The sequence below is a fragment of the Macaca nemestrina genome, chromosome 16, assembly GCF_043159975.1.
Source record: "Macaca nemestrina isolate mMacNem1 chromosome 16, mMacNem.hap1, whole genome shotgun sequence".
NCBI lineage: Eukaryota > Metazoa > Chordata > Mammalia > Primates > Cercopithecidae > Macaca > Macaca nemestrina.
The window spans coordinates 2,768,256-3,036,488 of record NC_092140.1 but is presented as its reverse complement, the minus strand read 5'-3'; the positions used below and the strand labels follow the sequence as shown (position 1 = coordinate 3,036,488).

At 44.8% G+C, this 268,233-nt stretch overlaps 1 protein-coding gene across 26 annotated transcripts; it reads left to right on the top strand.

Moving 5' to 3' along the window:
- Nucleotides 1-85,603: 85,603 nt before the first annotated feature.
- LOC105485288 (Rho guanine nucleotide exchange factor 7) lies at nt 85,604-267,211 on the top strand. Of its 26 annotated transcripts, XR_011614579.1 has the most exons (24): nt 86,478-86,697; nt 122,069-122,155; nt 127,175-127,237; nt 167,031-167,115; nt 171,215-171,345; nt 179,300-179,501; nt 194,661-194,749; nt 205,520-205,614; nt 205,846-205,941; nt 229,091-229,213; nt 235,153-235,291; nt 236,098-236,157; nt 237,210-237,356; nt 239,269-239,355; nt 241,949-242,117; nt 242,219-242,358; nt 244,778-245,002; nt 247,792-247,885; nt 249,967-250,056; nt 253,694-253,870; nt 261,963-262,062; nt 262,730-262,784; nt 264,452-265,286; nt 265,475-267,211. XR_011614579.1 is itself a non-coding variant. In XM_071081018.1 (23 exons), exons 1-23 carry the CDS (start codon nt 86,533-86,535, stop codon nt 264,572-264,574), a joined length of 2,742 nt encoding a protein of 913 aa, XP_070937119.1. In that variant the 5' UTR covers nt 86,478-86,532; the 3' UTR covers nt 264,575-267,211. The 26 variants fall into 26 exon arrangements, 25 of the variants coding, with proteins under 25 accessions (XP_011745867.1, XP_024649708.1, XP_011745862.1 ...); XM_071081018.1 differs by having other exon boundaries at nt 264,452-267,211; XM_071081019.1 differs by having other exon boundaries at nt 86,480-86,697; nt 241,949-242,027; nt 264,452-267,211.
- Nucleotides 267,212-268,233: the final 1,022 nt, after the last annotated feature.

The following is a 268,233-nucleotide window of genomic DNA, read 5'->3' as shown; positions in this document are numbered from 1 at the left end:
GGTACTGGAAGGCAGGCAGGGGAGTGGGAGGGATTTATGATGAAGACGGGGGAGGCTCCTGCAGGCATATGCCCTTAGTGTGGCTGCTGGTCTGAGGACGCCACAGGCTGTGGCTGAATGAGGCATGCCGTGTGATCGGCGAGGGAGTGTGTTTGGCTTTCTATTCTTGCTCCTGAGTTGGAAGTAGGGACACAAATTAGGGAAATTATTAATCACGTCTGGGCCATCAGGCCGATTGTTACAGAATTATTGTTTCCAATCTGATTTCCTGCAAGTTTGACCTGCATGAGTTGGCTGCTGGGGCTGGGCTTTGTGTCTCCACCCAGGGCTGGCTTCCGGGGCAGCAGCTGCAGGCTGTGTCCAAGCTCTGTTTTTATGTCTGCCCTCGCCACTGTCCATGTGTGCACTTAGTTTCTCCATATGTATTAAAGTAATAATAATAATTCCTAATATGTGACTAAACTGATTTATGGCATTACTGTTCAGTATTTCTAAAAATACAGCATTTTAAAACAAAATTCCAAAATATTACTTGAACTAAGGAGACACATTCCCAGAAACTGCCTTCAGAAAGCAACAGCTGCTCCTATTTAAAGATTTCCCTGAAATCAACTGCCCGGAAAGCTGAGCTGGTTTAACTATGAGGTCCTCCAGTCTCCGGCTCAGTGCAGCGGGTGGGAGCAGGAACAGGTGGCTGGACTCAGTGCCCAGGCCACTCTCTGCCCGGTGCCTGATTCTTCTGTCAGAAGTCACAGAATTGGGAAGGACCCCAAAAAGGGGCTTGTCCAGTCCTCTCCTTGGAAGAGTATGTCTACATTGTTCGTTAAGCAGTTCCGCTGAGACCACAATCATCTTACTTGGCAGCTGATCGAGGATTCTAACTTCCAGAAAAGTCAAGTGGGAGGAGAAATTATACGAGCGGCCAAAGGCAGCCATGGGAACAAGGCAAGGAGTCTGTCTGTGGGACTGACGGCTGCACACGAGGACCTTGCAGCTGTTCTGGAACCTTCACTGGCTGAGGCTGAGTCAGAGGTGACTGTACTGTCAGCGGGAGACTTCCCACCAGGCCTGGATTGGCCGACCTCGCAGTAACACACACTCAAAAGCCCTTGGCTACACACTCTCATTCCTGTCCTCTCTTTAAGACTTCCTTTTCTTAGCAGGAGGCGCTGCAAAGGGATTTTGTTATTTTTAGTAGGTTTATGGGATATGTATTAGTCTGTTCTCATACCGCTAAAAAGAGCTACATGAGACGGGGTAATATATGAAGAAAATGCGTTTAATCACCTCAAAGTGCCATAGGCAGTACAGGAAGCATGGCTGGGAGGCCTCAGGAAACTTACAATTGTGGTAGACTACACATGGGAAGGAAGCAGGTCTTTGCATGGTGGGGCAGGAGACAGAGAGAGAGAGAGAGCAAAAGGGGAAGCGCTACACACTTTCAAACCACCAGATCTCGTGAAAACTCACTATCCTGAGAGCAGCACGGGGAAAACCGCCTCCATGATCTAATCACCTCCCACCAGGTCCCTCCCCCAACACCGAGGATTACAATTCAGTGTGAGATTTGAGTGGGGACACAGAGCCAAACCATATCAGGGTGCAAGTGCATGCATCCTTGTATAGTGGTGAAGTCAGGGTATTTAGAGCATCCATTACTAGAATGACGTATGTTGTACCCATCCAAATATTATTTTTAATACACTTTAGGAAATCTCAAACATATAAAAAAATTGTCCCTTACACTACAATAAAATGCTTTCCCCCACCCCAATCATTTGAGAATAAGTTGAGGTCACGATGTTCCATCCCCCCCAAATGGCCTCAGTGTACACTTTTTATGCATTTTTTATGAGGGGTTTCTCCCACACAGTTACAAAATGCCTATCCAAGTCAGGAAAATAACATTGTTACATTATACATTATGTAATAATAAATTTCAGAACCATTACCACTATCTTATCCTTAGGCCCAGTTTGGCATTAATCCTTAGCCCCAAGTTTAGCATGATGATGTATATACTGATTAATAGAATCAAGTAAATAGCCTTTCCATATGTCTATGATAACTAAATGTAAGATGTAATTTAGAACATTTCTCACATATGAGAGGACTTTAAAAAGTTTATGAAAAAATGGATTTAAGAGATAAAAGTTTAAAATATGATTTTATCTCTCAACATGAGTTCCATCAAGTTCCAGACACTTCTGTAAGCAATGATACCATCATTTAGTCCATCCCTAAAGAACTAAGTGTCCTGGGAATTTAACCATGTCAGTGCAGTCTTTTTTACATTATTAACTGGAAAAAAAAAAGGGTGCCCTTTACAGATTTTTTAAATATTAGGAAGTAAAGAAGTCAGAATGAGCTTAATCAGGACTGTAAGGTGAATGGTTAAAGATTTACCATTAAAACTCTAGCAAAATCACCCTTACTTGATGAGAAGAATGAACAGGAGCATTGTTGTGGTGGAGTAGGACTGGTTGGTGAAGCTTTCTCAGGTGTCTCTCTGTTAAAGCTCTGGCTAACTCTTTAAAAGCACTCTCACAAGAAGCAGATGTCATCGTTCTCTGGCCCTTCAAGAAGTCAACAAACACTATGCCGTGAGCATCCCAAAACACTGTTGCCATGACCGTTGCTCTTGGCCGGTCTGCTTGTGCTCGGACGGGGCCACTTCTACCCTTGGTAGCCATTTATTTGATTGTGCTTTGTCTTCAGGATGGTATGGGGGAAAGCTGTGTTTCAGCTCCTGTGGCAATTCTTTGAAGAAATGCTTCTGGATGTTGATCCCATTTCTTTAAAATTCCCATGGAAAGCTCTGCTCTCGTCTGCAGCTAATCTGGGAACAATAGTTTCGGCACCTGTGGAGTGGAAAGTTTGCTCAACGTTATTTTTTCAGTCAGAATTGTGGAGCTGAACCCATTCAGATTTCTATAGTGTTGGCTGTTGTTTCTGCTGTTAATCATTGGTCCTGTTTAATTATTACATGAACAAAAACAATTTTTTTTCCTTAAAAATTGACTGCAGAGGGCTTCATCTTCAGAATTATCTCATTACTTCTTAAAACAAGTTATCCGTTCGTAAACTGCTGATTTCTTTGGGAATAGCATCTCCATAAATCTTTTCATAAAGCATCAATGATTTCACCATTCTTCCACCCAAATATTTGAGATTGGGTACAGTGGTTCACACCTGTAATCCCAACACTTTGGGAGGCCAAGGCAGGAGGATTACCTAAGACCATTTTGAGATCATCCTAGGCAACATAGCAAGACCTCACCTCTACAAAGAATAAAATTAAAAATAGCTGGGTGTGATGGGACACACCTGTTGTTCTAGCTACTGGGGAGGCTGAGGTGGGAGAATTACTTGAACCCAGTGGTTTGAGGTTACAGTGAGCTATGATCACGTTACTGCACTCCAGCCTGGGTAAAAGAGTAAGACCCTGTCTCTAAAAAAAACAAAAAATTTAAAAAGTTGTTTGTTCTTGTTTCTGTCTTAGCAGAATTCATGTTGCTCTGACGGGAGCTCTTTTAAAACTGATGTTTTGTCCTTCTTAGTGACTCAAACTATATCCTGTCCAGACATGTTATAACAAGTCAGTATGAGTTTATTTTAGTGCAAAAAATTGAATTCATGTATAGTTTTTTTTCACAATATGCATTTTTCATGAACTTTTTGAAGACCCCTCACAATGGCAAAACTATACTAGGGATATAACCCTAACACACTGAATGGAAAATAAATAAAAGATGTCCGGTTTTAAGAAAATGTAATAAAGTTGGATATTTCCTCTTAGCTATTCAGAAATGGCCCCAAAGCTGAAAGAATAAGAAACAGAAATGCTTACTGTATTACACAAAACACGAATACATTTGAAGCCCTAACGCTCTGAACAGGAGAAAGAGTTGCTGCAGGCAGTAAATTCCCCTTGTGATGGATGAAGTTGTGGAGGGAAGATACACTGTTTAGTTAAAAAAATAAAAATAGAAACGGACAGTGCAGAATGACTTCTATAAAATCGTTAAATTTATGTGTTAAAGAAACAACACACAATGTCATAAAATGACACTACATGATTTGACTACACCAGGTACAGTCATGTACTGCAGAGCAATGTTTTGGTCAATGGTGGACCACAAACATGGCAATGGTCCCATAAGTTTATAATGAAGCTGGAACATTCCCATTGCCTAGTATTTACCATACTGCACATTTTATTATTATCTTGGAGCATACTCCTTCTCCTTATGAAAAAAAAAGTTAACTGTCGAACTGCCTCATGTGGGCCCTTCAGGAGGTATCCAGAAGAAGGCATTGTTCTCAGAGGAGATGACAGCTCCATGCGTGTCACTGCCCCTGAAGACCTTGCAGTGGGACAGACCTGGAGATGGGAGACAGTGACAGTGATGATCCTGACCTGTGTAGGCCTGGGCTAATGTGTGTGTTTGTGCCAAATTTTTAGCAAAAAAAAAAAAAAAAAAAAAAAGAAAAATAGAAAAAAGCTTATGGAACAAGGATTTAGAGAAAGAATATTTTTGTACAGCTGCACAATGTGTTTGTGTTTGAAGCTAAGCATTCTCACAATAGTCAAGTTAAAACATTAAATTTTTAAAGTAAAAAAAGTTACAGTAAGCAAAGGTTAATCTACCATTGAAGAAAGAAAAGTATTTTAAATAATTTTAGTGTAGCCTAAGTGTACAGTGTTTATGAAGTCTACAGGAGTATACGGTATGTCTTAGAACTTCACATTCACTCACATGTCACCCGGAGCAACTTCTAGTTCTGCAAGCTCCATTCATGGTAAGTGCCTGATACAGGTGCGCCATTTTTAATCTTTTAGACTGTATTTTTACTGTACCTTCTCTATGCTTACATACACAAATACTTACTATTGTGTTACAATTGCCTACTATATTCAGTACAGTCACATGCTGTACAAGTTTGTAGTCTAGGCGGAATAGGCTGTAACATCTAGCCTAGGGGTGTGGTAGCCTGTACCATCTAGGTTTGTGTAGGCGTACTCTATGATGTACAAGACAAAATCGACTAACAATGCATTTCTCAGAATGTATTACCACATGACTGTGTTTTCTATGAGAATACAGCATATAACTGCATAAAAGATCTGAAAAGTCCACACCACTTGATAAGAGGGTACCTGTGGGAAGCAGAGGCAGGCACTGGGAAGACACACGTATTCAAGGAGAACTTTAGCTTTATCTAGTATGTTTTGTTTTTTTTTTAATTACCTTAAAATGCACTTGCAGTGCTTCTGTCACTGAAAGGCTAATTTAATAACAATCTCTCCTTTTGTCAAGCAGTAGAGATCAAAACAGGACAAATTCTTGTCCTTTCATATATCTCCAACTGACATCAACTTGTAGCAACAGCATTGAAGATGGTCTGAATGGGAACTATTACAACTCTGGGAGAAACAGAAGATAATCTTCTTATCACCAGGGAAATATTTCCTACAGCCACACCAGCGTACGATAAACTCAGGACTTCAATGAAGGTGAGATGCAGACTGGATCCAGAGGAACTTTGATAAAAATTTGAAACACGTGGTGTTCTGGGGACACCGGCACACACTTTCTCAAATGAGGACTTCCGTCATTAAAATGAAACTGGAACTACAATCTCTACTCATTCTCATCCTATCAGCTCTGTTTTTCTTTATTATTGCTATGTCATGTGTGTTTAAAATAGAGGTTTCCTTAGCCCTAGCTGCTAACCAACCTGCTGTGATCTGACTTCTGCCTTTGGAATTGCTCCTGCCACATCCATCAAAGGCATGGCAGTTGCCAAACTTCAGAGCCATTTTTCAGACCTTTTAAGTATTCTCTTAGACGCTGGTTCTGCTGAGAGTTCCTCCTTTGCTCTATGAGGCTAGCATCTCTGACTCTCCTCCCTTGCTCTATGAGGCTAGCATCTCTGGCTCTCTTCTTATTTCTCTATGAATTCCTTGGCCTCTTTTACCTGCTATTCTTTTCTTCTGCCTGTTTCTTAAGTATTGATGTCCATCGAGCTCAGTTCTGGGTCCCTGTGTGAGTTGCCAAAATGGCCCGAATTCTGCCTCAACCCACCCCACCCAAAGCCCTCACAGTGTGACTTTGTAGGGTGGAGTCTGTTTCCTCATTCCTAGAATCAGGGCTGGTGCAGAGGAACTGATGCTGTACTAGGTCTGCACCAAGGCCTTGCATGCATCATCTCTGTCTTAGAGTCTGCCTAGCAGCAATGGAGCAAGCCTGAGCTTATTGGCGAGCTGTGCAATTGCAGGGTCAGATGCTATTTGATCTTGCAATCCATGTCCCAACCAATTGCCAGCAGCCCTAGAAATACAGTTACCTAGTTGACCAGCAGCGGAACCTAGATCTTTGAGAGAGCCCAACCAGGACCCATAAAACCATCCAGCCGAGTCCAGCCCAAACAGCTGACCCACAGATTTATGTGCCAAATCAATGCTTGTTTATTATGTAGCAAAAAGCCAACTGTTACCTCCGCTTCTCAATTTTGGGGGACCTCCTTACTCACAGGCATGACTTCAGCTTCTATGACCTAATGATTCTAACACAGTGCCAACAAATGTTTTGATGGGGTGAAGACCCATGACAGGCTGTTTCCGAATCCTCCCGTGCTCTGCTGGAGGCTGCACACCTACATTCAGTCTTGTGTCTTTGTCCCACATCGCCACGATGGGCCTCGAGCAGTCCCTGCCGCCGGCTGCCCAGCTCTGTGGAACTCCCTGGGTGTGTGGGCACAGCATGGCTGCAGGGCTCACTGCCCTCAGCTGTTGGGACTGCCATCCTGGGTCGCCACTCTCTCCAGAGAGTGCCTGCCATCCCCACGCTCCAGCCATGGTTATAGGACAGAACTCCCTGTCTTCGTGGGCAAAGCCTCCGTGGACTTGCTGCTTTGTGCCATCGAATTGCAGCAGTGTGGCTGGAGCAGTTGGTGGCCCTGATGCCTGGTGCACAGAGAACACATCTGGGATGTGCTGAAGGATGCTGCCTACAGGGTTCTCAGCCTGCCCGTGGAGACTGTCTTCCTAGCCTGGCACCCATGCCATTGTTGGATCAAGAATGTCATTGGGCACCATCTCCTCTGGACAGATGCTCTCCAGCCCAGGCAGCCAGGAGGACACTGATAAGCTCGTGGCATTTGGGATGACACTGATAGACATGGCATAAAGGCTGACTTTAACCTCTTCTTCCTCTTTGTCATGGGGTAGAAAAATGAGCTGCTCCAACACCCAGCTGGACCAATTTTAGGTCTTAACCGTAGCCTCTAAAGGAGGCCTAAAGCCCTCCCAAATGTGGTGGTTGTAACAATTGAGACCGTTTTGTAGATGCTGCTCCTAAATCCTTTATCTCTTTCCTCCTTTTCTCTCCCCATTGGCAAATGACAACTATGGCCACAAGAGAAAGCCCAATTCATTTAAGTAAAGTAATTGATTTTGACATCTGAAAACTAACAGCTATTAGAAATTTTAGAATAAATTACTGAGTAGACCAAATGAATTTAAATCAACCATCTAAGGTTTAATGTTTAAAGGGGCTTTAATTTTATATATCCAGTTGCGCCTTGATTATTCAGTTTTGAAGTTCCATGCATCAAAGTTTTAATCTCAGAATGAACACTAGACTCTCTGGGCTTCCCCTGCAGACCGGCATGTGCTTAGGGAACGCAGGTGATCCAGGAGGCAGCCAGACTTAAGTCATCCAAGGCTCCCCAGCTGCCATGCCAGCCGCTGTCATAGTTCCCGTGCGGGGATCGCCCTCTGCGTCGTCACAGACAACTTTTGTGGAGAGCTCCTGTGTGCTGGCCAGTTCTCTGTGCCTCTGTGTCTTCCTCACAGTGGGCTACACTGGGTCTAAATCTCAACTTTCTTGCAAAGAAGTCACACTTCTCAAATACAGGCTATGTTAAGCAAATGATCATTTGGGCAGCCATGTTTACTGGAAATGCTCTTGCTATCGCAGGCTCATTCTTGTTGTCTTAAGATAGATTTATTCATCGTTAACAGCTGTTTCACCAATGAGTGTCTGTTTGCTGAATGACAAATCCTACAGTCACATGACTTCATGCTGGATAACGCCAGGCACTGGTGCGTTTGGAAGGTGAAGTGGCTCTTTCTGTAGGCCCAGCTCTGGCCTTTCCCTTGTAGCCAGTGAGCTATGGTGGTGGAGACACCTGTCCCCAGGAAGCAGCTCACTCCTGTCCTACAACCTTGAGGCGGGCGGGCAGGCACTACCGCCAGCTGTCCTAGTCCTGATGTGAGTCAGTGACTTAGAATCCAGAGTCTTCCCAACAGCCAGTGGAAACATCCTGTCACATGTGGTCTTTATTTCAGAACTCGGGCTTGCAGTGCCATCCTGCGCCCTGAGACACCTTTGCTGTGGTCGAATCCGTGGAAGCACACCAACTTACCCAAGTACCTCGGTCGATTGCTCAGCAACTCTTACTTGTGATCAGAGCTGATGGGGCGAGCGACTTATTCTCGGGGAGAATTAGCTCCTGGAAGGTCTGGCTTGGGGTTGGTGCCGCATCCCACGGCCTTAGCTCGAGGATGGAGGAAGGGGCTGGCTGGGGAGTGTGGAGGGATGGAGAGCTGTCCCCAAGCTTCACACCACTACTCACCACTGGGCAATCTAGTGAACTTCCATGGATCTATCCACAGTTACGGGGTCTCAGGGCACAGGACTCTGCACCAAAAGCCCAAGGTTTGAAATGAAAATAACATGTACCCTACTCCTCCAGGGGAATGTGTGTAGAACAACCTGGGACCAGCCAGAGAAACATGGTGGGTGGGTTCCTGGCTTGGTGCCCCTTCCCCACTCCTCTCCCAATAATCCAGTCCTGTGAGGACACCCCACGCTCCTGACCACCCCAGGCTTGCACCTTCGAAGACCTAGCCTGACCCTCGTCTGAGTCCTTGGGCCTTGCTGGAGAGATCGGGGCTGAGCAAGCACAGGCCTGCTGGGGCCTCTGGATCCTCTCACTGGGATGATGGCTAGGCTGCCTCCTACAGGAAATGCTGGTATCTCTTCCATGACCAGAGACCACTGCTGGGGATGCCCAAGCCTCCCCGTCACATCCCCCCAACTTCTGGTGCAAACTCTCTGAGAGATACATGCAGGACAGTGCTTGGACCCAGGCCCACACTAGCTTCCTACCAGTCGCTGCACCCCAGATCAGCTCATCCACTGAGCCACAGGTGGGGTAACTTTGCCCCAGCCCAGGGGGGTCCCTGACAGGGAGAGTGACTGCATGTGTGTGAAGAGTGGCAGGTCCCGCAGACCAAGGACATCCTCTTGCAGGAGGAATGGCCTAGAGTTGGGGGAGGTAACAGCATTCCCCCAGTACCTCCTCAAGCTGTCGTGTCTGCCTTACAAGCTCTGGGGGGGTTGAATACTCCTCGAGCCCCATGTGCATGATTACGCAGAAGCTCAGAATGTGCCCTTATTTGGAAATAGGGTCTTATACATGTGCTCAGCTAAGGATCTTGAGATTAAACCATCCTAGATGTAGGGTGGGCCCTAGTCTAATGACTGTTGTTCCCGTAAGAAGAGGGGACGACACCACAGGAGGAGGCCATGAAGGCAGAGGCTGAAATTGGAGGGAAACAGCCACGGACCAGGGAACTCCTGGGGACAGCAGACCCCGGCAGAGGCCAGGAAGGACCATCCCTGGAGCCCGTGGAGGGAGTGCGGCCATGCAATACCTTCACACAGACTCTGACCTTCAGAACCCTGAGAAAAAACTGCTTTGTTACAGCTGCTCTGGGACGGTAAAAGACAAGCCAAGGCAGAAACAAGGGGGAGAAGATAGAGAGAAATGAAAAGAGAGATAGAAACAGAGAGAGAAAGAGAGGAGAGAGAAACAAAGAGAGAAGAGAGAGAGAAAAACAGACAGAGAGAGAGAGGAGAGGAAGGAGAGAGGGTGGGAGAGGGAGAGAGAGAGATACAGAGACAGACACAGAGAGAGAGAGGAGAGAGAGAGACAGAGAGAGAGGTGAGGAAGGAGAGAATAACAGAGAAGAGAGACAGACAGAGAGAGAGAGAGAGAGGAAATAGGGAGAGAGAAGGAGAGAGAAGAAAGGGTGGGAGAGGAGAGAGAGAAGAGGAGGAGAGGGTCCTCTCTCCTGGCAGTGCGTGTACAGGGCAGCGGGCGGCTGGAATCGGGAGGTGCTCCTGCTCACAGTCACCTCCGTGTGCCAGGGTCCTCACTAAGGTATCTGCAAGGGGCACTGTGCTCCCTAATCACGTCCAACAATCTGTTCCATGAAACCGCTTTGCCTCTGAATAGTGAGTCACAATATGGAGTCACAATTTGTATTAAAGTTATGACATTTGATTTCACAGTATTTGGAAGTCAATAGACTCCTCCTTGGAGGTGATTGAGGATTTCCCCACCATAAGCCTCTAGCTCCAATACTATGCTCATCGCATCCTAGAGGTGACTTTATAGGTGGGAAAAGAGAAAAGAACAACGGGGAAGAACGGCTTTTTCTGGAAGCAGTCCCCGAGCCTGTGCAACCTCCTGTTGCCCTGAGCCAGGAGGAGGCGGGCCCCGCCACATGGGGCGGGCTGAACAAGGGCTCCTGCCACCGCCAGAGGAGCCCACGAGAGGGGGCAGCTCTCAGGGTCCATGGATGGATTTCAGGGCATTTAAAGTAATTTTTTTTTTTTTTTTTTTTTTTTTTTTTTGAGACGGAGTCTGGCTCTGTCGCCCAGGCTGGAGTGCAGTGGCGTGATCTCGGCTCACTGCAAGCTCCGCCTCCCGGGTTCACGCCATTCTCCTGCCTCAGCCTCCCGAGTAGCTGGGACTACAGGCGCCGCCACCACGCCCGGCTAGTTTTTTTTGTATTTTTAGTAGAGACGGGGTTTCACCATGTTAGCCAGGATAGTCTCGATCTCCTGACCTCGTGATCCACCCGCCTCGGCCTCCCAAAGTGCTGGGATTACAGGCTTGAGCCACCGTGCCCGGCCTAAAGTAATTTTTAAACTGTTGTTTTTATTAATATCAAGTGGCATTTTAATATGACTGAAACCATTAGTGAAAAGGTACCATGCTTATAATTGATCACAAAATCACTTGTGTGGGCTGTTTCATGTCTTAATTCTTCTCCCGGACAAGGTTGTCGTGGTCTGTTCCTCTTTGTCTCTCCCACTTAACTTCAACAAAGGAACCTGAGGTGGTCTTCTCCCCTGGAAGTCCTCTCTGTACCCCCAACTCCTGGCTAGACTCAGCCTTGGAGTGGAAAAAAATATCTGTTAAGTTGGACTGAATAAACATCAAAAATCAGACATAAGTCATAATTAAAAAAAAAAAATACCAGGTGTGGTAGCTCATGCCTATAATCCCAGCACTTTGGGAGGCTGAGGTGGGAGGATCACTAGAGCCCGGGAGTTGGAGGCTGTAGTGAGCTATGATCTGCACTCCAGCCTGGACAACAGAGTGAGATCTCACCTCAAAAAATTAATTAATCAATTAATTAAATTAAAAACAATCTAGTAAAACAGTGAAGAATCAGTTTCAGAATGTAAAAGGATTATGGTAAAAAGTATTAAGAGACTAAGTGGTTCTAAGCATACATGTAAAAGTAGACTCCATAAAGGACCAAAGAGACATTGAAGGAAAATTTTAATTGCCTAAATTACGTTTATAAACAAACACACACTGGAGGAGTAATGACAGATGACAGTATAACAACACAGGAAGAATGCTTACAGAGCAATAAAAGACAAATATATTAGTAGGAAAATGAGGAAAGGACAGGAACAGCTAATACACAAAAAGCATAGAAAATAAACATCCTATAAGCCTATGGAAAACATTATTTCTCACAAATAATCAAACAAATGAAATGAAAATAGTGTATCTTCCCCAATTGAGGTAGCAAATATCAGACAATGACTTGCATGTTGTTGACGAGAGGGCAATTCATGCCCAGGGAATGTGTACCTCACATGACCTTTCAGAGAACAGTTTGGCAGTATCTCCAAAGTCTGGCTCATGACATCCACTTCTAGGAACTTATCCTAAGGAGTTACAAAGATGTTTACTCAGATTTGTCTATTGTTATCTCATTAAGATTATTCAAGTCTGTGAGAAGTTGAAAACAACCTATATATTCATCCATAAAATATGTCAAACATAAACGATGGTACCTCCGTAAGACGAAGACTGTAACAATTTTAGAAAATCTATATTTTAATCCTTATAAACAGATACTTATTTGTATGGAAATATTAATCATATGAGTAATGAAAGGCAGATTACAAAACTGTGTACAGCATGATTCTATTTTTAGGTAGAAATTCTGTACACCTATGCAAAGTATTAACAATCGTCTTATCTGTGTAGGTAGGCTTATGAATGCTTTCATTTGCTACTTGGACTTTACTGTATTTTTCACTTTTTAACTTATAAATAGATAAACACTATTACTTACAAATAGTTCAGAACTATTATTAAAAATTAAGCTGTGATAGTGTAGTTGTAAATGAAATAGTAAAAAAAGTTACTATATTTTAATGAAATTTAAGGAGGTGACTGAACTAATATTGAAAATATCCAAAAACACTTTTGTTGACACACTAATGAGCACGTATGTTTTGCAAAGCAGCTTCGTAGGGTATGCAGTGGTCAGATTCGACTCCCACATTCTCCAGAATGAACAGTGCCCTGGCTTGAAAACTTCCCCTGCCATTCTTTCACCTCTCCACAGAAGACACGATTATCAGGTGATTTAGAGCTCTGCCAATTTGGGTAGTTTTGAATAAAGATTATTCTCTTTGCTTACATTATTCAGATGATTGATTAACTTCAAATTCTAACATAATTATCTCTCGACTACTTAATTTTCTAGAATGGGATCTCTCAACGGATGACCTTTCAGCTGGAGAATTCTGTCGTGGGGCCGTCCTGTGCCCTGGCGGGCGCTCAGCAGCCTCGCTGGCCTCTATTCGATGCCAGGAGTCCTTCTGCACTCATTGTGGCAACCAAAGATGCTTGCAGACATTGCCAAAGGTGTCTGGAGGGGCAAAATCCCCCCAGTTAAGAACCACTGCTCTAAAAGAAGCATTGTTTTTCACAATTAGGGAAGCAGACTTTTCCATTTCTTCACCTAATTTGTACTCCATTTTCAAAATCACTCCTAATTTTGTAATACTTTTATGTTTAGACATGTAATACATGAAATATTACATCAGTAGAATCAGATGGAGAGGTCCATGACCTCTTTGATAGAATATTATTAAGAAATAAGTTTCAGCCTGCAATTATAAAATGGGGTAAAATTATTCATTCATGGTATTCAAAATGAATTTTTTTTTCTTGGTAAAAAGTATTCCAACTAAATTTTAAAATGATGACCTGGGTTTTTTGTTTTTTGTTTGTTTGTTTGTTTTTGTTTCTGTTTTTTTGAGATGGAGTCTCGCTCTGTCACCCAGGCTGGAGTGTGGTGGCACAATCTTGGCTCACTGCAACCTCTGCCTCCCAGGTTCAAGGTATTCTCCTGCCTCAGCCTCCTGAGTAGCTGGGACTACAGGCGTATGCCACCATGCCAGGCTAATTTTTTTTGTATTTTTTTTTTTTTTTTTCAGTAGAGATGGGGTTTCACTCTGTTGGCCAGGCTGGTCTTGAACTCCTGACCTCAGGTGGACAACTTGGGTTTTTATACAGCCCAGAGGAACATCTCCTACTCTTGGTCTGAACATGAACTGCAGCTGAAACAGTGTTCCTTTTTTCCAGGTGAAAGAATGGTTGAAAGAAGAACCTGAGAGTTGAGTAATGAGGCTCTGACGGGCAGCTAAGGACATTTCTGGCGGTGAGCACAAAAATGCCCAAGGCAGGAGTCGGAGAAACATCCTTAAGAGATACCGGATTATTCTTTTCTGTCAAGGTAACCCCGCTGTGGTTTTATTCCTGTCCACCCAATAACTTCGCAGCAGTCAGTGCATGTGGAAAGGCCCTGCTGCACCCTTGGTTCCCGCCTGGCAACATGCTCCTTTGTGGTGTGATGGTTTACTCTGGGTTTTGTTTTAATCGTTATCTTACTCTATTTGTGTCTCTCTCTGACTTGTAGGTTTTCACATGTGCTGACTTAAAGGAAGACAACAGGCTGTAGACAAGGGGTTGCAGGCTCCAGTGCTCTAAGGCCCAGTGAGGTTGGGAAGTGAGGGGAGCAGCCGAGGCAGTTGGGAGGGCTTGTGGGGGCAGCTCTGGGGACTGTGGAATTCATGCACAAGTGTGCATCCCATATCGACAGATGGCCCTATTTTTAAAGACAAGTCAGAAATTCATATTTTATGTGAACTTTTCCTATTTTTAAATGTGGCTAACCAATTTAAAAGAGATTTAAAACATTCTGCAGCTCAAACACATTTCTGCAAGCCAGGCACAGCCCCCACACCGGGTCAGAGGACCATCTGTTCATTAGGAAGCCTGCGTGGAACCTGTTTCCACACCTGGTAATAACCCTTCAGATGGAAACACTTTGCATTTAGATGTGGTGAGCATCTTGCCAAACCCCACTTCTGAAAATTCTGTAAACTCTTCCCACCTCCCTAAAGATGCCTGGTGTGGAGCTCACCAGCCTGTCTGGTAGACGAGATAATTAACTCGAGGAAGGCTCTGCACGCAGGTCTCCTGGGCTGAAAGAGCACTGTGGATGGAAAGCCCAGGGGCTCTGGGACTGGAGGGATCAGGGCGGATTTTTTGCAGGTGCATGCTAGGGTGCTTTATCTTCGTGTGATAGGAAATGGAAGAAGAAACGAAGGGCAGCTCTAATAACAGGCAGGAAGCCAAGGAAATGCTGCAGCTCAGATGGGATTTTTGCAGGTCTCACTCCTCTCCTTACCTCTTTGCATTTGGAATTCCCAGAGACACTTTGCAAGGACTAGCATTGATATATCGGTTGGGTAATTATTGATATTCAAATGCAAACCTGGAGATCTTCAGAGAAGGAAACGAGTACATAAAATCATCCACAGCTTGGAGCTCGGACGCGGATCAGCGCCAGACCTTGGCTGAGATGCACAGAACTGCGTTTAGGCTGCGTTGGTGGTGAAGTGCCTCCATCTCCCGGCAAAACGCAGCTTCACTCTTTACGCTGAGGTAATTTTTGACTGAAATGTGTGGTCTTAACTAATTCTATTCGGTTTCATGTAACTTACCTTTGTCCATAAATGGTGGTAGCAAAGCTCCCCAAAGATGAATTTATAAAAGCTTCTGAATATCTGACCTATTACATTTAGAAACAGAGTCACATTCCAAGACACTGGGGACTAAGGACTTCAACATGTGAATTGGAGGGGATGCAATTCAACCCATAATGACGGTATAATTATTATTGGCATAGAAGAGAAACCTAATCCTTGCCCCATTGATCAGTTGCTCCAAAAAATTTTTGGAGCAGTGACAATTTGTAATTTTTTAAAACTTCCCTAGCAACGCATCACAAAACACTCCTGCAGGGCAGTTTGACCTATCAACAAAACTAATTAAAATGATCTGTGTTTTAGAAAATTAGCAGTGCTTATTTGAGATACCTTGGAGACAGGAATCGCTCCAGCTCACCATGGAAATCCCACTGGATATCACTGGCCTGGAAACAGCTTAATGTTTCTGAGCAAGAAAACAGACATGAACATTAGGTTTACACAGATTCCTTGAGGCTGCACCTTTGGAGAGACTTGTATCTATCTAGGTCTAGAGAGAGTTAACATAGAAATGAGCTGAGACAGCCACGGGGCCCCTGCGATCTGGACAGTGCTGTGACTCCCATCTAGACAGCCCTAGGCAATGGTGTCCATACAGAGGAGACACCCAAGGCTTGGGTCATCCATGAGTGACTGGCCTTTCTCGTTTGGATCAAAAGCTGTAAGCACTGCTGTATCTAGGAGATGTTCAGGCTGAGGCTGATCTCCTGGGCCTCTCCCTGCACCCACAGCTGTCTGGTTGCACACTCTACAGATTCAGGTATTTGACCTCCAGAAATGAAGGTGCAAGACAGTGGTGGAGAATGTGGGCTGACTCCTCACATCTGTTTACCCACATAGAGCCGCATAAGCCAGTGGTTTTGGGCCCTGTGTATGTGCGTGTGTGTGTGTTTGAGAACTTATGTATTCCTATGAACTTTTATTTCAAGATAACGAAAGAAAGATGATTCCTTACCTGTTTCTCATCACCAACCTGTTGACAATCCCTGACATTTTACCCTACGTAATTGCTTCTTTGCTAATTCTCCCTATCTTCCTAGAAAGGACAGTTCATTCACTCATTTGTCAAGTATTTATTGAGGTTTTCTGTATGCAAAGCATTATGACAGAAACCATGGATGCGAAAAGGGTGATTAAGTCATAGACTCTGCTTTTAATGAATTGATAATCTCCTAAAGCAAGTTACCCAAAAGACTATGAATACAAGCAAAAATATACACCTGCAGATAAAGGTGTGCTCTGCAGTTGTGTAAGATTCTATAAATATCAATTAGATTGAGGTAGCAGATAGCATTGTCCAGATCTCCCATGTCCTCACTGATTGTTCACCTAATTGATCAACCAATTACTGTGAAAGAGATGTGAAAATCTCCAACTATAAGTGCGAGTTCATCTATTTCTTCCTTTACTTTTTTTAATGTTTGCTTCATGTATTTGGAAAGTCTTAAGCATCTGCACATTTATGATGGTCATGTCTTCTTGATAAGTGACTTTCACTGCTACGAAACATCTCTATGTCTGACACTACTCATCGTCTTGTGGTCTATTACCTGAGCCACTGCAGATTTCTAACACCATCCGCAGAGTAGATCTTTTAATGTCTTGTCACTATCAACCTAGTCATGTTACTGTACGGGCAATGTATGTATTGCAGACAGTGTGGACTTAGATTGGGCGTTGGAAGCACCACTGTGGGAATTTGGAAAATTGAAATTAGAGACCCTTTGATGAAAAGGCAGCATTTCAAGTCACTGGGATAGATGGGCTTGTGGTGGGTTGGAGAGTGCAGGAAGAGAAGTATTATAGGAAGGGCCCTGGAGAGGTCCCAATATGTAAGAGACGGGCAAATGCAAGGAATGCCACTGAAATCAGGGAGGCAAGAACTTCAAGAAGAAAGAAGCGGCTGATGGTGTAAAATACACACAAGAGTTTTGGTAGAATGAGGACTGGGGAAAAGTCAGTTTTGACACAGCTCATTGTTCCTAGTCTATTATCTGAGCCACTCCAGATTTCTGACAGCATCCATATGGTCTATCTTTTAATATCTTTTAATTGTTCTGCTAAGCTCCTTCTGCATTTTTTCGTGATTGCTATAAAGTTAGCAATATCAGTTTGTAAATTCCTACTGTCTACTTAGTTATTATTGTGCCACTTTATGTAAAATATAAAACAACTTTGTCATCACGTATTTTTATTTATTTCTGGCAGTCATCCTCTGGCCATGAGATAAGTCAGCCTTGGATGACATTAACCTCACAAGCAGAGGGAGAAATAGGTCCATCAGGGTCTACAGTAACCTAATGGAACTGCTGAACCAACCTGAACTAAGTCTAGACATTTTTTTTTTTCTTAGACAGGGTCTCTCTCTGAGACTACAGGCACACGCCACCATACCCTGCTGAGTTTTGTATTTTTTGTAGAGATGGGCTTTCACCATGTTGCCCAGGCTGGTCTCAGACTCCTGGGCTCTAGCGATCTGCTCACCTTGGCCACCCAAAGTGCTGGGATTACAGGCGTGAGCTGCCCCATCCAGCCAGTTTAGACTTCTTGTTGGTAAGATAATAAATATCTTATTGCTTAAACCACTTATAGTCAGGGTTTTTCACGAATTGCAGCCAAAGCTGCTGTAACTGACAGTGCGGGGTCACTCAGTACTGAGAATACTACACGCGCTAACTCAGACACAGCAGAGTGACCGGAGGGGCACATCACAGGGAAAGGGTTGGGAAGGCAGGGCACGGAGGGGCAGGCCACCGTGCTCACAGCGACCCCCCTTCTACCTAGGACTCTTAGCACTTTGTTCATAACGTTTAAGCATAACAGTGTTTTTTTGGAGTATAAGATGCTCTTTTTCACCCTTTTAGCTCTAAGTAGTTCAAGAGAAAATAGGCATACTTTTGCCCTGTAACACTTCGCTTCACAAGATTTTGGAAGACAGCAGGGTATAAACAAGCCTTCTCCTATTTAGTCTTTGTCCTAAAAGTCACAGGTGGACCAGGCATGGTGGCTCATGCCTGTAACCCCAGCACTTTGGGAGGCCAAGGTGGGCAGATCACTTGAGTCCAGGAGTTTGAGACCAGCCTGGCCAACATGGTGAAACCCTGTCTCTACTAAAAAATACAAAAATTAGCTGGGCATGGTGGTGGGTGCCTGTAATCCCAGCTACTTGGGAGGCTGAGGCAGGAGAATTTCTTGAACCTGGGAGGCAGAGGTTGCAGTGAGCTGAGATCGTGCCACTGCACTCTAGCCTGGGCAACAAGGCAAGACTCCGTCTAAAAAAATAAAAGCCACAGGTGGATGATTTTGACTTATTTCTTCTGATGCTGAGCTCATCTGCTGTCTTGTCTGTGAGCATGTGGTCTGTAAGGTAAATAAAGACACCATCTTTTCTTATATCTCACCACCCTTCACCAGCCCATGTTAAAAGCAAGGCATACTCCCTCCTCTTCCTCACTTGTCAGTCATGCCTAAACTCCATGATGTGTGACTTCTAATGCATTATGGAATGGAAACCACACTCTTTAAGAGCACTAATCACTTCTCAATTTGCCAATCCAATTGGCTTCTCTTCCCAGTCCTCATTCTGCTTAAACCCTTCTCCATATTGTACACCATCAGCCTCTCCTTTCTTCTCAACATTCTCTCCTCCCTGATTTCCATGACATTCCCTGCAGTTGCCCATCTCTTAAATGTTGGGACCTCCCCTGGGTCCTTCTTGTAATAGTTTTCTTTCTGCACTCCCCACGTCCCATAAGCCCATCTATCCCAATGATTTGAAATATGAATACCACCTTTTCATCAAGGGGTCTCTCATTTCAATTTTCCAAATTCCCATCGTGGAGTTTTTCAACTCCCAATCAAACATCTTCATTTGTTTACCCTGAGAGACTTCAAGCATAATGTGTCCCAAGCTGAACGTATGTCTAGGAAAACATTATCTACTCCCTCTCTTGCTCTCCCTCCCACATCTGTTTTTCCTCCCCAATTCCCTCTCCTCTTACCTACTTGTCCAAACTCGAAATTCATAACTATAAATTTCTACTCTCTTTATTCCCCAAATCCACCTGCTCACTGAGGCCTTTTGATTGTGTTTATGATATTGTCCCACACTTTGCATCCTTGGTTGTGGGGCACACGGGGACCTGGGCTGGGCTCGGGGAGAGGAGAGTTAAGCCCCGGAGGTTGGGGCAGCGGCACAGCTGTCTCTCTCCACAGTGGCCAAGAGACTCAGTCCCTAGGATGAGAAGGAATCACATCTGTGCCCAATCCAGGTGGAATTTGTCATCTGAGGCTGCCTTTCCACCAAGAGGCTCAGAAGCGGCCTGGGTCTCTGTCACCTGAGGGTGTGGTTGAACACTGAACATCCTGGCAATCAGTCCCTGTTTGCCTGGACACCTAAATGGCTGAATCCATTCAGAGTCCAGGTTCACAGGGGAAGTGAGGCTGTGGCTGGGACCCATCCAGCCCAGTGTTAGGCACCCAGTAAGCAGGAGGAGGGGCTGGCACCAGCGGGGTTCATCAGGCTCTAGCATCAGTGCCCTTTCCTCTAAAGAAAGGTCACGTGGAACTCACCCTCAGCAGATAAGACAGGCCCTGAGGATGAAATGGGTGTGGAGCACGCGCCCCCTCAGGAATCTGACCTGCTCTGACACAGAACAGGTGGTCAGTGAATGCATGCTAAAGGCACGACTGAGGGCGGTGTCCTACCCTGCCAATGTGCCTGCAGCCAAACAGTCTCTCCTCTAGTTTCCAGAACTTTCCAGTAAAATATACATGAGCCTCCACGGATGCGCACAGTGGTGAAAATGTTCTGTTACATGACTGCACAGTCAGCAGTGTTCATGACTGTATACATCTGTTGAAACTCATCAATTTATGTTCTTAAAGTTGGTATGTGTATGTAAGTGATATATCAGTCAAATTGATCCCCCCCAGAATAAAAGAGCCTGGTGTTTATGACATTTGGAAGCTGAAAAGAAGTAAACATTATAATACTTTTAATTAGCAACAGTAAAAACAGGGAAAAAAAAGTCTTAGTGGCTATAAACAAATATGTCTGAGTTGTCATGAAGTGTGGGATTCACACCCTATCTCCCTTCCTTCCACTCCATGTTCAAATGACAGTATTGAATGTATTGAAAGTATTGTCACCTAAATCTTGAGCAAGTCCGCCCCCTTTGGCATCTCCACTGTGGCCTCCCTGTGGGAACACGACCCCCTGCATGGCCTCACTTGGTCCCTCTGTGTTGCGCTGCTCTCCAGTGCACCGTCCCATGCCATGAGTGTGCAGTGTCTGGAGGATGTGCGTGTCTCTGGAGCTTCTGTGCTCATGATGGATGACAGCACAGACTCCATGTCATGTGAAGACCCACGTTCAGCCTCTTTCTGCCCTCCAGGCCCATCCTCTGCACACGCCCTCCCCTGGGGAAAGCCCTGAGGCCCTGGGGCCAGATGGCCAGGCAGTGAACCACCTTGTGGGCTCTTTTCCTCATCTTCAAAACGGGTACCATGGTAACAAGTGACAGCAGCAACAACAACAAGAAGAAAAACACATCAGGGTTTCGAGAGGGCCACGTGAATTGATATGAGCATGTTCAATTTACAATAGTGTCAGTATCTTCTGTGAGTTCAATATTGTGGGCCAGTGTTGTTTCTTACGATTTCTTGCCTCACAGTTTAAACTTCAGGAATTATAGAAATACTTGTTTGCTCCAGCACACACATACATGCACACATACACACCATGCACATACACACCTCACACACACCACACACACATATACACATACGCCACATACACATGAACACACATACACCACATATACACACATACACAGCATGCACACACACACATCATGCACATACACACATATACACATCATGCACATAGACACACATGCACATATACCACATACGTGTGTACACATGCACCATATATACACATATATGCAGCATGCACATGCACATACACACATACACATCATGTGCATAGACACACACATGCACCACATACACGTGTACACATGCACTATGTATACACACATACGCAGCACACACATGAACACACACCATGAACATGCACACACATATACACATCATGTGCATAGACACACGCCCATACACCACATACACGTGTACACATGCACCTCATATACACACATATGCAGCATGCACACACACATACCCCCAGCCTCACCTCTGCTCCTCTGTCCCCTGGCCAGATACTGCCCCCTTGGCTGCCTGAGTCCTGGCCGCCCACAGCTCAGGACTCCTTCACCAGATGCTCCTCTGCCTCTCTCCGAGCTGAGTTAGGGACCCCTTTGCGCTCCGGGAATAACGTGAGTCTTCTCTGCACGGCCCCTGCACACTGGATAACATGATGCGTGTTGATGGAATCCTGGCACTTGGACAGGGGCGTGCATGCAGGTCCTGGAGAGGCAGGGGCACAGATTGGGTCCTCTGCAGGGAGCCCCCTCCATGAACAAACGTGGGCTCTGTTACACTCCCGAGGCCCCCCAGCACTCCCTGCATCTACATCTGCAGCCAGGCCAGCCCCAGTAGGGCCCACGAGGAGGGGCCATGCCAAAGGGACCACGTGACTCTTCCTATCTGCACAATGGGAGCGGGGAGCCCATGTGGGGGTGGACAGTGAGGGCGTGGGGTGATGGTGGGTGATGCTGGGCCAGGCTGAACCCATGGGTGTGTGCTCACTATGTGGCGATTGCAGACTCCGCATTCTAGTTTAAGCCAGAAAGGGCTAAGGGGCTTGCTTGGCTAAAACATGGGCCTAGGGGTGCCCCATCCTAAATGAAGTCAGCACGTGACCTGCCTTGGGATGCTCTGGAAGAAGCTGCAGCTCACAGCAGTGAGGAGAGAGGATGCTGTGAAAGAAGCTGCAGCTCACAGCAGCGAGGGGAGAGTGGACCAGCAGAGAGGATTGCCATGCAAGACCTGCTCATCCTAGGAGAGTCTGGAAACCCTACATGACTGTGAGAACAAACCTGGGAGGGGATCTGCACTGTTGAAGAACCCTTCTCTGCAGGCCAGGCCTCACAGTCAGAGCCACAGCCACCGTCGGAAAGCTAAAGGCAGCGAGCGTCATCAGAACCTGGTGTCAGGGTGAGGTGGTGCCCACAGGCACAGCAGAGGCCAAGCAGCAGCCAGAAGAGGGCGGCTCCCAGGGCCCCATGGCCTTGGCTGGTGATGGTGGTGTTCCTAGGAGGGAAATGGAGGGAAGCCTACTCAATTCCTTCTTGACCTGCATAAACACAGGAGTTCTAGGCCAAGTGAATGAAAGCGAATCTGAATCATAAAAACAGAGTGTTGCTGCCCCTAAATCCATTCCGACTTGAGCCAGCTGACAGACCCAGAGGCCTCGAAAGAAGAAGCCTGAGGAAGTACCCCGCTTTGCTGCCCAGAGTTTATACGGTTACTGTTTCTCCCAGACTCCCCCGAAGGGACAGCTTTCACCCACGTCGCTGTGCATGGGAAAGGAAATAATCAGAACTTTCCAGGACTATTGGACTCTGCTTCTGAACTGACTCTGATTCCAGAAGACTTGAAATGTCTGTGGCCCCCAATCAGAGTAGGGGCTTATGGAGGTCAGGAGGTCAGTGGAGTCTTAGCTCAAGTCTGTCTCCCAGTGGGCCCAGTAGGTCCCCATCTTGTGGCTCCTTCCCCAGGTCTGGGGAGCATCAGTGAAACAGACACACTCAGCAGCCGACAGAACCCCTTCTTACCCCTGGCTGTTCCCAGCATAACATAGTACACAAACTATGCCTCAAAAGCACTGGGGAATAGAAGAGGAATCTAAAGAGTAACGATACTATTGAACATGGTGTGAGCACCAGGGGTCTGCTCACTGGGTTTGTATTTGTAGCTGGTGGTGTCGTTCTGACCACTGGCCATGGCTCTGGCCTGTCCTGCTGTCCTGCTCTTGCTCAAAGGGACCACGTGCAACAGGGGCACCGCCTGGGCCTCTGCAGACTTGGTTCCGGTGGGACAGCTGTCCCGTCATAAGCTGCAGCTGTCGCAGCTGCTCTCACTCCCACATCCCTGGCACATGACCCTTCCATTCATGTTTTAGGATTCTTTGCTAAGACCCCGAATAGCCCCTGGTCAACTTAGGTCACCTTAGAACAGTTGATGCACTTTCTTCCTCAAGTATGTGTTGAGAGAAGATTCGGAGACATGACTTCATTGGTGCTTCTGTTTTCTCTATTTACTGGATCTTTTTGTTTTGATGTGGGGGTGTCACCCCATATTTTTAGAACAAAGTCCACATGACAATGACTCACCCCTTTTAAGCTCCCCTTGTGGCAGCACAGGGCTCAGCCATCTTTCACTTCATCTCACTGCCTTAAGAGTAAGCAGAAATTTGAAACTGAAAGATGGTGAGTATAACAGTTTATTTGCTATTTCCTTCTTGGTCCATAAAATGGAAACCAGTGCATTGAATCTCTTCACTTGTCCAATCACCTGTATTTATGCAACTTCATTTCATATTAAATATGAAATAAATGATCCAAGATGCCCCCAGATGATTCTATAGTCAAATACAGAAATTGTCTTGCTGACTCTTGCATTACAATAAACTGAAGACCAGGAAGTAGTGAATTGCCTCAGATTACATAAAATATGACATAATATTATTAAGGCACTTAGTTTAAACGAGAAATAAGAAAAGTGAGAACTGAAAAGGGAAGTGCAAGGCACAATGGGAGTAAAACATGGGCCAGTGAGGGCACAGCCAGGCCACCTTGCCCACCCTCTAGTCCACAGCCCCACAGGCTGGGCCACCTCACCCAGGGTCTTGTCCACAGCTCTGGCTCCACACCTGGCATGCAGTAGATCCTCAATCAGGACTCGTTAAATTATCACTTAGTAAACAGACAGCAGAGCACAAGCCCAGCCACCACTTTGGTTTCTTTTGTTCATGAATTGACTGTACATCAAATAGAAAATAAAATCTGTTATCTATCTACAAGAAAATACGAATTCATTGTCAAAAGCTGGTTGTAAACATAGAAATGAGGTGAGAAAATGCAAAGTATGGCATGATGAATATAAGCTCTGTGTCTGTATCTTCTCTACTTTGTTATTTAAAATATGAGTTTCACCATTTTGGGAGGCCAAGGTGGGTGGATCACCTGAGGTTGGGAGTTCAAGACCAGCCTGACCAACATTGAAAAACCCTATCTCTACTAAAAATACAAAAAACAATTAGCTGGGTGTGGTGGCAGGCACCTGTAATCCCAGCTCTTCAGGAGGCTTAGGCAGGAGAATCGCTTGAACCTGGGAAGCGGAGGTTGCAGTGAGCCAAGATTGCACCATTGCATTCCAGCCTGGGCAACAAGAGCAAAACTCTGTCCCAAAAGAAAAAAAGAGTTTCTGAAAAGTCTTCAGCTTTCTCTCTTTCTTAGGAATATGATTTGTGCTTCACAATATGTACAGTTAGGGAGATCCAGGTAAACATGCTGATGCTGGAATGAGAGTGAGACTCAGAAAAGTGGAGTCCTGTGGTTCTCACTCTTCATCAGAAAAAGAGGACAGTGTATTTATTTTTAAAATCATTAAGTTCCTAATAAAATGGAGAGGACTGAGGGTCTTTTTATTTCCCTTTAGATAAAATTAATTTTAAGGTTCTTTCTAGAGTGGCAAAGTGATTGTAGGGGAACAGACTGGCTCTCATGTGAGTCAGGGAGGACAGTAGACAAGTGACCAGGCAGTGCCCTGGGGGAAGTCAGGATGCAGAGAGTCACTCCCTGAAAACCTGGAAAGAGGATCTAGGGCAGATCTCCTGTGGGCTAGCTCTGCTACCGTGGGCTAGGCTCCGGCACTGTGACCTAGCTCTGGCATCTTGCCACGTCAGCTTGCTCCATGCACACTCTCAAACTGCAGAAGGCACGGCTAGCCTGGTGGGAGAGATGGCGTGTTAGTGGAAGGCGTCTACATAAAGACTAGTAGTGATAAGTCCACATGCAGCAATGTCCAGTCCATAAAAAGGATATACAAGTCCATCAGTGACCACATCCTTGTCAAAACATTTTCAGCAGAAGTAGAAATGATGTAGCTGTAGGGACATCCTTCACAATATCAGCTCCTAGAGGCATCATGGAGAAATGTCATTAAATGCCACCTACAGAAATATGATGGAAAACAGCTATGGGTCTGTAAGCAAATCAACCAGCCCCATGTAAACTTAAGCCTAAATATTCCAGGGAAAGCAACTGCAGAAAATCCTTTCGAAAGAAAGAAGGCTTCACCACACAGCCCTGGGGTTTGTCTACCCTCTTCGCCTCCCTCTTGGGGAACTCTCACCAGTGAGGGCCCTGCCGCATGTGGAGGACCTGGGACTTGAATGGCCTCATTCCTTAAGCTGTGTTCTCTTCTCAGGTTTCCCATTCCACGTGGTCTCTGTGAGTGTTTTTGTTTGTTTGTTTGTTTGTTTTGTCAGATGGAGTCTCGCTCTGTCGGCCAGGCTGGAGTGTAGTGGCATGATCTTGGCTCACTGCAACCACCACCTCCCAGGTTCAAGCAATTCTACCACTCAGCTTCCTGAGTAGCTAGGACTACAGGCGTGCACCACCACGTCTGGCTAATTTTTGTATTTTTAGTAGTAATGGGATTTCTCCATGTTGGCCAGGCTGGTCTTGAACTACTGACCTCAGGTGATCCGCCCACCTCAGCCTCCCAAAGTGCTGGGATTACAGGCATGAGCCACTGTGCCCGACCCTCTGTGAGTAGTTTCACCCATGCATGGCCTCAAGAGTCATCTCTCTGCAACTGACTCCCAGCCCCATGTGCCCTTGGGCACAACACTGCAGCATCCCGGTGTTTGCGAGTTTAATGACTGCAGGTGCATAATGTGAGTAGAATAATGCTGCCCAGTCTAGTCCACAGTCAAGTTCAGATGGCCTCGCTGCCATGACGTGGGCTTCCAGAGCAAAGGGGTCCATGTGGAATTACTGGGTGCCAGGCCAGCCATGGGCAAGGATGGCACGATGTTTGGAGCCAGCCACCATACCCATTTCTAAGGCAGGGCTGCATCAGAATTCTCACCAATTTTGATAAAGTTGGCAATTTTAAGTACAACTCTATGGAACAAGCAGAGTTGCAGTTTGTCTCGGTCTCTGCACCTGACTTCAGCTCGTGGGTTGCTGCATCTTGGTTGACACAGCTGCCCCTGACACTTCTGCAGAGGCTGTGAGGACCCGGAGCTTCTCCACATCTTCTTGTGACATCAAGCTGCCCAAGGGGACGAGGCTGGGCTGCCTGGTTCTTTGACCCAAAGAGCACTGGTGATGAAGGGACCATGAGAGAAACTGAACTCGCTTTGGTCCTGTCCCCGGGAGATAGAGGCGGAAGGGCGGGATTACAGGGGTGCGCATGCATGTGTGTGCGTGTGTGTGCAGATGTGTGCGTTTTGTGCGCACCTGTTCGTGTGTGTGGAGTAGGGGTGGCAGGGTGCAAAGAGGCTGAGGTTGTGGGAAAACCAAAGGACACTCAGGGGAGGGGTTTTGGAGCTGGGGCGGGGCCACACCAGCACTGACCTCTAACTGCACATTTGACCAGACCTGCCCTTGGTGGGCGGCCAGCCATCCAGTTCAGAATTGGGGTGCACAGTGGCGAAGGGGGGGGATTCCTGAGCAATTTAATTATGCCTGGGGTGCCCTCTGGTGGCTCACCTTTTATTCTGACTCCAAGTTCCCAGAACTTGGAAACTCACTTAGAAAACTGGGGCAATTTGGGGGGACTTGGACATTTGTTGTGGCTATGAATGAAGGAAGCCTCTAACAAGATCCTACTCACTGGAAACACAACCTACAGAGGAAGCAAACAGATTTCTGTTGGCAACGATGGGAACTGGGGAAGCAAAGTGTGTTCAGTTTGCTAAACATTCCTCAGCCAGCCTGGGTTATAAAACAAGGTCACAGTCCTTTTGTTATTAAAGTAAGGGTGACCCTGAGCCCTCATCTCTCGATTTTGGAAATGTCTGACTTTCGTCCTCAGGGTCTACCTTCTGCAATATGTCCAGACACCTCAGGCCAAAAAATCAGTCTCCTGGATAAAAACCAGGAAACGTCATCACCCATCAGAGGCCTCATTCTCACGGTCATCACTCTGTCAGGTCGTCTGTCCTGCTGTACAGGAGACCTTAAAGACCAGGCACCTCTCTGCCCACTCAGGCCATGAGCAAGGTCACCACAGAGCCCTCCGAGAGCAAGGGAGGCTGTCTCCTAACAGCTTCCATGATGCCAGGGCTCACAGTGGCCCAGCTCTTCTTCATGTATCTATGCAGTTCATGTGTGTGTGCACACATGCATGCATGTGCAGACACATGCACCCATTCACACACATGCATGTATGCACACACAGGCATATGCACTCACTCACACACATGCATGCATGCACACATAGACATATGCACCCACTCACATGCATGTATGCACACACAGGCATATGCACACATATTCACACACACCCCTACATCTCTCTTGCCCACAAGAAGAAATTAGGGGAAGAGCATAGAGAGAATTTTTGAGAATTTCTGACAGAGAGGGGTTGCATCTCTTCCCTGTCTACCCCTTTTGCCTTCAGGAGGTCTCTGCCTGGTGAGAAGCCAGGAGGGTGGGGACTGTAGCGCAGCTGGCAGACAGCTGGTCAGTGCTGCTGGAGCACTTGTTTTGAAAATGTAAGTTTTTCTCAGGACATTTGAAGAATTAGAAAACATTTTGAGCATAATACAAGATTTGCATTTGTCTCTGTGTGATTTCATCCACTAGAAGCACTAGGTGAAAGTGGGACTACAAAACACACACGTGCTTGGACCTCAAGCGTTCGCCAGCCCCCTCAGCCCGCTGCAGGTGTTATGAGCCACCCCACCCTGTCTGTGTTACAACTGACAGGGTCAGGACACACTACCCACACACTGGGGCGCCTTGCACACTGGACATTTCAAGTTGGATGTTTTCAGGTGGCAGATGCAGGAAGGATTTTCTGACCTTCCCTAGAAGCAGATCGTGAGACTCTCATGTAGAGGGGCCTCCCTATGTCTGGAGGGATACCAAGGGAAATCTGGAGGAACATGCTTTGCTTTCCACAGTTTGCTACACTCAGCACAGACTTTTTCAGTCCCATCACATTTTCCCATGACGTCCCACTCTTCACCAAAGCTAGGATCTTCAGTTACCTATGAAGGCTCATGAGTCATGTAAAACTTCCATGAAACCAGTGTTTCTGCTTTTCTCTTGGCGATCTGTCTTTTGTTACAGGGGCCCAGCTGGTGAACCTAAGGTGGTTAGAAGAAACAGGTATTTTTCTTCCCCTACACAGCTTTCCATGTGATAGCCGGTAACTGCCCCCATACTTCACAATGGTCACAGGCAGCCACTCCAACCGGCCACTTCCACAGGAAAACGTCAGGGCTTTTCATGGTAAAGTGGTATTTTTTCTCTAGTTCTTATGTATTTCTTAACCATTTAATGTGTTTAAAGCTGTTCATGGTTTTTATTGGGCTCATTTTATTCCATTTATTTATTTATTATATGAATAAGTGTTTTTTTTAGTGGTGATTTCTTAGATTTCGGTGCAGCCATCACCCGAGCAGTGTGCACTGTACCCAATGTGTAGTCTTTTATCCCTTACTCTCTTCCTACCTCTTCCCCTGAGCCCCCAAAGTCCATTGTATCATTCCTAGGCCTTTGCATCCTCAGAGCTTCGTTCTCACTTACGAGTGAGAACATACGATGTTTGGTTTTTTATTCCTGAGTTACTTCACTTAGAATAATGGTCCCCAATACCATCCAGGTTGCTGCAAATGCCATTATTTCGTTCCTTTCTATGGCTGAGGAGTATTCCATGTTATACATATACCATATTTTCTATATCCACTCGTTGATTGATGGGCATTTCGGCTGGTTCCATATTTTTGCAATTACGAATTGTGCTGCTATAAACATGCATGTGCAAGTATCTTTTTTGTATAATGACTTCTTTTCCTCTGGGTAGATACCCAGGAGTAGGATTGCTGGATCAAATGGTATATCTACTTTTAGTTCCTTAAGGAATCTCCACACTGTTTTCCATAGTGGTTTTGCTAGTTTACATTCCCACCAACGGTGTATAAGTGTTCCCTTTTACATCCACACCAGCATCTATTTAAAAAAATTTTTTTATTATATCAATTCTTGCAGGAGTAAGATAGTGTCACATTGTGGTTTTTATTTGCATTTCTCTGATAATTAGTGATGTTGAGCATTTTTTCACATATTTGCTGGTCATTTTTATATCTTCTTTTGAGAATTGTCTATTCACATCCTTAGCCCACTTTTTGATGGGGTTGTTTGTTTTTTCTTGCTAATTTGTTTGAGCTCCTTGTAGATTATGGATATTAGTCCCTGTCAGAAATATAGATTGTAAAGATATCTTTCCACTCTGGGGGTTGTTTGTTTAAATCTGCTGATTATTTCTTTTTATGTGCAGAAGCTTTTTAGTTTAATTAAGTCCCATCTATTTATCTTTGCTTTTGTTGCATTTGCTTTTTGGTACTTTAACATAAAGTCTTTGCCTAAGTCAATGTCTAGAAGAGTTTTTTCAATGTTATCTTCTAGAATTTTTATGGTTTCAGGTCTTAGATTTAAGTCTTTGATTTATCTTGAGTTGATTTTTTATAACATGGGAGATGAGGATCCAGTTTCATTCTCCTACATGTGGCATTATTTCAGCACCATTTGTTGAATAGGGTGTCCTTTCCCTACTTTATGTTTTTGTTTGTTTCGTTGAAGATCAGTTAGCTGTAAGTAGTTGGCTTTATTTCTGTGTTCTCTATTCTGTTCCTTCCATCTATATGCTTATTTTTACCCCAGTACCATGCTGTTTTGGTGACTACACCCTTATAGTATAATTTGAAGTCAGGTAATGTAATGCCTCCAGATTTGTTCTTTTTGCTTAGTCTTGCTTTGGCTGTGTAGGCTCTTTTTTTGGTTCTATATAAATTTTAGGATTGTTTTTTCTAGTTCTGTGAAGAATGGTGGTGGTATTTTGATGGAAATTGCATTGAGTTTGTAGATTGCTTTTGGTAGTATGGTCATTTTCACAACATTGATTCTACACATCCATGAGCATGGGATGTGTTTCCATTTGTTTGTGTCACCTATGATTGCTTTCAGCAGTGTTTTGTAGTTTTCTTTGTAGAAGTCTTTCAACTCCTTGATTAGGTATATTGCAAAGTATTTTGTTTGTAGCTATTGTAAAAGGGGTTGAGTTCTTGATTTAATTCTCAGCTTGGTTGCTGTTGGTGAATAGCAGAGCTACTGACCTAAAGCTTTACTGAATTCATTTACCAGTTCTAGGGCTTTTTGGATGAGTCTTTAGGGTTTTCTAGGTATATAATCATGTCATCAGCAAACAGTGAGAGTTTGACTTCCGCTTTACTGATTTGGATGCCCTTTATTTCTTTCTCTTGTCTGATTGCTCTGGCTAGGACTTCTAGTACTATGTTGAAGAGAAGTGGTGAAAGTGGGCACCCTAGTCTTGTTCCAATTCTCAGGGGGAATGCCTTCAACTTTTCCCCATTCAGTGTAATGCTGGTTGTGGGTTTGTCACAGATGGCTTTTATTACCTTAAGGTATTTCCCCTCTATGCTATTTTTTCTGAGGGTTTTAATCACAAAGGGATGCTGGATTTTGTCAAATGCTTTTCCTGCATCTATTGAGATGATCATGTGATTTTTGTTTTTAATTGAGTTTATGTGGTGATTGGCATTTGACTTGCATATGATAAACCATCCCTGCATCCCTGGTAGGAAACTCACTTGATCATGGTGGGTTATCTTTTTGATATGCTATTGGATTCAGTTAGCTAGTATTTTGTTAAGGGTTTTTGTATCTATGTTCATCAGGGATGTTGGTCTGTAGTTTTCTATTTTTGTTATGTCCTTTTCTGGCTTTGGTATTAGGGTGATACTGGCTTCATAGAATGACTTAGAGAGGATTCCCTCTTTCTTTTTCTTTTGGAATAGTGTCAATGGGATTGGTACTAATTCTTCTTTTAATGTCTGATAGAATTCAGCTGTGAATTTGTCTGGTTCTGGATTTTTTTTATTGGTAACTTTTTAATTACCATTTCAATCTCACTGCACATTACTGGGCTGTTCAGAGTTTCTATTTCTTCCTGGTTTAATCTGGGAGGGTTGTATATTTCCAGGAGTTTATCCATCTCCTCTAGGTTTTGTAGTTTATGTGCATAAAGGTGTTCATAGTAACCTTGAATGATCTTTTGTATTTCTGTGTTATCACTTGTAACATCTCCCATTTCACTTCTAACTGAGCTTATTTGGATCTTCTCTCTTCTTGATTAATCTCACTAATGGTCTATAAATTTCATTTATCATTTTAAAGAACTATCTTTTGTTTCATTTATCTTTTGTACTTTTTGGTTTCAATTTCATTTAGATCTGCTCCGATCTTCATTATTTATTTTCTTCTTCTGGGTTTGGGTTTGGTTTATTCTTGTTTCTCTAGTTCCTTGAGGTGTGACCTTTGATTGTATATTTGTGTTCTTTCAGATTTCTTCACATAGGCATTTAATGCTATGAACTTTCATCTTAGTGAAAGATAGGACTAGCTGGATTTCCTAGGCTGACTAAGAATCCCTAAGCCTAGCTGGGAAGGTGACCGCATCCACCTTTAAACATAGGGCTTGCAACTTAGTTCACACCCGACCAATCAGATAGTAAAGAGAGCTCACTAAAATGCTAATTAGGCAAAAACAGGAGGTAAAGAAATAGCCAATCATCTATTGCCTGAGAGCACAGTGGGAGGGACAATGATTGGGATATAAACCCAGGCATTCAAGCCGGCAATGGCTACCCTCTTTGGGTCCCTTTCCTTTGTATAGGAGCTCTGTTTTCACTCTATTAAATCTTGCAACTGCACACTCTTCTGGTCTGTGTTTGTTACGGCTCAAGCTGAGCTTTTGCTCACTGTCCATCACTGCTGTTTGCCGTCATCGCAGACCCACCGTTGACTTGCATCCCTCTAGATCTGGCAGGGTGTCTGCTGTGCTCCTGATCCAGCGAGGTGCCCATTGCCGCTCCTGATCGGGCTAAAGGCTTACCATTGTTCCTGCATGGCTAAGTGCCCGGGTTCATCCTAATCGAGCTGAACACCAGTCAGTGGGTTCCATGGTTCTCTTCCATGACCCACAGCTTCTAATAGAGCTATAACACTCACCGCATGGCCCAAGATTCCATTCCTTGGAATCTGTGAGGCCAAGAACCCCAGGTCAGAGAACAAGAGGCTTGCCACCATCTTGGAAGTGGCCCACACCATCTTGGAAGCTCTGGGAGCAAGGACCCCCTGGTAACATTAGCACTGCTTTGGTGTATCCCAGAGGTTTTGATAGGTTGTGTCACTGTTATCGTACAGTTCAAATAATTTTTAAATTTCCTTCTTGATTTCATTGCTGACCCAAAGATCATTCAGGAGATTATTTAATTTCCATGTATTTGCATGGTTTTGAGGGTTCCTTTTGGAGTTGATTTCCAATTTTATTTCACTGTGGTCTGAGAAAGTACTTGATATAATTTCAATTTTCTTAACTTTGCTGATACTTGTTTTGTGGCCTATCATACGGTCTATCTTGGAGAATGTTCTATGTGTGATGAACAGAAAGTATATCCTGCAGTTGTTGGGTAGAATGTTCTGTAAATATCTGTTAAGTTATTTGTTCTAGGCTATAGTTTAAGTCCATTGTTTCTTTGTTGACTTTCTGTCTTGATGATTTGTTTAGTGCTGGCATTGGAGTACTGAAGTCTCCCACTATTATTGCGTTGCTGTCTCATTTCTTAGGTTTAGTAGTAACTATTTAGGAACTCCAGTGTTAGGTGCATGTATTTTTAGGATTGTGATATTTTCCTGTTGGACTAATCCTTTTATCATTATATAATGTCCCTTTGTCTTTTTAATCTGCTGTTGCTTTAAAATTTTGTCTGATATAAGAATAGCTACTCTTGCTTGCTTTTGGTGTCCATTTGCATGGAATATCTTTTTCCACCCATTTACCTTACATTTATATGAATCCTGATGGGTTGGGTGAGTCTCTTGAAGACAGCAGACACTTGGTTGGTGACTTCTTATCCATTCTGCTATTCTGTATCTTTTAAGGGAGAATTTAGGCCATTTACATCCAATGTTAGTATTGAGATGCAAGGTACTATTCTATTCATTATGCTATTTGTTGCCTGAATATCTTATTTTTTTCTTTTTTGCATTGTGTTATTGTTTTATAGGTCCTGTGAGATTTATGCTTTAAGGAGATTCTATTTTGGTGTATTTCAAGGATTTGTTTTGAGATTTAGAGCTCCTTTTAGCAGTTCTTGTAGTGCTGATTTGGTAGTGGTGAATTCTCTCAGCATTTGTTTGTGTGAAAAAGACTGTGTTTTTCCTGAACCTATCAGATTAACAGCAGACTTCTCAGCAGAAATCCTACAAACTACAAGGAATTGGGATTCTATCTTTAGCCTCCTTAAAAAACAATTATCAGCCAAGAATTTTGTATCCAGTGAAACTAAGCTTCATGTGTTTTACTTTCCAGAGTTTTAAAAATATTTTATAATAATGAGTATTGAGAGGGAAAAAGACAAATGTGGTTGATCTAAGGGTCTGATGAGGCCCAGTGTCCGCGCTGTGTCTTAGTGGCCAAATCAGGGGGCAGCGTGCATGTCTACTGTGTGGTGTTTGTGGAGAAAGAGAGAGGGAATCCCTCCTTAGAGGAAGAATAACCGTTTAAACCTTTTCGTGTTTGGGGGATTTTTTTTGCATGTGAATGTACTAATATAAATTAAATGTGAAAAAGAATGACTAGGAATGTAGCACTTAATCTCCTCTTGGCCACACGTTATTTTCAGACTTGTCACACCATCTCTGGGCACTGGCCATCACCAGCCACAAGAACACCACGTGGCTGTGTCAGTCAGTCAGTTAACGGGCATTTGTCAAGTGTCTGCATATCCAGGCTTACATGCTACTGCACCCTTTATTTATGGAAAAATGCATCACAAATCTCATCTCAGAGAACACAGTCATGAAGCAAGAATGTGTCATGCAGACTTGGAAACCCTGTTCCCATTTGCTAGTAATGCCGAAGTTCTAATCCAAGTGAGGAAGTGTATATCCCAGCTTGTGTGTGGGTCCCTGGATTCTGTTGCTGGTCATGTGGGGCCTGACTCAGAGGGGAAGGCCATGGTGTGAGTGCCCTGGGAATACAGCTCACCTCTCAGAGAAGCCAGGTGGGCTCTTAAATTAGAAAGGCTGGCTGGGTTCATCCTTACCCTGGAACCAAATAAAAGTGGCAGCATTCACTCACTGTCCCCAGCCTGCAAGTGGCTGCCCTAGTCTTCTGGTCACTTTAGCATAGAGCTTGCCCCTATAAGGCACCTCCTTGAACTGCATTGACCCCACAGGCCTACCATACCTGCACTTGTGAGGCTGGGTCACAACTAGTCTGTACCCCACGGTTTAGAGCAGGTGGCGGTCACAGCTCCATCTCTCCCCAAGTTTTATAGCAGGTGGTGGTCACTACTCCTTCTCTCCCCGGGGTTTACAGTAGGCTGTGGTCACTGCTCCCTTTCTCCCAGGCTTTAGGGCAGGCGGTGGTCATGCTCCGTCTCTCCCAGGGGCTTAGAGCAGGCAGTGGTCACTGTTTCATCTCTCCCCAAGGTTTACAGCGGGCGGCAATCATGGCTTCATCTCTCCCCAGGCTTTAGAGCAGACGGTGGTCAGAGCTTCATCTCTCCCCGGGGTTTAGAGCAGGTGGTGGTCACTCTTCCATCTCTCCCCAGGGTTTACAGCGGGCGGCAATCATGGCTTCATCTCTCCCCAGGCTTTAGAGCAGGCAGTGGTCACGGCTTCATCTCTCCCCGGGGTTTAGAGTGGGCGGCAATCATAGCTTCATCTCTCCCTGGGGTTTAGAGCAGGCGGTAATCACGGCTTCATCTCTCCCCGGGGTTTAGAGCAGCTGGCGATCATGACTTCATCTCTCACCAGGATTTAGAGCAGGTGGTGGTCACTGTTCCATCTCTTCTGGGGCTTAGGGCAGGCAGTGGTTCACAGCTCCATCTCTCCCTGGGGTTTAGAGCAGACGGTGGTCACTGCTCCATTCCTCCCCACAGTTTAGAGCAGGCAGTGGTGGTCACTGCCTCGTGGTCCATCTCTCCTCATTGGTAGGGCTTTGCAGGCTGCAGGCTGCCTGTTGTCTGGTTCAGCAGAAGTGCACCAGGCTTGATGATGCCAAGCATCCCTGTTGAGGGTGAAGCTCTGCCCCATCTCTGCTCACTCTGTTTTCCTAAAGATCAAGTTGCCCTACTTTTATTTCTAATTGAGTCAATTAGAAAATCAACCTGTTTTTCTAGTTGTCTGGATGACCAAGTAGGGTACCTAAGAAGCAAATCTATAAGTAATAAGTATCTAAAGTTGTGCTTTATAGATGATCTTTTGAATGACCTGTTTATTACTCTAAATAATGAATCAGATACTGGTTTCCCCTGTAGAAACATCCATCCTATCCTAAACAAAATGGAACTCCTGACTATATTCCTGGTCTCCTACCCACTTGGGGATGTAACTCAAGTGTGCCAGGCCTCTGAGCCCAAGCTAAGCCATTATATCCCCTGTGACCTGCATATATACATTCACATGGCCTGAAGCAACTGAAGAACCACAAAAGAAGTGAAAATAGTCAGTTGCTACCTTAACTAATGATATCCCACCATTGTGATTTGTTCCTGCCCCACCCTAACCAATCAATTGACCGTGAGACATTCCTTCTCCTGGACAATGAGTCTCAGGAGCTCCCCACTGAGCACCTTGTGACCCTCGCCCCGCCTGCAAGAGAAAAACCTCTTTTAACTGTAATTTTCCACTACCTATCCAAATCCTATAAAACTGCCCTACTCCATCTCCCTTTACTGACTCCTTTCTCGGACTCAGTCTGCCTGTATCTAGGTGATTAAAAAGCTTTATTGCTCACACAGACCCTGTTTGGTGGTCTCTTCACATGGACGTGCATAACAAAGTGTGGGTCACTCTAACAATATTTATGTAATCAACTTTTGGTTAAATCCCTTCCTTAAAGATTTGAATCTTGGTCTAGAATATCACTCTGGAATGTCATATTTATTGTATCACGTAAATGTCCGATTTAACATCCTATAACCCCACAGCATGTTGGGTACACATGCGGCACAAGTTACCTCATACTCTGAACAAGAAATGGGTCAGGAAGAATGCTAGCTTTGTCCTTGCAGATTTTTGCAATTATTCCTCGTCCATAATGCGTATGTGTAGGGAAACTGGCAGGATGTAGAAATGAATAAAAAGAGAAAACATCTTTTTTCCTTGCTTTATATGACCAGCAATCAGTGCCACTGATGTAGCAAGTGCCATGTAAACATCAGTTATTTTATTCATGTCAATGATCCTGTGTGCTAGAAATTACCTCATTTTATTTATGGGGTGACAGAGGCGCAGAAAGATTAAATAATGTGCCGGTGTCTTACATCTTTTGCAGGCACCAGAGCCAGGATTTAAACTCACCCAGAGCCTGTGCTTTCCCTGTGTGCCGCAAAGACCACGCACAGCAGTCCACTCTCCTCCAGGTCCCTCCCATCCATTCTTCTGGGCAAGGCCTGAGAGCAGAGGCCCTGAAGCCCAGGGCCCAGGCCCCTCAGGGAAGCTTCCGGTGTAAATAAAAAATAAAATGCTAAGCCCCTAACCATCTGAATGAACCCCTCTTCTTGGAATGCCAAGGGCATTCCAAAGTTAATCTGAAAAACAAGTTCAGGCTATGATGGGAAGCAGGGATTGGACATGCCTCAATATGCCTTCCTCCCTGTTGGAATTCAGGCACAGCTGACCAGCATTAACATCAACGCAGACTTTAAGTCTGATAAGAAGCATTTACAGTCTATTCTCTGTGAAGCCTGCTACCTGGAGGCTTCATCTGCATGATAAAACCTTGTGCTCCATAATCTCTTATTAGAACCCAGAAAATCCCTTCTATTGATTCCAGGTCTTTAGATAAAAACTCTTTCAACCAATTGCCAATCAGAAATTCTTTGAGTCTATCTGTGACCTGGAAGCCCCTGCTTCAAGTTGTCCCACCTTTTCTGACCCAACCAATGTTCACCTTACAAGTATTGATTGATGTTTTAAGTCTCCCTAAAATGTATAAAACCAAGGTGTAGCCCGACTACCTTGGGCACATGTTCTCATGATCTCCTGGGGCTGTGTCACGAGTCATTTTTCCCTCATATTTGTTAAGAATAAACCTCTTCAAATATTTTACAGAGCTTGATTCTTTTTGTCCACACTGTGCAAAGAGAACAAGACAGGGATGGGAGATTTTGGTTCCATCTGGGTGGCCAAGGCTCCTGGTTTTCTAACCACATGAAGGACCAAGCTGGCATGGCCCGTCACAGTACCCACATCCTCCTGCCTTCTGGAAGCTCCTCCTTTTCCTTCAGGGCTGAGCAGGGACCCAAACCCCTTTTCTCACTGTCCTGGAGGCTCCAGCTCCTGGTCACATTCCTGTTCTCAGCCTTGAAACATGGAGGGCTCATCTCATCTTCTTAGAAAGTAAAACATGTGGCAGCCTCAGTAAGTCCATGCAGTTTTCTTCAGGGCAGCCTACATGGCAGTCCTGGCATGGTCTCCTCTACCTCAAAGCAGGAAAGAGACTCTCATGGGTAAGAGAAAGCCCATGGCAGAAATGCAAAGGCGGCCACCTAGCTGAGGAGGAGAAAACACTGATTCTTCCAGATGAGTCTGCGGTGGCGGAAAACAAAGCCGGAGTGGCTTCCCTGCTGCAGTGCTTAGTTCTCAGGGGGGATCTCCTGCTCATTGATTTCTAACATTGCCTTCCAGTTACATCATGGAAAACAGAAAGAAAGAGGAAAAACAGGAAAGGAAGAACAAAATGCACTGAAGCAAGAAGTAAGAAGAAAGAGTAGAATGAAACATTTAAGCAGAGAGGAAGAGAAAGATAGCAATCACAGAAAGAACCAAGGAATTTATAAATCAGGCTGCATGAAAATTGTTTATCAAAACACTGTCCAGGACTTTTTGTTAAAAATAAACATAAAGCAATTAGCTAGTCACGGAAAGACAAGTACTGTGGAACTCCACTCATTGTTAGAGTCGGTGGCTAGGCAGACATGAGCAGGGCAGGAGAGGGCCCACCCCACCAGGAATGTCTAGAGACCATCAGGTGATACTCAGGCGGTGGTTCAACTGTTTCTCTAAAATAGTAATTGGTTGCAGTCCCGCCAGGGAAAGGTGGTCTCCCAATAGCTGGAAAACACTTGAAACTGATCAGCAGCTTTCTATAAGATCTCAGGAGTGGGGCGAGGTGGCTTACGCATGTGCACTAAGAGGCAAAATGGAGTTTTAACTGGTGCGTGACCTTCCTCCAGAAACACGAGACTGGTAAGGGCAAAATACTTCAAGTGAGCATGTGCACAACTTCAGTAAACACACTGCGCATGCGGCCCCCTCCCAAGCGCTGGCAGGTCACTGCGCATGCGGGCAGCCCACCCCAAGGAAATATCAAGGGAGGGGAAACCGAAACCCTGAACCATGCCAGTGTATCAAACCCAGGGTGGGGGGTTGGACCCCGCACTTGGATCTCTCAAGTCACCCACTTCACCGTCTTCCAAGTGTACTTTACTTCCCTTAATTCCTGCTCTAAAGCTTTGTAATAATCTCTCAGTCCTGCTCTCTGTTCCTGTAGAGAATCTCTGTTCCTGCAGACCCTACGGGATTCCCTGCTGCTAACAGTATTCGCCCCTGGATTAATCAAATTCAGAGAGGCAGAAAGTGGAATGGTGGATGCCAGGGGCTGGGGAGGGCAATGGGGAGTGAGTGGTTATTTAAGGGGGACAGAGTTCGGTTTCGCAAGATGAAAACGTTCTATTGATTCTGCAAAAATGTGAATACACCGAAATGCCTAAAAATGGTTAAAATGGTAATTGTTATGTGTCTTTTACCACAATTTAAAAACGTAAAAAAGAAGAATGAGTAAATAAACGTACAACACGTTCTTCAGGTCCACAGACAGCGGCGTGGCCTTGGCCTCTGTGCCTACCTTTCCAGGACAGAGCCCCGTTCGGTGTTTCTGGTTCTGTGCTGCGTGGAGAACTTGGCACCCCAGTCCTATCCACGGAAGAGGAGCTCTCCGAAGGCTCCGGGAGAGAACGCTGGGGAGTCAAGGCCAGTCCCAGCACAGCAGCTGGGGCCAGCTTGGAGGCAGGGACTGTTTTATTCGATGGAAAGCGAACGTGGTATCCAGGGGAAGAGCCCTTGCAGGCGCGGGAAGGGAGGCCGCTCTCCCCGGGGCCGGCGGGGTTAGAGGCGGAGCTTCTGCGGGAGCTCAGAGGGGCCCCAGACCCCCCCCCATTCACCCCCTCCACAGGCTCTGGGGCAGGCGGTCCTCGTGGGAGACCTGTCTACAGTGTTCCGGTTAAGAAGTCAGGGCTAGGGGACAGGCCCGACGCGGTGTCTCACGCCTGTAATCCCAGCACTTCGGGAGGCCGAGGCGGGCGAATAACGAGGTCAGAAGATCGAGACCATCCTGGCTAACATAGTGAAACCCCGTCTCTACTAAAAATACAAAAAATTAGCCGGGCGTGGTGGCGGCCCCTGTAGTCCCAGCTCCTCGGGAGGCTGAGGCAGGAGAATGGCGGGAACCCGGGAGGCGGAGCTTGCAGTGACTGGAGATCGCGCCACTGCACTCCAGCCTGGGCGACAGAGCGAGACTCCGTCTCAAATAAAGAAAAAAAAAAAGTCAAGGACAGAGGAAAAAGCAAACTGTGCCTTTAAACCAGGACGACCTTCATCCCCACACGAAGGACGCCGCCTCGGTCCCCTTGGGTAAAAGCTGCCGCTGCTGAGCGCCCGGGTGAGATCCGGGTTCACGGGCTGACCCAGCGTTAGGAGGCGCCGGGCTGATCGCTACCCGCAAAGCTGCTGAGGTCGGAGCCCGGACACTGGGAACGCAGCGCGGAGCCTGGCCGCCGGCCGTGAACAAAGCGGTGCGCAGGGGACCCAGGTTCACAGCGCAGGTGCGCGGCTCCCCGGCGGCTCTGCCGTCCTAGCCCACGCGGTCCCGGGCAGCTGCTTTGCGCCGAGTCCCGGAGACGTGGCTGCGGGTCCGGACAGCGCTGCCGCCCGTTAGAGGCAGTGGACCTGCCCCCCAGGGCGGGGAACAGGAGGACTCTGATCCCATGAGAACCCAGAGAGTTCCATGTCCGAGGAGGTACCCGGAATGTTCTGAAACCTGCAGTTATGACAGCTCCGTATCATGTACTAGACGAAATTAATACAGCTCCAACCTCTTTTTTACATTTTCTATTAAGTTTTAATACCGGTTTCTCGCGCCTATGAGCAAAAAGACAAGTGTTACAGCTAGCAATCATTTGTGCAATTTCATTGATTGGTTCCACCGCTGCTCTTGCTGCTGGTGACCAATAGGGGGTGTTAATTGTTAGTTATAATCGATACTCTGCCCATTGACGACAGCAAATCCTAAAAGCTCAAGTTTCAACTCAATTCTTAAAACGAAGATTTAACTAACTCCTTGAATCTTATAGGACTTTTATCACTCTCAGGGCTTCCAGTTATACTGGTTTTAGTCTCAAAACTAGTTGACCTAAATGTCTACAAATAAACTTTAAAGGATATGGATGTCGTTTTCAGCCAACTTTTAACTGGAAGTATAGCATATATATAGAAAAGTTCACAAGTCATAAATGTTCAGCTGGATATATTTTTTACAAAGGCTCACACATCCATGGGGCCAGGCCTCCGGATAGGACATAGAATCTCACCAGGGGACTCCCTCACACACTTCCCAGCTCTTATCCCACCTCAGACAGTCGCCATCTTCCGACTTGTTCCAGCGTAGATGAACCTTGCCTGTTCTAAGCTTTATATAAATGAATTATATAATGTATCTGGATTCTTTTGCTCAGTGTTTGCTCGTCAGACTGTCCCTATTCTGAGTGCAGCCATATTATGGGGGTGTAGTGTGTGCGTACTGCCCTGCAATGCAGCACTCCACTGTATGCATACACCAGGAGGGTCATCTCCAAACAGCCGCTCCCAAGCATCGGGGCTGCTTTGGGCTTGGGGCAGTGATGAAGGATGCTGTTATGAACCTTCTCGTGCATGTCTTTAGGCACACATATGCATTTCTGACTGGCACGTATTTAGGAGTAGAATTGCTGGGCCATAGAGTGTGCACATACTAAACTTCAGAAGATGCTGCCAAACAGGTTTCCAAAATGGTTGTACGAATTTACACTCCCACGGGCTGCATATGAGAGCTCCGTTGCTCACATTTGCTACCATAAATGTATTTTTATTGCATGGAATTATTATAGTACTTGATGTATAGCTTTTCCAGGGTTTTCCAAAGAGGATAATCTTAGCCAGATACTAGCAAAAGAGTAATTAAGATGTAAGAACTATGTAAATTGTAAGCACTCAGAATATGTATTTACCACGCAGGATTCTCACAGAAATCTTAAGATGCTGTTCAAATTAGGAAGATCTATTCTTGATGCATGGAAGGTGTTGTGGATAAAATTCTTTTGCTTTATTTCTGCACAGAGTAATCTCATAGTACGTTTAAATTGCTGCAGCAATTTATCCCCAAGTCCTAACTGACTGTCAATGTTGGGATGACAAAGAGTCTAACCTTACGCATCTGAACCAAGTCCTCATTTTCTCAGAGCTCAACAGGAGGCTGCACCCAGTGTCCCTGTCATGTCTCACCCTCTCAGAGGTGGCCTATGTATACCCATTCCAACATTGTTTCACTTCTGTCCTCAAATGAAGCCAGAAGGTGATGGAGCTGTGGGAGGGGAAGAGTGTAAGGTTGACAGTGTCTAAGCAAGCAGGACTTGACACAGATGACAAGGCTGTCTTTTCTATTCAGGTTCAGCTCATGAGCACTGGAGAGTTACAGAAACTTCTAGAATCAGCAGAATGGTTAAATTCACTCTTCTTTAATACAAATGAAGAATGTGTTTCCTGGACTTCAGGAGTCACACTTCTCCTAGGCCAGCTTCCTTGGAGAATTCCAGATGTTCTCTGAGTAGAGGTGAATCTTCTGCCAGGTCTTCTGAAAGAGACCCCACCTCTCGTCACGGGCTGCCTCTGACCTCTGCCCCATGTGATAAATGAGCCAATTAACACTAAACTGGAGATTCTCAGGAGTTTTAGGCTGGTTTTCCCAAGCCAAGTGTTACTCCTCAAATGTTCTCCATTCATCTTGTAGACAGGACCATGTTTGCAGGATTCCCAGCTTGAATGCAGGCCCACAAAGATCTGATCGAGCAGAGCCAGGTTCTAGCAGGTGCTACCTAGATGAGTTGATTAGAGCATGCTTTTTGGAACCAAAATAAGAAATGAATTGTTCCTATTGTTTTAAAGTTAGTTGTAATGAAGATTTCATTTAATTTTGTTGTGGTAAAATGTCCATAATCTGAAATTTACCATTTAACCATTCTTAGGTGCACAGTTCAGTGGTATTAAGTGCATTTACATTGTTTCTTGCACAACCATCACTATACTGTCTTCCTTCTCCACAACTTTTTCTTCTTCCCAGACTAAAACCCTGTCCTCATTCAGCACTGACTCCGCCTTCCCCCTCTCTCCAGACCCTGGCAGCCCTCATTCTACTTTCTGTCTCTGTGACTTTGAGCCTCCTATGGATCTCATCTGTCTGGAGTCATACAGTATCTGTCCTTTTGTGGCTGGTGTATTTCACTTAGCATAACATCCTCAAGGTTCACCTATGCTATGGCACATGTCACAGCATCTTTGCTTGTTGAGGATGGATAACACCCTATTGTATGAAGGACCACATTTTGTTTATCCATTCCTCTGTTGGTGGACATGGGTGGCTTCCAACTCTTGGCTATTTTGAATAATGCTCCTAGGAACATGGGTGTACTGATCTTTCTGAGTCTGCTTTCGGTTTTCTTGGGCAATTAGCCAAAAGCAGAATTGCTGCATCCTATGATAATTCTAGGTTTAATTGTTTTCAGGAGCTGCTGTACTATCTTCCACAGTGGTGAAGAATTCTCTTTGTGTCACTGGGACCTTCCATTTGCTATGGCTTGTGTACATTCTCAAGTGGCTTTCAGAGTTATTTCAAAAGAAGTCAGGACCAGCGATGCCAGCATGGCTGAGCTTTTCACAGGTTTTACACCTAGAAATGGGTGGTACAGCAAGATCCAAGGCAAAAAGATGGCTCCTCTGGCCTCTAGGACACCCCACACCCCACTCTTTGATCCAGAGGTGATGGAGACTGTGAGGAAGGATGAGGTGGAAAGGTGAGAATTGAAAAGCGTGATAGCAGAGATGGGGAGTTCTGCAAAGGTGAACAAAGAATTCAGGAGATTCTGCAGAGGCAAAGAAAGAATCTGCAAACATGAAGATAGGGCCATAGGAGTGACCAAAAGCAAGGCACAAACAGAAACAGGGATTTTTAAAACAAGCACACAAAAAACCCTGAGCATGCAAGAGCTTTGGGAAATTATTGGACATGTTAACAGATGTGTAACTGGAATTCCAGAAGAAAAGAAAATCAGCAGAAGAAATATTTGAAGATATTGGGGGAACCCTCCCCCAATATTTCAATGTAGGTTCTTTCTATTTTTCCGTCAGTGTCAGCCAGCTGAGAAATAAAGAGAAAGAGTACAAAGAGGAATTTTACAGCTGGGCCGCTGGGGGTGACGTCACATATCAGTAAGACCGTGATGCCCGCCTGAGTCTCAGACTAACAAGTTTTTATTAAGGATTTCAAAAGGGGGGGGGGTGTGAAACAGGGAGTAGATACAAAGATCACATGCTTCAAAGGGCAAAAAGCAGAACAAAGATCACGTGCTTCTGAGGGAACAGGACAAAAGGCAAAACAGAACTACTGATAAGGGTCTGTGTTCAGATCTGCACGTATTGTCTTGATAAACATCTTAAACAAGAGAAAACAGGGTTTGAGAGCAGAGAACCGGTCTGACCACACATTTACCAGGGCGGAGTTTTTCTCCAGACTAATAAGCCTGAGGGTACCGCAGGAGACCAGGGGGGTATTTCAGTCCTTATCTCAACTGCGTAAGACACACACCCCCAGAGTGGCCGTTTATAGACCTGCCCCCAGGAATGCATTCCTTTCCCAGGGTATTAATATTAATATACCTTGCTAGGAAAAGAATTTAGCGATATCTTCCCTACTTGCACATCTGTTTATAGGCTCTCTGCAAGAAGAAAAATATGGCTCTTTTTGCCCAACCCCACAGGCAGTCAGACCTTATGGTTGTCTTCCCTTGTTCCCTAAAAATCACTGTTATTCTGTTCTTTTTCAAGGTGCACTGATTTCATATTGTTCAAACACACATGTTTTACAATCAATTTGTACAGTTAGCACAATTATCACAGTGGTCCTGAGGTGGCATACATCCTCAGCTTAAAAGATAACAGGATTAAGAGATTAAAGTAAGAGAAGCATAAGAAATTATAAAAGTATTATTTGGGGACTGATAAATGTCCATATTAAAATGAAATCTTCACAATTTATGTTCCTCTGCCATGGCTCCAGCCAATCCCTCCATTCGGGGTCCCTGACTTCCTGCAACATGAAGAGTTAATGTCCAAGAATATTTAAAATTCATGGAAGACACCAAACCACTATTCAGAGAACACCCAGGAGGACAACCACTGCTAATAATACTAATAACCACAACAATAATAAACACTGCCTAGATGAAGCATAGTACAACTGCTGCTGGAAAAACAGAAAACAGACACTGCAAACAGAGGAACAAAGAGAAAATCACAAACTTTGAATCAGAAACCATCCAAGACAGAACATTTTAAAGCATTTAAAACAGCATGCCTTTAAAGCTAGAATTCTATATCAGCAAAAATAATCTTTCAGAAATGAAAGGCAAATAGGAGACTTCAGCTTCTGACCAAGATGAACTAACAAGAGCAAGATTAACCATCCCATGAGGCAAAAAACCCAAAACCTAAAAATAAAAACATACGAAACATTTTCAAGATAGTGAGCATCAGGCAAGAAAGCCAAGGACCCAGAGAGATGGGTAACCAGAATTCAAAGCAAAGCAAACCGTAGAGATGTGCAGAGGGCCACACTTCCAAGCACATGTGAAACATTTTAAAAAACAATTATGCAGTGCGGTGGCTCATGCCTGTAATCCCAGTACTTTGGGAGGCTGAGGCCTCACAAACACAATATAGAAGAACTTTTGAGTTGAATTAACAATCATCATGAAAATTTAAAAATATTTAGAACTTACTGTGTATGTATTCCTAAAAAATATAGCTTAATTTTGCCTAGAGAAATTTGCTTGATTTTATAGAAATGTAATCATATTGAACTTATTATGTCTTGCTTATTTTGGCCAACATGTTTATAAAGTTTTTCCACTTTGTTGCACATAGTTGTATTTATTTATTTCAATCAATTATCATGTCAGGATTCTGATTATTTCTGAGAGAGGGAGAAGGGAATTGTGATTGGAGCAGCACATGGGGGCTTATTTTGGTCTAAATTTCTATGGCTTTGGTAAATAAAAGGATTATTTGCCAGCTTGATGATTAGATTGAAAATAAATCTAATTGTATTTAGGTCTCCTGACCACATTTTATTCAAGAGATTCACAATGAAGTCTTTGCAATGTATACAATCATAATATAATGGAAAGGTGCATATTTAAAGAACTTCCATTGTAAATTTCTGCAGTGACAGGTCCGTACTGGAAACATAATCACCTCCTTATTTCTGCAGTTTAAGAATCTAGAAGTCATGCAAGTTTGCTTGTACTTGTGGTCACTGTAGAGTCTTTTTTGTCTCTTTTTACTGTTTTTGACTTAAAATCTGTTTTGTCTGATTTATGTATAGCTACTCCTTCTCACTTTTAGTCTCTGTTTGCATGAAATATCTTTCCATCACTTTATTTTCAACCCATATGTATCTTTACAGGTGAGATGAGTTTCTTGTAGGCAGCATATGGTCGGGTCATTTTTTAAAAAATCTATTCAGCCAATCTACATCTTTTAATTGAAAAGTTTAATTTGCTTACATTCAAGGTTATTTTTGATATCTGAGAGCTTACTCCTGTCATTTTATAATTGATTACTGGCTGTTGTGTATATCTTTTGTTCCTTTCCTTCTCTTTTATTGTTTGTTATTGTTGTCTGCTGGTTTTCTATAGTGGTAACATTTGAATCCTTTCTGTTCCTTACGTATTTGCTCTACCAGTGGGTTTTATACTTTTGTGTGTTTTCATGATGGTAGATATTGTCCTTTCAATTCCAGGTTTAGGACTTCCTTAAGCATTTTTTAATGGCTAGTCTAATGATAATGAATTCTCTCAGTGTTTGTTTGTCAAAGAAATACTTTATTTCTCCTCCATTTCTGAAAGAGAACTTTGCTGGGTCTAGTATCCTTGGATGCCAGTTTTTTTTTTTTTTTTTTGGCACTTTGAATATATCATCCCATTCTCTCCTGGCCTATAAGGTTTCTGCGGAGAAATCTGCTGTTAGTCTGATGGGGATTAACTTATAAGTGACTAGACACATTTGCTGTTTTCAGATTTCTCTCTTTGTCTTTGGCTTTTACCCTGACCATAATGTGCTGTGGAGAAGACCTTTTGGAATTGTATCTATTTGGAGATCTCTGAGCTTCCTATATCTGGATGTCTAAATGTCTGGCTAGATTTGAGAAGTTATCAGCTATTATTTTGTTAAATAGATTATCTTTCTGTTTTGCTTCCTCTTTGCCTTCTAGGACACTAAAAATTCAAATATTTTGTCACTTTATAGAGTCCCATATGTTATATAGGCTTTATCCATTCTTTTATTTCTTTCCATATGACTGGGTTATTTCAAAAACCTGCCTTCAAATTCTGAAATTCTTCTGCTTTATCTAGTTTATGTTGATGCTTTCAAATGTATTTTGTATTTCATTCAATAAAGTCTTCAGTTGCAGTTTTATTTTTGTGTGTTGTTATTTGTTTGTTTAGAGACAGGGTTTCACCCTGTTGCCCAGAATGGAGTGCAGTAGTGTGATCATGGCTCACTGTAACCTTGTACTACTGGGCTCTAGCAAGCCTCTTGCCTCACCTTCCTGAGTAGCTAGGGCTACAGGCATACATCATCATGACTGGCTAATTTTTTTCATTTTATGAAGAGACAAGATCTTGCTATGTTGCCCAGGCTGATCTTCAACTCCTGGCCTCAAGCCATCCTCCTGCTTTGTCCTTACAAACCAATGGAATTACAGGTGTGAGTCATCAGGCCTGGCCCAAAATTTCTGTTTGTTTGTTTTTTAATAATATATATTTCTTTGATAAATTTTTCATTCATATCCTGAATTATTTTTGTGATTTCTTTGTATTGTTTATCTATGATCTTTTATATCTCACTGAGCTGCTTTAATCTCATTATTTTCAATTCTCTTTCCAGGATTTCATACATTTCTTTTTATTGAAATGTGTTGCTGGAGAATTATTGTGTTCTTTAAAGGTGTCATATTTCCTTGCTTTTTCATGTTTCTTGTGTCCTTATCTGCACATCTGGTATAACAGTTACTTCTTCCAATTTTTTGAGTTTGCTTTTGTAGGGATGGACTTTTTCCTGAAGATGTATTTATGGTTTGTTGAGTAGGTTGGGAAGGGAAGTTTGGTTTTGATTCTGAGTATGTGCAGTAGTGAAGTCTCTGTATGGTTTCTTCAGCTGTAAACAGTGTCATTGGTGTCTGTGATCTCCTCAGTGGCTTAGGGTGTGGTTGTTAGTGGATGCTATGGTTAAGTTTTGTTGGGGATGGAGATGCCAGGTGGGCCAATGCTTGGGACCCAGTGGTGATAGTGATGGACCAAGTGTGTCTGTCCTTGGACTTGGGTTGTGCATGCTGGCACTGTTGTTAGCAGGTCCAGTTGGGCTGATTCTTGGTGTCCTCCAGGTGACTTACTTGGGTGCCAGCAGTGGCAGAGTAGGCTGCGCAAGGTGGGCAGATCCTTGGACCCCTTGGCAGTGAGTGAGGTGTTGGTGACGGCAGTAGCAGTGGTGGGACAACCCTCTGGCTCCCAAGTGATCTGTGCTGCTGTTGGCAGTGGCTGAGACCGATGGGGTGGGCCAGTCCCCAGGCCTTCATGTGGTGCATGTGAGAAGGGGTGGTAGTGTGTGGTGGTGGTAGTGGAAGTTTGGGCAGGTCCATCCTCAGGCCCTGGGAAGAGTGCTTAGGTGCCAATGATGGTGAATGGAGCAGGGCAATCCCCAGGCCCCAGCACAGTGTGCTCAGGCACTATGGGAGAGTGGAGTTGGCGTCTGTCCTCAGGCCGCCCGGTGGTGCATGTGGGCACTAGCTGTGGTAGGCAGGGGCAGGGTGCTCCTCAACCCCCCTGCAGGATGCTGGTGTGGGAGCATCAGCAGCTGCATTGTGGCCCTGCTGCTGGGAAGGGCAGGGTTGCTTTCAGTGGCAGCAGCCCTTGACAAGCAGCTGGTGGTGCGGGCTTCAGCCCCAGGCGCAGGCTGTGAGTGGGGAGTCTGTCCTCCTGGTGCTTGTAAGTGCACAACAGCCCCACTACTGGGGGTGGTGGAGTCAGTCACCAGGGCTTGCACTTTGACCCTGGTTGCAGCAGGCAGCGGTAGCAGTGGCCACAGATGGAGGCTATCAGTGGGGCTCCAGGAATGTGGAGATACAGGAGCTGTTGGGCCCTCAGGCAGGATGCAGTCTGGTGGGGGCTGAGCCTCTTAAAACGGTACTGTGCTGTAGCTGCTTACGGCTATGAAGGTGGGGGGTGTAGGACCCAGCAAGACCTTCCTCTCTGGAGCGGGACCCTCACGTGGTCTCCAGGCAGCTCCCTATGTTAGTATCATGGCCCAAGAGGGCTGAGGGCGTCTCCTATGGCTAGGATTGCAGGTGTCCATGGAGAGAATGTGGACTGCCGGGGCCTCTCACTTACCCTTTCCCTGCCTGGGGAGTCTTGGCAGAGCAGGCTGCCTTGGTCCCTATCCTCCCTTGCCTTTGGTGCTTCCTGTCACTTCTCTGTTGAATCTCAGTGTTCTGTCTTGGGAGATCTATTCTAAGTGTGAGTCTATACTCGCTCTTTTGTTTATTAGTGGAGGAGGCAAGTGCCAGGTGCCTCCAGTCAGCCATCTTGAAGCAGCTCTAGAACCTTCTTTAAAAGTCGTATTTACAAAATGTCAGAATGCCAGTGTGGCATTCTTTTTATTTATTTTATTTATTTTTTTGAGGCAGAGTCTTACTGTGTCACCCAGGCTGGAGTGCAGTGGCATGATCTCGGTTCACTGCAACTTGTGTCTCCAGGGTTCAAGCAATTCTTCTGCCTCAGCCTCCCAAGTAGCTGGGACTACAGGCATGCACCACCACACGCTGCTAATTTTTGTATTTTTAGTAGTGATGGGGTTTCACCATGTTGGCCAAGCTGGTCTCGAACTCCTGACCTCAAATGATCCACCTGCCTTGGCTTCCCAAAGTGCTGGGATTACAGGCATGAGCCACCACACCCGGCCCTGGCATGGCATTCTTGAACCTGATTTTTACAGACATCTATAGATGGCATAGTAAAAAGCAAGCACACTACATTAACTAAACGTAATGATTAAATCAAGTAACAAAATGTGTTTGTCTTTGGCATTTTAGAAACATCCCTATGTTCTGCAAAGAATCACATTTTTTGTTGACTTTCTGAAGCCAAGGCACAGCTCCCTCTGACTCCTCCCAAGTGTGAGCCCATTGCATCTGCAGCCAACACTTCTGGAAAAACAGAAGAGAGGGAAGAAACACCATCTCATTGTTGGCATGTGGTGTGATGAGCCAAGTGATGGCCCTGCCCACTAGGTCCTGCACTTGCTTCAGGGCTGAGAGGAGTGTTTCTTCTCCCCAAGAAAACACGTCCGGTGACTGATCTCAGCCACTGTATCCTGGGCTGACCATGGGATTAGGACTACAAAGAAAATCTGACCAAGGGGTTATGACTCTTAGGCAAAAATAAAAATTTGATTTTATTGTTTTTATATATAGACATTTTATTAAGAAGTTAAACATTCTGTAAATTTCAGTCTCACGAATGGATATTAGAGATTTTTAGTTATTAAAGTACTCATGAGACGTTTTAAACTTAAGCATCTCTCTTGATAAATGAACTCTAAGTAATACCATCTAAATGCACGGACTTGGGTTTTGGGGTGAATGCTGGAGCAGTTTGCAAACTTGCAGCTATACAGTGTATCGATTACAGGCATTTTATAGCCACAAACTCAGGTGTGCCAAAATGAAATTTTACTTTTTCATGGTTTTTAAATGTTATCAGAGACAAGGTTTCTGTCACCCAGGCTGAAGTGCAGTGGTGTGATCATAGCTCTGTGTAGACTTCAACTCTTGGGCTCCTGGGCTCAAGAGATCCTCCCACCACAGCCTCCCAAGTAGCTGAGACTACAAGTGTGAGTCACTAAACCAAGCTAATTTTTTAAAAATTTTGTTTGTAGGGACAAGGGTCTCACTATGTTGCCCAGGCTGGTCTCAAATTCCTGGGCTCAAGTGATCTTCCCGCCTTGGCCTCCCAAAGTGCATATATTTAAGTCACAGAGAATTCCAATACAGAGGAGTCAACAGTCACCATGCAGGTAAAGAGCAGTAAGTCACCAATGCATGGAGCTCCCCATGTGCCCTTCCCTGACCCCATCGCGGCCTTCATGACCTCACCAGGAGTAACCCTACCCCAAACTGTGGGTTTGTTATTCTCTTCCTTTTTATTTGAGCTGTATTAATATATCTGAAATGCTAACCAGTATATTGTTTATTTTTTCCTAATTTTACCCTACATTTAACTGGAATTATATCATATTTTTTCAGTGACATGGTTGTTTCTGCTCATCTTATGCCTGAGATTTATGCATTCTGCTTGTAGAACTGTGTCATATTCACATTTCACTGCTTTGCAGTACTCCATTGTGTGGATATATCACAACTCTTTTAAAATCCATTCTAACTTTCATATTTTTATCTTGAAAAAATTTCAAAACTAGAGAAAAGTTGAAAGAATTGCACAATGAGCACCATATGCCTTTCACCGAGTTTCCCAAGTCAGTAATGTGTTAGCACATTTGCCTTCTCTCTCTCCAGTAATTTTCTTCTCCCTGAACCACGTGAAATTCTTTGTAGACATCATCACATTTCACTCCTACATATTTCAGGGATGCATTTTCTATGAATGGGAATATTCTCTCACAGAACCACAATGTCATTATTATACACAAAAAAACTAACTTTAATTCAATAATATTATCTAACAGACAGTTCATGTTCAAATTCTTTGAGTTGTCTCAAAAATGCCTTTATATGACTGTTTTTCAATTCCTGAGCCACTGAGGATTCCCTCATTGAATGTTGGGTTTGCCTTTCTCAAGTGTGCTCTAAATCCCTCAGGAATTTTATTTTTCGGTTGTGAAATGAGATAGGGGTTGTGTTCTGATTTTTTTCCACATGGACAACCAAGGCCAGCACCATCTGCTGAACAGGCCACCTCCCTCTCTGGCCTGGAGTGCCTCTTTCACATCAGGGGCCCATCCGTGAGTGTGAGCTGAGACCCCACCAGTCCGCCTGGCCTGCGGGACTGCAATCGCACCAGTGCTGCTGTGCTAACCAACGCAGCTTTGCACTCATTCCTGACAGCCCTAGAGGCAAGCGCCTCGCCCTGCCCTCCCTCCTGTGTGTCCTGGCTGCTTTCCACCCTTTCCTTTTCCACCTGACTTTTGGAATCAGTTTTCCAACTGGGATTCTTAGTGGAATTACTTTGACTATGTGGATCAATTTGGGGAAAATGATAGTTTTATGGCAGGGTATATTTCCATTTAAGCCTTCTTCAATGTCAACTCATTTTATAGGTTATTCTCCAGAACATTCTTGCACATCTCTTGTTTACATTTAGTCGAAGGTATTTTTTTCTTTATTTTTTTGAGATGGAGTCTTGCTCTGTTGTCCAGGCTGGAATATAATGGTGCGATCTCGGCTCCCTGCAACCTCCACCTCCAGGGTTCAAACGACTCTCCTGCCTCAGCCTCCTGAGTAGCTGGAATTACAGGCGCCCACCACCAAGCCCAGCTAATTTTTGTATTTTTAGTAGAGACGGGGTTTCACTATGTTGGCCAGGCTGGTCTCGAACCCCTGACCTCAAGTGATCCACCCACCTCGGCTTTCCAAAGTGTTGGGATTACAGACATGAGCCACTGCACCCGGCTGTCCTAAATATATTTTATCACAATGTAGCTATCTATACCTTTTGATTATACTTAAATCTTTGTTACTGGAATATATGAAAAAAATTGACTTTCCTTATGTGATTTTCTATTCAGTAACCTTAGACATTTTATTTATGCTGTTCACTTATTCCTAGTTTTTTGGGTGGCGGAGAGTTTTTTGGGGGATGGGAACACTTTTCAAGGTGTTTCATGTAGATAATCATATTATTTGTAAATGAAACAATTTTATTTATTTCTTTCAAATCTTATGCCTTCTATTTCTTTTTATTTTTGCCTGTTATAATTGGCTATAATCTCTTATATATTGTTGAATAGAATTGGAGACAATGGATATTTCAGCCCTCCTGTACATGGGGTAATTTCCACTTTTTTTTCACAGATATGCATGATTTTGCTGTAAACTCTTGGTAGACGTCTCCTCTGGTTTGAATGTGTCCCCTCCAAAATTCAGCTGTTACCAATGTGGTGATACCAAGAAGCAGACCTTTGAGATTAGGCCATGAGAACTCCTTCCTCCTGGAAGTGATTAAAACCCTTGAAAAGGAGGCTTCACTTAGTGATTGGCCCCTTGGCCTTGTTCCTCCTGCCCCGCGAGGACACAGCATTCCTCCTCTCCAGAGGACGCAGCCCTCCCCAGACACCAAATTCCAGCGCCTTGATCGTGGACTTGCAGCCTCCAAAGCTGTGAGAAATACATGATCGTTTTTTGTAAATGGCCTAGTCTCAGGTGTTCTGCGAGAGCAACCACAAGCTGAGGGAGATAATACCCTTTCACATGCTAAGGGAGATTCTTTCCACTCATAATTTGCAGAGTTTTTATGATGAATGTTGAATGCTAATGATCTATTTTTTCACCCACTGAAGTTCATCCTATTAAACTGACCAGGAATTCAAGGGATAAACCTGAATACTTGTGTTTGCTATTTTTGTATACATTGATTTGCAAATGATTTCTGTACAGTTTTGTTTTTGTTTTTGTTTCTGAGACAGAGTCTCACTCTGTTGCCTAGACTGGAGTGCAGTGGTACAATCTCGGCTCACTGCAACCTCTGACTCCTGGGTTCAAGCAATTCTCCTGCCTCAGTCTCTTGAATAGCTGGGATTACAGGTGAGTGCCACTACGCCTGGCTAATTTTTGTGTTTTTAGTAGAGATGGGGTTTCACCATGTTGGCCAGGCTGGTCTCGAACGTCTGACCTTGTGATCCGCCCACCTCGGCCTCCCAAAGTGCTGGGATTACAGGCTTGAGCCACCGCGCCCGGCCTTCTGTACAGTTTTGATGCTCGTGTTTGGGAGTGACGTGGGTCTGCAAATTTCCCTTCTCACACAAATCCTTGCTGGGTTCAGATGCCAAAGTGATGCTAGACAAATCATATGAGTGGGGAGTGTTCCCGTTTTGCACAAGTCCAAGGAGACCAGACTGCAGGAAGTGTAAATCTTGCCACAGACAACTTTCTGCGAGACAGACACACTCCCCCGCTCACTGTGTGGAATGGTCGTCTTAATGTCCCTTGATAGTCAGGATCAGTCACCCCGGTCATAACAGGAACCCTCTTCTTTCCCATGGGTTCGTTGGCACGAGGAGCCCAAAGTGGCCAGGGCCAGTGTCCTCCAATGCTGTAACACATGAATGTGTGTCCTCCGGTATAGGAAGGGCGTGTCTTCCTTCTGTGACTGGGAACTACGACCCTGATGGAGCAGGGCCAAAGTTGCAGGAATGGAAGTAAAACCCCTGTGAGTGGATCGCGAGGTGGGTACTGAGTGAGACGGACCCCTCCTACCTCATCCCTTGGTTCCTGGACCCACACTTTCTGGCTGCAGGGAAAACAGCACCACCTCCTGGAGATATATATACATATGTTCTCCAGGCTGGACTCTAACTCCTGGGCTCAAGAGATCTTCTTATCTCAGCCTCCCAAATAGCTGGGACTACAGGCATGCGACACCAAGGCTGACTGGTCATATTTCAACTCTGACTCGTAACACATCCTCTAGGACTTTCCTCCAGCCCCATTGGATGGCCACCCACCTTCAGTAACTCGGTCTTCAATAAGCCATTTCGCCATTGTGTTACTTTAGGCGCTTTCGGGGTTGGAGTCCATGATCAGACCAGTGCATTGCAGGGCAGGCACCCGTTTTCACAATGAACTCACTTGAAAATCAGGTTTTTTGAATTTATTTAAAATTCCATAAGTCCAGGGACGATGTTTTGGTAGAAATAGCCAGAAATAACAAATCAACATCCGCAAAGATGTCTTTTTTTTTTTTTTTTTAAGACAGGGTTTCGCTCTTGGTGCCCAGGCTGGAGTGCAATGGCACCATCTTGGCTCACCACAACCTCTGCCTCCCAGGTTCAAGCGATTCTCCTGTCTCAGCCTCCCAAGTAGCTGGGATTACAGGTATGCACCACCACATCCGGCTAATTTTGTATTTTTAGTAGAGACAGAGTTTCTCCATGTTGATCAGGCTGGTCTGGAACTCCCGACCTCAGGTGATCCACCTGCCTTGACCTCCCAAAGTGCTGAGATTACAGATGTGAACCACCATGCCCGGCCCACAAAGCTGTCTTTCCAGTGAGGACAGATCACTGCCCATTCCCTTGTGGACCACTGTAATCAGGTAGCCACCCAGTCCTCCTAGGGCATGGTGCCCCACAGTATTGACGGGTGGCCCCCTCCACAGGGGCTGCAGCCAGATGGGCCTTGATGAAGGAAGGCTTGTGGCATTGAGCTGGTGCATAACCACCATCCCTGCTACCACAGGCCTTTTTTTTTTTTTTTTTTTTTGTGAGCCCACTCAATAAGGACCCGGGGCTAAAGAGAGAGGCTGACACCCCTAACATGGATTGCCATGTCCACCTCATCATTGGGCACCTGCCTACTATGGTTGGCTTGTCCTTGGAGACCCTTGCCATGGGACACACGTATCTCTTTCACACACTCATTCCATTCTGGAAAAACCGTCTGTATTACCTTTACCTTAAACTTCCCTGTCCTCAAAGTCCCAATCTTATTCCTTTCCAGTTCCCAGAATCCATATCAATCCGTATCTCTGCATCTCTTATCTCTTCCCAGGAGAAGTGAAAAACTAGGTGCACTGCTCTCAATTATTTCCATAGAGAAGAAAAGCTCCCCCAGCACCTCCTGGCTGCCCCGAATGAAGCTGTCCTGATACTGCAGGCGTCCACTTGCAGGGGGTGTCATCTGGCAGCACTGCTGGTTTCCCTGGAAAAAGTGTGAGACTTCATGCCCAGATGTGGTATATTGTGTTTCCAGCATCCAGAGGAGCCTGCTGGGCTTCGTGCCTTTTCTTGGTGTTAGAAGGGACAAGATGTAGCAACTCTTTTTTCATCTTTTGTAGGGTGCCCCAGACCAGTGGACACTTACAAAGTTCATCAGTATCACAGGTCTCTGAAATTTTCATGGAGTTTATTTCACTTACTCTGGCATGAATGAACATTACCAGTTGGTTTAATGCATTTGCTATTTTCCACCCAAAAGACCCACTCAGTGAGGTCATCAATATAGAGGATCAGCTTGATGTCTTTCAAAACAATGAAGGGCCCCGAGATTAGATTATGGCCAAGCTGGACAGCTGCCGTGGCACTGAGTGCAAGCGAAGAGGCAGTAGTGCTCCTGCTGAGTATAAGTAAATGGCTTCCGGAGACCGTTTCTAATGTGCGTTAGGGAAAAGAAGGCCGGGCACAGTGGCTCACACCTGTAATCCCAGCACTTTGGGAGGCTGAAGCATGAGGATCACTTGAGTCCAGGAATTTGAGACCAACATGAGACCCTATCTCTACAAAAAAAGAAAAAGAGGAAAAAGAAAAAAAATTAGCCAGGCATGGTAGCCTGCACCTGTGGTCCCAGCTACTCAAGAGGCTGAGGTGGGAGGATTGCTTGAGCCAGGGAGGTCAAGGCTTCAGTGAGCTGTGATTGCACCACTGCACTCCAGCCCGGGTGACAGAGCAAGACCCTGTCTCAAAAAGAAAAGAAAAGAAAAAGAAATTTGCAAGATCAATAGCTGCCTACTATGGTCTGTGTTTATACGCTTGAAGAAAGAGACTGTATCTGGATCATTAGGTACCTTTGGGTCAACAGATTATCCATTCAAGATAATCCACTGTCATTTTCTAAGATGTATCTGTGCTTGGCTCAGTCCAGGTAGAAGTGATTAAGGATGTGCTAGGAATCACAGCCCAAGCATACATCGGATCTTTGATGACGGCATCAGTCTTTGACATTCCTGAAGGAATGTGGTATTGTCTTCCTTATTATTGAAATTCAGGTATAATTCACATATAGCAAAGTTCAGCTTTTGTAGTCTAGTCTGAGAATTTTGGCATACGCATACAGGCATTTAGCCATCACTGACATCAAGACACAGGGCAGGCTTCTATAGCCTCTGTAGCCTGGTGCCTCTGTAGCTGACCCCTCCCCTCCCTTAGCTCCCCGACACACCTCTGGTTCCTGCTCATATTTTTTTCTCTGTCATATAAATGGAATCATATGGCATGCACTCCTTTTTTGGGGTGAAGGGGGGTACTGGTTTCTATTATTCAGCAAAATGCATTTGAGATTCATGGTTTTCTTGTATCAATACCTCATTATTTCTCATTGCTGGCTAGTATTCCATTGTATGGATAAACCAAAACGTGTTTACTAGTTCACCACTTGAAAGGCATTTGGGTTATTTCCAGGAAGGGGTGATTAAAAGCCACTATAAACATTCATGTATGCAGGTGGGCATGGTGGCTCGCGCCTGTAATCCCAGCACTTTTGGAGGCTGAGGTGGGAGGATGGCTCGAAGCCAGGAGTTCCAAGACCAAACTGAGCAACACAGCAGGACCTCAACTCTACAAAAATTTTAAAAAGTATCTGGACATAGTTGTGCATACCTGTAGCCCTAGCTAGCTACCCAGGAGGCTGAGGCAGGAGGATCACTTAAACCCAAGAGTTTAAAGCTACTGTGAGCTATGGTGTTATCACTGTACTCCAGCCTGGGTGACAGAGCAAAACCCTCTCTCTCTAAAAAGAATAAAATATAAGTAAACCAAAAAACAATTTAGGGATGGGTTTTGTGTAGACTTGTATTCATTTCACTGTAAATATACCTAGGAGTGAGTTAATCTGGGGCTTTTGGGGAATGTATGTGTAACTTTGGAAAAAAACTGCCGAAGTGGTTTCCAAAGTAGCAGCACTGTTTTGCTCCCCCACCAGCAGCATTCGAGAGCACTAGTGCGCCTGACCCTGCTCAGCACTGACACTGTCTTTTTCAAGCCATTGGAATAGGCACACACTCATCACTCATTGTGTGTTTTCTCATTGACAACTCATGGTGGGTTTTTTGTGACAGGTTTATTGATGATACGTAATTCACATATGATAGAAGTCACGTCACCCTTTTAAAGTACAGGTATAGCGATGTTGTTTTACGGTGCTTTGTAGATACTGTGGGGCTTTTGTTAAAAATAATTTCAACTTTTACTTTAGACTCAAGGTACATGTGTAGGTTTGTTACACGGGTATATCGCCTGTTGTTGAGGTTCGAGGTATGATTTATCCTGTCACCCAGTGATACGTTTTGGCTGTGTCCCCACCCACATCTCACCTTGAATTGTAATAACCCCCACATGTCAAGGGTGAGGCCAGGTGGAGATAATTGAATCACGGGCGTGGTTTGCCCCATACTGGTCTCGTGGTAGTGAATAAGTCTCATGAGATCTGATCTGATGGTTTTGCAAATGGGAGTTCGCCTGCACAAGCCCTCTTGCCTGTTGCCACATAAGACGTGACTGTGCTCCCCATTTACTTTCCCCCATGACTGCAAGGTCTTTCCAGCCAGGTGGAACTGTGAGTCAATTAAACCACTTTCCTTTATAAATTATCCAGTCTCTGGGATGTTTTTATTAGCAGTGAGAGAACAGACTAATACACCCAGGTAGTGAGAATAGTACACAATAGGTAGTTTTTCAGCCCTTGCCTCCCTCCCTCCCTCCCCACCTCTAGTAGTTCCCAGTATCCATTGTTCCTTTCTTTTTTTTTTTTTGAGACAGAGTCTCACTCTGTCGCCCAGGCTGGAGTCCAACGGCACGATCTAGGTTCACTGCAACCTCCACCTCCCAGGTTCAAGCAATTCTCCTGCCTCAGCCTCCTGAGTAGCTGGGATTACAGGTGCCTGCCACCACACCCAGCTAATTTTTATATTTTTAGTAGAGACGGGGTTTCACCATGTTGGCCAGGATGGTCTCAAACTCCTGACCTCGTGGTCCACTTGCCTCGGCCTACCAAAGTGCTGGGATTACAGGTGTGAGCCACCACGCCCGGCCCATTGTTCCTTTCTTTGTGTTCACATGTACCAATATTTAGCTCTTACTTACCAGTGAGAACACATGGCATTTGGTTTTCTGTTCCTGTATTAATTTGCTTAGGATAAGGGCCTTCAGCTGCACCCATGTTGCTACAAAGGACATAATTTCATTCTATGTTATGGCCGCATCATTGAGGTTTTAGCATGCATTTCCCTTATGACTCTCGATCTTGAATACATGCTTATTTGCCACCCACATTTCTTCTTTAGTGAAGCGTTTGTTCAAACATTTTGCCCATTTAAAATAATGGAGTGTTTTCTTATTGATTTTGTAGAGTTCTTTATATATTCTGGATACAAGTCCTTTATCAGGTATATAGTTTGCAAATAATAACTCCCAGTGTGTGGCTTGTCTTTTCATTCTCTTACCAGTGTCTTTCAAAGAACAAAATTTCTAATTTTCCTAAATTTATTAATTTTTTCTTTTACTATTAGTAAGGCTGTTGGTGCCACATCTAAGTAATCTTCACCTAAACCCAAGATTGCAAAGATTATTTCCCCCAAAGTTTTCTCTGAAAAGTTTTATAGTTTCAGGTTTTCCACTTAGGCCTATGATCATTTTGAGTTGATGTTTTCATGTAGTATGAGACTATCTCTTCATTAATTTAGGTTTTCTTTTATCCTTTCCATGTTTTATCACTGTTTTGTCATTTTTTTTAGCACACAGATCTTATACATATTTTGTAAAATGTATATATAATGTATTCATGTATATTTTATCCCCCTAAGTATTTCACAGTTTTTGGTGCTATGATAAATGGCCTTATTTTTTAAATCTCAATTTCCAATTATTCATTGCTAGATATAGAAATATGACTAACGTTTTTGTATTGACCTTTTGTTTGGTATTCTTGCTAAACTCACGTATGAGTTGTAAGAGCTGTGAAAGTTGTCAGGATCAAAATGGAGTCACTTCTGTAAAAAAAAAAAAAGAAAAAAAGAAAAAAGAAAACGCTGAAAAATACAGTTGAGGAAGGCCACGAAGAGAAGATTCTCATGCATAAATGACTAATCACAAAAACTATCACAGAAGATTCTACAAAAAGCACAACCTTGCACAAAGGCCATCACAACCTTATACAAAAAAAAAAAAAAATGCTTCTCTAAGGACATCTGTCCAGCAACTGCCTGTTCAATCTTGGACTGGAGTCATCCTGTATCCTTGCAGCCAAGGATAATTGTCCAAAACAATTAGGTAGGGCTGAGCATGGTGGCTGCCGGTAGTCCCAGCTACTTGGGAGGCTGAGGTGGGAGGATCGCTGGAGTCTCGCAGGTCAAGGCCGCGGTGAGCTATGATTATGTCACTGCACTCCATCCTGTGCCACAGAGTGAGACTTTGTCTTTAAAAATAATAATAAAATGATGTAAGCTTCCTCATTTTTTTCCTTTAAAAACCTTTGTCTTCCTTTACCTCCCTAGATATGCACATAGTTTACTATGATAAGCATGCTTACGCCTGTTGCAATGTCTATTCCCCAAGAAATATGGTTTTCTTTTAAAGAATCTCTTTATGTCAGAGCTTTTTTGGGGGTGGGGACACAGTGGCAAATTTTTTTGGTTTATCTATTCAAACATGTCATCTGCAAGTAGAGAGAGTTTTAGTTTTTCTTCCCGATCTGTATGCCTTTTATTTCTTTTTCTTTCTTATTCACTGGCTAGGACATCTAGTACTATATTAAAAGAAGTGTTTGTTCTTGATATTAGGGAAAAAGCAGTTTGTTTTTCACCATTCAGTATGACATCAGCTGTGGATTTGTAGGTAGAAATTCTTTCTTGGATTTAGGAATTGCCTTCTAGTTTGTTGACAGATTGAACGATGAAATTTTGTCAAGTGATTTTCTGTGTCTATTGAGTCTGTTGGTAGAATGGATTGAATGGTTTGATTTTCAAATGCTAAACAGGCCTTGCATTCCAAGGTTTGTGTGAACACATAAACCAAACTTGGTCATGATATATTGTTGTTTTTTCATATTGCTAGATCTGATTTGCTAATATTTTGATGATCTATGTTCAGGAAAGGGTATTGGTTTGAAGTTTTTCTTTACCATAAAGTATTTGTGTGACTTTGGCACCAGGGTAATGGTAGCTTGATATGCAATGAGTTGGAAAGTGCTTTCTCCTCTCCCCGTATTCTGGAAGAGTGTGTTTAAAAGTGGCATTATTTTTTAAACCTTTGCTAGAATTCATCATTGAAACTATCCGGGCCTGAAGTTTTTCTGTTTTTTGTTTTATTTTTTGAAAGGTTTCTAATTAGGGATTTAATTTATTTAACGAATATAGGGATACTCATTGTTTATTCTAGAATGGGTTTTGTTTGTTTGAGTCTTTCAAGGAATTTGTCCATTTAATCTGTTATTTTTGGCACATAACTCCTGTGTTGCTGTTTCTTTCTGTGAACAAGGCTTCTCAGCACTTAACGTTGATAAAAATGTTAAAAGGGACAAAATTGGTGATTGCAATGGTGCTCAGCGGTCATTTTGGGCTCTAGCAGACGTCTAGACTCGCCAGGCGGGCAGCCTTTCCCTCGGGAGGGGAGGCACATCTGGTGAGGACTTTGGAGCCCTGCGAGGCTCAAAGATGCTAAGTCAGAGCATTTCACGACACACAGGGTGCAGCACGCTGGGTGGGTGTCTCACTGCACTGCAGCCTCCCGCATTCACACCTTCCCGGTTCAGATGAAGGGAACCAACCAGCGCCACTTTCATCCCGGGCAACCTCGCCTCGCGACAACGCAGCTGACACGCACCTGGATACGGGTTTCAGGGGCAGAGCTGGGAAGTCAGCGCAAGGTCAGGTTTCTAGAGTGAAGGAAAAACTTTAACATAAAAGCTGAACTTTGTTTCACATCAGCCATCGGAAATATTTACCCACGGACATGTGAACTAACTGAAAAGTAAAAAAGCCCTATCTCTCTCATTAAAACAATCACTTCTAGAGTCATTTTTATTGTTAATACTGTTGTAAAATTGGTATGCTACATTGTTTTTATCAGTCAGGACCTGATAAAAATTATAATGATAACAATCTAAAAGAAATGTTTTTGACACTCGGAACTTTACGATCACATTTTAAAAGATATATATTTCTACTTATATATGCATTTTGGCTGCAAAGTATGCTAGACTGATTAATAAAAGTCCTGCAAGTATAAAAGTATATTACATTACGATAAATTTGATGGAGAAAATTTAAAATACAATTTTGGGAAAAAGGTAAAATGTAAAGTTCAAAGTTTTAAAGAAGAACTTGGTGCATTTTAAAATGGATAATGGTGGGAATAAAATTTTTATAGTATAAAAATTCAATACAGTTAAAAGATTGATACATTAATGTTTATAGTACACTGAAAGTTAAATCCTTTGCAACTATTTTAACTTATGATGAAAGCCTTTAGATGTCAATTTAAAAAATGAAAAGCTATAGTAGCTTTCCATTAGTAAAAAATATTAAAGAAAGCTGGGTGTGGTGGCGCACACCTATCCCTGCTTCCAGGGAGGATGAGGAAGGAAGATTCTTTGAATCCAGGAGCTTGTGGCCATCCTGGGCATCATAGCAAGACCTCATCTCTAAACACACACATACACTGGGGAAGCACTGCTGTAAGGTCCAACTTTCATGAGTTTGGTTGTTGTATTTGGGGATGTAACTTGAGTCACCCAGCTAAATATAAGTGCTCCATTTATACTCCGATAACCACCCTGGGCGGCTCTCAGCCTCAGCAAGGTGGCAGTGGACCTGTGTTGATGCTTCTGTTGTTTTTCAAGAGTAAATTGCAGCAAGGTTTTACTAAGTTAGCTGGGGGGCAGAACATTAAAAATTATTGAGATGTAAAATATACAGGCATGCCAAGAATAATTGTAAAGTGTCAACATAAATAAATTAAAAGTCATGTTTTGTTTGTGAATCTGCATTTCAGACATGGGTTGCTAATAAATTTCTGATGTAAAAACCTGCGTACCCATCTTAACTTTGCTATATCCTTGTTATGAAAATTGTCCACAAAGCTTGAGCATTTTCTATGTAACAGTAGCATCACGGAATTGACGAGTAAGCCCTCCCAACACTTTTATCCATTCTGTCAGCTTGTCCCGAATGCCGCGGTAATTGTGATATGTGGAATAGAAGAAGAAGTTGATATATCTGAAAACTGATTTCATCGTGCCTGCGCTTGCCCCGCTCTGCATCTGCCACCACACTTTCCCTGAAGCTCTTGTCTCCACTGGCCACTGGCCCTCCGAAATTGCCAGCCTAGAGGTAGGAGAGTAAGAGAGGCTGCCCCTCTCAGTTCATGGGTACAGATGCTGTGGTCGACTGGAATCAGGGAGAGGCCTGTGCCAAGGAAAGAGCTGATCCCTGTCTTGATCTCATTTTTGATCCCTAGCCACAAACATTAGGTTTGGCTTGTAGTTGACCCACAAAATCCAGGTAAACGAGTTTGCTGGGAGGAGGCACAGGAGGAGGTGGGGTATTTTCAGCCCGAGGTGGGGCAGGGTGTCAGGAGATATACCGTTGGGAAGCAGTGTTTCCAATAGGGCGTCCCCCTAATTCACAGGTTGAAGCCACAATCTCCAGTGTGACTGCATTTGAAAATGGGGCTTCTAGGAGATAATTAAGGTTAAAATTAAACTTTCTCTCTATCTGTCTCTCTCTCTACCTCTTCTTATAAGGCAACCAAGCCCAGAGAATTAAGGTGGAGTCTTAATTCTTTGGGCTTGGTTGCCTTATAAGAAGAGGTAGAGAGGGAGAGACAGATAGAGAGAAAGTTCTCCCTCTCTTCCTCTTCTCACAAGGGGACCAACCTCTCTCTCCCCCTTTCTCTCCCCCCATCCAGCCCCACCTGCCCCCTCTGTGAGGACACAGTGAGAAGGCGGCCGTCTGCACCTAGGAATGAGCCCTCACCAAAACCCCACCATGCAGACACCTAGGTCTAGGACTTCCAGCCTCCGGAACTGTGTGACGTAAATGTGTGTTGTTGAAGGCTGTGGTATTTGACTGAGACAGGTGGTAACTGATTTGCAGAAATGTTGTTTCAAAGCCTAGACCTGAAATTTTCAGGACCAGGAGCTACAACCTGGTACTGTGTAGGAAGGTGAGGACTTAAGTGAACCAAACCTCCAACAGACTGATGTGAAAATCAGATCGCTAATTCTGAACTAAGAATACAGGGGTCTTGGGGACCAGCTAGTGAGGTCTCTTGCCAGCACGGTGATCCCCCCTTGCATCAGCACAGATGCTGCCACAAGCATTGCTGCAGCACAGGGAGCGGTACCTGCATGGGCCCCAGTGGGTGTCATCAGGCTTTGAAGGCACCAGGTGCCCACACTCCCACGGGCCGGCCAAGTGGATGGTGGCCTGTGAGCCTGGATATGTCTTCCCCGACCATTCCTGGTGTCCGAGGCGGCTTTTTGCACCTTGGCTCCATTTCCTGCTTCATGCTGACTTCTCCATTTGGTCAGGATGTTCTTTCTACAGAAAAGAGTCTCCAGTTTATTAATAAGCTGCCCTCAATGGGATGAAAACAGAACGTTACTTTATTCTTTCTCTCCAAAGCCCCTTTAAACAGATCTGTCCACTCTTTCTCTGCAGGCATCCCAGAAACGCTTGGAGCAGATCTAGGGCACAAGCCTTGGCCTCGCTGGTCGCTGTCAGGTATGAGCCGAGCATCACAGCGTTTGGGTATGAAACCACCCAGTCACCCGATGTGAAACCTCCACGACTCCTCTCTCCTTCCCCGCCCAGCTCCGACCTTGACTCCAGACGCAGTGGGGAGGGGGTGCGGCGTGACTGGCCTCTTCAGCCCCATCTTTCACCTCCCCCAGCACATGCTTCCTCTGGCTTCTCCAGAGAGGGACAGGAGGGGAGAGAGGTGAAGGCGGGAAGGTTCTCCCTTGCCGTAGAGTTGGCATCTCGGGCCAGCGCAGAGCTTCTGTAGGTTCTCCTGAGACGTCCCTGCAGGGATCTCCAGCTTGTGGTTCCCTGATGAGGATGGAGCCTCCTCCAAGTACCCCTGCATGCCCCTGAGCCCCTGGGCATCAGGGATGCCCCCTATTCTTTCTGGAGTTGCTGCATCTCTCCCGATGTCCCTTTCAGGAGGACTCAGGTCTGGATCCCTCTTACAGGGTCCACGTCCAGCCCCAGGGAGACACGAGCACACCTCGTCCCACCATATTCCCAAGGCAGCCTCATGTCTCCCTGCTACCTGTCCCTGAACCCCCTACAGATCTGGGGGGTGGCGTGATGCTCTGAGGGGTCCCTCAAGCCCTTCTCTTAGCTTGGCAGGGTGAAGCACCCCCTCCTGGTAAGAAGGGAGAGAGCCACAGCGCACCTGCCCTGCAGACCTTGCTCCCCTGACTATCCCAGCCCCCATGTCACCTGGAGCTGGGGAAGGAGGGAAGCCTGGAAGACTCTTCTCATGGGGGCACCTCAGCACTTTAGTTTAGAATGTGGGGTCTCTGAGCGCTTGTTTTTATTCATATAACTCAAGGCAGGAAGAGAGTCCTTTAATCCTGTATACATGCAGAAAAAGTGTATGGAAGGATAAAGGAAAAATCTTAGCAGACATTCTTTCTGGGGAGAGGAGAAGGAAGGGAGGTTTTTAATTGTGCATCTGATTACTCAGCATGGTTTGAGTCTCTTGCTCTGTGCTTCATGGCATTCTGATCAATTGGAGCAGTTGTGACTGGATATACTGCTAGCTGGTCAATTAGAGCATCCATGACTGCACAGACTGCTAGCTGGTCAATTACAGCAGTCGTGACTGGATACACTGTTAGCTGATCAATTAGCACAGTCGTTACTGGATACACTGTTAGCTGATCAATTAGCACAGTCATGACTGGATAGACTATTAGCTGATCAATTGGAACATTCCTGATTCCATAGACTGCTAGCTGATCAACTAGAGCAGTCATGACCAGATAGACTGTTAGCTGATCAATTAGTGTAGTTGTGACTGGATAGACTGCTAGCTGATCAATTACTGTAGTTGTGATTGCATAGACTGCTAGCTGATCAATTAGTGTGGTTGTGATTGCATAGACTGCTAGCTGATCAATTAGTGTGGTTGTGATTGCATAGACTGCTAGCTGATCAACTAGCACAGTCACGACTGCATAGACTGTTAGCACTCTGCATGGCTCCTGGTCCTCATGCCGTCTCTGTGAGCAATTCTACTCCCTTCTCTCCTTTTCTCTTCCTTGCCTAATACTTTTTCTGGCAAAGCTGATTACCCCGTTCCATATAACCCTGACTCCTCATTTCACTAAACATCTTCCTCAGCTCTTTGTATCTAACCCAGCCCTCACCTGGCTTCTGTGTGCTGTCCCCTCCTCAATGCCCATGCTGGCTGGGGTCCCCTGGGAAGCGGCATGGTTGTCTGCCAGGTAGGATTGTACCGAGGAACGGTTGTTCAATAGAACCCACCGGAGGCCACAGGTGAAGGGGGCTCTGAGCTTCCATGGGGTGACCCACAGGAGGCCACCGCCTACAGGGCTGGCAGGAGGGAAAAGGTAGCCATCAGAATTGAGAGCGGGGGCAGGCCCTGTGGACCTGGAGCCCAGGCTCGACAGGGAGGGACTGCCAGGCTGCTGGAGCCCAGGGGGTGCTGGCCAGTCCATGGGGCCGGCCTGGGAGAGGAGGCTGCTGGCTGGCGGTGTGGCCTCCAGAGGCTGCAAAGGGCTAGTATGGGGTGGGGGGGCACTGAAAAGAAGACAGACAGCTCTGCCGGAGTAGGGTAGCAGGGCAGCAAGCCTGGAGGAGGAGCGCAGCTTCAGTCCCTCTGGGTGCCACTCTTGGTAGCACTTACAGGGGAGGAATGGGATTGGCCAGGGTTCAGGGGAACAGAGCTGCGAGGCCCCCGCGCAGTGTGACACAGCAGAGCACACTGGGGAGAGTGCACATTTGATTAAATTCCCTGAGCATGTGTAATATAAGTGCTAAATTAAAACTCCTGGAAAAGAAGAGCACAGCAGGGCGTGTTGGGAGCTGAGAGAGAACAGCGCCAGAACAGGTATGACCTGCCTTTTAGGGGATTTTATAATTCAGATCAGTATTCGTGTTTGGAGAGAGTCACCGTCCTGCCATGGGAAACACTTGCATTGTCTTCCAGCCCTGACAGGATTAAGCGCACTCCTGGACCGCGTTCAAATCAAACTCTCCCCTATGCCCAGGGCTCGATGTGGCCACCGGCTGTGGGGGCCACGGACCCCTGCTTTTCTGTGGTGTGGCCGTAGTTGCAGTAGAAACAGTCGTGCTTATTTTCTATACACTGACCTCACACTCTTCACGTTCACGCTGACCTCACAACGGTCTGTAAAGGTTCTACCCTGTTTACCACACCCTTTCCCAGTGACACAAATATTTCCAGGCTCCCACATGAAGTAATTACACCGCTATGAACACAGGTTTGTGTGCTGCCTTTTCTTCATTTGATGTATTTCCTTATCCTAATACTTTACTTCTAAATCACCTTTAGCCTTACATTTGAATTAGCTGGCATTCCACATTCACATTTTATGGGAACCTCCTGTGCTTGTATATCACCGTGAGCCTATTCTCTTTTTCTTTCTGTCCTTTCTGCGTTTCGTTCTCAACCCTTTTGACTGACAACTTCTTTATTGGGCTGGTTGTTCCACTCCTTATTTTCTTAACTCCTCTTTGAACCCTCCGTTTCATCTTACTGCCTTCATCTCTAACCAGTTTCCTGAGCTTAGGGAACCCCCTCCACCGGAAGTTGTTTGGTGTGGATGAGGCTTTCTCATCCCGGGCTAATTGGCTCACACTGTCTAGGTAGACGCTTAATGAAATTTAGGACCAGGACAAGCTCAAAAATCCCTATTTCTTAAGGGTCTTCTGTATATTCAACAAGACACGGCTTCTGAAATTAGGTTCCAATTAATCAAACTCGTAATTTAATTGATGTGCCTTTTTTTCCAGGAATAAATAGAAATAAAAACAAAACAGCAACCAGGGCAATTAAAAATGCTTCCCTTTGGAAGTAAAATTTACATTCTAATGGCCAAAGCCATATAAAGCAAAAAATGTTCATGGAAGATTGATTTACTGCCCAGGTACAAAATATGGCAGGGAACTAATTTTGTCACCAAATATTTATTTGTGGGTATCTGCTTCTGTTCTGCTTCAAAAAGTACTTCTCCAGTATAATTTTTTTTTTCTTTAGTTTTGCACAGAATATAGATAAAGCATTAACAGGCATTTTAAAAGAAGAATCACAGCACCGCTCACTTCTAAAGCAGGATTTGTTTCAGGCTTTGCGACAGAAAAGCAGTTTTTGCACCCAGTCCCGGATTTGGTCTCTGCTATTTTACACCCAGGCAAGGGCACTGAGGACAGCACTTGCAAGCCTCTCTTAGGTACATTCACATGGAGAAGAAAACAGATTTTATTTGTAAAACATTTGACTTTCCAGCAAGCCTTGTCTATCATGGCAACCTGATGACGCATAGAAACAAGAGCTCACTGGACTGGTTTAATCTTCCAGTGCCTGCTGCTTTCTCCTGAGTAGGTTTTCTGGGCCATGGAATCCTTCAGGCTCATGTGTCCTCCACTTGCATTTGCTCCTAAGCTAGCACCTGCTTAATCTGAAGCCCATGGCTATACCCCAGGGCATCCAAGTGCCCTCTGAAACATTCTGCGAGGGAGGAGAGTTTCCTTAGCTTCTACCAGATTCTCAAGAGGCTTCTTAGCCCAAGACCATTAAGAATGAGTATTATAATCCTGTTTTGGACCTTCTTGTTCATGCTCTTTCTGGAAGTAAAATGGTGTGAGAGCCTTTCCTACTTAGCCCTGGGGAGGTTCTGGTACCTGCTGGGTAATTATAACTTCCACAAAAAATATGCTTCATTCCTAGTTCTGAGGCTCGTTTAGCAAACTAGTGAAGGAGTTTTACTCAACGCAAGCGCGATTGAGGGCTGAGGAACTAGGAAGGGGAGGGAGAATACAGGACAATAACTTGAAGAGAAGTTGATAGGGTTGTGGAGACATTGTTAAAGGTTGGGAGTGGAGGCAGGGAAGGTGGAGAAAGTAGGGGTGTGGAAGGCGATATGGGGAGAACCAGGGAATATTTGTTAGCAGAAGAGGTGAAGGGACCCATTCAGAGGACAGCGAAGACAGAAAAGGGATGGGAAAGTTAGCAGAATACCATCCAGAGGACAGGAGCAAGAGTTCTGGTGTGATAAACGTACTCACCAAATTTGGGTTGTGTCTTGGAAAGAAGGAAGTGAGGAATTGGAGTGTGGGGTCTGGGGAGGGCAGAAATGCTGGGGGCAGCTGTGTTGTGAAATAGGAGAGGGGCTGCCACTTGCCCTAAGCCTCCTGAGCCTTCTTTCCCTCTACTTTGGCCATAAAATAATAGAACAATTGTTTTAACCACCACAAACCCCTGATTGTGAAGGAGAGAATTTTTGTTCTGCAAATATACATTTATTCCTGAAATTATAAACACAAGACAAAAATACGCTTAGGGAGTTTTAAGTGCAACACACACACACAACTTTCTGAAGCTAAAAGAACAAAATCATTGATGAATTAGAGGAGAACATCCAAATGATTGGACTAGCATCTAAAAGAGAAGACAAATCTCAAAGCACAAATCTCAGGCAGTTTAAGCAATTCATAACATAATGTGTGCACGCGTGCTCTCTTTCACTCTCTCCCCAGTCTACACAGATCACATGGGTGTGTGTGTGTCCATCTATCATTGCTCACAACCGCTTTGTTTTCTTCATCCCTTCATGCAGCCTAAGGCCCCTGTTCTGGTTTGTGCATTGTTGGTGTGATGTCTGAAGAGATTTACCTCCAGTGGCACATGTGGGTGATAAACGATATAATTTCATCTGTCCAATTCCCCATTTACTGCTTATCAAAACACACATACCTTGCCCATCTCAAATTTGGTGAGTGTGTTTATCACACCAGAACTCTCACTCCTGTCCTCTGGATGGTATTCTGCTAACTTTCCCATCCCTCTTCTGTTTTCTCTGTCCTCGGGATGGGTTTCTTCACCTCTTCTGCTGACAAATATTCCCTGGTTCTTTAAAAGTGAGTGAAAATAGAAGGAGATGGAAATCATTAGGAAAAATATCAGAGACACTGAAAACACGTAAAGAATTCACATCAATACAATAAAAGTTCTAAAATGTTAAAAGAAACAAAGAAGACATGAAGGAGAGAGGTATTAAACAAATAATCAAAGAAGATACTTCTAAACTGAAGAGAAATTGAGTCAGGAATTTGAAAAGACTCATGAAGTTTCAGGCAAAAACGATGATAAACATGGATATGTGCACACATGCAGGTACACACAGGTGTACGTGCACTTCCATGCATGTACACGGTAATCACAGCCTCATGAAAGTTCTAATATCTAATGATAAGGAGAGAATATTATAAATTTCTAGGCCAAATAACCAGTTATTCACAAAGAATGAAAGGATCAAACTAGCATAGGACTCCTTATCTGCAACACCAGAAGCTGTAAGATAATGAAATAATATCCTGCCATTACTGAGAAAGACAGACTGCATCTTAGTCATTCTCTATCCAGCCAAGATAGCAATCACTGGTTGGGTGATAAAAACAGTTTTGCAAACATGGATTAAATTAAATAGTTCATCACCCATATGTCCCACTGGAGGTGAATCTCTGAGACATAACACCAACAACACACAAACCAGAACCGGGGCCTTAGGATGTATGAAAGGATGAGGAAGAAGAAATGATGTGAGCACCAGTAGACAGACACCCACCCACCCATGTTATTTACATAGATTAGGGGAGAGTGCACATTTGATTAAATTCCCTGAGCATGTGTAATATAAGTGCTAAATTAAAACTCCTGGAAAAGAAGGGATATTCTACAAGTGAAACTCTAACAATAATTGAAAACTAAAATAACTAAAACTGATTGCAAGATGTAGGCACTGGGGGCAAAGAGGAGGGGACGCCAGAGCTCTCCAGTGGTCTCTCTGGGATGTGGGTGAGGTGGTGCCAGGAGCACAGGTCAAGGGCCTCTGCATGTCTCTTCCTGCTCATGTGGGTAGTGAGCTGGAAGAAGAAAGAACCTATTGGTGGAAAAGCAGTGCATTATGGTATCTCACTTTTAAAACTAAAGGAATATGTGTCTGACTGTAAGCCAATAAAGGGTAGATAACCATTTTCTAAATGGAAAATTATAATGCTGTTTTTAAGTTTTAACAAAAGGACAAAAATGGAAAAGAAGAGTAATTTGAACAAATGAACTAAAACATGGGAAATGAAAATAGAAAACAACACTGTAAAATAAATAATAATTTATTAAAAAAGAGAATAAAATGAATGTATCAGTCAATACAGGATGGACTATTTTTCTTTAAAAAAATACACTGTCAAGTAAGTACACAAAATAAGCCCGATTTCATGCTATTTATGCACTCTCATTTAAAACCAAGTCTCGAAAAAAGCTTGAAAATAAAGATATGGACAAAAAATTATCAGGTAAATACAAGAAAAAAGAAAACAAGGATAGAAAAATATCAGACATGCTGAAATTAAGAACAGAAGAACGAGGAAGGGACATCATGAATTGATTTAAGGCATAACTTATGAGAAAGATGTAAAAGTTTTCAACCAACCTGTTCATCAAACATCTTATGTAATTTTTAAAATAATTTGGAATTTAGGGAAAATGATTTAAAAATTTATGTCCGTGAGAGGAGGAGTCAAGATGGTGAACTAGAAACAGCTCATGTGCGCAACTCTCACGGACAGGAAACAAAAGGGCTGGTGAACACTGACCCTGCCGGTCGATCATCTGAGAAATCATGTCGGGGTCCATCAAGACAGCAGTGGGGCACAGAGAGCTTAGAGGAGCAAAGCTGGTCCCCAACCAGTCTAGGCTTAGTGAGTAGCCAGGAGAAACTCTCCAATATGGGAAAAGATGAGTGAGTGAGTGGAGACCCCCGAGGGATTCACATTCTCCACAGGGACCTGTTTTTAAGATTGGAAATGGGAGAATCCCCCTGGTACCCCCGAACACCCCCACTGTGCTTCTAGAGTCAGGCAGAGAGTCACCTGAACGTTTTGTGGGGGACAACTCTTGAGTCCAAGGGCACCTCTACAAGCACTGGGTCCCAGAGCAGACCAGCATTGGTGCCACAGCTCCAACAGAGCCACAGCTGCAGGACCTGGGAGGAGTAAGATTGCACCAAGACCCAATAGTGGACTAGAATCGAAGCCAGTTGACTGAACCACCTTATACCACAAACAAACCCCCGAGGGCATCAAAGAAAATAAAAGCATAAAACCCCATCAAAAGGACACCAGTTTCAAAGATTATAAGAACATCAGGCTGCACAAATGAGAAAAAAAAAAAAAAAAAAAACTGGGCAAGAGCTCTGGCAACTCAAAAACCCAGAATGTCTTCTTTCCTCCAAATAACTGCGCTAGTTCCCCAGCAGTGGTTCTTAACCAGGCTGAAATGGCTGAAATGGCAGAAAAAGAATTCAGAATATGGACAGGAATAAAAAGCACTGACATTCGGGAGAAAGTTGAAAACCACCAATTCAAGGAATCTAAGGAATACAATAAAATGATACAGAAGATAAAAAACAAAATAGCTGTCTTAAGAAAGAACTGAACTGAACTGATAGAGCTAAAAAACTCACTTCAAGAATTACATGGCTGGGCGCTGTGGCTCATGCCTGTAATCCCAGCACTTTGGGAGGCTGAGGCGGGTGGATCACTTGAGGTCAGCAGTTTGATACCTTCCTGGCCAATATGGTAAAACCCTGTTTCTACTGAAAATACAAAAATTAGTCAGGCATGATGGTGTGCGCCTGTAGTCCCAGCTACTTGGGAGGCTGAGGTGGGAAAATCACTTGAACCCAGGAGACGGAGGTTGCAATGAGCTGAGCCTGCGCCACTGAACTCCAGCCTAGGCAACAGAGTGAGACACCATCTCAAATAATAATAACAATAATACAGGCCAGACATGGTAATTCACATCTATAATCCCAGCAGTTTGGGAGGCTGGGGCAGGTGGATCACTTGAACCCAGGAGTTTCAGACCAGCCTGGGCAATATCGAGAAACCCCATCTCTACAAAAAATACAAAAATTAGCCAAGTGTGGTAGCACACACCTGTAGTCCCAGCTACTCAAGAGGCTGAGGTAGGAAAATCACTTGAGCCTGGGAGGTAGAGGTTGCAGCGAGCTGAGATCACACCGCTGCACTCCAGCCTGAGTGACAGAGTAAGACCCTGTCTCAAAAAAAATTTATAATACAATGTAAAGTATTAACAGCAGAATTGACCAAGCTGAGGAAAGAATTTCAGATCTAAAATATCTGAAAAGTCCGGTTCTCTGAAATAACTCAGTCGACAAAAATAACAAAAAACAAACAAACAAACAACAAAGAAGAATGACCAAAACCTTCAAGAAATATAGGATTATGGAAAGAGACTAAATCTACAACTCACTGGCATCACTGAAAGAGGGAGAGAAAGCAAGCAACTTGGAAAACTTATTTGAGGATACCATCCATGAAAATTTTTCCAACCTTGCTAGACGGGCCAACATTCAAATCCAGAAAATGCAGAGAACCCCTGTGAGATAGTATACAAGATGACTGTATTAGGTGGTTCTTGCATTGGTATAAAGAAATACCTGAGACTGGGTAATTGATAAGAAAAGGGGACTAACTGGCTCATGTTTCTGGAGGTAGTACAGGAAGCATAACATTGGCATCTGCTTCTAGGGAGGTCTCAGGAAGCTTTTACTCATGGTGAGTAAAATGATCCACCCCCATGATCCAAATACCTCCCACAAGACCCCACCTCCAACACTGGGGTTTATACCCCATGATCCAAATACCTCCCACAAGATCCCACCTCCAACATTAGGGATTATATCCTAACATGAGATTTGGGCAGGGACAAATATTTAAATGATATCAATGACCATCCCCAAGACACATAGTCATCAGATTCCCCAGGGTCAAAATGAAAGAAAAAATATTAAAAGCAGCTAGAGAGAAGGAGCAGGTCACCTACAAAGGGATTCACATCAGGCTAACAGCAAACCTTTCAGTAGAAACCTTATAAGCCAGAAGGGATTAGGGGCCTATATTCAGCATTCTTAAAGAAAATAAATTCCAGCTGAGAATTTCATATCCAGCCAAACTAAGCTTCATAAGTAAAGGACAAACAAGATCCTTTTCAGACAAGCAAATGCTAAGGGAATTTGCCACCACCAGGTCTGCCTTATAAGAGGTCCTTAAGGGAATGCTAAATATGGAAAGGAAAGACTATTACCTGCCACCATGAAAACTGACTTAAATACATAGACCACTGACATAAAGCAACCACACAATCAAGTCTGTATAATAACCAGCTAACAACACAATGACAGGATCAAACCTGCACATATTAATATTTAATCTTGAATGTAAATGGACTGAATGCCCCAATTAAAAGGCACAGAATGGCAAATTGAATAAAGAAGTTAAGACCCAACCATATACTGTCTACAAGAGACCTATCTCACTTGCAATGACACCCATAGGCTCAAAGTAAAGGGATGGAGAAAAATCTAGTGAGCAAATGGAAAACAGAAAAAAATCAGAAGTTACAATTCAAATTTCAGACAAAACAAACTTTCAACCAACAACGGTCAACAAAGACAAACAGAGGCATTAGATAATGGCAAAGGATTCAATTCAACAGGAAGACTGTCCTACATATATATGCACTGAACACAGGAAGACTCAGATTGATGAAGCAAGTTTTTACAGACCTATGAAGAGACTTAGATGACCACACAATAATGGTGGCAGACTTCAACACCCCACTGACAGTATTAGACAGATCACTGAGGGAGAAAATTGACAAAGACATACGGGACCTGAACTTGACATTTGACCAAATAGGCCTAATAGATATCTGCTGAACTCTTCACACCAAAACAGCAGAATGTACATTCTTCTCATCTGCACATAACACATACTCTAAAATCAGCCACACAATTGGCCATAGAACAATCCTCAGAAAATTTTAAAAAACTGAAATAATATCAAACACACTCTTGGACCACAATAAAAATAGAAATAGAAATCAATTCTAAGAAAATCACTCAAACTCATATAATTACATGGAAATTAAACAACCTGCTCCTGAATGACTTTTGGGTAAACAATGAAATTAAGGCAGAAATCAAGAAATTCTTTGAGACTAATTAGAACAAAGATACAATCTGGGACATAGCTAATACATTGTTAAGGGGGAAGTCGATAGCATTAAACATCCACCTCAAAAAGTTAGAAAGATCTCAAATTAACAACCTAACATCACACCTAGAGAAACTAAAGAAACAAGAACAAATCAACCCCAAAGCTAGTGGAAGACAAGGAAGAGGCAAAATCAGAGCTGAAGCGAAGGAAATCAAGATGCGAAAAACCATACAAAAGATCAATGAATCCATGAGCTGGTTTTTTGAAATAATAAGATTAACAGACTGCTAGCTAAACTAATAAATAAAAGGATAAAGAAGATCCAAATAAACACAATGAGAAATGACAAAGGGGACATTGCCACTAAACTCACATAAATACAAAATCCCCTCAGAGACTACTATGAACACCTCTATGCACACAAGCTAAAAATCTAAAATAAATGTATACATTCCTGGAAACATACAACCTTCTAAGATTGAACCAGGAAGAAACTGAATCCTTAAACAGACCAACAATGAGTTCTTACTGAATCAATATTTAAAAGGCCACCAATCAGGAAAAGCCCAGGACCAGATGGATGCATAGCCAAATTCTACCAGATGTATAAAGAAAAACTGGTACCATTCCACTGCAACTATTCCAAAAAATTGAGGAGGAGGGACTCCTCCTTAACTCATTCTACAAGCCCAGCATCATTCTGACATAAAAATCTGGCAGAGACACAACAAAAAAAGAAAACTTCAGGCCAATGTCATTGATGAACACAGATGCAGAAATTTTCTGTCAAATCCTATCAAACCAAATCCAGTAGCATATTGAAAAGCTAATCCAACACAATCAATTAGGTTTTATCACTAGAATGTAAGGTTGGTTCAACATATGCAAATCAATAAAAGTGATTCACTCCATAAACAAAGCCAAAAACAAAACCACCTGGTATCTCAATAGAAACAGAAAAGGCTTTTGATAAAATTCAACATCCCTTCATGTTAAAAACCCTCTATAAACTAGACATTGAAGGAACATACCTCAAAAGAATAAGAGCCATCTATGAAAAACCCACAGCCAATATCATACTTACTGGGCAAAAGCTTGAAGTATTTCCTTTGAGAACCAGAATAAGACAAGGATGCCAACTTTAACCATTCTTATTCAACATAGTACTGGAAGTCCTAGCCAGAGGAGTCAGTCAAGAGAAAGAAATAAAAGGCATGCAAATAGGAAGAGAGTAAATCAAACTCTCTCTGTTTGCAGAAAATATGATTATATACCTAAAAAATCCATAGTCTCTGCCCAAAAGTTCCTAGATCCGCTACACAATTTCAGCAAAGTTTCAGGATATAAAATCAACGTTCAAAAATCAGTAGCACTTCTATTCACAAGCAATGTCCAAGCTGAGAGTCAAATCAAGAACATGATCTGGCCAGGCGTGGTGGCTCATGCCTGTAATCCCATCACTCTGGGAGGACAAGGTAGGAGGATTGCTTGAGCCCAGGAATTCAAGACCAGCCTGGGCAACAGAGGGAGACCCTATCTCTACAAAACTAAAAATTAGCTGAGTGTGGTGGCCTGTGCCTGTAGGCCCAGCTACGTGAGAGGCTGAAATGGGAGAATTGCTTGAGCTCAGGAGGTTGAGGCTGCAGTAAACCATGATCACACCACTGCACTCCAGCCTGGGTGACAGAGTGAAACCCTGTCTCAAAAAAGGAAAAAAAAAAAAAAAAAAAAAGAAAAAGCAAATGCAATCCCACTCACAATAACCACAAAAAGAATAAAATACTTAGGAATACAATCAACCAGGGAGGTGAAAGATCTTTTCAATGAGAATTACAAAACACTGCTCAAAGAAATCAGAGATGACCCAAATGGAAAAACATTCCATGCTCATGGGCAGGAAGAATCAATATTGTTAAAATGGCCATATTGCCAAAAGCAATTTATAGATTCAATGCCATTGCTATCAAACTACCAATGACCTTCTCACAGAACCAGGAAAAACTATTTTAAAATTCATATGGATCAAAAAAATGGCTCAAGTAGCCAAGAAAATCCTAAGCATAAAGAACAAAGCTGGAGGAATCACTGTACCTGACTTCAAACTCTACTACAAGGCTACAATAACCAAAACAGCATGGTACTGTACAAAAACAGACACCTAGACTAATGGAACAGAATAGAGAGCCAAGAACTAAAACCACACATCTACAACCATCTTATCTTCAACAAAGTCGACAAAAACAAGCAATGTGGAAGGGACTCCCTATTCAATAAATAGGCTAGTCATAAGCAAGATATCAAAACTAGAACCCTTCCTTACACCATATACAAAAATCAACTCAAGATGAATTAAAGATTTAAATGTAAAACCTAAAACTAAAAACCCTGGAAGATAACCTAGGAAATACCCTTCTGGACATAGCCCTGCCAAAGATTTCATGACAAATATGCCAAAAACAGTTGCAAAAAAGCAAATATCAACAAATAGGATCTAATTAAACTAAAGAGCTTCTGCACAGCAAAAGGAACTGTCAACAGAGTAAACAGACAACCTACAGAATGGGAAAAAATAATTGCAAACTATGCATTTGACAAAGGTCTAATATCCAGAATCTATAGGGAACTTAAACTAATAAGCGAAAAACAACCCCATTAAAAAGTGGGCAAAGGATGTAAACAGATATTTTTCAAAAGAAGACATACATATGGCCAACAAGGATACAAAGCAAATGCTCAACATCATTAATCATTAGAGAAATGCAAATTAAAGTCACGACGAAATATCATCTCACATCATTCAGAATGGCTATTATTAAAAAATCAGAAAATAACAGATGCTGGCAAGGTTGTGGCGAAAAGAGAGCACTTATACATTGCTGGTGGGAATGTAAATCAGTTCAATCATTGTGGAAAGCAGTTTCGTGGTTTCTCAAAGAATTTAAAACAGAAGTACCATTTGTTGTAGTAATGCCTTTATTGGGTATATACCCAAAGGAATATAAATCGTTCTCCCACAAAGACACATACACATGCACGTTCACTGCAGCACTATTCACAAGAGCAAAGACATGGAATCAACATAAATGTGCATCAGTGGTAGCCTGGTTAAAGAAAATGTGGTACATATACACCATGGAATACTGTGCAACCATAAAAAGAGGAGATCACATTCTTTGCAGCAACATGGATGGAGCTGGAGGCCATTATTCTAAGGGAACTAATGTGGGAACAGAAAACCAAATACTACACTTTTTCTCACTTGTAAGTGGGAGCTAAATGTTGAATACACACGGACACAAAGAAGGGAACAACAGACACTGGGGCCCACTTGAAGGTGGAAGGTGGGAGGAGGAAGAGGATCAAAGGACTGCCTATCAGGTACTATGCTAATTACCTGAGGGATGAAATAATCTGTAAACTCCCATGATATGTAATTTACATATGTAACAAACCTGCACATGTACCCCTGAACCTAAAATAAAAGTTAAAAAAAAGTATGTCCATGAGAATTGACATTTCTAATAGACAAAAAAGGTGGGAACAGGAAAAAATTTAAAAACTCAATTGGCTATTGGGAGGCTAAAATGGTAGGATTGCTTGAGCCCAGAAGTTTGAGACCAGCCTGGGCAATAAAGTAAAAACTGTCTAAACAGAAACAAAACAAAACAAAACAAAAAAACCTCAATGGGGCACAGTGTGAGTCTGAAAAAGTAACTAAAGGGAGGTTTTTTGTTTTTGTTTTTGTAGTTTTGGGAACAATTCTGTGGCCTGATTGTGGTAGTTGTTATAAGAATCTATGCATGTGGTAAAATTTATAGAACTATCTACAAACATAGACATATAGTGCATGTAAAAACTGGTGAAGTCCAAATAATGTCTATAGTTTAGTTAATAGTGTTGTACCCACATCAATTTCCTTATTTTGAAAGCATACTCTGGTTATGTGAGACATTATCATCAAAGGAGCTGGGTGAAGGGCACACGGGAACTCTCTCTACTTTTTGAAACCTGTTGTGAATATAAAATTATTTCAGGATAAAAAGTTTTTTAATAAAGTATAAAAACTTTTCATAATATAATTGCATATTCTCCTGAACAGAGTATACACATTTTTTCATAACTTCATGAAATATTTAAAATCCTAGCAAGTTTTAGAAAGTAGGAATATATAGGCTTGATTGCCTAATCTTAATCAATGGCCAAGGAACTCTGAATTCATTGATAATTAAGAATACACGTTCCTAGATAAAGATTTGGTCAAAGAGGGGGAACCCTCATACACTGTTGGTGGGAATGTAATTTAGTACTGTCACTGTGGAAAACTGTATGGAAGTTCCTGAAAAAACTAAAAATAGAACTACCATACGATCCAGTGATCCCATTGCTGGGTATATATCCCAAAGAAAGGAAATCGAGCCAAGCACGGTGGCTCACGCCTGTAATCCCAGCACTTTGGGAGGCCAAGGTGGGCTGATGACCTGAGGTCAGGGGTTCCACCAGCCTGGCCAACATGGTGACGCCCCGTCTCTAATAAAAATACAAAAATTAGCAGGACATGATGGTGGGCACCTGTAGTCCCAGCTACTCAGGAGGCTGAGGCATGAGAATTGTTTGAACCTGGGAGGCGGAGGTTGCAATGAGCTGAGATCACACCACTGCATTCCAGCCTGGGTGACACAGTGAGACTCTGCCTCAAAACAAAACAAAAAACAAACAAACAAACAAAAAAAACAACAAAAGAAAGGAAATCAATATATCAAAGAGATGTCTGCACTTCCATGTTTATTGTAGCACTGTTCACAATAGCCAAGATAATGGAATCAACTTAAATGTCCATCAACAGATGAATGAGATTGGGTGCAGTGGCTCACGCCTGTAATCCCAACACTTTGGGAGGCGAAGGTGGGCAGATTGCTTGAGGTCAGGAGTTCAAGACCAGCCTGGGCAACATGGCAAAAACCCATCTCTACAAAAAATACAAAAAGAATTAGCCAGACATGGTGGCACATTCATGTAGCCCCAGCTACTTGGGAGACTAAGGTGGTAAGATCACTTGAACCAAGGGGGTCAAGGCTGCAGTGAGCTGTAATCATACCAGTGTACTCTAGCCTAGGCAACAGAGTGAGACTTTGTCTCAAAACAAAACAAAACAAAAAACAGATGAATGAATTTTTAAAAAAAGTGGTATATATAAACCATGAAATTTTAAATTTTGTTCATCCATACTAAAGAATGAAAATTTTTTGTAGTAACATGGATTAAACTAGAGGTCATTTTGTTAAGTAAAATAAGCCAGGCACAAAAAGACAAATATGGCACGCTCTCACTTACATGTGAGAACTAAAAAAGTGGATCTCATGGAGAGAGAGAGTAGACTGGTGGTTAGCGGAGGACAGGAAGGGTGGAGGGGAGCGAGGGATGAAGAGAGGTGCTTGATGTGTACCAAAATATAGTTCGATAGGAGAAAGAAGACCTAATGTTTGATAGATCAGTAGCGTGACCATAATTTACAATAATCTATTACATATTTCAAAATAGCTAGGAGAGAATAATTCAAATGTTTCTAGTATAAAGGAAAGACGAATATTTAAGGTTAGGGATATCCTAATTACACTGACTTGATCTTTACAACAAATCTTTATATGAATGTATTAAATTATCACATGTAACCCCAAAATATGTACATCCATTATTTATCTATTAAAAAAATTGAAAGGATTTGGCCAAAGAGGAAATCAAAAGGGAACTTATAAATCCCCTTGGAAGCAACAGAAAAGAATGTACTTTCTAATAAAACTCGTGGGACACAGTGAAAGTTATATTTAGAAGGAAAAGGGTAATTAAGCATTCATCTTGAGAAATGAATAAAGGCACTGTGAAGAACTAGAATGGATCTGAGATTTTACCCTACTCACAGACTAATGCAGTCAGCCAGTTTCACAGATGCTGGAAGAAGACATGAGACTTCTGGGTCAGAAACAAAGGACCATGTGAGCCCTGACTGGGCAGGCAGCACGGGCTTCAGGTTCATAACAGGCTCCTTGCTTCTGAGTCCCCTGAGGCCATGCAGCGGTGGCCCAGGGGAAGGCTGCAGGCATGGTGGGCTTGTGTCACAGCTAAGGGACTCCAAGCTTGGGCAACCCTAGTCTTTAAAGGCACTGCAAGCAAATCTGCTCAAACTCTCCTAGAGACAGAATTTTTTTTTAATCTACTGGTTGGCAAGCACATTTGTCCCCTGCCCAAAAGGGGAACAATATATCTACTTTCCAAGGCTGTTCACTTTAAAAGTCTTTTGAAAAGACAGTCTGCAACAAAAGCTGTCATTATCTCCGCTCAGATATTCAGAAGTGGGAGAGACTCATGGAGAAAGGTCTCCCAAGAAGTCCAAAAAGAGAAATTAGGAAGAGGGAAATAAGAAATGGAAATGCATCAAATGTGTTTTTCGAAGTCTGTGAATTCATAATGATATTCAGAAAAATCACTGGTCTCCTCTGTAGGATGCTGGAGTACCAACTTGTGATGCTGAAAAGTGGTAAACAACAGAAAATGAGTGAGCATTTATTTTGCCTTTCCTGCAGGGACTACATTTCAGAGTACACATATAGTTGATAAAGAACAGCACCTCTTGCAGAATTGTAGCTGAAATATAACTGAAGGACTATCAAGATACGGCAATTCCGAATGAAACACTGAATCCAGTAGGAATTATGAATAGTTGCTGAAGCAAATGGATGATGATGGGTGGAATCGTAATGGATGCATCTGGATAGAAACACCAGAACGCACCAATCGATCATAGTATCACAGAGATCCCAGGACACCACGTGCCTCCTGAGTGATGGGATAGGAATTCCATTTCCCCTTCCTCTCATGTAATATTTCTGGGGCAGGGTCCTGATTTCTCAAAGGGCACTATTGTAAGTTGAATTGTCCCGCAAAAGTTATGTTGAAATCCTAACTCTGACTACCTGTGAATGCAACCTTATTTAGAAATAGGTTCTTCACAGATACAATCATGTCAAGATGAGGCCATCCCAGGTCAGAGTGGGTCCTCATCCAGTGACTAGCGTGCTTATAAGAAGAGAGAAATTCGGACACAGACACAGAAAGGGAGAGAAGACCATGTGAACACAGAGGCAGAGATTAGGGTGATTCATACCCAATCCAAGGAGGGAACCCCACAGATGGCTGGCCACCCACAGCAGCCAGGAGAGAAACCTGCAGCAGATTCTCCCTCTGGGCCCCAGAAAGAACCAATCCTGCCCACACCTTCGCTTCAGACTTCCAAACTTCAGAAATGGGAGAGAATATATTTATTTGAGCCACCCAGCTCGTGAGACTTTGTTATGGCAGCTCCCAGAAATGCATAGGTCCCAGTAGGACTGCATCCCATGTGCCTACAGCAATACCCTGCCATCAAGGCAGCCTTGTGTTTAGCTTCTCCCCTTCCCTGTCCCATCTCCCCACTTTCTCCTTTGTGCTTTTCATGGTCTCTTCCCAAATAGGCAGCCTGCACTGAAGCCCTGGTTCAGGGTCTGCCTTCTGGGACAGGAGAGGACAGACCAAGGCAGATGGTATCAGAGGGGACCTTGGAAAGCAGATGCCCAGGAAGAGAATCCCAAGGCACATCTCTCCCCAGCCAGATGGCATGGCCTTAGGACACTGTGTCAGTCAGTGTTCTCCAGAGAAACAGACCAATAGAATCTCTCTCTGTTGACCAATGGATCAATCGGGACAAAGAGAGAGAGAGGGAGGGGAGCGAGATTTGTTACAGGGAATTGGCTCATGTGACTATGGAGGTGGGCACATCTGCTCTGCAGGGGGCCCACAGGCTGAAGAGCCAGAGAAAATCCTCCCTTACTTGGGGAAGGTCAGTCTTTTTTTCTATTCAGGCTTTCAACTGATTAGATAAAGCTGACCACATTGGGGAGGGCCATCTACTTTACTCAAACGTTCATTATATCCCAAAACCCCCTCTCACAGACACACACAGAATAATATTTAACCAAATGTCTGGGCACCCTGTAGCCTCGTCAAGTTGACACATAAAACTCACTGTCACAGACGCCATTGTTGATGCACCATGAGTGTCAATCTCCCATGCCCATTCTGTACCATCAGAGTGACTGTGCCTCTCACCTGTGCGGAACTGGCATGTGGAGCAGGTGCACTGGAGGCGCTGGCTCATGAAATAACGCTAATGCCTGCAGTTGAATTGTCCCCCAAAAGATACGTTGGGCTCTGCTGAATCAGAGGTCACTGCCGGGGGCGGCCCTCAATCCAGAGTCCATGGGTAAAGTCAGCTTTCCTGCCCTCTGGCCAGAAGGTGCTGAGACTTTTTCCACTTGTTTCTCAAGGACCCCTAGGGGAACAGAGCCTAGTGCTCATTTTCACCCCGACTCCCTTACCTGCTTCCCTTCCCTTCCTCACTGTCCTTCCTGGGGTCACTCCCTAGCAAGCGACTTGCACCCAATTTGTTGGCTCAAGGGTCTGCTTCTAGGGAAAACCCAACCGGGATAAAGGTCTTGTTGGCGTCACGTTTCATAATATACTACACCAGTCAAATGCTTTCTGATCCTGCATACTTCTCCAGCCATATGTGTCGATAAATTAATGTTTCCTGCCTTACATCTTTTAATGTTAGCATTTGACCATATTTATCCCACATGAGTAGGACCTTGTTTCATACAATAACACACAGCAGATACAATGAGCTGCATAGAGCCACTTCGTAGTGCATTCTCCAGTCTAAACGGGGTCCAATTGGATGAAGGCAGCTCTACAGGGAGTGATTACTACCCACTCTAGGTAAATGGTCATCTGCTTTTCCAGCTTAAGTGTAGAGTGGATTTTGCCTTATTTTTTAGATTTTGGCATTTTTATAGTGACCCCACACACGCTGAGTTAGCAGGGTTCAGCTGAGCTTTGGGTGGTAAATGGTTTGCAGTTGGGTTTGTGGGTGAACTCCTAACAGTGATGTGGAAGGTGGCTACCAGGCACTAGCAAGCAGCCAGGCTGACATCCTCTCGTTAGAAAGGAGGGATGTGAAGACACAGGCTTGCGTTGAAAGCCGTTCTCCACTCTTAAGGCAAGGCCAGAGCGGAGCCACAGAAAGGGCTAAACTCCTTAGACAATAGTCTTAACTGGAGTTAACCCAATAGCCCAAAAGTGATGGGCACCAGGTTGCACTCCGCGTGGCCTCTGTAATAGGAACTTGGGAAAGTGGTAAGGAAGGTTTAACCAAAATGCCCACTTTGGATACTAAAACAACTCAATTAAGCACCTAAAAGTATCTAGCTTTGAGCAATGTTACTTTCTAAAATCCCTTCCAAATAAACCCTTTTTCTGAAATTAATATATACCCAACATAAAAGAACGCAACTAGTAACCATAAAGTGTTTAAAAGTCTGGGCTTCTCCCCACCAAGGAAAGAGGAGTTGTAATAGCTGGACTGTGGGTCTCCAGTCTGACAAGAATTGGATCTCTGCTCCACTGGTCTCCTAAGGCCACTCCCTAGAATTGGCTTTCTTTTAATTGAGTCTATTTGAATCTTACTCAAGTCTACCAGCTTATAAGTACCAGAACGAACTTAGTAGGATTCGAAATGGTAAGGACTGCATTAAATTATCTCTCTAATTCAGCAGTAAGGAAAGTGAACAGGAGTCTCGGTGGACAACCACCCCCCCGGGTTGACATCTTTCCTTCCATGAAGACACTGGGTACAAGCCTTGATGTAGCTGTTAATTGCCCTCCTGTTTCCTAGAAAGCTTGTACGGCAGCAGCAGGAAACGGGTTAGGTATGCCTTTCCTGGTAGGAGCCCAGCTTTGGGTCTCATCTCTGCCACTTGTTCGGCATCTGATCAGTAAAAGGGGACCATGGTGGGAGGCGAGGCAGTAGACAGCACTTTGTGAGGGTTCCTAACCAGTCGCTGTTATCACCGAGCACATTGTCTTCGTAATCCAGAATTCAAACTGGCATTTGAATATTTTGCGTATTTGCAAAGAAAATTTTAACTACTTAACTCAGGCTAGAAATAAAAGCAATTAGTGATTGCAAGAGAAATCCACCGGCAGAAGGCAGAGGGAGACGACTTAAGCCTCTGATTATTTTTGGAAGCTTTATATGCTTTCTAGCCTTTGTCATCGAATGGATTAATGTATGTGCCTGGCACAGAGTAAGCGCTTTGCTTGTTAAACTGCCCGCGGGTCACAGCGAGCAAACTGGGGGAGCGCCCAGGGACAGTAGATGGAGTGAGTGCAGGCCCGCGTCCTTTTAAGAAGCGGCTCCATTTCTTCCTCGCATGTCAATGTGTGCGTGTCATCAGTTGTTCGAGGAAGCTCGCGCATGACGCGACACTTGCCGTCTGGGCTCTCCAGGTTCGGCGTGGCGCGTTCACAGCCCAGATCTTCGGCGTCCCAGAGACGCAGCCCGGCGCCCGGCCCGGCCCTCCGCAGAGCCCCACTTCAGGCCGCGCCGTTTCCTTGACCTTCCCCCGGTGGGGTCTGAAGCGTCACGGCCCGTCTAGAGCGGAGTCACGCAGGCCCCTGCCCGGCCCGGTGAGGTCGGCGCCGCGCTCGGGAGAGTCGGTTCCTTCCGATTCAGACCCATCTGGCTGCAGATGGAACCATCATTTGTGTTCCGTAATGACCGGCTTGCAAGGTAGCAAAGGGAAACAAATGTCTGGTTTTCAGCCTCTCCCCGCCACCTTGAAATAAAACCGGCAAAAATAAAAAGAGCATTCTGGGAAGTACTTCATCATTTCAACGCTCACGAATTCAAAACATAAACAAAGGGTTCCCGGGGTCCGGGCCAGGGGCGCGGGGCGCGCGGCGGGCCCGGGGCAGGTGAGCGCAGGTGCGCGCCCGCCCCCCACCCCGGGTACCCCCGGCTCCCTCCCCACCCGCTCCCCGCTCCCCGCTCCCCTTTCCCTTCCCCGCCCGCTCCCCGCCGCCGCCGCCGCCCCGCGCACGGCCTGGAGCGGAGGCTGCGCAGGGCGCGGGGCGGCGCGGGCCGGGCGCGGGCCGGGCGGACGGCCGCGTCTTTCTTCTCCTGGCGGTGATGTCATTGGGCGACGGCGGCCGAGGCCGGGGGGCGGCGGCGGGGGCGGCGGCGGGCGCCCGCAGGTTCCCGAGCCGCTCCTGAGAAAGCGCCTGACAGCGGGCCGGGGCGCACGGAGGAGCGGGCCGGGCCGGACCTGCTGGGCCGCGCCGAGCCAATCGCCGGCGCCGGCCGCTCCATGGGCGAGGAGGCGGCGGCGGCGGGGGCGGTGGGGGCCGCGGGCCGGGCCGCCGCTCCGAGGTGAAAGCGCGCGCCCCTCCCCGCCTGCCTCCCGGGCCGCAGCGATGAATTCCGCGGAGCAGACCGTTACGTGGCTCATCACCCTGGGGGTGCTGGAGTCGCCCAAAAAAACCATCTCGGACCCGGAGGGCTTTCTGCAGGCGTCGCTGAAGGATGGGGTGGTCCTCTGCAGGCTGCTGGAGCGCCTGCTCCCCGGGACCATCGAGAAAGTAAGTCCCGGCCCGCGCCCCCGCCCGCGCCCCCCGGTCCGGCCCGCTGCGGCCCGGGATGCGCGCGGAGCACCTGGGGCCGGCCGCGCTCGGGGAACCCGTGCGCCCTCCTTTGTACGCGGAGCGGCGGTACGGCCGGCGCCAGGACCGTGGCGGGAGCTCGGGGGGCGCCATTGTGTGCGGGGCAGGGGGAGGGGACCGAGGAGGGGGTCGGGGGGAGGGGCGGCGCGGGCGGGGGGTCCCCGGGAAGGAAAGTGCCCCGCGGCGAGGAGACGGGGCTGCTGCGCCGCCCGAACGCTAAGTTGCCCCTCCGCGTGGGGGGCCGGCCCCGCTTCTTGGCAGCAGCCTGATCGGAAGCCGCGTTCCGACGCCGTGCGGCTCCCTCCGCTGGCTTTGTGTGGACAGTTCTTGCCGGCGGCGTTGCGTGAGTTTCGCCTCCCGGGTTAATTGACCGGTTGCTCTGTGTTTTTTAAGATGCACGCATCTGTAGCTGAGGGCTGCGCTCTGAAATGATCTACTACTTTCCCCCTCGAGAAAATTCCCCACCTATCCGAGCCGAGAGGACGGCGGACACAGGGTCTAAGCCCTGGCACTCTTCAAGGCTTGTTTGAAATTCTAGATTTCCTTCTCAGGTCCCTCCCTGGTTCTGAACAGAACCTTTAGTCCTGCAGGCACTGCCTCTCCCTTCCGGCTGGTGGTTCCCAGGCTGGAGCGTGTGAACCCTGACCCGAATCTCTGGAAGTGATTAAAGTTTGTTTTCATCGCCCACAAGCCGGCCAGCAGGGCCGAGGACCCAGGAGAGCTGCTAAAAACCATGTCTCCCTGTAGCTCAAAATACTAACATCTTATTCTCAGGGTGTTTTCTCGGGGAGTGGGGTGGAGGTGGGGGTGGCCAAGATATAGCGTTAAGATCAACAGTTATTTAAAAGGTGTGAAATGTAGAAACTGAAGTGTATCATAATTAGGAAGAAGGATTTCAGTTTTTAAGTGGGGTGTATTGGCCCCCATACAGGAAGACAACTTATAAACAAAATGCCACGTAAGTGACTTGAAAAAGTAAAATGTTTAATCTTATTCATACACATGCACATATTCTGGTGCTGCATTTTAAATGAGGTCAGAAAACATTTAATATGAATTTGGCTTGCGTTCCAGTTTTAGGTTTTTTTCTTACTTGGAACATCTTTATGAAAACGGAATCTGCATATTAGAGTGAATGGCTGCCTGCCTGTCCATGAAATAAAAATGTTCCTTAGAAATGAACCTGATGTCACAGTGAAATTACGATTTAAGACAGGAGGACTAAGGAGCAGGATCTGACTTTCAAGGCATTCAAAATACTTTGCTGTTTGGATACTGGTACCTCTGGTAATAAAAGACAGATGTTGAGAAGTGTTGAAATACATGCAAAGTTCACCAAAATAGGCTTAAATAAAATTCTCTTCCATCTCTAAGAGCAAAGTTTTAAGAAACGTCATATGCTGTGTTGATAAAAACGTGTTGCCATCAAAGAATACGTTGTTTGGCATATTAACTGCATTAATATTGATTGGCAGACTTAAATAATCATCTTCTTTTAAATTATAGAAAGATTTTCCTACAAAATGGTAGCATTCATTTCATCTCTAAAACAACAAAGAGAAGAACGAATAAAATGTTGAGCTTGCAGAAGCCAAGTTGAAACAACTCAACATATTCTAAAACTACAGTCATTTGGAAATTTCTTAGGTCAAAGCTGTTTTTCATTCCCCCTGAGCTCTAGTTGGTTTGTTTTAAACTGACTCTGTCACAATGAAAGTTTAATGTCAAGGTAGCATATTGTAGACACAGTTACTGGTTCTCTGGAGTTCAAAGGTAGGTTTTTGGAGTAAAATATTAGCCATTCTCTGCCTCTGAGAGCCCTGCGTTTCAGAAGTTTTGTGAGCTTTTTCCATTTCCCAGGCAGAGTTATCTGGCCGGCCGGCCTTCCTTCCTTCCTTCCTTCCTTTCTTTTTTCCTTTCTTTTTCTTCCTTTCTTCCTTTCTTTCCTTTCTTTCCTTTCTTTCTTTCCTTTCTTTCTATGGGTTCTTGGTATGTTGGCCAGGCTGGTCTTGAACTCCTGGCCTCAAGGGATTGTCCCATCTCGGCCTCCCCAGGTGTTGGGATTACAGGCGTGAGCCACCACGCCCAGCCAATTATCTGGGTTTTTGGTGTTTTCATGCTTACCAGATAATTTATGCCACGAAGCACACAAGCTGAATAACTTTTACTGAAATGTGGGAATGTGAGTCTGAGGATGTTTTTTCCTTAAAAAGAAGCATTTGGAAACTTAACTGAATATTCATGTGGACATGACAGGGGCTTCACTTGACCTCTGCTGCAGGAGTGCCCTGACAGCCAGTGAGTGGAGGGCAAGTGGTCTGCAGCCTTCGCCTCTGCAGTCTCACAACCTGGCATGGGCCATGAGGCTGGGGATGAGGGCAGAACTAAGAAACGTGGCTGGGTGCCTTGGGCTTCCCATATGTCTTTTATTAAGAAACCATGTCCTAATGTGTTTCTTCCATTACGCTCATTTGTTCTGTTTCAGAGTTAGGAAGAGGGTGGAGGGAGCAGAGAGGACGTTCACAGAGTGTCAGATGCTTCTGCTCATTTAAAGGAAACTTTCCACCCAGGTTCCCGCTTTGCTTTCAAGGTGGAAGGTTAGACGGTGAGAAGATGGAATTATAAACTACATGAACAGTTCAGAAAAGAGACGCTTTTCATTATACTGGACAGATGTTTTCTGCTGTAGGGGAGAGGAAAATGGGATTAAAAATTTTTCCCTTCTCTGTATCTGGAGATCCTGTGCTTTGGTTATCCCCAGGAGGGGCCAGGATATTTGGCTGGGCTGCCCACACCTTCGGCTTCCCACACTCCTCTCGTAGCAGACACTCTCAGGGTCGTGGCATCTAGGGAGCCCTGGTAGCCCTTTTCTCACAAATTCACTTTAAACATCCCTAAGGGTATTTAGTCAAAGGAGGTGAAATCAAGATAGATGAATTTTAGAGGATGGAAAATTTTATAAGACGAATACAATACATAAAAATCATGGAAATCATGAAATGCTCTTTTAATTTCACTGGTGAATGCAACAAATGAAGTCTCTTAACTCACTATGAAAAACTCAAGGAATTGGTTCTTTCTGTGTGTGTCCCAGGAGAACAGAACACAGAGAACCTACCTGTGTAATCCACGTGACGTGCTCCCGAGAGACCCTGGCTAGGTGTTTGTGGAGCGTAATTGAAAGTCAGACGCCGCCTCTGGTCTTAGTGCTGGATGCGGAGGCATTTGTCTCTCAGCTCCGGAGGCCCAAAGTCTGGGATCAAGGTTCCTGCACGGCCTTGTGCCCTCAGAAGGCTCCAAGGAGTGGTCTGTCCCAGGCCACTCTCAGGCTTCTGGTAGTTCCTGGCTTGTGGCAACCCAAGTCCAATCTTCACATAACGTCCGTGCTGTGGTTTCTTCTTTGTATCCAAATTCCTCCTTTTTAGCAGGACATCAGTGGAATTGCATTAGGGGCACCCTACCCCAGGATGGCCTCATCCTAACCGATTCCATCTGCATTGACTTCATTTCTGAATAAGGCCCCATCCTGAGATACTGGGAGTTAGGACTTCAAAATACGAATGCTGGAGGAGCACAGTTCAGCTCATGACAGGTTGTTCCTACATTTGAACCAGATCAGTTTATTAGCTATTGATCTGATTGCATGATGCCACGTGCTAGGGGAGATTACAAAACCTAAATAATAGAGTCCTGGGGGTTCTAGTACAGAAAACAGGAAAGACAAGAACAGCATGAGGCAGTAGGAAGTCAAGAGTCATTAATGTCAGATATGGACGAGAAGGAGCAAAAGAATCAAGGAGCTAAAAAGACCAGCATTCGAGCAGGTCAGACCCGAGACTTCACTGACATGTGGGTAAGAATATGGTTTGCATTTCCCAAACTGTAACCTGGCAGCCCTAGGTGGTTTTCCACAGGCTGGCAGAAAATCAGCAAATCTGATGTCACGTAGGAAAAAGAAAATACTTTTTTCCAGGTGAACTGGAGACTCGCTTTCTGCTCAGTCTTAGGATTCTGGGGTTGGTTAGGGGCTGGGGTGGGGAGAAGCATAAGTGCCCACCTGCTAGAAATGTGCCTTTTCTTAGGTCCTTTGGCCCTAAAAAGAACGTGGTCAGTGATCACGTGTGTGGTAGGGTGAGGTTCTCACTCAGGCCCGTGACCTGTACCCGTAGTAATGACTTGTTGATTGGCTAAATCACTTACAGAGAAAAGTTACAATATGATATCTCCAGACTGTGTTTTTGAGGAGACTTCTTTAAACCCTGCAAACTGAATGCTTGGTTATATCAAGTTGCTTCTAACTAAACTACTCTGAATATGGTTTCAGAATAGTGATTTTTGCCATAATAAACATTTACTTTTGAAGCTTGTGACTTTATAGTCCTATCTCAACCTTGAGCCAGTGTGATTCTGGTTTGGGTTTCAGGCCTAGGGAAGAAGGTAGCTGGAACTGCATTTGCTGGCTCACTAAAAAGAAAGCAAACAAACTGAAATTCAATTTAAATCAGGAGTGCCTGAAGAGATTTCCTGAGAACCAGACTAGAAACTAGTGTTTATGTTGGCATCACACAGACACAGGAGTGCACACACACACATGCATACATGCACACTTGCACATGCCCGTACACACACATGAACACATGCACACACACATGCATGCCTGCACAAGCATGCACACAAAAATATGCATGTAAATACACATGCACATGCACACAGAGACCCATGCATGTAAATACACATGCACACACAGACACACGCATGTAAATACACATGCACACACACACATGTAAATACACATGCACACACGCACAGACACGTCTGGGGTTGAGAGAGTGGGGGAAGGAGTGCTGGCGCATGTGGCATTCCATTTTCTCAGGGGCAGCTGCTCTGTGAACTCTCCAAGCCGAGTCCAAAGGGTGCCGTCTCAGGACCCGGCCCTCATTCTATTAATAGAAGTCACTCCAGAATCTGCCTGCTTGCTTGCTTTCTTTAAGCACTGACTGCCTTTCTATACATCTTCTTAAAAGAGAATAAGATGTCTGCCCAGCATGGCAGGCAGCATGCTCCTCTCGTTTGCAGGCTCTGTCCCTTGCGATCCCCATGCTGCAGATGAGGACCCCGAGGTCTGGCAGTTAGCTTTGCCCCAGGTCATCTGGCTGCACTCCGGAGGCGGAATATTCCAGCCCAAGGCTGTGACCTTTCCCATGGAAAATAAGACTGCTGCTGCCACCTATACGGAACTTAGGGGAAGATTGGCAACCACTGCCTTCAGAAATTTACAGACCAGATCAGGAAACGAGATGGAGGCAGCAGTGTAACCGAGCACCCAGGCAGGACAAAAGTGAAGACTGGAGGGAGTGGCTCAGGTCACTAGCCATAGGGGCAGAGTGGGAGCCCTCAGGAGTGCCTGGAGCCACTGCCGGTGTCCCGCTTCTCAGGACATCTGGAAGCAACTCTGTCCTGCAGTGGACATGACTCCAAAGGTACCCAGGGCAGGGCCCCTTGCCCTGGGGGCACCTGCAGAAGCTCCTGCAGAAGTCTCTGTCTGGGTGCTTCTCCCTGGCCGCAGAACGTGAGCTCAGTGCCCCTGCGCCGTCCGGTCACTCACTGTAGTGAGCTCAGTGCCCCTGCGCCGTCCGGCCACTCACTGTAGTGAGCTCAGTGCCCCTGCGCCGTCCGGCCACTCACTGTAGTGAGCTCAGTGCCCCTGCGCCGTCCGGCCACTCACTGTAGTGAGCTCAGTGCCCCTGCGCCGTCCGGCCACTCACTGTAGTGAGCTCAGTGCCCCTGCGCCGTCCGGCCACTCACTGTAGTGAGCTCAGTGCCCCTGCGCCGTCCGGCCACTCACTGTAGTGAGCTCAGTGCCCCTGCGCCGTCCGGCCACTCACTGTAGTGAGCTCAGTGCTCCTGTGCCGTCCGGTAACTCAGTGTAGTTCCTGGGCTTCCCTCTGTAGGGCTTACCAGATTTCCACTTAGTCCAAGATTTCAAACAACGTGTGCATCTACACCACACACACTCTTAAAATTCAAGTACTACGTACACACTAACGAATCTCCCTTTAGAGGCCACTGATCACTCTAAAATATAAAAAGTGGAGGCGATGGGGGCTGTGAGGTGGGTGGGGGCAGAGCTGTTTGTTCTTGTGTAGGGTGGATTTTAGCCGTTTGGATTGGAGTCTTGTGTGGGCTTGACGCCCACACGTCTCTCACTGCACGAGGGAGGTGGCAGAGGCACATCATCCCTCTGGGCACGCAGCTCTACCACATGCATCGCCGGGGGCTGGGAGGATTGGCGTCCCCCGAACCCGCTGGTCCCTGCCCGAAGACACTGGGAGACCTGGCCCTCTGTGTGCTTCAGAGTCAGGCACACCTGGCTTTGTTCCTGCAGCCATTTGCTCTGTGACTTCCGGCACTTGTCTAACCTAGTTTCTTCCTCCTAAAAATGAGATGAGTGATATCCACTGGTGGGGGCAGTGAGGTCGTTAGCAGGGTAAATGAGTAGATGTGCTGGTCACAAAGTAATTCCTCAGTACTCAGTGGTTACTGTTTTATTGATTGACACTGAAAACCTTCCCCATCATGTCCAGAAGACTCTAAACCAAGATTTGAACCTTGGAGCCACCCACATCCAGGAACACTGGTTAATTCTCACAACAGGGCAGACTCTTACAACTTTCGGGGGCTGGCAGCCTCTGCATCCCACTCTGGACAGACCACCATTGTCTGGGTTGGTGGGCCCACTGAATATGGCTTCCAGGGCACTCTGGTCAGTGCCAGATCTGGGCACAGCTGCTGAATGCACACAGCTGCTGGCTGGGGAGCCGGAGGGCTGAGCGGGTGGACTCAGGTTTCGCTTATATAAAGTTTCATGCATCAGCAGGGCCGGGAGGCACAGATGGGAAGTAAGGGCCAGCCCGCGCCACCCGGTGTCTGCAGAGAGAGGGCTTTGGGGCTGCCCCTGGGTCCACAGCTTCTGACTTCTCCCTCCTTTATCAGTTCTGTCAAGTTAGGTTAGGAGAATTAATCTCCTGAGGTTTTTATATTTCTAACTTTAGCGTTGAACTTTTGGGGTTTGGTGAACCAGACTGGTGGTTCTTAACCCCGTTTTGGCAGGATGGTGTCATGTTTGCTGGGGTCTCGAGGGGGTGAGGGGAACTGAAATGGAATGTGTGTACAATGTGTTTCAAACACATGTATGTGAATTCATTTAATCAGCCGCTTTGCCAGGTTCCTATTATGTGCATGCTAGTGACCCACATCACACGCATGGAAGTACACGCATGGATGCCAGCCACACCACCTCTTCAGGCAGGTCAGAAGAGAAATGCTAGGATCTTGGGTATAAAGCATTTGTGAGTTCTCAGGATGAAGGAATGTAGAGTCATCCAGCCCAGACGCCTCCTTTTGCAGATGGCTTCACTGAGGGCACCTGCATGTGGTTGTGTAAGCTGTGTACTGCACGGTCCTGGGAGGACCATTCACACTGTAGTCTGAGCGAATGGCTCCAAGGCCTGTGCTGGGAGGCAGCCCTGGGATACTACGTATAGAGGTCAGCCTCCCAGGACACAAAACAGAGTGGAGAAGGGTTGGAGTAGATGACAGAAGTGGCCCCAGTTCTCCCACCCTCCCGTGCCCCTGGCAAAGTGACCTTGTAGTGCCTCCATCAAGAGGTAGAGTCTTCTTCCTACTTCTTGAATCTACGCCATGACTTGTTTTGGCCAATGGACTGTGGCAGAAGTGACCAGTGTCCGTTCCTAGTCCAGGCCTTGGAAAGGCCTGCAGTTTTCTGCACTCTCTCAGGCCCTGTGTCTACCCCTGAGGAGACCCCAGGGCTTGGGTGCAGGTCACACAAATGGAGGAGAACTCAGTTGTCCCTGCCTAGGCCATCCCGGACCTATATCCACAGCCAGCCAACCTCAAACACTGAAGAGAGCCCAGCCAGGGCCAGCAAGCTGCCTGCCCTGCCCAGAGCAGGCACCGCTGCACCAGCAGGCCTGGGCCAGGTTGACTCGAGCCAGTCACTGAGGTTTACCATGGCCATAGATAACAAATCACACACACACACACACACACATACCCGTGCCATTCTTAACTAGGGGGCATGCCGACATACATAAATACATTCCACCCCAATCACAAGAGTGCTTGTACCTTTGTTGAAAATACCCTCTATATCCTTTATTTTCTTGATAATTTCCTCTCTAGTATTTTCTCTATTCTCATTTTTTAGAAATCTGATTAAGACTAATCAGAGATAATATCTATTGAGTGCATACTGTATGCCAGGCACTGTTCTAAGGACTTTGCCCATAATAATGGATTTAACTCTCCTCACCACCCTATGAGGGAGGTCGTGACAGGATTGCCCCCATTTTCAGATTAGGAAACGGAGCTCCAGAGCGGCTGGTAACTGTCGGTTGTTGGCTGGTGGGCTGCCCCTCCCTGGCCGCGCCCCCTGCCCCTGCGGCTGCCAGGCCTCCTGGGTTGTCTCTCATTTGCTGACCTTTCCACTTGTACCTTTCTTCTCCTTTTTAAAGACATTTCCTTGACTTTATCTTCCAAGTTTTCTACTAACATTTTTTATTTTGACTCTACTTTGGCTATTTTTTTTTAATTTCTAAAAGTGCTTTTTCCTTGTTATCTGGTTTCTCTCTGTTTCTTCCCTTTCAGTCAGTCCCTTCCTGTTTCTGGGATGATTCCTCTCTTCCTGTGAACATTCATTAGTTTCCTTGAAGGGTGATTCCTTCCCTGCAGTCACTGTTTCTGTTTCCTCTGAGTCCTCTTGTGTAATTTTTTTTCCATGTTGGAGATTTTACGCAAACATCAGATAATCTTTCAAGTGTGAGGCCCTCAAAATGACCAGGAAGTCCTGTGTGACTGCTGGGGCTCAGGGACAGGTAGGTCTCGCCACGAGGCAGCCTGGCGATACCCAGAAGTCTGGACCTGTTGGTCTCTTCTCCAGCAGCCGTGAATCTCTCCAGAGACTCCTCCACCTGCCACGTGTCAGAATGGCGTCCATCCTCACCTTGGCTTCTGTCCATGCTGGCCCTCCCCAAGTTCTGGCCTCTTTGGTTCACTTTTCCCCAGAGAATAAGCCTCGTACCCCTGCAAGGATGGCAAGAGGAGTAGCCAGCTGTGATGGGACTGGGGCCCCTAGGCCTGTGTCTGACTCTCAGACAGGTGGCTTGTCAACCACCTGGGAGGGTGCAGTTGCCACTGGCTACTGGAATGGGACCTTCCTAGTCCCTGCGGAAGCCCCGCCCACCCTCCATCTGCTCCCTGCCTTTGTCATGGTGGCCTGTGGGGTAGGTGTCTTCTAGTTTTTTTTGTTTTGTCTTGTCTTGTTTTTTAGACAGAATCTCACTCTGTCACCCAAGCTGGAGTCCAATGGCGCAACCTCAGCTCACTGCAACCTCCGCCTCCCGGGTTCAAGTGATTCTCTTGCCTCTGCCTCTGGAGTAGCTGAGGCTACAGGTGTGCGCCACCGCGCCCGGCTAACTTTTGTATTTTTAGTAGAGACAGGGTTTCACCATGTTGGCCAGGCTGGTCTCAAACGCCTAACCTCAAGTGATCTGCCTCCCTCGGCCTCCCAAAGTGCTGGGATTACAGGTGTGAGCCAGTGTGCCCAACCAGGTGTCTTCTAGTTTTATTGAAGATGATGCTTGTGTTTCTTGTTCTCCTGGCTGTTTTGGAGGGATTTTCTTTTTTCAAGAGAAGTGAGGCTGAAATCATTTTACTCTACTGCTTTGGACCTGGAATCTTTCCATTATGAGAGAAAGAGACAGAGTGAGAATATATGAATGAATATCCATGTCCTACGCCTTGGGTTTTGTATCTCTTCTTCTGAGTACTTTAAAATTGCTAGAGAAAACAAAACTGAAAGCTGGTTATTTGAAATGTTCTTTTTTTTCTGTTGCTTGGTATTTTGTGCGTAACTTTATTATTACTCTTGGAGCAGTTTTTTTTTTTTTTTTTTTTTCAAGCGGCTGGTGGTTGTCCCTATCTTTTCTTTATAGAAGCTATATATAATTCAGAATCCCAAAAAGTGTATATAGAAGAAATGTAAGCCTCGTCCAGTTTATATTAAATTGCTTTTGTCTGAAATGGGCATCCACTGCTCCAAGTGTGTTTGGATTTGCATGGTCTCTCGCCGTGAAGCCTTGTTCTGACAGTGCGATCTCTTAGCAACGCCTTTAGAGTGGTCCGGTTTTGATTATTTGTAAATATTATGGCCAGTGATGGCTTTTCTCCCTCAATTCTGAGTGTCTCACTACTAAGTTCCTATGCCAGGATTTTCACCAATGGCCTGTCCTTAAAGTCGTTTAAGTTCCTAAGGGACTTTGAAGTACCCATTGGTAGTTAGCAGATTTCTCAGATGTCTTTTGTTAGGAATACAGATTTTCTGAAAAAGCTTTCTGAACACATGCCAAAAGATTGTGGCTTTGTCATTCTCTTTAAGGAAGAATGCTATAGTGATTTTGATAGGATTTTGGGAGACCCAGAGAATATTCCTGGTCCTGATTTTGTCTGTTTGGCTCCTCAGGAGGAGGGAGAGCCTCACCTGCCCACGTGGAATCGGTCCAGGCCTCTGTTTACCTTGAGCAATGTCATTGAGGCTTCCTCTGGTGCTTAGGAAAGTGCCTTCAGACCTGGGTCTGTCTCATTATCTCATAAAGCACTGGCGCTGGTGACAGATTTCTTCTGGTGGAAACACATTTTCTGGTTATAGTCGTCCCTATTTGTTAAGCATTTTTGTTTCTTTTGAAAATAGGCTTCAAGGCTGGGTGCGGTGGCTCATGCCTATAATCTTAGCACTTTGGGAGGCCGAGGTGGGTGGGTCACCTGAGGTCAGGAGCTCAGGTCCAGCCTGGTCAACATGGTGAAACCCCGTCTCTACTAAAATACAAAAATTAGCCGGGCGTGATGGCGGGTGCCTGTAATCCCAGCTACTTGGGAGACTGAGATGGGAGAATCGCTTGAACCCGGGAGGCGGTGGTTGCAGTGAGCCGAGATCGCGCCACTGCACTCCAGCCTGGGTGGCTGAGTGAGACTCTGGAAAGAAAGAAAGAAAGAGAGAGAGAGAGAGAGAGAGAGAGAGAGAGAGAGAGAGAGGGAGGGAGGGAGGGAGGGAGAGAAAGAAAGAAAGAGAAAATAGGCTTTAACTAAATAGAATATGGTCAAATGCTTGTGACTTGTGACAAAGGTTAAACTTCCAGAAAGTGCCATAGAAGCCATAATTCTCCATGATAAGAGACTAGAATGGAATGTCTTTGAGACTTTATCAATTGATGACAAATGGAGAAAAATAAAAGTTCATTTATGGCACTTCTGAGCAAGCGCATTTCCCTCGATCGAATCTGAGTAATTGCAACATCAGCTATCCAAGGTTGGCTCTTCAAACAAATAACCTGGAGTGGTAAGCACACTGTTTATGAATTGCTCAAATGAGATTCTGGGAGCAAGACACCACTCACCCACTCACCCTGCACCTAGTTAAATCTTTTGTTGCCTGTAATGGAGCTTCCACCTTAAAAAACTAGAAAAATAAGGGCAAATTAAACTCAAATTAAGTAGTAGGAGAAAGAGAATAATAAAGAACAGAATGGAGGTTAAAAAATTACTAGAAAGAACAAACAAAACTGAAAGCTGGTTATTTGAGAAGAATCAATAAAATTGATAAACCTGTTTGTAGACTGATTAGGAAAAACGGGGAAAAGACAGAAATTACCAATGTAAGGAATCACCATGGATCTTACAGATATCGAAAGATAATAAGTAGATATTAAAACATTGTTATGCCAACAATTTCTGCAACTTAGATGAAATGGATAACTTTCTTGGAAGACACGAAGCTCACTAAAGAATAAATTGATAACCTTAATAACCCTACATCTATTACATAAATAAATTTGTAGATAAAATTCTTCTCATAAAGAAAATTCCAGCCAGATAGCTTCACTGGTAAATTCTACCAAGCTTTTAAGAAAAAAAAATAGTAATTTTACACAGACTCTTCTAGAAAATTAAAATTGGGCCAGGTGCAGTGGCTCACATCTGTAATCCCAACATGTTAGGAGGGAGGATTGCTTGAGGCCAGGAGTTTGAGACCAGCCTGGGCAACATAGTGAGACCACCATCACTACAAAAAATTTTTAAAATTAGTAGATGTGCCTGTGGTCTCAGCTACTTAGGAGGCTGAGGTGGGAGGATCACCTGAGCCTGGAAAGTTGAGGCTGCAGTGAGCCATGATCACACCACTACACTCTAGCCTGGGCATCAGAGTCAGAATCTGTCTTGGGGGGGGGGGGGCAAAAAAAAAAGAAGGAAGAAAAGAAAGAAAGATTAATTAATGAGGGTGTATTTCCCAACCCATTCTAAGTGGTAAGCATTATCCTGATAACAAAACCTGACAAAAACATTGTAAGAAAAGACTATAGGCCAATAACCCTTATGAACACAAATGCAAACCTTCAAAAAAATTTAGCAAATCAATTTCAGCATTACATGTAAAAGGTAAAATATCATAACCGAGAAGCATTTATCCCAGGAAATAAAAATCAATCAATACAATTCATGATATTAACAAACTAAAAAAGAAAAATCCAGAGGATTTTCTCAATGGATGGCAGAAAAAGCATTCAATCCAATCCAAGCCAACGTAAGCTCTTGATAAACACTCCCGGTGACCTAAGAATAGAAGGAAACTTCCTCAACATGATAAGGGGCATCCATGAAAACCTACAGCCAATGTGAGACTTAATGGTGAAAGATGAAAAGCTTTCCCCCTAAGATCAGAACAAGGCAGGGGTGTTCACTCTTACCGCTTCTGTTCAACCTTACACTGGCGGTCTCAGCTGGTACAATCAAGCAAGAAAAAGAAACCAAAGCCATCCAGATTGAAAAGGAAGAAGTAAAACTGTCTTTATGTGTAGACTATATGATTGTCTAGGTAGAAAATTGAATAGGATCTACAAAATAGCTAGTAGAACTAGTAAGTCAGCTGGATGTGGTGGCTCACACTTGTAATCCCAGCTGCTCAGGAGGCTGAGGCAGGAGAATCGCCTGAACCTGGGAGTTGGAGGTTGCAGTGAGCCAAGACTGCGCCACTTCACTCCAGCCCGGGTGACAGAGCGAGACTGTATCTCAAAGAAACAAACAAACAAACAAACAAACAAACAAACTAGTAAGTCAGTTTAGCAAGGTTGAAGGATTAATATACAAAATCAGTTGTATTTCTATATGTTAGCAACAAACGATCAGAAATTGAAATTTGAAATACCATTTACAATAGCAAAGAAATGAAAGAAAAGACAAATGCTTAGGGATAAATCTGACAAAAGGTAAGAAAAACATGTACACTCTCAGCAACACATGTTGCTGAGTGAAATTAAAGATCTAAACAAATGGGGCTATACATAGCATTCTGGGTCAGAAGTCTTGCTATTAAGCTGTTCTATTCATATCGATCTATAGATTCCACAGAATCACAATCAAAATCCCAGAATTTTTTGGTAGAAATTGATAAATGATTCTAAAGTGTCTATGGAAAGGCAAAGGGCCTAGAAACAACTTTGAAATGGAAGAAGCAAGTTGGAGGACTTGGTTTCCAGGGTTTTCATAAAGCAACGGTAATGGAGTCAGCAGGACGTTGCTATAAAGATAGAGAAATAGATCAACAGAACAGAATAGAGTTAGAATTAGATCCTTCAAGACATAGCAACTGATTTTCAACAAAGGCGCCAAGACACTTGGCTGTCCAAAGGACACTCTTTTCAATAAATGATACTGGAGCAAGTAGACATCCGCATTTTTAAAGATGAACTTTGATCTATACCTCTTAGTATACAAAAATTAACTAAAAATCATAGATCTATATGTAAAGCCTGAAACTAAAAAAAAGCTCCTAGAAGAAAATATAAGAGAAAACATTTGTGACTTTGGACTAGGCAAATATTTCTTATATATGACACCAAAAACATGATCCATAGAAGAAATGATTCCATACAAGAAAGAGTGGACAAATTGGACTTAATCAAAACAAAAAGAACTTCTGTTACTTGAAAGACACTGTTAAGAGATTGAAAAGACAGTCTAGGCCGGGCGCGGTGGCTCAAGCCTATAATCCCAGCACTTTGGGAGGCCGAGACGGGCAGATCACGAGGTCAGGAGATCGAGACCATACTGGCTAACACAGTGAAACCCCGTCTCGACTAAAAGATAAAAAAAACTAGCCGGGCGAGGTGGCGGGCGCCTGTAGTCCCAGCTACTTGGGAGGCTGAGGCAGGAGAATGATGTAAACCCGGGAGGCAGAGCTTGCAGTGAGCGGAGATCGCGCCACTGCACTCCAGCCTGGGTGACAGAGCTAGACTCCGTCTCAAAAAAAAAAAAAAAAAAAAAAAAAAGACAGTCTATATATTGGAAGAAAGTATTTGCAAATCACATGTCTGTTTAAGGATTTGTAGCTAGAATTTATAAAGAACTCTCAAAACTTAATAATGGAGAGCCTAATTTTAAAAATGGGCAAATGGTTTGAATAGACATCTCACCACAAAATATGTACAGATGGCAAATAAGCACTCAAAAGGAAGCTCAACATTATCAGTCATTAGGGAAGTGGAAGTGAAACCTGCAAGGAGATAGATGCCACTACACACCTATCATCACGGCTGAAATCTAACAGAGTGATCCTCCTAAATGTTAGCATGTATGTGAGGGAACCAGCAGTCTCGTGCACGGACAGTGGGAAGGTAAAATTGTACCACTGCTTCAGAAAACAGTTCATCAGTTTCTTAAAAGAGTACACATACATCTACCAAATGTTTCAGCTATTCTACTTCGAGATGTCTGTCCAAGAAAATGGAAACGATATGGCCGTACCATGCCTTGCACACAAGTGTTCATAGCAACTGTATTTTTAATAGCCACAAACTGGAAATAATGCAGATGTTTTACAGTTGATGAGTAGATAAACAGATTGTGGCATATTCCTGTAATGGAACACGGCTCGGCAATAAAAAGGAATATTCCATGACATGGATGATTCTCAAAATTGTGCTGAATAAAATAAGCCAGACAAGAAAGTACTTAATATATGATTCCATATATAGATATAGTGACAGAAAGTAAATCAGTGCTCGCTTGGGGACAATAGCTGGGGTAGGAGAAAGTGATTGTGGAGTAGCTCAAGGAGACCTCTGCGTGAGGGGCAGAGTCATTACCTTGCCTCTTGTGACAGTTCCATCAGGTTGCACTATGTCAAAACTTACCAAAGTGCACAGTTTACATATGAGCAGTTTGTTGTATGTCAGTGATACCTCAATACAGCACATGACAGTCTTTACCCTGAGCATAATTACATTTTTGTTGAGTGTATTGGAGCTTTAATTCATTTTATTTGCTGTCCCCTACTTTTGAACTAATCGTGAATTTAGAAAATGTATAGAATTTTAATGTGCAATGGTAAATTGTGTAATTATGTTTTATATAGGGGAAGGGATTTATTGACAGCTCATTTATTGATCTGTTTATTTTCTCATCAAATCTTTACTATGTTCCAAGGATAGTGCTAGGAACTGGAGATTTGATGATTCGCAGAAATAGACTCGCATACTATTTAGTAGGGGAGAATAACATGAGAATTACACGAACTGATTGTGTCACACATGAGCTACATGCTCTGAAGGCAAGAGACAGATTTCCAAACACGCAGCAGAAGAAACTATGGCCCTTGGCAGATGGGGGCCCAGGGCGGTTTGGGGAAGGCTGTCCTCAAGAAGTGGCATTTGAGTTGCCCTCTGACTGATGCATAGCTGTCGTAATAGGAGGGGCATGCACCCCTAGACAGAGGGGCCCTTTGAGGCCTGGGGCAAGAGGAGGCCTGCTTTGTTGGGAGTGGCGAAGAAAGGCCTGGACGGGTAGTGCTGGAACCGAGGGGACGTGGAGAGTCAGGCAGAGCCAGGCAGCACAGGGCTGGTGGGCCATTAGTTTGTAAAGGTTTTGATACTTTTCAAATTTTTAAGGGGAGAATGATATGATCAGTTCTGTGTTTTGAAAACAATACTCTAGCCATAGCGTGGAGAACAGATGAAATGAGCCCAGGACGGAGGAGGTGAAGATGGTTATGAAACTCCCACAGTTGCCCATGGAGAGCTGTGGGAGCCAGGGCTGGAGTGGAGGCAGTGCTGACCAGGAGACAGGGATGGCACCGAGGGAGCCCAGGAGGGCGCGGTGGCGGGTGGACGGGGGACAGTGCTTGGAGTGACTCCTGGGTTTCTGGTTGCACAACAGGATAGATGGGGCGGTCGTCTGTGCTGGAGCCCTAGGTGAGGCTTACCTAGGTTTGGGCAAGGAGATCAGGAATGGATTTAGGGTTGGGTGTGTCCTTGGAGGCATCTGCATGGAGCTGTTGGAGCTTAGAGGCCCCCTGGACTGAAGCACACACGTGGGACTTGTAGTACAGAGATATGAACTGAAGCTGAAGGACTTGTGAGGTTTCTTACAGGGCAGTTAAAGTGCAAACGTGAGAAGGCCAAGGGCCAGCCTTGGGAAAGGGGGAGATGAATAACCAGGCAGTGCCGATGAGCCTGAAGAGAGAGACTAAGGCAGGGTGGTTGGAGGCCATTAGTCAGGAGATGGGCAGTGACCTGAGGTCAGGGGCTGAGGGTGCTGGTGTGTTTCTGAGAGGTCAGGTGAGTGCAATTCAGAAGATTGTCTGCCAGCTTTGGCCTGTGCTGGGTGGGAAGGAGGGTGCTATTCCTAGCTGTTCTAGGACAACCGGCCAGCACGCACCCAGAGCCCACATACTGGAGCAATTGGGGGCATGCCCAGGACTGAAGAGGGGGCTGGCAGAGAGCCTGGCAGGTGCCGAGGGTAGTGGAAATGTTGGAATAGAGTTGTGGAGTATGAGAGAGGGGTGGACTCAGTGAGGGGGTGGACGGTGGGTCCCGTGGAAACCCACCCATGGAAGGGTGCATGCACCTGTAGCGATTGGCAGGGAACTGAGCGGGAGATTAGGGCACTCATTCATTTTCTCGAATGTTTGGTGAAGAGGAAGTGATCTTCAGTGAGGGCCCGCGTGTTCTTCTTGATAAAGGAAGCTCTAGCAAACTGTATCCCTCTCAACAGCTTTAGGGGAGAATGTCTGATATTTTTTCTTTCCTGTCCCACGTTTTAAAGTGTGTTCTTTTCCTTCCTGATGGATGCATCTGGTGGTTTAAGGCCAATAAGTGTTGCGTTTAGCCTGAACAGTTGTTTGTTACTCTGAACACGTCTAAGACTTTCATCTCCAGCTTATAAATGTATTGATGTCAGGTGTTTAATATTTCCCCTTTGATTCATTGGATAGTGAATGGTTTCTGAGGTCAGGATGGGGACACTGCCAAAACCAGCTGCTCTCTGCTGAGTCTGTTTTGCAGGTGACATCTGAAAGTCTAGATTTGATATCATTAAGGCACTTTAGGGATGTCAATGTATAAGTTTTAGAAAGTTCAGGTGCAAATTGAGGACTATTTGAGAATTTTATGAATACGCTTGTGTCTCTCCTGGGATTTGCTTTTTCTTTCCCTTTAGAAAATGCTCACAGTGTGTTACATATCATGCTAAATGGACGGAGATGAAGCAAATCCAGTGGTGCTTACTGGGAATATAGTTCCTAAATAACTGCAGTAAATGTAAGTAATGTCCTGGGGAATTATTTTTCTAATTCAAAGCATTAAAACATGAACAATTCAGTTCTGTCTCCATGTGTGGGAGAAGTAAACTCACCACTTACTTTTTTCTTTTTAATCCTGTTTTTTGAGAGGAAGGTGGGTACAGAGTGTTATTGGGAGTAGGGGTAGGGATATTGAGGGAAGGGAGAATGATATACACACACATATATGTACACACATAAGTATACACATCTACACATATACACACATGCGTCTATACACATGTATATACACACGTATATGCATACATATTTGTACACATGCACACATATACACATGCACACACACATGTATACACACATGTACACACATACACATGCATAGACATGCATATATACACATACATGCTATATACACATTTATACACCTGCATATGTACACATGTATATAATGCACACATATATACGTATGTACATACAGTATATACACACCTCTATATACACATAATCTATAAACACATATGCCTACACACATGGATATGCACATATGCAGACATACACATCCACACACATAAGCATACATGAACACGTGCATATCTATACACATCGATACACACGTGTATATGCGTGCACATATGTACATACGTTTCAGCTTATGGGCTGAAAATATCTGGGTTGGTTTGGTTTTCCTCCTTTTATAGCCAAAAGTGGCAGAGCTGCTCAACACGAACTTTTGTCCATCACATATGGAAATGTTAGCGATGTCACTGACATCAGAATTGGCAGTACATATCTTTCCAAGTTGTTTTCAAGGAAGATGGTTCTTCCATCTTTTTTTTTCTTTTGTCTAGATGGGTATATGGTTTGTAAATTTGGGTGTATGTGAGAATGCCCAACGACCTGTGGAAATCGAGTGCTGGACACCCCCAGAGTTCCTGATTTCGTAGAACTGGGGTGGGGCAGAGAATCTGCTTTTCTAACAAGTTCTCAGGCAGTGCTGGTGCTGCTGGTCCTGGGGCCACGACTGAGAATCACTGACCTAGCCCACTGAACTCATTAGCCCAGCCGCACCATGACCTGGACCAGCCAGATGGTGTGCATGACCCTTGAAGCAGACAGGAGGCCACGGTGTGCTCACCTGGGTGTTTTTTCCATGGGTGGCACAGGCTGCTTGCTCACCTTGGTGTGCCCTCCCCATCCTCATGCTTAACAAGTTTCCTAACTAGTGTCTCCTTAGTTCAAGACAGAGCAGACCCCGAGTGCTGCTTCCGTGTGGGCTTTTGGAGTATTTAAACATGGAGGCAGAGAGAGAAAATACATCCTGCTTGGGTTGGAAGGGGACTCGGAATTTATCTGAAAAATTGGAATCCCATTTATTTCTGTGCATAACTTTTTAAAATAAAAAAGAATGTATTTTTTTCATACAACAGAAGAGAAACAATCTCCATTAAGAGGTGAAGCTCAGGAGGTTTGTACAAGATTTGATGAAATATGTTACTTAAATTGAGGCATGTATGGAGACATCAGTGAAATATTCAAATTAGGGTTGGGAAGAACTATAGCTGAATAAGATATTGAGTCACAAAAAATGACCAGAAGACAAAGTCACACTGTTTTAGGTAAAGATGCTTTTTAATGGCGAGGCTTTTAAAGAAGAGTAAATCAACCATGTCGCCCAGTTGTGGGAACTAAGGGCAGCCTCAGGGGAGAGTCTGGGTTGCCAGTTCAAAAACACAGCTGGGGCCAGGCACAGTGGCTCATGCCTGTAATCCCAGCACTTTGAGAGGCTGGGGCAGGCGGATCACTTAAGATCGGGAGTTCAAGACCAGCCTGACCAACATGGAGAAACCCCATCTCTACTAAAAATACAAAATTAGCTGGGCATGGTGGCTCATGCCTGTAATCCCAGCTACTCGGGAGGCCGAGGCAGGAGAATCACTTGAACCCAGGAGGCGGAGATTGCAGTGAGCCGAGATCTCACTATTGCACTCCAGCCTGGGCAACAAGAGCGAAACTCCGTCTCAAAAAAAAAAAAAAAAAAAAAAAAAAAAAAAAAAAAAAAAAAAAAAATTTGCCGGGTGTGCTGGCTCATGCCTGTAATCCCAGCTACTTGGGAGGCTGAGGTGGGAGGATCACTTGAACCCAGGAGGTGGAGGTTGCAGTGAGCTGAGATCGCACCACTGCCCTCCAGCCTGGATGACAGAGCGAGACTCCATCTCAAAAACAAAAACAAAAAAACAGCTGGGTGAACGGCTGCTCATCAAGGAAGCAGTTCATGTTGTGGAGTTCAGCTGAGCCGTAGCCTCTTTCTGACTTGAGGGGTTGGTGGGTTTTGCCATCCTTAAATTGGGGATGCCCTTGTTCTCTGAAGGTCTGAAGCAGCCTGCACGGCTCACACTGTCCTTTAGGCAAAACCAGACACATTGCTCAATTTCAGTCCGGCATATGCTTTGCAATTCAGTGGCCAACTGAGGGTCCATTTGTAAAAACTGAATATGGAGAAAATGATGACAATTTTGACAACACCCCACCCCCAAGTCTGGCCATAGGAGACAATACTGGATCATGCAGAGAAAGAGCTGGGTCTGGAGAACTGACTCCAGCTGGCACAGAAGCTCCTTTTCTAGACGGTTCATTCGCTGGTGGCTTTGCTGAAGCCTTTGGTGACCGTGGCTGCTTTCATGAATGGCGCTGGAATCACCTGACAAGGATTTCCAAGCAGCCATCATGAAAAGGTCTTAAAAAGCCATGACAGATTCTCTGGAAACAAATGAAACAATGGAACATCTCAGCAAAGAAATAAAACTTATGAAAAGGAAATGAAAATTATAGAACTGAATAGAATAATGGAAATAAAACTCACTGGATGGGTTCAAAGGTACAATAGAGATGGCGGACGATTGATTAGTGAACTTGATCAAGGACTCTTCAAGGGAGGGGCTCAGTGTGGACAACAGAGAGAAAACAGGCCTCAGAAAGCAAGGGCTGCTGAGGGAGGTACACACTGCAGGACAGCAGACAGCATGGGAGCGACGGCAGGATTCTTCCCTTCCCTCCCTGGTTCCTTGTCTCTCTCTCTGGGTCTCTCTGTGACTCCGTTTCTCCCCTTTTTGTCTCTCTGTGTCTGTGACATCCCCTACCTCTCCGTCTCTCCCTGTCTGTGTCTGTGTCTCTGTCTGTCTCATCTCTGAACTGTCAGAATCACAGGAGGCCTTCAGAGCTTGTTTTGTCCCCCTTGGTAGAAGAACGAAGGCCACTCTGTGAAACCCGTGGCTCTTGCGGGTGCCCGCATGGAGCACTGGCAGGTGCCTGCATGGAGCACTGGTGGTGGACAGGGGCCTGATATGGGCTGCGGGAGCAGGCCAGCTGCTTAGGGGGAAACCCAGTTTGGGGCCTGTGATTTTCCTTAGCGATAGGGAGGCAGGAGCTGTAACCAGAGCTTGCTCTTGGCAGCACTGGCTGAACCAATGCCCATGCACAGAGGAAACTGAGCCGTGGGCCTGCAGGTGGGCAGTCCTGGGAGAGAGCTGGGCAGCCCATGGGCAGCTGGCCGCAGGCAGAGCCGGTGGCAACAGGATGCGGCCATCAGTCTCAATAGGGAGGGGTGAAGCTTTTAAGGTAAAAACTAAGACAAGACAATATTTCATTTATCTCTATCATTTTGTCTACAGTGATCATATTTCCAAGTGTTTTTGGGATAGTTCCTGTCTTAAACATCCAATTCTCACACTAGACCAATTATATTACTTTTTGGTATTTTACTTTTTGCCATGTCAGCATCACTCAACTTCACTTTTGGTAGCCATAATCAAGTGATTTGTTAGAGTGTCACAGGCACAGGTCCTTGGTTCATTGATTCACAAATAATATACCAAGTGCCTGTCTGTATATGCCATCTGTTAAGATACAACCGTCATCCAAACAGACCAAATACGCTGCAGCTGGAGTGTGTATTGTATAGTGCAGGGAGAGATTCTGTAAACACCACACAGAAATCAGTGAGAGAGTACATTTACCAGTGATATGTGTTATGGAGGAAAACAGCAGGTGGCGGGTGGGAAGTGCCAGCACCTAGGGCGGTGGTGCAGGTTTACGTCGGGTCGTCCGGGAGGTGTTACTGAGAAGTGACGTGAACAGAGACTTGATGAATGGGAGCGAAGAAAGGAGTGAGGTGAAGATCTGGGAGGATGGTATTGCAGGCAGAGGGAACAGGTAGTACGAGGTCCTGGGGTAGAAGTCTGCCTGGCAAGTTCCAGAACAGCAGAGGCCAATGAGAGTGGGCAGGGTGGTAGCTGGCTGATGAGGTCAAGGAGGGAACAAGGGAGCAATTGCGTAGCACCTGCTTGGCCATTTGAAGGACTTGGCCTTTTATTATTAACTTTTTTTTTTTTTTTTGCTTTTGTAGAGGCAGGGTCTTGTTCTGTTGCCCAGGAGGGAGTGCAGTGGCAGATGACAGCTCACTGCAGACTTGAACTCCTGGGCTCCAGTGATCCTCCCGAGTAGCTGGGACTACAGCGTACATCACCATGCCCAGCTAATTTTTAAGTTTTTTGTAGACACAGGGTCTTGCTATGTGGCTCCAGCTGATCTTGAACTCCTGGCTTCAAGTGATTCTCCTGCTTTGGCCTCCCAGAATGCTGGAATTACATATAAGGTCTAGGCATGAGCCACCACACCCAGCCTAGATCTTCTTTTTTAGAGCAGTTTTAGGTTTCCAGAAGAGCTGAGCCAAAAGTACTGAGTTGCTGTACACTCCTTTCAGCCCACCCACTTTCCCCCATTAACACCCTACATTAGTATGATGCACCTGTTAAATTGATGAGCTGATACTGATACTGTATTATTGACTAAAGTTCACAATTTCCTTTAGGGTTCACTGTGTGTTGTATGTTCTGTGGGTTCTGACAAGTGTATAATGACATGTAGCCACTGTATAATAACATGCAGAGTAGTTTCACTGCCCTGAAGTCCTTTTTACTCCGTCTAGTCATACCTCCCTTGCCTCATCCCCTGGCAACTGTTGATCTTTTTACTGTCTCCATGGTTTTTTTTTTTTTTAATTTACATTTACTGGTTTATTATAAGAATATTGCAAAGGCTACAGATGAAGAGACATGTAGTGTGAGCTATGGGGTAAGGGTCGCGCAGCTTCCATGCCCTCCCTGGGTGTGCCCCCTCCAGCAACCTTTATGTGTTCAGCTGCCTGGAAGCTCCAAAAGTTTTGTCTTTTCCAGAATGTCATATAGTTAGAACCACACATTCTATAGCGTTTCTGATTGGCTTCTTTCACTTAGCAATATGCATTTAAGGTTTCTCCATATTTTTGTTATGGATTGATAGCCCATTTCTTTCTATCACTGAATAATCCCATTGTATGATATACCACTGTTTTTTCTCCATTCACCGATTGAAGTACATCTTGGTTGCTTCCAAGCGTTGGCAGTTGTGAAGTTGCAATAAACAAATGCGTGCAGGTTTTTGTGTGGACATACGTTTCAGCCCCACGTGGGTAAATATAATACCAAGGAGCACAACTGCTGGATCATATGGTAAGCCTACATTTAGCTTTGTAGGAGACTGCCCAACTGCCTTCTGGTGGCTGCACCATTTTGCATTTCCACCAGCAATGAATGCGAGTTCCATTGCTCCACATTCTTGCCAGCATTTGGTGTTGACAGTCTTGTGGATTTTGACTATTCTAATAGGTATGCAACGGCATCTCCTTGTTTTAATTTACATTTCCTTCATAATACATGATGTTGGACATCTTTTCAAGTGCTTATTTACCTTTTGTGTATCTTTGTTGGTGTTTTTTTTTTTTTTTCAGATCTTTTGCCCATTTTAAAAACTAAGTTGTTTTCTTCATGAGTTTTAAGAGTTCTTTGTATATTCAGAATACAAGTTATTGATTAGATGTGTTTTGCAAATATCTCCTACCTGTCAGTAGCTTGTCTTCTTGTTCTCTCAAGGACTTTGGCTTTTCCTGCGTGAAATGGGGAGCTTTTAATGGTTTTGAGTGGAGGAGTGACATTATAGGCAAATTATAAATAATGATAGTAACATGAACCAAATAGAATTCTTGTGTATACATTGGCAGCCTTATCTTTAAGTAATGAAGATCAGTGTTTTTAAGTGGTTTTTAAAAAATGCATTTCCCAAGTACAGATTGCTACACATCTTATTCACAGCTATGGCCCTATTTATTTCAGCCCACACTGCTGATACTTGAGTTTTGGGTGATAATGATCTTTTTGTCACCTTTTTATTACTCACAGATAATATGAAAGTCCCAACTGGCCCGTCTTTCACGCAAGAGGCTTTTATAGCCCACGAGTGTCCTTGGCCAATGCTTCCTGTCCTCTCTTCCTATCCTCTTGCCCCTCTCTCAAGGGCAGGCCCAACTGCTATTTATAGAGATGTGCTTAACTGTGGATGTCCTCAGCTGTTTCCAGTATCCTTATTTCACTTCCTTCCTCTGGGTGAATGGCTCCCTCCTGCTTCACCATCTCCTCTCGCAAATGAGCCTGCCTCTTTGCATGCCTTCAAATCCCCCACAAGTTAACACGTGGATGAAAACAGATTTCTTCCTAGGTGGTTGGGTTCAGTCTTCTCTTAGATGGCTCTGAGACTTGAACTTGCATTAAACACAGCTTCGAACCAAAGACTCTTGAGTGGGAAGGGCCAGGAACAAAGCAGTGCAGGACTGTGGAGCTCCCACTGTTGCCCCCTGGCTTCACTGTGTGTGGAGCTGGACGGCAGGAGGACACTTCGGAAGCAAATCTGAGTAGTGGAAGCCAACAAATGCAGGGCCGCCAGAAAAAACCCTAGACTTCTGAGAACACAAATTTGAGCAGCGGAGGAGCACTCGAGACTGCAGGGACAGGAGCTGCCACTCTCACCGCGGTGTCTCGGTCAAGGGTAGGATGTTGGGTTGTTGGTGAGGCAAAGAGTAGATATAGGAGGCAGCATCCCAGCTGAGAGCAGACTGCTTGTGCTGAGGGTGGACATGACCCTGCCTCGTTTCGAAACTCACCCAATGACTACACAGCCAGTACCCACCTTGGATTCACTAGCACATTTCTGTCAGAGACCACAGCCTTCTCCATAGGTGTCTTTAACAATGGGCAGTAAGAAAATAATCACCAACCATGCTGAAGTGCATTCAGTGGGAGAGGGAACATGCCAAAGGGTCGGAAACAGTAGAGCAAGGGAGCTTAACAAGAAAGCGATGAGCAGCTCTGATTCACAGAATGCCATGCCATCATTTACAGTCGGTTTCCATTAGGTCACAAGCATGAAAGTGAAATAAAAAAAGACAGTTATTCCATGTGAACAGGTGGAACAACAATCTTCGACCACAAGACTCAACTTGAGTTGTCTTATGAATCTGTAATGCTTTGTTTTCTTGTAAGAAAAACTGATCCGTTAAGGGCACATGGAATGGCGGCTGCCGATGGAAGTGGTGAGACGTCAACCATGCCCATCCCTGCTGCACTGACTTCCTGGGGGTCTGCATTGCCGCAGCCTGACCCTGAGGGGTGGCGGGGCACATGCTGTTTCCCAGCTCACTCTCACTCAACAATTAAGATACAACTGCTGCATTTTCATCTAACAATACTGGGAGAACAAAATACGACTCAATGGAGAAATGTATTCTGGGTTATCTGATGAAGTTTTATCTTTAAATATTTTGTTATCCATTTTTGGCATTGGTATGAGTTTGGAACTGTTGCCACCAACTCTGAGGGATTTTAAAATGTGCTTTTGGAGTTTATGAGAACCAAGCCTCGGGGGATGCATGAGTCAGTTGAAGCACTGTAGTCTTGTTGGTCTCTCTTTGACATTTCATGTCTCTGGCATATCTGAATTTAGGTTGGGAATGGGAGGTTTTGTACACTTGTATCTATTACTACCCTTTATAATCTGGCCAGTTCCATACTCATGGAAAACAATTTGTTTGTTCCCAGATGGCTGCAGCATTTCATTTAGAATTGGGCTTTGGGATTTCTTGAAGGAGGAATGCAAAAGAGAAACATGCTTTATAAAAGGTTTAAATTTCTTCCAGTAAACGACTTACTTAGTATGCTAAAGACTTTTTGGGGGAGCAGCTTACTTATCTGATATTTAACAGTCGAATCCTTGGCATTTCTGCCTGTTGCTTCATGTTTTCCAATGGATTTGGAAGAAGAGTTGTCCTGGAGACTTCCAAGTTAGCTCCACTGACCTACATTTTCACTCCATTTAACATTATTGACTGTGGAATGAGCCCAGAGTGCTGTGGAAGAGCATAATTCCTGATCAGAAGACAGCTGCAATTTAGTTAGAATAAAGCAGTGACTACCATGTAATTAAAAATTAGATGAACCATTGAATGCTAAGCAGACTTTTAGAAGGTGAACTTAGGATTTCAAACCTACCACTGCATCTCGGCATGACATGGTGGAGATCTGCCCTACAAAGACCCCAGTATACTGGCAGCCCAGCTGTCTGAGGACTGTTTTGTGATGGGGGAGTCACGTTGGCCTGAGGGGAAGAACAATGGATTGGGAGTGGTCATCGTCTTCTTCTCTAATGTATTTAATAATACTTGCACATGGGAAAACATTCAAATGGTACAATAAGTAGAGAGAGAAAAGCAAATTTCCCTTATTCTCCTGTCCTCCATGCCCGATTCCGTTTCCCCATAGAGAACTCTTGTTAAGGGTCTGGAATATGCTTGCAGAGATAGCTCCATGCATTTCTAAACGCCTACATACATTTTCTTCTTGCTTCTTTTTTTTAAAACACAAAAGGTAGAAATTATTCACAGTGTTCCCCATGTTCCCTACCCCGCCAAACGTAACTTGGAGATTGTAACATATCAGGATATAAAGCTGCCCCTTTTTTAAAGGCCGTATGGTAGCGGTGATAGTCTGTGGAACCATTAGAATTCTTTTAATCTGTCCTCTAGATTGTTTCCAATCGTTTGCTATTACATTGTGTTCTAATTTTAGATGCCACCAGGAAGCTCTCCAGGTTAGGTGCCAGGCAGAAAACAGATAGATGGCACACTGAACAGAGGTGGTTTATGAGACTATTTATGAAGTGAGGGCAGGAAGAAGGACAATCTAGAAGAGACGGATTAATGACTGAAAAGTCGTTAACTCTCTCTGGCCCGGAAGGGAAAGGTCGGGGGAAGCAGGGTTACTCCAGCCAGTGAGAGCTGTAGTTACAGGACAGGCTGTCTGACAGGAGCCACGGTCTTCCACCAGTGGTGTGTTGGTAACTGTTTAACACCTGGCTGTCTGCGAGGGGGGCCCTGGCATGTACTGTTTGCTGATTTCTGTGCTGTAGGTACTTACACCAGGGCTTTCAAGCCACCAGTGTGACAGAGTGAGACCCACACAGCCCCTGTGAGCCAGCACCAGCATCTACCACTCTAGGCCCCTGCTTCCTGCCAGGGCCCCCTGTTGGCTCAACCCCACCAGAAGCCAGAGAGCAGGGCAGCCTGGTTGATGCAGTCCTCAGAGGTCGGTGCAGGTTGGTGAAATCCACAGGCAGTGCAGTTTTGGACACGACATTTCAGCTCTCTGAGTCCCTGTTTTCTCATCTGTAAAATACCAGAACTACCTCAAAAGTCTTCTATGACCCTTTCAGCTAAGGTTCTTTCTTTCCCTTACTCCGTGATGAGTGGATTTGGTGACCTAAGTGGGTTAGGTCATTTAGTGCACAGTTGCTGACTATTTAATGTGAGACATCTGTGGGCCCTGCAGTTAGGGAGCTTATGTCTAAATGAGGGAGATGAGATGAGCACAAGTAGGTCCAGCTATGTTGTAGGTCTAACTGTGGACAGAACCACACGCGTTGAGGAGGAAGTGATCTTTCATAGCTGGGGTGATGAGATTTGATGGCAAAGACCTGGGGTGACGTTCATTCTGTGGTTGCGAGTCTGAATTATTCTCCAAGTGGGAAAAAACCAGAACACTTCTAGATTCAGTCTACATATACCACTGGGTTCTGTAAGTATGGTCCTGGTACCATCAACGTCTCCAGGGAACTTGTCAGAAATCCAAATTCTTGGGTTCCACCCCACCTGCTGAATCTGTGTTACTCCAGGTGATTCTGATGCATGTCGATGTTTAAGAAACACTGAGTTATACCATACCAGTGGTTCCCAAACCTGGCTGAAAATTAGAATCAGATGAAGACTTTAAGCATACACACTGACACTAAACTCCTGGGCTGTACTTCAGACCTACGCAGAATCAGAATCTCCCTGGGGAGCTAAATACTTCTCAGACATGACTATTTTCTACTGTTGATCTTGATTGTTGAGGTAACATTGAACCTGTTTAATTATTTGCCTTGCTGATACTGCCTATTATTCCTTCTCTAGTGGTTTTTACTCAAACTCTTTCAAATTCTGAGAGTCTTTAAATCCTGAGAGGTGGCAGCTGTCTTAGTCGCCTCTCTGCTTTGGTTGAGGGTGGAGATGATTGTTCCTGCCCTGGAGTAGTTAGTAAGGACTTGACATGAAAACTGGATAGCTGTAGACGCTTCTGAAGTCTGACCTTAATGTTGCTTTGTGATTAATTTGTAGCAAATATTCATATCACACACACCACTTACCAAATATTAAGTATGAAATCCATACTTTGAAGGAAAATTGTAATGATTCTGGGACTGTCTATGCCTCTGCCTGGTTAGAGTTCTTGAGGGAAAAGCCTGGAGTTTATTACCATGGAGAATTTGGCACAGGATTTCTGAAAAGTGAACTGGACAGAGTTGTTGGTCATTTGAGGCCTCAGTTTTCTGAATATTTCTGGAGACTACATGAAAAAGGAGACTTCCCCGCCCCTTTGAATTGTGAAGGGTTTGCTGATTATAAATAAAGCTATGAACATTGTTGTACGTGGCTTTCAGTGGACCTATGCTTTCATCTCTCTTGGGTAAATACCTAGGAAAGGAATTGCTGGTCTTAGGGTAGATGTATATTTAACTTTGCAAGAAACTGCCAGTTTTCTAAGCATACCATTTACACTCCCATTAGTCGTGTCTGGGAATTCCAATTACTTTACATCCTTGCCAACACTTGGTATATTGTCAGCCCTTTCCCTCTGATCAATTCTGGTGGGGTGTAGTGTTATCTGTAGCTTTAATTTGCATTTCCCTAATGACTAAAGAGGTTGAACCCTTTTTCACGTGCTCACTGACCACTTGTTCATATAGCTTCTTTAGTGAAAGATTAAAGAGACTTTCAACCACCTTGTTTATATCATAATATTCCAAACATGTTTTTCCACTGCAGTTTCACCCATGATCTCAGCTGCCTTTTACTTGCCATCCTTGAGAACACCCGGGACTGCTAAAATGGCACACCTTTGAGACGCAGTTCCATCTGCCTCTTCACCTTTCTAGGCCCAACTCAGAGGTCACCTTTTATGCTGGTTAAGCTTCTGGCCCTACCCTATCTCTGCAGAATTTAGGTTTCCCTCTGCCATGCTTCTGTGATGCTGAGTCTACATCTCTGTGGCCACACTTTACCATGCTGTGTGCAAGCTTCTGTGCATCACTGAGGGCAATGCCTTGTCTCACTCTTTGCATTCACAGTGCTTATGCCATCATCTGCTGTGGACTCTAAGCCCAATATTGCTGGATTAATTTATTACCCATTTCATCCTCCCAACTGCTCTGTGCAGAAAGATGTATTAGCCTTAAATCAGGGACAAGGGCATAGATCCAAAGGGGTCAAGTGACTTGTCCAGTGTGACACAACATACTTGTTACACAGCCAGGCACTACTTACTATAAAGTTTTGACTCTTTGACATTACAGTTTTCCAAACAGGTATGTTTTAGGTACAGTGTTCTTTGACTTAGCTTGCTACAGGTAGGTACCCATGTACATGTACAGAAATATTTTTCAAGGGATATGCAGGCACAGGATGGTTTTAAAGGAATCCACTTCCAGACCCTCAACTTACATACACAGTCACCTAAAACTGACTAGCCTTAGAAGGTACCTGAAGCCATGGAAGACATGAAGCTGGCTTGGCCATCCCATCTCCCCTCTCATGGTGGCCATTCTCCCACTTCATACAGAAAGGCAGACTTTGCACCTGTCATCTTCCTGAGGTGCACTGTTGCAAGATGGAAAACTTCCAGGCCATGTAACAAAGAGACAATTAGAAATATTGATGGTATTAAGAAGTCAATGACTTTAATGACTGAAATTTTGCAACTCAGGGGTTTCCATTTCCTAGCTTTCACAGAAATCAAAGGAGACCTAATGAAGTTGTTAATAAATGATTTAAAACATTTTTAACTTATGAGAGACCGTATTTGGACTTTGTCCATGTAACTCAGAAGGCTTTAAAGAGTTAAGTTATATCACAACAAAACTCCTTCTATTTTCATGTATTTATTTTTGTGAACAAAGTTTTTCAGGGTTTGCATAAAAATCCTCCAAGATAGGAAAACAAGTGATGCTAGACCATACCTCACTCCAGCAAAAAGTGATAGTCATTCATGGGTAAATGAACAAACTAAAAAATAAGCCCTATATATTTCATTAAAAAAAAACATTTCTGGCTGGGTGCAGTGGCTCATGCCTGTAATCCCAGCACTTTGGGAGTCTGAGGTGGGTGAATTGCTTGAGCCCAGGAGTTCAAGACCAGCCTGGGCAACATAGTGAGACCACCATCTCTGAAAAAAAGAAGAAGAAGAAGAAAAAGAAATACATTTCCAGATGAAACTTTGCTTTTTATATGTAATAATTTATAAAAACTGTAACATATTGTTTCCATCATTTGTGTACTCATAATAGTTGTATTAACTCAGTTCAGAAAAAAATCATAGCAAGTAGATTCTTATGGTTTAATACTCTTAAATGTAGAGTCAGTTATCATTATTTGTGGTAGTTACGTTCTAGAAAGTTACCTTGATCATTGAATTACTAACAAATGCAACATTGCTCTGAGGAGAAATATAGCGTTAGGATCCATGAAGACTCTGACCACATTTTGCCAACCAATCAATACATAACCTTGTTTTATGTGTATTTTTGTTTGAAGATAGTTTATTTAATATAAATTTCTTACAATTAATCATATGCAGTATTTCTTTATAATAAACAATGTTTCAGTTACAGCATTATGTACTGCTATGATTGTATTAGTTTAATTGTCAGTCATAAGTATACACATGCACACAGTACCCATATACAGTACTCACATAACACGGAATACTGTGAACATGCTTTATACTGTATAGCACAGTAATAACAAATACATAAAGTCCTGAAAAGAGCATTAAGTGAAGATTGAGCATTTAAAGCTTTATACACATTAACTAAAGTCTTACTGTGGATGGAGGTGCAGGATGTGTGATGGTCAGTGAGTGCACTGTGGTTTACCCTATCAACCTTAGCTTGCCCCATGAAAATCAAAAGAGGCTGGTGGAATTTACTCTGCACAAGAGGAAGATGTCAATAACGGCAGCACATTGTGATCTGGCAGAGCTACCTTAGGAGTTTGTCTTTTGCAACTTGTTGATGGTGTTGGCGACTCTCTCTCAAACTGGCTAGAAAAATTGGTTCAACCTTGTCTGCCTGGCTTTTCGCCTCAAATTTTTAAGCATCTCAGAATAAGGGATAAATGCAGTGGAAGTGAGGCGCTTAAATGTGAGGCTACGTTCAAGTACAGGGTCACATTCTTCCATGTCATTGAAAATTTTTTCCAAGGCAGAATTCCATTCTCATATTTTGGCTGCTGTGAGAGGGACAATTCTTGGAGTCTTAGGGTGACTTTTGTCACTGACTTTGCTGCCATGTTTTGTCCTCTCATCCAGGTTTTTGTTTGTGGGTTCTGCTGCCTTCTCTGACAAACTTTCCTCCACATCTTCTTCCTTCATGTCGTTGAAACCTTCTCCATTTATTTGCCGTGCAATATGCATTATGTTTTTTTACATTGTTTTTTATATTTTCTGAAACACTTTCAAAGCCTTGAAAAGTTTTCACGGTCTGGCCAAATGTTTTCCCAGCAGTTATTGACAGTAGCCTGCTTGATGCTGTCCCAGGCTGTGCCAACATAATCAACAACGCTGAGTATAGTGAGTGATTTCCAGTAGTCTATCATGCTGGCTTCCTTGTTGGCATCAAGAGCCTCACAAGCTTTACAATAAAGTTCCCTCATGTAGTGTGCCTTGGAAGTTTGTATTATGCCCTGAGGGGCTGGATGAGAGATGCAGTATTGGGGCATGAAAAGAACTTCTATGTTGGGGTGAACATTTTCAAGTTCGTCATGGCAATGAACTGGGGCATTACCCAAAATTAATAAGACCCGGAAAGCAAGGTTTTTGCCCTGGAGATATCGTTCAACTTCTGGAATGAAGCAGTGGTGGAACCAATCCCAGAATATTTCAGATACCATCCTTGCTTTTCTGTTTTACCTCCAATGGACTGGCATGCAGTTCAGGTTTTTCCCTTTAAGTGCTCATGGGTTGTGGGCTCTGTACACCATCAGAGGTTTGCACTTGAAGTCGCCCTTGCCATTGGCGCACAATAGCAAGGTTGAATGCTATAAAGTCAGGGGCTTGCATGACCATTTGCATTACATAGGTTTTATAAGAATGCCAACATTCTTATAAAACAAGCCAGTCTCATCAGCATTGAAAACCTGCTCTTCAACATAACCCTTTAACCCTTTTCACGTATAACACTTAGCAGGCATTTTAAAAATTCTTCCGCAGCCTCCTTATCTGCAGAACCTGCCTTGCCTGCAAGTTTAGAATTTGATTTCATGCTGTACCGCCTTTTGAAACGTTCCAGCCAGCCTGCACTAGCTGAGAAGGGTTTAACATTTTCCTGACCTTGGGTAACATGGCTGTAAATTTCCTTGACTTTCAGTCTCACAACAATACTGCCCACTACACTTTTTTTTTATTGGTTGTCGTCTGATGAATCCACAAATTTAGCTGCTTTTCCATCCTTTCCATAGCTTCATCACGCACTATAGATGTTACTTTAGCACTTTCTGGAGCAGCCTCATGTACAGATCATCAGATCTCCACTTCCTTTTTGTGAATGTACCATATTGTTGATTTATTAACATTGAACTCATGACAACAGTACTATAACTCATGCCCAAACGGAGCTTATCTAACACACGTATTTTCTCTGTAAGACACATCACAGCCTTCTTGCACTTAGGGACATTAGACCGCATTTCAGCACTACGCTTGGGGGCCATTTGAAACAGAGAAATCACCATCGGAAGGCACAGAAATTTGAAAAACGTGACACTAAGTAGACTGAGAAGAGGACGTATGTTTACAGAATGAGAACTGAAAAAAGGCAGAGCATGGCCTTGTACCAGCTCAGCTGGAAACGTGTACATAAGGTGATACAAATTTTTACTGTTCTGCATGTGTCATATATGACTGAGAGAGTGCTTCAAGTATTGATTTTTGGGTTACACATAATTTTTAGCAAGTAGCTGAGTTCATAAATACACTCTTTGATGATTGACTATTTGTAGAGGTCACTTGTCAAAAAAGAGTGCGTTTCAAGCATAAAAATAGATTTTATGAGGATACAACTTTTTGGGTGAAGTGGAATGAATTAAAGGAGAAAGAATTAATGTCTGACTTGTTCAGAAACTTTTTAGATGGAGAAATGGGTATTATGTTTCTATTACATTTAGATTCTATTGGATTTTAATAAACGATGCAATGGTTTAATTTTAAAATGTCATCAGAATGTCAGAAATTACATCCTTTACAACTATTTAAAACTATGAAGAAAAAAATTATTACCTACATATGTGATAATTTTTAAGAATTATTTTAAAGAGAACAAAATGGATTAGGAAGCAGCTTTGCTTTTGCCATTCCACTGAAAAAATGTACAATTTCGATGGAAACATGTCAGCACTTGCTTGTAGGAATTTTTCAACTATAGAAAGAAAAAAAAGCTTCATTTCATCTCTTTTGGCATTGCTGAACACTTGGTTTTGATGTATAATTTTAAAACACCTGAGCACCATGAAATGAAACCACAGTATTCCTGAGGGTAGCCTGGTGAAATGTGATTTTCTCCTACAGTACAGGACAAAAATGCCTTTAATGTCCTCAAATGCTAGAGTTCTAGATGACGCATTAGTTTAAATGTCAACGCTTAATGTCTTCACATGTAATTTGGAACAGAAATTTTCTTTTTTTTTTTTTTGAGACGGAGTCTTGCTCTGTCACCCAGGCTGGAGTGCAGTGGCCGGATCTCAGCTCACTGCAAGCTCCGCCTCCCGGGTTTACGCCATTCTCCTGCCTCAGCCTCCCGAGTAGCTGGGACTACAGGCGCCCGCCACCGCGCCCGGCTAGTTTTTTTTTTGTATTTTTAGTAGAGACGGGGTTTCACCGTGTTAGCCAGGATGGTCTCGATCTCCTGACCTCGTGATCCGCCCGCCTCGGCCTCCCAAAGTGCTGGGATTACAGGCTTGAGCCACCGCGCCCGGCCGGAACAGAAATTTTCTTACAGTTAAAATAATCCTTGGAGTAAAAACCAAAATAAACAGCTTTTCGTATGCCTCAGGCTTCTTAAAATTTTCTAGTAATTGGTGCTGTTTCTGGTTTCCTTAGTCTCTTGCCGTGGGAAAGGTCCAAACACCTTACATGTGTTGCTGGTGGCCCTAACAATTCTACTTTGGACTAAAGCACCAGGGAGTCTGTAGGCGCCTTCCTGCGCTCCTTGACTGCGGGGGATCCACAATTTCTTCTCAGCTGACTTACTGGTTTTCATGTTAACTGTCTATTTCAGTTAATCATTCATGAAGCACGTGGGATATACTTGGGGAAAGAAAACACTGCACCTTAATCCCGACATGCATAAATTTTGTTGCTTAATTAAGTCATCGCATTAGAATTGTAACTGCGCTCTCCATGAGCCTTGGTTAGAAAGAAGGGAAGAAATCCCAGGTTCTCTCCCAACAATCAGGGGTTACTCAAGCCGCCCAAACTCTCTGGGGCCCCTCTGGGCCGGGCTGTGTCCACTTGGGAGAGGCCGAGGACCGGGCGCCAAGAGGCTGCGGTGTCTGCGCTTGGGGCCCAACGGGTGCGCTGTGTCTGCGGGGCCAGGCCAAGGACCTGGAGCAGGGAGGAGGCCGCGCGCGGGGCCGGGCCTCGTCGGTTGCGTCCGCGGGGCTGGGGCCGAGGCCGAAGACTGGACAGGAGAAGGCGGCGGTGGCCGCGTGTGGGGCCAACCAGTGGGCTCCGCCTACCGGACCGAGGCCCAGCACTGGGCCGGAGGAGGTGGCAGCTAGCCGGGTAAGCAGGATGGGCTGCGTCCGCTGGGGCGAAGACCCAGCGCCAGCCGGAAGACGTCCCGCGCAGGCCGGCGGGGGCGCGGTCTGAGTACGTCACTTCCGGCGCCGGGACTCACTTCCTGGTGCGGGAAGGGGCAGAGATTGGTGCAGCCCCGGAGGAAGAAAAAAGGGTGAGGAGAAGCGGCGGCTGAGCGGGTTGGCATCTGTGGCTGCGGGCTCGCTCCAGGCCGTCGGGGGCGGCTCGCTAGCGTCGCCCGCTGTGTTGGGAGCGCGGGCCGTGGGCGTCGCTTGGCCTTGTCCCCGGTCTCCCCACTGCCGGCCACAGCGCTCAGCGCTTGTGCTCTGTCTTGCAGGTCTACCCGGAGCCGCGGAGCGAGAGCGAGTGCCTGAGCAACATCCGCGAGTTCCTGCGTGGCTGCGGGGCTTCCCTGCGCCTGGAGGTGAGCGCGGGCGGCCACGGGCCGAGGGAGGGGCCGGGAAGACGGGGTTGGGCCCGGGGTGGGCGCTTCGCTCCGGCCGGACCTCCCGCTTCCTCCGCGCCCGGGTCCGACCCTCCCCGGCCGCTCGGGGGTCCGGGTTGTGTGGAACGGGGCGTTGTGGGTTTGGGTAACGGCCGGGAGGAGGCGGCGCGCGGGCCACCCCCAGGGCAGGGTGGAGTCTGCGTGGGAACCCCAGACATCGCCCTTGCTCCAGTGAGGAAGAGTGGTTCTGGTCGCTGGTGGTGCAGGTGACACACATTTTCAACAACCGTTTATCAGGGGTGTGAGCCCATTTCTTGGCACCTGCCTCAGCCTGAGCTCTGCTTTTAGAGATTGTCATCTAAGGGCTCGCATCTAGGTCTGGGTCAGGCCTTAGAATCCTCAGCAGGTGATCAGGCAAAGTCGTGCAGAAATAAAATGGGCCAGCCCTCCGCCTGCTTCTCTCAGCCGCACTCCTTTCTCTGCTTTTTCTATCTGAGACCAGAAATTCGGTGGTTTTTCCGTATCCTCAACACTTAATGTTTAGGTTAGAGAATTCACAGTAACCGGTATCTGAGGTTTATAAAACATGCTTTCGGGGAACATACTGGGCGGGGTCTCGATTCCCTGTTGTAAAATATTGTGTCACTTTACTAAACATTGTCTTTTCAGTCTTTCAGTGGCAATTTCTGGGAATTTAACTCTTTCATTTTATTTTACTATTGCGATTCTTCCTACACTTGGGGTAGCGCTTTAAATACAGAAATCTAGCTTTGCTTTTCTTGGGATCTGCTCAAGCGGTTGCAGTCAGTCCTGTACTTAAGTCCTGCCTTTTATTTTTATGTTGCCACTTTGTCACTCTTAACCTTAGTTTTCTTATCTGTCAACTGAGATGGGCAATATCAAGCTCCCAGATAAGAGTACAGTCAGCCCTCTGTATCCATGGTTACCCACCCGTGTATTCAGCCAGCCTTGGAAATATCGGAGGAGGGGGAAACCAATTTAAAAAAACCAATATAAAACAACACAGTATAATGATTATTTACATATCATTTATAATGTACTAGGTAGTGTACGTAACCTAGGGGTGATTTAATGTTTACGAGACTATGCCATTTTATATAAAAGACTTGAGCATCTGAGGGTTTTGGTATCCATGGGGATCCTGGAACCAATTCCCTGCTGATAAAAAGGGACAACTGTATATGAAAGCATCTTTGTAGAACCTGTTACATAGGATAACCCAATAGAGATTTCCCTTCCTGAAGGATAGTCTTTTGCTATAGGTTTCTCGGAAAACCTAGAAGTCATCAAATCTGTGAGGGCAGGTTACATGGAAAGTTTATTTAATTGAATTAGACATACAGGAATTCATAAAGTATTACTGGCGTTGTTTATGATTGTAAACACAAAGACATTTATTGTTGGTAGTATTTCATGTTGGCAAGGAAATTATTACACGTAAGTGAAAGTGCTAGGGGAGATTCCAAGAAACTTAGGGCTCTTTCAAAGGGAAAAAAGACAGTGTTTCAGTAGTCTTTCCCTGATACCCTTCGTCGTATCAGCTTTGTCATTTTGTAATCCAGCTGCCTTATTGGCTGTGATAAGGTGCCTTGCTAGTGGCAAGTTTTACTTTTTCTTGACCTTTGTGTGGGATTTTATCATATTACCCTCTTGAAACTACTGAGTTTATTTATGTTTAACATACTTTTGAAACTAAATTTGCACATTAAGATTATCTGACTTTGGTGTAAGACTTTTTAAGAAAGTTTTGTTTTAAAGTAAATTGAGGCTGGGCGCAGTGGCTCACGCTTGTAATCCCAGCACTTTGGGAGGCTGAGGTGGGTGGATCACATGAAGTTGGGAATTCGAGACCAGCCTGGCTAACATGGCAAAAACCCGTCTCTACTTAAAAAAAAAAAACAACACAAAACCCAAAACCAAAAATTAGCCGGGCATGGTGGTGCGCACCTGTAGTTCCAGTTACTCGGGAGGCTGAGACTGGAGAATCCCTTGAACCCCAGAGGTAGAGATTGCAATGAGCCGAGATTGCCACTGCACTCCAGCTGGGGCGACAAAGCGAGACTCCGTCTCAAAAAAAAAAAAAAGTAAATTGAATGTTAAAAACTTACCATTTTTAGTTTTCCAAAGGTTGCTGCTGACGTTTCGTATGGTAACTGTTGTTTTTATAATTAAGAGTTATTTTGAAGGTTTTCTGGAAGAGAGATTTCCTTAACATATCCCAAGCATCTAGAATAGTGCTTGGCACATAATAGGCTTTCAATAAATATTTGTTACTCACAGAATGAGCTTGAAGTTGTAGTTGATAGCAAGTGAGTTTCACATTAAAGTAAAAAATTAGTTTTGACTTATTTTGTCCTGTTTTTAAAGAGTGGATATCTCTTCCAGTAAATTTAAACAAGAGGCAAATGTTACCTTTTTTCAAGCTTAGTGTGAGTCACACTTGTAATTACCTAGGAGATAATAAAAATGAAAATATGAAAACAGCACATGAAAAACCTGATAAATTGTTCAGTCACTGTGTTTTGGGAAGTTTCCCTGAGAGGTCATTCTGTACGGTATGCGTCCAGCTCTGGCTACCAGCCTTGTAAGCTGATGTGAAGGGACAGGGCTGGGCCCTGAAGGACTTGGTCGTCTGCCCTGCGGGCCACAGTGTAGCAATTTCCCAGTGTGTGAGAATTGCTTAGAGAGTGAGGAGGGAAGGGCCTTGCACTTGTGAAATATGTTGTAGGATTTACACATTTCATTTTCACAAAATTCTGAGAGGTGGGAAATTGATAAGTGTTTTGAAATTACAGACACAAAACTTAAAACTGATAGCTTAAATTCTAGATTAGCTTTTGTTCTATAGTTGTAAATGTCAAGGTGCTTTTCTTCCAGGGGTTAGTTTAGACTGAACTGTGTTTCTAACAGATTGTTTTTGGTGTATATATTCTTATTTACTGTCAGTTTAAGCTCTGCTAAGATTGGTTAAAGGGAAAAAGGAAGTAAATTTGGTTAATATGTCAGCTATTTTGGTGCATACCTTCCTTAATTACCTGTAGAAAATCAGATATTACCCCCTAATTGTTCTGATTATGAAAATATTTTTATAAATTGGTTTTAAAGGAATATTGTGTGAGTTGCATTTATTGGTAAACTTTGAGAAGCACTAGGTTTTAAGTTGGAAAACTCTGAAATTTGGAAAATTAAAAAAATTTAATTAGTGTTGGAAAGCAGTGCAACTTGGGTGACTTCATTTTCTTACAACGTTTTTACTTGGCATGCTGAAATTTTTTTTTTTTTCCAGTTAGGGCAAAAATCCGTAGGCACACAATTTCTCTATTTGTATCTCAAAAACAACCAAAATAATAATTATTAATAAGAATGATGATGATGTTGTCTGGGCACAGTGGCTCATGCCTGTAATCCTAGCGCTTTGGGAGGCTGAGGCGGGTGAATCACCTTAGGTCAGGAGTTTGAGACCAGCCTGGCCAACATGGTGAAACCCCATCTCTACTAATCACACCACTGTCCTCCAGCCTGGACAACAGAGCAAAACTCCATCTCAAAAAAAAGAATGATGATGATTATGTTTGTAGAATTTCACTTGGGGATAAGTAACTTACTGAGGCAAACCAAGCAAGGGATAGGACATTTCTTTGCATTTTCTTAGGTAAATAGCTACAGAGAAATTCAGAGTGATTTCTGTTTCCAGTTTTTTGCTGCGTTACTGTGGAATTCCGATTCAAGTGTTGTGGCTGCTGTAGGGTGTGTGTGTGTGCATGTTTGTTTGTTCACTCAAAAGGTCATAATGAATTAGCTTCCAAGCTGTTCCCATCCTATACAACCTTGTCTGATTAGGCATCTGACAACTAGGGAAGCAGGTGAAATGTAACTGGCAAAAGCAGATTTTATGTTTCTAGGAGAAAGCTGTGTTTGGTTAAAGCCATCACACCTGTAACATGTTTACCAGCTTTTTATTTCAAGAGCTGAAAGTTAAGAATATAAGATTCCAGTTGTTTAAATGGTACATCATGAAGCTCACATTAATAATGTGGTTTCAGGAATATTAGCAACAAAATAATTATAATAAAGCTATGGATTTTAACTTAGTTCTGTTTGAAAGATGTCTACTGTTCTAGATAGTTATATTCATACATAATAGAAAAGGGTAATCCTGATGGATGGTTTGATATTAATGAGGCTTTTTTTGCTTAAGAATTGACTGTGGATTCACATAGAGTGTTACCATCACTACTTGAGAGGAAAACAAAACATTTCAGATGAAACTGGGTGAGCCTGTTCTCATAGTTGCCAAGAGGGAATAAAGCCAATTTGTTAAGTGTAAGCAAACCACAGCTCTTTCTTCTCACAGACCATTTCTGAAATAGTTGTTTGATATGATAAGGATGGTAACCCTAATATATTAATAATTGATCTCTCCAGCTCCTTGGCACAGCAGCTAATACTAAAATTATCTGCAGGTTTCACAGTTGCTGTTCATTTACTTGTTTTTCTGGAAAAGTGGAAAGCATCCAAAGGCCCAGGTGGTTCAGAACAGAAATCTGCTCTTTTCTCATCCTCACCCTTGGAAATTTTTGGTTGGTTTTTTGGTCTCTCAGATCAACAGAGCATGAAATGTAGACCAGCTAGTCACATAAAGCTTGCCTCATACCCAGTTTCTTTTCTTTAATTCTTATATTTTGTTTTTAAATTGACAAATGGTTGCATGTATTTATGGAGTAACAACATTATGTTATGGCATATGAATGCATTGTGGAGTGATTAGGTCAGGGAAATGAACATATCCGTTCATGTCCTCACATACTTCTTTTTTCTTTGTGGTAAGAACATTTAAAATCTCATCTTTTAGCAATTTTGAAATGTACTTTATTGTTAACTGTAGTCTCCTGCTGTACAATAGATTACTAAAATTTATTCCTCCTGTCCAACTGAAATTTGTACTCTTTGACTAACATCTCCCCTTTCCCTGTCTAGCTCCTGTTCCCTCCTTCCCAGCCTCTTCAGCATCTGGTAACCACTATTCTCTTCTCTGCTTCTGTGAGTTCAGCTTTTTTACACTTTGCATCTAGGCGAGATCGTGCAGTATTTGTCTTTTTGTGCCCTGCTTTCTCTTAGCATAATGTTCTCCAGGTTCGTTCATTGTTGTTGCAAATAACAGGGTTTCCTTTCTTTTAAAAGTCTGACTAGTGTTCTGTTGTGTATGTATCCCACATTTTCTTTATTCTCTCATCTTTCAGTGGCCACTTAGATTGATTTTGTATCTTAGCTGTTTTAAATCGTGCTGCCATGAAAATGGGAGTGCACACATCTCTTCAACATACTGATTTTAGTTTCTTTGGCTAAGTATATACCCAGTAGTGGGATTGCTGGATAATATGATAATTCTGTTTTTAGATTTTTGAGGAACCTCCATACTGTTTCCCAGAATGGCCTTGCGAATTTACATTCCCACCAACAATGTACAAGGCTTATCTTTTCTCCACATCCTTGCCAATACCTGTCACCTTTCATCTTTTTGATAATAGCCGTTCTACAGGTGTGAGATGCTCTCATGGTTTTAATGTGCATTTCTCTGATGATTAGTGATGTTGAACATTTTCTAATCTGTTGGCCATTTGTATGTCTTTTGAGAAGTGTCTGTTCGGGTCCTTTGCTCATCATTTTTAATCAGGTTATTTTTGTTTGTTACTGAGTTTTTAAATATATTTTGGATATTAGCTTCATATCAGATGTATGCTTTGCAAATACTTTCTTTCCATTCTGTGAGTTGTCTCTTAATTCTGTTGTTTCCTTTACTCTGTATAAGCTTTTCAGTTTGATGAAATCGCATTTGTCTTATTTTTGCCTTTGTTTTCTGTGCTTTTGGGGTCATATCCAGGAAGTCATTGTCCAGATTAATGTCATGGAGCTTTCCATGGTGTTTATTTCTAGTAGTTTCATTGTTTCAGGTCTTACATTTAATAAGTCTTTAGCCCATTTTGAGTTCATTTTTGTATGTGTTGTGGGACAAGGTTTCAATTTAATTTTTCTGCATGTAGATGCCCAGTTTTCCCAGCACCGTATGTTGAAACTGCCCTTTCCCGATTGGGTGTTCTTGGCACCTTTGTCAAAGATCTGTTGACTGTATTACGTGAGTTTAATTCTCAGCTCTCTATTTTGTTCTGTTGGTCTATGTGTCTGCTTTTATGCTAGTGCCATGCTGTTTTGGCTACTGTAGCTTGGTAATACACTTTGAAATCAGGTAGTGTGATGCCTCCAGCTTTGTTCTTTTTACTCAAGAGTGCTTTAGCTATTTGGGTTTTTTTTTTTTTTTTTTTTTGTGATTTCATGTGAATTTCAGGATTGTTTTTCTTTATCTGTGAAGAATACCATTGGAATTTTGGTAGACATTGCGTTGAATCTGTGGATCACCTTGGGCAATATGGATGTTTTAACAATACAGGTTGAGCATGCTGATACGGTTTAGTTGTGTCCCCACCCAAATCTCATCTTGAATTGTAATCCCCATAATGCCCACATGTCTAGGGAGAGACCTAGGGAGAGACCTCCGGGAGAGACCTAGGAGATTATGGGGATTACAATTCAAGATGAGATTTGGAGTTAGAGATCAGCCTGGGCTACATGGCAAAACCTCATCTCTACCAAAAAAGAAAAAGTCTATTGGACAGTGCTGGATCCAGTAGAATCCTAGGAGATTGGATCATGGGGGTGATTTCCCCCATGCTGTTCTCGTGATAATGAGGGAGTTCTCAGGAGATCTGATGGTTGTATAAGGGGCTCCTTCTCCTTTGTTTCTCACTCTTCTCTCCCCTGCTGCCCTGTGAAGAGGGACCTTTCGCCATGATTGTAGGTTTCCTGTGGCCTCCCCAGCCATGTGGAACTGTGAGTTATTTAAATCTCTTTTCTTTATAAATTACCCAGTCTTGGGTATGTCTTTATAAGAGTGTGAACATGGACTCATATACATGCCAAACCTGAATATCCAAAATATTCCAAAATCTGAAACTCTTTGAGCACCATCGTGACACTCAAAGGAAATGGTCGTTGGAATGTTTTGGATTTTTGGGATTTGGGATGCTCAGCTGGTAAGTATAATGAAAATATCCCCAAATCTGAAATACAAAACACTTCTGATCCCAACTTACGTCACTTCTGAGCATGTTTACATGATGCTGAGTAGCACAGAGCATACTTGTGGCATGGGTGCTGAATGGTCAGCTCGGCACATTCACAGCTAGATCAAATTGCGACTTTGATCTTCAGTTGATTTCTCCTTTTTTGACTCAGGGTTATTGCTCACTCCTGGTAGCTGCCCACGATTATCAGGTGTTTGCTTTGATGGGGATGGTATGGAGGGAGGGAATGTAGTGCCTGAGCCGAACTCCTTGACTGGTTGCTGTCCTGCATTGCCACTTGCCAGCTGTGCCATCAGGGAAGTGGGTATCACATGTGCTTGCCCTTTGTGTCGGTTGTAAGGATTACATGAATTCATGCAAAACTCTTAGAACAATGCCTTGTAAGTTGGAGGTGCCAAAGAGACGTTAGCTGTTATTATCATTTGCACTGTTCTTTCGTGTAGTTGGAGCCACATGGTATATTTTAAATCTTTACCCAGGGTTTCATATTAATTTTATAAACTTGAGTAAATAGAGCTGTGTAAGAAGAAAAAAAGTCATATAATGCTACCATCTAGAGATACCAGTGTTAAAATTAGTATTTCTTTTTTGGTCATTTTTTTAAATCCAATGCAAATATGTAAATATATTTTTAAACTATCCATGCCATCATAGTAATGTTTTATAACATGCTTTAATTTGATCCAGTGTGAGTCTTTTCCCATGTTAAATAATTATTTTACTACTGATTTTAATGGCTGCCTCTTAGTTCCTGGTAATAATCCCCATTTTTGGATACAGAAGTGGATTCTGAGTTTTCACAGTTGTGAACAGTGAACTGTGCAGTGGACGCTTCTGTACCACACCCTTAATCCTTGATTTTCTTTGTAGGACAAATGCCCTGATAGAGCACTGCAAGGCCAAACGTAGGGACTTTCAAAGGCTTTGAACACCTGCTACCGTACAGCCTCCAGAGAACTTTTGCCAGTAGCAGTACATGAGAGTACTCCTTCCTGTCCTGTGGATGTCATGTGGACAGCTGTCTTGTATTTGTTGTATATTTTCTTTCCCTTAGGAAGATGGGAAACCTGTTATGGATAAACATTTTGGCTTTTCTTTTTTTTTTTTTTTTTTGAGACGGAGTCTCGCTCTGTAGCCCAGGCTGGAGTGCAGTGGTCGGATCTCAGCTCACTGCAAGCTCCACCTCCCAGGTTTACGCCATTCTCCTGCCTCAGCCTCCCAAGTAGCTGGGACTGCAGGCACCGCCACCGCGCCCGGCTAGTTTTTCGTATTTTTTAGTAGAGACGGGGTTTCACGGGGTTAGCCAGGATGGTCTCGATCTCCTGACCTTGTGATCCGCCCGTCTCGGCCTCCCAAAGTGCTGGGATTACAGGCTTGAGCCACCGCGCCCGGCCGGCTTTTCTATCTTATATCTTGCTCAGTGCTTTACATTCTGCGGATATTGCAAACTAAAATAAATGTAAGACACTCAACATTTCCTACCTTGGACTTTTGAAAGAGGATGTGAAAGAAAAGCTGCTAGAATGGAAAATAAAAGTTGAAAACCCCAGAAATTTACAGTGTTATCAGCTGTTGCACAAGTGACCTGGCATGGGACATTCTTGGGCCACTCTGCACGCTGGCTGTAAATGCATCTTGAGACTGTCTGCAAAGGTGAGAGGGCAGGTTTTCATTTTCTCACTTTACAGTCGAGAGGCTTCAAAAGGAGTTCAGGTGGCAGAGTCCAGGATTGTAAGGAGCTGGGATAATTTAGTGAGTGAGAGGTTTGGGAAGAGAAATTACCTTACCTATTTCTAAAACACTCATTTTCCCTGTGTATTTTTAAAGGACAAATTCTTTTATTATGCTGCTTTGCCTAATGCTCTTCTAGATTTTTTTAGCCAAGATTGTGATTAGGATTTCACACACAAGAATAGTTAAAAATATTAATACTTTAAATATTAATACTTTTGAAAGAATTAAAACATGGGAACCACTTGCTGAAACTCAAAACTTGTTGATACAGGCTTAATAATTAATTGCAATAAAAGCAGAAGTAAGTCTATAGTCTGTTTGGGATGGGATGCCCAGCCAAGGGTTGTTTTTGTTTTGTTCTAGATTCAGTCAGATGAGGAGGTAAACTGTTTACTGAAACTTGGCTTTGAAGGTTTATGAAGCACCAAAGATATGTTTGAGGCATTCTTTTTAGCTGGGCACCCTTCTGTACTGTTGATGCCAAGCATAAAACGGTGGGTCACAACATGCTGTTTATTGACTAATTTATTAAATAAGCTGTTGAAGCTTATTCCTATATAGAACTGTAGTTAAGGAAGTTAAGTAAGAAAAGGATTGTTCGGGAGAAGAAATGAGTAACTATTCCCTGAACGTTTTGTAGGTAGGTTAAAGAAAGACAGTTTCCATTCAGATACTGTAATTGTGTTTTAATTTTACCTGGCAAGAAGTATCAGAGATGGCCCTCTGTCTTGTACCTTAGTGCCTGGCTGTACTGTCTTGCTGGGTGAGCACAAAGTGTTCCTGCATATCCAGGCTGCTTTTCTAGTGTGGACAACTAGACTTCCCCCTTCATTTCAGATCTTTGGAATGTCCTAATTGTCTAGATCAGCACTGCAATAGAAATGTATTGGGAACCACAGATGTGATTTTAAAATTTTTAGTGACTACTTTGAAAAAGTGAAACAGTTATTTTTCATTTTTAAATTTTTATTTATTTATTTTTGAGACAGGGTCTCACTCTGTTACCCAGGCTAGAGTATAGTGGCGTCTTCATGGCTCACTGCAGCCCGCACCTCCCAAGTACCTTAGACTATAGGCACGTGCCACCGTGCCTAGCTAATTTTTGTATTTTTTTTGTAGAGATGAGGTTTTGCCATGTTTCCCAGGATGATCTCTAACTCCTGGACTCAAGCAGTCTTCCCACCTCAGCCTCCCAGAGTGCTGGGATTATAGGCATGAGCCGCTGTGCCTGGCCTAAAGTTAATTTTAATAATGCATTGTATTTAACCCAGTGTATCCATACAATTACTTCAACCTGTAATTGATATATACCTATTATATATCATTATTTTAGGTATTTTATATCAGGTATTTTAATTTCTTCACATTAAGTCTATAAAATCTTGTTGAATTTGTTACGGCCACAGCACGTCTCGGTTTGCGTTAGCCACGTTTCAGTTGCGCAGTGCTCCGTTGTGAGTGGCTCCCGTTTTGCCTGTTGCAGTTAGATTATTTAAGAGCCTGGAGAAATACAGTGATCTTTGAAATGAAATGGGACCAAAGTTTGTTGAGAACAGATTGTGTGTCTAGGCATTTTACTTGTAAGGTTTTGTTTAAACCTCACAATGCCCTGCAGAGAAGATGGCAGTTCCCCACTTAGCAGATAAGGGGTTGAGACTTGAAGTGATTCAGAAGTCCCAGGTCCCAGCTCAGCCAGTGAAGAGATTCGGGATTTGAACTCAGATGCACCCACTCCACCGGTGTGGCTTCATACAGGCATGCTGCTGCATAGTGTGGCTAATGCAGGTGAGGTATTTAACAACATCAAGGCAATACTCTTAGGCTAACTCCTGGCAAGGCCCATGGGCGAGTTCTCAGGAGAACTTACCTGATGACAGGGCCTGCCTCATGGACGTGCGACTAGTGTTGCCACACAGGGCCCTGTGCTTGGTTTCATGCTCTGCTGTTGCCATCAGAAACTCTTAAGAATTTTTTGACGAGGAGCTTTGCATTTCCAATTTGTGCTGGACCCTGCAGTTGTGTACTTGGTCCAGCCTGCTGGGATTGTTCTTACAGGTCTGTGATCAATAACTGGAGTAAGCAGCATTTTCTGAGTGCTTATTATGGCTTAGGCCCCATTATGAAGTGTGTGTTAACCCAGTCTAAAAGTAGCTGTCTTAAGTTGGTATCATCATTTTGCTCACACAATTACGTCCCTGACCCCAAGCGAGCAGAATTGGGATAAGAATAACCCTCAGCAATCCCTGCTATCCCTAACTTTGTTTCACTTTTTAAAAGTAGTTACTAAAAATTTTAAAATCACATCTGTGGTTCCCAATATATTTCTATTGCGTAGTGCTGATCTAGACAATTAGGACATTCCAAAGATCTGAAATGAAGGGGGAAGTCTAGTTGTCTGAACTAGAAAAGCAGCCTGGATACCCAGGAACACTTCGTGCTCACGCAGCAAGAACAGTATAAGAATTGCTTAAAGTACTTCCTCCTGATAGGAAGTTAAGATAATTTGTCGTCTCTCATGCATTAAAAATTGCCTCAGCTTCCAAGGCGGCCACCATTTTTCCTGTCGGTAATAAGGACTCGTGATAATATTGGCTGTGCGTTTTGTTTTTCTAAAGGATCCTTTAGGGAAAGCCGTCCTCTCCAGCGTTGGGATGATAAAAGGATGGAAAGTCGAAGTCAGCTTGAACTTACCCATCAGAGAACACGTTGGGGTTGAGTGGAGGGAAGAGCCTCTCCGAGGAATTGGAGAGAACTTTCGACTCACATTAAGTCTAACTAGCCAGAGGATGGGCATTGGGACAGTATACTTGTAAGGTTCCTTCAAAGCCTGGCTTGTGTGAGTCAGTGATGCTGCTGCTCTCGGACGAGCTACCAGTTTAATAATAGGACTTAGCTCCAGAGTCTGTTCTCCCTTTTTGACCCTTGACACGGGACACAGATCCCTTAGTAGGTGTTCATGCCTGGCCTGTGTGGGCAGCTGGGTAAGTGTTTCCAGTGCAGCTGGTCAGTCGGTTTCACCCAAGAGTCATGTCACTCGTATCTCATCTAGTTGTTCAGCAAGTACTGGCAGCACTTAATACACGCAGTAAAGTAGCGAGGCTGTTTTGCCACCATAAAAATGCAGTTGAGTTTGCCTAACGTGAAAATATTAAGTTTCTGTGTAGTCTCTGCTAGCCACAACCAGAAGGTTGTGGAGGAACCTTCTTGGAGGAACAAGCCTTCTGGTTTGTTTATCTGCATCTATCCCCTTCCCCTTGATAAAGCAGCTGTGAATTTGGTCTTAATTGGCTGTAGTCTGTTGAACCAACTCAGTGTAGCCAGGGTAGAGGCAGAAAGAAGCGTCCTGCACAGCGGTGCAGCTGAGGGCTTCGTGTTCCTGAGTTGTTAGCACGAGAGAGGGATTCAGTGGTCAGCTCTGCAGAGTCTCTCATTTTCTAGCAAATAGAATCCAGAGTGGGTGGCCTCATATGTGTAAATTCTCATGAGACTCAAATGGAAATTAGTTGTCCCTGAGGTTCTTCATGCTTGGCTGATTGAACTAGATGGTTTGAGAGGGGTATTTTATAAAGTAGAGAGTGAGATTAGGGCTAGGGAGAACAATGGTGGTAGAGTGGCCTTAAAGACCAGCCTCCAGGAAAGCCTCTGGCAGTTGGAGTCCCCACTCCCTGCCATCTGTCACATCTGGTTCATCTTCCTTTTATAACCCCAGAATCTTGGCTTTTCTCTTTGTCCACCACCGTTAGCCCAGGCTGTCCACATGCCTCACCTGGATCACTGCAGCAGCCCCTGGCCAGTCTATCCTTGCCTTTCTCCAGACTGTTTTTTCTGAAATGCAAGGCTGATTTTGGTCATTTTCCTCCTGACTCTGATTTTACCTAATGTCTTAGAATAAAACCCATGACCCTTGGAAGAGATGGAATAATAGGAAGTGAGGCCGGGGAGTCGCAGGGAGCGAGATCAGGTGGTCCTGTGGGTCCTGTCTTTTCCTCCAAGTGATACGGAGCCTCTGGGGGTGTTTGGGCCGAGGCGGGAAGGGATGTGATATGAGTTTTAACAGGATCATTTTGGCTGCTGTTTTCAGTATAGACTGCAAGACTAAAGGGCAAAAGCACGGAAACCAAAGAGGACAGGATGGCAGCAATCCAGGTGACCTCCCACGTGATGGTGACTCGAACCACAGTCCTGTCAGCATAGGTAGCAGGAGAGACTGAATTCTAGTTTTATCAAGAAGATAGAGATGAGATGATTTGTGGATGGACCAGATGGGGTATGCGGGAGAGGAATAAAGGAGGACCAAGGGTTTGGCCTGAGCCGTTTGAAGAAGTTGCCTTTGGGATGGGAAGCCTGGCAGGGCCAGATGTGGGTACTCAGCTTCAGACATGCTCCGTTAGGATATCTGTGAGATGCCTCAGTGAAGATCAGGTCTAGACTGCAGGGATGCGGCCTGGGCTGGGAATATCAGCTTCAAACTTCTGCACAAGCAGGTTCTGATTGTGTAGAGTGATGTTCCTGTTAGTCTGTGTCGTGTGGAAGAGTGTCTTAAACACATATTTGGGCAGGTGCTGCGGGGAGGAGGATGTCCATGCCTCAGAGAGAATGAAGGAAGACCTGGTGAAGGGCTGGGGGAGGAAGTGAGGAGGTGTTAGTCCCAGAACATCTGAGGCCCACTAGACGTGCGTACTGCTGTTGCTCATTTCCTGGCCAAGCTGTAACCACCTGAGTAAACAGTAGGTTTGTTCTTGGGTCAGGTGTATCCACAGCAGTCATTCAGTGCCAGGGTACTTAGGTCCTCTTTATCATCAGAAAATCACAGAGAAGCACCGTGCGAAAATAGGTTTGTGGTCACGTAGCATAAAAGTTGGCAAAGATACGAACTCTGGGCTATTTATATGTGAGCTTAGAAGAAGCCGAGGACACGTTGTCATCAAGTTGTATTTTATATTTCTTTTATCCAGTAAGACTTGTACATAGCTTAAACGATAAATGATACTTAGAGCCTCAAAAGGAAACACAGTGCTCCTGCACTCTCCTTATCCCAGAAACACATTCTCAGCTGGTTTCTTCTTGGTCTTTGCTTCCTCCTTTCCATATTGTATCCTGGCACTGTTGTTTCTTATCAGTTTTGGTTAATAACTGTCTAAGTTGAGGGTGTAGCTCTGTTAATCTCCTCGTATCACTCCTGTCCCCCAGTTCAGGAGAATCATTCTTTGCCCTGCATGTGTGACGTGAGATCCCTTGGTGCAATGTCAGTTGTTTTAGCCAATGTATTTTCTTAGTTATAAATGACATGTGTGCATTCTGAGCAAACAGAGTGTTACAGGCACACGTAAAGGGAAACGTCCACTCCTCTCTCCCCCTCCTAAACACCCTAACCCTGCTTCCCGCAGGAGCCACTGCTGAGCGCTGAGACACACATGGACTCTTTTTCAGAAGTGGAGTTGAGGCCATACTAGGAATGCTCTTGCGCAGTTTGCCTCTTTCCGCGGAGAACGTAGTGCCTTTCCTGTGGGCACCGCTGTGCCGGGCAGCACGCCGGCGCGAGACAGCTACACGAGGCGCTTTCCAGAGGACGGGATGCCAGAGCCACCCCTTCCTCACGGGACACTTGAACAGTAAAACCGAACCTTCTCAGTGTGACGGTGTGGAGTTCTGGTAGGAGAACAGGGTGACTGTCCAGCCTCGATAATGTTCCCTCCTTGGCAGAGTGATTTCCTTCTGCTCGGTTGGCTTCTTGAGGAGTTGGGCACCGAGAGCCTGGGGAGAGGGTCCTGGCTTACCTAGGTTTTTCCTCTCTTGTCCAGGTCACAGGGAGACGGCCAGGGTAGCTGGTGGAAGGTGCTAGCCCTCGCCTGTGCCTGCTTCTCTGCCGCTCTCCCGCTTGGTGTCATCCACTCTGTCTCTCTGGTGTGCGACAGCTGTGTGAGGCCCCACTGGGCAGGGGTGTGGGTCCCCTCCAGGCCTGCCCAGCCACCCAGCAGCTGTTGCCATTTCAGGCTCAGAGTCCCCGCCTCCTGCAGATTTCTTCAAGCTCTTCATGCGGCCTTGAGGATAAACACGAGTGGAGAGTTGACACTTTTCCTTCCATGTCTTTATGTTCTCAGAATGTTCCGAGAACTTGAAACATTAACAGGAAAATACCGGGGTTTCCATATAGAGGTGGATAAAATAGGCAAAAATTGTTCAGGTTCAGTCTTGAATGGTAATGATAGAAAAGTGATATCCTTATAGATTATACAATTTTGAAGGTTATGAAAGGGTTTCAGTAAATTGTCCATTCTCACCCCCCAGAACAAAATCACAGATTCTCAAACCCTGGGTTTAATTTTTTGAAGCTTGAGAGATGATTTTTGAAGCTAAACAAAGGAAATATTAAAGATGCAAAAATGACATACTTTTGTAGTCTTGATGTGTTAACTCCAAGAAAGTGATGCTGTGCTGAGAGAATAGGTTCCTTGATGACTCATCGCCAGTGAAGTGTTTATGGAAGCCAGGAGTATTGGATGACGTGAGGAGGGTAGGTGACGTTGCTCCTACAATATGTTCTTTGGTGCCTGTGCCAGAGATGATGCAGACAGCAACTCGCTGTTCACAGTTTGAAACAGACCTTATCATTTCTCTTTAAATCAGTAGTTCTGAACTTTTGGGTGTTCAGTAATTTGGGAAGTTGGCTTAGGTAACAAATAATGACAATAGTAGTGGTTAAGTTTGGCGATGCTTACTATGGGGATGTGCCAGGCAGAGGCAAATCTGTTTAACATGTGCTCATTTATTTAATCCTTACAAAAGTCACTTGGCCTTGTTGGGAAGAGAGGAAAGTCGTATGTTAGGAGAGAATTGCAGAGGTCATTACTGCCACTGTATTAGTCTGTTCTCACATGGCTGTGAATACCTGAGACTGGGTAATTTGTAAAGAAAAGAGGTTTAATGGGCTCATGGTTCCACAGGCTGTGCAGGAAGCATGATGTTGTCGTCTGCCCTGTTTCTGGAGAGGCCTCAGGAAACGTACGATTGTGGTGGAAGGCAAAGGGGAAGCAGACTCCTTTTAACTGGCTGGAGCAGGAGCAAGAGAGTGGGGTGTGCTGCCACACATCTTGAAACAACCAAATCTCACCGGCACACACTCACCATGACGAGAACAGCACCAGGGAAAATCTGCCCCTCACGATGCAGTCACCTCCCTCCAGGCCCCACCTCCAGCTTTGGGGATTGCACTTCGACATGAGATTTGGACGGGAATGCAGAACCAAGCCATATCAGCCACAGAGGCTTCTTCCCGGTCATTGCATTGGTAACCAGTGTGGTGCTGAAGCTACGGGGACCTTGTTTGTGAGACATTATTGGAAGATTTTTTGGTGGAAATATATTTTTAGCTTTGGAGTCATTAATTTTACTCTAAAATACTATTTATGCTGTTAAATTGATGAACATTTAATGATCACCTCTGTTTGCTAGACACCGTTCTGGTTGCTGGAGGTGGCTTGGTGAGTGAGGGAGGAGGGGCCCTGCGTCTTAGGGAGTGTAATTCTAGTTGGGGAAACACTTAAGCAAAGGAATGAGTGTGTGAAGAAATAAAACGGTCATGAGCATCAACTGCAGAATATTGGGGGTGAGGCGAGAGACTGCCTGAGTGCTGACTTAGATTGGGTCGTCAGAGAAGGCCCCTCTGCGGAGGTGACGCTTTTAGGATTTGCTCTTACAGCCAACGTGATAAAAGCTAGCCACTCTTCCTCCTCCTCCTCTTCTTCTAAGCTGGCCACTCCTCCTTCTTCCTCCTCCTTCCTCCTCCTTCCTCCTTCCTCCTCTTCCTCCTTCCTCCTCTTCCTCCTCCTCCTGCCTCCTCCTTCTTCCTCCTCCTCCACCACCACCACCACCAGCACCAGAGTCTCACTGTTCTCCCTGTTGGAGTGCAGTGGTATGATCTCAGCCCACCGTAACATCTGCCTCCTGGGTTCAAGCAGTTCTCATGCCTCAACCTCTCGAGTAGCTGGGATTACAGGCATATGCCACCATGGCTGGCTAATTTTTGTGTTTTTAGTGGAGACCAGGTCTTGCCATGTTGGCCAGGCTGGTCTTGAACTCCTGGCCTTGAGTGATCCACCTGCCTCCCACCAGTGCTGGGATTACAGGCATGAGCCATCGTGCCTGGCGCAGTCAGTCAATCTTCTGAGGAAGACCAAACATGGATGTCAGAATTGCTCTTCTGTTGACCATTTTCTTCCTCGTCACTGGAATTCCTTCTTATTTTATGTCTTATGTAGGGAAGCTGGGTGAGAATTTATCATGTTACCTGTGTTATCAATGGCCTTGCACAAGGCTGCTCACTCAAGTCTTCCTGCCTTTACTGAATGCAGTGCTGAGTGGCTGTGGAAAGTGCTGTGTGTTACCCTTAGGCCAGATTCACTTTCCAGAAGGTTCTAGAAGGTTCCTTGGGAGATGATGGTGGCTGCCCCGAGGGTCTGGCTCTGCTCTGGGAGGACTTGGGAGAACCCTGCCAACTGACGGTGCCCAGGCCCCTGAAAGCACAGCCTGCTCCTGTGTGTTTGAGGTAAAAATGGGAGACCTGCTTGTTCGGTACTTGGGACAAGAAGTTTGATTTGGGAATTTAATTTATGGCAGATAACAGATAATCAGTCTTGGTCTTTTTTGTTGCAGATGTAAAAAGCAGCAGTGGTTATCTTTAATTTTTAAAAGCATTTTATCCTTTTTCTGTTGTTTGTGTTCATAAGAAAAATGCATGCATACCAAATATCCATCGTAAAATAGGGAACTAAGAATTTTGTGTGTGCTGGATTTTCTTTTTTTAAAATTATCGTTTGAAATCTGTTAAACAAGGGCTTGAACACAAATGAAAGAACTGGCTTTTACTTTAAGCTTAAGCTCACCAGTGCACTCTTAGAGTTACTTTTGTTCAGGGGTCTGTATAACCAAACGGAATTAGCCTGAGGAAGGTACCGTTTTTTCCACATTTTGTTTGTGATGAGGAGGCTAACATATTTTTAACTGTGTGGGCTGGCACTGTTGTCACCATAAAGATTTGAGGTATTTGGGTTTTGGTTGTAGCCAAGCCTAGTGTGGGAGTTGTGTGTGCAGGGGCACAGGTGTCTGAGCAGGGTGTGGCTGCTCGGTGCTGGATGAGGCTCGTTGGTGACAGTCTTTGAAAGCAAATTAAAAAAAAAATAGAGTGAAAAGCATTAAAAATAATCTCACTTTGTTTATAGAGTTACACTTTAATATTGCTCCAGGTTGCATACTTGAATGTACAAGTCCTTCCCCTTCACGCTTTGCTGTTTTACTTGAGGAAGTTGGCTCGTTGTGTATGTGTTCAATTTGCATGAGCAGTTTTTACGTGATGGAGTAAACATCAGCGTAATCTTTGAAGTTCGCTTGGTGAATGCTTTTCTAATTGGGGAAAGCTGTTAAAGTTTGATTTCAAGAGAAAAAGGAAGAGATAAGTCAATGAGCCTCTAAAAACAAAGCTCTTCTGTGGCTGCCATGGTCTGAATGTTGAAATCCTAACCCCCAAGGTGACAGTATTAGGAGATGGGGCCTGTGGAGGTGACCAGGCTCATGAATGGGGTTAGTGCTCATATAAAAGAGGCCTCAGAGAGACCTCTGCTCTCGTGCCGTGCCATGTGAGTTTGCAGTGAGTCCAGCTGTGAAGAAGCAGGCCTTCACCAAGTACCGTATCAGTCCGTGCCTTCATCTTGGACTTTCCAGTTTCAGAACTGTGAGAATATGTTTCTGTGGCTTATGAGCCGCCCAGGTTATGGTATTTTCTTAATGCAGCCTGAACAGCCCAAGGCAGTGGCAGAGAGCATCAGTACACCGTACCCTGAGAGAACATGTTCGTAACCTTGACGAGGGGCTGGTACTCTAGGTACGTAAGTAGCTGTTATAAGCCAATAAGGGAGATTAGAACAACATGAATTCAGTTCCTTAAATGGAAGCACTCACTGAGTCAGTGCTCTAGGGGCCTTTAGAGCATAGTCTCTGTGGAAATGTGGTCCTGGAAGTATATATTCTCTTAATGTCCCTAACGAAATAAATTCAGTTCTATAAAAATAAACTCTGTTCTATAAATGGAAGCACTCACTGAATCAGTGCTCTAGGGGCCTGTAGAGCATAGTCCTGTGGAAATGTGGTCCTGGAAGTATATGTTCTCTTAATATCCCTGAAGTCGTGGCATCCTCCAATTCCACATCACGTGGTGGTGTCACTCTCCAAGGCTGCAGGAAAGTTTGTGATCACCTCATCCTGTCACAGTGTCACATCCTCTCTGACTGCTTCTGACCTTCACACTTTTTGGGAACCATTTCCTCAAAGGTGCCCCAAGCCATAATAAAACTTGGTTTTAAAAAGCCTTTTTTGTCTTGCAGTAGATTTGAACTGTCATTTGCACACTTAGTGAAAGCACCCTGCAGACTGGGTCAATAGTAGAGAGAGAGGGGTCCTGGTGCTGTAAAGCAAGGCTTGGCAAAGTTTTCTGTAAAAAGCTAGATAGTAACTATCTTGTGGGGGTGGGGTGGGGCAGACCTCTGTTAAAGTTACTCTGCCATTGTTGTGTGACAGCAGCCAAAGTTGGCATGTACAAACTAGGCATAGCTGTTTTCCAGTCAGACATTATTGATTCTGCCTTTTTCTCCCGATTATAGTAGCTATGTGTGTAGACAGGTTGATCTTCTCAAATCTGAAGATTCGAAATCTGAAACGCTCCTGGTCCCAAGCATTTCAGATGAGGGATACTCAACCTGTATATAGAAATAAAAACTGCAGAAAAGTGTATGGAAAAACAACCATTCCACTTGTATCATTAATAAGTTACCTTTATTAACATGTTGCCATATTTCCTTCCAGCATTTTTTAATGCCACATGCTCACTCTCAACACACACCCTTTTTCTTTTCACAGAGTTGGTGTCAGAGTGCACACAGATCCTGCCAGTTACTTCCCCCAGAACATGGTGCGTTTCTGGGTAGAAACAGCCTAGCCATGGTTGGGGTGGAATGCGTACTGCCTGGGAGGGCTGGCCGGTCTCAGAGCCTGGCAGTCTGGAGGGGTGGTGTGCTTGGCTAACTTGTCTTGATATTTTGCCCGCTTTTAAAGGTTTCCTGTCACTTTTATCTTCACACAGTAGCAGGGTCAGATTGGGGAGTCAGAACCAAGAAAAATATCAGGAGTTTGACAAATTCCAGGCCTTTGTGTCTGTCTTGAGGATGCTCCACCTTCGTGCCTACTTTGTGGCATCAGTTGGAGATGCTCTGTAGCGTAAGCTCAGCCCCAGGATGCGGAGGGACAGGGCAGAGTGGAGTCAGGGCGCTCACTGGGGACACAGTGTATTCACTGATCAGAAGCCTGTGACATTTCATCCACGGATTGCTTTCCCAGGAGGTTGGCAATTTGGAAAGCACATTTTGGATGTGCTGTTAGGGTCAGCTTTAAGCCGGCTTGTGTTTCATGGCTGCCAAGTGAGCATGGAGACCACTGCCTCTCCCCACATTGAATGGAGATGTCTCGTGTTTGAGGATGTCATTTGCTGCCTGCAGCACCTGGTCTCGGAGTGTTGGGAGGTCAGGGGCTGGGTGGGGTGTGCCCGTGAGACAGGGTGTCTGTAGAGGGATGTGGTGCCATTCAGTTCTATCAGGCTGCCTAACTGCTTGTGGTCGTGTTTGCATTGCAGTGACTGGGTCAACTTGTGTAGTGATTACTTTGATAAAACAGTTAATTTTCAAGACAAATTTGTAATCTCGCATTGGTATTCATAATTCATAAGGTAAGTTTCCCTCCTTTGTCTGGCACCCCAGCCCTCCCCCTGTACTGTTCGGATAAGATAAATGAAGCACCTGAGGTAAACAAGGTAGAATCAGTGTTAGCTTATTTCAGTGTAAAAGATTTGTTTTGAAAAAAGGAATGATATTTGCTGCTATTTAAAATCTAGGTAATGTTTTATAGAGAATACTTGACATATTTTGGGGTTGAGGATAATTAAAATTGGTTACTATTTTGTTTCTCAGAGCTTATACTCTAAGGTCATGTACTGATTTTGACATTTAACTACACTGTTAAAATGTCCAGACGGTAGTGCCTGTGGAATCCCTCTGTTGGCACCTGTTGTGTATTGGCATCTTCATCTCTTCCGAATTCTTGGAAGACTTTATTCTCCCCCTTTGGTCCTCGACAGATTTCTGCCCAGCCAGTGGGGAAGAGGCCGTCTTGCTGTCTTGTGTCATCTCCTTGTCTGTTTCCCTTTCTTGCTCTTCCTTCACCTTTTCCGCAGTCTTGCTCTTGCATTTCATGACTTCCTGGTCATTACGAGGAGCTGGGAAATGCCATGCATTGTCTGGGCATAAGTGGCTTAGTTCACTAAGTTTTCCCATAGTGCTGTTTTGAGTTCACTGTCTTGCCTTAGTTAAAGCAGACGTCTGGACGGCCACTTTGCTCCAACTTTGTGAAAACACACCTTCTGGGTTTGCCATGCCCTGTGTCCACACACTGTGCCTCAGCTGTGCCAGCGGTCTGGTTCGTCTGTACCCTGGGGGTCATAAGCAGAAAGGAGAGGAAACACCGGGAGGTCCTTGCAGCTCCTGGGAAGCAGTTTGCCGATCACTCAGCTGGAGGTGCAAGGACTGGAGGTTGCTGACAGTCGCTGGGTTGGTTTTGTGCAGTGCATGTGCTTGTGTTGTCGGGTGAAACCTAAAGGCTCCATCCATTGCGTGTCTCGGGATCTTGATGTCTCCTCCTTAACCGTCCTCCTCTGTTGGGAGCATACAGCAGTGTGAATTTGACTCTTCCCTGTTTTAAGTTGAATTAAATTAGATTGTGGCCTCTCAGAAGGTAGAGCTGCCTTCTGGGAGTGGGACCGGCTTCTCTAAATGGAATGTTTGTGGTAAGCTGTTCATTTCTTTTCATAATAGTTCACTGAAATAGCCACTGTGGAGTTGGTGGGATAATTCAGCAGCTGGGCACTGAGTGCCACTGTGGGTCCCACACTGTCTTAGAAGCTCTAGAGACGAGGCCCACACTTGTCTGGTTCAGAACGTGCAGAGGACACGCATGTTCATGACAGAATTCCTGGTGCTGATGGAAGCCATGAAGAAGACAGAGTGAGGGAATGGGAGAGGGTGGGAGAGCAGGGCTGCCGTGTGAGACTCAAAGCCTGGGAGCACCTCTCTGGAGGCCCTTTTAGCTGAGGGTGTTGCCCTGTGAGTGTGGGGAAGGGCACCCAGGCAGAAGAGTGGCTGGGCAAAGGCTCTGAGATGGAATTGAGCTCGCCTGCTGCAGGCTGGAGCCTGCAGTTGGGTGAGTGAGTGTGTTGGGGAAGGGCTGGAGGCCCCAGGGGTGGGTCTCCCAAGCTGCTGGCTCCTTACTGGGCTTCCTCTGTTCCAGGCACTTTGAAAGGTATTGCCTTAGACATCCTCATAGCAGCTGTGGGAGGTGGGACTGCCCACTTCTCTTTGTGGATAAGGAAACTGAGGCACAGGGGTTGAGTCTTTGTGAATGTGTTAGTCCATTCTCACACTGCTATAGAGAACTGGCTGAGACTGGGTAATTTATAAAGGAAAAAGGTTTAATTTACTTACAGTGACACAGGGCTGGGGAGGTCCCAGGAAACTTACAGTTGTGGCAAAAGGGGAAGCAAACACATCCTTCTTTACATGGTGGCAGGAAGGAGAAATGCAGAACGAAGGGCAGGGAAAAGACCCTTATTAAACCATCGGATCTTGTGAGAACTCACTGTCACGAGAAGAGCATGGAGGTAACTGCCCCCATGATTCAGTTACCTCCCACTGGGCCCTCCCGTGACACGTGGGGTTTATGGAAGTACAAGTCAAGATAAGAGTTGGCTGGGGACACAGCCAAACCCTGTCAGCCACACAGGTGGTCTGTCACCAGCACCATGCTCTGCCCAGGACTCTGAGCCCCCTTCTGTAGGTTGATAGAAGTGTGGATTTTAGTCTAATGATGGCCAGAAGCTGCCGGAGGATTTTAAGCCTGATCTTTTATCTATAGAAAATACGACCATTGCTGCTATTTGGAGAGTGACTGTAGGTGAGCAAGATACTTTTCGCTGTCAGATTGCAGTGTTTGAGATGTGTAAGGCAGTTTCTATTCCCTGAGAATTGTGCGTGATGTGTCCCCTCCCCCTCGGGCATCCGGCTGCCGTTTGTGTGGTGGATCTGGTTAGATGGCCGGCCCCTGGGACTTGTGTTTTGCTTCCTTCTTAGGTCCCACTGTCTCCTTTCTCTTCACTATGTGCTGTGTCCTGTGGGGTGACCCACGCAGCCCCTGCCTGCCTGCCACCTTTCACTGCCTGAACACCCCCGGGGAAGTTTCCCATCAGGTAGGGTCACATCCAGGAGCCTAACCATGATGAGTGGGACCCCCGTGTGGGGACCTTTGTCCTGCTCTTGTCTCCCATCTGCTCTTGAGCTTTCCATTCCGGGCATGTCACATGATCTGAGATGTCCCTAGGTAGTGTTTGCTCATTGGTTTATTTATTTATATTTGAGACAGAGTTCACTCTTGTCACCCAGACTGGAGTGCAGTGGTGGATTTTGGCTCACTGCAACCTCCGCCTCCTGGGTTCAAGCGATTCTCCTGCCTCAGCCTCCTGTGTAGCTGGGACTACAGGTGCGTACCACCACGCCCCCCTAAATTTTGTATTTTTAGTAGAGATGGGGCTTCACCATGTTGGCCAGGCTGGTCTCGAACTCCTGACCTCAGGTGATCCGCCCGCCTCGGCCTTCCGAAGTGCTGGGATTATAGGCATGAGCCACCACGCCCGGCTGATTGACTTATTTTATAAATAAGTGACATGTATTCTGTGCTAGGCATGGTTCCAGTGACTTCACAGAATTAACTCATTTAAACCTGTAACAGTGCTGAGGAAGCGGGCATCACTTTAGGGGAGAAATGGAGGTATTGAGAGGCCTGGGAACTGGGCCAGGGCCACACAGCTGGTGCACTGTGGCCGGGGCTGAGGCTGGGTCTGTTGTGATGTACTTCCTATCTCTGTGCCTGCGTGCATATTGAAGAAACACACATGATGTTGTATTATCGTCCTTTTGTCCCTCTACCCTCAAAGGAGTCCACATTCTTCCTGTTGCAAACTGGTCAGGGCCCGTTGGTCGTTTCAGGAGCTGAGCTCGGGTGGGGGATGAGACGTGCTGTCAGTGGAGTCAGCGTGTTCTGCACGCGGCTGGAGCCTGAGGAGCAGGTCTGTGCTCACTGAGAAGGGGAGGGTCACACCCCCTGAGAATGTGTTCTCAGTATGCCTGAGCCATGTTGGTGAGTTTGCAGGTTCTCACACGGTAGTGCTGGCGGTCGCATTAGGCCCTGCTGCCCCGCTGCCGCTTGTCTGGACTAGCTCAGCTGACGACGTTTGTCCCTGGGACTGGGAAAACCGCTCACACGCCTCAGACAGAGTGGCCCAGAGTGGGTAAAAGGCAAGTCTTTCTGGGTATGAAATAGGTGTTATCTTGAATATATTAGGTCATGTGCATTTTTCAACATGCTGTTGAACAAGGATGTTTGATGTTGGCCAGATGGTGGGAAAAAAGTGTTAAGAAGGGTATATGTTTTTATTTTCTAAAAGTCCTTGTGAAAAATGAAGCAGAGACAGTCATGACCAGTGAGTGGGAGCAGTGTGAAGCTTGAACTCGCACACAGTGTGATCCTGAGAACCCTGGAATAGCACACCGCCTCTGCTCCACGCACGGGGAATTCTGTGTTCGCTCAGTGCCTATCCTTTGACCTCCTTCCTCTCCTAAACTTCCTGTTTCTCAGCTTGACTAAGGCTAGTAAAGCAGGGTTCTTTGATCATCTTTTAGTCATTGCTTTTCTATTTTCATTTAAAAACAAAGCAAGAAAATGCCAGCTGATTTTGTAGGGATGGGAAGTCCTGTCTCTTTCTCTTGACAGGCGCTTGCCCTGAAGCACTCTTGAGTTCCTGAGGAGTTCCCTTGTGTCCTGGGAACCAGCGAGAGAATAGGTTCCCAGTGAGTAATTACAAAAACACAAAACCCTCAGTTCTTTTCAGACCATATTTAGATGTACTGTCTACATTTAATGTGTTTTTAAAAATAACTTTCTTATCCAAAATATGTATTTTTGGCCAGATTTTTGTCAGTTTACCTTGTGTATTTTCTCTGATAGTTTAGAGAAAGGGCGTGGTCTTCAGTTCACAAGTGATACAGTATTCCGATGGAATGTTCACTCTTGACCTTTAGGGAAGTTTTCAAGGTTCAATTGGGTGGTATCCACTTGGGATTCTGAGATGGGAGTGTTTTTTAAAAACGCTGACCCCAGCGTCTGTCTGGAGAGTTTCTGACTGAGTTAGGTTGGTACTTAGCACTGTCCAGCTGGGCTTGGTGAGGAGTGCCAGCCATCTGTCAAGGAGGCAGCTGCTGGTACCCACCCAGCTTGGAAAAGGCAGGGAGGAAGCCACACTTTTCTCTAACCGTCTCCTTGTAGAACTGGACCAGCCCAGCTATGCCGAGAGTTTGAGGGGAAGATTAGTGTGGCAGTGACTGAGATCTTTAAGAAATGTTGGACCCGTCAGAAGGATTGTTCTTGTGGGTGTTCATTTGCACGAAAGGCCCACAGATGATGAGTGAAATGCTTTATTTTTCTCCTAGGCTACGGATGGTGAGCGGATGCTAGAGAGAGCCGCTTAGTGTGCTGTCCCCCATTTTTTTAGTTTTGAAAAGTTTAAAAGTAACAAAGTTTGGGAGACTAGAGTGTGGTAAACATCCGTGTGCCCTTCTCACAGATCACCAGCATTCTGAATTCAAATGTCAAATGCCTGTTTCTGTTTTTTGTTTTGTTTTGTTTTGTTTTTCTTTGAGACAGAGTCTTGCTTTGTTGCCCAGGTTGGAGTACAGTAGTGCAATCTCAGCTCACTGCAGCCTCTGCCTCCCGGGTTCAAGTGATTCTCGTGCCCATCTCTCCCAGCTAATTTTTTTTGGTTTGTTTTTAGTAGAGACAGGGTTTTGCTGTGTTGATCAGGCTGGTCTTGAACTCCTGACCTCAGGTGATGTTCCCGCCTGGGCCACCTGAAGTGCTGGGATTACAGGAATGAGTCACTGCACTCGGCCTCAGATGCCTGTTTCTACTTTATTTTGCCAACTATTTAAGTCATGTTGTAGATCCCATGATCCTTACCTCTGAATACTTCAGCATGTGTATCTTAAAAATAAGAACCTTCTCCTATATAACCATGGTGTCATTATCACACCCAGAAATTTAATATTGTTGTATTGCCATATGCTATATCCTGTAATGTTATCCCTCATGCAATCCATATTCAGAAAACTGCGGTGGTCTCAAAGTGACGTTTATGGCTTTTCTTTTTGTTAAATGTAGGATCTGAACAAGGGTCATGCATTCCATCTGGTTTGTCTCTAGTTTCTTTTCCTGTAGGATCGTTTTTCTGCTTTATATCACTTTAACGTTAGGGTTTGACGCTTTTGGAGAATCTAGGCTTGTTAGTGTGTAGCATGGCCTGCAGTCCGGACATGATTTGGTTCGGTTTAGGCATTTCTGGCGTGAGCTCTGCGTAGGTGATGCTCTGTACTTCCCCCTGGGTCCCGGTGGAAGGCACTTACTGGTACTGGGCTCCGTCGCTGCTGGTGCCGCGTTTGGTCACTAGGTTAAAGTCATGTCCACCAGATCTCTGCTCTGAGGGTGCCTTTCCCTTTGTGCTTGATCCGTGGATGATACTTTAAAACACGTGACTCTTCTGCCCCCCCCAAACCTTTCACTGATGCTTCTAGCATCCACTGCCGATCCTTGCCTGAGTTACTTCCTGTTGTGGTGGTTCAGGTGGTTCTCAGGCCCTTTCATTTGAGGTTTTCTTTAGGGCCTCAGGCTCCTGTTGATGGGGCACTGGAGGGTGGTGTTGGGCATCTAAGCCAGGAAGTTGTGGTATGTGGGAGAGGAGAAAATGTTACTTTGCTTTCAAGAATCTGAAGATTCTATAACATTTGTGAACTTAGTCATTTACTTCTGAGGTCTGTTTTACTTCCCTTGCAAGCTTTTCATTGCCAAACAAAAAATCAGTCTTTGACTCAGACTGAAGCCATGAACTGAATTTTATCCATGTGAGCTTCAGGAGTGAATAGAAAGAAGTTGATTGACAGGGAAGGAACACATACAGATAGGATGTTTTCCATTTTATGAGAAGTAATGGTGGAAATATAGAAGAGGTGGAAATGTAAGATTCTTTAAAAAATGCATAACAGCAGCTTAGTAGTAACAGCTGCTGCTTCCAGAGGAGCTTCTCAGTACCGGAAGCCCCACGAGGCTATGTTGTAAGGCAGAGATAGTGATCGCATTACAGGAAGGAGAAACTGAGATGTAGGGAGGTTAAGGAAGATGCTCAGTGTCTAACAATTACTAGGTGGCAGAGTTGGCATTTGAATCCAGGTTTATGGTGATTTCAGAACTTCCAAATTGAGAATTAAAGATCAGCTCCAGCAAGAGAATGGAGAGCAGTACAGTTGGTGGAAGATTATGGACACCTGGAAATTTAATCTTTATGGGGAAATACAGGCTGTAGCGTCCATAATGTTCTGCATTTTGAGTTTTTAATACATGTGTTTATATAGATAATATACATAATCTGCATCATGCAACTGGAAGGACATTTAATTAAGATTTAAGATGTCTGATTGCAAAAATGTTAGTGTTCAAAATGCCCCCCATCATTCTGGGCATGATGTGTAACTCAGTGAAGGCCGTTGAGTGAAGACTTACTACTTGGAAAATAAATTGAAGCAGGTGAATGGCAACTTTAAAATTTGAGTAGCTTCTGTCCTTGTATTTGCTAATTGTTTATCTCTTAATGGTGAATTTATTCAAAACTCAAACTGTTCAACAACTTTATGGATTCTGTGTGTATTGGTTATAACGTGAAATGCATTTTTTAGTGCGGATCATGGTCAAGAGTTTGAACATTGATCACATGGCGGTCTTAGAAGGATCAGGACTAGGCAACTTTGGGATTGGTAGATTTGTGTATTAAGGGTTTCAGGTTGTCCCAACTTCAAATTTTACATCCCTTTGCTGAGAGAAGACCTGGAAACCTACTTTTATCTTGTTTATGGCAGTTTATTGGAATCTTAGTTTAGAACTGGCCCCTGGAAGAGGTGGAGGTCATTTCGTAGGACTTGGAGCATGCCCAGAAAGAGGTGGGACAAAGTCATGAGATCCTTTGGGGCATTTCTTAGATAGATCATGTTTTTTTTTTTCCCAACAACAACAACTGGGGAGCATAGTCTGGATTTCATTGTGGTGGAGAGCTTGGAGTTTTTCTTCAGGTGCTGTTCATCAGTTTGCACTTGGTTCTGAGGAAGTGTGGTGAGCTGGGTGCCTTGCCCTGAGGGAGTGTACAGGTGAACAAGCTGTCTGTGCCCTGAGGCATCGTGGAGCAGTGCATTGAAGGGGAAGGAACCCATGTAACCTGGATAGGGGGCAGCATCTGTAAGTGTTTCAAGAGAGGTGCAGCTGTCATGGGGTTGGGATTTAGAGAGGGGAAGAAACATTCCAGGTGGAAACAGGCAAGAGCTTCAGGTAGGAAGTGACCTTTGAAAGGGCAGAGGGGCCAGACATCATGCAGGTAATGCTGCTGCTTGGTTGGCCTGTGAGCTTTTCCGGTTGATGTGTTGAACTGAACCAACAAAGCGTTGTGGATTTGGTGAGGTGTCCTAAATGTGGAGTCAAGGGAAATCTGAAGTGCCTGCAGCATTGTGCATCCTGACTGCTAGGGGATGGAATAACTTGAACCTGATGTTTGTTCAGAGGAAGCTGGGAGGGTTTTGTTCACAAGAGTGGCCTTAATTCACAAGAATTGGAGACCGGGAGGGTGAGAACACCGCCATTCTGGATCGCAGCAGTCTCGTTGGTCTTCATGGTGTCGAGCATGCTGGTGTGATGTCTCCATATGACAGGTCCCTGTTCGCCGGAGGGTTCAGGACTTCCTTGGGAAGCATTTCTGAGACCCCTTTTCTGTACCTGATGGAGCCTCCGTGTCCTCTGGCCACTTCCTTCCACAGGGTTCTGAGTTGTTACTGCCCCGTGTGTCATACCGTGGACCTTCAAGCTGCCTGTGGTGGTAAAAGCTTGTCTGCACAAAAGGCTTTTCTCCAGTGTGTGAGTCTGTCCGCCTTTAAGTCTTAGGAGCCCGAGAGGATGAGAAGGTCTTCCCACACCTTGTGCATCTCTGTTGCTTGGCTATGGGCATGGCTGGGCCTCTTAACAAAGGTGGCATGCCCAGGGGTGGGGGGAACACGGCCTGGGTTCTGACGAATACCAGGAACTTCAGCTTTGACGGAGTTGGCTGGGCTCTGATAAACTTGGAGACTGCTCCCACCTTCCATCTCAGTGTGGCTGCTCTCAGATCTGCCCCTGCCATCGGGAGACTTGGACTTGATGTTTAGAAAGCAGTTTCAGGGTTCAGAGAAATTGGGCCTAGCATCTATAGGCTTATACAGATACGGTTCATGACCTCCAGTGGTTCACCTTACATGATTATCTGACTTTGCCATGGTGCAAAAGCGGCACACATTCACTGGAAACAGTGCTTCCAGTACCCACGCAGCCGGCTTTTCAGTATTCAGTACCTCACACGAGCTGTTCAACAGTGTGTTATAAAATACACTCTGTGTGAGGTGGTTTTGCCCGACTGTAAGCTAATGTGAGTGTTCTGAGCACGCTTCAGGTAGCTAGACTGAGCTGTGATGTTGTGTAGGTGAATCAAATGTATTTTCACCTTAATATTTTCCAGTCTACAATGGGTGTACCCCATTGTAAGTTGAGCATCTGGATGGCCCTACAAGGTAGAAGCAAGGTGTAAATAGTCAAGAGTTACAGGAAGGCAGATTGCTAGCAGTCACATTATACACATGCTATGCATTGTACTCGTGCTAGCAAGTTTTGTTAAATGGCGCTTATTTTGAAATACATATGCAGTGGGCATGTACTGGGAATTGGAAATTAAGTGGAGAAGGCAGACAGAGGCATTCTGTAGCATTTAGATGGGAGTATTGGCCCCTTTTTCTTTTTTTAAACAAAAAACTTCTCAGTGAAAATGTGGTTATAAGCTTATTTTTTTCTATTTGTCTCAGAAGCTGTCTGACAAATGTTTTGATTCTCTGGATGTTTTTTGATGGGGTCTACTCTCAGGTCTCATCTCCAACATCATCTACGGCTTCGTCTCTTCTAATCACTCAAACCTCCTTTGAACTTTTCATGTTGTCTGCTGAAAGTTACATTTGCATAGCATCAAATAGTGCATAGACTACATGTACGTTGTCATTTTATCAATTATTATAAAGTCCTGTGGATTTTTACCTATGAACCCCCTTCTAATCCATTTCTTGTCTTTCCCATTATGGCCTCCTTATGAGGGAGGGAATTTAATATACTCGCCCTGTCTCTCACCTTCCCCACAGCCCCTCTAAATCCCAGTTTTTGCTAATTGTACCGTTTTATGGTTTTCAGTTTCTTTAGTAGTCACCTTTTAACTGTATTTCTTGTATTTCTTGACTTGTTGTCTTAGACTTCTCTCCTGTGTAAAAGATGAGGAGCTCTGTAAGTCTCCACCAGGCCTTGTGGGGAAGGGTTGAGGGGGTCACTTGCTTATGGCCGGGTGGGGGGTGGGACTGCATTTTTTAACCCTCTGTGTGCTTGGGGTAGGATGGTGTTACGGTGTGACTCTGTCCGCACCCAAATCTCACCTTGAATTGTAATAATCCCCACCTGTCAGGGGTGGGACCAGGTGGAGATAATCGAATCACGGGCAGGTTTCCCCAGTGCCGTTCTCACGATTGTGAATTAGTTCTCACGAGAGCTGATGGTTGTATAAGGGGCTTCCCCCTTTGCCTGGCACTCATTCTCTCGCTTGCTGTCCTGTGAAGAGGTTCCCCTTGCCTGGCACTCATTCTCTCGCTTGCTGTCCTGTGAAGAGGTGTCTTCTGCCGTGACTGTAAGTTCCCTGAGGCCTCCCCAGCTGTGTGTAACTGTGAGCCAGTTAAACCTCTTTCCTTTATAAATTACCCAGCCTTGGGCATTTCTTCATAGCAGCATGAGAACGGACTAATACAGGTGGTTATTGTGAAGGTTTTTGACCTACTAGGCTGCCCTGTCCCGGTCCTTTAGCTAGAGAGGATAGGTTTTTCTTGAGGCTTTTCGTCTGCACCTGTTGGGGTTGCTGGCTTGTTTAGCACTCAGTTTGGAGCATCTGAGGCAAAAAGAAAACCCAGAGAACCCGCTGGCATGGTTCCCGGCCCTGAAACCCTCAGCCGGTCTGCTCCTCTCTCACGTTCTGAGGCTGACGTTTGTTCTGTAGGCAGCACCCAGGTCTTTTAGCTGCACTCAGCTGGAGGGAGGGGGAGATGCATCTTCTCCATCTTTTTGGGAGTCATAGGTCGGTTCTGTTTGTGCTGTGCTGTTATTTCCTATCAGGTGTGGCCTTGATGGGTTCTTCCTGTTTGTGAATAAAAGCCCAGTTGACTGGCATCAGAGTGGAGGGGACCGTGCAGTCCTGTGTGTGGGTTGCCGGCCCCGTGGGCTTCACTGTGCCGGTGGTGTGTCTGGGAGCAGGTGGGGAGAACCGGATGGAAGGCTCTAGAAGCAGCTCCACGAGCAGAGCTGAGGGAGACACTTTCTCTGCACCTGTTTCCTGTGTCACACTTCAGATAGGGGATAGTCCAGGCTGGCGTGAAGCTCCCGGGGGATTTCGCTTCTGGGTAGAATTGCCTTTGTTTTTTTTCCTCAGAGACTGTTGTGTGGGCCTAGTGGTGCGTCAGGTTCCAGTTAGAATCCAGTGCAGAGAGCAGGCTTCTTTTTAATTAGAGAGGGTCAAGTTCACCTCCGGTTAGACTCAGTGCAGGCAGCAGCTTCTCTTTAATTAGAGAGGGGTCTGGGTGCTGGGCTTCCCATCAGGAAGAAGGGGCTGTGGTGCTGAAGTCCGTCGTGTGTCCCCTTCCTGTGTTAGAAAACTGTCTTTGGTGCTCCTGGGGCTGCCCTACAAGTGCTGCTCTGAACTGTTAGGTCGTTCAGAGTCCACTTGCGTCCTGTCCCCAGGAATCTCCTCAGACCCTATTTAGACTGCTCATAGACTTTCCCTTCCTTTTTTGCACTAAGCGGGTTCTTTCTCCGTTAAGTTTTTAAAGCTTTTTCTTTCTGTCATTTCGGCGGCACCGGGAGGGGTGGGAGTTAGACAGGTGTTTGTAGTCGGCCATCTTGAGAAACTTCTCAAAACTGGAGGGTTGTAACTGCTTGAGTTTTGAAGTTAATGGAATGGGCGCATTGCCTTTATAACTGTACATGTTACTGCTTCACTTACTGTTAGCCCAAGCCGGTGTCTTGCATCTGCCCAGATCCTTCTTTGTGGTACGTGCTCACTTTTGGCGACAGCCCGGCTGTTCTTTGCAGGCGTGTGCTCCTGGCAGTCGAAGACAGAAGTCTGGGGGCCTGTGTAGGCTGTATGGGCTGCTGTGTGTGTGTGCCGTGAGTTGTGTCTGAGACCACCCCGCTCCCCTGAGTGCTGCCTGATCTGCCTGCATGACCACAGTGGGACACCACTGTTCCCTGGTGTCCTTTCCTGGCTGGCAGTGTGGTATTGTGGGCAGAGCCAGGCTGGTGGGCTCTGATCTTGGTTCTGCCTTTGTAATGTTTGTCACACTGTCTTTTGGGAGCTCGTTTGTGTGTGTGTGTGTGTGTGTGTGTGTGTGTGTGTGTTTTCTGCCTGTAAGATAAACTGGCATGCAGTCTACACTGTGAGGTACGGGCTGTGTGCGGGCCAGCACAGCACGCTGTGGTCCTAGGCAGGGAGGTGTCCTTCCTTTCCCCTGCCTGGTGGGGCTGCCCTTCCCTGCCTCGCGTGGAGGTTGCTCCTGGCCTGCAGAAGGCAGAGAGCATCTTGGCAGGATGAGCCCTGCCTGCCTTCCCATTGCTGTGCTCCTGCCTCCCTGCTCTGCTCCTCCCTCCCCTTCCTGGAAACTACCTAAAATACTTGGTTACTTCTTTTTTGAAGCTGTGTTCTCTGTCCTAGTGTTTGGGTGTTGATACAGTGGAATCCACAAAATTGAATAAGATTTGATTCTCATTTTAAAGTGAAATAAATCATTTGGGTGCATGTTGGGTGAAAGTGCTGTAATTGATAGCATTCATCATCAGACTTTAATTTTATCCCTGGGGTGTAGGAGTAGGTGGGATTAAGTACAAAATCTACAGAAGCAGGGAAGGCGAAAACGTACTGCTGGATTTCTGTGTTTCACATGTCCCCAGCAATATGGACCATTTGCATTAAACTTTTAATAGCAACACTTATTTAAGATTCATTTTTTACTCTTGCTCTGAAATCACAAATTCCATTTGACAGTGATAGGACAAAATTATAGTTTTAAACTTTGCAAACCACACTCCAGTGCTGTGCCAAAAATAAAAATTTCTTGTGTCAAGAATAACTTCCTCATCAAGTCACTGGAGGAGGCGAGCTGACTGGTGGCGATGCAGACCGCTAAAGCTTCAGTGAGCCCAGAAAGCGTGCGCTCCACATTGCAGAGACCTCTCTGTCAGTATTGAGATGGTGGAAAGTGAGGAGAAGCAAAAAGATGACTACTTCTTTCCCCATTCCCTGGTCTGGGTTTTTTGGGGTCTACGTAGAGGTGCATCAGCCAGCGCTACCATGGAGGCAGGAGGCATTCTTTCTGCTCTCGCGTCAGTCCTGACGGGGTTGCAGAAGGTTGCTGTGCTTGTTGGTGAGGGTATTGCGAGGGTGGTGTGAAAGCAGTTGGGCTGGAGTAGAGCTGGTCACAGTGTGTCCTTTTGCCTGGGATCCCCTTTGTTTACATTTGTGTGGCCCTAGTGCTACAGTGATGTCACTTAGCTCTGGGGGACTGTCTGAAATTTTGTGCTCTAAATTATTAATACATGTTTATGTGTGGGTTTGCTAGAATGCTGTGTCCATTATTGTTGGCTCCTTGCACAGCTCGCCTTGTTCTGCCTCACTGGCTGTGAAATTGGCTCATGTTGTGGACTCTGGGTCCAGCGAGATGCATCTGAGGTGTTGACCTGGTGGTGTGGGCCTGGGGCTGCCAGTGGTCCCGTTGCCTGATGAGGGAGACCATTCCTGAAACTGTAGCGCACACTCAGGAGAGGAGGAAAGGCGGAGAAAGCCTCCTGGTTCTGAGCTTGTGGCTCTTGCTATTCTTGACTTGTTTGTTGTGCGAACCTTTTTTTGTTTAAGCCAATTTGAGTTGGGTTTACTTGTAGTGGAAAGGTTCTGACACAGGATCTTTATTATATGAAGTGTTTTCATAGTGTACATTGTGTTGTACATTATGACGTATCACACAATCTTGTGATGTAGCTTGCTTTGCCATTTTTATTATGTGGAAGATATTCCTGAATTTCTACACTTCCTATGAATTTGGAGGCAGGGTGAGGCAAAGTCACTAGTATCAGGGTATCAGTAGGGGAGCCTTTCAAATCTCAAACATTGAAGTGTTCTTCTGTGACCTGTTTCTTCATCAAGTTGTGTCTCCTCTGCAGAGTGGCTGTGACAGCTGACATCCAGTGTGAAGCTGTGGTCACTCCGCTGGAAGAGAAAAACCTAGCACCCTGAGAGTGGGTGGATCTGCTGGTGATTTTTCAAGCAATGTCTTACCGTTTTTGGACGCTCCTCCCTTCTGTAGGTGGAGCCTTGTTCTCTTTTCATTGAGTACAGGTGGGGCTGATGACTCATTTCTAATGACCAGAGCATGGCCTGCCTGACTGCTGAGGCTAGCTTATAGGATTCCTGAAGCTGCAGGCCCTGGTTTCCTTTCTGCGTGTGCCCTGGGGTCACTCACTCTGTGGAGTCCGTTGTCCATGCTCTGAGGACTCAGGAACTGAGGGCTCCTGCTCACAGCCATGCCGTAGAGCTGTCTTGGTAGCACCTCCTCAGTCCCGGCAAGGCCTCAAGGCTGCCAGAATCCTGCAGCTCCAGCTGACATCTCAACGACCTCCCGTGAGACCCAGAGCCACATTCACCCGGCTAAGCTGCCCTGAACGCTGACACGCAGAAACTGAGATAACAGATGCCTGTCGTTTGGGCCACTGAGTTTCAGAGTGAGCTGCCTGTAGAAATGGATGAGCAGCATCTGTGCACGGAGGTGAAGGGTGGAGCCAAGCGCATGTCTGTCAGACTCCGCTGCCATCCATCCTTTCCCTGCCTGCCTTCCTCCTACGTGGTGCTGGATCAGCCGAGAGGATCAGCAGCCGAGAGGCTTCTGTGAAAGAATGTGCTCCTTCAGGGCCGACTTGCATTTGTGTCTTTTTTTTCTTGGAGATTTCTGTAAAACAGCAGCTGTTAGCAGTTATGTGATGACTACGTTTAGAATTTGGGAAGAAAGGGAAAACCTTGTTTGCCATGAAATAAGTACTCTGTTGATAAGTATTCCTTATTTTGAATAATGGAGAATTCTCTGTGTCTTAGCCAGTTAAGAGTTATTCACTTTTATGTTGTGTTAAAATGATAAAAGTTACTCCAGTGACCTGACTGCTTCACTTAATGAGTTTTGTTTTTGTTTTTGCAAGATGCATTTCCTCTCTTTCAGGAATAAGTTCTGTTGGGGAAAATACGGAATATGGACATGTTGCCACCTCCTGCTAGATGATGGCGTGTTAATAAACAGTTGGTACATCTCAGCATTTTACAGCCCCCAAAGGTTTATTATGTCGTATGTGTTAGCTGCAGATAAGGTGTTGCTCTGCTCCAAGTGTCTTCTTTCGTCAGCATCCAGGCTGAGAGAATAGCTCCATTTTGAGCCTTGCCATTCTTATTTAAGGGAAAAGGATGGGAGGTTGGCTGGAACCCCTGAAGGCTCCCAAGCCTTCTGCTTAGAACCAGTGTGCGTCCTTTCTGCTCAGAGCTGGTGTCTGCCTCTTCTGTCATATTGTGTCCGAAATTGGTTCCTTCTGGTGGGTTCTTGGTCTCGCTGACTTCAAGAATGAAGCCGTGGACCCTCGTGGTGAATGTTACAGTTCTTAAAGATGGTGTTTCTGGAGTTTGTTCCTTCAGATGTTCAGATGTGTCCGGAGTTTCTTCCTTCTGGTGGGTTCGTGGTTTCGCTGACTTCAGGAGTGAAGGAAGCTGTAGACCTTCATGGTGAGTGTCACAGCTCTTAAAGGTGGCGCATCCAGAGTTGTTTGTTCCTCTGGGTGGGTTCGTGGTCTTGCTGACCTCAGGAGTGAAGCCGCAGACCCTCGCGGTGAGTGTTACAGCTCATAAAGGTAGTGGGTACCCAAAGAGTGAGCAGCAGCAAGATTTGTTGTGAAGAGCGAAAGAACAAAACTTCCACAGCGTGGAAGGGACCTGAGCGGGTTGCCGCTGCTGGCTCAGGTGGCCAGCTTTTATTCCCTTATTTGGCCCCACCCATGTCCTCTGATTGTTCCATTTTCCAGAGTGCTGATTGGCGCGTTTTTACAGAGTGCTGATTGTTGCTTTTATAAACCTTTAGCTAGATACAGAGCACTGATTGGTGTGTTTTTACAGAGTGCTGATTAGTGTGTTTATAAATCTTTAGCTAGACACAGAGTGCTGATTGGTGCGTTTACAATCCTTTAGCTAGACAGAAAAGTTCTCCAAGTCCCCACCTGACCCAGAAGCCCAGCCGGCTTCACCTCTCAATATCTCACTGGCCAGAGAAAGTCATGTGGCCAGGCCTGCCCCTGCCTGTAGGAAGCTGATGGATATCACTGGACCCAATGCAGACTGTCCCTTGAAGGGCAGGGGGAGTGAATGAAAGCAGCCGTAGTGTCTGCTGCAGTGAGCCCGGATTAGAGGGGTGGAGGAAGTTGGAACATAGTGTACTGGATGTGAAAATTTTAGGTTGGGTCGATATCAGCTCTTAGAACTTGTGCCTGTTGAAGCCTTCTTATTTTACAATAATACTCTTTTTGATTGAAGCTATCCTGGAAACCACTGTGGGTATTTCTGCTAATAGTCGTCCTCTGGTCAGAGGTTTTCATATTTGGGAGCAGGGGTGACTATAAGCTCCCTGATGTCGCCTGTGCATACACGTAGGGTTACCCTAAGGGCCTTAGCCTGCCAGATGGATGCTGGTGACCAGCCGAGCCCCATCTTCCTCATGTCCAAATGAGTCCTCCTTTTGTCACGTGTTAGTTCAGGAACTAAACTTAATAATAAATGTGGCTGCTTTGGTGTAATCATAAAATGAGGAATATGCCAAAATCAAATTCCTTTGGAGGCATGCCAAAAATTAAGGCTGGAAGTTGAGTCTGGGCCAGATTGTAGAGCCTTTGATGACTGGTTCCAGCACCTTTGGCTTCAGTTTCTTCTGTGGGGTTAGGAGTCAGAGAGCTGGGTGCCCAGGAACAATCAGCCTGGGCCTAGAGACTGGACAGCAGTGGGGAAGGGACACCAGACAGCGACCTCCTGATACGCCTGTTACAGATGGTGGCCTCAGGTCCACATTTGCATGGGCTCACCCCTCTTCCTTTTTTCTGCTCCAAAGTCTGTACCTCCATTGGGAGCACACACAGTTATCACCCTCTCTGAGAAGCCCTTTCTGACTCACATTACAGGTGCTTGGTTTCTGCCACCATGGACTACTCGATGACTCCTCCTCCTCTTCCTCAACACCCAGGGCGACTTTTCCCTACCGTCTTTCTGTGTCTGGGGACATCACCTCTCTCGGCCCCTAGGTGGGTGGGGTCCTGACCAGCCCTGGGCAGCGGCCTCTCTGGGGAGAGCCCAGTGCCCTCCCTGCTGTGTCCTTCATCTTCCTCCTGGTCGTCTCCAAGCCGAGCCTCCTTTCTCTGGAACCACGTGTGGGAGATGCAGTTCCGGGACACAGGAGTGAATACCCACTCGCCTTAACTCATTTTTTTTTTCTCTTACTGTCCTGTAGCCAGCTGCTGAATTCCTCACCGCGCATCTTCACCCTTCTCTCGTTTTCTGTTCAGCCAGCTCTCTTGACCCTGCTCCTTCTTGCTTGAAATCATGTCTTTTTTTTTTTTTTTTTTTTTTAAATAATACACTGTGTCAGAGGAATCCTTGAGTTTTACAACTGGAAGTGACTTTAGAGGTTAGCTGATTCAGCTTCTCTCCCTTCCCAGGTGAGGAACGGGACAGCCACAGCTGTGTGGAGACTTGTCCACTCTGCAGCTGCCAGCTGTTTAGGGATGGATGCCCCCTCTTAGGTACTGAGTGGCCACATCCATGTTTGTCTGGGATGGTCTTGCTTTGTGTCCCTGTTCCCAGGTGAATTTCTGACAATGTTCCCTTTTTCTCTCAGCAGAGATCTGGACGGCTCGTGAACTGCATGAGTGTCCTGCGTGGACTGCCGTCGTCCTGTGGCTTTAGACCTTATGGTGTCTTCTGTGCCGTCCTTGTGTTAAAACCACCCCTTTTTTTCCCGTCAAGTTTGTTGTCAAATTGTATCTCATGTAAGATGATAGCCAAGACCGGCTAGTGTTATTAAATTCCAAGTGAAAACAGCTAAGTCTTCATTAGTATCTCTTGGTATTGGCTGAGTTATCGATGCATTCTTTTGTCTGTGAAGATAATTTTAACCCTCTATGGATTATGTAATTCTAGGTTTTTCCCTAAACTGAGGAATAGGATGTATATGCTTGTGAGAAAAACTGGTTTGAGAGTTCCTCATGGGTGTTGAGTGTTACAGTCACTCAGGACATTGTTACTAGTGGACTGCCTGTGCCCTGCCTTGAATTTAGGAAGATTATAGCAGTCCTTTCTTTGATTCAAGGGGAATGGCATACTGTTGATCAAAGTTCATTCCCACAGGTTGCAGGCCTAAGGGCACTCCATTTTCAGTCTGTAGAAGTGGAGGGAGTCTGGAGGATCCCACAGTGGGTGCCCGGGACATAGACGAGAACTGTGCGTGGGTGGCCCGTGTGCTGCTGCCTCCACAGTGCACCCGAGTCCGAGTGCACCTGGGGGGCCTGCTGCAGACCTGGTGGCCAAGGTGCCCCTTCCACATGGGAGAGGCAGGACCCCCTGCTCTGAGTCTGAGACTTACATTTCTTTCCCTCCAGTTGCTGGTAGGCCCAGTCTACGCAGCCAGGGTCTTCGGAGGAAGGGTATTGGTGGTGTGTTGGGTCAGCACCTCTTCCTGCTGCTCTGAGGTCTGTGTGGTTTCTGTCTGCCCTGCATGAGCCCCCTTGGCCAGGCCTGCTGTTGAGGCTCATGTTCCTGACACTCCCCTTCACGGGCAGTGCTGTTTGATTTTGCGATTATGCATTGTCCATACTCTATTAAAAATGGCCTTAAGCTGGTCATGATTACCACTAGAGGTTATAGTGTGAAATGGTGCTAGGCTGTTCGTTGTTGTGTAGACAGTGTGGGGAGTGACAGTTCTGCATCCGTGGCCTGAGAATTCAGGGGAGGGAGAGGCAGGACAGTCAGGGTGCTAGCACAGCTCCCCGGAATCCCGAGCGAGCCCCCAGAGCAGGCCGGGGAGGCTATCTTTTTTCGTGTTGGTGTCTGTAATCCTGCTGTGAGTCTTGGGGTAGTGAGGACAGTTCGGGCTCCCATGACTGAAGGGTGAAGTCGGTCATTCAGTGTGTGCTAGGGCAAGAGTTTGTGGTAGAAGCAACTGCTTCAAGACTGTGGCTTCTGGATGGAGTCAGGTGATCTCCCAGGGGTGTGAGCTGGAGTCTTGTTGATGGAGATCTGTGGAAGGATGGCGCCTGTTTGACATTGAAAGCTGTAGAGCTGTAGAAGTCATCCCGTGTGCTGTGTTTGCAGTGCATGGGTGTGCAGACATGTGGCCCATTCTTGCACAGTGGAACTGGGAGGTGTGTGGGTTCAGGAAAGAGCACTGGATTAGGAATGAGGAGTCTCCTGGGACCGTGGATGAGCTACTGCACCACTGTGGCCTTGGCTCATCCGTGCCTGATCCCTGTCTGCAGAGGGAGCTGCCATGGTGTTGGAGCCATCTTTTTGTCTGAGAAATGTCAGTAGCTGGAAGAAAAGCCTTAGCAGCTCCCCATACCTTCTGTTGCTTCCTCCCTTGCCTGGAACACCCCCACCCCCCCACCTGGCCACATCCTGTGTCCCTTTCCAGACTTGACTGCTCCTCACCCTGCACTGCCTCTGCCCTGCGGCCCCATTCGCTCTCTGCCTTCCCACTGAGCTGGAAGACCACAGCCTCCTACGTCTGCTTTCTAGCCTGAAAGTCCAACTTTTTCAAAAAACTTATTTTGTGTTTTTGAATATGCTGACATTATTTTAACCTGGGTGATATTAATCATGAAGTTATGCCCCTAAATCTTTCAAAATGACCTTTCCAAAAATAACTCCATGTTCCCACATAGCCAAAATTGTAATGTCTGTCATACATGACAAGGTTAGTAATGATGTCTCCACACCATCTGATACGTAGTCTGTGTTTACGTTTCCCCAGGTGCTCCCAAGTACACTTTGTCGATGGTTTATCCAAAACGGTCCAGTGCAGGGCCCCTCATGGCATGTGGAGTCTCTTAATCCAGAACAGTCTTGTTTTCCGTGGCCCAGAATTGTGGACAGACTTAATGTCTGGCTTTTATAGCTGCCCAGGAACTGCTTGTTCAGTGAAGGCACAGAAAAGACAACGGGGATGAGACATTGAAGACAGTTTTTTCTTCTTTGGTTCAGGGGGGATTTCCCTCAGTCTTAAATATTAATGATGTTCGGCATTCAATTAAAAAACTATGCCCTTGGTCCTCCTCCATGCCGTTGTCTTCTGGACGTTCAACTTGATCCCCAGGCTTGTCGGCTCCTTCCAGTGTCTCCCCAGTGTTTGTCGAAATCCCCCTCATCCCGCTTGTCCCTGTGGCTGAGGTTCTCCGACCTACGATTGCAGAAATCTTCCTCAGATAGTTTCCCTGTGTCTCACTATTTTCTTCTATGGTCTGTATAGTTTAGTACCTTGTAGCCGTTCTATTTTATGCCCAAATTGCTTTATATATGGCCTGTGTATTTCATAGAAGGCAAGATAATTTTCCTAAACAGTGCCAGCTACAATTCAGCTTCCTAAGAAGTGATTTCTGCAAAGCATTGCAAGAGAAATGAGGTCCAACAAGCATACTCTGCGAGAATAGAGTTGAGGAAGTCGTTGTACTTGGGGGCTTCATTTTTATCTCTAAATGAGAGGATTGACCTGTAAGTCATGTAGATGATTCTTCTCTCTGTTTGGTGGGCTTTTTCTTGTGGTTATTTTGAATTTTTTAAAAGTGGGAGTTTTCCTTGGCAGAATGGAGTTATCTATAGGTCTGTTTTGATAAGCGAGATTTGGTGTGCCCTTTTCTTTTTGAAGGCGTGGGGCATTCCAGTTGCTGCTTCCTGTCCTCAAGCGTGTTCCCCTTTCCCTGGTGAAGATGAGCAGTCTGAGGCCCGAGGGGCTCAGTGCAGGGCTGTAGCAAGCAGGTGGTCAGGGAGGCTCTGCTCCATAGACCCAGCCCTCTTCCTTCTTCCGGCGCTGCTGCCTCCTTCCCACAACGTTCTGCCTTGTGTTGTGCCATTTAGTGTTAGACCGTGGGAACTCCCCTCCCCACTCCCCTTTTAAGAAGGTATTTTTCTATCCTTGTTTGAATACTCTGGGCTTCTTTTATCCCTGATTTGGTATTGTATTTCATTATGTAATTTCTATTGAGAGTGAAATATCAAAAATAAACTAAGTAATTTTAATGTTAATTTTCTGGTGGAAAACTGGTAGGATGATTTCATTTTGGGAATATGGGGTCATTCTACTGCACATTTAATTCACTTAAATGTAAAAGTAAGTGTGCGTGTTTGAAATAGGTTTTCGAAATGGATAGATCCTAACGCATATTTTGGGGCGAAGTGTGTCTGTGCAGCCACCCTCTTCCCCAGCATGGTGCCTGTGCGGGATGGTCCAGGTGGCAGGAAGTGTGCCTGTGCCGGCGTCGAGCCTGCTGCTGGGCGGGATTCCTAATGACCCTCCTTACCTCACCGCGAGCGCCTCTCACCCTGGGCTGTGTGTTGGAGTCACTTGAAGAGGGTTGACATTTTGATTTTGAGTCTCTCCAGAACACTGCTGGAGTATCCTGCCCTCTCACAGCCCCCCAGGAGGCCTTAGCATGCAGCTCCTGCTGAGAATTGCAGCTCCTGAGGCTGAGGCTTCCAAAAGGAGGCCTGGAGACAATGGAATATGGTTTGTACTTCCTTCCATCCTGCTGCTCCTTGCCTTGCCAAGAGCGGAAATACTGCTAAATCACCCAGCAAGTCGTGGTGGGGAATGAATGAATCCTGTCTAAGACACTTGCCTTAATAACCCTAGGGGAACAGTTTAGTATGTTAAATGTCATGGTAATTCTTATATACACACTGATTTACTTTTTGCAGAGATATTTCCACAAAAGTTCTGAGACTTCCCTGTTATTCCCATAGTACAAAATTTCTCTGTACTCAGATTTTTCTGTTTCTGTTTTTTGTTGAATAGATTTCTATTTTAGGAAATAGTCTGTTACCTTTCTCCAGAGAAGCACTTCAATCGAAACATTCTATTGGCTGAGAATGTGCATTTTCCCCCTCTCAGGGGTAAGGATTTGCCTCATCTCATTGTCTAGCTTCCTGTTGAGAAGTGTGGTGTGTGTATTCACTTAAGCGCTGATGTCATATTGAAGCCCATTGGTGGGCAATTTCAGCCAATCAGATGCTTCCTGGTATCCAAGTAAGAAAGATATATAGTTCTGGAATAACAGGAAACTTCACGTTTTTCACATCCTGTTATTCTGGGTTTTGTGACTTGCTGCCTTGCCACTATGAAGGTTAGTAGAAATTTATGTATGTATTTCTTTTTGCAGTATACCATGACTTGAATTTTCCGAGCTCTAAGATTACATCTGTGGAGCTGAAAGACATTCAGATCTCCTATTTAAACATTTTATGATGAAGAGAAATTTTATGTTTTGCATATAAGGAAGCTGAGGCCTAAAATGTAATTCCTTTTTAAAAATGCAGCTTAACCTGTATTTGTTATAGATGGTTACGTCAGCCTAATGCTGCTCTCATTGGAGTTGGGATTTCTACTTAAGTAATATCACAACAAATGTATTCTGTACTAAAGATGATTCTAAAGACTGTCTGTTCTAAGGACTGTTTTTTAAAGGAAGGATTTAGCTTCATGAAATCAGTTATATTTTGTGCTTTATTAGAAATGGCATCCGTAAGCACATAGAATGCTTAAATGTGTTCACAGCTTTCCTTTTACGTTTTGTGGTTCCTTTTGATATTTCCTTGTGAACTTCAAGAAAGTGACCTCTGGTTTTCAGCTCCTTTCTTGACTCTCTTAGTGATTTGCTGGCTTTTTCTCTTGAGGTAGTTTTTCCAAGTCTGGTTTTTCTTATGTTTAAACATCTCATGACTATTTTTACTTATTTGAAAAATTATAGACAGAAGGCCTTTAGCTGAAGATGAATTTTGAATAATACAGCAGGACTTTTTCACATTTGGTGTCACTTTTCTTAGCTTCTCTTGACGTGAGCTTCATTACAGCAGCATGCAGCGCCTGCAGGGTGGGCGGCTGTTTGGATGCTGGTGCACGTCTCCGTTCGGATGCTTCTCACTGTGCACCAGTCTCTGCTGGGTGTTGGGAGATGTACAATCTGCCACTGCAGCTTTTTTAGTCTAGGAAGGCCTGTAGACATCCACCATCAAATTATCATGACACATGTTCTGGGGGAGCCTGGCTGGGGACCTGACCGGGCGTGGTGGGGGCAGCAGGGCTGTCAAGGCCGGGCTCTGCCAGGAAGCAAGATGAATAAGGATTAGCCAGGAAAGGGAGGGGACCGAAGGCAGGAAGAGGAGAAGTGGGGCTTCTGGCAGGGTCTGCTAGAGGTGTGGGGAGAGGGCAGGACTGACAGGAGGGGAGGATAGCCCTGGAGAGAAGGTGGGGCCCTTGTCCACTGATGCTCATTTCCGGTAACCTCAGAACATAGGGCAACAGGATACATGTTTTGCTATTTAAATACATCTTTCTGTTATTTGTACCTCTGAAAGAAATTGTTTCTTAATTTTTCTGGAATATAGTTATGGATGATTTGACTCTTAAATTTATTTTTGCTTGAGGTTATTTGGTGACCAGAAGCCATATGTAGTCTTTGAGCAGTATCTGAGAGCTGTGTTTGTTTTGACACGGCTGTGTGTGTGCACACGCGTTCTAGACTCTAGTTGCCGTATACCTAGGCAAACCAGTGTGCTTTATCTTTCCAAGTTCCAAGATGAGTGGTGGGAAGTGCCTGCCAGTGGCAATGTGACCAGCTCCATCATGGTCCCAGGGCTCCAGATAGCCCTGGATTGGAGGGGATGCGGTTGTGGGCTTGCCTGGTCCTGGCCTCAGAGCTCTGAGGGTGGTGGTGTTCTCTCGTCCCTACCCCTTTCCTGTCTGGGATCTGCTTCTTCTGTCTTTCCTCCTTTTTCCCTCATATCCACTCTGCTCTCTGATGTCTGCATTTTCTTTTGCTGCTGTTAGCTTTGGAATTGGCTGTCATTTTCCCTTTTCTGTGTCTAGGAAAGAACATCTGTAGCACGCCTTGCCTGGGGCCTCTGTGTTAATCTAAGGAGAGGAGGATTGAGCAAGCACCTCTGCTTACTTGCTGAATGCCAGCAGCCTGCTGCCTCTCCCGCCGCCCCCCTGCCCCCACTGGCCCTGTGAATGAGCTCACACTCCAGCCTGTAAAGAGGGGCAGGGGCGGGTGTCGGGTAGGGAATTGGCCTAATGCCGAGGGGGGACCCTGCGCCTAAGTAAGAGGATTCTGATTGAATTCTTACCCCAGGACTCAGAGACTGAGCGTGCTGGTCTCCCTGTCGCAGGTTGTGTGGTCTCCTTAGGATTTCAGGCTGAGCATCGTCACGTTGCTGGGAGAACATAGTTCATCCTGCACCCAACGTAAGACTCTACTAATTTTGCTTGTTTAATTTTTCCTTTCAGACGTTTGATGCAAATGATTTGTATCAGGGGCAGAATTTTAACAAGGTCCTCAGTTCCTTAGTGACTCTAAATAAAGTAACAGCAGGTAAGACTCTTTTTTTATTGAACTCGAGGGGGCGGGAAGACATACGGGCTGATACCTTTGGTTTTCTGGTTTTACCAAGGCCAGGGGAGCGTTACTGAATTTAAAAAATAAGCTTTTGTTGCATTACATTTTGATTGTTCCTTTTGCTGTGATATTTTATTTTCCTTGTTAGAATAGAATCTTCTTTAAATGTTCTGGTATGTATCAGGTGTTTTCCTTTTTGTGGATGGAGAGATTTCTCACCTGAAGGTATAGCAGGAGAAAAGTGTCTAGTTCTAATGGGAAGGCTCATGGGCTGTCTTGGAGCTAGAAGCACCTTTCTCTGAGTTTTTATTGAGTGTATGCTGATTAAAATTTGTATCTAGTGAGCAGAAGTTTTGAGCTGTGGCTCGTGGATTGGCCGGTGAAGTCCACACCACCTGTCCAGGGCTCCTGAGGGCTATGGCACCCAGGTACATGGTGTGTGTGTGGTCCTAGCCCCTGTTAGTACTGAAGTGGAGAGGAGGTTTTGGGGACATGGTGTGCCCCTCTCATGGGCCACAGCGAAGACAGGAGTCGTTCAGACAGGGTCCTCTGAGGGAAGGTGCATGTTGTCCATGATGCCAAGGTCCCCGGAGGAAATGCTCCATGAGCCCCGAGGAGCTCTTTCTTGGATCCCTGTGTGGCTCAAAAGGAAGGAACTTTTTAGTTGCTTTTTTGTTTTTAATTAGAGTAACTTTTTTTTTTTTAACTTAACCTTCACGGATGTTAAATATCAGATCTGTGGCGGAAAGTGACATGTCCTTTTCAAACAGAAACCTCTTGAGTTTATTTTGTCAGGGTCACTTCCCAGTTTGGTCTGGCCCTTCGGAGGGGGTGTATCTGCCTCGCTGCCCGCCGAGGAGAGACTGGGGTTACGAACGCTTTGGGGCTGCAGTTCCTGTCTCTGGGAGGCTTCATTGGTGGTGCAGGGACTGTCCTTGGTGCTGCTCCCAGCACGTGTGTGCTCTGACTGTTGTCTGGAAGCTGCTGCTGCTGCTGGTGCCCTGGCGGGAGGCACTGGCCCCCATCCCTGGGAGCAGGGGCAGACCCCAGGCAGAGGTGTGGCTGTGGCTGCGTGTTCACAGTTTGACTTCTGAGGTTTAAAGGGCTGTTCAGATGAAAGCATCTAGGAAACAAAAATTTACATGGCAGGATTATGAAGATGGATATAACTAATGAAAATTGTCACATTATTTAATGCCTTCTCTGTCTCTACAGTCTAAAAATGATTCTTTAATATGAACAAACGATACACTTATCGAAAGTTACGGATGACATAGAAAAGGACATACATTTACAGTAGATCACTGGAATTTAATACAAGAAACACTGCAACAGATGATGTACAGAAGTGGCATATTCATGTGTCCTGACCACATGGGGGATCTGCCTGCAAACTCATATTCATCCATGCCTCAGAGTTTTGAATGACTTTTTATGGAGACAGGGTCTTGCTCTGTCGCCCAGGCTGGAATACAGTGCGTAATCTCAGCTCACTGAAGCCTCAGCCTTCTAGGCTCAGGTGGTCCTCCCACCTCAGCCTCCTCAGCAGCTGGGTTTGCAGGTGTGTGCCTCTGTGCCTGGCTAATTTTTGCATATTTTGTAGAGATGGGATTTTGCTGTGTTGCCCAGGCTGGTCTTAAACTCCTGAGTTCAAGCTATCTGCCCGCCTTGGCCTCCCAAAGTGCTGTGATGACAGGCATGTGCCACCATGCCTGGCCTCAGTGATGTGCCTTATAATTAACGTAGGTCTCTGTGGCAGATGGGGCAATAGCACAGATATGTAAAATCTACAAGTAATCCTTAATTTGACTCTGGTCCCATCAAATACTTTTCTAGAGGTTGCTCACAGGAGCAGAAGATAGTAACTTTGAATTTCACTGTGGATGTTTTCTCTGCCTTCGTTGTAAGTGAGGGTGCTAATTAGGAAGAAGTGGCTTTAGAAGATGGCTTTAATTTGCACACTCAGTCTTGGGATGGTCAACTTTCAAGGTTTGAGATGGTAGGATTTACAAGTAAATAAGAGAAGTCAGAATCCAGTGACTCCCGGGCTATTGGTTTTTACCTCTACCTTATGAAAATGTATTTCGTATATGTTCTTGGGTGTCGTTGGCTATGTGTTGGATGTAAAATAGTCAGCTTTGTTCTTTACAAAGACAAATTTGGAAGTTACCAGATAAACTTTTAAGCTTTTAAACTATAGGAATGACCCCTTCTAGATGGAAGGAATGTTTTGCTTTTCTGTTTGCCTTTTGTTTTTGTTTTTGAAGTCAGTGGGAAGGCAATGCCCGTATCTTTTCTTTTCGAGACAGAGTTTCGCTCTTGTTGCCCAGGCTGGAATGGCATGATCTTGGCTCACTGCAACCTCCGCCTCCTGGGATTACAGGCACACACCACCACACCTGGCTAATTTTGTATTTTTAGTAGAGACGGGGTTTCTCCATATTGGTCAGGCTGGTCTGGAACTCCCAGCCTCAGGTGATCCGCCTGCCTTGGCCTCCCAGTGTGCTGGGATTACAGGCGTGAACCACCGTGCTCGGCCTTGTATCTTTCTAGATTTCAACTTTCCTTGACTGGCGAACAGTAAGACGGCTGCAGCAACCACAGTTACTGTGGACATTCTTAGGAAGATGCCTTTGTCTTTCTGCTTCTGTCACTTAAAACCGTGTGTGTTCTCAAGGCATTTAGTTGACTGTAACTGGCCTTTTAATTGGATAGAAGAAAGCTTGGTGATGGGGAAGTACAGATTGTCTTCAGGATGCCCTCCTCATATGAGAATTTCCTGAAAGGCTGGGGCCAGCAGAGCGCTGCAGCCCATGGCAGGGAGCCCTGTAGAATTTGCTGGAAATGCCCTTTTAGCTGGTTTTGTGCTGCAGGTTGCCTGAGACCCCTGTGTCCTCAAGTAGAACGTGCTCTATAGAGATTACTCATAACCTGCCCTCAGCAGGTCCTGGGAAGTGTAGGGTGCATGGGCCTGAGAAGAATTTAAGACCATTAGTATAGCAAGCCCACGTCTGTGGGGTCAGGCAGGTGGCGTGAAGGGAGGAGCTGGACGGAAGGGTGTGGGTGCTGGGTCCTCTCAGGACAGCCCCTGCCCAGCTCTGAGCCAGCTTTACCTGAGGGGATATAGACCTGGTGTGGCCACATCCTAAATGTGTTAAGAGCAGTGGGGAATCTGGGTTTTTGCTAATACCTTCAGACTTTTAGATGTTGACAGTTTAATTCAGAATTTTATCAGATGCTGTGTAAGCCAATCCAAACACTCGCGAGGAAGCTGGGACCTGGAGACTTAGGGTTGCTTTCATGGAAGGCTCCCTGGAATTTAGGACATGGCTGGCACGTGCCTCTCAGAACAGCAATTTTCCCAGCAAACTTTTTCACAGCCTTGTTCTCTCTCTCTCTCTCTCTTTTTTTAATTGAGTCACTTTTAAGAATAAGTTGCTATTATTTGTTGGTTGGCCTGTGTGGAGTGTCTTATGAAGGGAGATCCAGAGAATAGAACTAAGCCTCTTAATGTCTGTTTAGTTTGATTCTGTCAACAACTTCATGAGGTGAGTAGAGCCTGTGCTGCCTTAGTGTTGGGGAAATAATCCTCAGAAGGTTCTCTCTGGCTGAAAAATACAGCGGGATTTTCTCTTTTAAATAAAAGTCTTTTCCTTCTGTTGCTTATTGCATGACACATCGTCCCGGAAAAGTGGGCACGTGGTGGTGGTGCGTTGGAGAATCAGTACTTGGTTGTTCTCTGTTCCATAATCGAATTTGAGAGGCTTTTTATTTTTTTCCAGGTGAAGGGAAAATCTTAAGTTATAATACATTTCACAAACTTTTGGAAATTTTGCTAGAGCAGAACTGATTAATAGTTATCTCCAGATGATTTCTGGAAAGGTAGTTGGGGAATGAATGCAAGTCATTTATGTAGCAAAGAATTTGTTCTTTGTTTTCTGCTTAAATGGACTGCTTTGTTGTGGTCTTTCGGTGTGTCCCTCTGTGCTGCCCTAGTTTTAGAGTCTAGTGTGTAGTGTGGGTGCGTGGCATCAGGCGCTCTCAGCTCTCTTTTCTGTGTGCATGCCCTTTGCAGACATCGGGCTGGGGAGTGACTCCGTGTGTGCCCGGCCCTCGTCTCACCGCATAAAGTCTTTTGACTCCCTTGGATCACAGTCTTTGCACACTCGGACTTCAAAACTGTTCCAGGGCCAGTATCGGAGTTTGGTAAGTTTGAGAGATTTTGTTACTTAAATATGTTTGGGAAGGATATGAGTGTGTATGGATATATCTGGAAAGATACATAAGCCTCCATTAATGGTGTTAAACAGGGCGAAGTTAGCTGGACTTTGCCTCTGCTGCTCCTGTAATCGGGTTTGACATTTGCTCATTACCAGATTATCCAGATATTATGCCTAATGAGTGCTTTTGAGAAACGCGTTTGTTTTTAGGTTGTATTGTAAGACTCATGGCTCGCTATCTGGAGTGATGCGTGCTTTAAAATACATCCCTTGTCACTTGCATGGCATTATCAGCTATGCACATGTACAGAAATATGAGAATAAGAAATATATATATGTAGAAATACTCAGCTCTGTAAAGAAGAGATGGTTAAAACTAAAGAATCTGACTTTTTTTTTTTCTCTTCATGAAAGCATGGCCTAGTGTGCTTTACTAAGGCAGGATTTAGTTTACAGAGGAGGGAATCCCTTAGAATGGCTGATTGGGATGCAGAGAAAGAAACTTAGATGATTGAACAGTTGTCGTGGAGAGTGAAAAAATACTCTTTTATAAATGCTCAGGATACAGACTGTGAGGAAGACCCACGGAATGTAATAGTGAAGCTGAAAATGAGAAATTCAAGCCCTTAAAGCAGGGCTGCCTGGAGAGTGTTGGGGCAGAGCCAGGGCTGCTACTCCGTAGTCCTGCACCCTTCTCTGAGCTGCAGGCTGGCGTGCAGTGACTGATTGGCTGCTGGGGATACCACTGCTTTCTCGCGACGTCTTAGTACATTACTTTGTTGGAAACATAGTGATCATGTAAAGTGAGTCTAGAGAGAACCCTATTCTAGAGTCATTAAGGGTCCATGGATTTTCCTCTGCCTTAACATGGGAATATTGCTAAGTAAGCTGGTGGCGGTCCTCAAGAAATAAAAATTAATTTAGATAGAGTCGTGTTTTGTAGAGGGAAGTAAATTAGAGTGGTTTATGAAGCGTGTGTTAAACATGGAAAGATACGCAAGGAATGTGATTTTTATGTTTCTGAACTTTTTGACCTCAAGCTCGCCATCATTGCTGTGTCTCCTCTTACAAGACCCCTGAGGGGTCTGACTGCTTCCGGCGCGGTGGGCGGTGGGCTGCGTGGCCTGAGTGCTGCAGTCCTGACAGCGGCCCCACGAAGCCTGGCTGTTGCTGTTTCCTGCTTTGCAGGAGTCTGCACTGGAGGAATTCTGTGGACTACCATTGGGAGCATTAGAATTCCACGTTAAGGAGAACTAAACAAACCACTCTAAACACACTTGAAATGAGCTCTGTAAAACACCTGAGGAAAACATAAGCGATATCAGCACGCCTTGGGTAAAGCCGTGATTTGCTGTCTCACCCGTTCATCTGATTTTTTTTCTTTTTGAGTAGAGGACTGGATTACAAATGTATAATTTTAAGTAAAATAAAGTTAAATGTAGTGTTGGTAATCTTACTGAGATCCTAATAAGTACAGGATTAATTTTTCATTAGCTGCAGAAATTTCGTTATGCTAGAAACAAGACTCGCGCTCTCTGACCTGTGTGGAGTCTTTCTGGGGCTGATTGATGTTTTGATTGGGTGCTAGTGAGCTGCCTGCTCTTTGGTGGAATGTGCCAAAACCTCTCTCAGCCAAGCTAGGTAAGAATGAGTGTTTCTTTACCTTAGGTTTTTCTGTGTGTAGTTTATCAATAGCACTTTGAGGTAGTTTCCTTGGATTAAAAATTAAAAACTTATCTTGAAACAAGAATGGCCAAACATTCCTTTGAAGCTGGGCGGTGGATGCATGGAGGGCCACCTGTCACTCTCTCCTTTTGTGTGCATTTGAATATTTCCATGATAGAAAGTTCAGCTAAAAGGCAACTTGCAGTTTCTTTTTTTTTTTTTTGAGACGGAGTCTCGCTCCGTCGCCCAGGCTGGAGTGCAGTGGCCGGATCTCAGCTCACTGCAAGCTCCGCCTCCCGGGTTCACGCCATTCTCCTGCCTCAGTCTCCCGAGTAGCTGGGATTACAGGCGCCGCCACCTCGCCCGGCTAGCTTTTTGTATTTTTTAGTAGAGATGGGGTTTCACCGTGTTAGCCAGGATGGTCTCGATCTCCTGACCTCGTGATCCGCCCGTCTCGGCCTCCCAAAGTGCTGGGATTACAGGCTTGTTTCTTGGACATCAGTTTTGAGATCATATTAAACCTCAGCTTTGAGATTGCGTAAGATGCTTCCATGCCCCAGACGAGGATCTGTGTTCTGAGGGGCTGGTGCTGTTTACGCCCCTTTGCTCTTGTGTGGTTCCTTCATTGCCTGCCTCCCTTTCAGTGTAAGAATGTGTCCTCCAGCCACCACTGCAGTTGCTGGTTGTTTTTATAAGCTTGTTTTTCATCTGTGAAACCGTCAGCCCCCTGCCCCAGGACAGGTTTCCTGCCTCGGGATATAGGCAGGCTTGAACAGTTTGATGTTGTGTTTCCTGCTTTGCACTGCAGTGGAGGTTTTCTCTTGTCTGTGGTGCTTCTCCACCATTCCAAGGAAAGAACACTCGGGAGAGTTCTTACCCACTTCCAGAGGCTGAGCTACATCGAGCTCTGTATCCAGCTCGGCTCTGTGATGGGCCTCGGCGGTAGGTGCCAGCTGTAGGTTGAGGTATGGTTTTCATCAGAGATAAGGCGTGAGTTCATACTTCACTCTTCAGAACTTTGATCGACACCGCTGGAGTTCCTGGTGTCTCTGCTGTGCTTTTTAGTCTTCAGCTGCTGGCTGCTGATAGGTACAGCCCTGAGTGCTGAATGCTGTTCTCAGAGCTTGGGGATGGCGTTTGTGAGGTGATTGTCCCCATCATCCTTCATTTCTGGGAGAGGTGACTTGATTTCTTAAAGTGCTTCTTCTGCTTCTGGAAACTAGGGACCTGGATGTCTGGCACAGTCCCGATGCTGGCAGGTAACCTTGGCTTTGGACCGGTCACTGAGTGTATTTCCAAGACATGCAAGAAATTATATCCAAATGTGTTGTACACATTGTTAAATATTTGTCAATTCGAAGGCTTCTCTTTTTAAGTCATGTTAACACATCTGGAAGTATGTGTATCTTATAGTTGATGGTATGCCATAATTTAATTGACAGTATTTGGTGGAATATAAAGGCATTGTCTAATTTTTGGCATCTTACATTGGTTGACATATTATGAGGAAACTGAAGCTTAGAGAAGATATTTACACAAGATCACGGCACTCAGAAATAGTCAAGTTGGTGTGAAAATTGTCTCAGTCCTTTGACAAACATTTCTCCTTCTGTGCAGGAAATGACAGGTGCTCTTAGAGAGTGGAGGAGAGGGTAGAGTTGGTGTGAAGCAGCACTCCAGAGCGTCCTGGTTTTGGATTGTTAGGATCATTTCAGAACATGGGATACAATAAAGTAAACAGCTGATTAAGATGCAAGATACTGATGGGTGGTGCTTTGGCTCTAGGCATCAGAGAGAGGCCGTTAAGGAGCATGGTGGGCATAGATGACCGTACCCAGCGAGGTCACGTGTGCCTGGATGGGGTCTCTGTTCCCTTTGGGTTAGGGCAGTGGGGGAGCTGTCTTCACTTCTCTCCAGTTACTTTTCCTGACATGTAACATCCCTAGAAAAACAGTTCATGTGTTGTGTGCATACAGCGTCGTGTATTGCATGATGAAATTTTATACATGGAACGTTCCTGTGTAAGCAGCACCCAGATGAGGAGGCAGAGCATGACCAGCCTCCAACCCCTCGATGGGGCTCGCGTTCCCCAAGGTATCTGCTGTCCTGATGTCTAATGGTAAAGACGAGTTTTATCCATTTTTGTATTTTTTTAGCAATGGGATTCTGTGGCATATCTTTTTTTTTTTTCTTTTACAACTGGCTTGTTTTTCTCAACTGAATGATTTAGACTCCCTTAAGTGTCATGTTGAGTCCAGACAGGTGACAAGCTACAGTTTCAGGAGAGCTTTTTCAAAAAGGGGGGGAAAACCCCACAATGATAAAATAGTGATGAAATACATCTCTTCCAGCTTCCTGTAACACTATTGACACTGAACAGAGCCCTCACTCAGCTGCCGTGATTTTAGGCTGAACTTGGTAGTATAGAGTGTGTAGTTGGAATATAGCCTTTCCTAGGACATCCTTTCCCAGCCTGTCCCATGCATCTTGCGCCCTGATGGAGCACTTGTTGGCATGTTCTAAGCAATCTGTCTGGAGAGTAATAGGCAGAAAGAGTATTACAGAGCCCACGTGTCCTTCAGCGTAATGACTGCTGAAGGATGGAGGTATGTTGTATTGGGACGTTTCACCTGGATACCTGGATATGAAACGGCTGCCTGCCCCCCCGTACCTTTCCTTGGATTCTCCCCTCTCTTAGACGCCACCCTTCCTTTCTGGGGTGTTGCTTTGCTGAAGTAATGTCAGTAGAGGTGCCTCCCTCATCCCTGCCTTGAGTGTAGAGCGTGCCTGCATTTGCACACTCATGACTGTCATCCGTGCCTTGAGTGTAGAGCGTGCCTGCATTTGCACACTCATGACTGTCATCCGTGCCTTGAGTGTAGAGCGTGCCTGCATTTGCACACTCATGACTGTCATCCGTGCCTTGAGTGTAGAGCGTGCCTGCATTTGCACACTTATGACTGTCCATGCCTTGAGTGTAGAGCGTGCCTGCATTTGCACACTCATGACTGTGAGGTGGAACGCCGCTGCCTCTTGATCATACCTCATCTCCCCTCTGCTTCCGTTCAGGCCCGCGCTGGCCTCGGCTGTGGTGCTGGCTGGAGCCTCAGGGCTGGCCAAGGGTGACCCTGGGCACCTGACCTAGGGAGGGGCCTGCTGCGCCTGTGTTGCTTTGCTCACCACAGTTGTGTTGTGGCGTTGGAGCTCGTCACCAGGCTGCATGCACTGTGAGCCTGTTTTCCACAAGGCCAGCGTGCCCAGGTGACGTTGGATTACTCACAGGAGAGTGTGGTGGCGATCACAGCAGACAGCTGGTGAGTGGAGATGGTGGTTTTGCAAAAAGAGAACTTTACGTAGCACAGTGAGCTCAGGTCACGTTTCACCACACAAGAGTAAGCAGCACGTGGCAGTTTCTGGATGGGAGCTTCACTTGCGGTGGCAAACTTGACCCTGCCCCTTGGTGGTCACGGGGCCCAGGGAGCTTTGTGTCTGCTGGTGACTGTTCGCCGGCGCTGTTGTTGCCAAACAGTGAAGGGGGACTTCTTGATTAGATATGAAAAATGCATTAAATATTTCACTTACAAATTTGAATTATTAAATATGTATTTATAATTAATACTTAATCTGTAAACACATTTAAATAGATAAGTATTAAATATTTTTGGAATATTACAGCTACTCCTTACTGAGGATCTGTTGTGACCTCTTTGATGCTTTACCTTTTAAAAATGTTTTTTTTCGGTGATTTATACATGCACTTAAAGTCAAGTAATTCTCTGAAACCTGCTATTAGGAAAAAACACAGTAGATTTGGCCACTTTTAGTTTTTTTCCACTGGTTCTTTCTTCGTTCATTTTTATGGTACATAGTACATACGTATTTATGGGGTACACGAGCTGTCTTGATACAGGCATACAAGGTGTAATAATCGTATCAGTAACTGGGGACGTCGTCCCCTCTAGCAGCCGTGACTTCTGAGTGCTGGTTCTTAAGAAGTGCTTTCTGATGTGCATAGTTGTTAGTTTGGAGTCTGTGGGGCTGAGGGGGCGACCTTGCTGGACGGTTCTGTTAGGCTGTCTTGCTCCTCCGTTGGTGCTTTGTAGGTATTTGCCTGTGTGTCTCTAAATAAAGTGCCCCCCTTTTTTTCTTAATTTGAAGTGATATCAATGTGGATTCCCACAGAGAAAGAGGGGCTGGTGCTGTTTTCCTCCCCTGGCCCCCTTTCCTGCATAAATGCCTCAGCCCATGGCTGAGTTCCACCATGCTTTCACTGAGATCTGTGTTCAGGGTAACATGACGAGGCGAATGCTATTCAGAGCAGAGCCACATTGTATGCTATGGCTGTTCTTACCCATAGCGTTTTGTTTTGGAGAATTGGTAATTCTCATTTCTTTAGTTTTCTGTGTACTTTTTGCAGGTTGCAGATCTAGTCCTTTGCGTATTTCTAAGGGTCTCTTTGACATTCAAATACGTTATTTTTTTGTCTTCTCTTCCTGATTAACACTCTTGGAGCCTGTGCCGTACTTTAAACTCCCTTGGTTGTGAGCCAGGCTGGCCGCACAGCTGCTGCCTCTGAGCCGCCTTCCGTTGTCACCTGGGACACTCCCCCTGACTGTGTAGCTCTCCTCTACCTCTTTCTCTTCAGTTTTTTTGTTGGTTAATCCCCCTGTTTTGGAGAAGCACCTTTTTAACTCCTTGAGAAAGGGGTGCATGGGAAGTAAATTTTTGAGATATTGTATATCCGCAGATGTCTGTTTTATTAATTTTTTGTCTTTAGTTTTCATAAGTTTAATTATGGTATGAGTTGGTTTGAATTTCTTTAAGTTTATACTATTTGGGGTTCACATAGATTCCTGGATTGGTATATTTATGTCTTTTGCCAAATTTGGGATATTCTGAGCCATGTTTCTTACCCTGCTTTTCAGCTCTGCCCTCTTAGACTCAGCTTCTGAGACTGATACCAGTCTTTGAAGTTCTGTTATTTCCCACAAGTACCTGGGAGTGAGTGTTGCTGGATGGGGGGCTGATGATGGGCCTGCTAGTGGTAGAGCGGGGGCTGAATGCTAAGAAGTGTGGGTGGTCTCAGGCCTTCCCTATGGCTGGGTGGAGGGCAGGGAGAAGCCGGTGTGGGCAGATGGAGTCGCCTGCTGCCCCCTGGTGGGGATGGAGGCCTGGACTCTCTGCTCATGTCACTGGTGCTCCCTGGAGCTCTGCACACTTTGTGCATTTCGTGGGGACACTGTGTTGCAGGTGGGCTGGACTCGCCCACTGTCAGTGGTAGGGAGGTGGAGTGGGCCAGGGCTGAGGTCTGCCGGGCAGCCCTTTCCTTGCTCCTGTGCCGGCACGAGCAGGCTTCTCCTGGGGTCGTCAGGCTGTGCCCTTTGGTAGTTCTGCGTCTCCAGCCTCTCCGGAGCTCTGTCCAGGGCGGATGGAAATCAAAGAGGCCCCAGCCCCTCTACCTTCCTCTTTCTACCTTTCAGAAATCTGAAAATATGTACAGTTTTTGAGAAAAATGCAAATTAAAATATGAGGTACTATTTCTTCTTGTCAGTTTGGCAAAAAATAGGAATATTTGGCAATATTGAGTGTTGGTGGAAGTTTGAAATAAGAACTTTTAGATACTGTTGGTGGAGATGTTGCTTGGTGTAGTTTGTAGAAACCTTTTGGAGGACAATTTAAAAAAATGTATTAAAAAGTTAACTGTAATAAATATGTCTTCTGACCAGAATTTAATATATAGGCTTGTTTACAGGTATATTCAAAGGTAGACATACAAATATTTTTAATGCAGCCTTGTCTACACAAGGAAAGCACTGTCTATGGTATATGGAAATATACTGGAAATAAATAATCTGAAAATCCACTAATGGAGAGTGGGTTCTATAATGAATGCTGTAGTCATATAGCATAACATGAAGTGTTAGGTAAGCACCAGTAAGTACTGCCAGAGAAATGACCATGTTGTCTTAACTTTTGCAACTTGTGGAGAAGTATGTGTAGTGTGACTCTGTCTCCACGTACATGGATGTGTCTGATTATGTAGGCGTCACAGTGGCAGACCAGGACCTTTGAATGCTGTGAAGAGGGTGTTCTCTGGGGGCTGGAGTGGTGCTAGTGGTGGTCATGGTGCACTGGAAGGGAGGAAACTGAAATTTCTCTAAATGTTTTTTTGCCGTTGGGCAGTTATGCTACCTTTGTACTAGTAAAGTATGATCTGTTTTATAATGAAGTAGACTGTTCTTGGTATAATTTTTCTCCCACTCTTCCCCTTTTAGGACATGACCGATAATAGCAACAATCAACTGGTAGTAAGAGCAAAGTTTAACTTCCAGCAGACCAATGAGGACGAGCTTTCCTTCTCAAAAGGAGACGTCATCCATGTCACCCGTGTGGAAGAGGGAGGCTGGTGGGAGGGCACACTCAACGGCCGGACCGGCTGGTTCCCCAGCAACTACGTGCGCGAGGTCAAGGCCAGCGGTAAGTGGCCGAGCCTGTCCTGTGTGTGGCTTTTCTTTGCCATGAGCAGAAAGAAGTAAATGTACTTGACATAGCGTTTACTCTCCAGCTGGACCTGTGCAAATGACCTGGTCTTAGGATACGGTTTTTTGTTAGATGTAATGGATTTTCACCTCAGCCCCACACTGGGGCCCGGGCATCAAGGGCTCTGTAGTTACCAGGCAGCATTTCCTTTCGTCCTGGCATTTTTCAGATGTGAAGAGAAACATCTCAGATCTTTAATCGTTGCAGTTTTACTGTGATAGAATTGATCCTCTTTTTTTTGGGGGGGGGGAGCGGGGGGCGGGGGGCTAGTGTCAGGACTTGGAGTTGGTGATCCGCAGGCTGGATTTAATTTTTGTGGCTATGGGTGCTTTTGGCAGTGGCGTGCAGTGAGGTAATTTCTGTCATTTTCTTCGTACTAGTGATAGTATTTTACAAATGCATTGCTTCCTTATGTTTTGTAGCTGTTCACATTGTTTCACCGGCTTTCCGATTTTGAGGCTTGTGTTCTTATGAAAGAATAGTGATCCTTGGCACGTGGCTGTGGCTGTCGGGCTGTCGTGCCTGTTGTGGAAGCGTGTGGATGGGTGGGCAGAGGTGAGGGGTGGGATTTGTCAAGGGGGCATCATGTGTGTAACTTGCATCCTGCCCTGTGGTTGAAAAACACTGTTGTATACTACCGTTCCTCTGATTCTGCTGGGGAAAGAGTGACTTAGAGAGAATAGCTGATACACGGAGGTGTGGAAAGAACGTGATGTAAATTTATAGCTCTGCTCTAGGGCTTGGGTGACTGAGCCTCAGAGCCACAGGTGTTTCAGATGGAAAATGAGGATGATCGTTCTCCCTTGTGCGGTCTTGTGGGGTTGAATTGTTAAGGTTTGTACTATGTATGGAGTCTGGCAGAGTAGGAGCTAAGGGAATGTTAATGGCTGCTATTGTTTTTCTAAGGTAGCAAGAAAAAAAGATTTACAAATGGGAATATGACAATTTTGATGTAAAAATATTTTTTCAGTGACCTCAGAAAACAAGTAAACTTCTCTGGTAGAATTTCTAGGAACACATGCCTATTCTTTTTCTATTGTGTGTATACATACACATATATACAAAGCAGTTTGCCATTTTTAAATGTACTGTTCAGTGGCACTAAGTACATTCACATTTTTATAACCATCACCAGTGTTTATCTCCAGAACTTTTTTCTTCTCAAACTGAATTCTCTTCCCATTAAACAGTCCCCTTTCCCCTCCCCAGACCCTGCCCTCTACCATTCTGCTTTCTGTCTCTGAATTTGATTACCGTTGGTGCCTCATGTAAGTGCAATCATTTTGTCTTTTGACTGGCTTATTTCACTCAGCATAGAGTGCTCAAGGGTTTTCCATGCTGTAGCATATGGCAGAGTTACCTTCCTTTTTAAGGCTGAATATTTCATTGTATGTATGTACAACATTATGTGTTGATGGGAACTTGGGTTACCTTCACCTCTTGGCTGTTGTGAATAATGCTGCTAAGAGCATGGTTGTGTAAGTATTTGAGTCCTTGCTTGTCAGTTGTTCTCTGTTTTCTGTATATACCCAGCAATGGAATTGCTGGGTCAGATGCTAGTTCTGTGATTAAGTCTTGAGGAACTGCCACGTGGTTTTCTCCAGTGGCTGTGCCACATCACGTTCCCACCAGCAGCGCACAGGACTTCTGCTGCTTCTGTGTTCTCGCCAACTTGTTGTGTGTGTGTGTGTGTTTTTTTTTTTAAATAATAGCCATGCTGTTGAAAGTGAAGTTGCTACTGTTTTTGGTAGTTGTTAATAATAATTTAAAAGGCAGTATTTTTTATTGTAATAAGTCGACTTGGGCAGAATTTTTTTCTGGCTGCTTGTTATGTTCCAGTTAATGTATAAAGTACTTTCCATTTGCAACTCGGTTCTCCCCATAACCCTTGAAGACAAGTATTGCTGGGCTCTTAGGAAGCGGGTAGGTTACAAGTACATGACATCCTCTAAAAAAATCTGTCCATGTGTAGAGCCCACTGAGAGCGTGGCACTGGCACCATTCTGAGGGGTGGAAATGGCAACTTGACAGACATCGCTGTTAGGAAATGCAGTTTTGTCTGTGACTCAGTTGGATGGCGCTGGCCTGCATGAGCCTGCCTGGAGACCTAGGGCTAGGGCAGGCCCAGTCCATGCTGTGAGCCCATCTCCTAGCCCGGCCCTGCCAGTTGGAGAGATCTTTCTTCTGGGGACCAATGAGAGCAGCCCTGGGCCAAGAGGCCTGAGATGGCGCCAGTGGACTTTCCAGGAGGACACTTGAGCCAAGGCAGAGGAAGGAGGACCTCGTTGCTCACCTTTGCCAAGGAGAGTTGAGGTTACAGAGCTGCTGAGTGGACACACCTTTGGAGTAGGGACAGATGCTTGTTCCAGCTGGTCTTTCTTTAATTCTTAAGTGAACTCCTCCTTAAGTGTGAATCCTGGACTGACTGAAGCACAGTAAGAGTGCAGGTGAGTGGGTTTTCACTTTTCATGTATTTTTCCTTGTGAATTTTTTAGAAGTAACCCAGCGTAAGGAAATTACACTGAAAAAAATGCGGTTTGTGGATCTCAAAATCCTCTCCAGTGGGACGTGGTTTTCAGACACATTTGAATGTTGTCAGTGTCATCTGCCATGGGAATTTGTCTTGCAGTGTGCTGTTACCTCTGATAGCCCACAGGAAGGCATCGTGAGCTCCCTCTTTGGAGTGGATTGTGGGTCCTGGAGCTGGCAGCAGCAGAGGACGCTCTCCAAGGACCAGCAGGGCGTGTTTAGAAACACGGCTCTTGTGAGGAACGGTGCTCTCACTTTGTTCTACTGGAAGCCCCCACTCATGTCTTATGTGTGTCTGAGCGTGTATGCGTGCCCGGTTTAAACGTGTGTGCGTGTACATGGTGTGTTGCCATCAAGGAGCTCTTTGCAGGGGTCACACTGAATCCATAGGTGTATTAGGGTTCTTCAGAGGGACAGAACTAATAGGGGATATATATATATATATCTCTCAAGGGGAGTTTATTATATATATTATATATATAAACATGCGTATATAATAAACATGTATATATATTATATATATAGGAGTTTAACTTACATGATCACAAGGTCCCACAATAGGGGAATGTATAAATACGTACATGTGTGTATATATATGTATATACACACATGTATATATGTATACTATATGTATACATACACATACACGCATGTATATATGTATACTATACACATACACACGTTTCTGTGTATACTATATATACGCATGTATCTGTATACTATATACACGTATGTATACTATATGTACACATGTATATGCATACTATATGTACATACACGCATATGTATGTATACTATATGTATATACACACATGTATATATGTATACTAAATGTATACACACACATATGTATGTATATTATATATGTATACAAGGTCCCACAATAGGTCATCTGCAGGCTGAGGAGCAAGGAGAGCCAGTCCGAGTCTCAAAACTGAAGAAGTTGGAGGCCGACGTTTGAGGGCAGGAAGCATCCAGCACAGGAGAAAGATGTAGGCTGGGAGGGTAGGTCAGTCTCACGTTTTCACATTTTTCTGCCTGCTTTATATTTGCTGGAAGCTGATTAGGTGGTGCCTACTAGCTTAAGGGTGGGTCTGCCTTTCACAGCCCACTGACTCAAATGTGAATCTCCTCTGGCAACACCCTTGCAGACACACCCAGGATCAATACTTTGTGTCCTTCAATCCGATCAAGTTGGCACTCAGTATTAACCATTACAATAGGTTTTGTGCCAAACTGAGACCTGAGTAACTTTGGAAAATTTCCTTTTTTCCTGTTTGTTTTTTTAAATTCAAGAAATACCATTTTTGAGCATATCAGTGATTAATAAGCTAAACTTTATCTGATGGTTGAACCAAGGGAATAACCTTCTGTCCCTGTTGTTCTCTGGTTACCTGAGCATATTGTATGGAAAGTCCTGCTAGTTTTATTTTAGCTTATTTATTTTTAATTTTATTTTACTATTTCATTTTGAGATGGAGTTCCACTCTTGTTGCCCAGGCTGGCATGCAGTGGCTCTCACTGCAACCTTTGCCTCCTGGGTTCAAGCGATTCTGCCTCAGCCTCCCGAGTAGCTGGGATTACAGGCATGTACCATCATGCCTGGCTAACTTTTGTAGTTTTAGTAGAGACGAGGTTTTACCATGTTGGCCAGGCTGGTCTCCAACTTCTGACCTCAAGTGATCCACCCGCCTCAGCTTCCCAAAGTGCTGGGATTACAGGCGTGAGCCACCATGCCCAGCCTAGTCTGATTTTAAACGGGGGCATTTGAGGCAAGTGTGAAACCACATTTTTTACCATGTCACTCTAGAGCAGTTAAGAATAAAATTCTAGGATCACAATTACATTTCAGTATAGCAGACTTCCCTCTCATCTCTGGCTTTGCTTAATGTGGTTACAATTACCTGTGGTCAACCCTGGTTTGAAATAGGTGAGAACAATACAGTAAGATACCTTGAAAGAGAGACCACATTCACATAACTTTAGTTATAGTATATTGTTATAATTCTGTTTCATTATTGTTGTTAATCTATTATTGTACCTAATTTCCAGATGAAATACACATAGGTATGTATAGATAGGAAAACATAGTATATATAGGGTTGGTATATATACAGAGGTATAGCCGCAGTTTCAGACATCCAGTGGGCAGTCTTGGAGGTGCCCCCGTGGATAAGGGTGGCGGCTGTATTGCATGTTTTCCAGTAGTTGATGAGGCTTTCTGATTTTGGAATTAGGTTTCCTTTTTTGAAGAGTGTGTTTAATGTATTTTGATTTATAGTTAATTAGTGCTTGATTTTTCTAAAAACAAAATTGTGCCAGGTTCCAAACTTAGAGACTTCTCTGACCATCATGTTAGGATCATTTCTTTATTCCTGAAAACACTGACTTCCTTTAAATTGAGGGTTTCTCTTCTGCATTATATTTTAATTCGATGTACAAATATTTTTACTGAGTAAACAGGAACTGAGGTTTTTCTCTAAATGACATTTTATTAGGCTGTTTATCTCCAGGTAAATTGACCAGATGGTCTAGTTCATCTCTCCTGTTTCCTGGGGAAGTGTAAATAGCCGCTGGTGGTTTGCCCTCTTGTGGTCGGAGATGGAATTGTTCTTATCAAGATTCGCCGTTGTTTGTGCTTTTAACCCGTGGTGTAGGATTTCTTGTTTGAATAGTCCCTCTTTGGAGACAGATATTTTCCAGGATTCTGTAATAAGGATCTTTCTAATGCTTGTATCAAAAGCATCGTATATTATTCCTGAATATGTACAGTCTTATGGAAGGTAAATAATTGCTACTTAGCATTTATTTTCTGTGCACGTTTTTTGGTTAGGTAAAGCCCATGGATTTCTACAGCATTTTTTTGTTTTTTTGTTTTTTTTTTGAGATGGAGTCTTGCTCTGTTGCCCAGGCTGGAATGCAGTGGCATGATCTCAGCTCACTGCAACCTCCTCCTCCTGGGTTCAAGCGCTTTTCCTGCCCCAGCCTCCCGAGTAGCTGGGATTACAGGTGCCCGCCACCACACCCGGCTAATTTTTGTATTTTTAGTAGAGACGGGGTTTCACCATGTCGGCCAGGCTGGCCTTGAACACCTGACCTTGTCATCTGCCCGCCTCAGCCTCTCCAAGTGCTGGGATTATAGGCATGAGCCACCACACCCAGCCTCTACAGCATTTTTCACAGGCTGATATGTATTTGTGTTTTTCACCCACCTACCCTCACTCTTACTCTCTTGCTTCAGAATTTCCTAAATTCAAGGGGGAAGGTAAGGAGAGAGGCAGCGAGGTCCATTCTGGAAGTGAGTAGTGATGGTGGTTGCTGTGATTAAATAGAAGTGGAGACGTTCAGCCGCATGTGGCCACCGTGGCCTGGCGCACACAGTTAGCAGCTGTGAGAACACACCTCATGCTCTGTGTGCCTCCAAGACCAGTTTTCTGTGTGTACATGTGGACTCAGGCTTTTTTAGATGATGATTTCTAATGTGCTGACTTCAGTAATTCTCCTGTTTCTGGACAGCTTATTATCTGTTGTGCAGTAAAGACATTTCTTTTAAATGCTGTTTTGGGGGCTGGTTAGCTTGAGATGATGACTAACAATCTGTGTTTGGCAGTGATGTGAGAACTTAAATAGGGCTGTCATTTGCTGATCCACAGATCTTTAACGACTGTTCACATTGCCACTTTTTAAGTTGGTCACTTTTTAATATTTTTGACATAAAGCAACATAACATGCAGCTGAATTTTGGATGTTGTTATTTATTTAGCTGTGGAGGAACATTGTTTGAGGTGAGTATAATCTGTGCAGGGAAAAGGACAGAAGTACCACAGAACCTTGCTTTCCTTCATGCCACTGGGTGTGAGCTTGTGCCATAGTCCTTCCTCCTCTCCAGTGAGGACTGGGTTTGGACGGGACACATGAGGCTGCATTACAGGATGGGCCTCTCAGCACTATTGTTTCTCTAGTTTTTAAACAAGAGAGAAGAACATAAATTAGAAGACATGGGCCCCCCGAGGCAGGTGTAGGGAGCGTATTACAGCATTATGTACAAAGGGGTCTTGGAATAGATGGTTTGGAAATGTTTCTGGCGTGTGACAGTGAATATTCTCCTAGATTGGTGTACCAAGCATGTCCTCACTCACATGTGGCTGTCTCCCATCGTCGGTGATGATTACACATCTTCCATTTCAGGGACACATCCCATAGATCAACTGACTTAATTTGGGGTCAGGTTGTTAGTCTTCCAGTGTTAGAGCTTCTCTTTTTTAAAAAAGTTTTATTTGCATTTATGGTTAAGTAATTGTATTACTTACATGCCACGTGCTTGTAGCGTGTGATAGCCAGTGGATGGAAGAGCTTATGTGGGGAAGAGCGGAGGCCTCCGGCTCCCGCAGGCCTGATCCAGGGAGAGGATTACTCACCTGCTCTCCTCCTCTACGTAGCCGCCTCACAGCTCTTCACAGTAAGCAGACTTCTCTGCTTTGATTTATAGGGTGTATCTCACTTTTATTGCACTTTGCTTGTTTTTTTTTTTTTTTTTTCCTCTCACAAATGGAAGGCTTGTGGCAACCCTGTATTGGGCAGCACTGTTGGTGCCATTTTTCCAGCACCCTGTGCGCACTTCTTGTCCCTTGCTGCATTTGGGCAAGTCTTGCACGATTTCACGCCTTTTCGTTATTGTATCCATTATGATGATCTGTGATGAGTGATCTTTGGTGTTACAGTTGTAATTGTTTTGGGGTACCATGAACCATGCCCATATAACATGGCGGACTTAATCGATAAATGTTGTGTGTGTTCTGACTGCCCCTGACGGGGAATTCCCCATCTTTTTCTTTCCTTAGGCCACTCATTCCCTGAGACACAAAAATACTGAAATTAAACTAATTTGTAACCATACTATGACCTCTTAAGTATTCAAGTGAAAGGAAGAGTTGCATGTCTCTCAACTTTAAATAAAAAGCTAGAAATGATTAACCATAGTGAGCAAGGCAACGTATAAAGCTGAGACAGGCTGAAAGCTAGGCCTGTTGCGCCAGTCAGTCAAGTTGTGAATACAAAGAAAAAGCTCTTGAAGGAAATTACAAGTGCTACTCCAGTGAACACATGAATGATAAGCAATGAAACCAGCTTATTGGTGATATGGAGAAAGTCTGAGTGGTCTGGATAGAAGATCAAACCAGCCACAACATTTCCTTAAGGCAAAGCCTAATCTCTTCAATTCTATGAAGACTGAGAGGTGAGGAAGCTGCGGAAGAAGAGTTTGAAGCTAATGGAGGTTGGTGCATGAGGTTGAAGGAAAGAAGCCGTCTCCAGAACACGAAAGTGCAGGGTGAAGCAGCACGTGCTGACAGAGAAGCTGCAGCAAGTCATCCAGAAGGTCTAGCTGAGGTCATCGGTGAAGGTGGCCACACTAACAGGCCGACTCTCTGGTCTGGGGCGAATGTAGCTGGTGACTGAGTTGAAGCCAATTCTCATTTACCATTCTGAAAATCCAGTGCCCTTAGGAATTATGCTCAACCCACTCTGCCTCTCTGCGCTGTGAGTTAGAACAGCAAAGCCTGGATGATGGCACGTCTGCTTGTATCATGCTTTGCTGAATATTTTAAGCCCACTGTAGAGACCTCCCACTCAGAAAAAAAAGATTCCTCTGAGCATGTTACTGCTCATTGACAGTGTAGCTAATCACCCAAGAGCTCTGAGGGAGACGTAGAAAGAAATTAATGTTGTTTTCATGCTGCTGACACAGCATCCATTCTGCAGCTCATGGGTCAAGGATTAATTCAGATTTTCGAGTCTTAGCATTTAAGGAATACATTTTGTAAGGCCATAAATAGTGATTCCTCTAATGGATCTAGGCAAAGTAATTTGAAAACCTTCTGGAAAGGATTTATCCCTTTATATACTGTTAAGAACGTTTGTGATTTATGGGAGGAGGTTAAAATACCATCATTAACAGGAGTTTGGAAAACGTTGATTCTAACCCTCATGGATGACCTTAGGGCTTCAGGACTTCAGTGGAAGAAGGAACTTACCTATATGGTGGGAACAGCAAGAGAACTAGAATTGGAAATGGAGCCTGGAGATGTGAGTGAACTGCTGCACTCTCATGAGAAAACTTGAACGGATGAAGAGTTGCTCCTTATGGCTGAGCAAAGAAAGTGGTTTCTTGAAATAGACTCTACCCTTGCTGAAGTGCTGTGAACATTGTTGAAATAACAAAAGATTTAGACTGTTGCATAAAGTTAGTTGATAAAGTAATAGCAGGGTCTGAGAGGATTGACTCTTAATTTTGTAAGAAGTTGTATGTTTGTAAAATGCTATCAAACAGCATCTCACGCTCCAGAGAAATCTTTCGTGAAGAATCGGTTGATATGGCACACTTCATTGTTGTCTTGAAGTGTCCATCGCCACCGCAACCTTCCACAGCCACGGATCAATCAGCAGCCATCCATGTCAAGGCAAGACCCTCTACAAGCAAAGAGATTACAGCTTGCTGAAGGCTCAGATGATTGTTAGCATTTTTTAAGAAACATTTATTTTTTAACTAAGGAATGTACTTTTTTTACACAGTGCAATTGCAAACTTAATAGACTACAGCATAGTGTAAACATAGTGTTTGTATGCAGTAGGAAACAAATTTGTGTGACTCACTGTATTGCCATGGTCTGAAACCCAAGCCCTCAGCAACTTCAGGGTCTGCCTGTGTACCCCGTTTGACTTACCTTCTTCCTCCTACTTTCTTCTACTTTTGTTCTTTGTGATTAATTTGTTCTTCTGTTGGTGTGCTAAATGAGATGCTTTAGTCTTACTTGTATTTTGGTGACATTTGGCAGATACCTCCTGATGCCCCATTTTGTTCCGTGAAGATGCACCTTGACCCTTTTCTTTATCCTCCCACATTCTGCCTTTACTCAGCTATATCTTTCTGTTGCATTGTCAGGGTTGTTCACAATTACACCAGTTTACACTTGGCTCTAAAGCCGCAACCAGCATCCGTTCCACCCGTAATTCCGTTGGTGACCACTGTTGTGGAAACTGAGAGACACAGCAGTGGGAAAACCAAGAGTGTCTTCCCAGAAGTTATGAAGTGCACCTGAGGTGTCCTACACAGCACGTGAGGTAGGGGTGAAGGTCTGTGCTCTCTGGTCTCCGCTGGCATCCGAAAAAGAGGAGGGGGCTCTTATGGAATGAAAGAGACTCAGAGGCACAACAGCCAGATGCACTGTGCAGACTTTATTTGGTTCCTGACTCAAATAAGCTGACTTCAGAAAGCCGTTGTTTTGACAGACAGGAAGATCTGAATATAGACTAGGCATTAGATACTATTTAAAAATTATTAATGTCGTCAGGGGTGATAATGGTCTGAGGTTAGGGTTTTGAGTTTAAAGAAGAAAACCTCCCGGCCGGGCGCCGTGGCTCACGCCTGTAATCCCAGCACTTTGGGAGGCCGAGACGAGCGGATCACGAGGTCAGGAGATCGAGACCATCCTGTCTAACACGGTGAAACCCCGTCTCTACTAAGAAATACAAAAAACTAGACGGGCGCGGTGGCGGGCGCCTGTAGTCCCAGCTACTCGGGAGGCTGAGGCCGGAGAATGGTGTGAACCCGGGAGGCGGAGCTTGCAGTGAGCTGAGATCCGGTCACTGCACTCCAGCCTGGGCGACAGAGCCAGACTCCGTCTCAAAAAAAAAAAAAAAAAAGAAAAAAGAAGAAGAAAACCTCCCTTTACTAACACTGAAGTTTTGGTCGGTGGAGATGACCCGTCTCTGAGACTTGCTGATGGTGCTTCTAGCAGAGAACGAGGCGGAAGCGGATGAGGTAGGGTCAATGCTGAGGACTGCTAACGTTAAGAGTGTACATGGTTATTCTCTGTATGTTTATGTATATTTTTAAGTTTCTGTCTTAAAGTTTGGGAAAAAGTAATGGCACAATTATAACATTTTCAGACAAAGATCGAGAGCATTAGCAGATTATCGCTTGAACAACTAGGAGGACGTCACCTGACAGGAGGGTGCATGTGGTTCAGGAAACCGGCAGGCAGACACTGCTGAGCACAGGTAGACGCACACAGGCAGTGACTCCGTGAACTCTGAGTGCGTGAGTAACAGCCAACAGACCACGCACAGCGCCCCAGCGCCGAAGGTCGGAAGAGGACGTGGGAATCCTGAGTTTTCGGGGCCATGTCTGCTCTGGTGGTTGAAGCCAGCGGTGATGATTATCTCTGGACTTTGCTGGGTCAGCGACACATCACAAATGAAAGCGTAACCACCGAAACAGAGGGAAGCGGCCGGGTGGCTTTCAGTCAAGTGGGAGAGGCAAGTGAGGACTCACAGAAGTGTGTTCTCAAAAGAGGCAGAATTCCCAGCCCCGTGATGGTGGAGCTGCTCAGGGTGGGGGAGGGCACCGCACCCGGCTCTCCGGACCTGGCCCTCGCCCAGTTGTGCAGCGTTCCCGTGTGTCTTGGTGGACTCTGGTTTTGCTCGGGGCTGGCTGTACTTCCTCAGCCCAAGGAATCCAGAGCTCTTCAGTTCTGGAAAGGCTCTTCTCAAGGACTACTTCCTGCTCACTCCCTGATTTTTCTCCTGATTATCTTACTAGATGTCTTACTTTGCCCCCAGTTTTAATCTCCTTTGCGTATTTGTTTGTTTCATTGTGCTGTGTTGTAGTCCATTCCTGTGCTTGTCAGTTCATTAATTCCCTGCTCACAGTGATACTAACCTGTTTGTGGAGATTCCCATTTTAGTGACCGTATTTATTTCTAGAGATTTTGCTGCCACTTCAGATGTTTTAAATCCTCATAGTGCCTTTTTTATTCCTTGGGTTTGGTCCCAATTGCATCTCTCTCCTGTCATTTTAAACAACAGATGACATTAGGTCTTGATTTTCCTGTTATTTCTACTCTGGGGAACCTGGTCCCTTTATATGCCACGTCTGCTCACACCCTCCTGGCAGCTCAGTACCTTCTGTGGCTGATACTGTTTAATGGTGGCTTCATTCCTGATGGTGGGTTCCTGTGTACACTGGGTGGTAGAAATACGTCTACAGAGAGGAATAACATTTGCTTCTTAGGGGTTCCCGGAGACTTGTTTGTCGCAGGCGGGTCCTGGTAGTCCCGCAGGAGGAGAGCGGCGGTTGGAGTGGTCCTGCTCAGCAGGTGCGGGCTCGGGTTTTGGTTTCCTCTAGCCTGTGCTCCCATCTCTGAGCAGCCTGCGCACTTCCTTGCTGTTTCTCTAGACCAGCGCACAGACGCTTCCAGACATCTTTGCATCGGCTCTGCGGGTTACTGAGGGATCCAGTTTTATTTGCCTGGGTTGGAGCAGGTCTGTTTTCTTCCTGCATTGGGTGTAGCCCCAGCTGCTGCGGCCTGGAGGCAGGTCTGTCTCCCCTCTCCTAGTGAGAGGGTTTCCTCTTTGCTTTTGGCACGTCGTCCCCTCCTTTTCTTTTACACGTCTATATTTAAATTTTCTTGTTTTCAGCATTTTTCGAGTATATTGTAAGGAAGGGAAGACTTGCTGCCCTAGTCAGCCCCTGGAAAGGTAGCACTAAGCTGCATTCTCTTGGTTTCCCACACCTCAAAACCAGTGAATTTTATTAATTTTTAGCTACCAGATGGGCCAAAAATGCTGCTTTTCTTAGGAGAGTAGGGCGGTTGAGTATTTTCTAATCTATTTCCTGGCTGTGTGCTTTTCTATCTGTTATGAATGGCCGTAATTTAGCCTCTCTTAGATTAATTTCAATGCTGTTTTTGGTAGAAGCTACTAGCAGGCTTCCGAGGCTGCCCGGGAGTTACCTGTGCCCCTGCTGCCCCCTGCCCCTCCTGTTGATGGCACGTTTCCTCTGGCGTGACCATCCCAGGAACCTGGACAGTGGTGGGGCGAGCAAAGAGCCTTGCATTGGAAGTCAGGAGTGGCCTGGCTAGGGTGTGGCAGCCAGGGGCTTCCTGTCTCCCCTGCAGGGTCTCCTGACAGACCCACCTTGGGCGTTTGTGGAAATTATGCTTCCTAATTGGAAGCAGGGGGACGTTGTGGGTGGCACACCTTAGCGGTACCCTCTTGTTGAAAACTAACCACAGGGTGTTTTGGGGAACTTGATCTTGAGACCTCCCATTCAGCAGCCAGTAGAATTGGGAGCTCTTTTTTTCTAAGGGAGAAAAGGCACCCTGCCTGGACTTAATCTGATTTGTCTGGGTTTCTTCTGCCTGTTTTTTTATTTTTATGTAATGTTAGTAACCTGAAACTTTTTCTTTTGAAAACTTTTTTTCTTACAGTTCTTACAGTAAATTAATTGAATTTTATTAACTGTGGTGTTGAGTTGTGAGGTATGTCTTAAGTTTAAAATAACAGAGCTGGCAAAATCATTACTTTTAATATGATTTAAAGCAGATTCAGGGTCACCGTTACCGGCATGCATGCTGACGTGTGGCTTACGATCGCAGGGGCTGTGATTTAGGTGTGGACGGTCTCCCCTGTAATGGTATTTTCTGTCCTGCCTCAAAATTGCAGATTTCAAAGATGAAAAAGTGTTGTTTTTTCTCAAATGAAAACATTTCGTAGTTTTTTCTTCTACAATTAAATTCTGAGCTGTAGAAAAGAGATTGAGTAGGAAAGTGTGCTAGCAAGAATAGATTGGTTTTCCTCCTAGTAGCTCTTACAGTGTAGAAGGGATTTGTTTCCCTGAAGTTTTGTTTTCCATCCTGTGGGCAGAGAGAATTCTTGCAACTTGGAGCAGCACCTTGTCTTGTTGTTTTCGACCACCTGGAAACACTCAGCAGTGAGGCATTGAGGGAAGATTTAGGAACTTCCGTGAGGCATCGAAGGAAGATTGAGGTAAACGGCTCCTCAGGAGGAGGGAGGAGCCAAGGTTAAGGAGCATGAGGTTGGTTTGGGGCATTCTGGGTTTCTGTTGCTAGAAGATGGTGCAGCTCCTGAGGAGGCAGTTGACGTTAGGGACCTGCAGCCTTAGTGTTTGGGGTTGAAGGCACTGTTTTGGGATATGCTACCTCAGACCCCGGGACACATGGGAGGAGAGGAGAGCAGAAGGGACGGACTATAGACAGGTGCTGCTCACACCAGAGGAGAGGGGTGTGTTCCCACCCAGTGAGGGGGTTCACACGGCAGGATTCTTGCAGTGGAGATGAGCTTTGAGGGAGAACTGGTAGGAACTAAGTCCCCTAGAAAATGCTCATCGGACTTTCTTGGGGGAAGAATGTGGGAAAAAACCTCTCCCTTTCCTTTGTCCCCACTAGCCCCAATTTGATACACCGCCCCTGTAGCCCTGGAAAACCAGTGGTAAACAGAATCCATAGAACGAATGTTAGATTTACAGAATGTAAGAATCAGTGTTAGACCTATCTGCCCACCCCATAGAACTGTTGGTAGATCTGCCCCATGGAACTGTGATAACCAGACACACACACACACACACACACACACACACACAGAACCAGTGATAGACCCACCCCATAGAATTGTGATAGACACACACTGTCCATCTCATCATTAATAGAAACACACGCACACCCATAAAACCATTGAGAGACAGAGGAACCCACCCCACAGAACCGATGGTGGACACCATGCACTGTCTGTAGAACTCATGGTAAAGACACAGACACTGTCCGTAGAACTGATAATAGACACACACACACCCCCATAGAACTGGCAGACCCACCCACACACCAGCAGTAGACACACCCACACTGTCCATAGAACTGGTGATAGAGACCCTTCCTGTAGAACCGTTGGCAGACAGACCCACCCCGGAGAGCTGACAACGGGCATAGACACACCCACACTGTCCATAGAACCGGTGATAGAGACCCTTCCTGTAGAACCGTCGGCAGACAGACCCACCCCGGAGAGCTGACGACGGGCAGGCACGGTGCCAGGTTTTGTTTGGCGGGTGTTATGCAGAGTAAATATGTGTTGAGTGGATGTGGGGCGAAAGCGGTGCTGTTTTAAAACATCGGAATCCTTGCTGGAATCAGGACTGCTTTAATGGTTTCGCCTGGTGTGGAAGTGAAGATGGTGTGGGTTTTTCTTGTTTTTGCCCCTGCTTGAGATGACTCTTCTTTCTCGTCCTGTCTTCTGTGAGCGATGGGTATTTCAGGCTCTGAGCCAGATCTGCTTCTTTAGAGGGACTTTTCCATTCTGAGGGGTCGGAATCCCTAACTTGTAGCCCTGAAGTTTTAATATTGTTACGTATCTGCCAAAATGCCTTTTATTTGGGTGTCTGGGTGATGCTTTATATTTATCACACTATGGAATTGTCCTTGCAGCTAAACTGCTTTGGTTTTGGCTGCCACTCGTAGAGCAGTCTCTTAGTCGGCTTGGAACTGGGAGAACAGGGTGGGGATGGGGTGCGGTGATTGGCCTTGGTGAGCCGAGCCTGAGGGACTGGGTTTCTGGGGCACTGAGAGTCACTGTGGACAGCCTTTTCCTCGGCTTGCCGTTTGGCTTGTTAATTTGGCGAGGCTGCTGGATGAGTATCCTTGGCCTCTGTGAGGGGCTGGAACTTTTGTCATCTTTAGTACTGATCAGTAAAACTATGCTACGTTTTGATTTCAGAGAAGCCTCTGTCTCCCAAATCAGGAACGCTGAAGAGCCCTCCCAAAGGATTTGATACGACCGCCATAAACAAAAGCTATTACAATGTGGTGAGTAATTGCAGAACGTTTTTATAACTAACTGGTTTTTTGGCTGTCTCTAAAACTCAGCAATGTAGAACGTACGTGAAGTACCTAGAATAGGAAGGAAATAAAGTTCATTTATCTGCCACACAAATGTAACCACCCTTAAGGTTTTGGTCTGTTTCCTTCTCATCTCTGTATTTTTGTAATTGTATGTTTTTGTTTTAACATCGTGTATATGGAAGCGTCCCTTGTCCCATAACATAGTAATATGGCTGTTTCCTCATGCCATAGCCAGTCTTCAAAAATGATATTTTAAAAGATGTATAATGTGATTTGAAAATTCTGTATGCATTGAGTGCCATTCTGTTTGTATTCAGAGCAGACTGTAAGTACTTTAGACATAGGGCTTCTAATTTATTTTTTCTCTTAATATAGCGTTTCCCAGGATTGATGTGTACATATCACATGGCGTAGAATTACGGGAGCATGTCTAAACGCTATACATGTTAAAGACAGGTGTTTCTGGATCCTAAAATTTGCTGCTTAATATGTTCAGTATGTGATACTAAATCTGTGTAGTCTAATGCTATTAAATCTGTATGGTCTAATGCTATTAAATGTATAGTCTCATGGTACTAAATCTGTATCGTCTAAACCTTCTTTGTACCTAAGCTTATGTAGCTGTTGCATGCTCTATAGAAATGGAAAGTAATTTATTTTAAAGAATTTATTAAAATTTTAAACTACTCAATATGATAACAACAAAGTAAACCCTCTAAACATATGTATGTTTTGAATTCTGGGGAAAATGTGCATTTGTTTTGTTACTTCTTTCCCTACTCCCAGTCTTTTATTTTCTTGGTGAGGAGATATAAATATGAACCCATGAGACCTTTGAATTGTTGGTGTGAAATAGCAGTTGATTGGTGTTTTTGTGCAGCAGTCATTTTATCGTGAGCATTTGATTTTCTGTGCCTGTGTTGGGAAACGGTGAAAGGTTGTGGTGAAATGGAATCTGAACAGCTCCACCACGTGGACCTGTGCCACCGTCCTGTGCTGTGGGGCTTGCACTCTCAGCTTTCTCCTGAGTGCCCACCTTCCATCGGCCCCAGCGTCTTACTACAGGACAGACCGGCCTGGGGACCCACTCATGAATAACCGTTTATTTGGTGCCTGCTCTGTGTAGCTCTGTTAAAGGCATCAGGGTGCACGGTGAACAGAATGGCGGGCGGGTGCCTCTCCCCTCGCTGAGCTCGCACTTGGGTACGGGAACACGACGGTCTTCTGTTGCCCCCATTTTTACTGCTTCTTTTTCATAATTTGACATCTGTGCACCTTCTTGTGAACAGGTCTCTTCATGCATCATGCCACTTCTCTTACCTTAGTGCCAGTCTTTGACTTCTTTTTCCTCGTATTTGGTCAACTCCAGATCCTTTTCTGCCTTGGAAACCCTTTTCTTTGCTTCCCCTCTTTCTTCCCTTTTTTTTCATTCATCTTCATTTGGCTACTTGGACTCTGCCTTCTATTTCAACTTTGTGGACTTTGAGAAGATCAGACTCCTGTTAGCGCGTCATGTGGCCCATGTTCCCGGGACACCTGCTTTCTGTCATCTCTCCTAGTGCTCTGCATCGCCTTCATCCTTTGGCCTGTTGGGCATTTGCTCCCGGGATTTGGCTCCACCAGCTTATTTCCTTTTTAGTGTGTAGTGTAGTTGATGTGTAATTTTGTGTACATAGCTACAAAGACAGTAGGTGGGTTTTATGGGTTGTAAGAAAACTTGAGTTTTAACTCCTAGATCTGCCCTTTCCTCTTGCATTCTTGTATAAGACATTGCTTTCCTGGGGAAGGCTTCATGTGGTGAATAACACAGCCACAATCCACAGTGAGGTTCCAAAGGGTGTGTTACTTTCTGTTATGGTCAGGTCCAGATAATTGTGTTAGAAAAATTGGTTAATAGCGTTTAAATTGGTGCCACGGGCATTCTTTACTTTCTTCATTAATCTTCCTTTCGTTAGGCGTTTTATCAAACCAGACAACCATGCTTTTTTAGAAATCCTGGTGGGTTTTACTTTGCATTATATGTTCTGTTCTTCTCAGATTGAAGCATAGTCGGTACCTTTTTCATTTCCTTCTCTAACTATCCTTTTACAGAGAGGATAGCCTGGGTATTGTAGGTGCTCTTCCTTCGAATCAGCCAACTCTCTCATACAGAATGATGGAGAACGCCTTGACCTCAAAATTACATCTAAATTGTTGTCTATATAAAGCTGCATTTGTAAATAGAACGTGGTAAAATTACAGTTGTTATAGAAATAAACTCATAGAATTCATAGAAAATCATCTTTTGATGTAGTACTCTCATTTTACAATAGAGAAAACAGAAGCTGAATGCCTTGTCCAAGGTCATACGCTGGTTACTGACTAAGCCAGGAATCAATTTCAGCTTTCCTTAATTTTATATTTATAAATCGTACATAAAAATAGAGAACAGAATACAACACAGAACAAAACATGATAGATAATGTGTCAGGCATTTCCACACCCCCTTTTGTAGTTTCGTTTTCACAGAAAACTATAAGGTGTTTTTAACGCCACCGAGAGTTGAAAACTTACTAAAGGGTAAGACCAGTGTGGACCAGTGGTGTTAAGGAAAGTTACATGAATGACTTCTCTTAACTTGGGATCAGTATAATGGAGTTGAGGGAAGAGTATTCCATGTGAAAGTACCATTTTGAAATTAAGAGACAATGAGGCAGGTATGAATGGGATGGGTATGTGTCTTCCTGCTACTGTATAATGGTTAAGATGAACACCAAATAGACACTGGGAAGTAAAACGCTTAGTAATCTGTCTGTTATTATGGACCATTCAGTAACTATTTCTCTCTCCTCTCCTTCTGGGACTCCTGTTGTGCAGTTAGTCAGTTACAGACAATATTTGAGCCATTGTCTTCATACTGTCCTTTAATATTTTTAAGCATAATTTCCTTTAGTTTTTTGGACATATTTATAATAGCTGCTTTGAAACCTTTATCTCCTAAGTCCACTATCTGTGTCCCCCAGACACAGTTTCTATTGACTGCTTCTTTTTTTCGTGCGTGTGTGTGTGTGTGTGTGTGTGTGTGTGTGGTCACACTTTCTTGCATGTCCTATAATTTTTTAAATTGAAAACTGGACATCTTACACCTATTTTAGCAGCTCTGGATGTTTGAAATCCACCTCCCCTGGGATATACTGTTGCTGTTGCTGTTTCTTGCTCTGTGACTCACCTAGAGCACTTCTGTAGTTTGTCTCCCCATAGTCACTGTTGTCTCTTTGTATTTTTTTTATTCTTGTTTTTATTTTTAATTCTGTCTTTCTAGGATTCACTTTTGGATAGCATAAGTTAGTATTCAGCCAAAGATTGACCAAAGATTGTGCTTAAACGCCTTTAACAGTCCAGGTATTATGGCTCACACCTGTAATCCCAACACTTTGGGAGGCCTAGTCAGGAGGATTGCTTGAGACTAGGAGTTTCACACCAGCCTGGGCAGCATAACAAGACCATGTCTCTACAAAAAAACAAAATTACCTGGGCTTGGTGGCAAATGCCTGTAGTCTCAGCTACTCGGGAGGCTGAGGTGGGAGGATTGCTTGAGCCCTGGAGTTTGAGGCTGCAGTGAGCTATGGTTGCACCACTGCACTTCTGGCCTGAACTACAGAACAAGACTGTGTCTCTAAAAAAACAAACACCTTTGAACATTAGGTTTCACTCTTTGCCAGTGATCTGTATGGGGCTGGGGAATGCATTCAAAGAGGGGACTGGGGAGGAGCATGACTTTTTAAAAGTTAAAGGCAGTGGATGAAATGACAATAGGCTACCTAATGAGAGTTTAATAAATTCCTTGCCTCAAACAGTATAAGCCAGATCACAAGTTAATTGGAATATTATTTGCATCAGGTATAATACAAGGTTATCCTTAATGTCTGAAGAGCTCATTAAGACAAATACATTAAGATTAATAGATAAATGGGAAAGGATGTGAACAATTTAAAAAATGGTAAACACTAAGCCTTTGGAAAAAAAAGTTAAACTTACCATAAAAATTGTAATAGCCGTATTTTCTGTAATCAGTGAGAAGAGATTTAAAGAGAGAAACTTTAGTTCTAATGGTGGAAATGTAAACCCATATAGAGTTTCTCAAAAGTAATATGGCAGTTATATATAGAATTCTGAAAGTGATCAAGCTCTTTAATTTAGGGCTTTCTCTTTAATTTCTAAATTTCTTGAAATCCATTCCAGAGAATTAGCCTGAAATATATTCAGAGATGCTTGTGAAAAGGCATTTTCAGGATTATTTGTTATAGTAATAAATTGCAAGCAACCCCAGATAACCAGTATGAGATGAACAGAACCAGAACGATTAAGCGATCAGTGGTTTGTCCATTGTAATTATTAAAGTGTACATGAGCCTTTAAAAATACAGAAAACGTATATTTTCATGTTAAGTGCAATAACAATATAAAATTACATAGGTGATACGACGTCGTGGTATTACAAAGTTGACATAGAAGATAGAAGACGTTTTGTTAGAGAATGGTTTCTTTTGAGTGGAGGAATTTTAGCTTCCCACTAATGTAAGGGATAGTGATTATGGGGGAAGTCTTGGCACCACAGTCCAGAATGTGCTGGAGATAGAAACGGGCGGGCCTCTGAGGCTAGGGAGGAACCCAGCGTGGAACATGGCAGGGACACAAGGCCATGGGCTTGGAGAGTGGCAGGGGAAGGGAGAGGAAATCAAGATCTCTTAAATGCAGATCTTTTAATTTCAATTAGTTTTTGTGACAAAGCCAGCCAGTACTCTTGCCTTTATTTTCTCACATACGTACTGTTTGCAGTCAGTCTGTTAGCTGTGTCTTAGGGTGCCCTTGTTGTGTAGGTAGTTGAGCATTAATTAAGATCAGGGCGGCTTGATGCAGTGGAAGGTGTACAGCCTTTTTGTTGAATCATCAGTGCTGCTTAGCCTGGGTGGCCAGGAGCTTTGACCCTGGCTTCCTGAGCCCAGTTATCTCATTTGTAAAATGAGGTTGGTAATGCTGGCCCCGACCTGGTAGTATTAAGTGGACTGGCAATTGGCCTTACGGCCTCCAGCAAAGTGCTGGACCTTAGAGGTTTTTGTGTTTATTAAGAAAAGTATTTAAGAGCATTGGGAACAGAAGGCATCACTGAGGCCACCATACCATTCTGTTTGTAAACTGGAATCCCCGTAGCTTTTGAGGGTGACCCGTGAAAGCTGTAGCCAAGGTGGCCTGATGATATAATTAAAGGAGACAGGTTTGTGACCTGATGTGTCTGAGCTTGGTGGCTTTGACAGTGAAAGCACACTCGTTGTGCCCATGGCATGGTGACCGGCATCTTTCCTGATGTGGGGATCAAAGGAAGGGGTTGGATGCCGAGGCTGGAGAGAATGATGGTCTAGAGTTGCCTCTCGGGGAGACGAGGAGCACCCCCTCCGTCATTAGAGAATGAGGTTTCTTAAGTCGCTAACTGGGAAGACACAGGCCTTATGGCCTTCCCTGCTCAGTGATATACACTACGGTTGATTTTGTAGGTTCTGTACTAACCTGTTCTCATGCTGCTGTGAAGAAATACCAGAGACTGGGTAATTTATAAAGAAAAGAGGTTTAATTGACTCACAGTTCCACACGGCTGGGGAGGCCTCAGGAAACATACAATCATGGCGGAAGGCACCTCTTCACAGAGCAGTGGGAGAGAGGATGAGTGCCAACAGGGGAAATGCCAGATGCTTATGAAACCATCAGATCTTGGGAGAACTCCCCGTCATGAGAACAGCATGAGGGGACGCGCCGCGTGCCTCCACCCCATCCCGCCCTTGACACGTGGGGATTATTACAATTCAGGGTGAGATTTTGGTGGGACACAGAGCCAAACCATATCACTTTCCCTGTTATTTAGTGCGTAATTGTAATACTGTGAATATAATGTAATAGGTGGCAGTCACTCATTTTAATCCATAAAGGTACAAAGCGGTTATATATCCTTAGATGCCATCACACATGTCCTCGGGCCTTTCCTGTGCTCCAGAGAAGCCCCACGCCTGTCTTTTCCTCCCTGCTCCTTTAGTTTCCGATGGCCTTGAGATGCCAGGCCAAGGAGGAGAACCTGAGACTCCTGGTGACAGGGTGTCCTCTGTCTCCATCCATCGGCGCTGACCCTAAACCCAGGAACACCTGAGACTCCTGGTGACAGGGTGTCCTCTGTCTCCATCCATCAGCACTGACCCTAAACCCAGGAACACCTGAGACTCCTGGTGACGGTGTCCTCTGTCTCCATCCATCGGCACTGACCCTAAACCCTGGAACACCTGAGACTCCTGGTGACGGTGTCCTCTGTCTCCATCCATCGGCGCTGACCCTAAACCCTGGCATTGCTTCATCTCTTCATCTTCTGTGTTCCCCTTGGCTTTTCTCCACCTTGATGAAGGTTTCTTTCAAATCTTTTGACCCCTGAATCTCTGCTTGGGGCCTGTAGGTGGAGATGGTTGATGAGGAGGGGCCCTGAGGTATCAGGGAGGGTGTGCAGCTTGTGGGATCCCCTCCTTTCCTGGGTGACGAGATGCTTGCTGGCTTCTTGCACACTTGGCTCCCATTGTTTTTCATGGGATTTCCTTGCTGTGTCTGGACTCAGATGATACAGACGAAGGTTGTCAGGTAGGCAGTAGTGGAAGGCTGACACAGAGAGGAGCTCAGTGTTTGGGAGAATCGAGTGGCTTAATTGCAAGAAAGGCTGTCTTGTGAAGTAATTACCTCCTGACTGAAGGAGTCATTTAAGCAGCAGCTCCAAGTAAGACTCCACATTGGGCTAGAAGGTCGAAGGGTGACCGACTAGATGCCTTCCTGCTATAAGCCAAGGACTGGCACTCTTCAGTAACCATCACAACCCTGTGAAATCCCTTTTTGTGAAGAAGGGAAACAGACTGATAGACTTGTCCAGCTGCAGGCAGTCAGTGGCAGAGCGCAGCTGTGAGCCCAGGTCCACCTGTCTGCAGAGGCCAGCTCTTTACCTGTCGCCATGCTGCTATGCAGGTGCCGTTGGCAGTGTCCGCTTCCCCCTGGGGCTGGAGACTTTGCAGGAGCCATTGCCTATAAACCTTTACCATTTGGGAGAAACGCGCCCCAAGACCTGTGAATCTCCAAATTTAAAAGTAATAGAATAACTTTTCTTTCAAAAGATACAGTATCATAAAAGAAAAGCATTTATGTGGTCCCTCCAAACTTTTTTTGAGAGCTAATGTTTCTAGGTATTAGTAAGGACCACCAGTGCTAACACACTACATTAAATCAGTAACTGTGTGTTTGGGGAGCCACTGACTGCCTGATGTCATTGTGACCTGTAGATGAGCCAGCAGGAGCTTCAGGGATTTCTTGTCAACACTCCTTCCTTCCTTTTCCTTTCCCTGTGGTCAGATGTTTATTAGAGGCTACATTATGTGGTGAACTACTGTCTTGTAATTGACTTTTTGAAAATGTACTTGAAGTGTAAACAGACTGGAATGGAGAACATTAAAGGATGATCTTGTTTCTTTGCAGCAGTGGACAGGGAGGGGCTGATTAGGTAGGGTGTAAGTAGATTTTGAATAATTGTGCCACTTTTTAGTTTTTCTTCTTGGACTTACACATTAGGATTGGGTTATGGAAATTTGGTTTTATGATGATAAAAACTTTTTATCCAGATGAAACAAAAAAATTAGTGTTCTTTGTTCTCCTATGTAGATCAGTTATTTGTTTTTAAAGGCTATGATGACATAAACATAAAACACCTACCAAGATTGGCAGTGAAAGTTGTAACCCATTTGTAAAATCAGGAATACTAAGTACTCCTTTAATGATGCAGTGAATAAAGTGTCTGTGTCTGCAAGGCGCGGCAGCGAGTCCTCTTTGTTTTGCTGTGCTCGAAGGCGGGCAGTGTAGGGATTGAGTGGCACCAGTGTTTGACTGCACTTGCCTCTCCACGCCTCGTGACCCCTGGGAAGCTGGCACTGGCTGAGCTCAGCTCTCTGGGCCTTTCTTCAGCGCTGTGGGTTGTCAAAGCTGCCTTTTCTCTGAAAACTGCGTGCGTCCTCTGGGTTCCCAGCGTTGGGGGGATGGAGCTGTGGCTGCCAGGCTGTGAGGTCTCATGGGGTCCTGCAGCAGCCAGAGCATGCAGAAGACAAGGAGGGGAAGAAAGGTGGTAAGTGGCTCCCAGGGCTGCGCCCTGAGGTCAGGAAGGCCAACAACCTCCTGGCAGAGGGAGTGGGCACCCCAGCTGGAGCCCGGGAGCCAGGCCTGGCTATGTGTTTGAGGAAAAGTTAAGTGTAACTTGCATTGTTTGGTTGGGAGTAATACAGGAGTTGTGTTTAGCACCCTATTTGAAAGTAGTGTTTAAGACTATTTGTTGAATTAACCAACTTAACTATGTTAACGAATGTAGCCTTTTGGCAGAGGCTCTTTGGAGTCGTTTTTGGTGCTTATGGGAAGCTTTCATTTCTACAAACTAGTGCTTAGTGCTCTGACGGACAAAAGGTCACTGTATTTTATTCTTCTCTTATTCGTGCTAGTGATAGTTTCTAGTGGCTGCTTTCTTATCTCACATAGGAACATTTTTCTCTTTGAAAATAAGTATATAGGTCTTTAGGTGTGCAATGAGCAGTATTGGTAAGTTGGTATCCAATATTTGTAATTAAGAAGCTAAATCATATTTCCTATCTTTAACACTGAAAAGGCCTTTTCTGGTACGTCTGCGACAGATCTTACTTTATCTTACTTAGCTCGACATCGCATTATGCTTGACTGGCTTCTCCCGTTGCTTTGGAGGACAGGCCTGGTTTAGAGTAGTGTCTCTGGGGTAGGGTGGCTGGCATCACGGTTTGCCTCTGCTCACCAGACCTGTGACATTTGTGTTCAATGGGAATTTCATAGAAGGAAGACATTGTGGTTGTGGGGTCAGCATTTCCCCCGAAGAGCCAGCCCCCTCCCCCGAAGAGCCAGCCCCCTGCAGGGCCCCTCGCTCTGGCTCTCCCACGGTCGTCTCCCATGAATAGATCCCTTCAGGGATGAGCCGGAGCTCCTTGTCACCAGTGGAAGAGCCTCTATTTTTTTTGCCCAAGTAGTTTAGTAAGTGATTTAATAAGATTTGCATTTACTCAGGAATGACTGTACTCTTTCTCAGAGTTTATAGTCAACAGTAGCAAACAGAATAATGACCCGGTTTGTCTTTACTAAAGCTGAAATTTAAATTTAACTTGATGACTTTTTTCTTAAATGTTTAAATTTACATTTGGATTGTCAAAAATTATGGGGACAAACTGAGCATGTTTAATATCTTGATTACTTCTGTACGATTTCTTTTGTATAAGTAATTGAGAATGTATTGTTAGCTCTGGGAGACAAATAGCACATCTTAATGCATGTACTAGATGTGCAGAAAATACATGTAATGTGATTTTCTGATTTAAAAAGCACTAGCTCTGTGACAGAGTTGGGTGGAACAGAATGGAGGCAAGGATTCCGCTTTCTTCACTTATGTCTGGTCCTTCAGTATCCTCAGTGCGGTCCTCAGTCTCATGCCAAAGAAGACAGTGTGGTGCGGCGCAGTGGCAGGAGGACCTGGGGCCGCTGTCTGGCTCTGCTTTTCCCAGCTGTTTGAGTTGGGAGAAGTCAGCTTCTCTAAGAGGAAAGGTTGTGTGTGCACAGCACCTTGCTCAGTGCCAGGAGTGCGAGGAGCACCTGCAGTTCACATCCAGGTGCCTTCTCGCCCCGCCCTGGGCTGGGCCTTTGCTGCAGTGATCGCTGGTGGAAAGCATTCCCGCTCGGTTTCGCCAGTTTTGCACTTTATATTTGTCTGTCAGTTTTTAAGACTTAAATTATTTTGGCTAAATTTGCTACACTAATGCAGGGTATTGGGAACATTTTAATTTTAAGGTTAATTTATAATTATTTTGCTATCTTTAAATGAAGTAGTAAAGATTGTTTACATGGATAAACCTTAGTTTTTAATCAATGTGGTAATAACGTGTCTGAGACGGTCATATTCACGAGGGAAAGTCTGTAGTTCGCAGAAATTGGTTTCAACTTTTAGGTGCAATCTAAAGACTAAACTGTTTTTTTTTTTTAGTTGAGAGTAATGTTACATATGTTAAAATACATAGATTTTAAAGGCACAGTCCAGTGAGCTTTGACAATGTATATATCTGTTGTAACCGCTACCCAAATCAAGATACAGAACCTATTTATCACCTTAGAAATTTACCTCATTCTCCTTTCCCTGTTGTCCCCGCCCCGCATCCTACCCTTTACCTCTTCTCTGATTTCCGTCACCATAGATTAGTTTTGCCATCTCTTAGACTTAATATAAATGGAATGATGCAGGATGTCCTTTTTGGGAATGGCTTCTTTTGCACAACACAGTGTTGTAGAGATTGATCTGTGTGTCCGTGCAGTTGTGATTCTTGGCGACTCCTCCTTTTTATCTAAACAGACGTGGCATCTGATGATGGAATTCTTCCTTCATCCTAGGTATACCTGTGTCAGATATGGTTAGCAGTAAGATAAAGTCAGTTGTGTGGCCTTAGTAATAATTCATTACATGGGTTTAATAGTCAGTAATCACAAAGATACTGTGATACTCAATACTTGAGTCTTACATAGAAGTAATAGTATGAATTGAACAATGGTGATGAACTGTCCAAAGTATATAAATCTTAGAGTCAAATAGCAATTGAAATGTCAAATAACACTTATTCATCGTTTATTATAGGTGCTACAGAATATTTTAGAAACAGAAAATGAATATTCTAAAGAACTTCAGACTGTGCTTTCAACCTACCTACGGCCATTGCAGACCAGTGAGAAGTAAGTTAGATGATAAATTGCATTAACTGTAAATAGTCTAAACCTTAGGCTATTCTCTTGTATTTTCAGAAAATAGAGGGTTAAATAGTAAAACAGAATTTAGAGTATCAGTTTGCCTTAGACATCAGCAGTTTATTAGGTTAAGACTTCAATAGGACATTGGGATGGCAAAGGAGAAGAATATAAGTAAAACTGTTTACATATGTTTACTGTTATTTTTCTTGGCTCTAGGTTAAGTTCAGCAAACATTTCATATTTAATGGGAAATCTAGAAGAAATATGTTCTTTCCAGCAAATGCTCGTACAGTCTTTAGAAGAATGCACCAAGTAAGTAAGATGCTAAAAATTTGCAAAACTCAGGTTGGTATAATTGGTATTTAAAGGATTAAGTGTGAAATAATTTTATAATTCACATTTCTAAAGATGCAAACTTATTTTAAATCAAATCAGCTTTTATAGTAAAAGCTGTATTTTAGACTCTCTAGTTTGTATAGCAGGAATCTTCAGAGACTCGACCAGAATGGTGGTTTTTAAGGTGTTCTGTGGAGGAAGAGTAGGGATGAAGAGCCTCTGGGAGCGAAAGGAGAATGGCTTGACATCAGGACCACTGAGGGGACAAGTGACTCAGCTCCTTGTGTGCCCTGGGTGCTGCGCAGGGGCCCTTGAAGGCCAGGTCTTTCCAGCAGCGTCCTGTAGCTTGCCTGCTGTTTCTGGCCTTCCAGAAGCAGACACAGTGCTTCTTGAAATAACATGTTAGGTTGATGCAAAAGTAATTGTGGTTTTGGACTGTGAATTTTAAACCATGACTAGGCTCAGACACATCTTTATTAATCAAGAACCATTCCAGTCAACACATTTTTGCCAGTGAGAAATAAGTTTTATCCCTGTAGCGTAAAAATCTGTGCTTTGGGATTCGACAAACTTGGAAAGCACTTTCTGCATTCTGCTGGTTGTCAAAGCATTTTCCATGCAAAAAATTGGCAAGATGCTTGAAGAAGTGGTGGTCAGTTGGTGAGAGGTCAGGTGAATATGGCAGATGAGGCAAAACTTCACAGCCCAATTTTTCCACTTTTGAAGCGTTGGTTGTGTGACGTGCGGTCGGGTGTTGTCGTGGAGAAGAATTGGGCCCTTCCTGTTGACCAATGCCGGTTGCAGGCGTTGCAGTTTTCAGTGTATCTCATTGATTTGCTGAGCACACTTCTCGGATGTAATGGTTTTGTGGAGATTCAGAAAGCTGTAGTGGATCAGACCAGCAGCAGACCACCAGACAGTGACATAACCTTTTTCTGGTGCAAGTTTGGCTTTGGGAAGTGCTTTGGAGCTTCTTCTCAGCCCAACCACTGAGCTGTTGTCACTGGTTGTCGTCTAAGACCCACTTGTTGGCGTATGTCACAATCTGATTGAGACATGCTCATTGTGTAGAATAAGAGGTGACATTTCAAAATGATGATTTTTTTGATTCTCGCTCAGCTCATGAGGGACCCACTTACTGAGCTTTTTCACCTTTTCAAATTGCTTCAAATGCTGATCAACTGTATAATGGCCGATGCTGACTTCTTCAGCAGCTTCTCGTGTAGTTGTAAGAGGATCAGCTTCAGTGATGGCTGTCAGTTGGTTGTTGTCAACTTCCGACGGCTGGCCACTCCGCTCCTCATCTTCAAGGCTCTCATCCCCTCTGCAAACCACCACTGCACTGTGTGTTCATTAGCAGTTCCTGGGCCAAATGCGTTGTTGATGTTGGAAATTGTCTCCCCTGCTTTATGACTTGGTTTGAACTCGAATAAGAAAATCACTCAAATTTGTCTGTTGTCTAACATCATTTCCATAGTCTAAAACATAAACAGCAAGTAATAAGTCATTAGCAAAAAACCATAAAGCGAAATATGCATTAAAATGATATATAACTACAGTTATTTAAGAATGTATTCCAATATCAGATGGCGAATTTCAACAATGCAAAAACCACAAATACGTTTGCACCAACCTGATATAACGTGCTATGTTGATGAACTAGGGCTTTGAGGCTTTGTCCTTTTCCGAAATTTTCCTTTGGAGGGACGGAGGCATGTTCTGAATAATCAGCCATCAGTTTTTTTCTGTGTGACTATTTTATGTTCTTTGTTTACATCAGACATTAAAGGATATTTGTTAATTTCCTGCCAGGTGACTTAAAACAGTAGTGCACATGGAAAGTTTTAGGTTTTAGTAGTCTACCAGGCGATGTTTCTTTACTTGTGGATTTGATGAAGTCGACACATTTTATTTTTAAATTATCTTGGATCTTTAGTCATATAACCCCAGAAAAGATCACAGTACATTATTCCCTTGGGTTTTGGTTGTTCTCTGGTTTTCCCTTCAGCTTGTGTCTTTAGGTTTTGAACGTGATGAGGGAGTGGCCTTCCTTTTGTGCCACTAGTTGTTGCAGTTCAGGACAGTTTACCAACCATGATGAAAATACTTTGTTCCCTTAACTTTTTGGCTGGGCTTTGAGGTTTTGTCTGGCTGGGCTTTGAGGTTTTGTCAAGGCACTTTATACTGGACTATCGACATGGCAAGGAAAGCTGAATGCCAGAGTAACAGAATATTATTAGAAACCGTAAGTGAATATTCCATAGAACTTCAGACTGTATTTTCAGCCCATCTGCAGGCCATTGTTTTTACTTTTATAGCATTTTTGGTTTGCACAAAGTGGCATTATTATTAATTTTTTATTTTTAATTATACCTTGTGTTCTAGGGTACATGTGCACAACGTGCGTGTTTGTTACATATGTATACATGTGCCGTGTTGCTGTGCTGCACCCATTAACTCATCATTTGCATTATTTACATGACCATGAAAGAACAGCTTGGGAATCACTTTGATTTTCTTTTGGCGAATGAAGGTCATTTGCTAATAATTTGAAGTCCTTGTAAGGGTTCATATTGTGCTCAAAATGGAAGTAAATGCTTGTCTCCATTTTTCTCACTGGCCGCAGAGAATGTGGTCTAACAAATTATTACAGTACATTTTAAAAACACAGTTTTCAGTACCTCTGTTGGGCATTATATTAGCCCCGTGAATTATTATCCTCATGTTACTGATTAAAAAGCTGAAATAAAGGGCAGTAAAGTAATAGGCTTGAAGCCATATGTTTAAGGCTTCAGTCCTTATATTATCTCAGAATTTGGTATGGCTTAGGTATTATTTTGATCAAGTTTGTCAAATTTATGCTACATGTATACGAGGTGTTAGAGTTCCACGGGGAAATGGAATGTACAGGACAAAGTTTTCCTTCTCAGCTATTTCTCTTCTTTTTTATTATGAATATTCTGAAATTTTCATCATTCCCATTTTTAAGACTGTTACTTTCGTCTTTTTGTCCTATGTGTGAAATTTCAGTACCATTTTACAGTCTACCAAATGCCATATATATACACACATACATATACGTGTGTGTGTGTATATATATATGTATACACACACACACACACATATATATGCACATATATATAACAGTTTCATATTCATTTTTTTTTTTTGGGTACGGAATCTTGCTCCGTTGCCCAGGCTGGAGTGCAGTGGTGTGATCTCAGCTCATTGCAACCTCTGTCTGCGGAGTTCAAGTGATTCTCCTGCCTCAGCCTCCCAAGTAACTGGGACTACAGGCGTGCGCCGCCACTCCCGGCTAAGTTTTGTATTTTTAGTAGAGATGGGGTTTCATCATGTTGGTCGGGCTGGTCTTAAGTTCCTCACCTCAAATGAACCACCCGCCTCAGCCTCCCAAAGTGTTGGAATTACAGGCTTGAGCCACCGTGCCTGGCCTTCATATTCATTATTTCTTTTGATTTTTTTTTTTTAATCTCTACACAGGCTTGATTCCTAAACGTCCAGCCCCTTTCACAGCTGCCTGTGGGTTAGACCCAGGAGTTGGCAAACTGTGGGCTGGGTCAGGTTCCGCCTACCACCTGTTTCTATAAACAAAGTTTCACCGGCACGTGCTGTGCATTTCCATTCACCCATGTTAATGGCTGTGTTTGTACTACAGTGGCAGCACTGGAGTTGTGATAGAAACTGTCTGGCTCACATGCCTCAAATATTTACTCCGTGGCTTTTTATAGAAAGCTGGCTGACCCAGGTGAGATGTGCTTTCTCCCTTGGGACCTCGACCTGGCCCTAACCTCTCCATTGCCGGTGCGTTCTGAGGCCCACGTTTGTTTTCTCGGTATTTTTGCCATGTAGGATGTCTGTCTTCCCTCCTGAAAATTGAAGTTGCTATCTGGTGTCATTTTTCTTCAGGCAGAGGAACGCTTTAGTTTTTTGTAATTCAGGTGTGTGACTGACAAAAATGATGTTGGATTTTGTTGTCTGAAAATGCTGCCTTCGTTCCTGAAGATTTTTTTTTATTCCCCCTGGATACTGAACTCTGGGTAACAGATTTTTTGTTTCAGCATTTGAAGGCTATTGCTCCACTGTCTTTTGGCCTTCGCTGTATCTGGTGATTGTCTGGTGACAGCCTCCATTCTGTTCCGATCAGCACGATCTCAGATAGTTGTTCCCCTGTCCGCTTCCTAGATTTTGCCTTTATTTTAGGTTTTTGACATTTTGACGGTGATTATCTCGGGTGTGGTTTTCTGACTTCTTGAACTTGAATATTTATGTCTTTTACCAAATGTGGGGAATTTGCGGGCATTATTTCTTCAAATATTTTGCTGCTTTACTGTTTCTGCTCTGCTTTGGGACCCCGGTTCCACACATGTAGACCTTTTGCTGGAGGTCCCGGATTTGCTCATGGCTTTCTAACCTGGTCCCCGCTCTGTTCTTCAGGTTGAATGGCGTCTGCTGTGTCCTAAATGTTCACTGTCTGCCTCTCTACTCTCTTGTTCGTCCCCGTGCAACAGGTTTTTAGTTTGAGAATTATTTTCATTTCTAGAATTTGTTTCAGTTAAACATTTTTAGTTCTTAGCTAAGACTTTATATTTGTTCATTCACTACAAGAATATTTTTCTTTATATCCTTTAGCAATAATTAGAATCACTGCGTTAAGGTCCCATCTGCTGATTCTTGTATTGTGAGGATGGGTTATGTCTTTGTGATTCTTTTTATTTCTAGTGACTTTGAATTGGGTCCTGTTTACTGTGGGTTGGAGACTCTTGGTCATGTTAGGTTTCTAGTGACTTTGAATTGGGTCCTGTTTACTGTGGGTTGGAGACTCTTGACCATGTTAGGTTTCTAGTGACTTTGAATTGGGTCCTGTTTACTGTGGGTTGGAGACTTGATCGTGTTAGGTTTCCCTGAAGAGTATTGATTTCCTTGTCTGACAGGTAGTTAACTTGGTCAGGCTCAAATTGCCAACTCTCCCTTTGGCAGATGCTCAAATCTCAGTCCACTTATTTTAGACTCGCTGATCTGAAGTTGGCCTTGTGCAAGTTCCGTTCTGCTGTCAGCCAGAGATTTGGGCAGAATTTAGAGACAGAATTCAGGGTCACACTCACCATGGGTTTCCCCCAGCTTCCCAACGACTCTGGTTGAACCAAACCCTGTGGATTTTTGTGGAAGTTTTAGCTGTTCCACATAACAAAGTTGGCTGCCATTAGCTTAATAGTTGAGAAAGCAGGAGGTGCATTCTTTTTTCCAAATGTCCATTCTCCAGAATACACCTGATGTTAATTAAAAAGTGATTGAGGCAGGTCTCCTTCGATAGAGGTTGATGTAGCCGCAGTTGAGGACACGCCAGGTAACAGGAGCGTTTGTGCTTTTTCCAAAGGGGGCTTTGAGAAGTTCAGTTTTTAAAGGGGGAAGAGCAAGCAGGAGGGGGAAAAAGGGAGGCTGGGAGGCAGTGAGGCAGATGCTTAACACTCCTGTGAGCCTCCGATGAGCCTCAGTAAGCCTGCATTTTACATGGGAAAGAGGGAGCAGAGGAAAGTCAGCTGTGCGTTTGTCTCAGGGTTCTCTCTCACGGGAAGGGTGATTTCTGCTCTTGTCCTTGTCTGTACCTATGAAGATAAGCTGGTAATTGACATTGCCAGGGTGAGATACGATAGAACTCGGTTTTAGGGCTCGTTTTCATGGGGGATACATGTTCTTATAGATACATGTGAGCACTCTGTGAGGAAGGCCATCTGGGGAGCTATGTGGCCTTCTGTAGTTGTGGGCACCTGGCGTGTGGATGAGGCCATGACACAGGGTTGTGGAATGACAGCTGTCTGTTTGGCAACAAAAGGCAGGCAGTACTGCACAATTCAGTTCCCAAGCTTCACTTTCCCTCTGGCATAGTGAGTTTGGGTCCCAAGATTCTGTTATCTTTCATGCTACTTTTGAGTGCCTCTAGGTAGTCACTTTCTATGTTTTTTTAAGTTTTGATGTTATTTGCAGGTGAGTCAGTTTGATAGGAGTAACTTGGCTATAGCCAGATTTATAGAACCCATTTCCTTTTAGTTTTTCAAAAATCACAGTTCTTCCTTCCATCAGCTGTGGAGGGTTCCTTGCAAGCATGCTTTGTGTAGGTTCTCAGTTCAAAACAGCAGAAACTGCAGTCTGCCTTACATGCCCTTGTGCCGTTTGCTGCATTAGTGGCAACACTGTCGTTTGTGTTGTGAGGTTGTGATAGCTGGAGCGTGCCCAATTTGCCTAGAGCAGCCTTCTCAGGCATGCATACATTCAGTGCTTGTGCACACGCTGCCAACACGTGCCTGATGCTGGCTGGCTGCCGATAGACCCTGTCCTAGTGGAGCTGATGAGGGAGACAGATAATTGAAAAGTGTATAGATAGTTAGAAAGCTACAATTGCAGACATGCTTATGAAAGAAATCATATCAGGCATCAAGAGCAAACTTGAGGGGAAGATCACTGAGCACTGAGGGGTGAATGGGAGGTAACCAGGCAAAAAACGAGAGGAGGTTTTTCTCACACCAGCACTTCGTCGATTCTCTGACACTGAGTTTCCAGTGGTTAAGTTCTATTCTGACAGTTGGCTCCCATGAGACTGCCACATTTCAGACTCAGCTGCAAATGGGGTGCCCAGGCTATTCATACTCCTACCCGACCGAGTACAGATTTGGGGGTTCCCAAGACTCCCCTCAGGTTTGATAATTTCCTGGAATGACCCATGTAACTCAGGAGAGTACTTTACTTCCCGGTACCAGTTTATTATGAAGGATGCAACTCAGAACGCGTTGGGTAGAAGAAAGATGTAGGGTGAGGGATGGGAGCGGAGTTTCCAGACCCACTGGGTGCAGCACCTCCGTGCTTTCAGCAACGCAGAATCTCTCCAAGCCCCTGTCCTTGGTGGTTTCTAATGTAGGCTCTGTTAGGTAGGCATGCATGATTGACTAGATCACTGGACATTGCCGATTGGCGCTATCTCCAGCCCCCTTGTCCTCCCTGTAGGTTGCTGGGTGGAGCTGAAAGTTCCTCCCGTCACGGTGGTCTTTGTCACACCTAGCCCCCACCCTGTAAGCTGTCTAGGGGCCATCTCAGAGTTACCTCGTTAGCACAGACTCAGGTATGACGGGAAAGGCGTTCATGATGGGTAACAAAAGACACTTCTGTCACTCAGGAAATTCCAGGGGTTTTGGGAGCTCTTTGCCAGGAACCAGGGACAGTTTATCTGATATCACAGGGGAGAGAGCACCCTGAGGTGGGTGTTGGCTGTGGCTGGAGCCTGTGAATGGAGAGGAGTGTAACAGTAGGAGCCTGGACGGGCAGGCGAGATCAGGTCCTGGAGACTTTGATTGGATCTTAGGTGACTGTCAAGAGTAGTTGGAAGCCGTTGATGGATTTGAAGCTTGGCAGTATCATAGTCAGCACTCTTCTATAAAAGGAACTGTCTGCTTTATGATGAGTGGTCTGGAGGGCAGGAGGACACAGAGACTCCAGAAAGGAGGATATTGAATTTTGCTGAGATTCTTTTCTGTGTTGAATAAATACCTGTTACCTTAGAAGCCACTGACTTATAATCATTTGGTAATTTCGTGGAGGTGTTTATAAAGTTACTTAGCAAGTCTGGCTGGGCTCAGTGGTTCACACCTGTAATCCCAGCACTCTGGGAGGCTGAGGCGGGTGAATCACGAGGTCAGGAGATCGAGACCATCCTGGCTAACATGGTGAAACTCCATCTTTACTAAACATACAAAACAAAAATTAGCCGGATGTGGTGGCGGGTGCCTGTAGTCGCAGCTACTCAGGAGGCTGAGTCAGGAGAATGGCATGAACCCAGGAGGTGGAGCTTGCAGTGAGCCGAGATCTCGCCACTGCACTCCAGCCTGGGCGACAGAGCAAGACTCCATCTCAGGAAAAAAAAAAAAAAGTTACTTGGCAAGTCGGTTTTTGCTTAGGCGTTGTAGTTAGTGCTTCTGGGATCCACGGCCGGTTGTAGGCAGTGTCTTCTCCCGGAACCACTCCGAACCACGAAGTGGGTCACCCCTTCCACATACACTCGTGCGCACGTGCATTCACTCTCCTGTTTTTGTTTTTCCCCCAGAATGACCCTATGCCTTGACTTCTTTTGTAGCTTATATGACTTTTTCCAAGCATTATTTTATCCCGAAAAGGGATCTCTTTGTCTGTGGTTGCCACTGCAGTTGATACTTCCAAAGTGGGAGGTGTGCCCTGGGGTCTTGTCCTCCTGGGGTCCTTGTGTGGTCCTGGAAGGCACAGCCGCGGGTGATTTGCTCAGCACTGGGGCAGAGGCCTAGATGATGGCATTCCATAGGAAGCACTAGTTAAGATGGCATAAAAGAGTTAGTCTCATTATAAAATATCCAGAAGCTATAGAATAGGACAGAGTGAAAGACCACCAATAAACTTTTCACCCAGATGTGATGATCGCTGATATTGCCTTCCATTTCTCTAGGCTTTGCTTTGTGGAAAACACATGCATAACTAGGGCCAGGGTTGAGGGCCCGCCTCAAGTAAGATGAGAAAGTGAGTGCTCTCAGGAGAGCCTGCCTGTTGCATTTGGGCAGTGAGGTAACCTGATTTGACCTCAGTATGGGGCAGGTGTGAATAGCACAGGCAGAGGCTCCTCCTTCCCAGATGTCCAGTACAGAAGACATTAATGTTTTGCTGCAAATTAAATGATTGCAGATATGAAAAGAAGTTATCCCAGAAGAGAGCTATAAAAGAATTCTAACCGCTTTAATGTCATTAGGAGAGTTTTTCAAATACCACTTTAATGGCAGCTCATGTCTGTCTGATGGTTGCCTTATTATAAATATGTACCGTGAACTTCCGTGTACAGACCTACTATTGAATTCTTAGCGTGTTCCCGGTATTTTTCAGTTGTTAACTCATTTAATCCTTTGAACGACCCCATGAGGCAGGTTTTTAAAGATAAGAAAGCTAGGACACCAAGAGGGTGAGGAATGTGCCCAAGGTCACATAACTGGTAACTGGGGACTCAGATTTGGAGACAGATTGTCTTCATTTGAGGTATGTATGTGAAAGGTTGATTCTGAGAGTCTCTGATTCATAGTTCCACCACTTTGAGTTGGCAGCGCTTTTCCCAGGCCTGGCAGCTTCTCTCCCCACCCTCTGCTGCCCTAAGGCAGCCCCAGTGAGACCCCCCAGCCAGTTAGGTTCCTCTCCCAGCGCCAGGCCCAGCAGCAGCTGGAGCCCAGGCTCCCTTCTCCTGTTGGGGGCAGGGCCCCTGCCTCACTTTGGGAGAAGAAAGCCTGTATTAGGGAGAGAGAAGATACTGAGTGCTCTCTCAGGATAGCATTTGAAATGCAGTTTTCTTTCAAACTGTTATTCTAAGTGTCGGAGAATTCCCTGTACTACATGATTTACTGTAGACCCTGTTACAGTATGATTTAAAGAGCCTTTGGATTAGTCTGGGAATGTGGAACAGTGGCTTGTAAAAAATTGCTTCTATGGGAAAAATGAATTCTTGGAATCTAATAGTATCTTTTAAACAAGTTTTTAAAATTCATAAGTTGGGAATTTGCTTCTAGTTTATGATAGAAAGGAGGTTAAATTCTGATGAAAACAGAACCTCATAAGTTCTCTTAACGTAACATCCTTCTTGTACCAAGTTTTATTCTTATTTATTTTGATGGTGACTCAGTGGTCTTCTAATACTTTCCCTAAAGAAATACTAAAATACCCAGTAACTCTCCAGCTCTTTGTTTAGATGCCAGCGCATGGGCTGGCGAACAGTGGAGATAGCAGGATTTGCCCTGTTCCCATCTCAGATGTACAGCTCTTGAAATAGTGAGGGTGCCTGGATCACTGTACCTCAGGGTCTCCCCCATGCCTGGGACTACCACACTAAGTGTGTTGTATGTAAGACTGTTGCTGGGGCAGCCCCGACCGTTTCACCATTCCTCCTTGAGTGTTCTAGGCACTTTTTTCCCACCCCGATTCCCCAGCTTCCCCTGATCAATATACTTCGTGCTGCTTTAGTTCCGCTTTAGTGATGTTCAGGGCCACCTAATGACCTCTCACAACCCGGTTATCATAGTGAAAATGTCTCAAAGCATCCTGGCTCTGCTTCATGCCACCATGTGATACTTGGGACGCGTTTTCCTTGTGGAGTTTCACATAAGTTTTTGATGGTTCTGCCATGTTCTCTGGCTATCTGGGAGATTACAGAATGCCACACCTGTGGAGGACTGTAAGGAAAACCTACCCTTTTTGTAGCTAAAGTTGAACCATTGTGGTGCTGGTTCATGGGTGCAGTTAGTTTAGAGGGCAAGGTGGTGGTGAATTCTTTCTCCAATCCTTTACTCAGATAGTTCTAATATGTTGTACATTTTCTGTAAGGTGATAGTGAAAACAGTCCATCAGGAGAAAAATTTTCTTCTCTAGAGACTCAAATTCTTAGCGTGTTTGTTCTTTGAACTGTTTTTTAATAAATCGGTTAACTGCAATGTTTATAATTTTCAGTTTCTATTCTGGTGACAGTTTTTTAAAAAATGTGATTTTGAATGAAGTTGTTTGAGGGGATATGGGTGCCACTAGCATGAAGGCCAGGCTCAGAAGAGGATTCGGGCTAAGGCGCCGAGTTCCGTTTGGGGTTACTGTGCATTTCAGTTGGAGATGTCACATGGGAGGGTGGAAGCGGAGACTGGGAGCCACAGACTTCCCACCGGGCCTGCTGCATGTGTGGGAAGAGGTGTGGCCCAGGTAAGGGTTAGGTTTGGATTGACAGCTCTCCTGGTCACCTGCCTCGTGTTGCTTGCCCACGTCTGTCTCGGAGTCCTCATCTATAAAGCAGGGGTGCTGGTGTCACCCACCCAGAGTCTCGCGGAGGTAAAGTGGCCTGGTACTTACGGAACCATCCGCAAATGCTCGGGGCCTTGCTTGGCGTCTGGAGCTGAGTTCTCCTGCAGCCTCTGTTCCACCAGGGCCCTCCCTGTGCACCATTTGTAACTTCAGTTGTGAAAATGTAACTTCCCGCCGGCTTTGGAGGGCCCTGAGTGAGCTGGCTGTTTTCAGGCACATTAGTGAGGGACTTTTTTCCTCGACCCTCCCACTTCTGCAGCTTTGTCTTCGCTTACTTTCACTTTCTGCCCTTAGATTGGGGACATTTTATGACTGTCTTTAACTGGGGGATATTTTTTCTGTGGACGGTGGGGTCATGGTGCTTTCTTTTCAGTGCTGCTTTTCTCTCGGCCGTGTTGTTCGGGGATGTCTGACAGGCAGTTGGCTAGCCATGGAATCAGGTTGGAAGTAGAGAATGATTTCATGAACTTCATGAATGGTGTAATGAATTGGTATGATATTTTATTCATTGTCTGGATCTTATTTTTTAATGTCGATATTTTAATTATTTTTTTTTTTCCACAAAATAGTGGGAGGCAACTTATTTTTAACCACCAACCAGTTAAGCCACCATTGCCTATATTTGGAACAGTTGAAAACAACCAAATGTGTCTTTAGTGTTATTCTTATCCTACACTAATCAGTTACTTGATTAGTAGGCTGTAGCTACGGAGCAGGCTGTAGCTACGGCATAAACCAAAGAAGGCAGGAAGGTTTCACTTAGAAGGTGATGGAGAAATAGACCAAACGTGCGGGAAAGAAACATTTTGGATGATTAAGGAAGCTTTATAAATGGCATGTAGGGAGGCACAGTGATTGGAACTGTGAGCACTTTGATGTTTTTAGCCACCATGCCTCCTTTCATAGAGGGTTACCTGTGGCACGTTCTCCCGGCCCACACTCAGGTTCTGTCCTGAGCCCGCTCTGCTTCTCAGTTGATGCAGTACGGTCTCCACCATCCCTGGTCTTTCAGTGTCACGACCAGTTGTCGGCTCCTGTCTCTGAAGTCAGCCTTTCCGGATCAGATCTTTCTTGATTGTTCAGCTTGTCTTTTCGTGTTTGTGCTGACCTCTGTGGAGACCTTTAGTCAGCGTGCTTCAGGAATTCTCCGGGTCTCCTCCTTCCTTGTCTTCCCTGCCCACTGGCTGTCTTCGCATCACCCACCTGTTGATTCTTTTTAGCAACCTTTGGCATATCTTTAACTCTTCCTTTCCCCCCACCTTGAATCACTTGCCGAGCTGCCTGTTCTGTGCCTGACCCGTCCTGAATGCCCTAGTTCAGGTCTTTTGGGTTTTCATGGTGTCTGTGCACTAACTTAACTGGGTCCTGACTTCTGGTTGGTTCCTGTTCTGTCCAGCTTCTCCACTAGCACTGGTTCTCCTGAAATGATTCATCCCAGAAACTGGGGGTGACACCGCTTTATTCATTTATTTCTACACAGCACTGTTTCACCAGCTGGTCTTCAAGACATTTGGACAAGACCTGTTAAAATTGTGGCAATTTTTACTTCTTGAAAACAGCTAATTTAGATTGGTTCCAAAGTTGTAATAATCTACAGATGTCCCTCTACAGATTGGACCTCCCTTTTTGACCTCTGTCTCCAGGCCTTGGCTCATGAGCCTTTCTTGTTGCTCCCTGCTGGGGCTGAAAACTGGGATTTTTCCCCCACCCAGCTCTCCTTACTATATTCCCTTTGTTTGGATTCACTTCTGCTCATCTTCTTACTAAAATCCTACTTAATCCTTCAGTCCCAGTGAACTACCAGTTCTTAGTACAGCCTTTCCTTTGTCTCTTGCATTTTGTTTGAATGTATGTCTTGATTTTATTTTAGTGGTAAATGCCTTTCAATGTATTACAGACATTAGTAGATTGAGTTCCCATTTGTTGACTTGTATATGATGGGACTTCAGTGTATCAAAGAAAATATCCAATGTGTTTATAAGTATTTAATGTAATTGTTATAATAGTTAAATATTATGTGATGATTTTGATCAAAAGTTAATTATAAAGCCTAAGATAATAGGGAGGAGGTGGAGCAAGATAGCCGAATAGAAACCTCCACTGATTGTCCTCCCCACAGGAACACCAAATTGAACAACTGTCCACATGAAGAAATTCCTTCTTAAGAACCAGAATCAGGTGAGTGATCACGGTGCCTGGTTCTAACTTCATATCACTGAAGGAGACACTGAAGAGAGTAGGAAAGACAGTCATAAATTGCTGATGCTGCCGCTCTCTCAACTTCAGCAACAGCTGTGTGGCACAGAGAGAAAACCTGGGCACTTTGGGGAGGGAGGGCTCAGTGGTTGTGGGACTTTGTATTGGAACTCAGTGCTGCCCTGTCACAGTGGAAAGCAACATTGGGCACAGAGGTAGCATTTAGACCAGTTCTAGCCAGAAGGCTAGTCACTGGTCCCAGCAGTTGGAACTTGAGTTCTGGCAAGCCTCACCACCATGGGCTAAAATGCCCTGGGGTTCTAAGTAGACTTGAAAGACAGTCTAGGCCACAAGGACTGCAGTTCCTGGCTAAGACACGGTGTTGTGCTGGGACTCTGAGCCAGTGGCCTTGTGGGGCATGTGACCTAGTGAGACCTCAGCCGGGGCAGCCAAGGAAGGCTTTGCACTGCCCTCCCACAACCACAGGCAGTGCAGCCTGCAGCTCCAGGACTCCTTCCTTCTGCTTGAGAATGAGGGAAGAGTAAAGACGACTTTGTCTTGCAGCTTGGATACCAGCTCAGCCACCTTAGGATCGGGCATCAGGCAGAGCCCTGAGGCTCCCGGATGACGTTTATAGACATATCTTGGACCAAAAGGGAACCCACTGCTTTGAAGGGAAGTACCCGGTTCCTGTCAGGATCCGTCATCTGCTGACTAAAGAGCCCTTGGGCCCTAAGTAATCAGCAGTGGTACCCAGACAGCACTCACCGTGGGTCTTGCATGAGACTCAAAGACGAACTGGCTTCAAATGTAACCAGCACATTCCCAGCTGTGGTGGTTACAGAGAGGGACTCCTTCTGCTTGAGAAGAGGAGACTTTGTCTTGCAGCATCAGCATGGGGAACTGCCAGCCACAGTGAGGGAGAACATCTAGTGGGCTCTTGGGAGTCCCCAGTTTCAGGCCTTGGCTCTTAGACATGATTTTGGAACCTGCCCTCGGCTAGAGGGGAGCCCACTGCTGTGAAAGGAGAGACTCAGGCCTGGCAGCATTCATCACAAACTGACTGAAGAGTCCTTGGGCCTTGAATGAATGTTAGCAATAAACAGGCAGTACTTGCTGCAGGCCTAGGGTGGTGGTGGACACAGGGAGAGGTTCCTGCTTATGGAAAAGGGGAGTGAAGAGTGGGAAGGACTTTTTCTTGTGACTTGGGTGCCCCAAGAAATGTTCAACTGCGGTAGAATAGTGCAGCAGCTAGATTCCTAAGGTTTCAGCTTCCAGGCTCTGGCTCCCAGATGGCATCTCTAGACCTGCCCAGAACCAAGGGGAACTCGCTGCCCTGAAGGAAAGGACACATGCCCGTCTGGCTTTGCCACCTACCGATTGTAGTGTCCCAGGGTCTTGAGCAAACATAGGCAGTAGCTAGGAAGTGGTTACCATGGGCCTTGGGTGCAGTCCAGTGCTTTGCTGGCTTTGGGTGTGAACCAGTGCAGTCCCAGTGGTGGTGACTACAGGGGTATTTGTGTCACCCTCCTCTAGCTCCAGCTACTCATCTCACACACACGCACCCCTCTCTCTGTCTCTCTCTCTCTCTCTTTCTCTCTGTTTGGGAGAAAGTAAGGGAAGAGAACAAAGAGTCTCTGCCTGGTAATTGAAAATTCTTCTGGATTTTATTCAGGAACACCACGGTGGTTCCTGTGTGAATCAGCAAGAGTCTCAGCATGACTGGGTGTGGGGTGCCCCAGTTTAATGCAGATATAGCTGCAGTGAGACCAGAAACTTAAATCACAACACCCAAGTCCCTCTGAATACCTAGAAAGCCTTCCCAAGAAGGATGGGTACAAACAAGCCTACGCTGTGAAGACTACAACAGACACCTAACTCTTCAACGCCCGATGCCCAGACACTGACGAACATCCACAAGCATGAAGTCCATCCAGGAAAATAGGAACTCGCCAGATAAAGCCACCAGTAAGCAATTCTGGAGAGACAGATATGTGACCTTTCAGACAGATCATTTAAAAATAGCTATTTTGAGGAAACAATGAAATTCAAGATGACAGAGAAATCAGTAATCCTATCAGATAAATTTAAAGAGATTGAAATATGAAAGAATCAAGCAGAAATTCTGGAATTGAAAAATGTAGTTGACATACCGAAAAATGCATCAAAGTCTCTTAGTAGAATTGATCAAGCAGAGGAAAGAATTAGTGAGCTTAAAGACAGGCCTAAAAATACACAGAAGAGACTAAATTAAAAACAATGAAATATGCCTAAAAGATACAGAAAATAGCCCCAAAAGGGCAAATCCAAGAGTTATTGGCCTTATGGAGGAAGTAAAGACAGACATAGGGGTAGAAAGTTTATTCAAAGGGATAATGAATAACTCCCCAAACCGAGAGAAAGGTATCAATATTCAAGTACAAGAAGGTTATATTAATAAAACACGGAGTAGATTTAACCCATAGAAGACTACCTTATGGGATTTAATAAGCAAACTCCCATAGGTCAAGGATGAAGAAAGGATCCTAAAAGCAGAGAGAGAAAAACAAATACCATACAAAGATGCTCCAGTACATCTGGCAGCAGACTTCTCAGTGGAAAGCTTCCAGGCCAGGAGACAGTGGGCCTGACAGATTTAAATTGCTAAAAGCAAAAACCTATTACCCTAGGATAGTATATCCAGCAAAAATATTCTTCAAACATGAAGGAGAAATAAAAACTTTCCCAAACAAAAGTTGAAGGATTTCATTAACACCAACCTTGTTGTACAAGAAATTCTAAAGGGAGTTCTTCAGTCTGAATGAAAGGATGTCAGTGAGCGATAAGAAATCACCTGAAGGTATAAAACTCACTGGTAATAGTACTGAGAAGAACGCAGAATAGTGTAACACTGTGTGTAAACTACTCATATCTTGAGTAGAAAGGTTAAAAGATGAACTGATAAAAACTACAACTTTTCAAGACATAGTACGGTAAGATATAAGTAGAAAAAAAAAGTTAAGCACGAGGACAAAGTTAAAGTGTAGAGTTTCTATTAATGTTCTCTTTCCTTGTTTGTCTTATTGTTTATGCAATCAATGTTGTCATTTAAAAATAATGGGTTTTCTTATTTGCAAGTCTATGGTGACCTCAAATTAAGAAACATACAATAGATCCATAAAAAATAAAAAGCAAGAGATTAAAACATAAAACCAGAGAGAATCACCTTTACTAAAAGGAAGACAGGAAGGAAAAAAGGAAGAGAAGATTACAAAACAAGAAAACAAATGACAAAATGGCAAGAGTGTGTCCATAGTTTTGAATAATAACATTGAACTTAAATGAACTAAACTCTGCAGTCAAAAGCCGTAGAGTGGCTAAATGGATTTAAAAAAAAAAAAAAAAAAAAAAGACCCAATGATCTGTTGCCTACAAGAAACACACTTCACCTCTATAGAGACACCTATAGACTGGAAAGAAAGGAATGGAAAAAGGTATTCCATGCAAATGGGAACCAAAAAGAGCTGGGGTAGCTATACTTATATCAAACAAAATAGATTTCAGGACAAAAGCTAGAGACAAAGAAGTCATTATATAATGATAAAGGGGTCAGTTCAGCAAGAGGATATAGCAGTTGTAAATATGCTTCCAACATTGGAGCACCCAGATAATATAAAGCAAATATTATAACTAAAGAGAAAGATAAACCCCAATACAATAATAGCTAGAGATGTCAACACGCCACTTGTTACAAGAGATGTCAACTTGCAGCACTGGACGGAACTTTGATACAGAAAAGCAACAAAGAGATTTGACTTTATCTGCGCTTTAGAACAAATCAATCTAATAGATACTTACAGAACATTTCCTCAAGTGGCTTCAAAATACACATTCTTTTCCTTAGCACATGGATCATTCTTAAGGATCTTATATATTAAGCACAAAACAAGTCTTAAAAAATTTTTAGGCCGGGCACGGTGGCTCAAGCCTGTAATCCCAGCACTTTGGGAGGCCGAGGCGGGTGGATCATGAGGTCAGGAGATCGAGACTATCCTGGCTAACATGGTGAAACCCCGTCTCTACTAAAAGTACAAAAAAAACTAGCCGGGCGTGGTAGCGGGCGCCTGTAGTCACAGCTACTTGGGAGGCTGAGGCGGGAGAATGGCGTGAACCCAGGGGGTGGAGCTTGCAGTGAGCCGAGATTGCGCCACTGCACTCCAGCCTGGGAGACACAGTGAGACTCCGTCTCAAAAAAAAAAAAAAAATTTTTTTAAATGAAATTCATCTCTTAAAAATCAAAAAATATAATTTCATCAAGAGTCTTCTGACCATAATGGAATAAAACTAGAAATCAATAATGAGGAATTTTGGAAACTGTACAGACACGTGGAAATTAAACAGTATGCTCCTGAATGACCAGTGGGTCAATGAAGAAATTAAGAAAATTTAAAAATTTCTTGAAACAAATGATCATGGAAACACAACATATCAAAACCTATGGGATACAGCAAGCAAAAGCTGTACTAAGAGGAAGTTTATAGCTATAAGCACCTACATCAAAGTAGAAAAACTTCACATAAACAACCTTAATGAGGCATCTTTACAAGAAAAGCAAGAGAAAACCAAACCCAAAATTAGTAGAAGGAAAATAATAAAAATTAGAATGGAAATAAATGAAACTGAAATATTACAAAAGATCGATGAAACCAAAAGTGGATTTTTTGAAAACATAAAATTGACAAACCTTTAGCCAGACTAAGAAAAAAGAGAAGACCCAAATAATGTTTTCTTTTTCATTTCTGATTTTAAAATTGGTACTGTAGAAATTCAGACTCGTTAGAGGCTACCGCGAACAACTGTATGCCAATAAATTGGAAAACTTAGAAGCTTTGGTAGTCAACAAGAGAGGGACCTGCCCGAGGCCATGTGGCTCCAGGGGCCGTGTGTCTGTGTGTGTGTCTGTGTCTGTCTCTACCCTGAGCGGGAACAGGAGGCTACTTGTGAAGTCACATCTCTGAAGGCCGTCTGTTGATCACAGACAGGCTGCTGGGTTCACTGCAGCCGGAGATGTCTGTGGAGGTTCCCCCAGCACAGTGCTCTGTCTTCATGTGCATCTTGGTTTCCATCCGAAATCACTTATTAATGAACTGAGAACTTTTCCTCTGTCTAGCTAGCAATATCACTAGGAGTAAATTTGCTAAGGGGGAAACTGCTTAGCATTTGATTTCTCAAATGTTTTTCCTGAGACCCAGTCATCTTTACTCTGGGTAAAGAAAAAAAAACCCTTGGGTACCCCCTTTTACCTTGTGCTGTTGCTATTACTGTGAAGATGTAGATAGTATGTGTGACTCTAGCTGTCATCAGATCATTCATGGACACAGTGCAACATCATACCTGTTAGATCATGGCTTGGGTTCTGCCAGGAGGCCTGGTGGGAGCAGCTGGCATGATGCGTGCTGCCTCTTGTGACCCATGTGCACCATCCTGCTGCCCAAGGCCTTGATGTAGCCCCCACAGCGTGCCCTGCCTGCACATTATCACACTCTGAAGAGCGGCCTATGGAGCACAAGAGAGAGCTGAGGGGAACATCCTCTCCTTTAATTCTGAACTCATATTCTGTAGTGGTGATTTCTGTGAGTGGTTGGTTGTCGTGTGAACTCAGGTATCTGGGCAGCGTTATGTGTGGAATATGTTGGCACGTTATGCTCGAGTCCTAGGGCTCAGCTGACCTTTATAAGCTTTATCGGCTACTGAGTTAATGAACAAGGGCTTTATCAGCTATGAAACTTCGGTGACACAAAATTCTTGGAGAATTGGTCTGGGACTGAAAGAGGTAATAAAAATCTAGAGCTTAGGCTCAGTGCAGTGACTGAAATAGGAAAAACCACTCGTACAGTGAATTGTTTGTTTATAAGCTATGCTTATAAATACGACTTAATTTTTGTTAATTGATGAAATACCAGAAATGAAAATTTATCTAGATTTTCATTTCTGAATGGATCATGGGCTGTGGCACTGGCCGGGTAGGAGATGAAATCTTAGCATAGCCCAGGGTCCAGCACTGAGCAGTATTTCTGCAATCATAAGAATAACCCATTTTAGGTAGTACATATCCAATAATTTTCCTGTGCCACATCTCTGGCAGTGTTTTTTTGTGCATGCAACTTTGGCATTCCATCATTACCAGTTCTCTTCAGTCCTCCCAGTGGGGCATTCAGGGTTCTGTCATTCTAGAAGCCAGCCTCTTCCCGATGTTTCGCTGTGTCTCTGCATGTGAACGTCACCCGCTCCGATGTCAGAATATTCTCAAAACCTGTGTCTTAAGAACCTGGATTAAGGGGCGTGTCCTTCCTCCTCTGTAGGCTGGCAGCAGTATGTTTGTAGCTTGTATCACTGAGACTACATAATTGTCTTCAGTTTACTTTTGTACAAAATGATAGCACTCACTTTAAGGTAGAGACTGTTACCCTGTTTTTAGTCTGTTCCCAGTGCCTTGTAATGGTGCTGCATACATACAGTAGTTGAAATTAATTTGAGTCAGTGACTATCCTGCAAATGGACAGAACTGTGGCTAATCCCTGTAGGCTATGGAAACCCCGCTTAGCTGTTCACAGTTGGAAATGGGTCTGCAGCAGTGCAGATGCTAGCTTACTTTGCCCTCTGTTGTGTTTTAATAAACTAAACAGTAAAGCACCGTAATAACTGCCTGCATGATACATTCAGGATTTGGAGTGAATTAGACATTCATTCCATCGTGGATGAATTAGACAAGTGTTGTTAAGAGCTTGCATTGGGAAACGTGCTGTATCTGCTAGACAAACTCCAGTAGCCTCTAGCCAGATGGGGCTGTGAAACTCTGGAAATGAGACTAACGCAACTGAAACACTGAATTTTTAATTTTTAAAAAAGTTTTAATTAACCTTACTTGAAATAGCCAGAGGTGGCTAGTGGCTGTTGGATTTGAGGGTAAAGAAGCATGGCAGAGAAGGCAGGTGGGACAGCCTCGCGTCTGCGCGGAGGTCTGTCTGTCACTGCCACCAGCAGGAAGACTTCTACATCCTACTCCTCAGCCTCCTTATGCTGTGGGCGAGGTCCCTGCTGTTGCAGACCCCGCTAAATTCTGAATCCCTGAAGGTACCTGTTGTGCTTCTGTGAGCTCCCTCCAGTACTCTGGGTGGGGACATGTCTTGCTCGGAGAGAGATCAAGGGAGAGCTAAGAGAGGGAAAGAGATGGAAAGTTAAATATTGAAGGAAGGTGTTGGCCTTTTTTTACACAGCACAGGGAAGAGACTAGTATGTGGAGGGAGCGCTTACATTTGGTAGATGTTCTTACACAGATCAGCCACCTGAACCTGTGTGGGATATTTTTATTACCTACATTTTACATTTCTATTGTCTGTATTATTTACAGTAACTACTTTTGACATCTACATATTGCTATGTTTTTAGAAGCAGAGGTTTATTCTCACCTCTTTCCTGAAGCCCATGTTTTATAAAACTGACATGTTATCTAGTATAGAAGGGAAGGCCCGGCCAGGCTTGGTGGCACATGCTTGTAATCCCAGCTACTCGGGAGCTGAGGCAGGAGAATCGCTTGAACCCAGAAGGCGGAGGTTGCAGTGAACTGAGATGGCGCCATTACACTCCAGCCTGGGCAGCAAGAGAGAAACTCCATCTCAAAAAAAAAAAAAAAAAAAAAAAAAAAGAGACAACCTGCTGTGCTGGGAATGCTTGAGAGTCTGAGGAGAGAAAATGGTGGGTGGTAGGATTTGGAACCTCTGTCAAGGCATTACTTCCTGTGCTTTTCTGTCTCCACAGCTATTATTGTAGGACGTACTGATAAGAGCTCAGTAAATTTTCTTAAATTGATGAGAACAGAACAGTCTTTTTGAGCACTGGTTAACAGTTATTAAGAAATGAATAAAAAATTGTTGAAAAACAGGGAGAAGACCAAGTCAGCATGAATTTTGAGTGCTCTGTGTTTTGAACATGAGATTTTTCCTAATACTTGTGACTCGCTGATTCTCCTGACTCTGACTTTCTCCAGCCACTACTTAGCAGCCGCAGAGCGGAAAGCAGTGCGCATGAAGGCGGAGACACCCAGAGACTGGAGGAGAGGTGGAACCAGCTGGGCCTGAGGTGCTGCCTGCAGGGTTGAAAGGCCAGCAGACAGTTGGGAGCCAGAGCGTGCTGTGGTCTGAATGTGTTTCCCCAGATCATCTGTTATTACAGATGATCACCAATTGGATGGTATTAAAAGGTGGGCCTTGGAGGTGGTTAGGTCATGAGGATGGAGCCCTCGTGAATAGGATCAGCACACTTGTAACAGCTGTGAGGGAGCTGTTTTGCCCCTTCCCCCCGTGAGGATGCAATAAGGGACCACCTGCGGGTGCCTTGGTCTTAGGCTTCCAGCCTCCAGAGCTGTGGGCAGTGCATTTCTGTTGTGGGTAAATGACCCAGTCCACCGTGTTCTTTTCCCAGCTGGGGTGGACTGAGGCCGTGTGCTCATCAGAGGGACGGCAGAGCAGAAGCAGTGTCCCCATGAGTTGTAGGCCAGGACCCTAGTCCCGGGCTCCGTCCACCTTTGTGTTGGATGCTGACGTCTTTCCCTTTTTTTTTTTTTTTTTTTTTTTTGGCATTCCTCAGTCATTTTGGTCAAGTACCTGCTCTGGGAGCTTCCTGAGGAGCGAGTGCATGCCAGGCAGTTAATCCGTGTGAGCGCTCACGGTTGACTCAGACGGAGACAGTTAGAGGAAGCGATTTCCGCCCCCGTTTCAAGGGGTGCTTCAGTGTTTCTAGGCTCTGGTGCTGAGGAGGCCCATGCTTTTCCGCATTCTTGGTGTGAACAGGTGTTTCTCACTCAGAGCTCTTTGCATCCTTGTTTCTGAGCTTCTGAATGACTCTGCTGTTGTCTGGGGCCTCGGTTTTCTTTTGACCTTGTGCCAATGCTTGTGGACACCTTCGATCTTGTGCCTTGCACTCTTTCTGTTTAGTCGTGTGATGATTTCTTTGATTGACTTATGCTTATATATTTGGTTTTCTGTATCAGCAACTTTTATTCCGATGTGGAATGACTATAATACTTCCTTTTTCCCCTTTGCTCCTTTATTCCCCCCGCTTTTTAGGCAAATGTATTTGTCGTCCTTTCATGCCTTCTTATAATTAAGGTTGGTACACTGAAAACGCTTTGGAAGTGCTGTCTGAGAGTTGGGACTGGCTGACTCGTGTTTTCTGGAGGAATCTCTGGTGTTCATGTTTTTGGTCACTTTTTCTGTGGCTCCCATTCCCTGGGTAGGAGGATGTAATCCTTCTGGTAATATTGTGGGTATCTGGGGAGCAAAGACAGCCTGGGGTGCAGGGAAGGTGGTAGGAGTTCACGTGGGTCTCCTGTTTTCAGCACACGTGCCCCTGCTCCGGGTTGTTGCTGGTGTCCTCCAGAAACTCTGAGGCCCAGAGAGGTGAGCGCGTACCCCGTTAGGCACACGCCCCACTGAGGCGGCACCACCGGGGGCCCTGATGCCCGAAGCTTGTGCTGACCCCTCATGCAGCTTCCAGTGCTGGTTCTGGTCGTCTCTTCCTCATTCTTTCTGTTCTCGTGAGTTTATGCTTCTTGGAAAAGCCTATTAGCTGTCAGGATGCTGTGGATCTGGGGAGGAGAGGCACCTGATAGGTGGGCTCGCTTTCCAGTCTCTAACCTGAAGGGAAAGGCGGTTTTTGTATTTTTTTGTTAGTCTTGATTCTACTGCTTTGGTAGAAAACCTCACAGACTGAATAACTACATTCAATAATTCTCCTTTATGCAAAGCTGAAGGCTGTGTGACATCTGTTTTTCTTGCTGCCCAAAGAGCTTGGGCCTGAGGGTTGGTCGAGATGCCGTGCACGGTCCTGGCAGTCTGAACACTGCCGGAGAGGACCTGGCCGCAGAGCTGCTTTCTCGGCGCCGCTTCTCCCTGGTGTGTGCTGGGATCGGGGCCTCTGGTTTTCACAGACAGCTGCAAAGGGAGGTTTTCCTTCCTCAGAGTATTATACGTCTGTCGGTTCGCGGTTGTCCCGTCTGTAAAACTGATGACTTTCCCTCTGTGTTGCGTTTCTCCAGGTTGCCCGAAGCTCAGCAGAGAGTCGGAGGCTGCTTTTTAAACCTGATGCCACAGATGAAAGCCCTGTACCTCACGTATTGTGCCAATCACCCTTCGGCAGTGAATGTCCTCACGGAACACAGGTTCGCTCGCCGGGCACCTGGGCAGCGGGAGGGCGGATGGCTCTGTCCTTCAAATAGTGCATGAAATAGGATGATGCCAATAGTCCCTTGGTTATTAAAGGATATGAATTTTAATTACCCCTCAAAATTAGTGCTTGAGAAGTACTGGTAAGAAGTCTTTGAAATGATGGTTTTTCTGTAAAAAGACAAATCTTTTTTGATGTCTTCCCTACAGCCTGAAGCCCTTTGGTTAATAGGTTGAAGGGGTCGGTCAGCGTTCTGGGGTGTAGCCACAAGCTTAGTCAAGGGTCCTGGAATCATGTTTCTCTCCGTTCTTAAAACTGGAAGTACATGAACCCGAGTTACATCAGCTGTAAGAAAAAGTATCCCATTTCAGATTAATATTAGGTTTTATACACAAAACATTACGTTGGAGACCATTAGCTTTTCAACCTGAAACTAAAAACAAGTGCAACAGAGAATGCACAAATGTTTTGCTTATTTTGTGAGGCAAGACAGTGTCTGCTTCCTGCGAATTGGAGGAAGATGTTTCTCAGCTGTTTCAGTTATTGAGGAGGATCTCGGTTGTTAGTGTTAAGGATTGATTTGTTTGAGGATTGGCTTGGAGGAGACCACACCGGGGCTTAGAGAGCTCAGAGGCTCACTTTCTGCTTCTAAAAGAGACCAAAGATTTGTATCAGTGTTTTACAAAACATTTCATAATTTCTTTTGAAAACAGGAATTCACATATTTTCAAAACCATAAATGGAAAAAGTATTGTTTTAGTAGCATGAAGATAAATGCCATTTTCTTTCTAACTTAAATATTTAACTTCAGCCTAACCGAACATTTCAACTTAAAGCCTCTTCAGTGAACAGGTGCTGGTTGCCTCTTTAGAGGCACATTTGGGGCTCAGGTGTGGCACTGCGGGGGTGTCCTAGGACAGCTCAGACATGGCAGCACAGTGGACTCGGCTCTGGCTGCTCCCTTCAGGCTCTGCAGCCTTGGGCAGATTTCCTCCTTCTCTGGGCTTCAGCTTCCTTTCCTGAAGGAACTCATTCACAGGGATGTTATACGCATTCGGCTAAAACTGTCAGCAGGTCAGCTCAGGGTGAACATGCCAGATGCTCAGTGAATATTTTGTTGTCTTCTATTGTTTTTTTTTTTTTTTTTTTTTTGAAGACCCTGGATAGTTACTGTTTCCTGGGTGTGCTCAAATATAAAAAGATTAAGATTTGTTTGAACTTCCTATTTGTTACTAAAGCATCTGCAGCCCAGAAAGGAAACAGCAGCCTTGAACAATGCAGTGAAAGGAAAGGAAGTTAGAACTCACAGCAGTCGCAGAGAAGGAAAACCCAAAGCAACCTCCCTTTGCACGTCCCGTTTGGGAGTGTGGCTGTGTCCGCGGCACCTCCAAGCGTCCAGCGTGTTTCCAGTTACGCGCTATGCCCCCTACGCCTGGGAACTTATACATTGAATGAGGTTTCCAGAAAGCACGATGCAAGTGTTAAATTTGTATCTCTGGAAGTTCTTCAAGAATTACTGATGGAGTGATGAGGAAGATGAACAGAAAGTTCATCTTTCTGAGGGCCTGTCCTAAAAATGACATTGAAAGTCACTGGGACTGTTAGTTTCCTAAAATGCAAAGCCATTCAAGAGCAGTGCTTGTGGACGTGTGCTGCGTTTATGCTCTTCTCTGTTATTACCTTAATTAGTGTGTTTGTCAGGTCTTAATGAACGTGTAGCATTTTCCTGAAGTAACCAGAAGAAAGAATACAGGTGGGTTTTTGAGTCAGGAGGGTCTTTGTGCCTCCTTCCCAGGGCTGCCCAGAGAGTGGAGGGGCAGGCTGAGGCCCACTCTGGACAGCAGCCCCGGGGGCAAGTCACTGTTGCTTTAGTGCTGGGAGTCAGAGCTGCAGCGAGAGGAAGGTCCCCCGAGCCAGCAGGTGCCGCCACGGTGGAACCTGAAGCTTGTGTGCCCTCCTGAGGTCCCTGCGCCATGAGAGTTCCGCCTCTGTTGGCCACACATTCCTCCCTACGCCAAAGAGCACGGCAGTGAATTGGGGTCGGGCTTCCCTGTGCCAAGGCTCCTTCCTACTTCCTGCCTTTGTGCTTGGATTCTTTCTTGTTCCTCTTGCCGGCTTTTCCATGTGTGTGACGGTCTTTAAGCTGCCACGCCTGTGGGTAGACTAATCTGCTCATGCCGTGGTATAATTTTTAAGGATTGGTTCAGGTGTGGTGGGTTGAAGTTTAAAGTCTTATTTGCATCTTCACCGTCCTTGTGTTACTTGGATTTAAGTTGTAAGTGTGAGCCCTGCAAGTGCAGAATGCCAACTCTGAGCGTTTTAGCAGCTCTGACCTTCCACAGTGTCCAGGGATGGAGGCAGCACTTGTCCATGGCCAGCTATTTTGAATGAACTATGAGTGCCATAATTTAGTCTGTAAAAACGATTTTTTCCCCAGCAGTTTGTTCTTCTGCGCTTGGCTCTGTGCTTGCGTGTGTTTTGTGGCTGCCGTCAGCCCACAGCCTGTGTCAGTAAGGACTGAAGAGACCCGCTATGTACGGGGCTGCTGGCATCAGCAGAAGTGAAGCTGAAAGAGCCATCTTTGGTCAGAGTAGCTGTAACTAGCTGTTTCGTCTTATTGTGGCACTACTTTTTTTTTTTTTTTTTTAACCTCAAACTGAAACTAAAATGATGATCCACAAATATTTATAAAATTTCATTTCCTTTTTAACTGTATTTGTTCTGGCATTGTAAGAGTGTCTTGTGGATATTAAAAGGAGTTTTACTTGCACACATTTCACTTTTTTGGCTTCAGGGCTTTTTTTGAGGGAGTGGTGATAAGGGTAACTGTTTAGTTTTGTTAATTTTTCTCTGCTGTACCATAGTTAGGAAATTTCACAGGTAACCCTGAAATACAAATAATGACCTGAATGGATTTTTCCTTGATTCTTATTTTGGTGGAAAAGGTCCTTATGTGGATTACATTTTAAGGGGTTGAAATATATTTTTAGTATCGTAAAATTTGATTTTCATGGGACCACCTGATAAATTCTCCAACACCTAGAGAATTGTTGGTAAAATATAAATTGCTCCTGTCTGAAGCCCTCATGTCACTCTATTCATGCTTTAGGAATGGATAGAGTGAGTAGTGGAAAAGGGAGCACTTCTGAGTAAACTGGGCAGAGAGGAGGGACATGTGTGTGCAGAACAGACTGCCCGTGGTCAGAGGGGCTGGCCGTGCCATCCACATAGTGGGGGTCCGCCTTGGGTGCAGAGCATCAGCCGTTCTGCCGGCAGTGATGGCTTGGGCAGTGGCCTTCATGCAGGCTGTCCTCTGTATCACTTGCAGAATTGTAGGTCTGCCCCGCCTAGAGTAATGTTTGGGGCATTGATGTCTGTGAGTACCTACCCTGGTGCCCAGCATGGTAAGTGGTCCCGTGGCTCCTCTGTCCTTGTGGTCCTGCTGTCCACAGAGTGCTCACTGTTGCCCCAGCTGAGAAGGGGGCGGGGGACAGTGGCTGTAGTGGCTGCAGTGGAGGGGAGTCTGTCCTGGACCTTCCTCAGTTCCCCACCCATCTCCCCGGGTAAGGGGAATAGTGAGGAAAGAAGGCAGAGGACGTGTCCATGTTTAGAAATGATAGGAATACGTGCGGTGTGCTCCCGGGCTCACATCAGTACAGCCTCACAGCGAGCAGCACACCTTGCTGTGCAGGTGTTACCCACAGCAGGCCCCTGAAGATGGCACTGCACTTTATTTCAGTAACCTCCAGCCTGGGATTGTCTCAAGGAAATGATTTTTGGAAAGCACAAAGTTATAGACAACAGATGTTGAGTTGTCTGTTGCCCACAAAAGTGCACGTGCTCTCGTGCGTGTGCGCGCTGTCTCACAAAAGACACACACCACATACCCACACTCAGACGTACTCTGACAGTTTCCCTGCTAATTTTTAAAACAGCATCAACATGATGGGCAGCCTTACAGAAATAATTATGAAGACTTATATATGGAGTTGATCAAATGTTTCTCGTCTTATTTTTTTATAAGTGGATCTATGCAACATTACCCTTTTTTATAATTTGCTTTAGTGTTGATAATACCTGTTTAAGTGTGTATATGTATTTGTTCATTGAAGGTATTTCTTGTTGGCAAGGACAGACAGAGGTGCTGCACCGGCATTGTTACTGTTTTTACACAGCGTAGGACCGCACCCTGGCCTTGGTTAATGAGACCACCCTGGTTTTGTAGAAAGCATGTAGACGTGAGTGGCCTTCTCGGAGGGTCGTATGTGCTGAGGAAGGGGAAGGCTGGTTTCCTAGTGACTGTTTGGTTTTCAGGATGGTGTTTGAATTGGTTTCACTGGGGGACATTCTCACTAGCTGCCTTGGCGGGGGATCCACATGGAATAAGGAGGGTAAGAAGCGGGAAGGGCTGGCACCACCCTGGCTCTCAGTCCTCCTTATGGGAAGCTATGTTTAGGTTGAACTCTCTGAAACTGTTAATATTCACTGTTGGTGGACTATTTCCTCTGGGTTAACCTAAACACTGTCTGTCTGTTCCCGGGGAGCCCTTGATGGATCTGGGGTCCCCTAGACCTCTGGCAGTGGCCGGCTTGGCTGTGGTGGTGCATTGGGAGGCTCCTGTGAGACCAGAACCGGAAATTGGCTTGTTTCTCAGTTTTGCTGTTAGGATTTTCATATTTATTTTAGGACATCGTTTACATAATGAGGATATAAAAGTATCTTTTCCTTTTAAGGGAAAACCTCTAGACTAGGAAAATTTGTTCCTAGGATGAGTGTGCCATGGGTATCATTTGAACCCAGCTCTGCTGACTAGAGACCCCTGTCTTCCAGGATGGGGCGTGGTGACGGGGGGTGGGGTCACCTGGGTCTCCTGGATGGGATGTGGTGACTGAGAAGTCACCCTGGTCTCCTGGACCTGGCATTGGCTGCCAGCACTGGTGCTGCCTCCCCTCCTTTCTGTGGGCTGCACACTGTCAGATGTGTGGACTGATGGCACATGCAGTGTGAGGGACAGCAGACCCAGGGCCTGGCAGAGACCTCAGAGATCGCCAGTGAAGGGGTGTCGCGGTCAGGTGACTGTCAGCCTTAACAGACGTGTGGGTGAAGAGCTGGACCCCTCAGAATCCTGCCCGTGTCCTCTGCCACAGCTGTGGGAACTGAGGACAAAGGTGACGCACGTGAGGACCCACTGTAGGGAAAGCTAGGCGAGGCACCGTGAAGGGAATGGTGAAAGAGGAACACAGGAAGATCTAAAATTTTCTAACTCCTTAATTTTGGGATATGCACTCAGTTTCTTTGTCCACACGCAGGGACCCCTTCCGTCCTTACGTGTTGTGAGGATTGAATGTAACAAAGCTTTTGAAGTTCTGAAGCCTAAATCAACGTTTGCTCTCTTCTCTTGCTGCTTCTCCCACTCCTCACCCCAAGAGCCATTGTTTACTCCCAGGCTGAGTGCTGGCAGCACCTAGGTGGGGCCTGCTTGCTGGACGAACTCACCTCTGGGAATGACCGCCATTGGCGTGCTCTAGCTCTTTACCGGAGCAGCTGAGTCCTTGTTCTTACCACCTTGAGACTCTGAGATTACTGGACTCCATTCTGGCTCTGAGCGTGCACGTTTCCATTGGACATGTCTGCATGGCACTGATGTGCCAGAGGGCCTCGGCATCAGTAGGATCTCATGGAGACCCACACATCCTGTGCTGTGTGTAGTTACTCTTGCTCATATGAGAGCAGGAATGGGACCCCTCAGGGGTGGGAATCCCCTTTGGCATTTCCAGATAAGCAGCGCAGATTTGGGATCAAAGCTGGAGCCTTCCAGATGTTAAAAGCAACACTCATGTTTCATAAATTCTGGCTGTTGCTCGTGGAGATCAGAGAGCCACCATTGCCTCTCATTGCTAACCACAAGTGTCTCCCTTGCCACTTGCTGCCCAGTGAGGAGTTGGGGGAGTTCATGGAGACCAAAGGTGCCAGCAGCCCTGGAATTCTCGTGCTGACCACGGGCCTGAGCAAACCCTTCATGCGCCTGGATAAATACCCTACGCTGCTCAAAGAGCTCGAGAGACACATGGAGGTACTGCACTTTCATTCTCTTACTCGGAGTCCTTACCAACGGTTAGTGGCATGGTCAGACTTTAACTGTGAAAGAAAGTATTATTCATGATTTATTTTAGAAGCCAGAACCAACAGAGTTTACAAAGAGTTTTTACTTAGTGGATTGTCAAAATGATTTTGTTAAATATTATGTTTTTCTCCTTACTGCAGCTCTATTAAAAAACATTTACCACTTATCTCTCTTTTACCCACTGCTGCTGGTTGAAAAGTTTCCAAAAGCTGAAACATGAGAACTGATTTTCAGATAATGTTGAGATGTCTTATCTGGATCATCAGCTACAAACAATGTGTGCATAAGTTATAGGGTAATACTGTACTAATCATTTAATGAATGATTATGCTCTTTTAATTTTGAATAACAGGTTGCATCCTAGCAGAAATTTGGGTTAAAGTTACTCTCTTGGCTTGAGTTGGCAAACCTTTTCTGTAAGGGGGCAGACTGTAGGGTCTTCTTCACAGCTCCACGGCTCTGCCGTTCTAGATACTGCATGTGAGCCGCGGCAGTGTTCCAATAAGACTTTATTGATGAAGCAAGTGTTGGCTTCCCCACCCCTGCTGCTCGTGACTGTTCTCTTTCAACGTATGTTTCCCCCAAGTCTGATGGCTTCATGGTTTTCTGAAAGACTGACACTTTAATGCTGAGGGAAAAAGGGAATATTAAGGGTTGAAAAGTATTAGAAAAGTTTCAAGCTGGTCTGTAGAAAGTACCTTTTTAAGAAAAGCTTTTCCTTATGAAAGCTAATTGTATGTTTCTTTTACTCAAAGGATTATCATACAGATAGACAAGATATTCAAAAATCTATGGCTGCCTTCAAAAACCTTTCAGTAAGTGATTAAGCATATTGTTTTTCCCCCCCAGGCATCATTGTGACAAATGAATGTAAAAGAATTATCAACTGAAAAAGTCAAATGATTAAAAAATGACTTGTGCTGACATGAAAGAAAAACAGAGTCGGCATTCTATGGCTGGTAAACTCCTTTTAGCGGACTCTGATAGAATAATTACTTAAAATTTTTAAAATCGCAGTATAATTGATGTTAGATCTACTTTAAAATTATTTCAAACATTTTTTTACCCTTCATTCGTGTTGTCTTTAATGATTTATTGCAAAACAGAACAATGGTGGTTCCATTTTCTCTGCTGTTGTGTTGTCTTACCAACTGCATTTTCGAAATATATGCCTTATTTTATAGCACAAGTTATGCTTTGTTTCTTCTCTTCAGTCTTCTATATTGGCAAACACTAACAAAACCAGAATGAAAATACAGTTTTGTTCTGTCCACCTTTCTTTTTCGTACAAGTGGCAAAATCTGCTATATTTTTCTAAGATAATACTTAGTATTCCAGAGCAGTTGTGTGCGTTGCTTCTTTTTTTTTTTTTTTTTTTTTTTGAGACGGAGTCTCGCTCTGTCGCCCAGGCTGGAGTGCAGTGGCCGGGTCTCAGCTCACTGCAAGCTCCGCCTCCCGGGTTCACGCCATTCTCCTGCCTCAGCCTCCGGAGTAGCTGGGACTACAGGCGCCCGCCACCTCGCCCGGCTAGTTTTTTGTATTTTTAGTAGAGATGGGGTTTCACCATGTTAGCCAGGATGGTCTCGATCTCCTGACCTCGTGATCCGCCCGTCTCGGCCTCCCAAAGTGCTGGGATTACAGGCTTGAGCCACCGCGCCCGGCCGCGTTGCTTCTTTTGACTTGATTTCATACTTTCAAGCAAATACTTTCAATTCCGTATAATTAAGCAAATCATTCAACAGATTATCTGTCTGAAGAAGTAAGATATAAAGCAATAATTGTCTTAAGGACGATACAAAGCAATGTGGCCAGAACTTAAGATTTTGGAAGTTTCTGTCTGTTAACAGTGTTGTTCTGTGTCTCTCAGGCCCAATGTCAAGAAGTCCGGAAAAGAAAAGAACTTGAGCTGCAGATCCTGACGGAATCCATCCGGAACTGGGAGGGCGATGACATTAAAACTCTGGGCAACGTCACTTACATGTCCCAGGTCCTGATCCAGTGTGCTGGAAGCGAGGTACTGCTGCCCACATGTATGCATCAGGGTTTCTGTCCCACTCTTAGGAGCTCGTAACAGAAGATGTTAAAGGCATCTCAGGCAATGAAAAACGTCTAATAGAAGCTCTATCTTATAATTTGTGAGCTACTTTTTATTCTTGACACAGGAGAGAGGCTTATGGTCTGTTAGAGAGGCTTAGAGCTGAGTGTGGACTTGTTGACCAGTTTGTTCCAGCTGAAGTCAGTCTGGCCTGAAACCCACGTGAACTGAAGGATAGCATGCGGAAAGACTTGCCAGGAGTCCCATGCACACATCTGCACGGAGCTGTATGCGCTTATCTGGCCAGCAACTTTGTACCAAGGCTTGCTGTCACAGGGACCTGCCGCTCTCAGTGCTTTCAGGTCATTATACTTTCCTGTGAAAGTATGCTAGCTGACATATGCTTACAGGAGTCACAGTTTTCTTACGGGTTTGGTTTAAGTGAGAGATCAACTCAGATTTTTGGGACATACCCACCCACACAGTGAAAATCGAGCAGTTTGTTTCATGATTCACATTGACATACATTCAGTGGGTCACTAAACAGGCACCTCTTTTTGAATTTTATTCTACCTCTGCAAAAATAACATGATCAAAACATGCTAAATGGCTCATTTTTGAACACGAGACTCTAAGGAGAAAAAGAAAACTAAAACTTGAAACTTTCACAGTGTGTTTTCCTTTCCACCTATAAAATATCACCCCTTCTACATAGTCCTATAGTTTGGGTACCGTAAGAAACCGTGATTGTAAAAACCTCACATCTTTTCAGAAGCAGTTTCTTTTTGAATCATGCTCTTTTAAACTTTAATTTTTAAAATTAAAATTAAATGTGTAAACATTTCCCAAAGTGTGTTCTTTATAATATTAGATCTACACAATGCTGGTGGGTGTTACTTCAGAATGCTTCAGAGTGGTTCTGATCACGACTGAACATGATTAGTGGAAAAGATTCTTTATGACAGAGCTCCTCAGAGACTTGGCTCTCAATGTTCCCAAAGTATGTTGTGAGTCTTCAAGAGGGGGCTATAGCAAGTCGTTCTCAGTGGCTTCTTTAAAGTATGGAAGACTCTTTTCAAGGTGCTTTGCGTAAGCCTAATGTTCTGAGGAATATACGTGGGGAAACTAATTCCTAGGACCGATTACACTTTTGGGGGCCGTAGTTTAAGTGTCAACATGTGAAAAGGACTGTCTGGCATTTTTTTGTCACTTTTTTGATTCTTAGGAACTTTTTTCTTTCACTTATCGTCTCTTTGGCTTTTATCTTACCGAAGCAAGTGATTTTTAATACATAAGTAATACTTTTAAGTCTGATGTAAACCAGGTGATGTTTATGGGGTGGATGAGAACAACACTGATTTGACATTTGGGAGGTTTGGGAAGTGCCAGGAATTAGTAGTAGACTGAAATTGATTTTAACATTTTATCCTATCCTTCCTTTAGCTTAAAGACTTCACCTGTTCACCCCACTAAAATGTATAGGTTCTCTCCTTTTTCTCTGAACCAGAAAAAGAAAATTTTAGCTTACCCGAAAATAATCACAGAGCTGAACTCCTTAACCAGATATATTTTCAAGATGTTACACAGGCTAATTGTGACTGCAGGATCTTTTAATCATTCAGTTTAGTTTCTTACCTTTTGTTTTTTGAAGAATTTAGAAATCCTTCTCTTTACCTATATGTCAAAGCTCTCTCTTAATCATATATTAAGACTTAATACAGAATTTATCATAATTGTTTCCATTTAATTTACCTGATAAAACTTGACAGAAATACCTAAATGAGAAATACCATGTGATGTTTCATAGGGTCTAGTATAAATAAGTATTTGTGCTCACATTTGTAAGTAGATGTTGTTTAAGAAATGTTTTGGGTTTCTTTTTTTGTATTAGGAAAAGAATGAAAGATATCTTCTACTCTTCCCAAATGTTTTGCTGATGTTGTCTGCCAGTCCTAGGATGAGTGGCTTTATCTATCAGGTAAAACACCATCTAAATTTATATTTTATTGTGGATCTGAGGATAATTTCAAGCTGGCTTTGAATTTTGTGTTAAATATTACATGTATCTGTGTATGTGCTGTGTGTGTAATGCCGTATGTTCAGATATGGATGTACGGCTCCTGTTTATGTTTCGCTGTGACTATGCAAGCATATCCTATGTTCATTTTAAAAAAGGAAAGAAGTGTAAATGTACAGCAACTTCATAAGGACACAGATGACTGTGGCACAAGTCAGCCTCTGTCATTGCCTTGTGTCATTTCATGCAAAATACCTTGCTGCTCCTTGCTATAGTTTTGTTCTGTGAAATGGGTTCAGCTAGGGCTTGTGGGTTAGTGGGGTAGTGTAGACTAAGGTCTTGTGTCAGTGGCACAGCACTGCCCAAATGCATCAGCAAATAGAAAGTGATGTACGTATGTAAGTAGCAGTGTGTGATCGTTGAACCTTTTTAATTTTTGTTTCCCTGCTTTTCTTGGAGAAAATGTGACAGCGGATTTGAGAAGGAGGTGCAAGGGTGAGCAGGGCCTTCTCTGTTATGACAGTGGTTTATAGTGGTGGTATGTGAAGGAGCTGGTATTTTTGCTGTCTAGTAGATGCACTTGGCAGGTTTCATTCTTTTTTTTCTGTGAAGTAATAGAGGCTCATATCCTTCCCATCAACTTTCTGAGGACTGGCCAGTCACCACATAACCACTGCAGCAGAAGCCACCACTTCGTGTTCCCTGGGTTGCGTTTCATTGTAGCATGTGTTGTTTTGTGTCGTCCCAGCAAGGGCGTTAGAGAACCCTAAGCAGACACTGTGCCTTCACAGAGGCTTTGTCGACCACCCAGAGAGGACTTGTCGTCATACGCTTACTCTAAAACGGGTGCTTTAGAATTGATGAATCACATATATAGGAAAAGACTCAGGAAAATAAGGCTGTAGTTTGTAAGGCCACTGCTGAAGAGAGGTGATCTGTGGCTAAGGTGGTGCCCACTAGAGTTTTCCAATAAACTAGCAGCTACTTCTTTGTTAAATGACCTTGATAAACCTAAATCTCTGTCCTTTCTGGTCAGCACTATCTGGCTTCCTATTTTATATCCCCAGAGTCTCATTCCAGTGGCTGGAGACAGGAGCCTTCTCTAGCCTAAGGGAGAAGAGGTTGCCACTCGTGGCAGGCTTGAGTCTCTGCCTGTGGGACTGGGGCTCACACTGGCTTTACCCTTGACGTGCTGACAGACTGCTGGGGCTCATCTCAACGACAGGATTCTATTTTTCAGTTCTTAGTACAGTGGTGAGCCATGGTCTCTGTATCATCAGTCTTCATTTCTACCATTGGAACACTGGCTTTGGGGGATGCTAAAAAGTGTTCGATCCAGCCACAGCCACAGTGCTCTGTACACCGATGTTCCGGTGGGCTAGGTTAAACACAGTTGTGCAGTTTCATTTTCTGTAGCACTCACAGCTGTTAAAGTACTTACATGCATTGTGAATCTTGGAAAGGAGTTCACAGTGTGTAGCATTTTTAAAATACGCTTGGCCACAGAAGTGTCCAGCAGTCTCCTCTTCCACCTGCCGTGCTTTAGGATGAGATTTCTCCACCTGGGCACTGCTGACGTTTTGGACTGGATCATTCATGGCCCGGGGCTGAGGGCTCAGTGAGACTGTCCTGGGTACTGTGGGGTATAGGCAGCCTCTCTGGCCCTTACTTGCTGGATGTCTGAGCCCCTGCCAGGTTGTGGCACTGCCACCCATTCTCTGTGGGGGCACGTTCCCCACACCCGTTGAGCAGCACTCCCACTGGAGGTGCTCATGCAGAATCTCGCTCCGCAGCTGATGGAGTGCTCCCCAGGCAGCACGACCCAGATGCCACTGCCTCTTCCTGAGGACTTGGTGGGCCACCGTGTACTGTAGTTTCTGTCAGCTGCGCCAGACTGTTTTGTGTTCACTTCTGATTTGTTTGTAATGATCACTTTGTACCCTGTTTCTGGTATCTTTTCCATTGACATTTCCTGTTGCAGTTACTGATTTCTTCCATTTTCAGGGAGCATTGGTTTGCCAACCATTTTCTGCATTGTGTGCAGCATTTAGCACAACTACTTATTTTCTGTTTGGTGGATTATAAAGTAGAATGTTAGGCAATTCTTGTTCTTGCCTCAATTTCCCACCCTTATTTTGACTTTAAACTTGGAGCTTCCTCTGTATTTCTTTATGAGGCAAATACATGCTGCTTTTCTGCAAAAACATCGTTTAAAACAACTGTTACATGTGGTAGTTTTTAAAAAATCATAATGTGAGATTTTTTGTCCTGGTGTCTGTTTAGTAGCAGCTCATCAGATGCAGTGTGTGTTTGGGCTTGTCAGTCTGTCCCTTGTCGCCAGTTGACTTTCTTGCTTACAGTACAGTATTAATATGATTTATTATTTGAGATAAAGATTTTTGTATTATACATGCATCTGCTACAAACAAACTCTTTTTGGTTCACAAACACAGTTCCTCCACCAATTCTAAAATCATTTAATATTACTTTAATAATGGTACCTTTTTCTAGAAAAGCACTAATTGTTTTTTTTTTGTGGGGGGGTCTTTTTTAGGGAAAGCTTCCAACGACAGGAATGACAATCACAAAGCTTGAGGACAGTGAAAACCATAGAAATGCATTTGAAATATCAGGTGATAGGCACAAGCTGTGTGAGTGCCGTGTCTCGGGGAGGAGAGGCAGCTTGTCCCCGCGTGCAGATTCTTGCTTGCATATTTCAGAAGGTGGTGTTTAAGCGTTGAGTGGAATTCTGGGGGCTGTGTGTGCATGCACGCGCTTTTTACCTGTGTTTCCACTCGGCCTATTTTTTCCTTCTCTCCTCTAGGGAGCATGATCGAGCGGATATTAGTGTCATGCAACAACCAGCAGGATCTGCAGGAATGGGTGGACCACCTACAGAAGCAAACGAAGGTCACATCTGTGGGAAACCCCACCATAAAGCCTCATTCGGTGCCGTCTCATACCGTAAGGACCTGGCGCTTCTCCTCCTTCCAGACTCCAGGCGTGGCATCCCGTGGCTGAGCTGTCAGCAAGTGATCACGTGCTTTAAAACCTGATCAATATTGGGATAAAAATGCAAAACACTTGCTTGATATTTCTCTGAAAATATTTGGCCCTCTTCGTGCAGTAGTGAATTGTTTTCCAATGAGTGTTCTCGAGAAACAACCCTGAATTGTGCCTCCTCACGCACAGTTCAGAGGTGCTTGGGTGGGAAGCTGCTTTTGCTCAGCGTGGCCTTAGAAGACTAATTTAGGGGAGTTTTACACTAAACTATAGATGATTTTTCTGAGAATTTTAACTGTTTATTATGCTTCATTTAAGAAAACGAAAATAAATGATTATGATGATGAAAAGGGCCAGATTCATGTTGAAGGCATTAAAATAGAATTTATGACACACTGTTGATTTTAAGAAATTGAGGTGTCTTTTACTTAGAAAAGCTCAGCAACTCTTTGAATTTTTAGAGAATTACAACTTTTCAAAATAGATGAACACTGAATTCGGTTGCAGTGTTTAAACCTCTCCTGGTGTTTTTTGCTCAAGAAGTTGGTATCGGGTTGTTTTAACAGTCGTCATCTTTATCAAGTAATACCGAAAAACTGGGCAGAGCTTTTAAAGAATGAGTGGCGATGACACGGCATTTTCAGCTTGCAGATTCCCTCACATCCTTACTAGGTTATTAGGATCAGTTCTGTCGTGTGCTCAGTTTTCATGTTTTCTTCTTCATGGGAAGGTTGTAGATCAAGAAGGATTGCTGTATTCTGATATTCTCATCAGTTTCAGAGTCCATCTGATTTCTCTCAGCAGTGTGCAGATAACTACTCATTGGCTTTTAGCTAGCATTTCATCTTTAATGGCTCTGCCGTTTTAAAATTCTCCATTCTTTCGTGGAGATCAGTTTATCCCAGCGACATGTGTACACGTGTGTTTATAAAGAACAGTGGATGAGCTGCTTCACTCAGATTTTCAACAGCAGCCTGAAACTCTACTTCATACAATTTTACATCAAGTCAGCTTTTCTCTGCGGCCAGACCCTCCGTCTTAGTGTTTCTTTCACTGGTGGCGGGGAAGGCACTGTGCCTCATGTTTAAAATGTTCTGCGTTCTCCTACAGAGTTTCTTTTGTGGGATGATGTATTCTCCTGTGATCTAACTCTGTCCAACTGAAGTCATATTCTAATTTTAGCATAAAGCATACTTCCTTTGACTTTCTCAAGAAAGGAGAGACAAAACCAGACACTACTTAACTCTGACGTTGTTGCTAGGAGGGATGTCTTACATAATTTTCTCCATCTATACATTATTTCCTATGAAAAGATGGCGTCACGGTGGCTTCATAGCATGCCCTGTATCTCACACGAGTCCCTCCCCCATGCAGGGACTAGAATGTGATCATCGCAGAAAGTTGATGGCGTCTGTTCTTGAAATTGTGGCATTGGCTGCTGTGGGGCCTTCCCTCTCAGCCTGTTTTGAAGGTCGTGTACTTCAGAATGCCGACCCCGCTCAGGTTTCCAGTTCACAGCGCCACACAGCTTGTTCTCCCATTAAACGCGCCTTACTATTGTTGGCTAATTTGAAGTCATTGTTGGCTGATTTTGAGACTTATTTAACTTTTCTCATTTAACTGTCATTGTGATGGGATATTTCGGGTTTCCCAGGAATATAAAATTCATTAATGACATACCTCCTCTAAGAAGTTAATTTTCAATTAACTTTGTTTTGATTAAAGTTGAGTTTTCTAAGAAAATAACTGATTTTATACCAGGGTTTGGCAGTGTTCTAGAAAGAGCCAGAGGTAAACATTCTCTGCTTTACAGGTTCAGGCCTCTTGCAGCTGTACTCTGCCCTTGTAACACAGCAGCAGCTTTAGACAGGCATGGGCCTGCTTGTGTGCCAGGAAAACTTTTTTAAAAAACAAAACTAGGCGATTGGGCCTTAGTTTCACCCAGTACTTCATCACCAGGTGAAGAATAATACGTGACCGGGGGGAATCACCTTCCTTCTTACAGCCACATGCCCTGTGTGCTTTTGTGAAATTCTCATCTTTTTACTAGATAAAGTAACTTTTTTTCTGTTAATGTTACTCCGTAGCTAATAAATGTGGCTAGTGGATGTCCGAGTGCTGGGGCGCCAGCTAGAGCTGCCCCTCCTGTCTGGGGCAGACACCGTCGGGGGTCCCATGCTCAGCCCAGGTGGCGCGAGCTGGTGCTTGGCCCCAAAAACTACTGAGAGCCAGAGATTCGAACGAAATGATAAATGATAAATCCTGGGGTTTATTTCACATGGAGTGTTTAAAGAGCGGAAGGAAGCGCGTGATAGTGCCCTTTCACGGTGAGCATGCAAGTCTCACGTTCTCTGCCCTTCCTGCTCTGTGCCCTCGGCAGCTGCCCTCCCACCCGGTCACTCCGTCCAGCAAGCACGCAGACAGCAAGCCCGCGCCGCTGACGCCCGCCTACCACACGCTCCCCCACCCCTCCCACCACGGCACCCCGCACACCACCATCAACTGGGGACCCCTGGAGCCTCCGAAAACACCCAAGCCCTGGAGCCTGAGCTGCCTGCGGCCCGCGCCTCCCCTCCGGCCCTCCGCTGCCCTCTGCTACAAGGAGGTGAGGTCCCTTGACCACTCAAACAGCCAGACGCCGGTGAGCATGCCTTGGGCCCCGAGTGTGCCGGGCTGGTCCCTCTGTACGCAGCAGAATGCACCCTAACTGCTAGAGAACTGAGAAGGGGTCTGCCTTGGTTCTTTGGTTATCTCCGCTGCTGCTGAGAGGCCTGTGGTAACCCTGTGTGGGAAGGGGATGTGCAGATGTGCAGGGCCCCTCCTGTCTGTGCCATGCAGAGGGGGCCTTTACTGTGCTTGCCGGAGGAATGTGCTGCCGGGGGCCAGGAGCTGGAAAGGCGCTGAGCCCAGGTGACTTTCCCTCCCCGTGTGTGAGGCCATCGCTCGGCGTCTGCATGCTGTCTGCTGCGTCTAACAACCCCTCCTCTAGGTCGGGGATCCTATCCAGGAGCCCTGCGTTTTGTCATCCAGAAGCCATTTGAAATGAAGAGAACGTTTACCAATACAAATGAAAAAACACTTAGGCAGTTTCCCCCTTTGATGCATAAGAAATCATGATACAGTCTTTGCTTGTCTGTGTTTTGATCCAGCATTTTTGTATTTGCTAGGTGCAAATAAAGTACGATTCTAATGAATAAATATAAGTATTAACACTTTCTTATACTTTCACCTAAGCCAGCTTGGATGAGGAAAGGAAGCGTCTTGAGAAATGTGTTCTGAGAAATATTTTCACCTGAGGAGGCGGATAATTGAGATGAGCGTTGTTTTCATAAGCAGTTGAGCGTGCATGGTGGTGAGGTACGAGGAGTGGCGGTGAGAGTATGGGTGGCCTGCGTGCAGATACGAGGAGCAGTGCCCGCTGGTGGGGTGTGAGTGAGCGTGAGGACGGTGATGCACTCTTGCCTGGCGTCGCGCCTCTGTGTCTGGTCAAGGCCACGTTTGCCAAGGGAACTGGAGCAGACTTTTTCTACGCTCTTGCCAGCAGCCCTGAGGGTTTTAAGGCCCATAGGAAAGTACTGTGTAAGAAATTAGGATCTATGCTTTTCATTTTTTGGTCTTACTGAGTCTTTGTTTTTATGATATCTTTCAGGTAATCATGTGTGCAAGTCAGAATTCTCATTTTCTGTCATGGGAAGTTACTTGAAGAACGTTGGTGTTCCTTATTGTATACTTTAGTGTGCACAGTCTAAAGAAAAAGTGAGCTACTGCAAGAACTGGTGGAGACTGAATTACTAGGGAAGAAAACGGGGATAAAACTGTTGGGAAAAGAAGTAGAAAGGGCAAGGGAAGAGGCATTGAAATGAAGATAAACAATTTGATTTTGATAATCTGGCTGCAGTTGCTTTGCCCACTCCACACTGGGAGAGAAGGGCTCACGCCGAGCAGCTGCTGTCCAGTGTTGCTGAGTGCCACACAGCATTAGCGTGGAGAGTGGTCCTGCAGAGTACGAGAAGAGGGCGTGGCGGCTCGTGGAGGCCGCTCTGCAGCCTGCTCTGCCTGGCTCTGGTCGTCGGGTGTGCTGTGTGCCTCATGACCCTCTGTGCCCGCAGGTGCCCTTGGAGCACATGGTGGGTGGGCATTGGCTCTTCAAGGCTCTCCATCTCAATTTGCTTTGAATTAGGGAAGCCAGGGAGCACATGTGTATAAATGTGTCTTCTGGAACAGATTGCTACTGCATTTCTAAGAGCTTTACAATTTTTATAGAAAGATTTTTATTTAACTTTTTAAATGTTACTTTAGATTGAAAGTTTGTTACATGGCTGTATTGGGTGATGCTGGGGTTTGGGCTTCTAGGGTACCTATTACCCAAATAGGAAACATTGTACCCAATGGGTAGTTTTTCAAAACTTGCGCCCATCACCCTCCCCCTTTTGGAGTCCCCAGGGTCTGCCATTTCCATGGTCATGTCCATGTGTACCCATGGTTTAGCTCCCAAGAAAAGACTTTTAAAGATAACTTTAAAAACCAAGCTTCGTTTCCTCTGTTTCCAGCCCGGTTCATTCCGTAGCGCATCTCATCTTCTGAGTCTTGGCTTCACCTGTTAACGTTCGCGATGGTTTATGTCACTGGCGTGGTGCAGAAACCAGCCTTTTTTTTGATATCGGTATTTAACACGTGCTTGATAGTTGACACCTTACCTGCTCTGTTGGACTTGCTTTGCTCACTTTGTATTTTGCTGTCGTCTTCTGTGCTTGTTTGAGAAGCTGTTTGAAGAGGTAAGGGGTGGGCAGTTCCGTTGTGAACTCGCCTCTGAGCTAGTGTGCGTGTGGCCCCTGCAGAACAGCCCCGGCTGAGCTTGGCTGTGCTCCTGGCACTCAGAGTCGGGTAGCTGAGCACTTGCTCCCTTTTCTTCTCCCTGAGACTTCAAATAGTTTCTTAAAGCGATTATTTTTTACTTATCTGTCATTTAATGATGACCTTAGTTTCCTCTCGTCTTTCTAGTTAGCTGTACCGGGGGGTGGGTCTGCCCCAGGGAGCCACTGCTGCCTCCTCCCCTCCTCCCTCAGGAGTGTGCAGGATGTCTGTGCACACCAGCGCCAGCCTGCCTCCTGGGGACACCTCTCATCACCGAACTAACAGGACCCAAATGGCATGAGGGGTTTTATCAGAGTGAAGAAAAAATATTAGCCAATGACTAATACTGAGAATGCCCTATTGATTTTTAAATTAACGTTCAGAAGCTGGTAAAGAAAAATCAAAATAGGAAAAAGCGAGCAGCTCTTATCAGTGGCTATAATAATTTGGGGTTTTATACCTTTACAGCAGCCTTTCTGATACGCCAGTGAAAATGATTGGCTTTAGAGTATGTTAACATTTTCTTTTCTCTTTCCCTAGGATCTTAGTAAGAGTCCCAAGACCATGAAAAAGCTGCTGCCCAAGCGCAAACCTGAACGGAAGCCTTCCGATGAGGAGTTCGCGTCCCGGAAAAGTGAGTAGCTGCGGTCCGTGTGGAGGAGGATGTGGCCTCCTGGTCACGCAGGCCATGGCATTCATGGGATGGAGGGAGGCTTGGTGGCTTTCTGAAGACTCCAAACAAAAGTAGGGTCTGCCCCTTGAGGCAGTGGTAGGAATAAGTGGTAGTAAACATAACGTTTACCCAAGCAAGCAGGAGAAGTGCCCTTGTGTCAGTGATGAAGTCTCCGTGCCAATTCCAGCACCACTGCCTCCTAGCCCTTCCTCATCCAGGAGCTGGGGCCAGACCTGGAGGGCTCTCCTGCTTTTCTGGTTCTCCCTCATTGCCTGTAAGATATTCCACCCAAAGATATTCCACCCACACTTCCTGAAGTGCCATCATCTCCCAAAGTGCTCTCTCCATCTGTTAGAAGCATGACCTGCTGTGTTCTCATGTGGGTTGCACCTGCCCGTGCTGTTCTCGTGCTGTTCTCTCCGCTTTGGACCCGTCCTATCTGCTCCTCAGACCTAGGGGTCTGACTCAGTTCTGGGTTCCTACGTGGCCTCTCAGCAAGTACCTGGCACCTGTTAGGTGCTCGGTAGATAGCTTTTGAATAAGTGGAGCTCTTGACAGAAGTGATTTTCCTGGGGGTGACTGCTGGGAAGGGGTACCTGTGAACAGATTGCTGTGGACTGATGGGTGCAACCCAGGGAGAGTGAGCCAGCTCTGGGGAAGTTGCAGGATCTGTCCTGCGGGGCTCTGCCCTGCCCCACCCGATGTCTGAGCTCAGCCTATGTTGGTCCTGTGCCTTCACTGCTCACTTCCTCCAGCCTCAGGAGGAGGCCCAGCAGCCGTCCTACACACTCACTGTGCCGCACCACCGCTGGCCTCCCCTCACCCCCACCTTATCAGTCAGCCCTGTGAGGTCACCGTGCTGGAGTGTTCATTATATTCTTGTCCTTGTCACCTGATGTCCATGGCAATATAAGTCACCATCCTGACTGTCTTCCTCCCCAGGTGGTCCAGGCCCCTGACCACCAGGGCCCCTGATGAGATGGTGAGGTCCTGGGGTCTAGCTATTGAAGCGGAGCTGGTGCTGGACGCCTGCTCTGTTGCTTACTGGCTGTGCTGGGGCTTCTCTGTGAGCGAACTGTTCTGTGGGCCCCTTCCTTCAGCAGATCCAGGGGCAGCACTGAGCTGGGCGTGGGGCCGGCTGCAGCTGAGATCATCATTCTTGGGCACGTGCTTTATCAGCACCTTCATGGGCTGGGCGTGAAGGATGCAGTGTGACCGAAAGAGATCCCTGTTCTCATAGAGCCTGTTTTAGTAGAAGGATACAGACAGACAAAACAAGTGAACAATTTATGGGCCGTGGAGTGCCGCAGAGACCCAGTAGGGAGGAAAGGTGGGAGATTCGGTGCCAGGGCGCCGTTTGAGCAGCCTCCTGGGGCCGAGGAAGCAGGCCATGCAGGTGTCTGGGGAGGAGCTCTCCAGGCCTGGTCGCAGAGTCCCTGGGCCGGAACCCCAGGCTGTGCACAGGGGACAGTGTGCTTTGTGGGCCAGAGCTCCCCTGCAGAGTGGCAGGTAACACAGTGCCCTGAGCAGCAGGCAGGCAGAGTCCGGTTCCCTAGAGAAGATGAGGCCTGGGCTTTCACAGGACCACGGGCTGCCATGTGGGGAACAGACAGGCACAATGCCCACATCGACACTGAGGGTTGTCGGCCTTCTGTTTTTGTCTGGCTGGCATGTGGAAACACGAAAATGTTTTAATTTTCATTTCTTGTTTCAGTGAGATTAGACATTTTTTCTTAGAACTCTTTTTGTTTTGTGACTTGCATATTCCTATCTCCTGCCCTTTTTCCAATTTGAGAGTGGGGATACTAATTTTCTTACGGGTTGGTAGGATAATCATTTCCAAATGTGTTGCAAATATTTTTAAAAAACTGAAAACCTTTTTGAGTATAACTTTCGTAAATTTTGTGGAAAACAGTCATCTGACAAGAAAATGGCAAATTATCTTACTTGTCATTTTGGTCGAGTTGATGCCTGCATTCATCTTGCCAGTTGCACTAGAGGCCTTTCAGTTCGATTGTGAACTGTTGTGCGTCTCTTGACAGGCACAGCTGCTTTGGAAGAAGATGCTCAGATTCTGAAAGTCATCGAAGCTTACTGCACCAGCGCCAAAACAAGGCAAACACTCAATTCAAGTAAGTTTAACAATAATGGCCTGGAAATTGTGATGGTTTATTCTGTTTAGTTTCAAATTACAGTCTGAAGGAACCTGTTGTGGCCCCTTGCACAGCCCATCCGCCTGACCTCCCAGGGGCGGTGTTTCAGTCAGGGGTGGCAGGCAGGACAGCAGCTGAGCTTCAGGTCCCTAAATTCATGGAGTTGGGTCTGAGCTGTGGGCACAATTGCTGTGTGATTTTCTAGATAAAATTGTACTAGGAAATATTTAAATATAAGCTATTGCCAGAATTCATAATGCTTTTGCTAAGAGAAGATGTGTTTAAGACAGTGGAAGATTAGTTCAGTTATTTCAGCTATTTAAGCTATTGGTGTGGTACTGGAATTTTTCATTTTTATTTTATTATTTTTTAGTTTCTTAGAAATATCCAAAATATAAACTTTGAGCAAGGTTTCTTTTAGCCTTTCTAAAAAATAATTGCTTTAAAAATTTTTTTGGAAATTTACAGCTAATTATTCAGTAGATTTCATGAACCACAGGATTTACCTGTGTCTGATGTACGGTGTCTTAAATGAAAAACTTTTTTTGTATTAAGGTGGCTTTTTTTTTCTTTTTGGAGACAGAGTCTCACTCTGTCACCCAGGCTGGAGTGCAGTAGTGCGATCTCAGCTCACTGCAGCCTCCGCCTCCCAGGGTCAAGCCGTTCTCCTATCTCAGCCTCCCGAGTTCCTGGATTACAGGTGCGCACCACCACGCCCAGCTAATGTTTTTGTGTTTTTAGTAGAGATGGGGTTTCATCATTTTGGCCGTACTAGTCTCCAACTCCTGACCTCGCCTCGGCCTCCCAGAGTGCTGGAATTACAGGCGTGAGACACAAGGCTCGGCCCTAAGGTGCCTTTTTTTAATTTACATTTTTCCTGTGGTGTTGCAAGTGAAGTGCAGCAGGGTGGTGGCGGAGGCAGCGTGCCTGTCATTTACCCTGCTGGCGTCTGCGTACCCAGAACAGCTGACGTGAGCACATGGTGCAAGGCCTCAGGCCTTTTCGAGAACTGGATGATTCTGTATTTTCTCAGCACAGAAACTGATTTCTCCTCCATTTTAGGACTTGCTGCCCTTTCCAGCTTGACTGTCACTTATCTTACTTGTTTGTTTTGTTAGTCGCCTGCAGCGTGGTGGTTCCAGTTAGTGTCATGTATTGTTTAACGCTGAGAAAAGGAAAAAGAGGGAAGAGGACTTCTCAGCTGCTTTAGCTTTTATCAAAGACTGCTGCAGCTGTGAAGATAGGATGAGCAGGGTAAACCCTTTGTGGAATCTCGATGATCCAGAAGCTTCTTTTTTTAACCATTTTCAGTATTTTACTGCTATGGTACCATGTCCCGTCTATGACATTAAGACTTTTTGCCAAGGGTCAGCACTGTTGGTTTTTTTTGTCCATACTTTAGTGAAAAATACTCATTCGTAGTGACTGCTTCTCAGAATAGGAGAGAAATAGAGAAACAGAAAGGCGTGGGTAACCTGTCAAAAGGTGGAATAAATACATGTATGATGACACAATAATGTCTGAGTACAAATTGTTATGATGAAAGGTATTACATTTTTATAATTTGATACTGATCATGTTTTAAGTAATAGGCTATAAAATGCCATAAATTTTTGGATTTTGAATTTGAGATTTTTGTTGTCATCTCAATTTCAGTTACTTGAAATAAAATTTTAGCCCAGTAGTGTCAGATGAGCAGAGCAGGTTCAGTTGGCCGCCCACCTGTGTCTGTGAGTTCTGCATTTGTGAATCCAACCGACTGCAGATCAAAAGTACCCAGAAAAAAGAAACAGTAAAAAGTAACAATATAACAGTAAAAAAAAAATACAAATAAAAAAATAATTATACTTATAACAGCTATTTATATGCTATTTACATTGTATTAGGTACTATAAATAATTTAGAAATGACTCAAAGTATAGAGCTCTTCCCCAAACAAAGTATACGGGAGGTTGTGTGTAGGTGAAATGGAAGCACCATGCCATCTTATATCACGGACTGGAGGGTCTGAGGACTTTGGTGTCCGAGGGGAGTCCTGGAACCAATCCCCTGTGGATGAGGGCTGACATAGTGCCCACCTCATTTCTTCATGACCAGGGTCCTGTGATATGCTGTGGCTTCACAGCCCCTGACTGCCTAAGGGGAGTGGCCCACAATTCCTTTTCTTTTCTTGTCACATTGCTTGTATTCTGTATTTCCATTTCTCCTGTGCAAGAAAAGCATTGAATGATACATTGATTTTTGTTTTTAATTCATATTATGGGCAAACCACTCTGGGCTTCAGGGAGCTGATAGTCATATATACCCTTAAACCGAACACTCAAAACTAGGGAGTAATGGGAGAAATTGCTCATTTGTGCTGGGAAGTTGGTATACTTAAGATGCTTGGAAATGGGATCATAATGAAAGCAGCTCTTTTTACATTAAATGCTTAGTAAAACAGGTTTTAGAAGGATAATATATTTTACCTAAAATGCAGCTCTGTTCAATACACACATCTGGATGCCAAGAAGATTTTGTAAACCAAACTTCCTTGATACTGATTTCTAACTCCAGGAAGTAATGGCCCTCACAGCCGGTTATGACGTAGTTCTTGCAGTCTGGGAACAGAGGTCAGTTTGATAGAAGCAGGAGCAGGGAGGAGCCGGGGCTACTGTGGTTTGCCTTCACTCAGCAAGGGGCACCCCCGCCTTTGCATGGAGGGAGACCCCGGCAGCCCGGCCTGCCTCTCAGCCCAGGTGCCTGGCCGTGGGCAGTGCTCATAGTTGCCGGCCACTCATGATTATTTCTCTCCTGCCATGTTCTGCCACTTCCTCTGTCATTTTCCTTTTAACACTGGGGTATTGCCAGTTCACGTCTCTCTTCCTGACAGCAGAGGGTCTGCATCGGGGTGGCCGGCATTGCCAGTCGACCCAGCTTCCCACTGCACCCTGCCTGCGGGCTAAGCTCTGGCGTGCCCTGGGAGCCAGGGGGTGGGTTCTGGGGCTGTGGGCCCTGGCCAGTCCTTTTCTGCCCTCTGAGTTCTCAGAGTGATTGTTGATTGATCAGGTAAGTCCAGACCCACTCTCAGATTTATGGTCTTGGCAAAGCGACAACTGAAGAAGCCCGTCAGAAATCCTTTGAAATTATTTTGCATTTGATACACCTGTTTACTGATAGGAAACAATTTTTAATTAGCCATATAAATGGTACCTTTCCCAAATGATGTCCTAAATGAGACTATTTGTTAATTGAATGTGGAATAGAATTGGTTAATTGCCTCATGTCTATAGAGTCATCTTTTGGACATGAGTGTAATTTGTAAAAGATTTCTTAAATGAGGGCTATAGAGCAATATCTTTTTTTAAAAGAGCGGTTTGGAAACATTGTATATTAATGGCTTAATTAGATAATAATCGATCTAGTTGTATTCTAAGGGTTTTGCTAAGTTTGTTATTGAAACCCAGCCATATGTAAGGAGAAACATGCATTGTTGCCAATTTTTAACAATATTTTCTCTTTTCCTTCTCTTCCCATCACCTTTTGCTTTTGTTCCATGTTTTGGTTGTGGCTCTTCCTGTCGTTCTCCTCCTCACCCCCTGCCTGTCGCGCCTGTCCCTCCGCCCGCCCGTCTTAGCATGGCAAGGCACTGACCTGATGCATAATCACGTCTTGGCTGATGATGACCAACCAAGCCTAGACTCCTTGGGTCGTCGCAGTAGCCTTTCTCGTTTGGAGCCTTCAGACCTCTCGGAAGACTCTGACTATGACAGTATATGGACAGCCCATAGTTACAGAATGGGTTCTACATCTCGTAAGAGCTGTTGCTCATATATCTCTCACCAGAACTAATGCACTTCTGAGCTTTTCTTAACAAATGCTTGTTGTATCGCAGCCTGCTTTTCTTAGATGTTTTCTTGCTGTTCCTTGTCTCTTTTATGTGATATTTTAACAACTTTTGAGAGTGTTCCTGATATTTCCCATTGTACTTTGTGGAGGCTTAACTGCCGATGCGAGTATACATTCGAATGACTATTGGAGGGAGGTGGTGTGTTCCCGTGAGCCTACACCCGAGGGTGCTCTTCGTAAGGGGTAGTTGTTGTTTTATAGCTCCAAATGTTTTTTTTATTCTCAGTGTAGCAACTGTTTGATTGATTTCTGGGGTACAGCTGTATGAACACTTTTCTATTTTATACTGAAATCACACAGGTTTGCGATCTAAGTGCCAGAACCATGGAGGAGACTCTGGCCTTATCTGTAAGGACCTAAATTTTTTAAGTACTGTGAACACTGATGACGTAGTTGTGGAGAGATGAGAAGAATACATGCAGCAAAGGTGCTGTGAGCCCAGTTCCAACAGCTGTGTTCTGGTAATTGTGCCGAACAGCATGTGGGCTCTGGGCCTTGGCAGGTGCACAGACGGGCGGGCGTCACGTGTTCAGAGCTTGTCTCCACCTCACGGCTCTGTGCTCTTCCGTGTGCTGCGTTGTGGCCATGAAGTGGGAGCTCTCCTTTCCGAAGGCAGAGCTTACTGTCATGGCTCAGATGTTCACTCTCATCGTCACCCCAAACTTCCCTGAATTGCAGTGATTTCTGTTATATGGCACTTAGCAAGCCTACACCACTCTATAGTAAAAACTCTACACTAAAAGTTTAAAGCCCAAAATCTGAAGCATTCAGCCTCTGCAAGTGTAGACTACTAGACTGTATCTGGAGAGGCATTTGGAATACTTAAAAAGTCAAGTGCTGTGGCTTCAGTCCCCCCGGCTCCCCACCCCAACATCCATATTTAACGTTGTCTGGAAGAGCCATGGACACATCATTGTTTTCAGCAACCAGCTGCAGTGAAACTCCGTTTACAGCAACCCCATAGTGTAAAACTGCAATGCTTCATTGTAATGGGATATCGAAGTTCACTGAAGAATTACTAGGTTGCCATGTAGCTCACTTATTTAAAAAAAAAAAAAAATCTCCCCCATTTTCCTGGGATTTGTTGTAAGGAGTTTTCACTGGCCTCACTCAGACCAATTTCTGCTTCAAAAAGAACTGAATGTGACCTGTTGCATTCAGTTGTGGCATCAAATCCACATCTAGTCATTGCTTGAGGGGCCAAACTCTGTTCTCTCCCATGCACGCTCTATTTGGTGTTAAAATGGAACCTTACGGTTGTGTTTTAAGTATTCATTGAAACCAGCTTCAGAAAACAAGATGCCATAAGAAATTGAGAATAACATTTTTTCCTTCTTCAGGGTGGCTGTAATTCCAGGTGGCCGTGATTTCTTTCCTCCCCCTCCACCCACTCCTTCGCCAAACCCACGTATTCAGTGTTCTGATCTTGTTTGTGCAGAGTGAACTCTCTGAGGCAGTATCAGTCTTGTCCTGGGAGCCGGGTCCTGCTGCTCAAGCCCAGAGCTGCCAGGGAGCTCCTGGCAGTAGCACGCTGTTTAGAAAGTTGGGTGGCTTCATTCAGCATGGAACGAGCTAATGGCACAGGAGTCATCAGGGCAGCTGTTAATTCCAAATATTTGTCTGTTCCCAAGTAGCTACTGAAGTGCTCATGCCATCGGAAGAGTTTGTATTTTCATACCAATTAGTAAACATAAGAATGTTGAGGAGCAGTCTTCTAAAATTAGTCAAAGCCCAGTGTTAATCTCCGGCAGAGATAGGGTTTATATATGTTCAGCCAAATAGTAAATGGAATTTTTGGAGAAATAAGATAAGTACAAAGTTTCTATACTTACTGTAAGTGGATTTAGAGCGATTTTGGTTTTGTATTACATATGGCAGTCCTCTGAGTCTGGGAGCACCTTTTTGTTTGCCTCAAGACTACTCATTAGTGCATTGGCTCAGCTGCCTTTGCCTTCTCGTAGGCATGGATTGCCTGTGTCACAGGCTGTGTAGACCACAACACTCAAACACAGTTGCTGCACTTGGATTTTCCTTTAATATCAAGTATCATTTGGTTATCTTACTGGGACATTTTTATTGATATTCTCTACACTAAAGTTTTCACATTTACCATCATTCCATTTTGTACCAGTTAAAGGCATTTTGATGATGCTTTTTCTTGATGCTAAGATCACTGCAGAAGAATAACCTGACCTTTTCTTTGCATTTGTTTTGAATGTCTAACACCATTAGCTTTTGTGACCTGGTTAAGAAGTATTAGTGCCACAAGCCCGAAAAGACAGTTCTCATGTGGCAGTGGTGATATGGCATCCAGAGGGCCAGTGTTTCTACTTTTGTGGGACTTCAGTCATGCTGATAATAGTATCTTCTGTTTATACATTTCTGTAATATTTATGTGTACAGTTAGTATTCTAATGAAGGAATGAAGAGTCTGAACTAGAAGGTAGGTTTAAGCCATCACCAGGCCTTTGCAAATGGCCTAAATGGTGTTCCCTTTGAAGTAACACTTGCCACAAGTATATAATCTATATTAATTGTGTTTTGCATAAAATTGCCAAAACACAGTAATGTGTATATAGTGGTATAAGATCTTGAAAATAATCTCTATAATTGTGCTCTTTATCTGTGAATGGGAAAAGCCATTTTTAGTAGGTGACTACCATTTGAAAAACTAAATTGGATGTATATCTGAATGTTGCATTGTATTGTACAGTATGCATATTATTGTTTGTGGTTGCATATGGCAATGAAGTGTTTGTTTTATAAAAAAAAAAAAACCTGTTATGTACAGTTGAAATAAATTTTGCATTTGCTAGCCCGTGGCTTTTAATATTTGTTACATGGGGGAGGGGAATAGCATAGTTTGCAGTTTAATATGATTTGGCTCTTCTACCTGAACGGAACATCTTCCAAAGGCAGGCAGGTGATAGATAGAACCCTTCTGTCTGCCCTGATGGAAAAGCTTGCACTCTCTTAAGTCAGCTGTGTTCTGGACGAGACAAAGTCACACCTTGTACGTTTCTTCTTTCATCTCTTTCCCGTTTCTTAAGCTTTCAGTCACTGGCCGGTTTGTCTTCAGAAAGAAGCATTATTTTTTGTTTGTGTGCATAAATGGGAAAAAGCACAACTTCAAAATTGTTTTATTTAGACTAAGGCCCGTTTTAAATTTTTGTTTTATAAAGTGCTTGTCCAGCTAAGAAGAGAGTAATGAAGCAAAATAAAGGGAGAGGAAACGAAGCACCTGGTGGCAGGTTTGTGTTAGGACGAGGCGCAGACAGTAAGCGCAGAAAACTCTGTCAGCACAAGATGGGAGTTTTCCTAAGAAAAGGAAATGAGACCCTTAGAGCCATAAATAACAAAATGGCCCGGATGACTTTTGGAGAGATCTTACTAAGTCGTTTTTCTTTAAGTGTAGTTGTAGTGTGCTCCACGGTGGATGTTACTCGATTTTCAGTTGATTAGAGATGCAGATTTTAGAAAAGGTAATGAATTTAAGAAGAGGAATTATCCTGCCCATGTCCTAGATCACTGGTCAGATAGACAGATGTTCTTTTCTGATGAACTTACCCTGTTTCTAGGCGTTTGATACAGGCAGGCCTGCACACGCATGCATGCACACCACGCCATTGTCTGGACTGGACAGTTGCGCTGCATTACTCCTGAAGCAGTTAGTTGTGTGTCGTCAGATAAGCCCCCAGCATGGTGTGTAACAGCCAAGCATGGCAGTCGCGAGCCGGCACTCGGGGCCCCAGGGGTTGGTCGATCACCACTGTGTTGCTGCTGTGGCAAGTCATCTCGTCTATGAAATGGAAATACTGGATTAGATCTGTGTTTCTTAAACGAAGCTCCATAGTTGTCTGCAGATGTGTGACTGTTTGGGGTGGGGGAGGGTCAGTGTTCTCAGACATCCCTAAAATGTTAAGTTTTGTGCTCATGTTAACACACACGTGGACCAGGCTTCCCTGGATCACACCTCTTAGTGAGTGTTGCTGTGGGGTCCCAGTGCCCTCTGGGGTCTCCAGTCATGTGGCGCACAGCAGCCCCTAAGAGTGGAATGGTTGCTGCAGAATTTTTCAGCCCAGGGCGGGCAGACACCGAGCATCTACAGGCACATTCTTGGGTCCTCGAGTTTGAGAAGTGCTGGATTGGTGTTAAGTATAAATTATTTCATTATATTCATGTTTGTCTTATTCCTACCTCCATATGGAAATAACCAACCAGCTGTTCTGTGTATGTGGTTATAGAAACAGACAGATTATAAGCTGATCTAGCACTTCTCAAAATGTTAGCCACAAAACCACAAGATGTTAATAATGATGTTTAAAAGAAAAAAAGTTCACTCAAATGCATTTCAGAAATGCTGAATTAAAGTTAAGCGAGTGTTTTTATGGCAGACTTCTTCAAAGCCTGTATTGTGCTAAGGGTGCACTGTGAATCTCCAAGAAGTATAGCCCACAACGTTTCCCGAAATGATGTGTTGTGGAACCCCTCTCATTTCCCAGAAACAAAAAAGTTTGGGAAACACAGATCTTGACTGTGCTAGAACCATCATGAATGTGTTCATCTATGTCTGAGCCTCTGTTACGGATTTTAAATAAAGTGAGAGAACATTATCTGATAATTCTGCTGTTAAATTGTTTTTCCAACCTAGGTAACTCAGGGAAAAAATGTGCTACGATGCCGCTAAAAACACTTCAATAATTTCTGAGATAACTTATTATATCTGCTTTCTAAAACATTGTTCTTTAAAGAAATAGTCAACTTACATAAACCTGGCCAGAGAACATTCCTTTGTTGTTTTTTGAAAGGCAGTAAAAATTTTTCAATCATTTTAGAAAAACTGTATATTGAAAACTAGGCAGATTATTAGAATTGCATGATTTCTAGGCGTGTTAATAATCCTCATTTACAAGCTGCCTAGTTTGCCATCAGATCCAAAAATGGCATTTTTCACATTAGTGCATTTCAGGAATCAAGCAGTACATCCTGTCTGTGATACGTTTTCCAGCTTACATTTGTGTATCACTAAATCCTTCTCACATGCTTTAAGTGTAGCTGTAGAAATAAGACCTGTGCCATGCATATACAGTAATTGTACCAGTTCTTACAGGCTTAGTTCCTCAAATTATGCTACATAATGGAAAGACTTTTACCTTTATGGGTTCATCTGTTAAAATATATTTACAAAATACAATATTTAAATCCTCAGAACAGCTCTAGAGAAGCAGATTTGTTGTGCTTTGTAAGTAATGAAATTGAGACTCAGTGCTTAAGTGATGTGCGCAGGTGAACTTAAAAGACTCACCACTAGGGGCGTCCCAGCTCTGGCTGGAGGCAGTGGACACGTGGCTCATGGCCTCACAACTCCTGTAAAGTCGACCCTGTGTCTGCCCCATTTCTTTACAAAGTTGACATTGTTTGTGATCCTATTTTATGTCATTCGAAAATGTTAATGCTGGAAAGAGATGATGTAAACAGGTTGTCTAGGAAGCTAGAAGAGACAAAAATATTTGAAATCCAGAATTTAATCTGCCTGATCCGCAGTTACATGACTTTTTCCTGTGTGTCTCATTAGCAAATCCATTTGAAGAAATGTGTTGCAAACAATGTGAGACACACAAGTAATACTTTTGTGAATCTGACTCTGAAACAGTCATCCACTGTCTGGGCTCAGAGCAGGACAGCTGGATAACTGGCGGGAACATCAGTTGACTGAAATGTGGGATCTTATCAGTGGACTTCTCTTTGCAGGGAAGAGTAAGTGGAGCCATTGGATTTCTTCACATGTGGTATAAATATTGGAATCTTTATGAGTATTCTGGATTTTCTTTCATAATTTTCTCTCTTTTATTTTCTATGAAATTCTTTTTCTATATCTTTTGGGCAAATAGCACATGAATTAACGTTTTCTGGTAGGAACAAGGGTACCCTTTGCGTTTGTATGAGAAACACTGGCAGCTTCTCCCCCTGGCTAGCACCGCACGCTCTGCTGTAATGTCCCTCACACATCAGTTTCCTTCCTAAGCAGTATCTTCCTGTGTGGCCCACGTGTCTTCTCAGCAGCATTACCTGTTAGCCAGGAAGGGCCCACCACCCTCAGGGTCCTCTCCTGTGGCCTCTTGGAGCACAGGCACCTGGAGTGGCAGGAGTCCTCGCAGCCCAAAGGGCCGTCTCCGCCCTTGTCTCCTGGACCTGTGGAGATTCCTAGGGCTGATACTACCAGCCTAATGTTTTTAAAAACGTCTTTCTGAAATCATATCTTGCAGTCCTGTCTGAATCTTCTGTCTGAAAAGTTATTCCCGAGACATAGGTCACTGTGTGTGCAGGTGGGTGGACTGTGACCCAGGGGACGCCTGTGAAGAGCTGGGCCCCTGCTCCTTCCCTCCCTGACAGGGTCAGGTCTGCTGCTGCCAGCTGGTAGCACAGTGGAGGCACAACAGCATTGAGGGGGAGGGATGGTCGCCCACTTTAACACAGACACAGGCGTGCCAGCCATGGCTTGTGACTGCATTTTAAGTGCTGCATTTGATCCTAAGATCCTGCAGTTATCCTCAATTCCCAGTATCGGAGTGGCGAGTGTCTCCTGAAGCTCGTGCCAGGTGACAGAGTGGCACTTGGTTGCTTTCCCCAGGACTTAATCTTAGGCCTGAGGGGATGAAGGAGCAGTGTCTTGATTTTGTTCAGTCCCTGAATTTCCAGTTTCCCAGGGGTGCCATTCTGAGGGGTGGAGCAGGTTTTGCACACGCACGAGGGGCAGCACCTGGCCAGTGGCCTCCAGTCCTGGTTCCTGTTGCATGCTGCTGTGGAGATAGCAGCGGTGCCCTCGCGTGTCAGGAACGTCTTAGGAGCCATCTTAAGCTTTGGCATCATCCTTAATCTTGTTTGCTCAGAGGAGCCTAAGCGTGTGGTAAAATGCAGGTGAAGCCATTATTTAAAATCCCATCTTCATAAAACATTCGTATGTATCGAGCTTTCCTGTGACAGTGACGCTGCGTAGCACTGACACGCTTTTAGGAACACACAAAAGGCGAGCCAGAAGAAAGACCCAGCAAGCGCAAGCACCGTGTCCATAGTTAGCATGTCTCAAACACGCGTGTCCCTTCTTCACGGAGAAATGTTTATCACAGTACCGCTTACAGGCGTTTGTGTTCTGTGATAGAGTATAGCCTTCTGCTTTGCATCTGGTATAATTTTCAAAAATATAAATGATACACGTTATACTGTATGACCTTCAAGAAAATATTTTCTTGAAGAAAAGATTTTCTCCCTGCATCATTAAATACAATTTGATTCTTTTCCTCACCTTTTAAAATGAGTATTTTGATTTCCTGATTTCTAAAGTACGTATTTTGCAACATTTATTGAGGGCCTGTCCCATATAAACTCTCGTGCAGGTGTTGGTTAAATGACACAAATGTTCCTCTGACATTGTGAGCAGTTTGCTTTCATTTAGAAAAATGTTTATTTTATATTTTAGGAAATATAAAGTTTTCATAAAGGACCAAATGTTATTTTTTCTAAACCATGTGCTATGATGCTGTAATATCTTGATTATTAAATGTTGCTGTAGAGTAAAATGTTTGTATTGCCAGATCTTGGATTTATAAACACTCACTGTGTATGTTCTGATTGGTCTCATATGTCTTTGCTGAAACTCTTGCAACAGTGGCTCAAAATGGAATGAATAGCCAGAGCAGTACGGTCACAACCTGTAACCTCCTCCCTGTTGAAAATGCTAAGGTTTAAACAATCCATAATTCAGATTTTAAAAAGGCTACAGTTTCGTTTCCTCTCTACGGCTTTGGTCACGAAGGGGCCTGGGCTCAGTAGACAGGGGTGAAGAAACCTGGTAAAACATGCCCTCCTTTAGCCTGGATGAACATTTTTAAATGCATAGTTGATAGAACTTAATATTTAAGTGATGTTGTATAGTCATTTTTCTTCATTCTGCCATGGTGTTCGCCCGAGGTTGATTGGTTATTTTTTCATGCTCCTAGGTTCACGCAAAGAATCTGCTCCACAAGTTTTGCTTCCAGAAGAAGAGAAAATTATAGTGGAAGAAACTAAAAGTAATGGTCAGACAGTGATAGAAGAAAAGTAAGATGTTTTCCAGTTTTCTAAAGCAGGCATTTGAGCTCTGCAGTGGGGTAGTAGAGTTCAGACAGCTCCCTGAGGGCGGGGGTGTGGCTTCGGAAGCTTCACTTTTTTTTTTTTTTTTTGAGACGGAGTGTCACTCTTGTCACCCAGGCTGGAGTGCAATGGTGCGATCTCAGCTCACTGCAACCTCTGCCTCCCAGGTTCAAGCGATTCTCCTGCCTCAGCCTCCCAAGTAGCTGGGATTACAGGCCTGCGCCACCATGCCTAATTTTTGTATTTTTAGTCGAGACGAGGTTTCACCCTGTTGGCCAGGCTGGTCTCCAACTCCTGACCTCAGGTGATCTGCCCACCTCGGCCTCCAACTCCTGACCTCAGGTGATCTGCCCACCTCGGCCTCCCAAAGTGCTGGGATTACAGGTGTGAGCCACCGTGCCCAGCCAGAAGCTTCACTTTTAAAATGTCTTCATAGACTGAAGCTGCCCTTGACTGGGCTTGAACCTGCCGTGCACAGAGGTTGACAGTTTTTAGTTGTGAATGTAGACAGTACACGGGTACTGCAGAGCAGCCCCGTGTCCTCCACTCAGCATCGTAGTGTCTCCTGGTAAGTTTCCATGTGTCCTCTCCATGCCTCACCCTGTTCATGTGTGTGTTCTGTTTCCTGTTTCAGGAGTCTTGTGGATACCGTATATGCATTAAAGGATGAAGTTCAAGAATTAAGACAGGTATGTCATAATCCATCTTTCAATCTTTTTTTTTTTTTTCAAATGGGAGAAAAGAAAACAATATTAAAAATAAGCTGGCCGGGTGTGGTGGCTCACACCTGTAATCCCAGCACTTTAGGAGGCCATGGTGGGCAGATCACCTGAGGTCAGGAGTTCAAGACCAACCTCACCAATGTGGCAAAAGCCCATCTCTACTGAAAATACGAAAATTAGCCGGGCATGGCAGCAGGTGCGTGTAACCCCAGCTACTTGGAAGGCTAAGGCAGGAGAATCGCTTGAACCCAGGAGGCGGAGGTTGCAGTGAGCTGAGATAGTGCCACTGCACTCCAGCCTGAGCGACAGAGTGAGACTCCGTCTCATATAAAAATAAAAAGCTTATTGTGCGTAAGCAAAAACTAAAAGGAGGTCATGTCTTTGAGAAGTCCAGCAGATAAAACAGTTGGTTGTCTATAAAGTGACTTGTTTAAATTCTTTTTTTTTTTTTGAACAATACTGATTTTGATGTCATAAACCATCGCAAATTCTGTTGGAAGAATAATTTAAAATATCGAAAGTTCTGTCTGGTGACAAATCCTGCAAGGGGCCCTGAGATTAGCCTCTGCCACTGCATGGTCCTTGGCTCCCGAAGCCAGTTTAGCGAGCCAGACATGGTGACTAACCAAGGGTGTTCTGGGCAGTGCACAGAATGTGAGTATGAGTGGCTTTGGTGCTCTGCCCAGCTAGGTGAGGGAAGGTTGGGGTGTTTGTTGCATAGAATGTGAGTATGAGTGGCTTTGGTGCCCTGCCCAGCTAGGTGAGGGAAGGCTGGGGTGTCTGTTGCATAGAATGTGAGTATGAGTGGCTTTGGTGCCCTGCCCAGCTAGGTGAGGGAAGGCTGGGGTGTTTGTTGCACAGAATGTGAGTATGAGTGGCTTTGGTCCCCTGCCCAGCTAGGCGAGGGAAGGCTGGGGTGTCCGTTGCACGGAATGTGAGTAGGAGTGGCTTTGATGCCCTGCCCAGCTAGGCAAGGGAAGGTTGGGGTGCTCTTTTGGCCGAGGAGCGGCCTGAGAAGAGTTGTGGTCTGGGATAGAGAGCCGAGAGCAGGTTGCCGTGTGGAACTGGACGCGTGCTCTGCATTCTAAGCAGTGTCCACAGGGCTTCCAGGTACTGCTTTGCTTGGCTGGCGGGCTTCCGTGTTCACACTTTGCCCCAAGTGGCAGCAGGCGTCCGTTTGTGCCTGCCTCCTACGTCCGAGACATGCCTGGGTTCAGTTGCACAGAGCAGGTGCTCCCCCACTTGCTCCCGCACCCGTCAGTGGCTGTTACTTCCAGTCCTTTCTGTAACTCTGGAAGGTGGTTATGAGTGGACGAAAAGGCTGGAGAGGAGCCGTCCCGTCTGCAGTTTCCAGCCATTTTCTTACGGTATGTTCTATAGAGATTCATTCATGGCCTTAATAAGAGCCATTAGGACCGTTTCCATCCCGGGAGCGGCAGCATAGTCAGGAGCGCTGCTGCCACCCTGTCCAGGTGGTTGAACTTTGCGGACCCCCATGACCTCACAGCCCATAGGCAGCTCACGTGGGATTTCATGAGTTGAGGCCTTAGCTCCTCAAGGATACCCATATGGGGAAAGGAAGCCCTACGCAATGCCAAAGATAGTGAACGTACTGTGGTCTGCTTAATTTACAGGATAACAAAAAGATGAAGAAATCTCTAGAGGAAGAACAGAGAGCCCGCAAAGACCTAGAGAAGCTGGTGAGGAAAGTCCTGAAGAACATGAACGATCCTGCCTGGGACGAGACCAATCTATAAGGGACGTCCTTCGTTCTTTCCGTCGATGACCAGTTCTGAGGTGAAGCTGGGCACCCCTGACCCACGTCGGGGTGCACTCAGGACCACAGGGCAGGGCTGGGCGGGGCACCACCTCGCTCTCTGTACATAGAAAAGCTGGAGCTTATTCTGCGAATGGAGACGATCAAACCATGACTGATGAATCCAGACAGGAGGGATTGACTCTGAGGACCTGAGCTGCATCAGTCCCACTCTGTGAACATCTCAGTTACCTCATTCTGCAATAAGTTCAGTGACTGACTAAAAGTCTTGTTTTTCCAGACTTTGAATTGAATATATAAATATTATATATACATGTTTCTTGTAAATATCCCATTTTGAATGCATACCCGTGGTGGTTCTGTCCGGGCTAATCCCCATGCTAGAATGTCCTTTCCAGCTACGTGAGTAAGAAGTCCCATGCCTGCACCCACCGGAAGCAGGACCCGGTGGATGCCTGGTTCGTTCCGCAGCACCAGGGCCTCCACCGCGCTGTGACAGCACCCCCCGTGTCGGTATTTCTGAATAACCTTATTTATACCTGCAGAGATACACGTCAGTCCCATTCGGAAGTCTTCTCTTAAAGCAGCGTTCCAGTCCCAGGCCTGCGGGGTTCCGAGGGCAGCTTGCTGGTTGACAGACTCAGTCCTGACCTCAAGGAAGGCCCATACGGCACCGCTGCATCCACCTACAGGTGTTTGCTCTTGTCCGCTGTGTGAGTCCTGTGATTCTCAGATGGATTTGCTGTGTTTTGGGAGATTACACAGACGTTTCTGTGCAGTTCAACAAAACTGTTCAGTAACAACAAAATAACACTGTTTTGTCTTCCCTTAAAGAGAGCTCTTACTAGAACCTGTAAATAGAATGTATTATTTATTGTAGGTCACTGCAGCTGACGAGAACAGATGGAGGCCATGCTCCAGACTGATACTGATGGGTGGAGCTTTGCCGTCAGGCCAGCCTCATCCTGAGGTCTGCTCCACCACTGGCTGCAGCCAGCAGGCTTCAGTGCTCACCGAAAGTGAAATCCCCTCCTTCAGCAAGCATAAAGCAATATACACCCTAGGTTCCACTAAGCAACGTAGGCGTAAGCAGGGAGCGTGTCCCCCACTGTGTTCCAGTGCAGAGGAGACGGACGAAGCCTGTCCTCGCCGCGGCTTGCTGGGCCCAGGCTGGCTCTGGAAAGCCTGTGCAGTCCTGGGCGGGAAGCCCAGCCCGTGGGGCAGGTTTTCGTTCTGCTTCAGCAATAAATAAGGGTGACCGCAGGGACTTTGCTTTTGGTTTCCCTTCCCGTGAAGAGGTTGGTTTTAAAGTGAGATACACTTTTCCGTAGAACAAGTGTTCTATCTTTAAACACCAAAATTGCAACGCCATGGATTACTGGTCTCAGAACAGCTCATTTTGCATCAGATTTGACTTTCTGCTTTTCCGTCTATTGGCCAAATTGCCCTTTAACTGCACCTGAATCCTTTGTATACTGATGCCTTTGAGCTGGGCACCCTGGGAGAGTGTTCTGTTACTGTTTACGGTTCTTCCTCGCCCTTGCTAATTACAGTCTCTGGTGCCCAGCAAGCCCCCTTCCTGCTTCCTTCCCTGACTCCGGTCACGGGGTCTGCCTGGGCTCAGCATGGACCTGACCCATGCTCGCAGAACCTGGCCTCACCTGGACTTCTCACTAGAATTGCCAGCTTCCTCAACTTAGCAGATTACTCACTCATGCAGGCACAAGCAAAGATCAACACTTTCTCTTTTGGTAAGCGTGAGTTTTACAAGTTATTTTTTGGTGATGCGTAAGACATTGCAGTGGGAAACCATTCACCTTGAGCGTACTGGAGTTTGCTGTTGTAGCAGGTTTTAACTCAGGAACAACTCTCCTCTGATCTCTCCGCCCTCTGCCGGGAGGCGACGTTCACCGTCCTCTCGGAGCCGGTAGCGTTGCTGTCCGAGTCCCCAGGACGGATCTCCTGCAGACCTGCCTTAATGCTCAGATCGAAGTATTTCACAAGAATACTTGTGTTTTTAACAGCCCTTCCCCTAGACGGTGCGGCCGTGAGGGCCTCATGTGACTGCATTGCCTTTTCTTTCTGTGGATCCAGTATCTTCCTCGGCTTTTTAGGGAGCAGGAAAAACGTGTCTGAGAGCAAGTCTTTAAAAACCCGCCCTGTTGTATATAACTGTATCTGTTTCACCGTGTGACCTCCCAAGGGGGTGGGAACTTGATATAAACATTTAAAGGGGCCACGATCTGCCCGAGGGTTACTCCTTTGCTCTCACCTTGTATGGATGAGGAGATTAAGCCATTTCTTATCCTGTAGATGTGAAGCACTTTCAGTTTTCAGCAATGTTGGAATGTAGCATCCGAAGCTCGTTCCTTCACATTCGGTAGCGTCTGTGCTTGTCCACATGCGCTGGGCGCCTGGGACCTTGAATGCCTGCTCTGGTTGTGTGGACTCCTTAATGCCAATCATTTCTTCACTTCTCTGGGGCCCCCAGGGCGCCCGTTGACAAGTGTGGAGAAACTCCTAATTTAAATGTCACAGACAATGTCCTAGTGTTGACTACTACAATGTTGATGCTACACTGCTGTAATTATTAAACTGATTATTTTTCTTATGTCACAGAATGTGTCGCTTCATCTTCTTTGATGTATTTTCTGTGTGCTTGTTAGCTTTACAGTTTCTTTGGGCTGATTTAGATTTGAAAATTCTGTCTTCGATACTGGAAGATAACATGTTTCCTTTGAAGTCTAGAGTTTGAGAAAATTTGAAGATTTTTTTTAAAAGACAAGGAAAGAACACTGGAAGTCTTAGGAACAAAAACTAAAGTAACGGGTCACGCTGGTAGGCACAGCCCCCAGGTCCTCGCCCATGCCTGGAAGAATGGCCTGCATGCTGGAGGGCGCTCAGGACAGCGTTTTATGAAGCCAAACTTCCTTGAAGGTATCTGTGGGGTCCCTTTTAGGAGCTGTCATAAGACAAAAGGAAATCGCTCGTGTGTGTCCTCGTGTGGCGGCGGTGCAAACGAGGGTGTCTTCCGGAAGGGTGGCTGGGAGGACCGAGTGGGGTCCCCTGTCCGTGGTCCGTATACCTGGCTCAGGTGTGTCCACAGCTCCACTGCATGTCATTTCAGCCAGCCAGAGGTCAGGCAGCCGCACGCAGTGCCCAGCCAACTGGCTTACTGTAGGAGCCCAAAGGAAGTCAGGATCTACACTCTCAAGGACTTTAATCATTTCAGGCTAAAACAAGGAGGCGTTCAAAAATCCATATCTGTTGGTTTGCATTGTGACAACGTGTGATGCGTAAGACACCTAATGTGAAGTGTTCATCTGATTGGTGGAGTAGGTAGGCATTTGTACTTGGTACCTCACCAGTAATTAAAAACTAGCGTGCACCTGAGCCATGTATACTGTTTTTTTATTTTATTTTACTTATTTATTTTTTTTTGAGACGGAGTCTCACGCTGTTGCCCAGGCTGGAGTGCCGTGGCCGGATCTCAGCTCACTGCAAGCTCCACCTCCCGGGTTTACGCCATTCTCCTGCCTCAGCCTCCCGAGCTGGGACTACAGGCGCCCGCCACCTCGCCCGACTAGTTTTTTTGTATTTTTTAGTAGAGACGGGGTTTCACCGTGTTCACCAGGATGG

Excerpts from the sequence above, each read along its gene's own strand:
- LOC105485288 (XM_071081018.1), top strand. The coding sequence starts at position 86,533 with ATGAATTCCGCGGAGCAGACCGTTACGTGGCTCATCACCCTGGGGGTG. Across the intron at positions 86,698-122,068 it reads TCCCCGGGACCATCGAGAAA|GTCTACCCGGAGCCGCGGAG; the intron begins GTAAGTCCCGGC and ends TCTGTCTTGCAG. Across the intron at positions 250,057-253,693 it reads AAGGCAAACACTCAATTCAA|CATGGCAAGGCACTGACCTG; the intron begins GTAAGTTTAACA and ends CGCCCGTCTTAG.